A 248,196-nucleotide genomic window follows, 5' to 3' on the forward strand; every position below is an offset into this window, starting at 1 on the left:
ACTTTGAGAATATTAGGCCCCTCGGAGAGTGATGGCCTATGATAAAGGAAATGGCTTATGATTGTGATTAAATTTCCCATGCAGCTTGAGGGGAGATGCTGATTGTGTGAGTCTTCTTGTCTTAAATTTCTCATTGTAAATAAATAAATTGGCATCTTGATACCCACCTTAGTTCTGGGGATTGTATTGATTGTGTTGGGGCAGTGGTGGCTCTGGAGTGTTGCTGTAGGAGGGGCACAGGTGTGGGCAATCTCACAGGACAGGGGTTAAGATCTGAGGGACTTGTCCTGGTGCAGTGATTCCAGAACAAGGGCACTATGCTTACTTGGAAGGCAGAATAATCGTAGTTTGGCATTACAGCATCTAGTTTGCTTGTGCACGTGTTTAGGGAGAGTGAGCCAAGGCATAACATCCCCTGGTCCCAGAAAAAAGTTTCTGTGGCTTGAAACCACGACCCAGGTCTGGGACATACTGGTGATCTTCAATGTCCAGCCTATCTCCACACAGCCTTCCTTTCCTTTAAAGGCAACTGGGACACTTCCACCAGCTCTCATCCTACTTATTTCATCATAGTATTTGAGAGATCACAAATCTGTTTCAAGCACCATTTTACAGATGACAAAAGCGAGGCTCAGAAATAGTCTTTGATTTACCAGTGATACGTGGCTAATTTGTGGCAATATATGAGAACCTAATCTCATGATTCCCAGTTCAGAGCTCTCACGAGTTCCCTGAGCTGCCTGCCGCAGGGCTGACCCCAGAGCACTGCAAGATAGGACAAGGTAAGAGGAGTGGGGGTCATGGTAGACCAGGGATGATGAAAGAGACCATGCTATTGGGCCATAGAAACAGAGAAGAACAAATAGGCTTCTCACCTGACTCAGACACCTGAGAAGGTGAGATAAAGTTGCAGTTAAGCATTAGAACCCAAATAGGTCTGTGGAGCAGAGAAAGACCCCCCAGGAGAGCTCTAAAAGTGGGGAGTTGAAGGAAGGAGGTGTGGGAGAGGTATCAAGAACCCCAGAGGAGTTTTCCAGAATAATCAACAAACAACTAAAAGCAAAGTTACCCATTTGCTCTTTTATTTAATGGATCTCATGAATGGCAAAACTTCCTCTCATGGTCCTGGATAATAGCAAGAAGTGGGTTGTTTCTGTTTTGTTCCATGTTCCTAGAGAACAATGCATTCTTATTAAATGCCAGTGAGTTGCATTCTAACCTGATCAAAGAGATAAAACAAACAGGTCTGAAAGTCACGTAACATCAGAAAAAAAAGAGAGCTTTAAAAGACCCTCTTTTTTTTAACCAGTAATGACTAGAAAGCAGAAAAATCGGAACTAGACAACCCTTGAGTTGAGATTCTAATTCATCACATATTAGGTCATTAAATATGAAATATCTGATTTCAGAATCAATAGTGTAATCTATTATATCTCAAATAAGAAGCAGTACAATTACTCAAAGTATGCACCTAAACAATCAGCACAGCTTTGCCACCTTCACAGTAGCTTGTTTATGCCAACAGCGAAGAAGACTGGAGAGCGAGTGGCGATGAAATCGCAAAAGGTGTTTTCCACAGCTTGTGAGAATTGAATCTTTTTCCTTGCAAGAAGTAGTCCAAAGCCTGGAAGAAGTGGTAGTCACAAAAATTGCTCTGAAAAAAAATGTGAAAGATAATCATAAGCCAAATCATGCATTTGAAAGAATGAGGATGAACCTTCACAATAAAAATAAAACAAGAAGTGTCAAAGTGAAATGTCAGAGATATCAACTGTCAAACTTAACACTTAAGGAAAACAGACACTTCATAGTTAATAACCTAATCGCTATCAAATATAAATGCCAAGTCCTTTGGTATCCATGTTGTTCATCCTTCCTCACTCCCAGTCTTGTATGGGTGTGAGCTATTCCTTCAAATCCATACTCCGCCCTTCTTCACCTGCTCTGGGCCTCAGATGACGTCTTTTGATGTCCTTGTCCTCTAGCTGCAGTTGGGTCCAGCCCAATGGGAGGCTTGGAAAGCAGATTTGAAGGTGGAAAAAAGAAAGGTTGGAGAGCTTTTGATCTTCCTGGCTTCCTCATTGTCTTGCTGCAACTTGGCATTGGCCACGTTCCTTTACTGGGGCCACAGTGTTTTCCAGACCCAGGAACTGCAACACACTTGCCTCTTTGGGCCTGGGGTGGTGAAGGCTCCCTGCTGCAAGGAGGTAGTGCAGTGGGTGGTCACCATTCCTTGTTACTTCCCTTAACTTTCTCCTCCCTTTATTAATACACAGTAGTCTTTTCATGAAACACTCTTCAATTACCCCTCCTAGTGAGCCTCCCATTCCCTGGAGAGCCCCGACTGATACAGCAAGCTTGCACACATGGAACACGCTTCTGAGGTTGGAATCACTCGCTTTTAGCAGTTTTTATTTTCCAGCTTTCAATTTCATTTTTGTGTGAAGCTTTTCCAACACAACAACATAAAATTCCTATTAAACACATGTTCAGCCCTACTAGACTCTAAAAGCAAGCACATAGTAAATCATTCCCAAGTAAGCCATTCTTGAGCTAAAATAAGAGTGGACACTATCGAAGGGGGAAAAAAAGGTTATTATAAGCCCAAACTGTTAAATTATACTTTCATGACTGAACACAACTATAATCCATATTATTATTTTAAATTACACCATAAAAAGCAGTCATTTATCGCCTTTCCAAAACATAGTGATAATATATTACCAAATTATCAAGGGTTCTTTATTAAAGCTCTTGAATTTGATTTATAATACACAATGCAGCTTATCCTTGAGAAAGAGCTACTAAAAGGTATACTTAGTCTTAAAGCTAGTGAAATAAAATTTCCCTCTAATCAGCTGCCAGAAAGCTTCCGCTTCAATGCTTTGTTGATACTGGTGTCAGCAGGACATTAAAAGCTTGAAGCTTTTTACGTTTGATCAAATACCAACTTTATGGTGAAGCAGAAGTATTAATTCATAGAGTGAAGCTTCCAAAACCTCTACAGTTCTCCTTCATCCTTCCTCCCCCCACCAAAAAGGTCACATCGAATCAGGCGTTTGGGGACAAAAGAGAGATGGGCATTTTGTCAGCATTTGATATACACAAAACCACTCTAGAACCCAAGGGAGAGACAAGCACTAAAATATACTTTTATAAAAATGCCAATCATATCTAAGAAAGCCCAAAGTAACGGGTGCTGGGAAATAATGAGAAATGGGGCACCAGAAAGGGTCAAAAATTTGTCCCAAACTTTCAGCTAGTGTTTGGGGAAGCTGGGATCATCATCAATCAGATCATATTACTGCTGTCCCTTTCTGAATAAAATCTCTCCACAAAGAAATAGGAAGCCTCCAAGGTTAAAGAAAAAAAATCATTTTTCCCCCACAATTTTAACTGTTTTTTCATTGCTTTGATTCCAGGCCTTCTAAAAGAAAGTTTTTTATTGTGCTGCCAGATCACAAAAAAATGCTCAAGGGAACAGACTGAATTTTAAATGTGTCTCAGAAACCTGCAGGAAAGTGTCAACAATAAAAACAATGTTCTTAGAAGATTATTTATACATAAGAACTCAAAATGTATTTATACAGACATCTACATAGTTGCTATAAATGCTAATCTCAGTCATCATTTACCTGGTTCTCTCCTCCTTGTAAATATACATACACACCCAAAAGGTAGAATTATTGTTCTTGTCACAGTAATTTGGATACTGTGCAACCTAGAAGGTGCCTGGCATCACTATAACACTCTTAAGACATATCAGACCCTAATAGATTATTTTAATTTTTTTAACAACTGTATACCTTTAGCAGGTATACAGGTGAGAGGAGCTGGGAAAATTCATTCCTGGCATGGAGAAACACATGTACATCGGGGAAAGGGGACAGGTACAAAAAGGACCACTTTGGTTTGTTTGAAAATCACATATTAGGGAGTTGAAGAAACAGAAGTCGTCCACTTTTTATTACCCAAGTCCTTATTGCCATAACTGTATAGGACAATGCTAGGCACCACAGGAGTACTATGCATCAGGCCAGATAAGAAATGGAGTTTACCATGACCTATAACCAAATATTATTCTTGATCAAATCTAGGATCTAATTGAATTATCCATGTTAGGGTTCTGGAACAGATTTTTCTTGTGATAAAAAAAGGAACACAAACCAAAAATCCATACCTCATGTTTTTATTTTGTTTTGCTTTGTTTTGTTTTTTCCACCACCATCACCCCTGGAGTCAAAGAAAATTGTTTTCTACATTGATGATGTTTCCTTGTCAATACTTGCATGGCTTGAAATTTGGTGCCCAAAGCATTCAACAACAGATAACTTCTTTCAGTTTAAAGATTCTGGCTGGTCGTTTACACAGAAGTTTATTATGATGAAGCTTTGAAGACTACTCTAGCTGATATTTGACATTCATTTTGGCCACCTATCATCCTTGAACACCTTTCCTGACAGGAAGCTCACTTCCCAGCCACCCTTGCAGCTCAGGAGTAGGCATGTGATATAGGTTGCACCAATGAGGTATATGCAAGTGAGACTTCAATTCATAAGCAAACATTGTCCTAGGCTGAATAATGGCCCCCAAGGAAATCAGGTCCTAATCCATGGAATCTGTGAATGTTACCTTATACGGCAAAATCTTTGCAGAGGTGATTAAGAATGCATGTTAAGATGGGGAGATTAGCCTGTGCTATCCAGGTGGGCCCTACACGCAATCACACGTATCCTTAAAAGGGGGAAGGATGGGAGGGGACAGGGAGATTTGACCACACACAGAGAAGGAGGCAAGGTGAAGGCAGAGCCGAGAGAGATTTGAAGATGCTGGCCTTGAAGATTCTAGTATGCAGCCACATGCCATAGAACGCTGGCAGCCCCCAAAAGCTGGAAGAGAAGAAAAGGAAGCACAGCCCTGCCAACACCTTGATTTTTGCCCAGTGATACCTGATTTGGGACTTCTGGCTTCCAGAACCATGAGAGAATAAATTTCTGTTGTTTTAAGCCATGAAGTTTGTGACAATTTGTTACACATTGAAAACTAATACAAATGTGAAGAAGTAGGCCCTACACTGAATCCATTCTGGCGAGGGTGGTGGCAGACACATAAACTTTCAGAAGCAGTAGCAGCTGAGGTTCCAGGACAGCCTTCTAGTCCACAGTGAGCTACGCGGTATCTGCCCACAGCAAGTGGCTGTGGAGTCCTCTGGTATAATTCATATCTTCCTTCTGCTGTGTTGTCTCTGGCCTTCTCAGCAATCCTGTGAGCTACCAATATACTTTCATAAGTTACTTTTCTATTAAACTAGAGTGGTTTTTGCAGCTGAGCACCCTGGCTATAACAATAATTAAATTAGCACTGTCTTAAACATGTTGGGCCATCCTCACCTACAGCAAATCACATGTGGGGCAACCCCTTCTCTCCACATATTTATCCACGAGAATTTCAGTTAAAATGAGAAGTACTGGTAACCATGGGATGGAAAAGAAAAGGATGTGATGTCAGAAGCATATTTAATTCAATTAAAATAAATTGGTAGAGTCACTGTATTCAACCAAAATAATGATGAACCAGGCCCAATTCCTGTCTTTGAGGAGGCAAAATGGGTACTGCAGAGATTGTAAACTATAGTAAATGACTCATATGTAGTCCCTGCCCTGATATCTTTCTCTGTGATTTGGTAAAAGAGCCTTCTCTCTAGGGCCTTGCCATTCCAAGTGTGGTCCAGGGATTTGCAGGATTACCTAGAATTTGTTAGAAATGCACAATCTCAGACCTTAACCAAGACCTATGAATCAGAATCTGCATTTTAACAATATGCCCAAATGATTGATGTGCATAGTAAAGGTTGAGAAGCACTTTACAAGGGGACAAGGAGGAGGACGTTATGGAGGAGATGGCACTTGAGTTGGGATTTCAGTTGAATTACAGAGAAAGACACTCACAATAAAGGAAATACCCTAAGCGTTCCAGAGTTTCCACTCTAGCGGTAGATACCGAAGGTGCATGAAGGGGCAGGAGGGAGGGTAACAGGACCACGTGTTGTTGAGTTGATGCACAGGGACAACCAGAAGTAGGTGCTCAGCAAGGAGCATATGACAATTGTTCTGGCAAGAGCAAGGTAGTGACAGTGTGAGACAAAAAAAGGATGTGAGAGTTAAACAGAACTTGGTACTGTTTGTTTAGGGGCATAAAAGAGAGAAGTAGCTTTAAAAATTTAAAGTCTGGGTGTCCAGCAAGGAAGAGAGAAATTTGGAGAAGTGGTTTTATCAGCAAACGAAAGTCGGTGAGTCTGGGTTTTAGTCTTGTTGATTTTCATACGTCAGAGGACCTGCAGGGAGAGGAGCATTTGGAAATCTGAGATTAAACCGGCGCTCAAGAGAGAGGCGGAACTGGAAAAAGATCTGGGAGAAATCAGCACAAAGGTGATAGTCGATCCCGGGCAATAGATCCACTGCCCAGTGGAAAGAGTGTGGGTGCAGGAAGGAAAAAAAAAGAGCCAAGAAAAGCACTGCTAGGAATCCCTTCACAGAGGAGACGGGAGGAAGAAAAGGTACCAGCCAGGGATCTTGGGAGCGGACCGCAGAACACACAACGCTGGCTTACCTAAGCAGAAAGGGGTTTACTGACAGGACACGAGCTTGCCCACAGAGAGCGAGAGCTGCAGAACCGGGCTCAGAAGACAGGAAACCCAACCAGGCAGGCGGCGGCGAGCACGGGGTGGGTCGGTGAGCGCCGCCACGGTGCTGCCTGCAGGGGGCGCTCGCGGGGCCGCCGCTGCGCGGCTGGCCGGTCGGGGGTCGAGTTCCAGCTGTCCCGGCGGGGCCTCTGAGCGACAAGCGCAGTCGCGTGCCCGCGCTCCAGCCGGCGAAGCAGGGGAGGCGAGGAAGAGGCAAGAACAACCCCCACCGCCCACCCCACAGATTCTGCTTGTCCCCCACCGCCCGCGCCGGCCGTTTCCCCAAACCACGGAGCAGCAGGAACCGCAGTGTCGCGCGGTCGCCGGTGTCACACGATACCGGGAGGCCACGGAGCATGCGGACGAATTGAAGTCATGGGCCACTTTAAGAGGGGATAAAGTCAGTCCACGGGCAGGAAGGTGGAAGCCAGACCTAAAGAAAAAGAGTCGCGAGGCAGAGTCAGGTGACAACATGGAGACTGCATAGAAACTATTCTTTTTTAAAGTGTGGAGGTGGAAGGAAAGATGGACAAGAAAGGTTGTTTTAGGACAGGGGATATTTAAGCATATTTCAGGCCAATGGGCAGGAATTGTAAATTGTAAATTGAAATTGAAATTGTCAATTGAAGTCGTAATTGAAAATTCCAGAAGAAGGAGTGAAATAAGATCCTAGAGGCTGTGAGAGGAGTGGGGATCAAAGGGAAGGGGGTGGTAGTAGAGGGAAGTGGCTGCAAGAAAGAAGGAAAATGGGGACAAGAAAATCCTGGAGTGGTTCCTTTAATACGATCTCACTAATATTTAGGAAGTGTTGAGTATTATGCTGGAAACTGCGGGGCATTTAAATAGGGGTAAGACTGGTCGTGACTTCAGTGAGCTGGTGAGCTAGTGACCATTAGATTAGATGACATTTAATGTTCATTCAACCTTAACTATGCTAGAAATTTAATGTTTTTAGCTTCATTCAATAAGTTTCTTTTCTTTTTAAATTAGCTATATATCCTTTCTGTTGCTTGCAACTAAAAATCCTGACTGATATCAACGTGATCATGGAAAAGCTAATGATCCGGCTTAATTGAAAACTTGGGGGATATATTAGCCAACGTTATGTTAGGAAAATAAAGCTCTCTAAATATGTCAAGTAAAAAAGGATTTAATATAGAAAATTGGAGGATTACACAATCTCTAAAAGGTCCAGGGGGGCAAAGGTCAGGGGAGCAACGGTCAGGGAAGCCACTGTTGGGATTCCAGAAATTTAGGGCTGTATGGATTGCAGAAACCATTACTGAGGATCTCCGCTCTGCAGGGGTGATTCTCACAAGGATTCCTGGAAGTCTGAGGCATGTCTCCCCGGATGTCTGTGGTCTGCCAATGCTCATGCACTTGCCCATAGTGGCAGCTGACTTCTCCTTTTCTACCTTGCAAATCTCATACAAGTGCCCCTCATTGGAGGATTCTAAAATGAGACTCTATAGGCAGGGAATCTGGGAAATGTAATTTTTAAATTTCCAGGCCTGCTGTAAAGGGAGGGTTTAGAAGGACGGCCACTGGGAGGATGGAAGACACTGCTCCTTCACCTCTAAAATGCCTGGATCCAACCTTCTCTCCAGCTTCCTCACTTTCCTACTCCCCTACATCTGCCAAACCAATAACTTCATTGAGACTTCAAGACTTTGCTGCCTCGATTTTCTCCAGTCGGTCAGCTCCCTCCACCTTTCTTACTGTCTTCAACTCCCTTACCCCCTTGTCTTCCAACCACTGCCTCTATGCTGTGTAAAATCCCAACATTGCTTCAACCCAGCTTGGAGCTAAGAACATGTTTGGTTCTTAGCTCCAAGCTGGCAGGCATCATTGGAGAAAAAATTCTACGCCATGCAGATTGGTGTCACTAGTAGTTTACAGCCTCGAACAGGTTCTGGGTGAGCCACAGCTCCCATTCCCCGCAGCTACTGTTTACAGCTGGATAATACTCCTATCAAGTCTGATAACCCCATCTCCTCCCCATTCCCTCACACACACTAAGTGATGGCCTTGCCTCCTAGTTCACAGAAAAAATAAATAACATAAATGTGGAATTTCCCATGTCTTCCCTTTCTCCTCCCCACATAAAACCTACATACTTCGCTGTAGAAGCTTCCAGACTTCCCTTGCCGTCATGGAGGAGACAGCCTCCTCCTCCTGCTTAAGGCTCCACTACCCACCTGTGCTCTAGATCCTTGGCATTTTCTCGTCAGTCATCGGCTCTCTTGCCTCATTGCCTTAAATTCTCTCTCTTTCCTGCCTCATGCCCTCCGACATATAAGAATGCTCAGTTCTTGCACATCTTTTTTGGAAAAAGGGCGAGGCGGAAGGTCCTTCTTTAACCCTAATGTCTCCCATTTTCCTTTTTTCCTGCTCTTGTCCATAGGCAAGCTACCTGGCTACCTGGAAGAGTAGTTGTCTAGACTCAGTCACTGACTCCACTAGCTAACCTCACACCGGAAGGCATTATAGCAGGCTATTTCAGAGCTCAGTTTTTGAGATGGTCAACCTGGACTACTTACTTACCTGTGTGACCTAGAACAAGTCACTTAGACTTTGCAAGTCTCTGATTATTATCTTAAATTGAGGATAATCATAAGTTCGCAGGGTTGTATGGAAAGTCCTGAGTGCAGTGTCTGGCGGATAGTAAGTATACATTGCATGTAACCTGCTATTACTTATTCCTTGATCCCCTGTCATCTGGCTGCCCCTCTTCCACTGCTGACACTGTCCCCACCATGGCCTCTGTGACCTCCTAGTTAAAGCTGATCAATGTTTTTCCACTTTTTAAAATGATATTTGATTTAATCTCTTCAAGGTTTTGACACTATTGGCTCCTCTCTCTTAAACCCCATCTCTAGAGTGAGGCACATAAGATGATCAATTTGGGTGTGAGAAGAAAACGTTACAACTTCTGCTGACTGTGAGATGCGCAATTATTTTATAAATCACTAAGAAGGAGAAACTACTAATTAAATATGACACAGCTTTTTTTGTCATTTATAAGTTTAGTTAATATTTGTTCTAAGACTTCTTTTAGCTTATTTAAACTTATAAATTTATTTTAACTTATAATACTGACAGTATGATTCACTGTGACTAAGTTTATGTATGCACGGACACTGACAATGTCATGATGGCTCCCTCATGGAAAGACATTAAAATGGTGAAAATATGCATCTTATGATAGGTAAAATATATTTAGTTTATGTCTAAATTTTTAAGAAATTAAATTTTACTAGTAGTTACTATGTGGATTGAAAAAATATATATAATTCATAAGTAAATACATATATGTGGAGTTTGTTCAAAAAACCTTATTGATCAGGTGTACAACTAAAAGGGTTTAGAGACCAATGACTTACACCATCCCCCTACATGAAAGTAGTCTCTTTCATGGTTTTCCTCCTCCATTCGGACCTTTTCTTCTGGGCTGCTGTCATGCCTCCTCTTTCTCTCTCCCTTTCCTGACTTGGTAGTTTCCCCAGATTCTGCATTATCTAGACACTCCTGTAACTTCTTCTGCTACATGTCCACTGATAATGCTGAAATCTCTGTCTCCAACATAGATCTCTCCTGAGTTCCATACTGAAGCTATTAGTGAATTTTCCACATCTATACAATGGATATCTCAAATTCATCAAATCTAAGAAAAGAATTTATCTCCCCTAAATCTTCCCTTCCTCCTGAATCCTTTATCACAGCAAATGCACCATGATTTGCCAGTTGTCCATTCAAGAAGCCTGAAATTTCTCCTTTCAACTCCCACTTTACACTTCCAGATATCATACCTTCCGATAGCTCTGGATATGTCACCTACTGTCCTTCTCCACTGTTACTGTTCTAATTTAGGCCCTGGCTGAAACAGAAAATAAATCATGTTGAAGGCCAATAGCTCCATCTACAATGCAAAATTAAAATGAAAAAATAATTTTCATCATTAGTTTATCATGCTAGAGTTACCGAGATCATCAAAATGGTCCAAAACAAAGACATCTGCTGTTAGCGGGTATGTGCCAGGACTCAACACAATATTGTTTTAAGCCCATAATTACCTGGGATGTTGAACTGATTTTTTATCCCATAATTTGGTGTCTAGTGACTTAAGTATCTGGCTGTTAGAGAAAATCCCATTACTATTTGGCAAACTATTTCAGACTAGATTGATTAGCCATGAAATGAATGCAAGTGATTTGCACAGTTTAAATATGCACTTAATAGTTTAAATATGAGATGACATCGACAGCTTTCCAAATAGTGCTAATATCCTAATAGAGTAATTCCCTAACATACATCAGTATAATCCCTGCTTATTACCATTGCCATCCAATTTTTTCCAGAATTTTCCATTTTTATCTTGACTGTATTCCTAAATCCTTCATTCTGATACCTTTCAAGGACAATAGGCTATAGCAAACACAAGTGAAGCTACCATGACTATCAAGAGATTACTGACTTTATTCTCCTCCAATGTTTACAGTTTAAATGGAGACAAGTTTAGTTAGAAAGTGCAACAAAACCTAAGAGCACAGTATACAATTTGAAGAGAAATACAAAGAATCTCAATTGTACATGGATTGATAACCATTAAAATGAGAAATTTCTTTAGAATAATTGGAAGGATCTTATTGTACCATAAATAACAACTATACCCCTAACCTTTCAATAGCAGCTCATTATATTCTATGTTCGTGTGAGATTTCTCTTATCTCCCCTCTACCCCATTGTTACTGTCCTAGTTAACACTCTCATCATCATCTCGTGCCTGTACTTTCCTAACAACTCCTCCAGTCTCACCAATTTTAAATCTATCCACAACTGCCAGAGTCATCTTGTCATCTTTTTAAAATGTAAATCTGATTATATCTTTTTTTGGGAGGGTGTGATAAAAACCTGTCAATGGTCTACAGTATGCAGAGGATAAAGTCCAAGCTCCTTAATGTTGCACACAGGACCTTTCCTGACATAGCTCCACCTTACGGTCCAGAATCACCTCTGGATACTCTTGCACAGACCGTGCTCCACTGCTAGGTCTCTGTCCACCCACAGCTCCCAAATGCCCTACCCTGTGTCAGATCTTCATGACACTGCAGATGCAGTTCTCCCTGCCAGAAGGCCCTTTACCCCACACAACAGCCTCTCCAATCCCCCAATGTCCATATGCTACCCCATGGCCTTCCACTCTGGAAAAATCTTCCATGACATACCCAAGAAAAATTAACCAGCCCCTCCTTTAAGCTGTGAAACTGACTTTAACATATCTCTTTTGTTGTACTAACTCCTACCAAATCATAAATGCTCCTTCATCTGTCTCATTTTCCATTATTAGCCTCAGAGCTACTTGAAGAGAGGGAGCATATTTTGTCCATTTCTTATATCTCCAATGCTAATCTTAATATCTAACAATATTTATAATAATAATTTATTATAAAATATTTATAATAATAAATATTTGTTCATTATAAAATATAATAATAATAAATATAAGTTATCATGCACTAGAATTATGGTTCAGGGGCTGATCTAAATGCTTCCTTTGGCTGGGCAAGGTGGCTCACGCCTGTAATCCTAGTGTTCCGGGAGGCCGAGGTGGGAGGATAGCTCAAGGTCAGGAGTTCGAGACTAGCCTGAACAAGCGTGAGACCCCATCTCTACTAAAAATAGAAAGAAATTAGCTGGACAACTAAAAACATATAGAAAAAATTAGTCAGGCATGGTGGCACATGCCTGTAGTCCCAGCTACTCGGGAGGCTGAGGCAGGAGGATTGCTTGAGCCCAGGAGTTTGAGGTTGCTGTGAACTAGGCTGACACCACGGCACTCTAGCCCAGGCAACAAAGTGAGACTCTGTCTCAAAAAAAAAAAAATGTTTCCTTCATTTAATCTTCACAATAACTTTAACTTCATGAGGTGAGCCTTATTATTAGCCCCATTTTATATATAGGAAAAGCAAACCACGGAGTAGGCGTTCAATAAATGTTAATGAATATTGTTGCTTGTTTAAAAAAATTAATGTAGTCCTGTCACCATTACTCCTGAGAGCTGCCAGATACTATCACAACTGGAAGTTGATGTCTTGGTGCAGATAAAGTCTATGCAGTGACATGAATATGACTATTTAGTTTGGCAAGAGCTAGATTATCTGCCATTCCAAAGTTCACCATATATTGGGCTTCAAGTTAATTGCTTTGTTTTTGCTTTCATTTTTGTTTTCACACGGTGTACCAGCATTGTAAATTACTTTCCCAGTCCCCAGACTCATCTATGCCTAACGATTATCTACATGAGTAATTGCTACTAGTACTACTTGTACATTTTCTTAAAATGTTAGACCCATTTTAAGAAGGTTACTAGACCTGCAGAGAAAAAAAATGCCCACCTCAATACCACTAAGTGGGCAGTTCTTGTGCTAATTTAATGTTTAGATAAACATTAAATTTTAAGTTCTCTCTCCAGCAAGTCGCTACTAAGACAGATTTGAGAGTTATTCTAAATTATTAGAAATAGTTGTTCTATGGAACCGTAGTTTTGCAATTCTTTACATCATCACACAAGAGCAAATGAACTTAGATTATTAACTGAGATGGGTTATTGCCAGTAAATGTTAACAACTCCAATATGCTGAGTACAAATGCATAATAAATGGAGATACTGGGGACAAAGTGAAAGAGGAGAGGCTGAGTTCTTGTAGTCCAAGGATTGGTGCCAGATCACATCATTGTAGGCAATTACCTACTGCCCACCATGCAGCTGGCTCTTCCAGTGAGGTAGAGAAGTGTTCCAAACACTGTCAGTTTCTAAACTAATTCGGTAGAGACACCCATTAACCCATACTGAAAATCACAGAAGGCTGGATTCAGTAATAATCCAGTCAGTCCTCCCAAGTGGAATCCATTCCTCACCGACATAGACAAGCAGAGAGAAAACAGAAGGAAGCAGAACAATAAAGTAGCTGAACCCACAGATTTGACCATCTGGTCCTTTTGGGGAAAGTCATCCCTGTTGTCCTTACTATAATTTATATCTGAGGAATTCTGCCATTACAAAAGGCAGTGCTAGAATAATGAAAGACTGCTTCCCAAGGGGAATGAGAGTGCAGCTGAGTGAAACCAGGGCATGCGCGCACGCACACACACACACACACACACACACACACACACACACACACACACACACAAACTGTACACTTTTGCTTCCATTCTTTTTAACTCTCTCTGCTTCTTTTTGCTCCTGGATCTTGTTGTCTCGTGAATTCTTGTTAACTCTCTGTGTATCTCATATCCAGGATCCCTAAGAGAGAAGATTTGATTAGTTCCATTAATCACAGTAGTCCCTGCTGAGCAATGTCTCATACCAAGCCTGTAGACCCAGTGACAGGGCTCCATGCACATCCCTTCTGATGGCTGTGCTGTGTTTGTACGGCTCCCTTCTATGTGCTTTCACTCCCAACAGCCAGCACCTGCATCTCTCTGTTGGAGAGCTGCCCTCAGGTTGCGTGAGGCCAGTATTTTCAGTATGCACAGATAGCAGACAGTGCCTGGGAATTTATATCCTCCCAGGTTCAGCGTTAGCCAGTGATCGACAAGTATGGAAGTATAAATACATCAGCTCCCTCACCCCTGATGGGGTTGTCTGTGATGTGACCCACTTGTCTCCATACCCACCCCCTGCAGAATTGAGACAAAGTTTACTTCTGTGGGCCTTTGCTTGACATTCGACCCTTGTTTGTCTTCCCTTCTCTGTCCCATGTCCCCCACTGCCCTACTAGTTTTTTTTTCTGGGAATACATCCTACTTTAAGAGTCCTATGACAGCAAGACAAACTCCCTGGATTTTATTTGCAGATTCTCCTCACCAAGATACTTCTACACAAGTCTTTATCCCAGTACCCATCTCTGAAAAGGCCATTTCAAATTCTTCTAAGCCACTTAGAGATTGGCTGTCCTTGAGGCAAGTGCCCACCCCTGATCCAATCAGCTGTGACCAGGGTCGCAGGGTCATGTGCAACAGAGCATTATAATCTGTGCATACCCTTCATCAGAGGCTTTGGCCATGGGCCATGGCAGCCTCTCAGGGTATGAGAAGCATAAGCCAAGAGGCCAGAGATCTCTCCAGAAAATGCACTCCTATTCATTTGGGTAATGTCTACTGATCATAAATATGGCAAGGTGATCACAAATGCAGGCAACAATTATGAACTGTGTATGTCAAACTAAAGAAACTAAAGTGTTCTCTGTACCCAGTGTGGAAATGACAATGTGTCATTTGCAATCATAAGCAGTACTTTAAAATATGAAAGACAAAGATATAAGAAACAAACCTGGGAGTATATCTTCAATAGGGAAAACACACACACAGGTATGTGTGTGCCCTACACACTCCCACATGCAACCACCCAGCCATACATATACACAGAAAGGATCCAGAAATCAAGCCGCCTCACTGAGAGCAATGTGAGACTGAACCACACTTAAGAACATTAACAATATCTCTTTAGTTTTCCATTAACTCACAAGGGAAATCTGACCACCCATGGGGCAGAAACTTATTACAGCTATAATATTCACAAGGTAGCAAAGGTACACCTTTATTTATGGTTATATTCTGTTTTTCATTTTTGAATTGTTAGATATCTAGCTTTTATTCTGTAAATTGCATAGAGTAACGTGGTAGGTGATTTACAGATTAAATTATTTCACTGTAAAAATAATGAAACACCAAACAATTCCTTTAAACTCAATAACTACTTCACTTATACATAGATGCCATAATATGCTAGTAACACTATAAAATAGCCAAACAATGAATGAAATCACAAAACATACAAGGTGTCTTTGAAGGAACAGAGGAGAGAAAGATCCATAAAGATAATACCCAAATTCATTTATGGTGACCTTACATAGCACAGTGGTCCAGATCATACCCCCAAAAGGGAGAGGAAAAACCCAGTGTCCTTTGTGAAATAAGTGAACGTTTTCATTTTTTCTTGAATTATCTTCCATCGTTGCCTGACAGTATTCATTCTCTTGCATTAAAAGGAATTGTGCTAGAGATTAGGGAATAAAAACATAAGACTTGGTGCCAGCTCCCACGGGGATGATAAGCATGCACATAATTACAATACAAAGGAAAACCTGTCAAGCATCCTCATTCTAACTGATGGAATCAGGGTTGGCTTCATGGAAGAGGTCTATTTGAACTAGACTTCAGGGAATAATATGATTTCCAAAAGAAGCAGCACGGAATAGGATGCTCTAAGGACGTATTTCAGTGATTACCATTTTTCTCTATCACAGGATAAAGTAACCCCTGCAAGTCTTAGTGTCTTTTTTTTTCAGAGCTTCTCATTCATCTGTCTTTAAGAAGAAAAACAGGAAGCCTGATTGGGTCTTTTTCTTACAAAAGAGAGTAATTATTTCAGTTTTGGAAAGTCTCTCACAGCTATCTTATCTCCATTACCACTGCTACCACTAAAATTCAGACTTACATTATTGTTCCCCTAGACCTTTGCAAAAGTCCTGATCAATTTCTCTCTCTCTCCAAATTGCTACCACTTTTAGACAGATGTTATCAAAATAAGGCTCTCATTATGTCACTCTTTCCACTCAGAAGCCTTTGGTGAGAACCAAACAACTGCCAAATCAGGTACCTATCCCCCTACTTAGCATTCAGATAGATGCAAAAGAAGACCAGACTAAAGAAAGAGAAATACCATGTTCCCAAAGAACAAAAGACTGGCATCGTTAAGACATGATCTTTCTCCAAATTAGTTCTTAAATTAAATGCAGTTCCAATGAAAGGCCAAAAAGGGGGTTTTTTGTGAAATTTGACACACTGATTCTAAAGTTCATATTGAGAAGCAAAAGGGCAGGAAGAGCCAAGAGTTGCCAAGATAATTTTGAAGAGGAAAAAACAAGTGCAATGTCTCATCCTACCAGAAATTGGGACTTATTCTAAAGACATATAAAAATACTATGCTACCATTGGTGCAAAGATGGGGGGAAAATGTTTTAATGAAGCTGTATATGGACCCCAGATATTGTCCCATGAATTTATGGATGTATATATATGACAGAGGTAGCACTATGAATCAATGTGGAAAGGATAATATTGGGATAATTGATTAAACATGGAAAAAATTCCTATTTTTCATCATATAGCCAAATGTACCCCAGGTGGATTAAAAATCTAAATGTGTAAAGGAAAATTTTTTTAGTGTTTCTAGGAAAATATAGGAGAATAATTTTTTGATCTTCAAGTAGGAAAAGATTTCCTAAACAAGAGTGAAAAACATCATCACAAAGGAAAATATTTATACATCTATAAATTAAAGCTTCAAATGTCTATACAATAAAAGATACCATAAAGAAAGAAGATAGACCTCAAATTTGAAAAATAGATTTATAATATATATAACTGACAAAGGGTGGATATCCAGAATACCGTCACACATCACTTAACAACAGGGATATGTTCTGGGAAATGCATTGTTAGATGATTTCATCATTGTGCAAACATCAAAGGGTGTATTTACACAAACCTAGATGGTATAACCTACTACACACTTAGGCTATATGGTATAGCTTATTGCTCCTAGGCTATAAACCTGTACAGCATGTTACTGTACTGAATACTGTAGGCAATTGTAACACAGTAGTAAGTATTTGTATATCTAAGCATGGAAAAGGTATAGCAAAAATACAGTATAAAAGATAAAAGATGGTAAACTTGTATAGGGCACATACCATGAACGGAGCTTGCAGGACTGAAAGTTGCTGTGGGTGAGTGGTGAGTGAATGTAAAGGCCTAGGACACTACTGAACACTAGTGTAGACTTTATAAGCAGTGTACACTTAGGCTATACTAAATTTATTAAAAAGCTAAAGTAAAAAGTGAAAAATAGAAGTTTTAAATATGTTCAGGGTTTCTCTCTCTCCTCCTCTGATTCATGGAGAGAGAGAGACTAAAAACACTAGAGAGGGGAGAAACATGATTGGGAGCACAGAAGGAGCTATGTTAAGAAAAGCAGACTAAGATTTATCCTAGGGATGCAAGGATGTTTCAACATATGCAAATCAATAAATGTGATACATTACATCAACAGAACAAAGGACAAAAACCACATGATCATTTCAATAGATGCAGAAAAAGCATTTCATAAAATTAAACATTTCTTAATGATAGAAACTCTCAACCAATTAGGTCTAGAAGGAATGTACCTCAACAAACTCATAGCCAACATAATACTGAATGGGGAAAAGTTGAAAGCTTTTCCTCTAAGAACTAGAACAAGAAAAGGATGCCTACTTTCACCACTCTTATTCAACATGGTACTGGAAATCCCAGCCAGAATGATCAGGCAAGAGAAAGAAAGAAAGGGCATCCAAATGGAAATGAAGAAGTCAAATTGTCTCTCTTTGTAGACAACATGATCTTATATACAGCAAAACCTAAAGACTCCACCAAAAGAATTCTTAGAACACATAAACAAATTTAGTAAAGTTGCAAGAGACAAAATCAACATACAATTTTTTACATATCAATAACAAACTAGCTGAAAAAGAAATCAAGAAAGCAATCCATTTACAATAGACACACATACACACACACACACACACACACACACACACACACAGAGCATACGAATAAATTTAACCATAGAGGCAAAAGATCTCTACAATAAAAATTATAAAGCTCTGATGAAAGAAATTGAAGAGGACACAAAAAATGAAAAGACATAACATGTTCATGGATTAGAAGAATTAATACTGTGAAAAATGACAATACTACCCCAAAGCGATCTACAGATTCAATGCAGTCCCTATCAAAATACCAATGACATTCTTCACAGAAATAGAAAAAACAATCACAAAATGTGGATGGAACCACAAAAGAGCCTGAATAGCCAAAGTAATCTTGAGCAAAAAGAATAAAGTTGGAGGCATCATACTGTACCTGACCTCAAAATATACTACAAAACTATAATAATCCAAACAGCATAGTACTGGCATAAAAACAGACACATAGACCAATGGAACAGAATAGGGAACCCAGAAATAAATCCATGTATTTACAGCCAACTGATTTTGGAAAGGAGAGTCTCTTCAAAAATGGTATTGGGAAAACTGGATATCCATACACAAAAGAATGAAACTAGACCCCTATCTCTCACCAAATAAAAAACTCAAAGTAGATTAAAGACCTAAAGGTAAAACCCCAAACTAGGACACTACTTTTAAAAAAAAGTAGAGGAAATGTTTCAGGACATTGGTCTGGGCAAAGACTTTATGGATATGACCTCAAAAGCACAGGCAACCAAAGCAAAAATTTAAAAATGAGATTATATCAAACTATATAATCTGCTATTTCTGTACAGCAAAGGAAACAATCAACAGAGTGAAGAGACAACGTATAGACTGGGAGAGATTATTTGCAAACTATTTATCTGACAAGGGGTTAATATCCAGAATGTATAGGAACTCCAACTAATCAACAGCAAAAAAACAAATAACCCAATTTAAAGATGGGCAAGGGACCTGAATAGACATTCCTCAAAAGAAGAAATAAAAATGACTAACGAGTATATGAAAAAATGCTCAACTTCATTATTCATCAGGAAAATACAAATCAAAACCACAATGAGATATCATCTCACCCCAGTTAGAAGGGCTATTATCAAAACGACAAAAAATAACAAATGTTGGTGAGGATGTAGAGAAAAGGGAACTCTTATACACTGTTGATAGGAATGTAAATTAGTACAGCCATTATGGAAAACAGTATAGAGGTTCGGCATAGAACTACCATATGATCCAGCAATCCCACTACTGGGTATCTATCCAAAGGAAATGACATCAGTATATTAAAGAGATATCACCTGATATCTTGAGCCTATCAGCAGAGTAAGAGGCACATTCCTCTCCTTGGAGGAAGTCTGTGGGGAGATGGAACTGGATCCTGAAGAGGAAAAGGTTTAGACCATCTACGTCATGGAGATACTAGTGAGTCAACAAAAAGCCAGTAAACAATAATGTTGGTAAATAAAACTATGTCATAATGTCATACTTCTCGGTGTGCAAATTTCTTAGTAGGACTCTCAAAAATGTCCCTAAAAATCAAGAACTCAGAATTGTTAAACTTAACAGGTTAGGTGGTCCTGAACCCTGGCACTGGGTTGAGAGTCAGCTTTAATAGAGGGTCATATCACACTCTTATTTCCAAAGCTAGAAAATCTAACCTTCTCTATCTTCTGCTAAAGTTGGGGAAATAATTATTCCAAAGTGTAAACCTGATCAGTTTCCCTGAAGAGCAAAAGACTCTTGGGCTTTGATTATTTATCATCCTAACTGTTGTTTTCTTGGAAACATTTCAGCAATGAATTTAGTTAATCCTGAGGAAAGAACCTCCAATTACATAAGTAAAAGGCAAACACATCACCCCAGTTCTTGACTCTTTGTCAATACATAGTGAACACGCCTCTGCCAAAGTCAAAACTTGTCCCTTCATCACATTTCTCACATCCAGAAAATCATCTGTACCACTGAGATTGTTTTCTTATTCTCCAAAACATGCACATGTCATAAAAATGTTTCCTAGGGAATTCCCACCATGCTGGAGATACTGCTCTCCTACCAAAACACATTACTGATCCTTGTAACACACTCCTGCCAACACTAGCTTTCTCCATCTGTGATACACCCTTGCATGCCCAAATTTCATTTCTGCTCATATCAGAAGCAGGTAACTAGCCCGAGGGTACTCTCATCAGTATTTTTTTACTCTCCCCACCAATCTCAGGTGTCTGTATCTAAACTCTCTAATGCTTCTCATACCCACAATGGTCACTAAACCCTCTGAGCTTCAGTTTCTTCATCTATAAAGCGAGCAGGAAGAAAATGGACTCCAAGGTCTCCATGAGCTCTGTAAATCTACAGTTCCTTGGTGTCTGTGTACGAGGTTAAGTGAATATGACGTCAGCCATATCTACTTCTTGTCCAGTCTCTTATGTCATTGTTCTGTAGATATCCTAGTAGAGCATTTCTTCATCTGAGAATTCTACAATTTAAAGTCTGTGGAGAAAGTTCAGTTTATTCTAACAAGATGAATTGCTCAGTTTTGGTTTTTGTTTCTTAAGTGGTTGAATTATAATCTTATATTTGCCCTCTGGGGTCTATGTCCATGACTGTAGTCCTCAAGAGTTTACTTATGACCAGGAATAAATGCAGATGTTTATTATTGTGGCGTAGTGGGAATTGTTTAAAATTTATTCTTAGACCAAGCCCTCATCTGGGCCTCCTGGGTCCTCCTTAGCACACCTGGGACCATCTGTGGTCATGACCACAACTTCAGTTTAGATTCATCCCACACTGGCTCTCTTCCTGCCACAGCTCCTCCTGTAGTTGAATATGCCACGTGTATAGTTTTTCTTGTTCAGAACTGACTCAATTTTGGATGCTGTCTCAAGGTACAATTGTTTCACATGTTCAATCAATGTCATTAGGTCCAGAAAAGAGAATGAAATCCATTAAGGGACAATGGCTGGTTAACTTCTGGCTATATCTATACTTTTATACAAATCAGACTTTGATTACTATTTATATCTTGTGGCTCTACATTATTTTAATGTGGATGGTTTCAGTAAGACAGGTTCAGACAGACTGCTTGAACCAAGGAGTGACAGGAGGAGAGTTAAAGATAAAAGACCAGATTGTAGAGGTACTTGCTTTATCTTGGAGTTTTCTTTTGGTATCATGGGCCTCTCTGAGACCCTCAGGAAAGCCCTGGACCCCTCCTCATACTCCTTGTCCAAAAAAACATGCATTTATAAAGCTGCATAAAATTTCAGAGGTTCTCAAACTCCCTTAACTCCCCTTTAGAAACTCTTGCAAAGAGCACTGAAACGGTTTTGGTAGAACTATGGTGTGTTGCAAATAGCTTTTAAAAGGATTCATTTGTCAGAGAGGATAATAACTGTTGGCAGTGAGGTCAATTGAGAAATTGTTGCAATATAATGCAAGCAGGAGCTCACATGGCCCTAGGCTAAGGTGGTGGCTCTAGAAATTCATTCATTAAACTAGCATTTATTGAAAGTTTACTCTGGGACAGGCCTTGTGCCCAGTGCTGAGATGGTGACAATGAATAAAACAAGACCCCTGCCCTCAAAAAGCTCCAAGCTGGGCAGGGCCAGAAAGAAAGGCAAGCAGCTACAGACGCAGAGGGGATCAAGTCAGTGGCAGGTTCTCTTACTCAGAACTTTCCACCGTCCGTTCTTTGAAGAATAAAGTTAAAGTCTTTAGTATATATTTAAGGCCCTTCACAAAACAGCCACAACTCACCTTTCTGCTGTCATTTCCACTTAGGCCCTGAACACAACCACTTTCATCACGCACACATACACACACACACACACAGCCTGCAGGGCTGCTATGATGGACTCTGGACTGTCTTCTGACCCTGATTTGCATTTTTCTTCCTCTGTTCTGTCATTATTTTTCTCCCACCAACTGTACCTGGCCAAATTCCTACTGATTCTTCAAGGCACAGTTGAGGTGTTGCCTTCCTTGAAGCTCTGTTCATTCTTCCCTGAGTCACTGTGTGTACCTCAGTCTCCCCCAGTACTGAGTACGCTTGAGAACTCAGGCTTTTCGTCCTCTTTTTCCATGCGGTGCCCAGCTCCTGTGATGGCAAATGCTCACTGTAACTGCTGAACTGAAAGGCCTGAGGAGAGGACAGAGCCAGGGCAGGTTTGGGAGCTGTCCATGAAGCCTTGGCAGTTGGAATCAGGAATGGCAACCTAGGCCCTTGCATCCACCTGGAAACACACTTGGGGAAAAGGGTGGAGGCCATCCCAAGTACACATCCTGTGCTCATGAAATATGGGGTTTAAAGATACAGGACATTCATATCCAAGCAACTTAGGTCATTAGGAATTTGGCCTTATAAATACGCCAAATGGTAGCCATATCTATAGGGAAAGAGTAAATGGGGCTTGCCATCTTGGTTCTGGGTGCAGACTTTCACATTTCTATTAGATTATTATTATTATTATTATTATTATTATTATTATCAAATTATTAAGAAAAGAGCTTACTTCCAAAGGTCAAATGGTTATAAAGCCTACTTCATCCTTGGAAGTACTGTAGGGTCACTTGGATAACTCTTGGTTTTAATTTTTTAACAACTGCGGGTAGAACAGTAGTGTACCATTACCCCACCTTTGTACTACCAAAATACACAAGAGGTTGCTGAGCACGACTGAATTCTTTAGCTTGGCTACAGCGGCCACACGACGGGTACGCATTTCCCCTCTGGAGAAGAAGGGGATGTGGGTGCCCTCTCAGCCCAGCCTGGAACGAAGAAGTCAGCCCTGACTGCGGTGCGCTGGGCAGAGGGCAATGTCCTCAACTGCCAGAACCCACCTACCAGAGTGAAGCCAAGTCCCAGCTAGGGCTGCATCTCCCCAACTTTGCAGAAGCGGAGGCGGACCGGAACCTCCCTCGACAGGCACTTCCCGCCTCCGTGCAGAACCCACCCCACGCAGGTGTCCAAAGCTTCCCTCCCCACACCCGGGTCCCGCCCTCCCCGGGACCGAGGAGACGCGCGTCTGATTGGCCGAGGGCGGCGGGGGCGGGGCCTGTGCGCTCCGGGAGGCCCGGGGCGGAGGCGCCGGCCGGGCAGGCTGGGCTCACCGGGAGGGGCGGGTGCCGCGTGCGCCCGAGGACCGAGTCGGACAGCTTGGGCCGGCTCAGGATGAGGACGCGCTGGGCGACCCCTCGCCGGGCGGCAGGGCTCCTCCTGCTGCTCCTGCGGTGCTTCGGGCTTGCCGAGGCCTCTGGCCACTCAGGTAACCGCGGGCGCGTCCGCCCTTCAGTCCGCTGGGGGCCTCGACGCTGCAGGTCTGTGGACTTTCCTCCTGCGCCAGGGCTGCGCTCCGGGTCGGGTCACGTCTGCTTTGCTCGGGGGCTGGGGGCAGGAGCGGGGGCTCTGGAGCCAGACAGGTGAGCCAACGGGGAGTCTGGCCCAGAAGGCGCTCCGCGGCGCTCCGGCCCCGAGGGGGGCGCAGCAGGGCGTGGGAGGGCAGGGCCTCTCTGTGCTGAGGGGTCACGTAGCGGAGGCGCATAGGGTCTTCTCTGGGCAGGTCTCCCGCCCCTTCCTCCTCATCTTTCCTCTAAAATGTTGCATCCCTGGAGCACGGGGCTCCCCATCTCCACCTACGTCGTATCCCACTTGTTCTCCCCACTTCCTTTGCCCCTTGGTCACCTTGGCACCTTGGCCAAGTGTCAAGAGGAGCTTCCCCTCAGCGCCAAGGATTCCCTATGACTTCCCGACTCACTGCACCCACGGCGTGCGTTCAAAATGAAGTCAGGTTAAGTAAACCATCTTCTCAAAAAGTGACCAAGACGGAAAGTCTATTAGGATGCCTAGAGCAGCAAATCTTTCCTCTAATTGGCTTATCAGCTCCAAGCCACCCCCTCCCCTCCTGCTTCCCACTCCTCCAAGGCTGACAGCCCCGTGCTGAAGCGCAGGTTGCTTGTTTGGGGATCTCTTGCCTCTCACTGCGGAAGCAGGACCAGGAACACACGACCTTCGCTGATGTTCAGGGTAATGCCAGCCCCACCAGCCCCCTTGGCAGCAATCAGATTTCGCTTTTACTTTCTCTTTTCGCCTTGGCAAGAGGTATGCAGAGGACCTTGCTTCTTGGTCGGACTGCCTAATGAGCAGTCTATGGGCAGTCCCCATCCACCACTCCTGTTCTATTGCCCGTACGAGGAAGGAAAAAGCAGTGGAGACAGTTTGAAAAACGTTTAAGGTGTTTGTGGCTTTTATTTTCTTTACAGTTAAGCTAAGTTGCCATCTGGTTTAGACTTTCTTCAGAAAGTGAGGGGAAGCGGTTTCTCAGAGTGTGGGTGGCATCATCCTATCTACATCAAAGGGATTTAATGGACCCTGCTCTCATTAACACTTCTCCAGTCTTCTTTGACCCTTTGAGCTAGAAACTACCAAAAGATCCATTAATAATAAGATCCTTTATTGCTGTGAGAATTCTATTCTGCCTGCCCCACAATTCAGGAGCAAAATTTCAATGCAGCAACTAACTACAGTGAAAACATCTAAGCTTTTGGTCACTAACCTCTTGGTTTCCATCTACGTCTGCTTCTGCTTTTGTCCTAACACAAAATTCAAGATTTCCTCAATTCTTAGTCTCTACAATCCCTGCCCTTTCTCATTGACCCAAAGCAAAGAGCACCACCAGGTTTAACTCTACTCTCCCTGCACTTAGGTCCCCACAGGTATTTGTTTTCGTGTATCCTTCCTTACTCCTAGCAACCACTCTAGTCGGCTTTCACCCTCACTCAGAGCAGACTTGTGGCCCTGTTAGGGGAAGTACTGGAATTTTGAATACCCAGCTATTTGGGTAACTTGTTTGGCAGTGTGTCAGCTTCATGATGCTAGTAATGGTGTGTATACCTTGTCACATGTGCATGGCTGGGCTTGTGCAGGGGGTCTTGGTCACCCAAATGCTGAATCAGCACCTCCATATCCTTGGGGAGATGCCAAGTGCTCAGTTTACTTTTTTGCCTGCTTGGAGAACTAACAGCTTGAAATAAACCAATCCTCCAGGGACTCCTGAGGTTCTCCCCAGCCCACACCACCCAATCTATGCTTGAAGACTTTCTGACTCCCAGTAGGCTGCCATGGACCCAACTGTTACTTCACGACCTGTTTTTGAACTAGTAAACCCAGACTTCTGGTTCTCTCCTACTGTACTTGTACACTCTGCACATATGGTAGAGACTCCACCAAATACCTCACAGTGTGAGCTGTGATAGGTCCCCCTGAAATTGTAAATGCTACAATCTTCGTCTTTCTTACCTTTCCAAGCCACTTCCCTGTACATTTATCTATGGTTATAAAATGTCAATATCTGGCTTCTCTTTGGAATGTGCAAAGCTCTTTGGTCTAGGGCTTATAAGACAGGAATTATTTAGTTGTTAGATGATAAGAAAGCATTGAGAGAAATGGTTTTCCATTGATGAATGTAAAAATACTAAAAATTCACTTTCAATTTATGGTAATGCTACTTAGCCATTTTCTCTCACATACCACTGGAGAATTGGTATAAAATGAAGCATCTGAAAGTGTTTCTAGGGGTGATGAGGCTTCTTTTCATCGACCTCTACCTTTTGTATTTTTCCCAATATTGTATTTGGAGGTAAACATTAAAACTCCAGTGAGCACCAGTGTAAAGTTGTGAAGTGAACCAGATGCAACATAAAGCTATCAATAAAGAACTTACCTTATAAATCGTTCTGTAATTATTTTTTCAAAGTATAATACATTTCTAAAATAGATTATATACCCTTATATAACAAATTTTAAAAATATGGAATTATTTTCACATTTTCTCTGTCCTTCCCACTCTTCAACCTGCCATCCCCATAAGGGTCATAAAACTGAAGCAGACTGAACAGCTCCTGCTAAGAGTAAAGAAAGCTGTGGGAAAACATCATGTGAGGACGAGATCTCCCTAGCTGATGAATTAAATATTAGGTATGAATGCTTATACACACATTAGATCAAAGGCTACTAAGTTTCTTTAAAGTATATAAATAATATCGGTACTAAGTGACCACTAAAAGTGTCAAAAATTGAAATTTCATACTTGGTTCAAACACAGGTTTGGACTAAGGGAAGTATCCACATTCAGAGATGTTGCAATTTGTTCCAAAACTTGGCAACTTCTTTTTAAAATAGTATTCCTTGCTACTCCACACCTCTTCCACAGTCCTTCAGAGTTTCAGAGTTCTTATGAGGTTGTTAAATACACAGGTGTCCCAGAAGCAAATATGTGTAGAAAATGGTAAAATAAATTTTTTAGTTTTCAAAGAGTATTTGTAAAATGGCACTGTCAGCTAAGTGCACATGCCCAATACAAGTGAGATCAGCATGACCTGAAATGCTACTAGCAGTTGCCTGACATAATAAAGTTGTGAACATCTGTTCAAGAACAATATGCAATGAATTTAGCAAAGGCTAGTAAAACCTGCAAGGCTAGAGGAACTCTTAACTTGTGAAAGCATAGGATGTTAGCACTGGAAGTGGCTTAGGTATCTTATAATCCACTATTTCATCTTACATTTGGAGATATGAAGACCCTGAGAGATTAAGTGGCTTACCCAAGTTCTCCCACCTAACTAGTAGCAGAGGTAGGTCTTCAATCTAGGACTCCTAACTCCTTTTTCTACTCTCTTTCCACTATACTAAGAGCTATAGCCAATCCATTGTATTCTACAATGGCAACTTGAAAAATCTAGAACTCCAACCTGCAAAGGAAAGCAAAGCTTCTGCTTGCCCAGTTCACCTGTTTGGAGTCAAGGGGCACAGAGCAGAATGCCCAGGAAAGAGAGCAGCAAGACTACGGGGAAGGAGAGGGAATGTTTCCAGCAAAGGTGGTGGCCATGTCTCCTGCAGCAACAGACTTTTTTTTTTTTTTTTTTCTGCTGTGATTCCTGATACTTGGAACACAAGATTTATTTTGGAGAGGTGAGAGAGAATAGTTTGGAAATGAGGTAGAGCAGAGGTCTGAGTGGCTAGTGGATATGTGGGAGAAGGACATTAGAGAAAGTTTGAGTGTTAATCTCATAAGATAGCACATTTTCCTTTTTTGTGGACTATCCTCTCAACCTGTGTCAATCAGTAGAGAATGACAGAGGAATGTCAAAGAAGATAGAATGAGGGATGGAAGCTGCTATGGCAGGCATATCCAGCTGCAACCATGCACAATATTTTAAAATTCAGATTTGAAAGCAGAAATAACTTAGAGCTTTAAAGAATTTCAGTTGTTGTTCCTGTTGTTTCTCTTGTTGCTGCTACTGTGAAAACAAAAAATTCCATGCAAAGTTGAAAGTGCAATCAGATTTAATTTTATAGTTATTATTTACACAGTAAAATTTCCCCTCAAGACACCATACCCCAGTATGAGAATTTTTAACTCTGAAACTGTGACTTATTCCTAGAAAAGGCGTTAGTGTTAATAAAACCAGTGATTATGAAGCTGGAATCAAAATGAAAGTGCTTTTTGGGAAACAAAATCTTATGGGTCTTTCTGCTGAACTCTGGTTCATTAACAATGATTGTTTAAGCTTGTCTAAAATATTTTAGCTTTATTATTATCAACATGATGATCTGTGTTATAACTTTAAAAAATTTTTCCTTATAAAAGAACTAACCAAATTGTTCAATTATAGTTTCTTGTAACAGACGTGAATCTTACTCCACAAACTCAGTGTGCATTATTTTCAGAAAATTGAATTAAATTTTTTTCTGAATTTCCATTCTACCAGATTGGCAGAACTGCAATTTCTATCTTGTTGGGAATCTTCCCCAGCTCATACAAAGTGGCAGGAAACATTCAGGGAGGTTTCTCCTTTAGTTTTTAGGTTCCACTGGTCACTTCTGAGTTTCCCATTGTCCAAACCCACAGGATCTTTTTTTTATTTTTATTTTTTTATGTTTATTTATTTATTGATTGATTGATTGATTGATTGAGACAGAGCCTCACTCTGTTGCCTGGCTAGAATGAGTGCCATGGCGTCAGCCTAGCTCACAGCAACCTCAAACTCCTGGGCTTAAGCGATCCTACTGCCTCAGCCTCCCGAGTAGCTGAGACTACAGGCATGCACCACCATGTCTGGCTAATTTTTTCTATATATATTTTTAGTCGGCCAGACAATTTATTTCTATTTTTAGTAGAGACGGGGTCTCGCTCTTGCTTGGGCTGGTCTCGAACTCCTGACCTCGAGCGATCCACCCGCCTCGGCCTTGCAGAGTGCTACCCACAGGATCTTGAACCTGGTGATTCCTGGAGCCCAAGGTTCAGCCTCCCTAGGTGATCCACATGGTCAGTCCCCCCAGCCCCTCCCCAGGTCCCGTGACCTTCCTGAGGGTGCTACGATGGAACTGGCCACAGGTCCCCTGCCTTCAGAACCTAGGCTTCTATTTCCTCTCATTTCTTTACCCCACTGTTCTACTTCTGCTCCATCAGAAGTTTCCCCATTTCCTCTGAGACACCTCAGTGAATTCAGGCTTCCACAAAAGGCTCAGGGGGAAGTGGTACTTAAGCAAATTCTCCTATTGTGTGGCCACACTAATTTGCCCTAACTCAGAGGAGCACAGAGGCCAGACTGCATACTTGGATCAGAGGAAAGAAAAGGAATGGAACATATAGTGAGAACAAAGCATCAATTTTTCATGAAATAATTTACCCTGCCACAGTAGCTAAAGGGTAAGCAAAACAGAATTGTGGTCCCAAATAGGCTCAGGACATTCTTCATTGACCCTAGACCACCTGAGGAAGATGAACACTAAGGAGGTTCTTTATCTTATTAAATGAGGGGGAGAAATCTTTCATGGAATAGCAATAACAACTCTACATACTACTCTAGGTGCTTTACGTGTATTAGCTCATTTCATCCTCATATCCACCATATAAAGTAGGTACTATTTTACAAATGAGAAAACTTGAGCACAGAGGTTAAATAATTTGCCTTGATCATAGGGCTAAGAAGTAGCAGAGGCAGAACACGAACCCAGGCAGACTGGCTCCGAAGTGCATCCTCATACCCCACGCACTGTGCTGCCTCTCCTGCCACCACTGGTCTCCTACCTTGTATAGTACCTTATAGGTTATACAGCTCTGAGGGGACAGTCCAGTGGTGCTCAGACTCTCCTCAGCAAGCAGGGAGCAAGGCACATTGACCACATAATTCAGAATCTTGAAACGTCTTCCCTCACTGTCTGTCTTGACTCAGGTAATGATCCATTCACTATCGTCAATGGAAACACAGGCAAGTGCATCAAGCCACTGTCCGGCTGGATAGTAGCCACAGACTGTGATGCAACTGAGGCCATGTTATGGAAGTGGGTGTCCCAGCATCGGCTCTTTCATTTGCAATCCCAGAAGTGCCTTGGCCTCGATATTACCAAACCCGTGGATGTCTTGAGATTGTTCAGCTGTGACTCCAGTGTCATGCTGTGGTGGAAATGTGATCGCCACTCTGTGTATGGTGCTGCCCAGTACAGGCTGGCTCTGAAGGGCGGGCATGCCATAGCAGCTACAAACGCATCTGATGTCTGGAAGAAAGGAGGCTCGGAGGAAAGCCTGTGTGACCAGCCCTACCACGGTGAGTGTTGGAGAGGGACTTTGACCCATTTGCTCTTGTGCTTGTTAAATATGGCATTGAACATGCACAATTGTGTAAAAATAAAGTTGTACATTGGTAAGGACAGTAAATGAGCTATTCAATTCCAGGTACCATGCAGTTACTTTGAGCTACATTCTTGCTACACACCTGTGAGGCAGGTGGTCTTTGCCCCCGACCCCTTTACAGGTAAGGCCAGGAGGGGTTAAGTGCCTGTCAGAGGTCACACAACCATGGTGTGGTAAACCTGGGATTTGAAATCTCTCTGATGGCTGAGCATAGGTACTTCCAATGATGACATTCTGAACCGTAGGGGAAAGGAAACATTAGATTAACAGGAAATGGTTCACACAGGCCCAAAGTCAAGCAATCTAATAATTTGGTCTTATTCTAAGTTAAAAAAGAAGAAAGAAAAATAAATATATTTTTCTTTGCCTATAAATTTTTATATAATGGGAAAATTTGAGTCTCATGTGGGTTTATTTATTTTCATCTTTCACATGTCTGTCACACTTTGATGTTTGTATTTATGATTCAGTGTTTTAGGAATGGACTTTTTCTCTAGTGTTTCCAAAAATAAGTATATGAATATTGCCTTTGGGGGAACTGACCATGACTTTGCTCTGAGTCTAGGGACTGGATTGCAACTAATTTCCAAGTTTAAAAAGGATGAGTAGGTTTATTTTTTTAACCACTAAATGTAATGAACTATCCCCCAAGCAGATATTTTTCATTATGTTGCTCTAGATTACATCAAATGTTGATCTATATTATCTTATCTAAATCCTATTATCTTACTCTTGCTTTTCTTTACATACTTATATAGCTTTACAGAGGTTTTCTTCTTATCTTAAAGCTCATTTAAGCTAGATTTGACCTCAGACTCAGGATAACGGCTTCATACCCATCCACCCCATTACCTGTACAAGCTTTTCCCCTGGGGAACTATTTCCCAGTGAAGACTTAGAAAATCTGAAAATGTCAGGTTCTACTGTTATGGAGAAACATAAGAGAATTAGAGATGGGCTTTCCTTTTTGGAAGTCCCCAACCTTTGAGTAGTTGACAAATCTGTTTCTACTATCCAGCTTCCCCCTAAACTTAAAGTAGTTGCTTAAAGTTAAAGCAGTTGCTTTCTGGATCCCACTTCATGGCAACTTTAAATTTTGTGCTACAAAAGCCTTTCTCTAACTTGGCAACTAAGAGAAAACACAGAACCAAACGAAACGCCTTTTTCCCTGGATTTAATTTGTTTCATTGTATGTGTCCAGGGATCAGAAAGGATAAGTTTCTTGGCAAGACTCTTTGTTTCCTGCCCCCTATTCTTTTGAGGGGCATACTTATAATTTTAAACCCCCTCAGTCCCCAAAGTGTGTTCATTTCAATGTAACTGGTTTTCTTTTTTTATCCCATGTGCTTTATTTGTGCATTTGTAATGTTCTTCTGAGAAGGGCATCCACGGACTTCACACAGCTGCAAAGTGATCAGTGGCACAAAAAAGGCTAAGAACCCACCTGGAATACGGCCCAAGAGAGCCAAACAGTGTCACCAGTGCAGTCCACAGGCAGAAAGTGTTTCTTGACCTTTCCAAATGCAAAATGTAGAACACTAAATTTTTTTTTTAAAAAGTCATATGTAGTTTTGACCAGGCTAGACATATGTCAGGTTTTACTTTGCACAGAGGCTAGGGCCAAACCAGCCACCTCTTCTCTGTTTCTGTCTAGGTGACTGGTACCACCTAAGTTCTACATGTCAGAAATCAGCAAGTCACCCCAGAGTTTTTCCAACATTCAAATGTAATCAAATATTATTTCCTGGCAATTCTACCTTTTTAAATTTATGTATGTCCCTTCCTGTTCTTGGGTTAGGGACTACTATCTTAAGTTAGGGACTTTCTCTAGCACTGTCCTCTCAGACTCTTGACACTGGTCCCTGCCCCACTGCCTTCTTAACTAGCAGGTTAGAAATAAGAAATATAAGTACCTGAGTCTCAATAAAGCAAAGTCCAAGGTTACCCAGCTTGAACAGCAAAGCCAGGGCTCAAAATCAGGATTCCTTTTCCCAAATATAGCTTCTTTATTTCTCCCTTGGCTTTTGCAGTATAAAAAATTTTTACTTCTAATATAAGAATGTTTATTTATCATCATGCCTTGGGTTGCCTTTCACCCCAACCATTATTCTGTGTGAGTCATATTCATCTCAAAGAAAACTTAAGTTGTATAAATTCTATGACTGAATTGTTTTGACTAGCACCCAGTTATGCATTTATATCATTAAGATATCTTGACCTTACCAGCACTTTTCACATTTTGAATGTTTGGTGAATCATGCACAGAAAGTGAACTTTCAGTGCAAGGGTGGTGGTAGAACCATCTCAACTTCTGGGCAACTCTTAGAAGCCTGCCACCTCTTTAACCATTGAGGCTATTGATTTGCTAGTTTTCCACCTTAACACTTCATCTCAAAAATTTATGCCAATTGTATAATAAGCTGTTGTTTTAAGGATACTATCATCATAAATTCACACATCGAGAGAAGATCCTTCTCAGGAAAGCCTATCTGGCTAAGGAAACTCATGGGATTTAAGAGGTCCAGCAACAGCAAAGAATGTGTGGAAATAGAACTGCTAGTGAACAGTTAGTATAATTTAGCTGCTCCTGTTGTGGTGGTTGTAGGCTCATCATTCTTCAAAGCATATTGTGATGAAGAGAGCTTCTTAATTGAAGCCCAGCTTTGAGCCATGAAATTTAACTCAAAATCTGAGAAGGCAGCCATTGATGTCACAAGTTGTCCTTGTATGTCAGGGACTCTAATCAGAGCACCTATTCTCATCCCTGTCACTTACAGCTGAGTGACCAACCAATGTTTCATGTAACTACTCTGCAAAAATGGGGATTTCACATACAAGTATAATACTTCCCCTGTGATCTCACAGTTTATGGTAAAGAACAAGTGAAATAAGTGTTTATGAAAGCACTTGGTATTCCAGAAATAAAAGGTTTCAGAAAAAAAATCTGTTAGCCAGGCATGGTGGCGCATGCCTGTAGTCCCAGCTACTCGGGAGGCTGAGGCAGTAGGATCGCTTCAGCCTGGGAGTCTGAGGTTGCTGTGAGCTAGGCTGACTCCACGGCACTCACTCTAGCCTGGGCAATAAAGTGAGACTCTGTCTCAAAAAAAAAAAAAAAGAAAGAAAAAAAATCTGATGATTCTATAAGTAACAGTCCTCGTGTTCAGGGACTGTCCTCCTTGTGGTGTAGTACGGGAAGAGGAATTGATCATGAGCTATTGGGGGGTTTTGGTGTGGTTAAAACTAAAGCATAGGTAATAAGCAGGATCCTTATATAAGGTCAACATACTCTTTAACAGAAGAACCCCTTTTTAAACCATTTATATGACATAGGGAAAAAAACCCCAGTGATCCTTAAAAGATTGTTTACAAAGAAAGGCATCCAGATAATTCTTACCTTTTGCTCTACTGCTGTTTAATACATTCCAAACTGTTAAATTAAGTCTCAAACTTCAATTAGGTGAATATTTGAGAATAATAAAGAATGTAGAATCAAATGCTATCTTTTTTTATTTCAAAGTATTATAGCAATACAAATGTTTTTGGTTACATAAATCCATTTTGTAATGCTTGAGTCGGGGTTAAAAGTGTTTCTGTCACCCAGCCAGCGTTCATTGTACCCTTTAGGTAGGTTTTTGCCCATCTCCTCTTCCCCCTATCTCCCCTGTTGGATTTACACTAATTTTACTTCCCTCTATGCACATGTGTGCTTATCAGTTCCAATTTAATAGTGAATACATGTGGCATTTGTTTTTCCATTCTTTAGATAACTTCACTTAGGATAATAGTCTCCAGTTCCATCCAGATTTTTGCAAAAGGCATTAAGTCATCCTTCTTCATGGCTGACTAGTATTCCGTGGTATACACATACCAAATTTTGTTAATCCGCTCATGAATTGATGGATACTTGGGTTGATTCCACATCTTCACAATTGTGAATTGTGCTGCCATAAATATTTGAGTGCAGGTATCTTTTTGGTAAAATGAGTTCTTTTTCTTTGGGTAAATACCCAGTAGTGGGGTTGTAGGATCAAATGGTAGGTCAACTTTTAGTTCTTTGAGGAATCTCCATACTATTTTCCATAGAGGTTGTACTAATTTGCAGTCCCACTAACAGTGTATAAGTGTTTCTTTGTCTTTGCATCCACACCAGCCATTCTGACTGTGGTAGGGTGATATCTCATTGTGGTTTTAATTTGCGTTTCCCTGATGATTGGTGACATTCAGCATGTTTTCATATGTTTATTGGCTATTTGTCTAGCTTCTTTTGAGAAGCTGCTGTTCATGTCTTTTGCCCACTTTTTAATGGGGTTGTTTGATTTTTTCTTGCTGATTTGCTTGAGTTGTTTCTTTATAGATTCTGGTTATTAGTCCTTTATCAGATGTATAGCTTGTGAGTATTTTCTCCCATTCTGTGGGTTGTCTATTTGCTCTGTTGATTATTTCCTTGGCTGTGTGGAAGCTTTTTAATTTAATCAAGTCCCATTTATTTATTGTTGTTGCTGCGATAGCCTTTGGAGTCTTCTTCATAAATTCTTTGCCTAGGCCAATATCTAGAAGAGTTTTTCTGACATTTTCTTTTAGAATTCTTATGGTTTCACGTCTTACATTTAAGTTCTTTGTCCATCTTGAATGAATTTTTGTGAGTGGTGGGAGATATGGATCCTGTTTTATTCTTATGTATGTGACTCTCCAATTTTCCCAGCACCATTTATTGAATAGGGCTTCTTTTCCCCAGTATTGTTGTCTACTTTAACCATTGGCTGTATGTGGATGGTTTTATATCTGGATTTCCTGTTCTATTCCATTGGTCTATGTTTCTATTTTTGTGTGGATACCATGCTGTTTTGGTTACTATAGCCTGAACTATAGTTTGAAGTCTGGTAATGTGATTTGTTCCTTTTGCTTAAGATTGCTTTGGTTATTCAGACTCTTTTCTGGTTCCAAATGAAGTATAGAATTATTTTTCTAGATCTGTGAAATATACTATTGGTATTATGGAGATTGCATTGAATCTGTAAATCACTTTGGGTAGTATGGACATTTTCACATGTTGATTCTACCACTCCATGAGCATGGTTTGTTTTTCCATTTATTTGTATCATCTGTGAGTTCTTTCCTCAGTGGTTCATAGTTCTCTTTGTAGAGATCTTTCACCTCTTTGGTTAAGTATATTCCTAGGTACTTTATTTTCTTTGTAGCAATTGTGAATAGTATTGAGTCTTTGATTGGAGTCTCAGCTTGACTATTATTGGTGCATAAGAATGCTACTGATTTCTCTACATTGATTTTGTAACCTGAGACTTTGCTGAATTTATTTATCAATTCCAGGAGTCTCTTGGTGGAATCTTTGGAGTTTTCTAGGTATAAGATCATATTGTCTGTAAAAAGTGATAGCTTGACCTCCTCTTTCCTGATTTGGATACCCTTAATTTCTTTCTCTTGCCTGAGTGCCATGGTTAGGACTTCCAGCACTATGTTGAATAGAAGTGGTGACAGTGGCCACTCTTGTCTTGTTCCAGTTCTTAGTGGGAACACTTTCAACTTTTCCCCATTCAGTATGATGCGGGCTGTGGGTCTGGCATATGTGGCTTTTATAATTTTGAGATATGTTCCTTCTATGCCTAGTTTGTTGAGGGTTTTTATCATGAAAGGGTGCTGAATTTTGTCAATACTATCTGTCTTAAGCACACTCTTAAATAAATCTGTGAGACATTTTGAGGGACCCTAATAGCTTGGTAAAGGGTGATAAGATCTGATTACTATTCTTTACCAAATAGCCATTATTTGATCTGCTAATGACCAGAGTTTTAAACAAATTGAGAATATAGAAAAAGGTGACAGAAATAGATACAGGGTTAGTTTTTCTATAAAACCACCTTTCGAGGAGAACTATTATCAACATAAATATTGAGCACTTTCTCTAGCATTTCCAAGCATATTTGAGGTTGGCATCACTTTTCAGTTCCTCTCTATGTACCAGGTAAAATGATTAAAATACAAGCTAGATGTGCTACCTCACTGGCCAACAGCTGGTCGGTCCCATGACTGTTCCAATTGAAGCTGGTTCTTTTTTTGTAACCAAATTACTGTGCCCTCTACTTCCCCAAGAATCTACTTAGAGATTCAACAGTTCTTTCCCTTACTTCCTCAAAACATACAATCTCAGTTTTATCTCCAGTCTCTGAACAAGGGGACTATATGTCCATCTCTCTAACTCCACAAGTGATTCCAAAGTCTACACCCACTGTCAGTGATTTCAAGGTATTTTTACGGCCCCACACTTATTAAAGAAAAGAAAATAGAAGTAAGTTTAATCTCAGTCAGGGCACCCTTTCTGGTGAAGTACTGTGTCCCCCACAGCAGAGTAAGTAGACCCTCATTTGACCAAGCCAGGCTCTTTTAGCTCTTCATCACACCACAATAAACGAAGCTTTACCTGGATTATCTCACTGAGTCCTATTCCCAATTTGCAAATGCAGAAACTAAGGCTAATAGAGGTTTTGTAGCTTGCCTACAGCCACATGGTGGTCAGAGGGGGAGCCAGAATTCAAGTCCAAACTTTAGTCAGCATCCATGCTTTTAATTTCCACACTAGGCAGCCTACTCAGATATTGTATTCTCATTAGTGAAAATAACAATCTTTCTTTAAAAACAACTTTAGAAATTAGCTAACTGAAGCTGGTTATCCAGTTTTTAACTTTCTTTTTCTCTATTCCATTCCCTCTCTAACCCACAGAGATATATACCAGAGATGGGAACTCCTATGGGAGACCTTGTGAGTTTCCATTCTTAGTTGATGGGACCTGGCATCATGAGTGCATTCTTGATGAAAATCATAGTGGGCCATGGTGTGCCACCACCTTAAATTATGAATATGATCAAAAGTGGGGCATCTGCTTAAAACCAGGTATGTACGGGCTGGTAAACTTTATGTGTGGAAAGAAGAGAGTACTATTTATTTATTTATTTATTTAAATTTAGTTTTTTTTTTAGAGACAGGGTCTCACTCTGTCACCTAGGCTGGAGTGCAATGGCACAATCATAACTCACTGTAACCTCAAACTCCTGGGCTCAAGCAATCCTCCCACCTCAGCCTGCTGAGTAGCTGGGACTATAGGCGTGAGTCACTGCACCAAGCCTGGAGTACCATTTTATTCGAGGCAAAAAGGAGAAGAAAGATTTCAAGATGACTTAAAAGCAACTGCCACAAATAGTATCCTAGAGAAGGGGTGTGTGTTTGGAGAAAGAGAGAAGTAATGTGTAGCTATGAATTTGCTTTCAGAAACAGGTCAGGAAGAGACTCAAGACTGGTGATATCATGGAAGACAAAGGAGGAGGGGAATGTTCAATAGCACAGACACCTCGGAGAGAGGAAGTGTAAAAGGCATGAGCAATTAGGAAATTGCTGCTGACCTTTCGTAGACTAATAGGAGTAGAAAGAAGCTGGATTGTAGTGGACTAAAGCATGAACAGGAGGAAAATAAGCCTCATAAGTTTCATAGTGAAGAAAAAGAGAGAGCTAGACAAAATTACAACAAATTCACACAGTTTAAAGATTTCAGTTGGTGTTATTGCAATTCTGGAATGAGGCAACACTTCATTCCGTAAAATAGAACACTGTAAGTGTTCCAGTTAGTCGAGCAGAAGAGGTTGACATTGTAGACAGACTAAGGACTGAAGAAAACAGAAACAGAAAACCAAAAAGCAGATTGGTAATTTCAAAGTTACTTTCCTTGTAAGACAGGGACGGGGGACAGAACAATAGAAAAATAACTAATTTGTTAACATCAGGTGATTGCAGGTTAAGAATTAAAACAGACGGAATTTCATTATCATGTCAATTAAAACTGGCCTGTTTGGGAAATGAGGCTGTTATCTTCCTCTCCTGATTCTCTCGAGGCCAGATAACAACTCACTTTTAGTGTGGTGATGTGGAACTTTGGCAAGGGTGACTCCACCCAGGGACGGGGAACCTGCGACCTTAAGGTCCTCAAGTGAGGACTTTCAACCGAATCCAAATCCAGAACAAATCCTAGATTTGTTTTAAGAATAAAATAAAAATAAAGGAACAAAAATGTGTTAATAAAAATAAAAGGATTTTATTAAAATATGATAGAAGGCCACAGGTTCCCAACCCCTGCATGGCAGCGGCGAGCCCATTGCAAGGGCTTAGTCCAAAACAATGGCCTCCTATGATTTATGTTTAAAAGAGCAAAGGGTAGTTTGAGGGGGAGATGAGTTGAAAAAACACTTTTAGGATGGTGAAGATTTACATGTGCTTATGGCCTGAAGCAAAGAGTAGGAGACAGAAGAGACAGATATCTCTGGCTTTCTCAAAATTGGTGACATGTTTCCTTGGCTATTCCTGTGTGTTGGTCAGAGCACTTTTTTTAGTTGCTTCTTACTAGAAGCAAACTATTCAGCATGTGCTAAAGAAGTCACTGTTCTTTAGAGAGAGAAAGAGACCAAAGTAGTAGTTGCATCATTATCTAGTATGTAACTGAGACACAATTTCTCACGAATTAGGTGAGAGTTATAGGGGATCACAGTACCTGACATGTGATAGGTGCTCAAAAAATATTTAATGAGCATTAGGTTGAAAAAATCTATAGCAAAGAGACAGGAAAGAGCTCCAGACCTAAGTGACAATAGTTAATACTCACAGGGCCCTGCCAGGTATCAGGTACTATTCTCAGCTCTCAATATACATTAACTCTTTCAATCTTCACAACCACCTTATAAATAATCACCATTATTTATCCCCATTTTACAGACAAGCATAGTGAGGTACAAGGGAGTTGCATAACTTGCCTAAGATCACACAGCTAATAAATATCAGAGTTAGAATTCAAACCCAGGAAATCTGGCTGTGAAGTCCTTGCCCCAAATAGCTCCACTATCCTGCCTCACTGAGTAGCCAGCCTGTGGTATTAGTAATGCTGATCCGTCCTTAAGGGAATCTGAGCTTCAAAAGGCAGAATTCTAAGCCACTTGAAGAGGTTATACCGGGCCAGTAGTTCTCCAACTTCAGGATGCAACGGAATCACTTGGAGGGTTTGTTAGAACACAGATTACTAGGGTGTACCTCCAGAAATTCTGATGCAGTAGATTTTGGGGTGGGGAGCAAAATTTGACAAGTCTCCAGGTAGTGATGATGATGCTGGTCTGGGGACTACGCCTTGAGAATTTAGGTAGAGGTCAGGCTTTTCAACACCTGGAACCTACTGAAATATAAAAAGCCAGTATTTGCTTTAGCTGTAATTCATAGCAAGCAGAGTTTGGTCAACCAGGTACCACTTTCATTAAACTCTCACTATAGTCTGGATCAGAAATTTCACGTGTGAAAGGGAGCTAGCTTAGCAGTTATCCAATGCAAACCGCCATTTCTCAGGTGAGAGGCAGCAAGCCCAGGTGGATGGAATGACATGTTAGAGTCAGATCACATTCTGTGGAGCCTGGTGGAGAACCCAGGATTCCTTATCCTCATTCCTCAGCATATTTACCCCACTCTACCCTGCAGCTTTGATTGGGATGTGTCTCAGTGCCTTTAGCCTCCTTTAGGTGTGGGGGAGGTTGTTAATGCATCCGTATGTCTCCCAGAATTACGTTTTTTTTCTGCATATTATGGGGGTACAAATGTTTAGGTTACATATGTTGCCCTTGCACCCCCCTGTCCCCCCTGAGTCAGAGCTTCAAGCGTGTCCATCCCCCAGATGGTGCGCATCACACTCATTATGTATGTATATACTCATCCCCTCCTCCCCCCTCCCATCTGCCTGACACCCAATAAATGTTATTCCTATATGTGCACTTGGGTGTTCATCAGTGAAACCAATTTGATGGTGAGTACATGTGGTGCTTATTTTTCCGTTCTTGGGATACTGCACTAAGTAGAATGGGTTCCAGCTCTATCCAGGAAAATACAAGAGGTGCTATACCACCATTGTTCCTTATAGCTGAATAGTACTCCATGGTATACACATACCACATTTTATTAATACACTCATGTAAGCAAGACTGTGAGTTTCTCAAACCTGAGGACTGCTAAATACTTAAGGCTGTGTTATACAGCAAACACACTGCCAACCCACTGGAAGCTTCTGAATTTACAAGTATAGGGCCTCAGTGGTAAGAAAGAAACTTTAGGCAATGTGTTTGCACAATAACCCTATTTTGTTTTTAGCAAATGTCACAATCTCTGTTGCTATTTATGCCATAGGAAAATGGCTAAAAAAGCAGTATGTGCCATTCAGAGGGTCAACAAGACCAGGCTCAGAGAGAGACCAGTGCTCTGATTGTAGCTCTGCCACAGTCACCTCTAGATCTTTGTTCCTTTCTGTGAAATTAGAGCATTAGACAAGATGATCTTTAAGGGCCCTTCCATCTTATAGGTTCATGAATATAACATCTGATATGAAACTGGTTAGAGGAGGAAACCCCCTGAGTGGAGCCTGGGACACACTTGACGCAGCCTACACTGGATTTTCCCTCTTATTGGGAGCACATGGGAGGCTCTGAGGGTATTTTTGAACCAGTTGTCTCAAAGCCTATGTATCTCATCCAGGAAACAGCTTGAAGTTCGTTGTCTAAAATTATACGTGCTTTTATATATCTGTTAAAGAATATAATATGTAATTATTCAATGTACATATTTATATACAGATATGCACATATGTACATGCATGATGCATAGTGTGAATTATATTAATTGTATGTCATATATTCAATTATGTATTAAAATATTAAGGAAAAACTTGGACTTAGTTTCCCAAATAAAATAGTTACTTGGGCTCTGTATCTTGGCCCTTTAAGCAGCATATCTGTGCCCACATACACACATACAGTGGTTTCTCTGTGGTCTTGGGCAAACCCTCTGCAGGCTACCGCCATGTTTAAGTGAGCTTGTTTTCCAGTAGCTCAGTGTTCACAACATGTGCACATTGAGACTCCTACCTTCAGGCAGAGGGCAGGCAGGGACATGGGCAAAAACATGGCATTGTAATTGATAGAGGATAAAGGAAGAGTGGAAGCTTTACCCAACCGGAGTCCTTTGGTGTGTTATGATTCCAATTTTATTGTGTAACCAAAGGATCAAAATATGGTCTAAATAATAAGCAATGGCAGCCTCTATTTTGGCATATCCTAAGAGTATGCAAATTGAATTACAGTATTTGTAAGCATCCTAAGTAATAGGAAACATTATGCCCTTAGTTTATGATCACTAACATATCTTTTTATCAACAGAAAATGGCTGTAAAGATAATTGGGAAAAGAATGAGCAGATTGGAAGTTGCTACCAATTTAATACTCAGGCAGCTCTTTCTTGGAAAGAAGCTTATGTTTCATGTCAGAATCAAGGAGCTGACTTACTGAGCATCAACAATGCTGCTGAATTAACTTACCTCAAAGGTGGGTACAACTTGTGTGTGATAGAGCAAATTGCTGAAATTGTAATGGTCCTTTCTTCTTTATTTTCATATCCAGGTGTGTTGCTTTGTGTATAACTTTTCTGGCTTCTCTTGGGATTTCAACTTCAACACTGAAGCCCACGAGCAAAAAAGTACTGAATGTAATCATATAGTCATTTCCATCCACTGAAAATGCATCTTGTAATGGAGAATAAAGAGAGATTGGTGTTCAGAAAATGAGGTAGGGTAGCAAGATTAAACTGCTCCCTAATCCTAAATAAAGGATATGAAAAAAAGTGAACATCAAACTCTTTGAACATTGAAAAGTAGAGAATTCAAGGAAGGTGAAAAATATAGTTGAGTCATGTTAGATGGCTTCAGTAAAAAGTCCTCACACTGACTGAGGGAGCACAAGAGTTTTAAGAAATCCTAAAGTGGATTTAATAACATACACACATAGAATGGATAGGATTTTGTTTTGTTTGGGGGCGTGGTAGTGGTAATTTTTAAGTTTTTAATTATGAAAACTTAAATCATATAGACAAGAATAGAAAATAACCTAAAAGAGATCATTTGTTCTTTCATATGAATTTAAGGATCAGCTTGTTAATTTCAGTGAAACCCCCCCCATTGGGACTTTGATTAGAATTGTATTGAATTATATATTAATTAAAAAGGCATTGCTGTCTCTGTATGAAGTCTTCTCACCCATGAAAATAGTATGCCTTTCTATTTATTCAGGACTTCTTTTATGTACTTAGTAAAATTCTATAACTTTTTCCATCAGAGTCTTATATACCTTTTTAAAAAGAAATTTTATTAACAGAATTTTTTATGTATTTTTAAATCATGCCCTAAATTACTGATGATTTATTCTCTGAATGAAAAAGATAATAGCAATATATGATGATGATGATATTCCAGGCAGACTACTAAATGCTTTTCATACATTATCTCATTTAATCCCATTTAACAACCCTATGAGGTAGGCATTATTATCATGCTCATTTTGCAGGTGAGGAATGTGAGGCTCAGACAAGAAATATAACTTGTCCAAGGTTACCCACAAGTAATTAGTAGAGCTTAATTACTTTAAACAGTCAGTTTGACTTGGAAATAAGTTGTATTGTGCATGTACCTGCCTTCACCCTTTATAGGACTATAGATTCTTTGCAGGCAGAGATGGGTCTCATGGGTTGTTTTTTACTTTTGCATAACACTGTAAGCTTTATTGCTCTATATAAAACAAATACATATTGACTAAGTAATTCAGATAAATCCTATCACACTGTTTTACAATAACTGTAAATATTTGATAAATGCTAACTATGAGCTAGACCCTAATTTCTCCAGATAAATAAGTTAATCGTCACTACAACTTCATAAGACAACTATATTTATCACCAGATAAGGAAATTGATCCTTAGAAATAATATACCCAACATCATACGCTAAGGAAAACCAGAATTGGGATTTTACTATCAGCACATAGAACTGCAAGCTTTTACTTACTTTATTTATTTATTTATTTGAAATGGGGTCTCACTATGTTGCCCAGGCTGGGGTACAGTGACTATTCACAGGTGTGATTATGGCACGCTATAGCCTCAAACTCCTAGGCTCAAGTGATCCTCCCACTTCATCTTCCCAAGTAGCTGGGACTGTGCCTGGCTTACTTTTTTATTATAGTACTTACTCTTCTTACATATCTTTATTTCTTTTTATCATTAGAAGTCCATTGGTCTTTTGTCATTCTTTTTGGCTACAGCTTTATTTAGACCTCGTTTCTTACTTATAGCTTTACCCTTTTCCTGTGTTGTTTGGTACTTGAATACACACCTCTAGAATGGAAATCTGTCAAATAAGCCTAATGGGCTAGTGTTTGACAGTGGAATTCTATTCCACACCTCACTGAAGCCTTACAAACGATATTGTTCAGAATGAAAAGTGCCAATAAATGTAAGTCTCCTAGTTGACATTTGGAAAGTGTCATTAAAGATGCCTTTAATGAAGGAGACAAGTGGCAAAGTATGACTATCAGCATCCTACCAGACAATCTAATGACGCATTTAGGGGAATGAATGTTGCACAATTCTTTATGCATCAATTTTCCTTAATAACTCATGAAAGAAATGAGGTAATATGATAAAGAACCTTATTGTCTCCTAACCCTGGCCAGACACTCCCCACATTTTATGCATATCATGAATTTTAGAGGCATATCCATTTCTAATGTTCCAAGTTCCTTTTTCAGTATGAAAGCTATTTAAGCATATCAATATGCCTAATTATGACCATTGGTTTCCCCAAGACCCAAGAAAGCTATGTTTTAGCATCTAAAACTCACAGTACCCAAACCTAGAAAAGAAATTTCTATTAATTGTCCTTTACTGAAAACTACCAGGTGTAAACACTAGTCCAGGAGTAGTGAGGCCAACAAAAGTGAATTAGACAGAGATTTTGTAATCGAAATACTCGATCTCGTCAGGGAAATAAGAGTTGTATATATGCAGAGTATAATGGAGGATATTATTCCCAAACAACCTCTGGGTTTGGTAGCTAGTGGTTGGGTGGAACTAGGGAATCTATTGCCAGAAAAAAAGCAGAAGTAGCCCCTTGAAGGTAAGAACTTTCTTTTTCCTTTCTGCCTGCCCTGCAGGTAATTAGCTTTGTTTTCATTTTGTTTTACTAATACTTGGGACCTGTGGGTGGCAGATTTGGTTTCAGTATACTTACTGAATTTTGCTTGAGAGTCATATTTTCCATGGCTCTGGCCTTCCCAGAACCTCTAACCACTGATTCACCCTAGAGCTACAAAAGAGGACCCAAAAATCCCCAGAGCAGGAACAGCACATTTCTGTTCCTCCTAGTTTGCTTCCACCCTGAAGAGTTATTCACCTTCAGCCAATTTGACAGATGTCTCAAGGCTAGGATGCTTCTAGGTTAGGACCTCTGCGGGCTGCGGCCTTTCTGATGTTAGAAGAGGTCTTCTCTGGCTCATTCCAGATGCATGACTATTATCAGGCCCTGCAGTCTCTCATTGTGGGGAGAGGAATTGAAGCATAGTATTAGGTCTAAAAGGGATCTACGGAATAGTCAAGAAATATCTACTTCTGTGGACTCACCCATTTGATCAGATATGGACTTTTATGCTAGCAATCATCTGTCTCTTGATGGGAAAGATGGAGGTAGGCACAGTCTCAAATTGATCAACTTCTTGCCCAGACTGTATGTGGAGAAAAAAAATCTATCTTGAGATCATCCAAGCCTATAAAAAATTTCTGCCCTTCATATATGCCCAACCAGAACCTCTAGAATTTATCTATTTCCCATTCACATCCACCTGGCAAAAGGCACAGAAAGAGCATTCTTGTTTCCCAACACAGTCACAATGTTAAAATCCTGTGATTCCAGTGAAGTCATCAATACAGGTCACAAAGAGAGCACAGCAATGAAACAAATCTGGAGCATGTTGGCTTCGAAAGATCATTTTGTTCCATTATAAATGTGTAATTACCATGTGCAGGTAAGTGATGGGATTAAGCAGAGGGAGTGTTTACTTCCTGCTGGGAGATATCTGCAAAAGCTTCGTGGAAGGGGTGGTATTGAACTTGGGATAAATGGGAAGTACTGGCCCTCCATAGTAACCCCACTAAAAATGAGTGAAAAAAATTCTGAATATCAGGGTATAGTTGAGTCTGGAGTACTAGAAATACATCATAGTGTCCAGGACTTCTTTAGGAATGCTGTAAAATAAATTGCTTTTACTAATGAGGAAAAATATTCATTAGATTAAATCTTTGAGGTCTTTGTATACCAGTACTGGCAGCCCTTGCTTATGCTTAGGAGGTGAAAGAGAAGAGTGAATCCAAAGTTCCCTCTCAGGATTCTCCTCAAGGCATCTACCCAACTATCCATCTTCTCCTTCCTTGATAGAATATCCTTATCATCTATTTCCTTGAAAAAAGTGAGCTGAACCTTAGTTCCTCACCTTCACGCTTACAAATTTATCTGTGTCTGTACTGTCATCCCTCCAGCTTCTGCAAGGCTAACTCCTTCCCCAAGCTCTTTGTATCCACGTAAGTGTCTTCTATTTTCATCAACTCACTCTACTGACTCCTCCCCAACTGGCTATCAGCTTGCTTTAACTTCTACCATTAAAATATATACATATTTCCTGAATCCTGCAGCCCCACCTCTTCCTTTCATGGCCAAGCTCCTTTGCAGCTCCCTCCTAACCTCACATTTGCTCCTCAGTGGAGCAATAATTGAGTCTCTATCCCCATTATCCCCTTCCCAGGCTCCTGCTTGTCCCTTGAATGTTGGTGTCTGGGTTACCGCTCTTGGCCCATTTCCTCTTTCTTGCTGCTATTTTTGCTCTACCCAGCAAAGCCTTTCCACTTCCTGAATTTCAGTTTCAGTGGAGTCAATGTTTTAGGCATTTGACTAATAAAGTCTCAGTAAAGATTACGTATAATCAAGATTGCCCTCTAAAAGCCCTTAAAGTATGGATATGGTTTTCTATATGCAAACCACCATTTATTTATCTGTATAGTGCAATAATACATCGTATGTAATTCCCTGAAAGGAATTAAGAAACTCTTATCAAATGTTATTGTTGGGAATATTTTATTGATTTATAAAGATTCCAACCTGTTGGCTCTTCCTGTTTGTCAGCATTGTCTTTGTCTTTGGTGGAACATTTCATCAAGTGCTCTATCTCTTCTACCTAGCCCTCAATTAATTTTTCAAATTCTTCATGATGTTGGCAAAGTCTTGCCAGGTTCCTAAATAATACTATTGACTTCCTAAACAGTATTGAAAATCCTTACAATCATTTGCACATTCTTTTCATTCTTTTTCCAGTATACATGGACCCATACAAGCATGATGGCATCCACTTTTTGTGTACGCACATTGAGTGGCACTTCAGAAGCTGGCCTCACTGCTTAAATTATCCCTGATTCTCTTTCTCTTTGTTTTTTTGTTTTTTTTTTTTTGTTGTTGTTGTTTTGTTTTGTTTTTTGCTGATGGCATCTGGCTGTCAAATAATATTAAATAAATTTGAATGATGCATCTTCACTGCAGCGTGTGTGTGTGGGTGGGTGTCTCATTCTGTATTGCCAATCCAGATGTTCCTTCAGACTCTAGAGCCATATATTCCATTGCTTTTGAAACAGCTCAGCAGTATTTCTGACCAAGTCCTAGAAACAATTTACCATTTGGGGGATCCATGTCTGTTTTCTTGTATTAGATTGAAATTCTCATGAGGGAAGGGACTTTTTCATTTTGGTTTTTATATTACTAGTGCCTGGCAAATAATATGCGTTTCATGAGTTTAAATTGTCAGTCTGGAATACATTCAGATCTTCAAAATCTAGAAGTACAATGGAAACTACTTTTGATAAGTCTTCTATATTAGTACAAGAGGGTTATAAATAGATAGTGAAACGGCTACTCTGAGAAGATTCTGTTCTTACCTAATAAGAAAGACGATTGGATAAGGAGATAGGAAAGCAGAATCGAATTAACTTATCAGACTTTGGGTTTCTCAATGGTCCGAAGTTTTGTTGTCTATCAGCATCACCTGCCTTTGATGCATAGACAGCCGCCTATGGGGATTCCTGCCTTATTATAATCAAGGCCTTTAGGGTTTTGTGCTATTAGTAGAAACTTAAGTCTGATTTGGATAATAACTTAGGCAATTGTGTCACTTTTTAAAATTATGTAATTCTTACAGAAAAAGAAGGCATTGCTAGAATATTCTGGATTGGTTTAAATCAGCTGTACTCTGCTAGAGGCTGGGAATGGTCAGACCACAAGCCATTAAACTTTCTCAACTGGGACCCAGGTAACTGCTCCTTCCCTCGCTTTGCAAAGAGCAAAAGCTTCCAAAAAACAAGAGCTTCTCACTCACCGAGAGCTTATAAAAGTTTCAGATCTTGACAACTCTTATCATGGTTACCTCTTGGAAGAATTGTTTTCTCCTAAGCCATTCCTGATTGTGGTACTGTTATAGCCAGGTGAACCACACCATGGGCAACCAAGCATTTATCTCTGACCTTTGGAGCAACCCTGCATTTTTAAGTAAGAATAAGCCAGGAGTCATTCTTTGTCCCCTCTTAGGGGACTTGACATGTCTATGACTTACTCATATTGTGCTTCATCTTCAGCTTAACTCTAATATGGAAATATTCCCTCATTTTCAAACTCGTGGGGTCACTCCACTATAGCACCCAAGTACTGACAACATGGTGGTTATAGTTTGTAACATAAATAAATAACTCAAAGAAAACTTTATAGTGAATTAAATAAACAAAACCTACTTAGCCAAAGACTTTTTCTCCAAAAAAAAGGATTAGATATATTTTTAAAAATAAAATCTTAGGCTTCTGACAAATGAGGAACCTAAAAGTTAACACTCAGGTCAGTACAAATACATACTGTACACACACAGGAAAAATAGTTTAAGTGCAATAAAATACCAATTAGTCATTTTGGTTAATTTAGTTTACTAAACTTCCTTATTAGTAAATAAATTAATACTCTATTTTAAATAGAATCTTTAAAGATAATCTTTAATTCAAGGCCTTAAAGGCATTATAGAATCATAAATTAATATTTTTACTATATAGAGTAGCAGATTAAGAGCTACTCACCATAGGATATGACATGGAAGTCATTTGGGACAGAGATTTGGTTTTTGTTTTTCAAATTAACTATAATATATTAGAGTATTTTCCCCTGTATCCTATATTTTAGACGAAAGGCACTTTAATGCACGTGATTATCCATTGAGGCTTATACATTTCAATTTAGTTAAAAGTTTTAACTCTGAGTTCCTATAAAAGCAGAAAATTATTTTTTTAATCACCACCCTGGCCTTCTTCTTCTAACTTTCTGAAAATCCTACCCTTTAAGATAGGCCCAGCGCATCTACGATAGGTGGGTCAAGCTGTGCGAGAATGGACGCCGAGTCTGGCCTGTGGCAGAGTTTTTCCTGTGAAGCTCAGCTGCCCTACGTCTGCAGGAAACCATTAAATGATACAGTGGAGTCAACAGGTATCTTTCTCATTTCCTCATAGAAATAGGTCTTAACATCTTAAGTTTGTGAAATCAAGTAAATCCTTTTCAGAGATCTATTCCCACCTTTCCTTCACCTGATACTGCCAATGCAGAAAAGTACTTGATTTTTGATCCTGTCGTTAGATATTATCAACTATATATGAATAAAGCTTTGGTTGAGACAACGAAGAATATCAGGTAAAAATATGTACATGCCCAGAAGAATGTAGATATATTCTAGATAGAATATATATTTCTATTCATGGGTGGCTGTTTTTCCTCTAGAGGAGTGGTTCTCAAAATGTGGTCCCCAGGCCAAGAGCATTAGCATCACCTATACCTGTTAGAAATGCAAATTCTCAGGACCCACCCCAGATTTACTGAATCAGAAACTCTAGGGGTGGGGCCCAGCATTCTGTGTTCTAAGAAGCCCTCCAGGTGATTCTGATGCATGCTCCAGTCTGAGAACCACTGCTATACTGACAGGTCTTACGTATTTCATGCCTCTGTGCTGAGTCAAACACTATGGACACAATAGTGGTCCCAGGTTTTTCCAGCCCCTGCCCCGCAACTCCTGCCCCTCTTCTATCCTTCTTTGCCAGGCAGGTCTTTGCACTGAAAAATCAGGTAAAAAAGGAGAGGTACAAAAGGACAAAATGTATACACGAGGGGTTTTTTCCAGGGAATTTTGGGGTAAGAGGGGCACAAAAACAGCTGAAGTTTTGAGGAGCAGAGAAGTTTGAGGAGTTTTGGAAGAATGGAAAAGAGGACTGCCTTGACCTGTTCAAGCACAGGTCCTGATGTATGCTGGGTATTTGATTAAATCCTCACTGAATGAGAAAAACTAATACCAAAACTGGAGGATAAACGTAATTTTAAAATGTTCTTCTTTAAGGAACTATGGGAGAAGGGAATAAAGCATCTAAATTTCCATTCAAAAAGGAACATAGAGCAATTTTTAAGAAAGAAAATAGGTATATAGAAGAAGGAATGTAGGAGGAAGTTTTAAGATAATAAGAGGAAATGAACATTTATCTTCTGAGTTGATTCAAACCAAATTTAATCCATTCAACAAAAGGCATAATAGAAAAGCCAGCACAAGTGAAAATAAACTATAGCAACTGATGATAGATTAAGTAAATATCTCACAGTGGCAATTCTTAAGTAAATCATGATGTTTCCACATGATTGAATAATATGCAGTTATTAAAATAACTGTGCCAGCAGGAAAATATAAAGAGCAAAACAAAATGATATGCCTACTTATCATTTTAATCTTGTAAAGATACGTATTCATTGAAACAAAGACTAGAATATGAAAATGATTGTATTAAGTTCCATTATGGGTGATATTTTTCCCCTGTTCCTTTATCATAATTATGAAATATAATAATAATAAGTGCTAGTTCAGAAACTTAATTGAGTTATCTTGCAAGTGAGAGAGGCTAGCTCAACCTGAATTTTATCCTTCAGTAAAAAATAAACTGTCCACAGTTTTAAGATGCTGTGTTTTCTTATAACAAATATTTCAAGTGGTTCTGCATGAGTGAAGTCTGAATAACCAAATCACTTTCTAGTTTTGTTAACATGGATAGAGGTATTTTATATGGTTTTACACATCACTCTTTTTCTCTACTCTAGAGAGATAAGACCTTCACTTGTGAGTTTTATCATGGTCAAAACAAAGAATCCCTAATTCCACAAGGACTCCCTGTCGAGCAGAGGGGAGAAAAGAAGAGGTCCAGAGATGTCCTTTGCCCTTTCCCTCCCCAGCTGCCATCTCTTGGGTGTGGGGTATATAGATGTCTTATTCTGTTCCTTAAATTCCTGCCCGTCCTCTGTTCGACAGTGAGCATGAATGCACATCCCCTGCTAAGCTGACCATACAAGAAAAGGAGACTCGACCTCATTATAATCTTCTCAAAGCAGAGACTAGAGGGAAACATAACAAATCCCAAACCCAGGAAAAGACTTGTCAGCAACCAGCTTACCTCACGCCTTTCTTCTGTCTAACTAGGATTAAGGGCAGTCTCTTTGCTGATTGTGTCTACACCCCTTAAATAGCCTGTGACCAGCCATGTAGCACATTTGTGTCATGTTAAAGTCACATCATTATCTGAATCCCTATAGGAATTCTTCTGATGCCATGGATACATCATTCATGTGGTAGGCACCACATAAATTCATGTCACTGCAGTATCTGATGTCAGATTCCCCAGTTTTCCAGAAGCCTTATTATTCAAGAAAGAAGAATTTACAATGTTATTGATTTAAAACAGATGTATCTTTACTGGAATATAAATAGCTGCTTTTCCCCCAGATGTTTGGACATATTCAGATACCCGCTGTGATGCAGGCTGGCTGCCAAATAATGGATTTTGCTATCTGCTGGTAAATAAAAGTGAATCCTGGGATGAGGCACATGTGAAATGCAAAGCCTTCAGTAGTGACCTCATCAGCATTCATTCTCTAGCAGACGTGGAGGTGGTTGTCACAAAACTCCATAATGGGGGTAAGTTTTTAAAAATATCCTATTCGAGAGGTTTGAGGCATTTTAAATATCCCTATTTTCAGGCTTTTAGTGGGAATGAAAAGCTCACAACGTGATCCTATAGATCAGCACTGTCCGGTAGGATTTCCTGTGTTAATGGAACTATTCTACAACCTGCACCACCCAATGTAGCAGCCACTGGCCATGTGTGGCTTCTGAGCACCTGAAATGTAGCTAGGGCAACCGAGGAACCAAATTATTACTTTTATTTAATTTTAGTTAATTTACGCTTGGATTTAAATGGCCACATGTGCCAGGTGGCTACCAATTTGACAGTACAACCATTAATTGAATAATCTTCCTCTTCTTGTGAGATAAATTCTAGTTAAGTTGCTCCAAAAATTTACGTGATAATTATTTCACCTTAGTAATTATGTGAAAGCTAAAGACTGGTAAACAAAAATATATTAGACTGCCAGTATTATGACCTCTTTCTAGAATTCACCAATAATAATAGCTGGTAGTAGATACCTATTCTGTGCCAGCCTCATGCTCATCGTTTTACTTGAGGAGGCAGTAGAGTCATTCCAGGGCAGTAGTGGACAATATTTCTGTTCTAATTGGAATATCTATGATTATATTTATAGAATTTCATTAATCCCCATAAAGCAAAGTTTATCTACACCAAATATCAGAAACACCCTGCATACAGATCGTAGTAGAGCTGTTCTACCTGTGTACTTTACTTGCATAAGTGACTTGCAAAGCCTCATTACCCAACCCGCCTGCCTTATCAACATTTTATAGGCCAATTAACAATACCACAAAGGCTCTTAAAACCCCATATCAGAGTGTAAAAATTAGTATAATGATGTATATATTGAAGTATGTAATTGCGTAAAACCAACAAATAAAACATTTTTCTTTTAGATGCCAAGGAAGAAATATGGCTAGGCCTTAAGAACATAAATGTACCAACTTTATTTCAGTGGTCAGATGGTACTGAAGTTACTCTAACATTCTGGGATGAGAATGAGCCAAATGTTCCCTACAATCAGACCCCCAACTGTGTGTCCTATTTAGGAAAGGTAGGAAACCTCCTATGGTTTATTTATATTCTTATTGTTATACCTAAAGATAATACTAGGGTTACTTTGGTTGGAATATTTGTATTCAAGTGGGAAAGAAAATAAAAGATAAGAGCACTGTAGATTGTCTTTCTGGTAGCTACTGAAAAAAGATAAATAAAAGCAATTACTAAATAACCAACCTACTTCCTACTGAGATACTGAGATCATCCTCTCTGGTCTGAAACAGATATAGAGAATCTTGTTAGAACTTAGATTCTTGTGCCAAACTGGATCTAATAACCTGCGTCCTCTCAGGACCAGGGTTTCTACCCTCCTTTCTGCCATAGTGTGATATTTGGCATATAGCCACAATTTAACCTGAAAACTTTCATCTGCTGAATTCATGTTATGATTGTTTTATATTAATCCTACTTTGAGAACTGAAAAAATATTTTTACTTAAAAATTAGGTCTTTGTTCGGAAAACATTATACTCCTGTAGAATGACTGACATTTCTTAAACATGCTTTAATTAATAACCCAAAATAGGATATATTTTGTGCATAAAGGGTATATGTACCTCTATTTGTTTGTTTATATCACTTTCCTGTGGACATCTAACTGGTTATGAGGGTAACTGTGTCACCCAGACATCTAGAGAGATTTGAGTGGAAGCAATAAATGGTATGTGTATTTGGAAGTGTTTCATTAGTAAAGATGTATTTAAGAAGGTGTCACATTTGGTGCTCTATTTAAAAGGATATCCAAGATGTCTTTAGGAGAGTATACAAAATGGAAATAAGATCCCATGAGGCAGAGTGAACTGATAGCATATTTAGACAGCATTCCAATGTCCAAAACTGACCCTTATCACAACTGACTCATTAAAATTTAATTTGAAGAAAGCAGAGTGACTTAGTCAATTAAGGAAAATTAATGTTAAGTGGCATATTTGAAAGAGAAAACTTTGAAATGTAGGCTAGAGTTGAAAGAAACTTTTGATTTAGGATTCTTGGAGAGTAGCTACTCCAACCACCATGATTTTACATATGAGGAAACTGACACAGGGACATTAATTGATGTTCCTAAAAGTTTTTAACATGTGGACAAACTTTGGCCATGTCATATGGAAGAAGACTAGAATGCTGGCAACTGTGGGCTGAGTTCTTCTCTCTTGAACTTCCATACCGAGTGTCTTTTGATGGTTTTATTGTTCCTCTTATAAGAAAATTAATTCATCCACAATGTGCCCTTGAGGTGATGCTGAAATAACAGGCTATGAGTCACAGCCTTGCAGGCCTGTTAGGTAGCATTTTCTGGGAGTGTGTGCTCACATTTAATTATTCATTTATATTCATTCATTCTCTCTCTTTCTCTCTGTCTCTTTTCCTCTCTCTCTCCCTCTCTCTTTTTCATAGTTTTTGTGAGTTCAATTCTAAATATATGACAAATAATTTCTTTTGTGAGCAAATACTTTTGTCTCTTTTTTAAAAGCTAGGTCAATGGAAAGTCCAATCATGTGAAGAAAAACTTAAATATGTATGTAAGAAAAAGGGAGAAAAAATGAATGATACAAGGTCTGATAAGATGTGTCCTCCAGATGAGGTATGTCAAATCTCTGTGTAAAATTTCCTAAGTGGTATTATGCCTTCTTGGTTAGAGATGGTGGTTGAGAATTAAACACTTCAAACTTAGAAAATAGCAGAAATTACTAGCTTTTATTCATTTACATTAGAGCAAGCCAGAAGGCAGTGAATCATAGCATATCAGCATTCTTACAGAAGGTAAAAGAGTTACCTATTCATGAATTTCTATAAAAATATATATGATTATTATCCTGAGTGGTGATACCTTTACTTCCTCCACTGATATTATTCCTGTTCAAAATTATTCAACCAACAACTGTTAAACCCTTACGATGAGCCAGGCACCAAGGGTAAAGACAAGTCATACCTTCTGTCTGACACAGGCTCACAGTCCTGTGGAGGTTATCTAAGAAATGGCATCCCACCTTCATCACGTGTATGAATTCATTGGCCATGTCCTCAATGTCCACAAGTTCTAAGATACTGTCAACGTAGCAGAAACTTACTTGTCAGACGGGAACATCATCAAGTCTGGAAAACAGTATAATATAATAATATTTCTCCTCTGATTTAGGGCTGGGAGAGACATGGAGAAACTTGTTACAAGATTTACAAGGATGAGGTCCCTTTTGGAACAAACTGCAATCTGACTATCACTAGCAGGTGTGACCATCAGTAAACATGTACTAGTAAACTCTTTACTCAGTTCTTTTGCTAAACAATCTTCCTAAGAAAAAGGTACGTCTTCAAATTGATGCAATCATTGTAAAACACTCACCAATTTGATTCTACTTTTGCAGATTTGAGCAAGAATACCTAAATGGTATGATGAAAAAGTATGATAAATCTCTAACAAGATACTTCTGGACTGGCCTGAGAGATGTAGATTCACATGGAGAGTATAGTTGGTCAACTGTTGGTGGAATAAAGCAGGCTGTAACCTTTTCCAACTGGAAATTTCTTGAGCCAGGTGAGTGTCTTGGCCTTTAAAAGTAGTAGAATACAGTGACTAGTGAAATGCAGCCTCACAATATGCTCTTCACTTACTCTCAAAATGTGAGGGAAATGATCTTCAGGACTAGAGTCTATCTATGGAACCATAAATAGAAGCAGTGGCTGTGCCTTCCCTGTTAAATCCTTGGGAATACTCCAATGTAAGAAGTTAGAAAACTCAGTTCTCCAAAACCAGCATCTGACAACTCAGAGCTAGAACCACCAGTGTGAGATTTTGTTATCTCTTCTGTGTAAATGTTAAACAGAATCTAGAAGCTTCATTGTGAAGCACTTTACATTTTCATCTCTCTGCTTAACTTCTTTCTCCAAAATTTAATGTGTTTATTTTTGTTATTCTCAGTGGGTAAGAATTAAGGAGGCTATATTTGTACGTATTATTTATTTTGAAAGTTAGTTCATCTTTCTCCAATCAGCATAAAGCATTGACCATAATTTGCCATAGAATCAGAACATTTGAGCCAGAAAGGACCCCAGATAGCCCTTCTGATTTTAGAGTTGAGAAAACAGACTTAGCTGATTTACTTGACAAAGGTCATCTAGTTATTGCATTAGTAAAATCCAGAGCTCCTGATTTCCAAGCCAGTGCTTTTTAGAGGATTTTGGCTTTGAATATCAAGATAGCAGTCATTAATATAAAGCATTCTACTTTTCTCTCCTTGAATTATTTATATTTTCTTGTGTTGGTCTAAGGTGATCATGAAGTCTATTTTTTATAATACAGAGATTAGAACACGTGAGCTTGCCACTGAACACAACATTTGAAATAGAGAATGCCCACAAAATTGTGATACATGGTCATCACCATCAATGTGTTATTGATAGTAACAAAGTCATCTTTTTATGTGTAGAAGATGGAGCATACAGATGCTAATCCTGGTTACATCTCAAATTAAATTAGAAATATTCTAATGGATAAAACACATAGATTTCTTTCTTTCCTTTTTTTTTTTTTTTGTTTTGAGACAGCGTGTCACACTGTTGCCTGGGCTACGGTGCAGTGGTGTCCTCCTAGCTCATGGCGAAGAGATTGCCATGAAGCTCTCTTCACCATTATTGCTCCCACTTCAACAAGTTGGTCTATCATGGGCAAGCCACAGATAGGGGGGCAGAACAGCAGAAAATGGCACACTCGCCCAGGGTAGCAAGGCATTGTTTTTCCTAGTTCCGTGTTCCTCTTGCTGTCCGTGTATAAAACATGAGACCACAGGACTTCTCTGGTGGGATAGAAGTTGTCCTCATTGCTTTCCAATGTATGAGACATTTCTTGTCTTCTGCCCACTTCAGACAATGTGTTAGAATGGAAAATGGAGCACAGCCTTTTGCCAAACAAATCTGGGTTCAAGTCTCAATTCTACCACTCACTGCCTACGATTGTGGGCAAATCACTTAGTCTTCACCTGGAAAGTAGATTTGATAATACAAACTACCTTTTAATGTTATTATGACTGTCATAAAACAAATGTATATCATCACATACCTACTTCTACCTTTATCATACCAGGCCTTCCTTTGACTTTGTATCTGGGAGAGTTATGCTTTGAGAGTTACTAAGTTGCTTAAAAACTGCTGAAAGTTGTTAAGCTAATTTGAACTACTATCCTCAGCAGCATAGTGGTTTGGGGTACAACCCTGCAAACAGACCACATCGGTTCAAATCCTGGATCCACCACTTAACTAATTCTGTGACCTTGAACAAGTCACTTGATTCTCACTGTACCTCAATTATGACAATAGAATCCACCCTACAGGTTTGTTGTGAGGTTTAATTGATTTAATCCTTTTAGAAGAGTATCTGACAAACAATAAACACTTTTCTGTGTTACCTATCATCATCACCATTATTCTGAACAACACATTTCTTTCCTCTCTTTCCTCCATTGTTTTCCTATTCTCTCCCCCCACCTTGGGTCAAATAAAGAGTAGAATCACTGAAAAATGTTTGAACTTTAATTTAAATTTTTAATTTTCCAATTAAACTTTCCAATTCAATCCTAGCTTCTCCAGGCGGATGCGTGGCTATGTCTACCGGAAAATCTCTTGGAAAGTGGGAGGTGAAGGACTGCAAAGGCTTCAGAGCACTTTCAATTTGCAAGAAAATAAGTGGACCACTTAAGCCTGAGGAAGCAGCGCCTAAGCCTAATGACCCCTGTCCTGAAGGCTGGCATAGTTTCCCCTCAGGTCTTTCTTGTTATAAGGTAAAGTAACATTCTCATTCAGTCCTTCAATGAAGTTATTTCTCTACTGATTCTCCTAGTTCATGTCCTTGTACAAATTATGCTCCTTCCCATAGACATACATAATGTGACTGAAGTGTCCAGCAGCGCAGAATCCTTGGCAGGGCATCACTGAACCTCTGGCGTCAGGCAGCTCAGCCCCACACCAACGTTTGTCCTACCAGACAGAGCAGGGACAAAGGCAGGACTGGCTCTCTCCCAGGTGTTTTTTCCCTGGGGAGTTGGGCGAGCTGTATGCCACTATGCTTCTCACATCCCTCTAATTCTTATTATCAAATTAAGAGTTCCATCACTTCTTATAATGTAAAAATAATTATTTTGGGGTCTGCATCAGTCAGCTACTCTCCCAAAATTCACTGGCAATAACAACAAATATTTAGTCTCACCTTCACAGGTCAGCTAGGGTTTGACTCATCTGGTTTGGGCTTGAATGACCAGTTCTGCTTCCTACTGCAGGTCAGCTGTGCTGGGCTCCAGGCTGTGACTTGGGGTCCACTGCCCTTCAGTCTAGGGCTCAGGCTGAAGGGGCAGCAGCTATCAGGGGCTTGCTTTTCTCACGGTAAATCCCTGGAGCCCCAGAAGGCAAGCCAACCACATAAGCACATTTCAGACCTCTGCTTACTTTACCTCCAGTAATATCCCATTGACAGCAAGTCACATAGCCAAGCCCCATGCCAAGGTACAGAGAAGTGTACTTCACTCACCAGGAGGCTGTGGCAAGAACGTGTAATTATATTATTGCAGAAAACTGAAGAATCAGGACCAATAATTCAGCCTGTCATTGTGTCATCTTCTCTTCCTCCTCCTCCTCCTCTTCTTGTTCTTTTGAAATAACTGTGGTTCCTTTGGCCATAGTTATTGGCTGACGAAAATTAGTCAGCAGAAAACAAAGAAGCAGTCCACAGGGGCAGGTTTAGTTTTGCCACCTTATGTCGATGTTCACACGCCAGGGCAGCCGGCTCTCTGATTCCTCCTCACCAGAAAATAGCCTTGTTTTTCTGCAGGTCTCAGTGCCTTATGTTCAGAATTATATTGTTAGCATATTTCTTTGCTGAAGTCTACTCCCAAAGCATTCATATTCACATACATCCTTTATAGCCTTGCCTGCTGGTTCATTTTATCTTTCAAGGTCCTACAAATGCAGGAGAGCATTCTGCAGCCTGGCTAAGGAAAGTCATCCATCTGGCGATGGGGGCTAGCATCTGCGCTGGCCTTTAGTTGACACTTTCAGAGGACCTTCTGTGTCTCAGTATGTGTGCATTTACCTACGCCTTCATTACACCTATGAGAATACGTGTCAGGGGCTCCCATATTTAATATTTAACTGTAATCAACTTTCACACTATGAATACTTTACAATTATACCAGAAAACAAATTAACATTATGTTTTGTTAAGGTATTCCATGTAGAAAGAATTGTGAGAAAGAGGAACTGGGAAGAAGCTGAAAGATTCTGCCACGCACTTGGAGCACACCTTGCTAGCTTCAGTCATGTGGATGAAATAAAGGAATTTCTTCACCTTTTAATGGACCAGTTCAGGTAATACTTTCAGAATGAGAGTTTCTATGTTGAAGTTGATGTCCTGTAGGTGTTCAAAATTGACATGTTTTATTATCTGCAAGGTCATTCAGTGCTTAGTAGTCGTGCAACATCAAGCACTGTTATCTGCAAGGCACTATGAGGGAGTCAAAGTTGAGTGAGACATAGTTCCTAGTTCCCACCCTTTGTATAATAAAGCCCAACAACAGGATAAGAAAAGTATGGTGAAAAATCTAGAGCCTAGGTAAGGAAGGGCCTTGGGAATTCAGAGAGTGGAAGTGTTTCTGGGAGGTATAAGTGGGAAAAATGTCATGAAGAAGACTGGTTCTTGGAAGGTAGGTAATATTTTGAAAGGTAAGATAGGAGAAGGAGCCACAAAAAACCAAAACAAAAATGAAAGAACATAAGCAAAAGTACTGTGACCAGAATATACAGGTACGGTTGAAGAGAAATGAGTCATACAACTTAGCTGGAAAATGGGGTTTGGATATGAAATTGGAATGTCCTTGCTTGCCCTGGAGTATGATCTGAAGTCAATAAGCAAAAACAAACAAACAAAAACAGAGTGTATGTATATATATATGTATATATATATATATATATACACCTATACACACACACATACATATACACATATGTATATATCCACATGGACATATACATGCAGGTAGATGCAGGACAGCTAATGAGAAAGCTATTATAACCACCCTGGTGGAAACCTACCTTGAGGAAGGGCAGTAAGAATAGGAAAGGAGGGAAGTGATCAAAGATTTACAGCCATTGTGATTTTGATATTAGGGTGGAAGAAGGCTTCCTGTACAATTTTCCTGATGCCTTTAAGGACAATATAGAGAAATATGAGTCAGGTCCTGCTATTACGGGAGGGAAATTTCTCTGAAAAAATTGAGGACAATCAAGGGTATGAGGGGCTTCAGCTCTACAAATTTATTTTTTTCTTCCCTCACTTTTCTGCACTGAAAAGACCCAAAGCTGTAAATCAAGGATTCTGAGTTATATCAGAAAAATTACTGAAAAAAAACCACCACCTGGACATAGCCTAGTGAACATTTTCCCAATCATTTTGAGTCAAACAAAACCTCAAAGAAAAACAGCAAAAAATAAAATAGATTACCAAAACACAAAATCTAATTAGCCTTCTTCTCTGGGACATTAAATATAGAAGACACTTAAAGACTGATATCTAAAGAGTTTTGAGGTAGAAAATGTTTGCAGTGTATTCATTTTAGTTCCCAACTAACTTCGTTTGTGAGGAGATTAATTGATATTAAACTTCTATGCTCCTTTCTTGGAAAAAAATTTCCAAAGACATATTCCAGCTGAGAGATGAACAAAAAACCACATGAATGGGTACAGTTGGCCCTCTGTATTCATGGGTTCTGCATTCACAGATTCAACCAATAGCAAATGAAAAATATTTGGAAAAGCAAACAATAAAAAATAATGATACAACAATTAAAAAAACATAAATAAAAATCATATAGTATAACAACTATTTACATAGCATTTACACTGTATTAGGTATTATAAGTAATCTAGAGATGATTAAAATATACGAGAGGATGTGGAAATATTCATTTTATACGAGGAATTTGAACATCCTCAGATTTTGTTGTCAGTGGATGGGGTAGGTCCTGGAACCAATCCCCCACAGATACTAAGGGATGACTGCAGTTTATTATAAAAGAATTGGAAGCAAGAATATAATATAAAAACACTGGCTGCACATAGTGGCTCACATTCATAATCACAGCACTTTGGGAGGCCAAGACAGGAGGATTGCTTGAGGCCAGGAGTTCGAAACCAGCCTGGGCAAAATAGCAAGACCTTGTCTCTACAAAAAAAAAAAAAAAAAAATTATCCAAGCATGGTGGCACACACCTGTAGTCCTAGCTAGTTGGGAGGCTGAGGTGGGAGGATGGCTTGAGCCCATGAGTTTGAGGTGCAGTGAGCTGTGATTGCCACTGCACTCCAACCTGGGTGACAGAGCGAGAACCTGTCTCTAAAAAAATTAAAAATAAATTTAAAAATTAAAAAAAACATAGCTCTAAGCTACAATAAATGTAATTATAAAATTAGAATAAAACTATCCAAATCTTTAAAGAAAAACATAAGACTATTTTAGTAAATGAAATACTTAACTGTTTATAAATAAAAACTAGGATATAGTGAGATAAAACAGTTGTGGATAAAAGTATAATAAATTCCTAATTTGACATGGAAATCATATTTAGAAGCCCTGATTATACTGTCTTAGCTATTATAAGTAATCTAGAGATGATTAATGTATACGAGAGGATCTGCATGGGTTATGTGCAAATACTCATTTTATATGCAGAACTTGAATATCCTCAGATTTTGTTGTCAGTGGTGGGGGGGTAAAATTTGCTATTCATTCCTGGCTTAGTTTATAAATATGTCGTGTATATAATGTATTTAATAAATATAATTAATATATAAATTATTATTAAATTAAGAATAGGCTCGTCTGAATGCAATGGTATTTACAACTAATTGATCACAACCAGTTGCAGATTCCTTTGTTCCTTCTTCACTCCCACGAATTCACTTGACCAGCCTAAAAAAAAAAATAGAAGAATAGTTCAAAGCAATAGCCATATTACACCTAATGATGAAGCATTGTCAAATGCATTTCCCTGAAAGTCAGAAAAAGGTAAAGACCGCTGTTGTCATCACTATTGTTGATTTTGGTTTGGAATGCATCCCCTGTGCATTAAGATTAAAAACAATACTATAATGTATAAATGTTTATAATATATTAAGTGGAGGGAAAGGCAGATTATAAAAGAGTAAAAAATATTTACTTGAAAAACTAAACTGCAAAAATACATTTTAAAAATAATGTTTGTTACCTCTGGGAGGTAAGATTCTAAGTGATTTAAAAAATGCTTTCTTTGAAAATTTCCACATTTTCCAGATTTGTTTTAACATACCCACTACTGTATTTTTCTCATTAAAGAAAGTAGTTTTACTACAATGTCCTGGGAACCTGTTGTAAAATGCAATGCTTGTGTTCTATAGATATTCATTTAGTAAGCATCTATTGTAGAATTTCAGGTATTCTAGACTTCATTATCTAGCATTAGAAATTAATATTCAAAATTTCATTGCAGACTGACCTAAGCCAATTTGGATATACTAACCCATAGGTTCTTTATGAGGTGAGTGTTAGCTATTCCCTCACAATTTTGAGAGTAGATTATAATGAATACAAAATTCAGACCAAATTCTTCCACATAAATTCTGTTGAGTAATACATTTATTATACATACGTTCATGAAGCAGACAAAAATCATTTTATACAACCTATTTTATAAGCTTGACAACATCCCAGCAAACTATCCTTTTAAGTGTTCTAACTACCATCTCACAGAGAAAGTTCACTTGAGGCAGATGTGACAATATTCCAATGGAAGAATTGTGTTCCCATGCAAGTCAGCATCAGGCCGTCACAATCACCTGACCCAGTGACTGGACATGGCATTATTTAGGGATCAAGCCATAGATGCCATTTCTAAAGGTACAAACTTTCTCCTTACAAGACTCTGATACCCTTTCATGATGGGTGAGTGTCTCTGAATATTTTAACTAATCCTCGTATCTTAAATAACTTAAATGTCACCAACGAGAACTCATTTCTTACATCATGCTGATTAACAAGCTTCTCATTTCACTGATATAAACCCATTTCTGACAGTTACTCTACAAATGACCAAAGCCTCCAGTGTGGCTTTGAATCACAGAGGTCCTTGTGGGGGCCACCTGTGGAGTACAGCCCTTCCAATACACTGCCAGTCCTCCCTGACGTGAGTTTCAAGCAGGGCAACTTAAGGGCCCCTGGAGCTCAAGCTTGACACACACAATATCATACTGTCTAGGTACAGTATTTTTAAGTAAAATATCAACATAACAAACTCAAGCAAGGGAATCTTGCTAACTGGAACAGAGAGCCATGGATAAGTAGTACTAAGCAATGAGGTTGTAGATATTTGTGGGAATCGATTAATGGAAAATGTTGGAATATCATATATGATAGAAATGACCATTGAGAGAATCCATATACAGAATGGAGACAAAACTAACATGAGAGGTAATTAAGGAACTTTTCTTGACTCATTTTTTTGCTTCTGATTAGCCCTTGTTGAATACCTCCTCCTATTAAAAAATTACTATAAGTTCTTTATGTAAAGTTTAGAAAATATTAAAAATAGTATTGAAGAAAATAAAAATCCCCTCGAATCCTAGCTCCCAGTTAACATTTAGTGTCAACCCTTTCCATTTTCTTCGATTCCTACACATATAGTTTTTACTAAATTTATTTTCCACCGAATTTACTATGTTTAATTTTTTTCTAATCACAAAAGTAATGCATATTGAATTTGGAAAGTAGAAAAGCACAGAGAAAAAACAAATCTCCATAATCCCTTCACTCATAGAACCATATTTTATTTTTACTCTGATCCCAGCAGCTAACACAAGGCCATAGTAAGCAGACTGTGTTGTCTACTTAATAAGTTCTCTATAATAAACAGATCGTTGGCCTGTACTGTACTTGGAAAGACAACATATTCTAAAACCAAAATTGTAACCATGGCTTAAAGGAAAGAAGGAAGCAAATCCATTTACATTAGAAAATGATTCTAAAGCTTATTCCTTGAATGCCTTAGCTTTTTATTGCAAGAATTGACCTTTCTCAGCAAACATCCATTGCCCAAATTGTGCATCACGTGCCAAGGAGTTAAGTCAGATTACTGCTCTACCTCTCACAGCCTCAATTCCACATCTCTATTTGTATTTCAATGGAAAGGATTCATGGTACACCAAGTCATTAAGGCTCTCAGATCTTTGCAACTCTTAATGGCAGCCCAACAGGGAAAGCCATTGTAGAACAAAAATAGCCATAGGATTAGAGAAGAAAGCCTTGTTTGCAAAGCCACTGCTGCTGTGTATACTACCTCCTGTGATGTGCCAGGAATGGATTTAGATATAAATCTAAGGCTCTGCAGACTTAGCACCCTCATCAAATAGTATTTATTGGGGGTTATGGCTGAGAGACTATTTTCCTTAGCAACCAGATGCAGCAGGAAATTTGACTGAGGATAGGAATTTTAACACAATTGTACATATTAACCTTTTATGCAATGTATACTTAGCCTAATAGCCTTAAAACCATACACTTAGTGCTGGAGTAGGAGAAATTTATAAAGACAGAGAGAATTTCAGTTCGACTGGATTTCCTAGTTATGATCAAGTACATGTTTTCTCTCAAATTTTCTAAAATCTACATTGGCGGTATGCAGTGATTAATGTTCTTTAAAATTTCTTCTCTTCTTTATCTGCCTGCAACTAAACCAGGTCAAACCAGGAGCAAGTTACAATTCAGGAAATATTTTCCACTTTTGATCACAAAACACACAGATACACACACACATACCAAGTAGCTTCTATTTTCTGTATTTATGACACCCTAGTGAATCCCTTGAAATGAGGCTGAAATCTGTAAATTTCTGGGCTGAAATGAAGTTCATTCTTAGAAAGTAGTAGAAATAGAAATTGTGGACACTTGGGCAGACTCTTTAAGAAACTGTTCTCTGAGATGAAGTAAAGGAGTCAGATATGGGCTTGAAAGAAGAGAAGTGTCTCAGTGGGAGGAGGGGAGGAGCCATTAGCTGAGAGAAGACCGGGTATGAGCATGTGGAGCCGAGAAAGGTTAGGGAAAAACCTCTGAAAAGGCCACCAGTGGGAGCCTCCTAATGCAGGTGACACATGATCTTTAATCCACTGGAGCCTCCTCGTGCAGGTGACAGATGATCTTTAATCATCTCCCTGGTTGTACTGTTGATTGCGTAAAGAAAATGAAACATCTAATGCTTACTTTACAGAAACACAAAATTCTACACACATTCCCCAGGCCCAGATATATAATGTGCAAAGAGCTGTGAGAAGTGAAGTTCTATCCCCATGTAAGTATGAGGAAGGGAACTTAACCTCCTCTTTTTTTCAGCCATCCAGCTTTAATGATGCTGTAGATGGCAATTACTCAGACCCTGTGGTTTAGAAATCCAGCATTTGGGCAGCAGCACGACACACGTGGAAGCCTGTGAGAAAGCTCTGATTAGCTGGAGACACAAACTGCACATTCCACTTATAGGCACTAAATTTAAACTGGACTTAATTGTCTCTACTGGATTTATCTGAAGTCCACAATTTTTTTTTTTTTTTTTTTTTTGAGACAGAGTCTCACTTTGTTGCCCGGGCTAGAGTGCCATGGCGTCAACCTAGCTCCAGCAACCTCAAACTCCTGGGCTCCAGCAATCCTTCTGCCTCAGCCTCCCGAGTAGCTGGAACTACAGGCATGCACCACCATGCCCAGCTAATTTTTTCTATATATATATTTAGATGTCCATATAATTTCTTTCTATTTTTAGTAGAGATGGGGTCTCACTCTTGCTCAGGCTGGTCTCGAACTCCTGAGCTCAAATGATCCTCCTGCCTCGGCCTCCCAGAGTGCTAGGATTACAGGTATGAGCCACCGCGCCCACCCACAAATTGTTGATCTTTCTTTATGTAAGATAACACTATAATAAAAACCAAAAGGGAACAGTCCTCATATTCCATTCCATTAAGTTGAAAAACTTGAAGTTGAAAAGATGAAAAAGTACTTACTGATATGGAAGTATGAGGGAAAATAAATAAATAATTGTGAGGGGATGTTAAACAAAGGAGAGAGAGAGAGAAAGGCAATTATCTTATTAAGAAGTGAGAAATAGTTTAAAATTGTTTGCTCCAGCCTTTTATTCACTAGCAAATTTTATAAAAATGCAGACTTATTCTATTTCCCAGTAGATTTGTAGCTGTACATTCCCTATATTCTATATATTCTACTGAGCTTGAGAATAGTGATGTTTTTAGATTTGGATTCTACCACTTCTCTAATATGTATTCTCTATTATATTTATATGTATATTACATTTGTATATACATATTGTATGTGCATATATACACACGTGCTGATCATAATACCATGTGTCAACACAAGGTTAAATTATTAAAATATGGAATACAATTGCTCTATTTATTAAGGCCTAAAAAGTATAATAAATTTTAGGGAATATTTTCAAATGTGGAGTTAAGAGGCCAAGACAGTTTTTTATAGTTATATCACTTTAATTGATGCTGGCTATATCTCCCTGGCTAGAGTATAAGTTTATTTGAGGGGAAAGAATTACTTAAATGTATGTTCTTGTCTCTATGTGTTTGTATATATGTTCTTCCTTGGAATGTCTGTCCTTTTTCTTCATGGCCAATATGAATAGTGGCATATGATAAGCACTCAGATTATGGCTGGAAAGAAATGTCAGCCAACCCTCGAAGAAAATCTTTTGTCCTACTAACCTCACAAAATATTTCCTCACTTCCTGCAGTCCAGAATGATCTCTCCTTTCTCTGAACTTTTGTAGCACTTAAAATTCATACCACTCTTTGATAGCATTCATAAGTAGTCTTAATCATATTTTCTTTGTTCATGTATATCTTGTCTCCCTATTTTGCATTCCATTTGAGTGTAGATATTAGGTGTTGTACTTCTCTGTATCATCATTACACCTAGCTCAGTGCTTTGTACATAAAAGTATAACACTTACAAGTGTTAAGTTTACTAACTTAAGTGATTGCTTAAGCATATTTCTCCAGTGTATTTCTTTGACACTTAGAGAATACTCAAATACTTGCTTACTTTAAACTTAATTGGCAGCAGGAATTAAACTGTTTTTAAAATCTTGTTTAATAAAAATTTAGCCAAATGGTTTGTTTTGCATTTTAAAGAAAAAAGTTTGATAATGTTATAAACAAATGCTTTAAGGAAATGGTACTCTTGCATTTGAGTGTATCTGAAAACATTGTCTAATATTCGAGCACTGCAATAAAAGTTTTGGAATAATAACTTTTTTTCCTCTTAAAGTTCAAAGCAGAGTAGTTTTTGCCTTTTATATGAATAAAACAACTTAAAATATGGTTTCAAAAGTATAGTGCTGGCCAGGCGCGGTGGCTCACGCCTATAATCCTAGCACTCTGGGAGGCTGAGGCAGGAGGATCGCTTGAGGTCAGGAGTTCGAGACCAGCCTGAGCAAGAGTGAGACCCCGTCTCTACTAAAAATAGAAAGAAATGATTTGGACAGCTAAAAAATATATATAGAAAAAATTAGCTGGGCATGGTGGCGCACGCCTGTGGTCCCAGCTACTCGGGAGGCTGAGGCAGTAGGATTGCTTGAGCCCAGGAGTTGGAGGTTGCTGTGAGCTAGGCTGATGCCACGACACTCTAGCCCGGGCAACAGAGCGGACTCTGTCTCAAAAAAAAAAAAGTATAGTGCTTTTTCAATAGATACTCCATATTAAGGGTTTAGTTTCATTTCAAAAGTCTTTATAAAAGTCGTCTTTTATTTTCACTTAGTGACAAGATCTTCTGAATAAACTTACATCTCTGAAGCACTTTAGACATGTCAATGCTAAATATTTTTGCCAAATATTGTCCTAAAATTTTTTAACACTTTCTTTTTACATAGTGGCCAGCGTTGGCTGTGGATTGGTCTGAATAAAAGGAGCCCAGACTTACAAGGATCCTGGCAATGGAGCGATCATACACCAGTAAGTTAAAACTTTCTTGTTTGGGGTAACATGGAAGAAGTTTTTGTTTCACTAAAAAGTTGACTGTTAAATAATACATCCACACCTAAAATTTGTATGGAACCACAAAAAAACCCTGAACAGCCAAAGCAATCGAGCAAAAAGAACAAAGCTGGAGGCATAATACTACCTGACTTCAAAATATACTACAAAGCTATAATAACCAAAGCATCATACTACCAGCATAAAAAAGACACATACACCAATGGAACAGAATAGAGAGCCCAGAAATAAATTCATATATTTACAGCCAACTTATTTTCAACAAAAGTGCCAAGAACATACAATGCTCAGAAAACTGGATACCCACATACAAAAGTATGAAATTAATCCCTTATCTCATACCATATACAAAAATCAATGCAAAATGGCTTAAAGACTTAAATGTAAGACCTGACACTACAAAACTACTAGAAGAAAACATAGGGGGAAAGCTCCATGACATTGGTCTGAGCAATGATTTTTTGTATATGACCCCAATAGCACAGGCAACAAAAACAAAAATAGACAAATGGGATCACATCAAACTAAAAAGCTTCTGCACAGCAAAGGAAATATCAACAATGAAGAGACAGCCTACAGAATGGGAGAACATATTTGCAACTCTTCATCTGATATCCAAAATACAGTCATGTGTTGCTTAACGATGGGGATACATTCTGAAAAATGTGTTGTTAGGCAATTTTATCATAGTGCAAACATAGTGTACTAACACAAACCTAGATGGTATGGCCTTCTACAAACCTACGCTACACACCTAAGCTATATGTTCCTCCTCAGCTACAAACCTGGACAGTATCCAGGGGTGGGGAAATTGCAGCCTTCTGATTTCAAGATTATTCTTTTTTTAAGCACCAAAGGAGGCAAGAAAAGCTTCATCTTTCTCTGCTGCACCCCTTTTAATAAACGAATTTGTTCTGTAAAATTTGGATTCAGTCAAAAGGCTGTACTTAAAGACCTAGAAGACCACAAGTGGCCTTAAGACCACAGGTTCCTCACCCCTGTGTAGTATTAGTGTTATATCTTATGGGACCACCGTCACATATGTGGATCCATCATTGACTAAAACATCATTACGTGGCACCTAACTGTATATGAAGAACTCAACTCAATAGCAAGAAAGCAACCCAGTTTAAAAATGGGCAAAGGGCAGGGTATGGTAGCTCATGCCTGTCATCCCAGCAACTTGGGAGGCTGAGGCAGGAGGATCATTGGAGGCCATGGGTTTGAGACTAGCCTGGGCAACATAGTAAGACCCTATCTTTAAAAAAAAATTTTTTTTAAATTAGCGGGGCATAGTGGTACATGCCTATAGTCCCAGCTACTTGGTGGCTGAGGTGGGAGGATTGCTTGAGCCCAGAGTTCAAGGCTGCAGTGAGCTATGATCATGCCACTTGCATTCCAGCCTGGGTGACAGAATGAGATCCTGTCTCAAAAAAAAAAAAACAAGAGCAAAGGACCTGAATAGACATTCTTGAAAGAAGATATAGAAATGGCCAACAGGTATATGAAAAATGCTCAACATCACTATTCTTCAGGGAAATGTAAATTAAAACTACATTAAGATATCACCTCCCAGCTGTTTAAATGACTGTTACTGAAAAGACAAAAGATAAGTTGGTGAGGAGGTGAAGAAAAGGGAACTTTTGTGCAATGTTAATGGGAATGTAAATTACTGAAGCCATTATGGAAAACAGTGTGGAGATTCCTCAAAAAATTAAAAACAGAAGTAACCACATGATCCAGCAATCCTACTATTAGGTATATATTCAAAGAAAATGAAATTAATATATTGAAGAGATATCTGCACTTCCATGTTTATTGCAGCACCATTCACCATAGCTGAGATATGGAATCAACCTAAGTGTCCATCAACATATGAATGGATAAAGATAATGCAGTATATATACACAACAGAATACTCTTCAGCTATAAAAAGGAAGGAAATTCTTCCATTTGGAATAACATGCATGGACCTTGAGAACATTATGTTAAGTGAAATAAAGTAGGCACAGAAAGACCAATACTGCATAATCTCATTCATATGTGGAGTCTAAAAAAGTTGATCTCATAGAACTATAGAGTAGAATGGTAATTTCCAGGGACTGAAGAAATTGGGGTTGGGAAGTTGGAGAGAAGTTGGTCAAAGGATACAAAATTTCAACCAGATAGGAGGAATAAGTTCAAGAGATCTGTTGTACAGCATGGTGACTAGAATTAATATTTTATATTCTTGAAAAATGCTAAGAGAATGGATGTTAAGTGTTTTCACCACAAAAATGATAACTATGCGAGTAATGCATATGTTATTAACTATATTTAGTCATTTCACCATGTATATGTACTTTATAACATCATGTTATATAGGATAAATACATATAATTTTATCTGTCAATTTATAAAAATAAAATAATAAAATCCATGCAGCCATTAAAATTATGTAGCTATATCTTTATTGAAATGGAAGTAGATTCACATATAGAAAGTAGGGAAAAAACAAATTACTAATCTTATTTTTATTTTAAAAAAACTCATGTACAGTCTATATATAGTCCAAAAATATTAAAATATACAGTGATCATCTTTTGGTAGTAAAACTGATTTTTTTCAAAGCTCTTCTGTTATACTGTTTTTTATTTCCTTTTTTTTATAATGAGAAGCTTTTTTATTATCTAAAAATATGAGTTATATTTTTAAAAAGTATCTTTATTGGGAGACATAATTTGTTTGGGAGAAATTTGAACATCCTTAATATTATTTCAAAGGTTTACATAATCCTTAAAAGAGGTCTTATGTAATATTTATAAGAGCAAAATTATTCTCAGATAGTCAGTATTTTTTTCTACATTGCCATTGTATCAATTCATTTTGTATTCTTCGCAAATATAAAACACTTTAAGTTTTATTTTCAAATTGTAACATATCTGAGATTAATCAAATAGTCAGCATTTCAACACATCCCCCCCAAAAAAAGTCTTTTGCAAGCTCTTGATTCTCTATGACTCCAGTGGTGAATTTAATATACCATTAACCTCCACTTCTGAAAGCATGGCTTCCTTTGGAAACTTATGACATTATGTTATTTTATAAGGCCTCTCATGATTTAGAACCCTAATATTAAAAAAAGAGATAGAGAAGTTTTCTTTCTGTGGCATATGAACACATTTGAATTCTTAAAGCTGCCTAAATTACATCTAAATTGCAAATATTTATACATTGGTCTTAAATTCTCAAGCCTCTCTTGTCTTTTCAGGTGTCTACTATTCTCATGGCAGATGAGTTCCAGCAGGATTATGACATCAGAGACTGTGCTGCTGTCAAGGTCAATGCAATGCTGGAAAATCTGCATATTTAAAAACTAAATTCAGCATCTTGGGCAATGAGGCAACAGACTCACGGAGCACCTTTTGTGTGTGTAGGGTGATGTTAGATGTGATGGGAGATAAGTACACCCATGGCCTGACCCTCAGCAGACTAACTTACATTTAATTGGAGAAGATAAAATTCATATTCAAGAAAGACAGCCCTCATTACTATGCACAATAATAAGCTCCAAATGAGTGGGCTGATGAGGACTAATCAAACTCAGAAAGTGATCCCTGTGGACATTTTCCAGAAAGAGGTGGTACTTAAATTGGGTCTTTATGGATGGGTAGTTTGTACAGGTGGGATAGGGGGCAATGGTATGAGAAGGTGGCATGAAGTAAGATGGGAGTAGAAGAAAGCAGGTAAGACAGCAAGGAGAACAGAATGCAGATCAAGAAGCTTTAATTTGTTCTGTCATTGAAAATACTGGGAAATTAGACTGATGCCAGGTGAAGGAATTTGTACATGTTTTGATAGGCAAGAGGGCATTTTGAAAAATTTCTGAGTAGGGAAGGTGATGTGAACCAAGGGAAGTAGAAGGAAGATTCATCTTGAGACAGACTCAAAGAAGCAACAGATGGTGTTGAAAGACAAAAAAGACCAGTTAGGCATCTTCCTTTGCAGAATTCATTCATTTGTCTGTTTCATAAGCAGTATGTCCAAGGGGTTCGTAAGGCACTGGAGGTTATAACAGTGACGAGGTACAAAACATAGTCATTGTCTTCACAGAATTTACAGTCTCATAGGAAGCAAAGACAAGTAAATAAGCAATTACAACACCATTGGGTAAGAACTATGACAGGCAAAATGCAAGTTTTATGCAAGAACAAGGGTATTATGAGAATAATGATGATTATGATGGAAGCAGCTAACATTTATTGACTCCTTCATGAGCCAGCCACTGTGCTAGACGTATCACATATATTATTTCAGTTAATACTTAAGTGAGCTTGTAAGGTAGGTACTGTTATCATATTCATCTTACAGAGAAAGCAATTTGAGCATTGAGTAACTTACCCAAGTTTACATGGTTAAAGAACTGAAATTTAAACCCACAAGTGTCTGGGTTCAGTATGCATAACCATTATGCTATATGCCTAGGCATTTATAGAAATAGAAGGGGCACTGGTTTATAAGGAAAATGGTATCTTTTAGTTTAGATATTTTTAATCCAAGCTAACTGTAAGATGTGTCCTATGCTAAAGTGAAATCAAAATACTGGAGTTGAAGGAGGAAATGTATATTTTTTTTAAAAAAAGCAAAGGGCTAAGAAGTGGGTTTGCAGGAACTTCCAACATATAAAGTGAAAGATGAGGAAGGAGGAGACAACTACTAATAGATAATATCTTTGCTTGGTGGCCCAAGAAACAAATCAGTCTTTCCACAAAGACTTAAGAAAGTGGTTGACCAGAAATGTTACAAGGAGATTGAGACAAGTAAGAACCGAGAAAGCCACTGGAAAGCCCTATTTGCAAAGTAACTCTTCTAATGACAAACTATATGGTATCGTGCCATTTTAATGGAATTCCCAATTTAACACATGAAAAGGTAAAAACTTCAGAGAAGCTGATGAAGTTTTCAGGAATGTCGCTAACACTGGTACAATAAACCGTGTTCTGGGTAAACAGAGTTCCCAACTATGGAAAAATTTGAAAATCTACCAAAAAATAATTAAAAGCGATACTGATGCAGCCTGCATCAGGAAGAGCCCAGCCAGTGTTTGGTGTGGAGACTCTGACCTCACCTGCTGCAGTAGCCCCCAGACCCCTGGCCTGAAAATAGTCTGAACAGTGAAAGATGCCCCTCCTAAGTCACGCCTTCCCTTTCCCTTCTCTACTGCTTGCTGGTTGGAATTGTCATGACCCATCTTGGACCACGTGGAGAAGGGCAAAATCCTAGAAATGGCAGAGTAACACCAAAGGAGCATGGGCCTCTGAGGCCAGACTTCTATGTCACTTTCTGATCTACTTTGATCATAGCCTGGTGCTTGGATACCACTAAAATAAAAATTATTTTCTAGTTTGGTATTTCCCAAATTTTAAAAGTACAAGATTCTACAATTTCATGTCAATGAAAACAGGTCGGGGGGGGGGGGCTGGGGAGAAAATAATTTGCATTTTCAATGTAAACATGACCTTACAATATATTTCCTTTTTTTTTTTTTTTTTGAGACAGAGTCTTGCTCCGCTGCCCAGGCTAGAGTGCCATGGCATCAGCCTAGTTCACAGCAACCTCAAACTCCTGGGCTTAAGCAATCCCTTTGCCTCAGCCTCCCGAGTAGCTGGGATTACAGGCATGCACCACCATGCCCAGCTAATTTTTTCTATATATTCTATATATTTTTTTAGCTGTCCATATAATTTCTTTCTATTTTTAGTAGAGATGGGATCTCGCTCTTGCTCAGGCTGATCTCGAACTCCTGACCTCGAGCGATCCTCCCGTCTAGGCCTCCCAGAGTACTAGGATTACAGGAGTAAGTCACCGCGCCTGGCCACGATATATTTTCTTTATCAGCCCCTTTGAAGGCTCTTGCTCAGGGTGTTACTGTTTAAACATTCCATTTATTCCTGTGTTAATTTATTAAACAAATGCTTTAGGGGCTAGAACTAAAATAGAGATCAAAACCATAGAGCTGGCCTGTCGCTCTATGTGGCTCACACCTGTAATCCCAGCACTTTGGGAGGCCAAGCCAGGAGGATTGCTTGAGCCCAGGAGTTCAAGATCAGCCTGAGAAATATAGCGAGACACTGTCTCTACAAAAAATAGAAAAATTATCCAGGTATGGTGGTATGCACCTATAGTCCCAGCTACTCAGGAGGCTAAGGCAGGAGGATCACTTAAGCCCAGGAGTTTGAGGGTGCAGTGAGATATAATGATGCCTCTGCACTCTAGTCCAGGCAACAGAGCAAGACCCTGTCTCAAATAAAAAAATGAAAATAATAAAAAAAAAGCCATTGAGCTTACAGTATAGTATTTCGTAAGGGCTGCATCAATTTCAAAATATTCTGCAATCCTTTTCCTCCTTTAGGTCATTCGTAGGCCCTGGCACAGAGGCTGGTATTTCTATGATGACAGAGAAATTATTTATTTCAGGCCTTTTGCTTGCGATACAAAACTTGAATGGGTGTGCCAGATTCCAAAAGGTAAGTGATAAATGTCCCTTTACACAACCATCTCACGTTAACATTGTGAATGCTAAGCTAAAAGTACCTAAAGGACCAGATTGGTCTATAATTTTAATTTCTAAAAGCCTATGAAGATGCAATTAATATATTAAGCATCCCCCTACCTGACTTCCACTCCTAGTAGAAGGCTAACTTACTGAAATTTGGTGATACCTTATTCTTTGATCATGGAAGAATTTGTATAGAAGATAAAATTTAAGGCTCACTTAGGGATATATGATTTTGGAATGAAAAATTATTTTAAGTAAAAGGAGAAAAGTAGTAAAGAGAATCACTTCAATCTTTAAAATTTTTTTAAATTTTAATTATTATGGGTACACGATAGTTATATATCTTTATAGGGTACATGTGATGTTTTGATGCAGGCATATGATGTGAATTAATTAAATCAGGGTAATTGGGGGTATCCATTACCTCAGGCATTTATCATTTCTTTGTGTTAGAAACATTCCAATTCTACTCTTTAGGTTATTCTAAAGTATAGCCTAACATTGTTGATTATAGTCACTTTGTTGTGCTATCATTGTTCATTCTATCTAACTAACTATATTTTTACACCCATTAACCATGCCCACTTTATTCCCCCCACTGCCTGCAATCTTTCCCAGCCTCTGGTAGCCATCATACAACTCTCTGTCTCCATGAAATCAATTGTTTTAATATTTAGCTCCCACATATGAGTGAGAACATGTGAGATTTCTCTTTCTGTCCTTGGCTTATTTCACTTAACATAATGTTCTCCAGTTCCATCCATGTTGCTTCAAAGAAATGGTAGGATTTCATTCTTTTTATAGCTGAATAATATTCCATTGTGTATATATACCACAATTTCTTTATCCATTCATCCATTGGTGGAGACTTAGATTGGTTCTAAATCTTGGCTATTGTGGACAGTGCTGCATTAAACATGGGAGTATAGATATCTTTCCAATATACTGATTTCCTTTCTTTTACATATATACCCAGCAGTGGGATTGCTGGGTCATATGGTAGTTCTATTTGACTTCTCCATAGTGGTTGCACTAATTTACATTCCCACTAACAGTGTACAAGGGTTTCCCTTTCTCCACATCCTCTCCAGCATTCATTATTGCCTATCTTTTTGATAAAAGCCATTTTAACTGGGATGAGATATCTTATTGTAATTTTGATTTGCATTTCTCTGATGACTAATGATGTTGAGCATTTTTTTCATATACCTGTTGACCATTTGTATGTCTTCTTTTGAGAAACATCTATTCAGATATTTTGCCCATTTTTAAAATCAATTATTTGATTTTTTCCTATTGAGTTGTTAGAGCTCCCTACATATACTAATTATTAATCCCTTGTCAGATGACTGTTTTGAATATATTTTCTCCCATTTGGTGGGTTGTCTCTTCCCTTTGTTGACTGTTTCCTTTGCTGTGCAGAAGCTTTTTAGCTTGATATGATCCCATTTGTCCAATTTTGCTTTGGTTGCCTGTGTTTTGGGGGCATTACTCAAGAAGTCCTTGCCCAGACTAATGTCCTGAAGCATTTCTCCAAAGCTTTCCTCTTCTGTAGCCCAAACCACCATGCCTCTTCTCTCTTACCTTTTTTTTTTTCTCTCTTACCTTTTTATTATCTAGTTCTAATTAGTCCCCTCTTCTCTAAAAGGGATATTTTTCTTTTTTTTTTCTTTTTTGTTTTTTAAAAGGAATATTTTGACAATCTACAAATTTTAAGCAGCCATAACTGCTATGGATATATGTACTTTTTAAATATTCTTTTTTTAATTGAGAAAATTGTATCAAAAATCAGGCTCATAAAATATCTTTAGGAAAATAACCTAAAATGCCACTACCCAAACATAGCTATTTTATTGTATTCCTTAATACCTTATACACACTTACATATTTGTAATCTTGCATAAAAAACACCTTGCATCTGTTTTTCTCACTGATTCAAAGATATTTAAGTTAGACACAGCTTTTCCAACATACAAATGATCAGAAATCTTTGACAAGATTACAGATAAGAAACTATGTACATTTTTAATTTATTTGCAGCATTACTGATGGAAATTATCCAATACAAAGAGAACTAGATCAGCGAGACCAAAGATGCTGGATATGTAGCCAGTCCTCTGAGTAGGGTCTTCTGATGCCTTAGGCCCTAATGTCACAGCAAAATTAAGAACAGCTATTTTACTCTATAATTTCTAAGATTAAGAAAATTTTGTCTTTGACTTGAGATGAGTGTGATCTGTGACCAGAATGAAAAGGGAGAGGAAAGCAAGTAGGATCCTGTGAGGAACTGCTCTGTATCTGGCACAGGGGTGATCTCACCTGATCATCACACTCCCTTCATGAGTTAAATAATAGAGTCTAGTTTTTATACAGTAGAAAATTGAGGCTCAGGGAGTTAAGCAACTCATCCAAAGTACCACGACAGCAAAGTGCATGAGAGCATTTGACACTGACCCACCCACTTTAAAGCCCGTTAATTCTGTGTGGCATACTATATTCCCTCCATTTCTATCTTAGAGTCCTGAGTGGTTTTTATTATTTTCTTCCCATTTTGTCTCACCTTCACAAAAGGCTTAGTACTGGATCATTGTACATTATATCCAAGAGCATCTTGGAAGACAATAAACTCTACCAACCTAGGTTTACAGAACAGTTACTTAAATTCCATTAGAAGGAGAAGTGGTTCTTAAATAACCTCATTCTGCAATGATGATTATCTTGATGCATATTCCTTAGTGCTTCTATGTAACATACACAATATCATCATTTACTTATTTTTACTTTCTAATTCTTAGCTATATTTTGTCTATCTAGTCTTCCTTTGTGACTTCCATGATATAAGGTAAAAGATTCCTCGTAATTATTAATTAATATTTAACAGATCTGCCTTTTTGATTGCCCCTAAATTAGCTTTAGCACAGGCCACACAAAATTTTTCAAGTGATCCTAACTTGAAATGGTTTGGCTACAAATGGATGAACCTCAGCAATACTGCGAGTTCTTTTGAGCTACATTAAAGGCCCTATTTATATAGTATTGCCCTGATCTGTAATTGAATACTAAAGCCACTTGCTTTCTTCTTTGTACAGGCCGTACTCTAAAAACACCAGACTGGTACAATCCAGGTGAGTTAAGAAAACTTAAATTTAGCCAAAGCAGCTTTTACCTTTTCAATAGTGCATTTAGTTAATTATTTAAGTGCCAGCTTCTCTATATAAAATTTCTCCAGGTGAGGGAGGTGAGTGGTTGCTGTGGGATGAGATAATGAGGCTAGACTTTTCCTTCCCTGTGAGAACAAGAGTGGCAGAGTCACTGGCTCAGGAATCCTTAGTCCCTTGCAGTCGCACTGCCCCAGTGAGAGAGAGCCAGTAATCTGGACAGATTACTAATTTATAAATAGTTTTAAACATTAACCCATGCTTAGAGGATACAGTTTGGTTTGCACAGTCATAACTCTGATCTTCTTCTTCTTCTCCTTTAGAGCGTGCTGGAATTCATGGGCCTCCTGTTGTAATTGAAGGAAGTGAATATTGGTTTGTTGCTGATCCACACTTAAACTACCAAGAAGCCGTCCTGTACTGTGCTAGCAATCACAGCTTTCTTGCTACTATAACATCTTTTGCAGGACTAAAAGCCATCAGAAACAAAATAGCAAATGTAATTTAAAAGAATGTATTTTAAATATATTTTTATACTTATTCCATTATTTTTATACTTATTTGTACTTATCTTACTTATTTTTATACTTATTTCATTAAAAAATATTTCAAAAATTTTGCCCAAATCTAAAAAAGTTAAATGTTCCTGTAACGTAAGATGTGTCTTACAAGTTACCTAATTCTTTGTTTCATGTTAGAAAAGTTATATAGAATTGCTTAATGTTTTAAATTATAGAAAATTAATAATAAATGCTAATTTATAAGATGAGCATCAGTAGATAATATTAAATATAAATGATCCTAGTTCCCTCTCACTTTTTTAGCTAAAAGTTAACTTTATAGGCCGGGCGCGGTGGCTCACGCCTGTAATCCTAGCACTCTGGGAGGCCAAGGCGGGTGGATCGCTCGAGGTCAGGAGTTCGAGACCAGCCTGAGCGAGACCCCGTCTCTACTAAAAATAGAAATAAATTATCTGGACAACTAAAAATATATATAGAAAAAATTAGCCAGGCATGGTGGCGCATGCCTGTAGTCCCAGCTACTTGGGAGGCTGAGGCAGTAGGATCGCTTAAGCCCAGGAGTTTGAGGTTGCTGTGAGCTAGGCTGACGCCACGGCCCTCACTCTAGCCTGGGCAACAGAGACTCTGTCTCAAAAAAAAAAAAAAGTTAACTTTATAGTTAACTTGTATTTCTGTTTCTAATAATAGCTACAAAATAGCTTTGGGGAAGAGAAATAATTTCTATATTTTTAAATTTATAATGAATTGCTATAGGACACTGTATTACCCCTCAATGTATTAGTCCAATTAATGTATGCTCATAATTACCATGACCATATTTTCTGTACCTAAAAATAGGTCCTGTAATATAGAGTTTTCAAATTACTCTTTTGATGAAAGGTCCTGGTTTGTGTAATTTTGACACCAAAGTAATGGAATGTCTGGAAATTTTAGTGGATTTTAGTTATAGTAAGATAAGGTATTTAAGTCAAAACTCTCCTAGGAAACACAGGACATATAATAATGGATATTTGGTTTGTTTTTCAGATATCTGTTGATGAACAGAAGTGGTGGGTGAGAGCTCATAGGCCGCCAATAGATCATGATTTTATACAGTATGTGACATCTTTGATTCTGCCTATCACTTAAAAGAAGCAGTCCCAGAGTCCCTTTTACTGAATGGATTACTATTTATAAGTAGTTTTGAACATTAATTCATAAACTTCCTAGATTAGAGAAACCAAGTCCTTTTGCATGTTAACATTGAGAAAAAAGCAGTATAAAATAATAGCATTAGCATTAAATTTGGAATTAAAATAACTTGTAAAAAAAAAACAGAATGGAACATCTAATTACATTATGAGTTGTCAAATCTCTCATTTCATTTCAGCCCACGGTATCTGTGGCGCCACTTTCACTTCACATTTGGAGAGGAATGCTTGTACACGTCTGCCAAGACGTGGCTTATGGGTAAAGTTAATTCCAAATCCTTTCATGTTGATTATGTAATATGTGAATTTAAGGTTTAATTTCTAGCTTAATCTTGTTTTCCTTTTGATTATATGTTGGGTAGCTTTATCTTATTCTCATTTATTGTAAAGAGTGATAGCTCAAATTCTAAATGCAAGTAAAAGTGCTTTTCATTGTGAATATTTTAACTTCCTTTATCTTAATGCAGTTACTTAGAAATAAATTTACCACTTTCATAATTGATAAGCATATAGACAAATTTGTAAAGATAAACAGGCAGGAGTTCTAAAATATTGTTTAGGTCCCTTTCTCCTTTATTAGACTTCTCCTTCAACTCTCTTCCTACTTCCTCCTGCCATAACTCTTGGATAGTGTGGTAGTTATACAAAATGTGTGCTTTTTTTAAAAAAATAATTAAGTTGTAATTATTATGAATACATAATAGTTGTATATATTTATAGGGTACATGTGATGTTTTGATACAGTTATACAATGTGTATTAATCAAATCAGGGTAATCGGTGTGTCCATCACCGCAAGCATTTATCATGTCTTGGTGTTAAGAATATTCTAATTCCACTCTTTTAGCTATTTTAAAGTATACCATAACTTATTGTTGACTATAGTCACTTTGTTATGCTATCAAATATCATTCATTCTAACTATTCAGCTATATTTTTGCACCCACTAACCATCCCCACTTTATCCCTCCCCACTACCCTTTCCAGCTTCTGGTAACCATCATTCTACTCTCTTGTCTCCACGAGATCATTTGTTTTAATATTTAGCTCCCACATTTAAGTGAGAACATGTGAGATTTGTCTTTCTGTGCTTGGCTTATTTCACTTAACATAATCACCACTTCCATCTATGTTGTTGCAAATAGCAGGATTATATTCTTTTTGTGGTTATATAATATTCCATTGCGTATATATACCACAATTTCTTTATCCATTCATCCATTGCTGAACACTTAGGTCTTGGCTATTGTGGATAGTGCTGCATTAAACATGGAAGTGCAGATATCTTTGCAATATACTAATTTCCTTTCTTTTCCATATATACCCAGCAGTGGGATTGCTGGGTCATATGACCCAGTTCTATTTGACTTCTTGATAGTGGTTGCACTAATTTACATTCCCACTAAAAGTGTACAAGGGTTCCCCTTTCTCCACATGCTCTCCAGCATTCATTATTGCCAATCTTTTTGATAAAAGCCATTTTAACTGGGAGGAGATATCTCAGTGTAGTTTTTATTTGCATTTTTCTGATGACTAATGATCTTGAGCATTTTTTCAGACACCTGTTGGCCATTTGTATGTCTTCTTTTGAGAAATGTCTATTCAGATCTTTTGCCCATTTTTTAAATCAGATTATTTGATTTTTTTCCTCCTGAGTTGGAGCTCCCTGTACATTCTAATTATTAATCCCTTGTCAGAGAGGTAGTTTGCAAATATTTTCTCCCATACTGTGGGTTGTCTCTGCGCTTTGTTGATTGTTTCCTTTGCTGTGTAGAAGCTTTTTAGCTGGATATGATCCCATTTGTCTAATTTTGCTTTGGTTACCTGTGCTTTGTGGGTATTAGTCAAGAAGTCCTTGCCCAGACCAATGTCCTGAAGCACTTCCCCAATGTTTTCTTTTAGTAGTTTCATGGTTTCAGGTCTGTAATTCATTTTGATTTGATTTTTGTATATGGTGAGAGATAAGGGTCTGGTTTCATTCTTTTGCATATAGACACCAGTTTTCCCAGCAGCATTTGTTGAAGAGACTGTCCTTTCCCCACTGTATGTTCTTGGCACCTTTGTTGAAAATAAGTTCACTGTAGATGTGTGGCTTTATTTCTGGGTTCTCTATTCTGTTCCTTTGGTCTATGTGTTTATTTTTAATGCCAATACCAAACTGTTTGGGTTACAACAGCTCTATAGCACAATTTGCAGTCAGGTAATGTGATTTCTCCAGTTTTGTTCTTTTTGCTTAAGATGGCTTTGACTACTCTGGGTCTCTTGTAGTTGCATATAAATTTTAGTATTATTTTTTCTGTTTCTGTGAAGAATATCATTGGTATTTTGATGGTAATTACATTGAATCTGTAGATTACTTTGGGTGGTATGGACATTTTAACAATATTGATTATTCCAATCCATGAGCATGGAATATATTTCCATTTTTTTGTGTGTCCTCTTCAATTTCTTTCATTTTTACAGTTTTACAGTTTTCATTTTAGAAATCTTTTACTTATTTGGTTAATCCTAGGTATTTTATTTTATTTGTAGCTATTGCAAATGGCATTACTTTCTTGGTTTTTCTTTCAGATTGTTTACATTGGCATGTAGAAATGCTACTGAAATTTGTATGTTGATCTTGTATTCTGCAATTTTACTGAATTTGTTTACTAGTTCTAATAGGTTTTGTGTGTGTGTGTGTGTGTGTGTGTGTGTGTAGTCTTTAGGTTTCTCTAGATATAAGATCATATCGTCCGCAAACAAGAATAATTTGACTTCTTCCTTTCCAATTTGGATGCCAAATGTATGCTTTTTTATAGGCAATATTGGTATGCTATATCCTACTGATAAGAGCAATAACAGAAGACAGAAATGGCTAGAGAAGAAAGGGAATATATTTTAACCATTGGGGAAAGATTGATTTAAAGAGCCTTTCTTTACTACTGGCTTGTTTTTAAAGTGTGCTGACTGAAAACTTCTCATCATAGTAATCCTGCTTTTCATTTCTCAGACTTAGGTAAATCAGCTGACTGTAGTGCCAAGTTGCCCTTCATCTGTGAAAAATATAATGTGTCATCATTAGAGAAATATAGCCCAGATTCTGCAGCTAAAGTACAATGTTCTGGAAATTGGATTCCTTTTCAGAATAAGGTAAAAGGAGAATTGCTACATCGTGTAAACGATGATTGTTTTCATGTTGGTTGTATGGCCTATGGCAGAATGACAACCTACTGGACAGTTTCACTAAGATAGCCTCAGTGTATTTCAATATCCTGCCTGATCCTCTATTTTTCCAGAAACCAGGAGTGATATTAAGAGTTAATTCTCAGGTTAGTATACTTACAGGTCTTTTAAGATGAAGTATTTCATTCTGTTGCTGCTAACACTTAAATTGCTGAAGTTGATGTGTCAGTGGATGGTAATACATTGAATAGTCAGAACTGTCTCTATGGCATGTAGGAAACTCACTTAAATTTCTGGCTGATGTTTTCTTTTCCCCTCCTTAAGGAGAGCAGCCAAGCAACATCTGCTAACCAAATTAATCTAACATTTAGCAAACTATTTTTCAGGAACTACAGATATGCTATAAAATATTAATCATTGACCTTGCCTCCAAATGGGGGTTTTATGATTAAGTAAGTTTGGGAAATGCTGCCTTTGTATCTGCCTCTTTGAGATGCATAATACATAGTGCAATATGTATTTGTTAGAAAATGCATTTGGCAGCTAAAAAGAGATTGCTACAGTATGTTAAAACTTTTATTCTCTCACATTAAAGAAGTTTGAAGGTAAGCAGACCTGTGTGGAAGCTACATGAAGTCTTCAAAATCAGGCTCCTTTTGTTTCTGCTCTGCCATCCTTACTATAAGGCTTCCAAGCTCAAGTTCAGGATATTCTCTCTAGGGTCTTTTCTAGAAGCCACCCGGTGAGTTTGCCTATATGTCATTGACCACTCCAGTCCGTAAAAAGTCTGAAAAAAATCTTTTTGTAGGATGTTTCAAAAAACACAATTTGGGACATACTGCTCTACACTAAAGTGATCATAACGTCAAAAAGAGAAAGGAAGAGATGTGCCTGACAGGTGAAAGCATTTGTAGTAAAGTTAGGGGTGCATTTTGACTTTTAAAATTAGGACAATCTCTTTAATTCCCCCAAGGTACTGGAACTATGTTAATTTGCATAGTTGATGTCAATTGGAATTAAAATATCGTGCCAAGAGAAAGAAAGATGATTTCTTTTAAAATGTGTTTCTTGATATAAGGAGATGATGATTAAGATCACAGATTTTGAAATCAGGTGGAACAGAATCTAAGTGCTGACTTTACTACTGTGTGACTATTTCACTTATGGGTCAAGTTACTTAACATCCCTGTGCCTCAGTTTCCCCATTTGTTGTGAGAATTAAATGGGCTAATACTACACAAACTGCTTAGCACATAGTTAGCACTCAATAAATGGGAGATCTTTAAAAACTACTTAACAGTTTGAAGACCACTTTTCAGTTATTTAAATTGAGAATCCTATGGTACTACTTTGTAATTATCCCATCTCACAGAGCAAACATTAACAGCCCTCTAAAATATGAGGCATTTACTTCCTATGTAAGCTTTCTCATGTCTAGAATCTTATGCTTCATATGTGTCTTTGTTTGCAGTGTTTCCTAAAGATCAAATCCATGTCTCTCACATTTTCTCAAGCGAGCGAGACCTGCCACTCCTATGGTGGCACCCTTCCTTCAGTGTTGAGCCAGAGGGAACAAGGTACTGGAATTGTTTGGGAAACATGTTTTATTTTTATCTGGGGGCCAAGTTAGTTTGGGGAGGCTGTGGAGAGTCAACACATAAAAAATATTATTTAACTACTTTCTACAGAGCAGGTAAAAGACCATCTTGATAATTAATTAAGCGTTGACATCTTAGTATAACTTTAATTTGAATAAGTCAAATGTTTTTTTAAAAAAATCTCTTTCTAACAGATTTTATTACATCCTTGCTTCCGGGTATGGAAGCTACTTTATGGATTGGTTTGCGCTGGACTGCCTATGAAACCATAAGCAAATGGACGGATGACAAAGAGCTGACATACAGTAACTTTCACCCATTATTGGTTGGTCGGAGGCTGAGAATACCAGCAAATGTAAGTTTTTGGCATCAGTAATCAGTGTAGCTGTGTGAAATACCTGAGTCTTCCATAAATTACTGGATTAAGAACAAAGGTCTATTGTATGATTCCATTTATGTACAGAATAGGCAAATCTAAAGTAAAAAGTAGAGGCTAAGGAGGATGGAAGGATTGAGAGTATTGGCTACAGGAGATGCGGCTTCTTTTTGGGGTGGTGAAAATGTTCCAAGATTGATTAGAGTGATGATTGTGCCACTCTGTGACTATACTAAAAACTACTGAATGTATACTCCGAATGAGCAAATTGTCTCCTGTGTGACTTATAGCTCAATAAAGCTGTTACAAGAAGAACAACAACAGGCAGTTCCCCAGGCTTCAGGTAGATGCCCTAGTTTTTCATGGTACCATCAGATTCCGTAGTACCTGTTTCACAGCCATGCAAAGCCATCAAATAGTGAGCTACAAACAGAAGTGAATACAGATGTTTTACTTCACATTTTAGGACTTTGAGATCTCAGCCTCAGTCTCCTGAGGCAAAAAGAATAAAATTGACAGTTGGTTATCATTTTCCCAAAGAGCTACATGTAAAGAAGCCATAGAGGGGAAGAGGGCATAACATTGACGGTGGTTCTGCTGACACCATGATATTGCTTCCCGCTGCTCTGTCCTCACGGCTTTCCAGGTGCCAATCACCTTTTGCACAAGGGGCAAAAATTGATAAATTAACATAAAAGTCAAATTCTAGGAATATGTCTTAGACAATCATCAATTGATGTTCCTGACACAATGTTACTTTGCTCAAGGTTGATGTTGGTGGCAAAGGAAACTCTGAAGCATGTGTAACTATCTACGAAGTAACTATCAAAATAATACTTGGTTATTACAGAAAATGTAGAAGTTATAGAAGAGTAAGCACAACAAAGAAAAATATCAACCCTAACCTTATGCTTAGGACCATGGCTTTTAAACTTCTAACCATAACCCATATAACCCATAGTAGGAAATACATTTAAATCACCATCAAGTATATAGATTTACTAATAGATATAATATTGAACTGAAACTAAAGTTTCAGGAAATAATACTCACTCCTAGAAATTGTGCACACTGATATTTTTATTCTATTCTATTTCTTTCCATTCTGTTTTCCTTTCTTATCCTATCTTTTCCTATCCAGTCTAATCCTATCCTATTCCATTATATTTCATTATCACAAATTCCAGCCAAGAGCCACTGTATTGATTCCATGACTTATAAATGAGTCTCAAACCATATCTGAGCCTTGATATAGGGAATTACAATGAGTATTTCAGCATCTTTTCTTCTAGACCTTTTCTATACATTGTTTTCTTAACGTAGGTAAGATCATAGTACACATGCTATTGTACTCTATTTTTCTCACTTGGTATTATGTCGTAAGTGGTTTCTTCTGCCATTAAAATATCTACTTGATAAGCATTTTAATGGTTGTACAGGATTCCTTGATAAATATACCATCTTTTACCTAGGTAAATATATTTCCTACTATGTTGGTGGCAGACATACTGGGTGGTTTCCAGTTCTACATAATCACAAATAGTGCTGCAATGAACAATACTGAGTCGTTGTGCATAATCTTTGCCTACATTTCATGTTATCTCACAATAGATTTTAGAGATCATTCCTTTCTTTTGTACAAAATTTTTTTTTCTCAAGACAGGGTCTTGTTCTATTGCCTGGGCTAGAGTGCAGTGGTGCTATCATAGCTCACTACAGCCTCAAACTCCTGGGCTCAAGCAGTCCTCCCAGTTCAGCCTCCTGGGTAGCTAGGACTACAGGTGCATGCTACCATGCCTGGCTAATTTTTTAACAAAATTTTTTTAGAAATGGGGGTCTTGCTATGTTGCCCAGGCTGGTCTTGAACTTGTGGCCTTGAGCGATCTTCCTGCCTCAGCCTCCCAAAGTCCTGAATTACAGGTGTGAGCTTCCACACCCAGTCTAACATTTTTATTAATTAATTTTTTGTTTATAATTGACACATAATAATTACATATTTGTGAGGCATAGTGTGATATTTCAATGCATGTATACATTATATAATGATCAGGATAATTACCATATTCATCACTTGAAACATTTAATGTTTCTTTGTAGTGACAGCATTCAAAATCTTCTCTTTTAGCTATCTTGAAATATACACTACATTGTCCTTTGCAGAGATCATGCCGTAATAATAAAGGGATTTGGTACAGTAGTTAAGGGCCCAAGCTCTAGAGTCAGATTCCCTGTGGTTGAATTCCAATTCAACCATTTACTATGCCTTTGGAAATTTACTTTTCTTAAGCCTCAGTTCTTACCTGTAAGCTGTGATATTGTTGTACTACCTCATAGGGTCAATGTGAGGATTACATAAGATAATTCATTAAACACTTTAAGCGTAGTGACTAACACATAGTAAAAAAAAAAATAGCCATTATTATTTTTTAATTTCCTCCAAAGTTACTGGTACATTTTAGTGTTTCTACTCTTCCTTATGACAGTTATGCTAAGTAATATTTTTCAAGGAAGTTGTCTATTTCATTTAGATTTTAAAATGTATTATAATAAAGTTGTACATGGTATTTTCAAAATCTTCATTATTGCATTTTTACTTTGTCTTGTTGAGATTTTTACAAAAACAGGTGCATGTTACCAGTTTTCTCCGCTCTCTTCTCCACCCTTTACTCCTATTGCTTGACCTGTATTGATGAATACTTTCTTTTGCAGTTTTGTATCTTGTTTTTCTTAGAGTTCTGTTTTTGTTCATTTTTAATTTCCTATGTTGAATTTAGTTCATTTATTTTTTTTTAAAAAAAGAGAATACATTTAACAATACGTGTTTGCCTCCATATAAAGTTTTACTCATGTCTTTTTTTGATATTTCTCAGTTTATTCTTTCCTGTAATTATTTTATTTCAGTTTTGGTTTACTATTTATTGAATAGCTTGGGTTTTTAAAAAATCTGTAGCTCCTGAGATAAGCTTACTTTTCTTGTTTTTCTAAGTGTGATATATTTCAAACATACAGAAAAGTATAAGGACAATATACTTTGAATAAATTTTCATGTCTAATATTATTGATTTGTGGTCAGAGAATGCAATCTAGACAATTTTGTTTTAATATGTGGAGGTTTTTACAGTAACTAGAATAGGATCAAAGCTTTAAGATATATTCCCTGTTATGTGGCTTATAGTTTGTCATTATAAGAAGTCTATAAATATCTAATAAATTGAATTAATAATCATGTTTTTGCTTACTTGAAGTGATAGCAGAGTGTTAAATATTAATGGAGCTGTTTTGTCCATTACTAACAGTTTTTCTTTATCTGTTTTGAAGATATATTTGTCAATATTGCCACTATTTTGGTTTTTTAATTTCTGAAGTTAATTGCCCTTGTTCCATGCTTAAGTTTATCAGGATTTTCTCAGAAATGTCATGATCAGATACTTCGTGGGGATTTTTACAGGGAGAAAAATTCAATCTGGAATCTAAAATTTTCTTGCTAGGGTTCTTCAGACCATTAGTTTCATGATTGCTTGTATATATTTACCTTTTTGTTTAGATGTTTGAGGAAGAGTCCTACTACCACTGTGCCCTAATACTCAACCTCCAAAAATCACCTTTTACTGGGACATGGAATTTTACTTCTTGCAGTGAACGCCACTCTGTATCTCTCTGTCAGAAATATTCAGGTATCAGTTATTACCTTGATAATTATGGTACTTTGTGATGTTACATATATATATTTCTTCATTATAAAAATGTTATAGGCTGGGCGCAGTGGCTCATGCCTGTAATCCTAGCATTTTGAGAAGCTGAGGTGGGAGGATCACTCGAGGCCAGGAGTTTGAGACCAGCCTGGGCAACATAGCAAGACAGCCTCTACAAAAAAATTTTAAAATTGGTTTGACATGATAGCATGTGCCTGTAGCCCCAGCTACATGGGAGGCTGAGACAGGAGGATTGCTTGAGCCCAGGAGTGCACAGCTGCAGTGAGCTATGATCGCACTACTGTGCTCTAGCCTGGGTAACAGAGTAAGACCCTGTCTCAAAAAAATAATAATAATCTTATAAATGAATGTTGATTGATTTATAATCATATAGCTTAAAATTTCAGCATGGCTAAATCCATATTGGCTCAGTGAGTCAGATTATGTCAAATGGAATGTGATTTTCTTTCGAGTGCATTGCCATATTTAATTAAATATAAAAATTAAGTATTTGAAATAAAAAAAATTAAGTATCTGATAGAATATGTCAATAGTAATTGTCCAATGACAGTAATTTATGGTTGAATTTTGTTCTTTTTTCTACTCTGTCATTTTTCCAATTTTACTTTTAATCAGGGAAAAGAGAAGAAAAAACTTAATATTTTTAATTCAGTCCAGCATTGAGTATTGAGTCCATTAACAGTAGTCACTGTTAACTTTAGCACTAAAACAAAGACAGATTTGAAGCATTATAAATGGATCACTGTCTATGCCTTTCTATAGTCCAAATAAAAGTAAAATGTGCACTTAAAAGAAGGAATCGTCCATATTTTGAAAAAGATATTTTTAAAAGGCATTACATTGTTTTTCATTGAACACAATGAGTCCTTAACAAATGATTAAGAAAAAAACTTTGTCATGTAATGAGAACATTAAGTAGATATTTCATGTACTTCAACAGAATTTTTTTGCTAAATTAAACTTTGCCCATTTGTTCTACACTGTTTAGTAACTTCCTTATTTAAAGAAGTACTCTAAAGCAAGAATTGAAATATATACTCTTTTTTTTCTTTTTTTCAGCCAGTTAAATTTAGCAGTGGGGGTTTGTAACAAATATATCCTCTTGTGGGTAGTTTTTTACATTTCTTCAAGGTGGCTCTCCCAGGTGAAAACTTTATTAAGGGGACACTTAATACTTTTCTTTCCTTGTTGAAGCAGTTCAAACAAAAGAGGTATTTGGCACCAACATGAAATGGTAATCTTATTACAGCTTATATTTATATACAGCTTTTCTCCTTTCTAAGTCAGATAAAGTAAACAATTCTGTTCTGATTTTAGAAAATAAGCATTACAGCTCATGCATTTTACCTGAGGTATACAGCAGAACATAGCTCATTCTCCCACCCAAAATCTAAAATGAATAAATAAATAGGTAAATAATATCTAAAGTAGAGTAGTATGGAGACAAGTTTGAAAAAGTGTCCCATGACTTGTAGAGTGGGGGCAGAGGTTTGTTGTTGTTGTTACTTGTTTTCTTTACATACAGAAATTAAAGGCAGAGAGACCTTGCAGAATACTTCAGAAACTGTGAAGTACCTAAATAACCTGTACAAAATAATCCCGAAGACTCTGACTTGGCACGCTGCTCAAAAGGAGTGTCTGAAAACTAACATGCAGCTGGTGAGCATCACGGACCCTTACCACCAGGCGTTCCTCACCGTGCAGGCCGTCCTCCGCAACTCCTCCTTGTGGATCGGACTCTCCAGTCAGGACGTAAGTTTTCAGTTACAACTGCCAGGACGAGGCAATGGGATGCAATGTTTTTTATTGTGCATGGCATCTCATCCCACACTAAAAGGAACTGGATATCTTAAAATCTTATTCCAGTAAACTTCATGGATTATGTGGCTTTTCGTGGCAATTATCTTTCTACTGTTGAAAGATCTAGTGTGTTATTGTTGAGATGAGGAAAAGATTCTAATGGACATATATACTTGAGTACATCTCTTTATTTATTCTAATCAAAGACTGAGCTAGAATCGAGAACTGCCATCTCTTTAGGCAAGGAAAAGGTGAGAAGGAGGGAAGAATTTAAACATCAGATGGGGCTGGGCATGGGAAACACTGTGGATGGTGTTGAAGTGTCCTTTCCATCCCTTTCGAAATCAGTAGAGTTGGAGGATTGCTTGAGGTGAGGAGTTCGAATCCAGCCTGGGGAACATAGCAAGATTCTGTCTCTAATAAAAAAAAAAATCAGCAGAGTGAAATTAAGCTACTTTAAAAAGGGATTAGAATAATGTTTCACCCCATCTCAAGTACTGATCTGGATGGAAGTCTGGGGCAATTCTCATTCATTTCTTAGCCCAACAAAGACTGCTAGTCTCCAATTATCCCAACACTAACCTATGTACATGTTGCACAAACAGGGATAGTTATACAGCTGAAGATTTTGGCTGTAATTAAATAGGGGATTTTAAAAAAATATATAAAGGTGTTGTATTCCTGTGGCATTATAGGCTATTTTTGCCTCTTTTCTCGGCCATGGTATACCCCAACATACCACGATGGGTCTAGGGCTGCATGGAGAAAATGTGACTGGAGACAATTTAGTCCTAGCACAAGCTCAGAATTGACCTGGAGAATGGACGAATAAACCAGAATTGTTACCAAAAGCTCAATTAAAAGTAGCATTTAAAAATGGCTTGCACAGGTTGAAGAAACAAGGGAGGGCCCGAAGGAGGCGGTGAATAAGGAAGAGAGGGAGAAGACCAATCTTTGTTCTTTGTAGTCATCACTGCAAATCACCCCCAGTCTGTGACTCTCATTTGGAAGAAGTGCAAAATAAAAATGATCTAAGGTAAAAAAAAAAAAAAAATGGCTTGCAGAATGGTTTCTCTGAGCCTCTTGGTATTTTAAAATTTACTCTTGATAATCAAGCCAGGTGATGAGGGAGCTGCTTACCCAGCCCTCACAGCATCAATTCTTCCATAGCATTACAAATTATTACATTTCCCAGTTTCAATCATCTTAAGTCTTTTGAAACAAAAGCAATATTGTCACTGTAGAAAATTTATAAAGTATAGTAAATTAAAAGAAGAAAATTAGGCCAAGAACAGTAGTTCATGCCTGTAATCCCAGCACTTTGGGAGCTGAGGTGGGAGGATTGTTTGAGCTCAGGAGTTCAAGACCAGCCTGGGCAACATAGCAAGACCCTGTCTCTACAGAAAAATACAAAAGTTAGCCAGGTGTGGTGGCACATGCCTGTAGTCTCAGCCACATGTGAGGCTGAGGCAGGAGGATCACTTGAGTTCAGGAGTCTCAGGTTGCTGTGAGCTATTATGACACCATTGCACTCTATCTAGCCTAGTGACAGAGTGAAAGTCTGTGTCCAAAAAAAAAAAAGAAGAAGAAGAAGAAGAAAATTAAAGTTGCCTATAATACCAGTACCTTAAGATAAATATGGTTCAATATTTTGGTATGTATCCTTCAAGTTATTTTTATATGTACCCATATTTATTTTTAAGACAATTGGGGTCAGATTGTTTTATAACATTTTTCCCCCACATAATGATTTTGATCTTATTTCTTATCCTATTCACCTATAGTTTTTTCTTTCCTTTCACCCTTAATTTTAACATATTCAGTGCAGCTGTTTCTTATGTGTCTTTATAAGCTGCCTTAATTTTTTGGAACATGCCAGGATATTAACAAATAATTTATGTTGAAAGCAATGAGAAGATATTGAAAGATTTTAAACAAAATAGCAACAATATAAGATTTTACTTAAGTAAAATGACACTGGGTAGAGGGTGGGGGAGGAAACAAGCAGTCTGGAGAGAGGAAGACCAGTCATTTTTGTACAAATCAATGCAGAAAAAGATGTTGGCCTAAGGCGTGTTTACAGTGTCTGAGGTGCAGCAGCTCAGGGTTATACAAAGTACAGAGTGTGGCCGTGGTAGGGGTCACTCAAGGACATAGAAGTAAAAATACATGGAATGAGAGGAAGTCAAGAAGGCTTGAGACTGGTGTGTCATCCACGGAACCCAGACATCCCTACGTCAATGGTAGGGCCCCGGGGGATAGAGCAAGACTCGGTATCTCCTTAGTGAATGTCAGGGGCGATAAAGAGGGCCAAGTCCTCAGTGAAGGTCCGAGAGAGGCAAGGATTGTGTGAGTCTGCAGTGATAAGAAGGGCTTTAACCTCAAAGGAAGTGACTGCAGGAGATAAAAATACCCACTGCCGCTTTCTCCTAGCCCTGTGGTATCTGAGAATGGAAGAACAAAGAGCCTTCCCTTGTGGGTGCTGAAAGGAGGTTATTCCCTTGGAAAAGCCAAATTTAAATTAAGATCAGTTAAGGTCAAGAATTTAGTAAAGAGATATTTATAGTCTTAATAAAGAGATTTTGTATTCAGTAAAGAGATAGAAGGTGCGGGATGATTTATCTAGGATGTAAAGGAAAGTCCAAAGGCCCAGGGATGGGGTGGCAGGGAGGACCCAAAAGGGGCAGAAGTACAGGGTGGTATAGATAAGACTGCAAGCACAAATGTGGTGGCCAAAAGGCCACGTCTGAGGCCACGATGGCTTACGAATGAAATGGCCCAAGGTTACAGCTAGAACTCTGGTCTCTAACACTTCAGAAGGAGGCAGCTGGTGGTGTTGAGGCTTGACTGTGTTTGCTGTTTATGGTTCGCTAAGGAGACTTGTGTGTGGCCTTTGCTTAATTTTCCAGATAAACTAGTGGTGCAAATTGCTTTGGGCCTCAGGAAAGCTTAGCTCAGTGGGTCGGTTGGGCCAGTGTTGGTATGGAAGGCCTGGCGCTCTGGCGGCACTGTGGGGAAGCTCAGACAGACCTGTACCCCGCAATCCATCCCCTGTACCTAGGTGGGTGGTCAGGCCCTCGTCAGGATGTAAGGACAGATGTGCACAGACTTCTAGCACACAACAGGATATGGTGAATGAAGTAGCTTCCCCCCAAAGACAAGTGTGAAAACAGAGGGTTGAGATCCACAAGGCCTGAGGAGCTAAGAGGAAGAGAACTGGCATTGATGTAGTTCTGCATGCCGGCCAGCCACTAGGCTACGTGTTTTACATGTTATACCGTTAATTCCAGCCCTATAAAGTCAAATGCTGCACTCATTGAATAGATGAGGGGATGGAAATTTGGAGAGGTAGGCTCAGAAATCAAAAGCTAGTAAGTGACTGAAGCAGGATTTAAAACCAGGTATGCTTGTCTCCGAAGCCCATGTTCTTTCTACTTCTCCATGTTGTCTCTGATTTAATCAGTGCTCACAGTGGTCCTTACTTCAGTTTAGCTTTCTGATTTCCAACCACCAGCAGTTCCAGTTATGTACGGCAGCATAGCACGATGGTTAGGACATAGACTCTAGGGGCTGACAGCCTGGAGTAGAGTCTTAGCACTGTAGTTTATATTCTGCGTGACTTGCACAAGTTACATACCTTTAGCTTCCTCTCCTGTAAAGTGGAGATAATTATAGTACCTCTTTCATATGGTTATTATGATGATTAAATAAGTTAGTATTTGTAAAGGACTTAGAACAATGCCTGGCACAGAGTAAATGCTATGTGTGTGTTCAATATAAAATTAAATTAAAAGTCATTAGATTGATCATTAGGGTCAAAATAATACAAAGTGATAACATGAGTATTATCACTTGAAATGTATTTCTGATCCTTACAGGATGAACTCAACTTTGGTTGGTCAGATGGGAAACGTCTACATTTTAGTCGCTGGGCTGAAGATAGTGAGCAGCTTGAAGACTGTGTGATGTTAGACACTGATGGATTCTGGAAAACAGCCGATTGCAATGATAATCAACCAGGCGCTATATGCTACTATCCAGGAAGTATGTGAATTTTAAATATTTTAATTCTTAAATTATTATCATCAATCTCATGAGTAGGGAAATTTCCGGGGAGTAGTTTTGTAAAATCTGGTTTTGGATTTACAAAGAAATTATAATCATGTCCTTTTTGTGACAAAATTTGTTGTATTTATATTGTTATAGAAAACTTCTATTTGTCGGAATTCTGTCATAATTCTTAACATCACAACTTTCCATTACTTTTTTGAGCCACTGTTAAGATTCAGTTTGTGGCAAGTAACAGCAACCAGCTCAAGCTAGCTTAAGACAAAGTGAAATTTAGAACCCCCAAAACAGAAATTGAGCTGAGCCTCCTGGGGAGTGGGAGTCGGGGACCCAGAGGTTCTCTCTTCCACCCCTCTGTGGATCTGCACTTCTCTTTCAATATGCTTCAGCCTCTCTCTGCACGTAGTGGAACATGGCGGCTCTGCAGCTTTCAGTTACAACTGTAAGTGGAGATGAGTTGACAATTTCAAAATTCTGCTTTTCAAATTCCTTAGAGAGAATCTGATGAACTTAGCCTGAGTCAGATATGCAATCTCTAGCCCACTCGGAGGTAAGTGGTTTCACAACTGTCAGATGACCACATCTGTGGGTTTGTGGTAGAAAGAAGACTCTGCTTCACAAAGGGATTTGTTGTGAGCTGGGAGAAATACTGAACGGTCCCTACCTCATATTAAACCAGTTTGATTTATTTTGAGTGGAGCATATCTATATTTGCATCTTTTTGAATGTATGGTCTTTTCATAAAATGAAAACCATAATCAGCTTTTCTAGATGCCAGATTTTAAGCAATATTTCTGTTTGATTTGGTTAAAGCAATAACGTATTTAGAACATCAAGTATTTCATTAAAATGTTCCTTTACAATTAGAGCTGTCTGTAGGCAGAAACTTGAAAATGAATTCTCAAAGTTATAGTTAGGTGCCTATTCATAATGAATATGTTACATATAGTTTCTCCGAGACAGCCCCTTGTGCTTGACATATGGTATTGCAGGAAGAATGAAACTGCACTTTACATAATATCACCTCGTTTTTTACATTCTTCCACTCCACAGCAGGGGCAAGAAAATTGTGTCACATAACCTCCTTCCTACAGAAAGCTGGCTTTCTGTACACTGCATTTGAGTATAACCAGAGAACAGGCTATTAGTTCTTGGCTTCCTGATTATTTCCTTCAAATCAAGTTTGGTGGCTATGAACAGGATTTAACATTTATATCTGAAATTGGAATTCTTATCATCAACTCTTTTTTTAGATGAGACTGAAAAAGAGGTAAAACCAGTTGACAGTGTTAAATGTCCATCTCCTGTTCTAAATACTCCATGGATACCATTTCAGAACTGTTGCTACAATTTCATGATAACAAAGAATACACATATGGCAACAACACAGGATGAAGTTCATTCTAAATGCCAGAAACTAAGTAAGTATATTATACTGTCATTGTATTTTTTTTAAATCTCACCCGTGTTATAAATATTTCTAATTACCACTAGTAACTAGATCTCAGAAGTGTTCATCTTCTCGTTTCTGCATTATCAATGACAAGGTATTAAAATCTGTGTTTAGTTAAAACGAAGTATAGGATTAACCTGTTTACTCATTTATTTGAGAACTAGTCTGTGTGTGTGTTAACAAGATGGGTTCTCCTTCAAAAGGAAAAGAAATGACACAAGAGAGCAGAGCACTGGATGTTAAATCAAGCTAGGCTGTGGGTAAGTGAAAATAGGTTAGTCTGAGTGGTTGAAAGCTTAGATGTGCCACAAAGAAGCAGCTATGTGTAAAGAAATACACATTTCACATGTTCAGCTCTCAAGACTCTTCAGGTAATTCCTGTGAGAGCCGCTGAGCCTTCTGAACAATGGAACTGATGGAACTATGAACTTTGTGGAAAGTTCCTATGGAAAATATCAAACCATTATTGCCCAAAGTGTGCTCTGTGTAATGCTGGTCTTGAGAGATGTTCTGGGGATGTTAATTTCCTGAGGAACACACTTTTGGAAATACTATATTAACCTTTTTTAACCCTAATACAATAGTGATCTCTAAGGGAAAGGAAGATCTGGCTTACAGCCATTCAAGAGGTTTTATTCCTTATAGAATAACCTTTGATAGGATAGCATTAATATGGGTGGATTTGTACCAACTAAAGGGACCTTTAAATGGGGGGAAAGTGAAGTGAATCAGTATTCTAAATTCTCTACTCAGCTACCAGTTTTCCACCATACTATAAGACCAAATTTAACATCAAAATGTTTGAAAACTTCTTAACTTATTCATTTTAGTACAAGACAGTTTTAATTTACACGTCTTTTTAATTTTCCAATATTGTTTAAGTTTTAGAGTACATTAAGTTGGGAAATAGAATTTTCTAAATCTATAAAATAAAGTAAGATGTTCTGGGTAGGTAATTATTTAAATTATTGGTTATTGGTTATTTTTTATTTCACAGATCCAAAATCACGTATTCTGAGTATTCGAAGTGAAAATGAGAATAACTTTGTACTTGAGCAACTTCTATACTTCAATCATATGGCTTCATGGGTCATGTTAGGAATAACTTATGAAAGTAAGTTATAATTCTATTGATTTTCTCTATTTGTATTCATACTTCATTATAACCTATTTATCAAGCTATAAAAGTATAGTTTAAAGTACATTTTTGTCAATATATAAAAGTATAATTATGTACTTAATATAACTTATGTAAATACCAAGACAGTTTTTGTGTCTCTGCTCTGCTACTAATATACCTTTACTACTAAGTTTAGAGTTAAATGGTAGAAAATAATTTCCTTGCTTCACTCTTCCTCCTAGCAACTCAAGACTAACTAAAAATGATCAGACTCCCATATAAATCTCTAACATTTATGTGTCAACTTACTATGGGGGATGAGCAAGAACAGAACAGTCTTCTATTAATGTTGCGTCTTTGGGTTTATAGCATTGGCTTGGGGTATACATATGGTAAGCATTAGAAAAATGAAACACATGGTCTGATACTAAGATAGAATATTAAAATTTGAACTAAATATCACACATCCAAAATGTGATTGATACGAAATTTTTAAAAACATGGAGTCCAATATAGGGGAAACAAGACCAATTTAGAAAGATTCTCAGAGACGACCTGAAAATCATTGAAGTTTTGGATTTAGGAAAATTTGCTGTTGGCATAAAGCATCAAAAGCATAACTTTACCCTAAAAAAGGCTTAACAAGGGGCACAGAACAATAATAGCCAGAGGTAGAATAGCAAAAGAAGCTAAGTTATTCAAATCTGACCATTTTATTAATAAAAATAGGCTTCTCTTTGCTACCTAACCTATTTCTTACCATTGCCAAGGTTTTATTAAATGTCTATGGTTTGCAGATGAGTTAATCAAAATTAAACTATCAAGCAATAACTAAAACTTGGATTTGCCAGTTGAGGATAAGTCCATCACCATTGGACTTAATTGGCCCAAGTTGTTTCTCCAATATACCACATTTTATTTATATATTTATCAGTTGATGGACATTTAGGTTGTTTTTACCTTTTTGGTTATTATGAATAATGCTCCTCTGCATATTTATGTATAAGTTTTTATATGGACATGTTTTCATGTCTCTTGGGTATACACCTAGGATCAGAATTGCTGGGTCTTTTGTTGAACCCTTCAAAGAACTGTCAGACTGTTTTCCCAAGCAGCTACCATTTTCCATTCCCAAAAGCAGTGTATGAGAGTTCCAATTTCTTCATATCTATGCCAACATTTATTTGTAATGTGTCTTTTTGATTATAGCCATTCAACTTGGTGTGAAGTGATAGCTCATTGAGGTTTTTATTACATTTCCCTGATGGTTAATGATGTTAAGCATCTTTTCATGTGCTTATTGGGTATTTGTATATCATCTTTGGAGAAATCTCTATTCATATCTTTTGCTCATTTAAAAATGGAGTTCTCTTTTAATTGTTTATATATTTTATATCTACATCCGTTGTCAAATAAATGATTGGTAAGTATTTTCTCCCATCACTTTCTTGATAACACAAAAGTTTTAGTTTTGATGAAGTCCAGTTTATCTATTTTTTTTCTTTTGCCACTTGTTCATATCTAAGAAGGCTTTACTTACCGCAGAGTCATGAAGACTTAATCCTATGTTTTCTTCTAAGGGTTTTATAGTTTTGGCTCTTACATTTAGGCCTGTGATTTATTTTGAGTTAATTTTTGTATATGGTGAAAGGAGGGGGTCCAACTTCATCTTTTTTTTTTTTTTTAACATGTGGATATCTAGTTGTCCAGCACCATTTGTTTAGCAGACTATTCTTTTCACATTGAATTGTCGTGGCATCCTTCTTAAAAATCAATTAACTGTAGTATGTACAATTGTGTACATTTTATGTCCAGAGAAGAGATTTCTGTCACTAATTTTGGAATATATCAATGATTTTTTAATAAAATAATTATATTTATTTCCATTGCAATTAAACACATATGCAAGAGAAATGGATGTTTGGTGAAAAACTCACAGTGTTGTTATCAAAGGATGGTGGAATTATAGGTAAATTTTAATTTTTATATTTATAATATATAATTTTCCAAATTAAAAATAAGCATGATCTACTGTTATAAACAGAAAATATTTTAAATGGTTATATATAATCGTACAACCTTTTAGAAGATGGGGAAAGGAAAAAGAAAATTAGTTGAGTTTGAAATATGAGCCTTACAACTATAATTCAAGTCTTAATCTCTAATCATAGGAAAAAAATATTTTTTCTCTAGATAATTCTCTTATGTGGTTTGATAAGACCATGTTGTCATATACACACTGGAGAGAAGGAAGACCAACTATAAAGAATGGCAAGTTTTGGGTCGGTTTGAGTACTGATGGCTTCTGGGATATTCAAACCTTTAATGTTATTGAAGAAACGTTTTATTTTCACCAGCACATCATGCTTGCTTGTAAAATTGAAATGGGTAAGTATGCTAATATACAGTGTTAACTCCAGGGAAAGAGAATCTAAGGCCATTAGTCCCTCTAGGGGAATCATGCAATCATGACTTTTTAATGCTTCCTCTGTATTCAGTCCTACACGAGGGGCTACAGAGGTCATGGAGGAAGGAAGATACGGACCCTGGTGTCATGGTCTTGACCTCAGGAGTAAAATGTAGGTAGAGAGATAGCATTAAATTCTTTATAATTATTTTATGTAGGTTAGTCTTAAATTATTTGGTACAGACTTAAATTTGTTGGGAAGTCAAACAAAATCAATAAAAACAGGAATAATGAAAACAAGGAATGCCTTCAGGAAGAGGTGGAACTTGGTTGGACCCTGAAAGATAGATAGGATTTTTATAAATAAGAAAGTGTGTTTGGGTAGAGTTTTGATATTCGAGGCAAAATGAATGTCTCTCAACCTTGCCTAATCCTTAAAAAAATCTATTTTAAAATGCATGCTAGTTTAAAATTTTTCACAGCTTAAATGTTATTACTACCACTTTGCTCTAAGCCCTCTGCTAACACAAAGCCTAGCATGGTAGCATCCTGGCTAACTGCCTCCCTTCAGAGTGCTGCAGAATAACTTCCTGAAGACCGTTGCCATCAGCAATCTCCAAGGATTCCTATTTTCAATTACTTTGAGTCCATGTAATCTTTTGTGACTTTAGAATCAAGTCTCCATTCCTAATTTCTAGGCCTTCTCCAATCCTCCATTTTTTTCCCCATTTTCCCTCATTCTTGCTCAGTAAGCATCTTTTTCTCAGTCAGGCTGATCTCTAAATTGTACCATGAATGGTGTATGCCCATCCTCATATTTGTACCTTTATTTATGTTTTTTTACTGTCAAGAAGATCTCCACCTTCTTTCTTTTTTTTTTCAATTTCTTTTATAAACTTTTCATTTTAGAATAGCTTTAGATTTAAAAAAAATAGTTGCAAAGATAGTACAGAGAGTTCCCATACATCCCACAAATGGTTTTCCCTATTGTTGACATCTTACATTAGTATGGTACATTTGTCACAACTGATAAACCAATATTGACATGTTATTGTTATTAACTAAAGTCCATAGCTTATTCAAATTTCCTTAGTTTTGATTTGACGTACTTTTTCTCTTCAGGATCCCATCCAGGACACCACATTACATTCAGTCATCATGTCTCCTTAGGCTTCTCTTGGCTGTGACAGTTTCTCAGACTTTTCTTGTTTTTGATGATCTGGACAGTTTCGAGGATCACTGGTCATATATTGTGTAGAACATCCCTCAGTTTGGGTCGGCTGGTGTTTGCTCATGATTAAACTGGGGTTACGAGTTTTGGGGGGAAGACCACAGATGTAAAGTGGCATCCTCATCACTTCATATGAACAGTACACACTGTCCACGTGACTTATCACTGTTGATTTTAACCTTGACCACCTGGCTCAAGGTAGTGTTTGTCAGGTTTCTCTACTGTAAAGGTCCTCCTTTTCCCCCTGTCTGTACTGTTGTCCTTATAAGGAAGTCTGTATGCTCAGTCCATCCTTACAGGTTGGAGGGTTATTCCCCGCCTTCCTGAGGAGGGGGGAGCTATCTATATAATTATTTAGCATTCTTCAGCACAGGAGATTTGTCTATATTCTCTCATTTTAAAATGTACTCATTCACTTATTTATACCCTTATCATTGTGGTTTTGTGGTTGGTCGTAGTTTGTTTTTAGCACTTCTTTACTTTCGAGTTACCTTCTTTTTATTCTTATTTTCCTCTTGCCGTCTAGACCTAGTATGGGCTCATGGTTATTTATTTTATACTTTGGATTATAATCTAACCTACTACATTATTTAATATTTTGCTCAAATTATTCCAGCTTCGCCCATTGGGAGCTCTTTCTCTTGGTTCCTATGTCCCTCATCATTGTGCTGCTATTGTTTGTTTTTAGCACTTCCTTACTTTCTGTTTACCTTATTTCTTTTTAGTCTTAATTTCACCTAACCTTGAGATCTGGTTTATCAAGCAGGCTTCTTGTCTCCCCTAATTCTGAAGAACCTCTAGTCACTCTCACGTATCCTAGCTGATAATAGTTTTGCCATCATTTCGGGTATTGTTTTTTTCTGTCTCCAACTAATACGTGAGCCCCTTAAATGAAAGACTATGTTTATGCCTTTTTCTAATCATCCAGACAACTGTAATATTTAAGAGCCTATGATATGTGCTTTAACAATAATAAAAATAAAATATGGATTTGACCTCCCTTATTAATAAGAAATCCAGTTTTATTTAACTTTCGAAATGATTACATGTCATCTTATTCAAAATATGTATTTTGAAATAATGTAATCACCAATGCTTTTAATTTAAATATTATAGTTGACTACAAAGAAGAATATAATACTACACTGCCACAGTTTATTCCATATGAAGATGGTGTTTATAATGTTATTCAAAAAAAGGTAACATGGTATGAAGCGTTAAACACTTGTTCTCAAAGTGGAGGTTATTTGGCAAGCGTTCATAACCAAAATGGCCAGCTCTTTCTGGAAGATATTGCAAAACGTGATGGATTCCCCCTATGGGTTGGGCTCTCAAGTCATGACGTAAGTCTTGCTTTGTTTCCCAGAAACTTTTCAAATCTGTTACTTTGAAGGTTGGAAATTTGAGCATAAAATATTAATTTAGGGTACAGCATCATATTAAGTCCTAGGATTCAGTTTGCAAAGCATAGTGCTTTCTTACCTTTTACAACATAGAACAAATAAAAAACTTTATTTGTAGAATGTGCTAGGGCAAATGGCCAGGCCATCCCAAGGGCCCAATAGATTAATATAGTGTATCAACAATATTTATGTAGCCAATTTGGGGAAGACTAATTGGAAATCTGATGAAAAGCATAGAATCAAAGAAACCTTAGTTTCAATATTAGCGGCAGGTCTTCTGTTAACGTGCTGGGTGATCATAAGCAAGTTGTTTAACCTTTGCAACCTTATTTCCTCATCTACAAAATTGGGGCAATAATATTTTCATTGAGATTTTAACACAAAAATTTATATAAGGTGCCAACTAAAATTCTTAACAAGGTTAGGACTAATAAATTTATACTTTCTTCCCACTTTTCACCTAGAAATTAGCACTGCTTAAGATTAGTCTTCTGCTGATAAACACATTTTCTGTGCCACTATTTCAATCCTATTAATCGGTACATTTATGTACTTACAGTAATGTCTGGTAAAAAAAATAGTCATCTATTGAGATTAAAGATTAGTCCTAATTTAAATTATCTTTAAAATAAAGTGGGGACAATGAAAGAAAGGATGGCAAGACTACAGATTCAAGGAAAAATCAAAAGCAGTCTTCCCATTTTCCTTTTCTAGCCCTCTGCTGCTTGATGGACTCTGTAACGTGAAAAATGTAGCCAGAGACACAAACCTCAAAGCTATTACTATAAAACATAGAAAACAATATTCAGAACAATATGAAGGTTGGGATTATAAATCTGTAATTGTGATAAATGGAAGCCATTTGCTTGTCATTTAAGTTCAAGTGTTATGCAAACTCATCCTTAAAACAAACAAAAAATCTAGAGACAGGATATAGTAACACTGTCTCTAAGTTTAAAGTCCTACTTAAACTGTGCCAGAGCAAATGTCCCAAATCAATGCATCTAAAGTAAATCTCTGATTTTACAAATAGGTTCAGACCTATAATACTTGTAAGCAAAGAATTAACACTTCATTACAGTGTTTCTTAAAGTATGTATATCGTTCTTTGTGCTCTTTTTGAAGTCATACGTCTCGGTTCACTTATCTCTATTATTCTTAAAACAGGGAAGTGAATCAAGTTTTGAATGGTCTGATGGCAGTACATTTGACTACATTCCATGGAAAGGCCAGAAATCTCCTGGAAATTGTGTTATATTGGATCCAAAAGGAATTTGGAAACATGAAAAATGCAGTTCTGTTAAGGATGGTGCTGTTTGTTACAAACCTTCAAAATGTAAGATTTGACTTCAAATGGCCACATAGTCCTAAAATATGACATAATTTATGCACATAATTAAATCTCAAGAAATTTTTATTTTAATAAGGTTTATCCACAAATCCTATACAAATAATTTTGATACTTCGTGAATAGAAACAAATACAATATATCCACTGAGGGAATTTGTTCCCACAGACTTTCATTCTATCACCAGGTAAATTTTGATTTAGAATTTGTGAATTCTAATTTCACTTAGCAATGTGTTCCAAAGGCTGAGATGTTCTTTTAAAAAAAATCTCATCAGGGGCTGGATTTGGGGTCACCTTTGGTAAGAACAGGGTGAACCTGGAGGAAGAACACAAAAACCCAGGTGACCCTGGGCTGCAGAGACCTGCAGGGCAGGCAGAGAGATGAGGAAGGGTCTGGTTCTCAGTGCTCACCATGTTTGATGCTCTGAAGACTCTTGAAGAACAGATTCAACATTTGGAATTGAACAGATTCAAGCAGAAGGAAATGTGGAAACTTGGTCTAATAAAACAAGTAAATATAAGAAAGAGAGAACGACATAAAGAATGAGGAATAAAGACACAATCAAAGAACTGACTTTTCAGTTAGGTACAGAAAATAAATGTAATTTTTTAGAAAGACAATTAGAATACCTGAGAAATATGATAAGGCATGCAGGAAGGGAGAGCACATCTGTCTTACAGAAACAGACTTTACGGGATGAAGGAGAATGACAACATGACCAAACATAAGTTCTGTGCTAACCTGGGTTGAACAGTGTCCCCCCAAAATTCCTGTCCACTCAAAACTTCAGACTGTGACCTTATTTAGAAATAGTCTTTGCATATGTAGTTAGTTGAGATGAGGTCATACTGGATTAGGGTGGGCCCTAAATCCAATGAGTGGTGTCCTCATAAAAGGGAGGCAGATACACAGAGGGAGGAAGGCCACGTGATGACAAAGGCAGAGATTGCAGTGACAGAGTTACAAACCAAAGATTGCTAGAAACCACCAGAAGATAAGAGAGAGGCATGAAACAGATTCTCCCTCAGAGCCTCCAGAAAGAACCAACCCTAACACCACCTTAGGGTATGGCAATTCCTCAACAACTTATACATATGATTATTGTATCATCCAGCACTTTGGGTATATACTCAAAAGAATTGAAAGCAGGCACTCATAATAGATATTTGTACAACATGTCATGGCAGCATAATTCATAATAGCCAAAAGATGGAAGCAACCCAAGTGTCCATTGACAGATGAATGAATAAGCCAAACATGGAGGAGATACACACACACACACACACACACACACACACACACACACAAATATTATTCAGCCTTAAAAAGGAAGGAAATTCTGACACATGCTACAACATGGGTGAACCTTGAAGATAGTATGCTAAGTGAAATAAGCCAGTCACAAAAAGATAAATACTGTATGATTCCATTTATATGAGTTAGTACCTAGAGTTATCAAATTCATAGCAACAGAAAGTAGAATGACAGTTACTAGGGACTAGAAGGAGAAGATTCAACATTTGGAATTGATTCATGGGTATAGCGTTTCAATTTTGTGAGACAAAAAAGTTCTGGAGATGGATAGTAGCGATGGTTATACAACAATGTGAATGTACTTAATGCTACTGAACTGTACACTTAAAAATAGTTAAGGTGGTAAATTTTGTGTTATGTGTATTTTACCACAATTAAATAATTGGATCTTCTTGAACAGAAATATAACACTTTCCACAAGGCAGGCCCTTGCAGGAGAAAAAAAAATTGTAAGAATTAGAAGCAAAACTTTATGAAGAACAAAAAGGGGGGGGGGGGGAATGTATGCAACCTAAGGCAGCCCAGTTGCAGACTGTACCAGAAATAAACAGACTTTGAAAATGAGGACTCTCATTCTCAGCACAAGAAGAGTTTGTTTTTTTAAGTCAAACCATTTGAAAAAGTCCACCAGTCCTGGCAATGCCATGGTAGCCAGTGTCCAACTTGTTTCGGATCAGCAGTTGATCCCACTGCAACAATGGAGTAGTCAGCAATATACCTCTGACAAACTATTTTCATAAGGTGGTAAAAGCAAGAACTTGCTGGTAACATCTGCTTCCACTAGAGGCATTAATGATGAGTTGTCAGAAGTTTCATAGACTTTATAGATGAATTTAGCAAATGAGTTTTGATCAGCAGCAACTGTGAAACTTATCCAGAAGTCCAACTGTTGAACTCAAGGAAGGCTTAGCACTCAAACTGGTAGCATTAGTAGGAAGAATGGAGGCAAAAATCAATCAAATAACTAATATTCAAAAAGATCAAGCTTGGCTTCTAACAAAACGTAAAGAAACAGAAGAAGGATTTAAGGGCCACCAAAAAGTCTCTTGGTGAAGAAGGAAATGCCAGTAGCCTTCTAGAAGCACAGAGACCGCAGATAGGAAGGACTCTACCAAATGGAGAAGAAAGCAGGAAGAGCCTTCCCTTGCTGAAGGCCATGCAGGCCATACCAAATACATTACAAAGCAATCATTTGGTTTGGGATTACTGTCTGTACCTCACCAACAGGACATTGTTGACAGCTTACTTTCCAGTTCTCATGCGCTCTTCCATTGGAATTAATAGCAGGCAGTAAAGGGCACAAGCTTCATTACACAGGCTGCTCCTTGTTACTCAGCACAATTGAAAAATTAAACAATTTAATTGGAAACAGGAGCATTTTTAACAGCTGAGAAGTCACCTCTACCCCCTTTTTTTTATTTGTTTGAGAGAGATTTTGCTGTGCTGATATATTGTGCTTTGTAAAACAAATTACCAACTTCTTATTAATACTTCTGAGTGTAATTTAAAAAAATAGTTCTTTATATGTCTCGGTAAAACTAGGTTTTTCCAAAATAAAAAAGAATCCAAGGAAAGAAAGAATTTTGATTATTATTTCAGAGTAGTTTCAGGCCTGCCTAGCCTGTCTTTGCTTCTTTTCCTACTCCATTTTTCTAGTGGTTTTTATTTTAGTCAGAGTCTTAGAGGGCTAAGTAATTTCCTCTTCTACTGTCTAAGTTTTTAAAATGGTATTCCAAAAAGCTAATTAGAATGTATATTTATGGCGTTTAGGCTGTGGCTTTCTCTGGTATGTGTGTTGAGTTAAATGCTTCTTGTTTTTTTTTTTTTTCTTCCTCGACACAAGGAAACAAGAGTTAAATGCTTCTTATCCATAAACACAACAGTTTCAAACGGGGACATATGATGGGATTTAAAAGGCAGGCAGGTTTTTCTGTGCATTATTACAACTGTGTCTAACATTTTTATAGCTAAAGAGCTGTCCCCCTATAAATACTCATCACGATGCCCAGCAGCAAAAGGCAATGGGTCACGGTGGATCCGGTATGGGGATCACTGCTACATGTCTGACCATGCATTGCACAGTTTCTCAGAGGCCAAAGAGTTGTGTCCAAAACTTGGTGAGTTAAAATTTGATGATTTCCTTTGATTCAATAATTTAATTCTTAGAAATTTTTCTTAAGGACATAATTCGAAGTAATGATTATATTTTTAAAAATATTTTAAAGCACTTAGCATTTATAATAGCATTATAACCTAATTGCCCAGTGGTAGGGAAACAGTTAAGTATTCTATGATATAGAATCTCAATGGAATATTGGAATAACCATTAAAAATTATCAGTGTAAGAATAAGTACATGGAAAATAAAAATAAGTAGGAAGAAGTAGAATAAAAATTGCTAAGTGAACTGTTAAAAATACTGACAAATGAAACAGTTTTAAATATAGTTCTATATGCTTAGATGAAGGGATTAAGAGGTAAAAATGTATGCAAAGTTGGCTAAACAGTAAATATAAATTACAGACTTTCCATTACTTTGTTATTAATAAGTAAGATTAGCCTGACCAGGGGAACAAAATCAAAGCCACATGGGTTGTTCATTCATTCTGCAATAGGATTGGCCCAGATCCAGGGCTTTTTGTCTTCAGATTTGGCTGTTTTTGAAAGAGCAGCAATGATTGGCTCTCTCTCATGACAATTTAGTCTACAGTCAAACTGTAAAATGACTTCTAGGGAGACAACGTAGAGTATTTCAAAGACCAAAACTGTTCATCTGCATCTTGGGTAGCAATTTAGCCAGGCAGATAGCACTTATCTAATGTATTTTGCTAACTATTGTGGAGATGCTTGACTGATTTAAAACTTTTCTGGTTACTAGAAACTTTTGTGTGAGAACTGTTGTGTGTTATACATGTATATACTTGATGGGAACTACTGTAAACTATATGTATGTTCTGAAAGTCAGGAGCCTCTTTCTCCTAAAGGAGAAAATAGAAGGTTTACTGTCAATATAGTGCATGGGTTAAGCACTGAAGCCATTGGGGCAGACAGATCTGGGTTCAAGCCCAACTCCTACACATACTAGCTAAGAGATATTGTAGAAGTGATGTCATTGTTTCTCTTTTCTCATCTGAACAGTGAGAATGAAAATAGGACTTACTTCATAGGCTGGTACAGGTTGAGCTGTAGCAATGGATGAAATGAGATGATATATACAAATGTGGCACAGTGCCTTGCAAGTAGTGAGTTCTCAAAACTCGTATTATTAGAAAGATTGAGATTGGCTTTCTAATTCTATAACTAGCTAGCTGTGTAACCTGAACAATTTTCTTAATCTTCTTGAGCCTCAGTTTCCTCATGTGTAAAACAGTGATAACTCCTTCCTGTACCAGGTTGTATAATATTAAACAAGGTAACGTATAAAGTACCTGCGCACTGTGGTGTTCTATAAAGGAATAAAGGCTTTCCTTTGTCCCTCTTAAAATACGCTCCACCACAAAAGAAATGCTTTACTTAAAGTAGGGATAGGCTTGTTGCTGTTGAAGACTATTTGATTTCATTTGGGATTGATTTTCAAGTCTAGTTATTATTTTATTTCTATCCCTTCTTTCCTTGCTGCTGGTAATAACACTATTTTCTCTGTGAGTTTAGGGGTACCTACCAAACTTCAAGAATACTCATTCAATTCCATACTATTTTGTTTTAGAAACTTATAATGGGCATGACCAAGCACATTTATTTATAAAATATTAAAGGGAGGATTAATGTTCCCCAATCTCAAGTATATTCACTTTTACTTTCATTTTAATAGAAGCAAGTTTAAAGCTGAGTTATTTATACAAAAAAAGTTGTTGAGGAGAACATGCTAAAAATCTATATGGGGAACACATTTCTAACATCACATACCCCAGTTATTATGACTAACTGTTCAAACACAAAGGTCTCACTAGTTAGGCAGTTCCAAGGTCAAAAAATATTGCCAGATAAATATTTGAAGAATCATGGAATTTCTATATTTCAATCTAGAAATGTTTCTAACTTTTTTGGAAGCTTTTATTTTTTGGAAGTACTGTTAAAATTTTGACATAAATACCAGTTTTTAAAAACAGTCTCTGTGTAAAGCTTGAATTTCTCAATGATCTTGTTCATGATAGATTTTTTTTTTAATGGCTAGTTCAGAATAAACTACTTCTCTAGTATGCATAAAGGTAATTGGTTGGGGGTTTGTTTTTTTCAACAGATCATTCTGCAAATATCGTTTCCATAAAAGATGAAGGTGAGAATAAATTTGTGAGCAGACTGATGAGGGAAAATAATAATATCACCATGAGAGTTTGGCTTGGATTATCTCAACATTCTGTCTGTAAGTAACACAATTTTGTGTGCAAAGAGAGTTCTAACTTGTCCTAAATACCATTCCTCAGCCTTGCTAAAGGATGTTAAGTGGTGGCTAAGTCAAATGCTTCTTATTGATAAATAAACTAGATCCGCTTGCTGTTCTGGAGGCTTCAAAATTTTGAATGAATATATATCTTCTATGATAGAAACCACTAATGAAATAGAAAAACAGATTAAATCAGCTGGAATTATTCTACAGGCTTATTTCTAAGATCCTTGGATGAATATCAGGATTTTTTTTTTCTCCTACAGCAATGTCTGTGTCCCCAGTGTCCTACAAGGAACCTGTGACTTACTTCCCTAAGACTTCTAGTTCCAATCATCACATGCTTTTGCAGTTTATTATCCTGTTATTCAGAAACTTATCTTCTTGCAATTCTCTTCACTCTTTGGATATTTTTACCATGGATTAAAATTAAGTCTTAATAGTGATTTTTTTTTCAAATAGCTTAGTAAAACTGCAGAGAATTCATTCAAAGAGAATTTGTGGAAGAATTTTTCAATAAGAAATAATACGTATGAGGTTTGAGTGAACTTGGAATTGATAAAGAATGAATTAATGCAAATTTGGGAGAGGAATAGGAAGTGTGTTTCACATTTTATGCAAAATTGACTTTTAAATTATTAAAATAAATATGAATTCTAAAATGTTAAGTACTTGTCAAAAAAATAAATGGATTCAATGTTGGCCATTTCAGCTGGGCACGGTGGCTCATGCCTGTAATCCCAGCACTTTGGAAGGCTGAGTTGGGATCACTTGAGGCCAGGAGTTCAAGACCAGCCTTAGCAACATAGTGAGACCCTGTCCCTACAAAAACTTTAAAAAATTAGCCAGGCATGGTGGTGCATGCCTGTAGTCCCAGCTACTCAGGAGGCTGAGGCAGGAGGATTGCTTGAGCCTAAGTGTTGGAAGCTGCAGTGAGCTATGATGGTACCCACTGCACTCCAGTCTGGCAACAGAGTGAGACCCTGTCTCAAAACAAAATAAAACAAACCAAAGTTAACCATCTTAACTGTATATTGTGTTTACACTATCACCACAAGGTGGAGCCCCCTCAGCTGGGAAACAAAAATGGAGTCATGGTGGTGGAGGTGGGGGAGGCAACTTTCTGGACCCTTCCTCTTCCACCAGCATATCTTTAATGATGTGAGTTCTTTAAATTGGTGGAGAGAGGATATGAGTCCTTAGAAATCTATCCCTCACACAATAAATGTGCAAACATTCTGCATTTTAATCAAAATACTACATTCTGTATCAGTGCTACCCAACAGAACTTTCTACAAAGATGAAAATGTTCTATATTTGCACTGTCCAATATAGTAGTCACTAGGTACATGTGGCTATGGAGCACTTGAAATGTGACTAGTGCAACTGAAGTGCAACTGATTTCAATTTTTTTTCATTCTTAATGAATTTCATTTTAAAAAGTGGCTATCACATTGTACAGCACAGTTCTAATGAGTTATATGAACTACATGCTTTTGACTTTTAGTGGCAATAAATATCGGTACATGTAATTTCTTTCTTCAGACCAGTCTTGGAGTTGGTTAGATGGATCAGAAATGAAATTTGTCAAATGGGAAAATAAGAGTAAGAGTGGCAATGGAAAATGTAGCATTTTGTTAGCTTCAAATGAAACTTGGAGAAAAGTTGAATGTACACATGGGTTTGGAAGAGTTGTCTGCAAAGTTCCTCTGGGTAAGTGTGTAACCTGTCCTTAAGGAAACTTTTTTTCAGAACAGGTAAGGAAATAAATATACAGTCCAATTATATGCAAAGTTTTGTACTTGGTCCTGAAGTATTTAGTCCTTAAAATATATCCAAAAATCTTGATTAAGTCACAGAGATTTTTCCCCTGAAAAAATAGATTACAAGAGATAATAAAGGCACAAGATGTCTAGGGCTCCCAAATGAAACTATTAAACAGTCTAAACTTTATATAATTCTTTTCTAAGAAAAATGGAAGCTGCCAGAGTATTAGGGAGATAATTTCTTTGAAAATGGTCTTAAGATGTATTTTATTCTACGGTTTGAATATGTAAAAGCTTAAAGGACTATTTCTGTAGTTAATTTGCTTCCTTTCTTCCCATTCCTATAAAACTCATGATTAATTTTAAAATGATGTAAAACTAGATTTAATTACTAAAAATGTTCAGGGTATCTGTATGAAATCATAATTTTAACTTGTGTTTCATCATGAATTGATACATAAAATAACCATAAAAATATTATCTTAACTTCATTTCTGAAGAAAGGGTTCTAAATTTTTCACAAAAACATTTTTAAAGATCTAGCATAAAAATTTCCATTTTGGTGTATAAATATTAAAGATAAAACTCCAATTCTAAGTAACCAATATCTATATATACTTGCATTGACTCAGCAAATATTTAGAGTGTCTACTATATGTCACTTGTGCCCTGCTCTATGTCTGGGATACTCCTGTGACCAAAACAGATAAGGTACCTGTTCTCACAGAGATTACAATGTACTGAGGAAAGATAAACAGGTCAATTTTTGAAAGAGAGGAAAATATCAAAGAATTGTAAACTCTATGTGATTGAAAATAGGTGGCTAGCTACTCTAGGTTAGGTTATCAGGTATAACGTCTAAGAGCAGGAGACACGGAAGCTGAGATCTAAAAAATTAGCCAACCAAAGATCAGGGGAAAAGGTATAGTAGGTGGGGGTACCAACTGGGGCAAAGAGCCTAAGGCAGAATGAGCTGGCTGTGTGCTCCAGGAAGAGCTGGAAGGTAGGCAGGTGCTTTGGAAGCAAGGATGAAGAGTTCCTGCTCTATTCTGAATGGAATGGAAAGCAACTGGAAGATTTTAGGGGGTAGGTGGGAGCAGGTTTAGGGTGGTGTAAATCAGGAGTTCTGTGTTGGCCATTTTGAGTTGTCCATCTGGAGATGAGATAACTGTATGGAAATGTCTAGTATGCAGTTGGACATATGAGCGAGAAGGAGAGTCAGCATAGGAATGATATTTAAAGGTGTGGGACACAATGAATCCCTTTGGGCAGCATGCAGAGAAGAGGCCTGGGACAGCAGTTGAAGTTGAATAGGCACTAAATGAGGTCATCTCAGAGCCTTAAATCATTTTAAAGCAAATAATGCTTTATTTGGCCCCAGGTAAGTCAAACACAAAAATTTACAGCTTTTAGCAATTTGCTATCAAAGTAGGATAATATACAGGTAGTGATGTCTTCCTAAAAGGGTGTTAGGAAGGGAAAGTGAGAATAATCAAAGTGCTTCTAATTTCTTTGGAAGAAAATTCCTACAGCCATGAAGAGGATTTGAATGAAAAGGAAAAAACCTAAATTTGAAAAGAAAGCATTTAAGGGTTTGATGATCAGTTTGAATTCTGTGTTAATGCTATGCAACAATCATGTATTTATTGTATCTATAATGTACACAGTTTATGGGCTTACATATGTGACACATACCTGAATGTATAAAATTAATAATAATGATCACTTTTGTATTCTGTCCTCCAATGGCAAACTTTTTCTATTCCAGGCCCTGATTACAGAGGAATAGCTATAGCAATTGCAGTGCTAAGTGTCTTAGCTCTCATCAGCGTACTCATCTGGTTCTTCTTCCAAAAGAATCGTTTCCACTGGGCACGCTTCTCATCAGTTCATTACAAACAAGGAGTGAATGAAGATGAGATTATGCTTCCTTCCTTCCATGACTAAATTATTCTAAAAGTTTGCTAATTTGCACTAATGTGTTAGGAGAAATGAGCCACTTAAAATTTTCCCAATGTCAGTATTTACTCTGTTCCAAAATAGAAGTCTTAAGTACTTTTTCAGTTGCTTAGGTCTTAGGCATATGCTGGTATCCACAATCAATTGCCCACTAAATGCCATATTTATAACTCTAGTTAATAGAACAGAGAGGAACTTGAAGCTGAAACTGAAGTCCAAATTGTTTGTAGGGTAATAATTTTAATGTGCATTTTCTCTGTAGGAATATGGTTGATAACTAAGATATATATTTTTTAATGGAATTTTTAACAAAATGTCTTAGAAAATTAAAATTACTTTTCACACGTACACTTTTAATTTTTAAAAGCACCCAGCCAAATGCAAAATTAGTACCTCAAGGTAAAAACCCAACTGTAAATAGTATCAACGTTGTTTCAAAATAGCCCTTTGTAGCATTTGGGAAAAATTATTAAACAATGAGATATGCTTACTTTTTATACAGCAAAATGATGCCTCTTGGCAAGATGCTTCTGATAGTATTCCAAAGATATTTCATACTAATATTATTTAAATTCAAAGGTGTTTTTCCTGTTCATAAAACAATGGCTGTTAAAGATTTAGCACTTAACATTTTCTAAAGTGTGGGGATGTTATTTTTAGATTGATTAGGTACCCTGATGCAGTATGTTTTCTCTTTTCTGATGCAGTACATATAACTGCTTCCTTTTTAAAGGGAATCAAGACGGCTTGAAAATTTTACAATTTATATACTTCACATAACATGTCAACTTTTGACTAAGAATTTTTTATTATTTGTTACCTTTTTACATGAGCTAAACGAAGAAGGGATCCATGAAGGAAATTATATAACCTGCTTTTGTAAAAATAAGGATTTTTTAATGAAACTCTAAACCTTGTAATTACTATTAAAATGTTTAAAATTATGAATGATTAAGGAAATATTGTTTTGTGGTTATCATGTAAAATTTTTACACCTAGAATATGTTTTTAATAATAGCATCCACTAGACATGGTGGATGTTTTATTTAGCATTTAACATATTTATACTTTAGGGTATTTTGGTATAAAATCCATAGATTTATTTTAAATTCATAGTGTTTATACTATAATAAAGTTGTAAATAATTTTTCTAAGATAGTTTTAATATAGTTTATAGTTATCCCAGAATATTTTTTATCAAATTTGTACGACTAGTTCTCTTGTCCTATGATGTGTACAATTTTAATCATTAAGATTTTCCTCGGCCCGGTGGCTCACGCCTGTAATCCTAGCACTCTGGGAGGCTGAGGCGGGTAGATTGCTCGAGGTCAGGAGTTCGAGACCAGCCTCAGCAAGAGCGAGACCCCCGTTTCTACTAAAAATAGAAAGAAATTATCTGGCCAACTAAAATATATATATAGAAAAAATTAGCCGGGCATGGTGGCGCATGCTTGTAGTCCCAGCTACTCGGGAGGCTGAGGCAGTAGGATCGCTTAAGCCCAGGAGTTTGAGGTTGCTGTGAGCTAGGCTGACGCCATGGCACTCACTCTAGCCCGGGCAACAGAACGAGACTCTGTCTCAAAAAAAAAAAAAAAAAAGATTTTCCTCGAAGAACTGAACCAACTTAATGTGAAAATTACGACTGTATATAGTGGTGATGTCATAATAAAGTTGCTTTGTTTTAAGTAAAATGTTGGCATTAATCCTTGTTGAAAGGAAAATATTTGTAGATTGGGCTTTATTATGTTAGTCATATAGCATGACAGGAAATAAAGTGTCCAGCTATTATAAATTGAGGCATTCTTTAAGAGATTTTGGGTGCCTTTTTTAAAGGATAAATACAAGCATTCCTACATTTCTGAATGTTTGATTTTAGTCTCCTTTTCAGATTCCTCTTGCTCAGTGTGTCTTTTGACTAGCAGGATCAGCAGGGATTCTATCTGTGTTCCACTTACTTCTCATTCTTTGTGCTCCCCTTGGGAGAGCCTGTCCAGCCCTTCCCCTATAACAACCATTTCTAAGCTAATAGTTCAAACATATAGTTCCAGGTTCATATTTCCAGCCACCTACTGGACAAGCTATGTGAAAGTCCTCAACATGTCCAGAAACACCTATATATTTCTTGTTGTGTTTTGTTTGTTTTTGTTTTTTTGAGACAAGGTTTCACTCTGTCACCCAGGCTGTAGTGCAGTGGTGTCATCATAGCTCACCGCAATCTTGAATTCCTGGGTTCAAGCGATCCTCCTGTTCAGCCTCCCAAAGTGGTGGAATTATAGGCATGAGCCAGCACACCGGGCATAGAACTGCCCATGTTGTTTTTCCTTCCTCATCTCCCTGTTCCAAATATTTCAGAAGAACTAAAGACAGACAGCTCATTCCAGTCTTCTCTAACTAACCCAACCATCACATGTGGACTGATAAAATTGATCTCTTAAAACCAGGCACCTAAAAAAGCAAGTACATAGATGTAATGATGAAGTATTAGGGGACAAACAAACATACAAGTGATACCAATAATCATCCCCTTCTTCTTCCTCCCCCCATACACAGCATGTTCCCATCCCTGATCCTAGGGCAAGATATTGTCATTATCTAAAAATTTTCCCCTGCAAATGGTTGCTGTAGTTTTAGTAACCCCCAATCCTTCTATCTCTGCTGAGATTTTTCTGGAGAAAGTCAGAGGTTCAGATTCCTTTATCTTAGTCTCATTCAATCCTAAAACCCTCTTGGAGAAGCAAAGACCCAATTTTTATAATTGCATAATTAGTTCAACAATTTTATTGTGCTTAAGAAGACAAATTTTAACTAGTTCTCAAAAACTTTATTTTACTAGACCTCATGATGTGTGCAGTTACCTTCACTTCCCTATATATTCTAAATTAAAACAGTCTCACTATATCTACGTCTCAACAAATTTAGTGTACGTGTATTTCTCTTTTTTCCTGAGCTAAATTAATCACAAGCAGAACTTGAGAAACTTCCTTGCCATTCCTCTACTCAGTTTTTTTTCTTATATTCTTTTTCAATTAATATGAAAAAACCATAAAACCATACTCCTGGTCTCACAAGCTAGAAACCCAGAAGTCATTTTCAAGTCCTGTCCTTCTCATGTCCCTAATCTAATGATTCTGTCAATTTTACCTCAGAATTCTCACAAAGCAGGCTATCTCCATTGTCAACTGGATTATTTCAGGTCTTTATGGTTTTTTTCCTCCTGAATTATTTACACCAGCCTCTTCACTGATCTCCCTCATCAGCCTTTTCCCTTCATCCTAGTTTCACCACACCTGGGCCTGGAGAAGCTGAAATACACAGAGTAGGACTCACCCTCTGTTTTGGTCTAAAGTTATCTAGGCCTAACACCTCAGGCCAAAGGGCTGCCCAGCAATGCCAAGCCCAGGGACCTTTCCCGGGGACCTTACATCAGTCCTGAGAAGGCTGGGGTCTTAGTTCCCTGGCCAAATACCCTTTTAATACAATGTAGGATCAAGTCAATATTGATCCACTTGCTAAACAATGCAGAGGGAGAGTCAGAAAAAAGTGGATTCTAGGAAGTAGGAAATTAAAGATGGTCTTAGCCAATGGGAATGCAGCAGAGTGCTTGAGCCATAATCCAGATGGGAGTGAGCTGAAAAGTTAAAGGGAAATTAGGGAATGGGGAACATTAGATTTTGAGAAGTATATTGTGGATGGAAAGGAGAGGGATTGGGCCATAGCTAGAGGGATAAGAAGGATGGAAGATTTTTTTTCCAAAGGAGGGTGGGGGAAGAGATTCACAGGTTTAGAAGGTGAGAGGAAAAACAAAAATAAAAACCGGGGACACAGAGAAGTTGATGATGCAGGGGAAAGAGAGCAAGTCATTAGTGGCAGGAGATCTCAGAGAAGATGAGATGAAAGGGGCCATTCCAAGCAGAAAGAGGAATTAGGTGTGGATGGGATGGGGGAAGCATGCCTTTCTCTGAGGCCACAAGTGAAGACCTGCAGATCATCATTTGGAGACGTTTTGAAGCTCAGGTGTACCTGATGCCTTCCACTTTCTTGTTGAGTACTGGAAGGCAAAGTCTTCTGCTAAGAAAGGCAGGGGTAGCAGATGGGGCCCTAACTTGAACAGAATAATAAAAAATTGAAATACCTAATGAGAGCAATAGGAGAGGACCAATGACCAAGGTAAAATAAAATATAAGGATTGCAGAAGAGGCATACAGGCCCCAAATGAAATTAAAAGCCATAGGTTTTTAATGACAACCATCAGGAAAATTGATTGATTTCCTCTACCTGTCCTCAGTTACTTCAGTGAAGTTGAGGAAAAGGAGACCCCAGGTTCAGAGTTGGCCAGGCAAGTGTACCAGAGGAATAAGGAGAACAGAAGTTATGGTGTCCAGGCTGGATGGATAAGGGAGAAATAAAAGGCTGAGAAAAATGAGGTCAAAGAGGAGGTAAGATGAAGTGAGAAAGAAGGAAAAATTAAAGATATGAGGTATGACTGGAGAGCAAGACTTCTTAGTGAGAGATTTTAGTAAAATAGCACATTATCTCACATAAAGGCAGGAAGTAGTCTGTTTTATTATATTAGCAAAGAAAATGAGGCAATGTGCACCAGAGTTAACAATGGAAAAAATATACCTTTCCTTAGTTCAAATGACTTAGAAAAATAACGTTAAAATGGATTATTTGCCTAAATTAGATCGATTCATTAGGATGTCAATTCTATTGTAAATCTAACCAGTATTTGAAAATTAGTTTAATACAAGGTTACCACATTGATAAAATATACTTTGGTGCCTGAGGTGGGGCAGTAGAGAACTTTTTCAATTGCATGATTGCATAGAACTGTTCACTTTACTAGTGCAATTAGCAGTGCAAGAGTCCAGAATCAAGATGTGTCAATATTTAAATGTACAGTACCTTTGGAAGGATTCAGTTTGGGTTTGGTAGATAACAAACCCATTATTGACAGCTTGAGAAGAATCGAAATAAGGAAGTTGAGCGAGACCTTGATACTTTGTCAAAGGGAGTGAACCTGGAATGGGTGAGAGAGACCAACACAAGACCTGGCTTCTGGTTCATTTTTTGGCATTCACTGTGTGCCCATGGGTAAGTCACATCCCTTCTCTGGGTCTCGATTTCCTCGTCAGTAAATAAAGATGGTCCCTACCACCTCTAACTCTCCATAACTCTCCTTATTGACCCCTTCATCAAATTTCCTTGGTGTAATCACTTCATTTCAGACTAGACTATCAGAACATGGAAAGGGTCAGAAAGAATTGGAAAGAGTTAGACTTGATTTTTTAAAAATAGATTTTTTGAGCAGTTTTAGGTTTATAGAAAAATTGAGCAGAAAGTATAGAGTTCTCATATACCTCCTTACACACAGCTTCCCCAATTATTAACATCTTGCAATAAGTAGTACATTTGTTACAATTGATGAGCCAATATTGATACTTTTAAAAAAATTATTTTTAATTATTATGGGTACATAATAGTTGTATATATTTATAGGGTTCGTGTGATGTTTTTGATACAGGCATACAATGTGAATTAATCAAATCAGGGCATTATTGATACATTATTATTAACTAAAGTCCATAGGGCTTATCTTTGTTTTACACATTCCATAGATTTTGACAAATGTAAAATGATATGCATCTACCATTACAGTATCATACAGAATAATTTCACAGCTCTAAAAATCCTTTGAGCTCCACTTATTCATCCCTTTCTTCTTCTCTGTCTCCCAACCCCAACCCCTGGCATGACTTACCTTTTTACTATCTCCATAGTTTTGTCTAAAATTCATATAGTTGGAATCACATAGTATGTAGCCTTTCCAGATTGGCTTCTTTCCCTTAGCAATACATACTTAAGCTTCCCCCGGATCTTTTCATGGCTTTATAGCTCTTTTCTTTTTAGCACTGAAAAATATATCTTTTTTTTTTAATAGCGACAGGGTCTCACTCTGTTGCCCAGGCTGGAGTGCAGTGGCACAATCATAGCTCACTGCAGCCTTGAACTCCTGAGAACAAGTGATCCTCCCACCTCAGCTTGCCAAACAGCTGAGACTACAGTCATGAGTCACCATGCCCTGCCTGAATAATTTCATTGTATGGACGTCCCACTGTTTATCCATTCACCTATTGGAGGACATTTTGGTTACTTCCAGATTTGGGCAATTATGAAGCTGCTATAAACATTCATGTGCAGGCTTTTGTGTGTATGTTTTCAACTCATTTGGGTAAATACCAAGGAGTAAGAGTGCTAGATCATATGGTAAGAATATGTTTTAGTTTTGTAAGAAGCTTCCAAATTTTCTTCCAAAGTAGCTGTACCATTTTGCATTCCCACCCTAAGCAATGAACGAGAATCCTTGGTGCTTGACATCTTTGTCAGCATTTGGTGGTGTTGGGTGTTTTGAATTTTAGTAATTCTGATAGATGTGTAATGGTATTTCATTTTGGTTTTAATTTGTGATTCTCTAATGTCATATGATGTTGAGCATCTTTTTGTAAGCTTATTTACCATTATATATCTTCTTTGACGAGGTGACTCCAGATTATCTGCTCCTTTTTAAATTGGGTCATTCGTTTTCTTCTTCTTGTGTTGAGATTCAATTTTATAGGACTCTTTTGCCAATGATGTGAGGCTTAAACAGCCATCCTTGGCCCTGGCTTGTGTTGTTTGGCCCCAAAGGCCCTCACGGGTCAAGTTGTAATTGCACAATTTATGCACATATTATAGCAAGCATAGTTTAAGGACTCTTGACCCAGAAGCTAGTAAGAGAGAAAGGTTGTCTAAGAGACATAGTCCACTGGGAGGAGCCTTTGAAAAGATTTCTGGCCATTGGATCCAAAGGAGTAAGCTGACCGACACTACCTTAACCAAGAGGCCCAAGTTAACATCTCGAGTGATGAGACGTATTGGCATCGTGTCCCACGTGAGCAGGGCACTTCACTTCTGTGGTACACTTGCCCCCCAAAAGCATAACCTGAATCCAATCAGGAGGAAGTATCAGACAAACGGAAACTGAGGGACATTCTACAAAACGACTGGCCAGTACTCTTTCACCGTGTTTTGATCGTGAAAAACAAAGAATGGCAGAGGACTGTCCTAGATTGAAGGGGAGGAAGGAGACATGGCATCTCAATGCAATGTACAATCCTGATCGGGTCCTAGAACAGACAAAGACCATCGGAGGGACAATTGGCGAAATGTGGTAAGTGCTGTAGCTTAGCTAGTAGTTTTATACCAGTGTTAATTTCCGGGATTTGATCATTGTGCTGGAATTATGTAAGATGTTAATATTTAGGGAAGTGGGCCGAACGGTTACAGAAATTTTTTGTACTATTTTTGCAACATTTTCAAAAGTCTGAAATTAGTTCAAATGAAAAGTAAAACAAAATTGAAGAGAGAAGTTTCCAGAAGGCAGCGCGCCAGGCCCCTCCGCGGGATCCGAGCGGCCCGCGTCCGCGCTGGGCGGGACCCCTCCGCTCCCCTCCCCTCCTCTCCCCCCTCCGCCCTCCGCCCTGCGCCCTGCGCCCTGCGCCCTCCGCCCGGCCGGGCCCCCGCGGTGGGAGGGGTCGGGCCCGGCGCTCGGCTCTTCCGAGAGGCGCCTCCCCCGCGCCGCGCCGGCTCGCCCGTCGCCTGCCGCCCGCCCGCCGTCATGCCGCGGGCCGCGCTGCCCACGCTCCTGCTGCCGCTGCTGGGCCTCGCCGCTGCCACGGTCGCCGGTAAGCTGCCTCGTGCCGCGCCCCCCCTCGGCCTGAGCCCGACCACGAGCCACCGCCCTCGCCCCCTGCCCGGCCCAGGCGTCCCCCCCCCCCCCGGCCCACCCGAGGGCGGCCGGGAGACGCTGCACCCTGGCCGGGCACCTCGCCCTTCCCTGCACGTCCATCCCGTGCGCCCCCGTGGGGCTTGGGGGCTGGTCACCCCCCACCCTCTTTTCCCGGTTCAGTGGGCTCCGAGAGCGCCCTCGGGAAGGGGGGTGGCCGAGGACTAGAGGGGGCCGTCTCTCTTTCACCCTGCGACATCCTCAGCGCAGACCCCACTCCCCGGGAAGGGACCCCCAAATGGGTCCGACTGACCGAAGAGCAGGGGACTTAGAGTCCCACCACGGGCGTAGTTTCGGGGCCATTGGGGGCTGACATGAGAAGCGGGGAGGTTGGCAGCAGAGATTTCCCCAGCTGGTGCGCAGCCCGGGAGGGGCGTGCAGGGGGCGGGCGCGGGGGGCTGGAAGAGCCAGGCCCTCTTTTGCAAGAGGCGTTGTTTGTCCAGTTGGTTGGTGTTCAAGTTGTTGAAACAGGAAAACCGTTCAGCCAAATAACCCCTGGATCCAAGAGGAACGTGAACAGGCGAAGCTTGGATTCCACTTCCATCGTGGGATTTAAAAATGTTTTTCTAGTCTGCTGTGGTGCAAGTGACATCTGACAAATTACACAGGATTAGTCATTTCCAAAATGACTCCTGAGGAAAATACACAATTCTATTGACTATGTGTTTTTTAAAAAAACGACAAAAAAAAAAAAAAAAGTTTTCCACACAGCATGTCAAAAATGTGTTGATGGGGAAACTCAGGGGAAGAAAGACTTCCAAAAACACTATTGATTCAACAATTCCAGGAATTAAAGAGCAAAATAAACAAGAACTAAAGGAATACTTGTGTGGGCTTCAATAAAATGATTATGCAAGAGATCCCCGCCCCCCCCCCCGAATTTCACTGCCTTTTAATGATAAGTTCCCTTTCAAAGCCTGCTGACAGGCAGGAATATTTTAAAGGACATCAGTGTTGGAGGCAGCAGCATACTAAGCAGCTCAGAACTTGCCTACAAACTCAAGGCCCCTTTCCCGAAAGCTTTTGTGGACCAGCATTTATGACCAGTTATGCCATCTGCTGCCTATCAAAGGAGCAGAAACAAGATGTGCTGATTTTCACACTGTTCAGACTAAGAACATTAATTTTGTCTAAGACAGGGCTAGACTGTTTCTGAACCTTCCTTATGCACACCCTCATTATGTGAGCCAATAACATCTGGACTCCCATTTAACCTTCCCTCTACGCTGCCATGCATGTGTACTTTAGGCTAGTTGAATTTTCTTGTCAGATTTTATAAGAGATCAGTTTCCAGATTTTGGTATCTCTCTCATTCAGAGAAGTTTTGACCAGCAATAGAGGACAGACTTTTCTTTGGAAAGTTTTGTTCTTTTATAAGTCCAGTTTGGATATAGGCTTTTCAAGAGCTTTAGAAGTACAAGTTGAATAAATTAATGTTGTTAATTAATCAGCTCCTCTCAGTCAGGAAGCTTTAAGGATTAACTTGGAAAGAGCTTGAGCTTTGGCCTTGTTAGTTACCCAATTTATCTGCACTTCAGTAAAATGGAGATAATACTTCCCTTACAGGGTTATTGTGAGCATTACTTGAGAATTCTATGTCTAGCACCTATTACAGGCATAGTAAATCTTGGTTTCCTTCCCTTTGTTCTCATCATACAAAATGAAGGGTAATTACTGCAACCAAAAAACATTATATGAATACCACCTTACTACGTGTGTTGAATGTTTGTGGTTACTGAGCACATTCATGTACGTAATGTTACAGGGCTGGAAAACTACTGTGTATGTTTTTCATCACAATACCTCACAGATCTCCTATCCAGACAAGATCAGCAGTCATGTTTGGCTTAGAACTAAATCAAGGAAGAGCTTGTTGATGGATGGGAGATATTAATAGAGGAGCTCCTATGGTATTGCATAAAGTATAAATTTAATGTTGAAATGGAAATCATTGTTATTCTGTTATTTTGGAGTTTATTAGTGAATGTGATCTTATCTTGTTCTTAGTTATTATCTTGAAAGTAACAATGGACAAAACATTCTTTAAATTCCTGAGTAAGGACCCATGGCATATCCTTTAAAAAGTTTTTCTGTCACGTTGTTTTTTGCACATAGTACATGATCAGTATGTGTTTATTGGCTCAGTGACTTCCCATGGCATGAGTGAAAATAAGCATAGTCAGAGTAAGTCCTCATTCTGTGGCCATGATGTGGATCAGAATCTAGGTTTCTAATTTTGAATTGCCATAGCCTACAAGCCTTAGATGAGGTGCCCCTGCCTTCCTCCCTGATGGCATCCTCTTCCCACCTTATCCTCTCTTTATCTTCCAACACCTGCTGGTTCTTCTGCACAGACCACCTCCTCCCAGTCCTTGGCATGGCTGCCCCCACCCCACCATTCAAATCTCTGTTCATATGTTACCTTCTGAGGCTTCCCTGAACACCTGAATTCTCTTTCATGTCCCATGTTTTAACTTTTTCAAAGCCTTTCTGAACGCGTCTTGTTTATTCATCTGTCTTCTTGCTTGTTACTTCTCTAACTGGAAGGAAGCTCCATAACAGCAGACATTTTAGTGTTTTATGGATTTTTGTTTTGATTTGTGTACCCAGTGTATTCTAATTTATAATCAAGGGATGAAGAAATTTAGGTGAATAATTTAATAAGTAGAGAGCATAATTGGATTGCAGTTTCTTTCAAATTATGTTACCTCTGCCATGAACTCGTCTCATAATTGAATGCAAAGCGTTAAATCCTCTTAATCTATTGATGCCACTTTTCCTGACCCTTGTGGCACAGTTATGTTTCAGGGGAAATTATTTCAGATTAAATATTAGAGTATTTTTATAGATTTTGAAATGCTAATGTTTATTTTTCTTGTGTTATTTCAAGACTTCTTTCGTAGTTGAGAAGATTTTAACAATTTGCTTATGTGTTGAAAACTGGCTTTACAACAGGGTTATCTTCCATAATTTTTCATTGTCCGTATCAAGTATTTTACTGCTTTTGTGGGTTATTTTAAATTTTGAGGGCAAGTCTTGAGACTGAATCTATGAAAAAATTGACCAGTGATGCCCAATGAGAAAGGTGCAGATTCACAATGGCACACTCCTTCTATGAATAAATGTCATGATAGTGCTTCTGAGGAGGGAGGCGATGGGAGAAGATGGAAGGGACATCTTGGAAGCTAAGTTGGGAAGGGTGATGTAGAGAAGAGATGGGGTGCCATAAATTTAATAAATAGCCCTCTTCTTCCTCTGTGTGTCTACCACAGTTGCCCCTGTGGAAGGTAAGTGACTGTAACTCATATCTTAATGGGAAAGGAGCAAAGGTCTTATTATTGACAAGGAAAAAGAAAAATAAAATTTTTGCCTTTTCTTTGTTAACATTTAGAACAAGTATGTCTTAAGGATCACTTCCTCTTATGCTGTGCCTGGTTGTTTTAAAAAAAATAAAAAAGGAGGAGGAGGAAAAGGAGAAGAATTTACAGAGGAACAGAGAGTTCTATTAGATTTGACTGGTAATACGAACTATTCCTGTGGATAGGACATTTTATTCTTTTAGCACATGGTAATTTTAGGCAGAGGATCTGTATGGAAACTTGGAGTTATGCTAAGTACAGCTTTTAAAATTTTCATCAGGCTCCTAAATTTCTGTGTATACTAAATTAATAGAGAGAATTATAAAATTATAAAATTCCCAAAGAGTCATTTAGGTGCATTATTAATAACAACCTATCTTTCAGGACTGCTCTGAAGAAATAAGGGTAATAGAAAGGCACTTTGAAGAGAGCTTAGTGGGCAGATTTTTAATTATAACAGGATTATAGCAAAGATTCTTAGCATTGAAGATGACTTAGGTTAGCCTTCTGCTCATGAGGTGCATGAACCTCAATAACTCTCCTCACAAGAGTTATGCAGCCACTATTTCAACATTGTTTTTCAACATATCCTTTGAGTAGTGCTTAAGACTTATTTCTGGAGCACACGTTTGGATCTATAGCATGAGAAGAGGGGTTCTGTGTTGAATTAACTGGAGTTACTGCTAATGCTGAAATGATCCTAAGGAGAAGGCAACTGAAAGCTTTGGGGAAGTGAGTCAATAGTCTGTTTTCTACTTTTCTGCATGCAGCCTTTTTTTTTTTTTTTTTTTTTTTTGGTATTATCATATTCAGATGCTCCTCAACTTATAATGGGGCTATGTCCTGATAAACCCATTGTAAAGTTGAAAAATAAGTCAACCATTGTAAGTTGGAGACCATCTCTGTATTGCTTATTTAATTATTCAACAGTGGTCTTTGAGTACCTCGTTATCATTATCATCATCATACTTACTCCCATTGCTGGGGCTTTGTCTGATCCGGATACCCACATGACTTTTTCCTCCAGTTCCTTCAGCTCTTCCTGTGTCACCTTTATAATGAGATCTTTCCTAGACACCTTTCTAAAATTGCAACCCTAGCCCTTACCCCACACTTGGGATCTTGCTTCTCTGTGTTTTGGGGGTTGTTTTGGTTTGCTTTGGAGATAGATCTCGCTATGTTGCCTAGGCTGGAGTGCAGCGGCTCTTCACAGGTGTGATCTTAGGGTACTATAGCCTTGAACTCCTGGCCTTAAGTGGTCCTCCCACCTCAGCCTCTGAGTAGCTGGGACTACAGGCATGCACCACTGCTCCTGGCTTCTCTGTTTTTTCTCCTTAGTGCTTATCAATATCTGTGATTGCCAGCCTCTAAGATGGCTCCCAAAGATTCTAACTTTCTGGTAGTCATACTCTTGTATAGTCCGCTCCCACATTGAATAGGGCTACCTGTAATAACTGTGATGGTTAATTTTGTGACATGATTTCCGGAGGTGTATGTGAGGGTGTCTCTGGAAGAGATTAGCATTTGAATCAGTAAGGCTGAGTAAAGAAGGTCCGCCATCATCAGTGTGGCTGGGTATTATCTGGAGAGCCTGGATAGAATGAAAAGGCTGAGGAAGGTAGAGTTCCCTCTCTCTGCTTGAGCCAAGACATCCATCTTCTCCTGCCCTGGGACATCAGAGCTCCTGGTTCTCTGGCCTTCAGACTCTGGGATTTACACCAGTGCTTTGCCGCCGCTGGTTCTCAGGCCTTTGTACCCAGACTGAATTACACCATCAGTTTTCTTGGTTCTCGAGCTTGCAGAGGGCAGATTGTGCAACTGCTCAGCCTTCATAACCATGTGAGCCAATTCCTATAATAAATCAATCCTCCCCTGCCCCCTCTCTGTCCTCTTGGTGGAAATATCTCCTATTGGTTCTGTTTCTCTGGAGAGCCCCAACACAATAACTAATAGGGTATTGTGGAGTAACGGAGTGTGACAATCAAGGCTGGATTATAAAAGGCATTGCACTTCTGCCTCGAAGGAGAACAGTCCTTTGAATCACTCACTCTGGGGGAAGCCACTAGCCATGTCATAAGGACCCTCAGGCATCTCTGCGGAGGAGTCTACGTGGTGAGGAAGTAAGGTGTCCTGCCCACAGTCAGCACCCACTTACCGTCCATATGAGTGAGCCTTCTTGAGGCTGACCCTCCAGCCCCGGTTCAGTTTTCAGATGGCTGCAGCCCTCGACAACAACTTGACTGTAACTTCATTAGAGACCCCAAGCCAGAATCACCGAGATAAGCAGCTGCTTCTGAATTCCTAACCCAGAGAAACTGTGTGAGATGATAAATGTTTCTTGCATTACACTGCTAATTTGTCACACAGCAATAGATCACTAATACCCCATCTAACATTATTTTCCTTATTTATCTTGCTTTTGTATGTTTGCCTCAATTAGAATATAAGCTCTAGGAAGGCAGGAATTTTTTTGCTTTTTGTTCACCGTGGAATCCCAAGCACCTAGAATGTTCTCACGATAACCCCCTCAGTTAGGTACTGTTACCATCCCCATTTTACAAATAAGGAAACTGAGGCATAGTACAGTTAAGTAACATATCTAAGATCATGTAATCAGAGCCCGCCCAACTTTTCTACACAGCCTAATGTGCTTAACCAGAGCCCTGCACCGCCCTACTTCTGTGCCCGCCATCCTGTGTTCTGTTCAAGACAATGGGATAGTTATTGAGAGCACGGTTACGTTTAAGACATGGTCTCTGCTGTCATGCTGTTAACAGTTCTTTTGGGAAAACAGGGTGTGTATCAGATCACCCACATATGGAGCAGGATTTGATGAGTGCCATATAAATGTACATAGGTAGGCCATCAAAGGCTAACACAGCCCCTTTTCCAAAGAAAAATGACTGCCCATAGTTCTTATTAATATATGCCTATGTCCCTATGATTTGCACCATATTATGCTCAACACCCTAGCCACGACTAATTGAAATAAGGATAATTTCCTAAATCAAAAGCTAACTATTCTAGGCTAGGCTGCAGCCCAAGATGGGAACAAGTATAAGAACTCTAAGCCCATTTGACTACTGAGATAGTATCCTCAGCTATCTCATTAGCTATGCATCCTCACGATAAATCCCTGTCATGTGGGGTGACCTGATCATGTCTTTAGTCCATGTAACCAGGAAAGCCCTCTCATGCAGAGTGTAGTGAAAAGTCCTGTGGAAATTCAGAAGAGTCAGAAGTTACAGGAAGATAAGGGATGGACGCTTCATGGAGAACTGACACGTGGCCTGCCACTGAAATAAGAATATACTTATAATTAGTGGTTTAGAAATCAGAGATCATTTTAATTTATGAAGTATAAGAACTACAAGTGTACTGGAAATTTTACTTGACTTCGGTATGGATTATATTTTTGTGAACTTATTTATACATGCTTTATTTCATATAAACAATATTTCAAAAATTATTCTCTTTTATATGTTCTTATTTGTTGTCAATAGAAAACACTGTTTGTAGCTTTGACTAGAAATAACACAAGAGGGCATTTATCAACACGTGGCTCAAGAATTTCCAATGATTTATAAAAATGTTTTGGGTGTCAAAAAACGTGGTGGTAATGGAGTCTGTTTCCATTTCAGTTTTCTTTTTTTAATTCCCTAAGGTGAAAGAAAAAGAGCACCAAAAGGAACCAGAAGAAAGCAGGGGTGGAGGAGAGAAGAAAAGGAATAATCAAAGCTTGCAATCTAGAGTGTCTACCCTTACAACTTTCAATTTGAGTTTCATTCTGGAAATGACTGCTCATTTTCTGCCTTTATATCCTAGCTCATTCATTCAGCGAATATTAGTGGAGTCCTTACTAGGTGCTGGTCACTGCTTTTATGTATTCCCTCTGCCTGGACTTTATTTTTCTTTTTCCTTTTCTGCATAGCGAACTCCTGTTTATCCTGTGTGATATAACTCAAATATTGTTTACTTATAAAGGATGGAATTCTGCTTCTGGCTATAATGGAGTGAGAGACTAACACTCCCACTAAGAGCAACTAGAAAATCTAGATAAAATTCCATAAGAATTGTGTTTGCAGGCATCAGAGAGCTGCTAAGGCAGTTTGCTGAGGTGAGCCCAACATCATGCGTGTTGCTTTTCTCCTAAAGACAGTTGCTAAAATCAGAGCAAAGTTGTGGCAGTCTCATGGTGTTAAGGAAACTAAAAATTTCAGTTTTCACTCACCAAAGAGGACACTCTAGTTACTATCCAGGCTTTCGACTGGGATCCATAGGCATTGGGCTTCACAAAGACTATAATACCTCCTCAAGTTGATTTAACCCTTGATTGTATTAAGGTGAATTTTGCTAGATGCCTATTAGGATTCTTTCTAGAGGAGGATGACATCATTTAGAGGCTCTATAATTTTTCTATATGGGAATTTGATACAAAGCTACCAGGCAGAACAAAAAACAGGCCCAAGGGAGTTGAGGGATGAGGAGGAGAAGCAGGGAACAGACTAATAGGTGGCCCAGAAATTAGAGTTATCTGAAATGGACTTTAACTGAGAAAGGTTCAGCAATATAGACAATAAGATTGAGAATTTCACCAGAGACTGAGAATCTATAAAAATATAAACAAATGGAAATTTTATAAACTGAAAAGTCACTGACATTATGAACTCAATAGATGGGTTTAACAGCATCAAGAACTGAAATTACCCCTACCCTCAGTGAAGTTGCAAATGAAGAGTACATTAGTAAACCAGAAGGAACAAGATTATGGTATGGAGAGCCAAAAGTATTAACAATAAGGAAAAGGGCAAAAGGGATATATAGGACACGGTAAAAAGGGTAACATATATGTAATTTGAGTCCCAAAAAGGGAGGAGAGAGAGAATAGAGCAGAAGTATCTTCTGAAGTGATAATGGCCAAGAACTTTTCAAAAATGGCCAATGAGAAAAGAAGTGCTTTGAATTTTTAGGATTAAAAAAAAATTAAGCATACCACTGTAAAACTGCTAACAACCAAAGACAAAGAAAATCTTGAAAGAAGGTGGGAAAAGCACATTACCATCCAAAGAGCAACAATGAGACAGACAGCTAACTTCTCAATAGAAAAGATGGAAGCCAGAACAACAAATTATAGTCATGTATTGCTTAATGACAGGGACACATTCTGAGAAATGCATCTTTAGGTGATTTTTGTCCTTATACAAACATCAAAAAGTATACTTGCATAAACCAAGATGGTATAGCCTACTACACACCTAGGCTATATATTATAGCCTGTTGCTCCTCAGCTACAGACCTGTAGAGCACGCTACTGGACTGAATACTGTAGGGAATTTTAGCACAGTGGTAAATATTTGTGTATCTAAACACAGAAAAGATGTGATAAAAATATAGCATTATAATCTTATGGGACTACTGTTGCATATGTGGTCTGTTATTGACTAAAATGTCCTTATATGGTACATAACTGTACAGCTTAAATGAAAGATAAGCTGCCATTGTAGTATTCCATATTTGCAAAAATATCCATCAAGCATGAGGGCAATAAAAAGACATTTATAGAATACCAAGAACTGAGGGACTTTCCAGTAGAGCTGGACTTAAAGACGAAAGGGATTTCTTCAGGCAAGTGGAAAATGATCTCAGTCAGTAACACAGAAATGCAAGGAGTGAAGAGCAACAGAAAGTGCACAAAAGGGGTTAGTGTTCTGTTTTTTCACTTTGCCGATTATTATATGGGTCTGTGTGCTTTATGAAAATTCACCAATCTGTATATTTATGGCTTGTGTGCATTGTATGTATGTTGTATTTCAATAAAAAGTTTACTTTTTAAAAAGTGTACCAGGAAAGGTACTAGAATTGGCAGCAAGGTCAATTCAGTTATATTTTAGGATTTTAGAAACTTCACATGCTTCAAGAAGGAAAGGAACCCACAGGCAGGGAAGTGTTTGAAGATGCTGAAGAGATAAATTAAGCTATTTAAGGATGAGGAAGAAGATTCATTCATTCAGCTACATATTTAAGACCCTATTATAGTCCAAGAGCTATGGGGTGTTAGGGATCCCAAAATGAGTAAGGCTCAGTCCCTATTTTCAAAGTGGTCACTGTCTGGGGGCAAAGTTAACAAGAATGACGATGGTTAACAAAAGCTATGTATTTTGAGTACTTTTCCTTGTACTAGGCACTGTGCTATGCTTTTTTGTAGCATCTTATCTAATGTTCACAACAATTCAGTAAGATAGATACTATTCCCTTTTTTCCTGAGGAAACACAGGAAATAATGTAAGTTGTCCAAAGTCTCACCACCAAGATAAAAACCCAAGTCTGTCTAACTTTAAGGCATGTTCCTCTGGTACTTTACACTGCTGTCAGATGGCAGCTCAGGAGAGAAAGAACTGTGTGGTGAAATAGCTTGCAAGAGTCAAAATAAATTCCAGTGGTGACGTCTTGGAGAAGGTGGTGGAGATAGATGGCCTGGACCTCAGAGGATAAACAGACACAGAATAATGTTTGATGGCCTAGAGTGGATTTGAAGAAATAAAAGCCTTTCCTCTGAGTAAAGACGAGACTTTGAAAGAAGGCAACAGAAATGTATAATGAACTTGAGATGGCTGAGTGCTGTTTCTCAAAAAAAGGATCTAGGGGTCTAGCTGTGCCATATGCAGACTTTCAACCAAATGCCTTGTTTTGAGGCCCTCTGAACCCTCCTCCTTAAAGGGATGTCTGGCATCTCCAATTCCTGAATCTTGCTGAACTTCCTTGCTGTTTAAATCTTGGGATCAATACTGTACATATAATCTTACAGCCAGATTTTTTATTTAATGTTTCATAATGAGCATTTTTCCAAAAAGTGCTTATTGCTAAAGCATCCCTATTCAACTATCTTCAAGCCACATAGTTGGAGAGTTCTAGATTCCTGCCAGAGTTTAAGCCAAGGTAGTCACACATGTAATTCACGTGCTTATCAAACAGCAGGAAGGAAAAAAACTTGTATATAAAATAAATTGTATCTTGGGACATCTACCCTCATCCCAGTACATCGTGGATGGTTTAACTACTAAAAGTGACAGCATGAGGCCAGAGAAAGCTCACATCTCACACATTGGAGTAATTTTCAGTAGCCCGTTACATTACTTAGGTTATTAGTGTAGTTGCTCTAACAGTGACCTGAATTAACAATGGCATAACAAGATAGAAGTTTTGCTCTTTCACTACTGTATCAGTGTGATATGACAGCGCCACCTGGGATCCTTCCGTCCTGTTGCTCTGTTATTCCTAGGGTGTTTCCACTGGCCACGTGATTAAAGATGGTTAATACAGTTTAGCCAGTGGGAAAGGGGAAGGTCAGACCTGCATGTTGAACATTTTACTTCTGCTTACACCTCATTATCCAGAAGTTATGAGAAGACTGGAAATAATCTAGTTTGGTAGCCATGTGCTCTGTGCTGTATAAGAAACTGAGGTCAGTACTGGGGACAGCTAATGGTCTCTGCCATATTCTGAGTTTAGTAAAATCAAGAGTGTTGAATTAATTTAGATTAATGTAGCTGATTGGTAAATTCTGATCTTTGTAGTAGGGCTTGTTTCTACTTGTTTATATGAAAAATGTAATATATACCGCACTTAAAAATAAAACCTATATATATTTTACCTATATAGATAAAATCACTAAGACTTTACCTGTATACACCTAAGAGAATGTGGAAGCTTAATTCTTGTATTCCTGTATTCACTGGAATTAAGTAAAATCTTCTTCTCCTTTTTCTATTTTAACCAGCAAAATCAAGCTCTTACATTCTTACTTTTGCTTACAATGCTAACTAATGAGATTCTAGACCCTAGGCTTAAAAATGTATATCTTCATAATGAACCAAAAGAGACCAAGGTAGAGATGAAGGAGATACCTCTCTACTCTACAGCAACAGAGGAAGACATATATTTCTGTTTTCATAGAGTTAGTTCAAAGACTGCTTTGATGAAGTGTTAAATTAAGAACATTCATAAGAACTTCAGTCTTGTTTTCCTGTGCAACATGAAAACTTGTCTGAATATTCATAATCTAGCAACTTGGTCTTTGTTCTCGGAGGTATAATTTGAACAAGAGGGCCTTGTAAAAACTCTTAAGACTTTTGAGATTGTTATTATAAATTGCAAAGGTAACCTTCAAAGAGAAATCTATAATTCTGATTGGTTGTCTTCCTTGATAGTTAGTTGCCTTGGTAATAATGCTATAATTTGCATATCTGAATTCCTAAACAACCTAAAGACATAACTTTGCTGTGTCAAATCAGAAGAGAATCATTGGCACATTTCTCTTTTCCTACATGTAAAATGGAGAGAAACAAATTCCTACTACACTGATTTCTTATTTTAACAAAGATTTAATAAGGGAAATTGCCCTTTTGTGGATGTGAAAATTTAATATCTAATTTCCTTACTTTCAGGAATTCATGTAATTCTTATTCTTAAGTTACTTAATGTGGTTTTACTTTTTCCACAGACTGTCCTTCATCTACCTGGGTTCAGTTCCAGGGCAGTTGTTACATTTTTCTTCAAGAAGCCATCAAAGTAGAAAGCATAGAGGATGTCAGAAAGCAGTGTACTGACCGTGGTAAGGGGCTTATTCTTTTTGTGTGTGTGTTTTTACAAATTAGTAAATAGTGTTCACTAATTTCTTTTAAAAAATAATTTTGTTCTTTCTCACTTTTAACTGGGTAGGTAGAATTAATATATAGCTTTTATTCTACAACACACAAGCCATAGGCAGTGAAATTGAGTGTACATTTAATCCTGAAGTTGGAAGACAGCTGTTGGACAATATTGTTGAAAAGAGAGTGACAGAAGCTTAGCAACATTAGTGTCTATTTAATGTGCATACCCTGTGCCAGGCACTGTGCTTCAGCACATTGTATATTTTACCTGGCTTTAATTATCATAACAAACTCATCAAAGTAGTTTATTATTATCTTCCTTTATTAAGAGAAGAAATTAAATTCAGTTATTTGTACAAAGTCACACAGGTAGTAATTGGCAGAGCCAGGATTCAAATCTAGGACTGCCGGATTTTAGGCTTAAGAGTTCTTAATTACTTTGTTATTCTGCTCTGAAAGTGCTATTTCAGGTATGCAGTGTGGGCAGAAATCAGACTACATAGGACCATGAAGTGAGACTATGGTAAAGAAGAGTACATTAAGGAAAAATGATAAAAAGGCTATTTGCAAACCCCCAAACTATGAACATCTATTATGAATCAATAAAAAAATAGTAAACAAAACAAAAAGCCCAGCATGGTACTGACATAGAAACAGACACATTGACCAGTGGAACAGAATAGAGAGCCCAGAAATAAATCCACACATTTACAGTCAATTGATTTTTGACAAAGATGCCAAGAATGCACAGTGGGGAAAGGACAGTCTCTTTAATAAATGGTGTTGAGAAAACTGGATATCCACATGTATAAGAATGAAATTGGACCTTTATCTCATATCATAGGCAAAAATCAACTGAAAATGGAATGAAGACAAACATAAGACAATAAACTGTAAAACTACTAGAAGAAATATAGAGCAAAAGCTCCATAACATTGGTCTGGGCAATGATTATTTGGGTATGACCCCAAAGCACGGGCTACAAAGGCAAAAAGAGACAAATGGAATTGTATCAAATTAAAAAGCTTCTGTACAGCAAAGAAAACAATCAACAAAATGAATAGACAACCTATGAAATGGGAGAAAATATTTGCAAATCATACAGGTGATAAGGAATTCATGTCCAAAATATATAAGAACTCAGCACAATAGCAAGAAAACAAATAAACTGATTAAAAATGGGCAAACAACCTGAATTTCTCAAAGGAAGATATACAGATGGCCAATAGGTATATGAAAAATGCTCAACATCACTAATCATTAGGGAAATGCAAATCAAAACCACAATGAGATATCAACTCATACCTGTTAGAATGGCTCTTATCAAAAGGACAAAAGATATGTGTTGGCCAGACTGTGGAGAAAAGGAACCCTTGCACACTGTTGGTAGGAATGTAAATTAGTATAGCCATTATGGAAAATATTATGGAGGTTCCTTAAAAAGTTAGAAAGGGTTTTAAGATTCCCAAGTTCTCCTTGAACAAAGAGTGTTGACATTTATCAGAAATTTACACAAGATCTTTCCTTGTATTAAAAGCACTCCTAAATATTAAGTTTTGAGATTTGATAAACAGGAGGGGGAAAAGGCTGTTTGCTGCAGCATACACACAGTGTTTCTGGGAAATATATTTATAATTTGACATTGTGAAATATTTTAAATAAAAAAATGTCATTTTTTTAAAAAAAGGTGTGCTTGGAAGCTGTTTATGTATTTGGCTTTTTGGCTCAAAGTGCATCTTTTTATTAAGCCTCTAATTTTTGAGACACTTGTTAGCTGAAACTATGATGTGAACCATCTTTTTCATCTGAAATATCTCAGCTGGTGACATGAGAGTCTTTGATTCTTTAAGGATGCTTTTTATTATTATATGATTCCTAAAAAATCTCTTAATCATTTCATTAAATTTTGTCTTGGGCATATTCACAACTCCAGCATTTAGAAATGCTCTTTACTTAAAAAACACAATTTCTGACAACCCACTAATATAACATTTTGGAAGAATGTATCACATTGTATTAGGGGTGCCTTAATCAAAATCGTATTCACTTATTGTAGAAGGAATAAGTGTACACATAGAATTTTAATTCTATTAAAGAGTCACATAGTACTTAATACATACCCATTATTTCCTTTTGAAAAATTCTTACCAGCCAAATGGTGTTAAACCTTTGCTCTTTGAAAACAAGACAAAATTTCCAACATGCCAATATGGTTTTATTTCAAGTCAATGGAATAAAATAATAGCAATTTTTCTGGTTTTATAAGATTTTTAAAATGGGATTTCCTACAACTATTTTCTGTCCCTTAAAAAAACCCCGATTTATATTAGGGTTACTTAGACATAAACATACATTTCAATAACATAAATTATATTGGAGGCTGACAGCCAAGAAAAAGACATGTTCCTATACCCTTAATAGCTTGTATGAACTACAAGATCAAAGTTCATTGTTCAGCTCTTACATTTATAAACAATTAAGCAGCTGTTTATTATACAGAGGCATAATTAATACTTGTTGACTGACTTCCTCTATGACTCAACTGAAGGTAGTTGTTGTTTTCTTTAGCAAGTAAAGCAAAATTCCATTAAAAACACCCAAAAACTTTGTGGCCTGATTTTTGATTGCTTGTTTCATAGTCCATTAATTCTACTTGTTGAAGTAGGGTAGCCATTTAGTAATTTTAAATTGTATATAGATATGCTTATAAAATTTGTCTTGTGTCTAAAGAAAATTATATCTTTTTCCCTAAACATTTTAAAATTCAGTTTGTCTTACTAAATTGATTTTTTAAAGTTCCTCATGCATTTCTAATAACCCTTCCATTTATTTGCTAATTCTAGATATTTGGTTCCACACTGGAAATACCTGTTACATTGATGAATCAGAAAATTAGCTAAATTTAGTCTTACTGTTACTTAATTTTGACTAGGGTAGTGTTTTGGTTTAAAACAGCAGGTTGATATGAATTGTGTTTTCTCTGTTATGTATGAAGAAAAAGCATAAAGAATACTAGAATATTTACATTTGGATAAAATCCTCACTGCCATACAAAATCACATATTAAACCTATCATTTAGGGTGTAGAAAATAAGTGACTTGTTACTTTTTGGGCTTCAGAGAGCTATATTTATAAAGATTCCCAGTGCTTTGTGCTAATTTATCTGATGTTACTTCTTATTTTTGCTACTATTTTTCATTTAGGAAAATAACTGTGAGAAGCTAATAGTTGTCTTATTTTGCAACATTTACCTTTAATTTATACATTATCTGTTATAACAATAAATATTTTCAATCTTTTCTTTTTGTGATATATGAACTGTGTCACAAGGCATAAAGAGAATTAAAGACCCAAATTACTTCTCAGCAGGTAGTGTCACTGGTAATGCATTGTGAAAAAAATTTGCAAGAGCGCGTGCATTCTTTGGGGATTTGTGCTGTCATTTGTTAAAGAAAATGAAAGTGTCTTATTTGCCTGATATAGTAATTTAAGTCTATACAGTATTTAATTAGATTACGACATTAAAAATCATTAACGTTCCATTGGCTGCTACAAGGTCAGAGAAAAGGATAAAAAACTCATGTCTGGATATGTAAGCCTAAACTATAACCTAGTTAAATATTTCCCTTGAGGATTTTTCTAGAGTGGCGTTTTGGTCACATTTCACAAGTATTAGGGTAAAACAAATCAAAAGTCTGTAGGATATTTAACAGATAGGAGGTAATAGCAGCTGGAATGATTTAAAAAAAAAAACCATCATGGAGTTTTGAAAAATTGAGAAATAATTCAGTGAGAGAACCTTGCTAAATTCTGTCTTTGGACTAATTATTTAGTGTTTCAAAGCTTAGTCTTATTTTTTCTTTAAAAGTTCTTTCTTAATTATACAATTAATGCATGATCATTATAGAAAACTTGGAAAAATGTGTATGCAAGTATTTTAAAAATTAAACAAAAACACCCTAAGTTGTACCACCCTGTTAATGATTATTTAATCAACATTTTACATTTTAACTATGCTTCTAGACTTTTTTCACTATGTAAATATATTTTAATAATTTTTTTTTTTTTTGAGATAGTCTCACTGTGTTGCCCTTGGTAGAGTACGGTACACTTGTGTCATTGTAGCTCACTGCAACCACAGACTCCTGGGCTCAAGTGATCCTTTTGTCTCAGCTTCCCAAGTAGCTGGGACTACAGGCGCATGCCACAACACCCAGCTAATTTTTCTATTTTTAGTAGAGATGAGGTCTCGCTTTTGTTCAGGCTGGTCTCAAACTCCTGAGCTCAAGCAATTCTCCTGCCTTGGCCTCCCAGAGTGCTAGGATTACAGGCATAAGCTACTGTGCTTGGCCTTAATAAATCTTTTGTAAGATAAAAATGGAATCATACAAGGCCAACTCTTCTGTAATCTACATTTTCCCTTAAAAATATCTTTCCATGGCAGTAAATATAGAATACTATTTCCTAACTGCACATTACTCAACCATATAGATATACCGTAATTGATTTAATGAATCCTGTGATGTTGGGTATTATTTCTAGTCTTTTTAGTGTCATAAATAATATGTGATGAACATTAATGATAGTGCCTATTTGAGCACAAAGCCAATGATCATCTTAGCGGAAAGAATAAGGATTGCTGGGTCAAAGAGTATGTACTTTTTCTTATAGAGCTTTTGATACATCTTGCCAAATTCTCTCCAAAAAGGTGGTACTAATTTTTACTCTGACTAGCCAGTGATTAGTTCCTATTTTTCTGCACTGAAGGCCAGCACTGTTTAATCTGCAAGTCTGAAAAGTCTGCTTATTTTTATTTTCATCTTTTTACTAGTGAGATTGAATTTTTCACATTTCTTGTGTTACATTTCTTTCTATGAGAATGAATTGCCTTTTTAATAGTATGAGACCAATTTTCCTATTAAAGTGTTTTGCTTTATAATTTTTTTATTTATAATGGAGCTTTAGTCTGTATAGTTTGTGATTTTCCTTCTTAACAATATGGTATTTTGGGGGGATATTTTTGGCCCTTTAGTTTTCTTTTCCCCTGTAGTTAAATTTATTGTTTTTTTCTAAAAACCTATTTTATATATAATATATAAAATAATGCATAATTTTTATATATCTCATGTGATTTTCACTGATTCTGGAACATACTTTTTTTTTCCTCTTTAAAATAATTTCAGGAGCAGACATGGTAAGCATACATAATGAAGAAGAAAATGCTTTTATACTGGATTCTTTGAAAAAGCAATGGAAAGACCCAGATGATATCCTCCTAGGCATGTTTTATGACACAGATGGTAAGTGACATTTACCTTGTGGGACATGACTTTGTTTTTCTTGCTTTAATATTAGTGAAACTGATGGCTTTCAGATTCTTCAATTCTGTAGTTCAAGGTGATGTTTCCTGTGGGCTCCGGGTGTTACATTTTCAGTGTGCACTTATGACTTGTCCCACCGCATGTCCCTGCTAGCTCAGCATGTTTCCCAGATGAGAGCCATGGTTCACTTTCTTGTCTGGATTAAAATGTGGTTCTAAGCACAGTATTTTTGTAATACGGCATGGTCATAAAAATTAATATTATTGTCAGTGATTAATAGTAGGACAGACTAAATTATCAAGGTTATATTATATAAATGTATTTATTATCACTATAGAAAAATATAAAGTACATATATAAACATTTTCAAGTGATATGAAATGACTGAATATTTTAACTATTTTTCTTGACTTTTTCTCCATGAAAATACTATGTATATTTTTCTTTACAAAAATGGGATCTTCATCAGAACCCTCTTCAACCAATACCTTTTGATGATTGGTCTGTACACAGGATATATTCCTCTTTCTAATTTTAATACTATAACCAAAAGTTTAGGCCAGACATAACCTTAGTAACTTCCCACCTTTAATCCTACAGCCTTTTCTTTGGTTTTCTTTTAACACCTTTTAAAACTGTCATAATGTTGAAAATATTCCTTAATTGACAGATGCAAGTTTCAAGTGGTTTGATAATTCAAATATGACATTTATTAAGTGGACAGACCAAGAAGATGATGAGGATCTAATTGACACCTGTGCTTTTCTGCACACCAAGACAGGTCAATGGACAAAAGGAAATTGTGAAGTTTCTTCTGTGGAAGGAACACTATGTAAAGCATCTAGTAAGTATGATTGAAGGTCTTTTTTTCATTCTAAGAGGGATGGGGAAAGTAGGACTGGTTTTTCAAATAATTTGAGATTAGTGTACCTCATTAAATAAAGGGAGTAAGACTTCAGAATATAGTAGGATGGTTTGCTCTGAAGTCTCTTGGAAGTCCAACGTGTAATTTTTACATTTAGGAGATAGGGCCAGATCATGTGAACTAGGCATAATTTTATTCTGTTTATTCTTAGAGTTTGCAAGAAGTCAAAAATTATTCTGTTCCAAGAAATTATTATAGTCTCTTTGCATGTGATTTGATTGAGCAGAAGTGGTGAAGAAAAATCATGTATGATTCCAGAATTTTGATGTAACTTTACAAAGAATTAGATTCTTTGTAAGAACTAACATCTTTTGTTTAGGCAACCAAAAATTATACTGTGGCTTATAATTTATTCTGAATTAAAACACACATTTTCTTCTAACCCATCAGGATGCTTTTCAATGAACAAAATTATCCTGTTCCACAACAATATTTTGATGTTATTTGTTAAACACTGAACAAAGTTTTTTCTTCCAAATTTTGGAAAGTAAATGTTTTCTTACTAAAGAAACAAAATTTCAAAATATGCATTTGGGGTGCTTGAAACATGATACAAACATCCATTTCCCCATTTTGCATCCTTAGTATTTTCCTCTTCTACTTCAACTGTAGACCAAAACTATACATCTGGCTCTAATTGTTTCTTTTCTTTACGTACTTTACGTATAGAATTACACATATTTATTTGCTACACCAGGATCTTTGACTATAGTTAGTTTTATAGTGATTATATCAATTGTTTGTCATAGTTTCATGATAGTAACATTCAACGTAAAACATTTGATTTTTTAAAAATTGATTCTTTTCTTTTTGTTTTTCTTTTGAGACAGAGTCTCATTCTGTTGCCCAGGCTAGAGTGCCGTGGTGTCAGCCTAGCTCACAGCAACCTCAAACTCCTGGGCTCAAGCAATCCTCCTGCCTCAGCCTCCCGAGTAGCAGGGACTGCAGGCATGTGCCACCATGCCTGGCTAATTTTTTCTATATATATTTTTAGATGTTCAGATGATTTCTTTCTGTTTTTAGTAGAGACGGGGTCTCACTGTTGCTCAGGCTGGTCTGGAACTCCTGAGCTCAAAAATCTGCCCCCCTCAGCCTCCCGGAGTGCTAGGATTACAGGCGTGAGCCATCACACTCGGCCTAAAAATTGATTCTTTTCAAACAATGTACCTCAGGGCACCCTTTGTAAGCCCAGTTTTTAAAGACTGCAATGGTAAAAAAATAAACCAAGTTTTTAAATAAACTGTAATTTCAAAGCCTGAGAAATAGCAAATCCATATTAATGAAGTTGAAGTCACAGCTATACTGTTTTGAAGACAAGTCATAGATGTTTTACTACATTTGTTTTCTAGACTCTCCAACTGGAATCCTCGTTTCCCTTATCTTTATTATTGTCTTTTTCTTGAGATTCCCTATTTTCACCAAGCAATCTAATGATTATTATTTTTTTTTTTTTTTTGGGAAATAGGGTCTCACTTTGTTGCTTGGGCTGAAGTACAGTGGCATGATTATAGCTCACTGCAACCTCAAACTCCTAGGCTCAAATGATCCTCCTGCCTCAGCCTCTAGAGTAGCTGGGACTACAGGCATGCACTACCAAGCCTGGCTAAATTTTTTATTTTTATTTTTCTGTGGAGATGGGGTCTCACTCTTGCTCAGGCTGGTCTCGAACTCCCGGCCTCAAGCAGTCCTCCTGCGTTGGCATCCCAAAGTGCTAGGATTACAGGCATGAGCCATCACACCCTGCCTCAAGCTAATTAATTTTGTTAGGCCTCTACAGTCTTTCTTTAAAAAACTAAGTTCAAAATAGGTAACAGAGGCCAGGCGCGGTGGCTCACGCCTGTAATCCTAGCACTCTGGGAGACCGAGGCAGGAGGATCACTCAAGGTCAGGAGTTCGAGACCAGCCTGAGCAAGAGCGAGACCCCATCTCTACTAAAAATAGAAAGAAATGATTTGGACAGCTAAAAATGTATACAGAAAAAAAATTAGCCAGGCATGGTAGCACATGCCTGTAGTCCCAGCTACTCGGGATGCTGAGGCAGGAGGATTGCTTAAGCCCAGGAGTTTGAGGTTGCTGTGAGCTAGGCTAATGCCACAGCACCCTAGCCAGGGCAAAAAGAGCAAGACTCTGTCTCAAAAAAAAAAAAAAAAAAAAAAAAAGATAATAGAAACAATGAAGCAATAGAAATATAGATATTAAGCTACTATATGTGGATATTAAACTTCTATATAAAAAGGCTCATTTTTAATGACTTTGAAAATGTTTAAACTCAATCTTGTAACAAAACATACTTAAATTTTAATTTGTATTTTCTTTTGTATTTTAGTCCCATATGAAAAGAAATATTTATCAGGTAAGTAATGGTTTGGTCTTTGAGTTTTTCCCACAATAAAAATATGTTAAAATTCTGGCATGTTAAAATACTACAGATCCCTTTTTAAAAATTATTATAAAATATACAACATAAAGTAGAACAATTTTTATAAGAATGTAGAAAGTTCTTTTAGCTTAATAAGACTTGATATTTTAAATATGATAACTGCAAGTTACATACGAAATGAACATTTTTTTTACACCACATTATATTTTCCCATTGAACTCCATTGTGGGTTTGTGGGAAATGACTGCATCTTTTGTTTAAAAAAGTTTTACCTCAAGTTGTAATTACAATTCATGAAGCATATTTCTTAAGGGCTTACTAAATGTATTTTTTTAAAAAAAGAAACAGATAATATATTTATGTGGTTCAAAAATCAAAACTATATAAAAGCAAACACTGCCCCCATCCACCCTATTCTGTCTTTACCCTCATTGGCCACCATTTTATTCAGTTTCTTTAACAGTCTAGTGGCTTTTTGTTTTTGTTTTTTGCCAACATAAGCAAATTGAGATAGATGACTTATTTTGGTACTTTAACTTACTAATATATTCTAGAGATCTCTCCATATCATTACAGATCAATCTTCCTTCTTTTTTATAACTATGCACTCATCTATTTTATGGATATACAGTTAACATGTATTTAACTCAAGCTAGTTTTAACCCCAGGGCCTCATGAAGCATATGTAACTCATGTCTCTTTACCTTGGGAGCAGCAAGAACTATTTTTCAAGTTGCATATAACTCACACACAGTATATGATAAAAAATAACAAATTTCTCGTTAAGTTAGAAAGGATCGTTTTGTTTTCGAAATATTTATTCTGTTTTTGTAATAAAACACCATGGCCCCAAGGAAAACATTTTTTTTCTACTATGGCAGTCAATGTGTTAACCCAGCTTCAGATCTCTACTCGGCTGTTTCCATACATTTGCTATTATAAACAATGCTGTAATAAAATGAATCACCTTGCACAAATATATGTTTATCTGTAGATTAGATTCCCTGAAATGCAGTTGCTGGATTGAAAATGAATCTATAACTTTGATATGATATTGTTCTAGAGTAGTTGTACTATTTTGTATTCCCGGTAGCAATGTATGAGTGCCTGCAATGAATTTTTGGATTTTTGCTATTTGGATAGTATAGTTTTAAATCTCCATATTTTCAGGTATTATTTACAGAGTAAAAATCACAAATCTTAGTTTGATGAATGTTTGTGTATTTACCTGTGTTACTACCATTCAAATCAAGATATAGAACATTTCTATCACCCTACAAAGTTCCTCCATTCCCCTTCCCAATATATATGACCAGGCTGCCACGACTCACCCAGAAGTAACCACTATTCTGATTTCTGTCACCATAGATTAGAATTGCTTGTTCTTGAACTTCACATAAATATATTCCATATATACTTGTTTGCCTTCTTTCACTCAGGAATTTTTTTTTAGATTCATCCATGTTGTGCATGTATGTTGTACTTTTTTCCATTGCTTCATAGTATTTTCATTTCAAAATATTAAGGGGGTACAAATGTTTTTGTTACCTAGATACCTTATAGCAGGCTTAAGTCAGGGCCAGAATAGTGTTCATTGTACCCAGTAGGTCAGTTTTTACCCCTCACTCCCTCATTCTTGGTTTTCAATGTCCTTTCCATCTCTGCCCATGAGTGCCCATCATTTAGCTCCCAGTTATTAGAGAGTACATGTAGTGTGTTTTTCCATTCCTGAGATACTTCACTTAGGATCATGGTCCCCAGTTCCATCCAAGTTGCTGCAGAACACATTATTTCACTCTTTTTTATAGCTGCGTAGTACTTCATGGTATATTCACTCATGAATTGATGGGTGCTTAGGTTGATCACACATCTTTGCAATTGTGAACTGTGCTGCAGTAAACATTGGCATGCAGGTGTCTTTTTGATAAAATGACTTCTTCTCCTTTGGGTAGATACCCAGTAGTGGAATTGCTGGATCAAATTGTAAGTCTACATTTATTTCTTTGAGGAACCTCCATACTGTTTTCCATAGAGGTTGTACTAATTTACAGTATGTAAGTTTCTGTCTCTCTGCATCCACACCACCATCTATTGTTTTATGACACTTTTAATAATGGCCATTCTGACAGAGGTAAGGTAGTATCTCACTGTGGTTTTAATTTGCATGCTTCATAGTATTTTATTTCATAAATATATCACATTTTTTCTATTCTCGTTTATGGATATTTGGATCATTTCTTGTTTGAAACTAATTTGAATAGAGCTGCTTAATACATTCTTACACATCTTTTTTTGGACGTATTATTCTCATATTCCTTGAGTATATTCCAAAAAATGGAATACTGGGTCATAGGGTAGCTAAATATACATTTAGCTTTATTAGAAACCACCAAATAATTTTCCAGAGTGGTTGAACTATGTTATATTCCTACTGGCAAGGTATGCACATTCAACCCATGAATGGTATTGTCAATTTCTTTAACTTTAGCCATTCAGATGGGTGTGTAATGATCTTATTGTGGTTTTAAATTTCATTTTCCTGATGATGTTGAGCACCTTTTCACATGATTAGTCATTTGTGTATCTTTTTTTGTGAAAAACTTGTTCAAGTCTTTTGCCCACATTTTTTATTGAGTTGCTTTTCTTATCGATTGGTAGGTTGTTGTAAACAAATTTTATTTAAATTTTGGATATGTATCCTTGTCAGATATGTGTATCATAAATATTTTCTCTGGGGCTATAATAGAACTATGATGGAGGAGAAAGAAAGGAATATAAGAGTTTGTGTATATAGGAATTACATCCTCATTCTTCTATAGAAGATAATATATAGCATTTTAAAAAGTCAAGAAAAGCACCACCTCACAGGCATTAGCTGGCTACTATTAAAATAAAAAAAATGAACAAGTGTTGGACATGGATGTGCAGCAAGTGGAACCCTTGCACACTGCTGGTGGGAATGTAATGGTACAACTGCAAGTGGAAAACAGCATGGCAGTTCCTCAAAAAATTAAAAATAGAATTACCATATGGTCCAGGAATTCCACTGCCAGGTATATACCCAAAATAATTGAAAGCAGGGATTCTTTGGCATTTGTATGCCCATCTCTTTGATACTTCTGTACTCATGTTTATAGCAGCATTATTCACAATAGGCAAAAGGAAGCAACCCAAGTGTCCATCGATGGATGAAGGGATAAACAAAACGTGGTATATCCATACAATGGAATTTCATTCAGCCTTGAAAGGGAAGGAAATTTTGCCACATGCTACAACCTGCATGAACCTGGAAGACATTAGGCTAAGTGAAATACAACAGTCACAAAAGCACAAATACAGTATGTGTGATTCCTACCTACAGTATGAGGTACCTAGAGTAGTCAGCCTCAAAAAGAAACCAGAATGTTTGCCTAGGACTGGGGGAAGGAGAAGTGGGAGTTACTGTTTAGTAGGTAACAGAGTTTGTTTTACAAAATGAAGAGTTCTATGGATGGTTGGTGGTGATGCAGCACAGTGTGAATGTCCATAATGCTACTGAACTGTACACTTAAGGTGGTAGCTTTTGTTACAGGTATTTTACCATAATTAAAATTTTTTTAAAAAATCAAGTAGTGTAAGCATAGAATTTAGAAGCAGGGGGACAAATAACGGAAGTAAATAGGAATAGTTAACTCTGAGGAATGGCTATTAAGGGGGTGAATGGTGGGGGTGGTGCACAGTATTTTTTATTATGTACCTTCTAGAAGTATGACTTTATGTACATGTATACTATGGAAAAAATACAAGGATATATATAAATTGAAACATGTTTAGAAGAGCAAGTAGTTCTATGATGGGCTTCAAAACCAGGAATAACTGAAAAATCTGGCAACATTTGGTCTTTAGATTCCAAGGAAAAAGAGTTATCTTTGAATTCATTATATATATATACCTGTATTACTTAAATATGTGTGTATAATTCAGCAAGTAAACATTATGTGCCAGACTTTCTCCTCAAGTTAGACAGTGAAGACAGCAATAAACATACCAGAAAAAGCCTCTGCTTTCAAGCTTACATTCTAGTGGAAAGGGGAATACAAAAATGATAATAAAAACTGTAAATATGATGTCAGATGGTGACATATCCTGTAAGGAAAAAAGCAGAAAAAGGATGACCAAGTGCAGGGGAGAAGAAAGGTATTGCTATTCTTTTTTTTTAAAGTAGAATGGCCAGGAAAGGCCTCACTGACAAGGCCATATTTGAGCATAATGAAGACCTAAAGGAAGTGAAAGGATGTGTGAAAGCCTGACATAAAAACAGGGATTAGGCTTAGGCTATGACTTTAAGGAGTAACAATAGGGAATATTGACTTGAAGCAGTAAGGAGACTAACAGTCACGTGTAGCTCCAATCTTGGCAAAGAGGGAGTTCCCTTTTATACAAATGTCATCTGAAGAGCCCATGGGGAAGAATGCCATCAAGAGAATAAAGGTGGGAGGGTGGGGGGAGGGGATGGAGGTATGACTACATGGTGAGTGCCAGGCGCACTGTCTGGGGAATGGACACCCTTGAGGCTCTGACTCAGGGGGATGGGTGGGATATGGACAATGTATATAACCTGAGCTTTTGTACCCCCATGAAGAGCTGAAATAAAAAAAAAAAAAGAGAGAATAAAGGTGGCTATACTAGGATGTGCATAGTGTGGTAAGCCTATGGGAAAGGGAAAGTTGCTGTCTTCAGCAAAGGTAACCGTAGAGGATGCAGGCATTAAATCTTCAAGGATAAGTAGGCATTAGCTAGGAAACAGGAAAGGAAGGCTATCCAAGAGGATTGATAAGCATTAACCAAGGTGATTTGGCCAAGTCATTTAAACCCTGTGCCTCCAGAATTAAATGTACACAGTTGGCATTCAATAAACAAATTAACCTATGGTTGGAGCCCAACAAAAAGTTTTATAATTTCAAGAGGTGGATTCTGTAGTTTGGGCCTGAGATGATCAGTGTTAGAATTAAAACTGAGGTATGAAGATGGTAGGAAGATAGATGATCAGACGTGAAAAAACGTTAAAAAGAGTGTGTAGTCTTGATGATTAGTGAATGGAAAGGAAGTCTCTGATAATCTGAGATTCAATGGCTGGGCACTGGCTTATTCATTTACAGGAATTCAAGTTCGAACAGATTTGGGAGTATAGTAGGGCTACACATACATACTTATCTGCAGATTTACATAAAAGCCTTGAATTGCTGAGATCACCCATGGAGAGTTTTTTTTGGTTTTTTGGGGGGGGGAGACACAGTCTTGCTTTGTTGCCAGGCTAGAGTGCCGTGGCATCAGCCTAGCTCACAGCAACCTCAAACTCCTGGGTTTAAGCAATCCTTCTGCCTCAGCCGCCCAAGTAGCTGGGACTACAGGCATGTGCCACCATGCCTGGTTAATTTTTTCTATATATTTTTAGTTTTCCAGCTAATTTCTTTCTATTTTTAGTAGAGAAGGGGGTCTTGAACTCCTGACCTCGAGCGATCGTCCTGCCTCAGCCTCCCAGAGTGCTAGGATTACAGGCGTGAGCCACTGCGCCTGGCCCAACCATGGAGAGTTTTTGAGTACACAAACATGATTAGGAAATAGTAGTCTGAAAAATAAAGGACAGAGCACAGACAGGGAAACCAAGTGAGAAAATTTCAGGGCTGGATGGGTAACAATGTAGCTTCCTCAGGTTGAACTGAAAAGCATCCACGTGTTTTGTGTGTTTAGTCATATAGAGACCATTAGTGATCTTTGCCACCGGAGTTTCAGAATTTGCTGTAAGTTTCCTCAACTTTCTTTTACTAGGCTGAGAAAGATTTCTTCTCTTCCTAAGTTTTTTTTTTTAATTAGAATTAGGTGTTAGATATGTATTCAGTCAAGTAACCAATAGAGCTTTTTCTTTAATGAGGTTGATAATATATTTCCTAATGTAGAACTATCCTTTCTCCAGATAAACCTTACTTAACACTGCTCATCAGCTGCCTTGAGATTGGCTTTGTCCCAAATTTTAGTATAATAGTATGCAGCTGGCCAACTAAAAGCCCTGGAGGTCACTCACAGAATGTGAAAATACAAGCAGCACATATACTTACTGTGTCCCACAGATCTTGGATGCTGCCCAGTTCTTAGGATACCAGGTCTTTTCACTTTGTTAAGCTACGTGATTATGAGTCTATAATCATTTTCAATCTCCATGCTCTTTCAGACTTGTTTACTTTTTCCCCCTGTATTGCTATGATCATGTAATCATTAGATACTGATTATGAATGTATTATTGTACATTCATTAATAGATTGAAATAAAGTGTTTACATTGGTAAAATTAGGGTGCCATACTGAAAATGGGCTGTGGTAGGTTTAATAAAACTATGGAAGAATCCCATTTGAACTCAGTTTACAGGATTCTGGGCTTTTTCATTTAAATGTCTCTAATAAGAATAACACACTCATCAGAACACCTTACCAAATTTTATTTTAGGATTAAAAAGAATTGAGTTGTGGCCATTTCCTCCATCCTCCCAGATCCTGTCAATATTTGAAAATTATCAATGGCTCTCCCATACCTTAAATAATTTTAGCCAGATTATCTAATATTTAATTCTTCCAGGTCTCATTTTAACAAGCACCAGTTGAAATGAGTATTATGCATATATTTAAATAACTGAAAATGTATCTGTAAAGAGAAGATAATTCTAATTTTTTTCATATTAAGGTCCTTTATTACTATATATAATACAAATGCTTTCCCGAAAGTATATCCCTAACTTCTAAACCAGTAATTTTCAATTTATTAAACTAGATTTTTACAGGAAGATTACAAGGGCATTGGATAGGCAAGAACTGCAAGGTTGTGCATACTTACAGAACTTCAGGGGGACTACCTAAACAGTGTTACTTGAATGCATGGAAAGAAACAAAAAAACAAGATACTGTATCTTTTGGTGTTTTTTCAGTGAAACAAATCTTAAATCCCCAAAGCCAAGTGAACTATTAAACCTCAATAATGTAAAAAAAAAATCTAAATACCAGCATTCATTCATAAAAAAAGCAGTAGGTCTGAATTTGTAGTCTTGGATCAGAAAGTAAAGCCAAGGAAGATAAACTGGACCATGGTGTACTTGAGTGATTCCCATTTTAAGATCGTCAGAAGAGTGGAGAACTGAAAAATGTACTTGAAACTTTGAAGTATGGCTATTTTTCAAGTTAAGGAACATAAATCTTTACAGTAATCTATAATTCTGTTTCATATCAGTGTGGGAAATTCTCAATAAATATTTACATGATTAAACTACAGTTATGTACCCCAAGATGCAATACTTGCAATTTGTATACCCTAATTTCCCAAATATATTCTTTTGTCTTTTCCTTTTCAGATAACCACATTTTAATATCAGCTTTGGTGGTTGCTAGCACAGTAATTTTGACAGTTTTGGGAGCAATCATTTGGTTCCTGTACAAAAGAAATTCTGATTCTGGTTTCACTACAGTTTTTTCAACTGCACCCCAATCACCTTATAATGATGACTGCGTTTTGGTAGTTGCTGAAGAAAATGAATATGCTGTTCAACTTGACTAAATTTTTGGTAATCTCAGACTAAAACTTCAAATGCCTTGACAGAGATCCCAGGGTAATACTTGAATATAAAACTTGACATTGAAATTATAGCTTTTATGGTAGGTATTCCTAATTTCAGTGCTCACTGATTGACAAAAATTAATCCTAAAGTTCATCATACAGAAATAGGTTTTAGACAAGGAATGATTATTATGTGTAATTTAGTGGTTTTAACCACCTCAGCAAATTCAGAGCCTGTCTCTTGAATGAAGGAAAGCTTAAAGCCCAAGAAGCAGATAAAAATAAAAACCCAGGCTACTTGTCTCACCTGCTCTTTCCCTTCCATTTAATTGAACCACTTTAGTTGATGCCTCTATTAGTAAACATGGTATGAAGAATAAAGCCTGATTTTTAAAATAGATCCTATACATTTAAATATCCTTAGTACTGGTTACATTGGCTGATAATTCTTCTAGAATTTGTATCTTCCTTTATGATTTAGAAGAAAATTTTACACCCCATATGCCACATAATTTTAGTTTCATTACTTTTAGACACATTTTGGACCACAACACTGATCACAAATGACTGAAGTTTTAATAAAAGTTTCTAAATTTTTTGAAACAAAAAATTATAGCCCTGTCCAGGAAAGCATGGATAAAGCTGGCAACGAGGTTAGCACTTACGTAATAGTGCCCCTTTAGGGATTTTTTTTCTCCTGACACCATACCTTTTCCTATAAGATATCTCACACTCCCCCAAGATTTACAAATTTTTTTCCTTCAAATAAATAACATGAATACTGTAAGTAAAGAGTGAAGAAAAATGCTAAGTACAACTGCAGTGACGACAATTCACAGGTTTCATTACGTTGACTGTACATTTTAAGACAAAGGTGAAAATCATTTTGGGAGTAAAAAATGAAAAAGCTAAAACAAGTGATTTTGTTCAGCATCTATAGGTCAAAAACAATATTAGAAAAGTTAAAGAATGTACAGACTTAATATAAAAATAGTCATGCATCAATTAATGATGGGGATACATTCTGAGAAATGCACTCGAGGCGATTTTGTCAGCTCAACATCAGAGTGTACTTACACAAACCTAGAGGGTACAGGCCACTACACCCTAGGCTATATATACTATATAGCCTATTGCTCCTAGGCTACAAACCTGTACATGTTACTGGACCAAATATTGTAAGCAATTTTAACATAAGTATTTGTGTATCTAAACAGAAGAGGTACAGTAAAAATATGGTATTAATCTTACAGGACTACTGTCATATATGGACCATCAATGACTGAAACATCATTATTTGGCCCATGACTGTATATTGACTCTATCTAGGAACCTGAAAGCTTAAAGAAAGTAATCTCTCTCCCAAACCCCATCAGTTATCTTATAAGGAATTGTTATGGGGAGATGCACTATTTCTCTAGCTTGACTAATGGCAACAAAGTCCCACCTTGTGCCATTTGTGTTCACTGACCACCTTGAATCAAAAACACCCCAAATCAATAATTAATGGCACTATTGTTGAGACACGAATAACTACAAAATGGTGACAGAAAACTATAAACAGTGTGGCCATGTGGTACAAGTGTTAGAGTTCTGCTTTGTGAGATTTTGTATAGTGAGCTATTTATTACTGACAGGCCATTATTAATACTGTTAATAGTCAACATTAGCTTGGAATTCCTTCCTGCTTTTCCTACCCAAATTCTACCACTCCTTTAAGAACTAAGACCAATCTTATTATTTCCCTAAAACTGTCTCAAATCTTATAACTACAATGTCCAGTTAGCCACTGGCCACATGTGGCTATTTAAGTAAATTAAAATTAAACGTAGTTTAAAGTTCAGTTCCTCAGTTCTATTAGCCACATAGTCAAGTGCTCAAATCACATGTGGTTGGTGGCCACCATACCAGACAGTGTATGTTACAGAACATTTCCATTGCAGAAGTTTTATTGGATACTGTTGCTCTCGAATCTCCTTTTCCACTCAACACTCTCATATAACTAATTTTACTGTGTACATTTTGACAATTTCTACCTATTGCACTTCCAAAATAGTTAAACTGTAATTTTTTTTTTTTTTTTTTTTTTTTTGAGACAGAGTCTTGCTCTGTTGCCTGGGCTAGAGTGAGTGCCGTGGCGTCAGCCTAGCTCACAGCAACCTCAAACTCCTGGGCTCAAGCAATCCTACTGCCTCAGCCTCCCCAGTAGCTGGGACTACAGGCATGTGCCACCATGCCTGGCTAATTTTTTCTATATATTTTTAGTTGTCCAGCTAATTTCTTTCTATTTTTAGTAGAGACGGGGTCTCGGTCTCGCTCAGGCTGGTTTCGAACTCCTGACCTCAAGCAATCCGCCCGCCTCGGCCTCCCAGAGTGCTAGGGTTATAGGCCTGAGCCACCGCGCCCGGCCTGTGATTTAATTTTTAATGTTTGAATTCATTCTTCAACAGGTCTAAAGCCCCCAGGTAATGAAGTGCTAAATTTTAATTTTCTTTATATATCAGAACATCGGTAACAGCCCCTTATTCATTGGTCAACAGATAATTGGATCATATATGCAGACTTGTTTACTACATTCAGAATGCAGAAATTGCTTTCTTCAACATCTTAGTTCTAGCTATTAATAACATAATTCTTCGCTTGGCAGCTATTTCGAGAGAATAACATTTTCAACTACCTTTTTAAAATTTTTATTTTTCTCTGTAAAGATGGGATCTTGCTATCTTGCCCACGTTAATCTCGAACTCCTGGGCTCAAGCAATCTTCCCACCTCGGCCTACTAAATTGCTGCGATCATAGGGGTGAACCACTGCATCCAGCTCAACTATTTTTCTTAGGAATTTGCATTTTTTGTACTTATCGGTATATGGTCTCTTTATAGAAATTTTGTTCAGTGTTTACAACTGATAACCAATGCTAACCTTTTCTCTTATTCCCTCTTACTCCTTTAGTGTCACATTTACATGATAATCAAAAGCTAATTTGAGAATATTTAAATGCCAAGTGGTACTAAAGAACTGTAAGAATACTATAGGCTCAAGCCACTGTTACCACTGTCATTTATCATTTAATGACAAAACTATACATAAGTTCTATGCACACCAATGGAATGTTTTCTACCATTTAGTTAAAATTTTAAAAGGAGACATCTGTCATGCTGAATTTTATTAAAAGCATATAAATGTCACATTCAGAACATCCCTAAGGACCCACAGAATATATTGAAACTAGCATCCTTAAATTTTGTATTTTTGCTTTAAGAAAGATGATGCAAAGATAACAGGCAAGAGTTGAGCAAATGTTTTAGAAGCACTTATTGTATGAAATGGGATTTGAAATTTTAATAAAATTCTTGGTTATCAGGTTTGAAGTCGTCTTTGAGCACCAGTTTAAAAGGAAACATTTCAAACTGTAAAATAAATCAATCAGTATGCACTTTATTTCACGCCAATGTTTTACATAAGACCAACAAACTGACTTTGTGTGGGCAAATTATTCATTCACATTTGAGGAATCACATGGTTTCTATTTAGGTTCTGAAAAAGGAGTTTGTTGACATAACATCAGACTTCAACCTGAAGCCAAATGAAGGTGTTTTGAAGTGTACCCAAGGGTGCTGACAAAAGAAAAATACAGTGTTATGGAAGTATACACAACTCATGACCACACTGTAGACCCATTCATGGTGAATAGATAATGTTAATCTGTTCTCCAAAGGTAGTGAAAAATTTTAATAAGTCACCAAACAAATGCTCAAAATTACCAAGGAACAGTTAAAAACGACCGAGGTCCAAACAGGTTATTTATATCATATTTATCTATAAAGTGACAACACTAAAAAACACATTGAAAACCAGTGTTTTTAAACTTTGAATGTGGGATTTAAAAATATTCCATTAACTTGAGCTTGCAATAATTTTTTTTTAACCAAATAGCATTTGACTGGCAAATTCTGATAAAATTTACAGCTGTAGTATTCCCAAAAGGAATATCTGCATACTATGGCCTATCAAATATAATCTGTGTTTTGCAAATCAATACAAAAACTTATCCATCATTTATATTTTTTATATTTGTATACTTTTTAAAAATTAGTTTTATTGTAAGTGAATTTAGAATTCAAATTAAATTTGGAAACTTTATATAATGAACGCTCTTCATAACCTTCTCCCCATTCTTTTCTTTTTAAACACTGGAGACAAATGATTATCAAAATGAGACTGCAACTTAAGGCATTTTAGAAAGAAAAATAATTAAGTGCCACTTGGCATTTTATTTCAAAAGCATATTTTGTCCCACTTTTCTCACTAAGCAAGAAGACTAAAACACGAACCTTTTTTTATAAATATGACTACAGTAATCTAAGAACACAAAAAAGTTGATGGGCATTGCTTAGATATTTAAAACAAGGATAATACTTTCCCACTCACCTAGAAGAAAAATACTTTTGATTACCAGTTTATAAACATCAGATGTGCTGGCCATGTTAAAAGATCCAGCAGTAGCATCTTAATTCAGCAACACTTCAGAATGAATATATATATACATGCATACATGTGTATGTATATATTCATTTTATATATAAGATAGTCAATGTATTTAATAGGCATTCCCCCACAAAATTAATTCATACTTAATTGCCAGTTTTAATAAACACTTGTTCACAGATCATCCATTTGTCTTATATGAAGTTAGGAAATATCAAATGTTCTGTTATGGTCTCCATCTTCTTCGGAATCATCCTCTGAAGCTGTTGAAAGAAAACAGGATGATCAAGAATGATTTTAAAGGGGATAAGAATGAGAGGTGTAAATATGAAGCCAGAACAGCAATGACTTGTAAAACAAAAATCCCAATTTAGTATACTGTTTGATCAAAATGATAAGTTGTCATGACAGGGTTAGGGTGGTTTGACCATGGGTGATGCCCATCCACAATGCCCCCGCCCCCGTATCTTTTTGTAATGTTACATAGTTTTTATAAAAATGAAAATGTTCAAAAATGTGGCTCAATAGCACCTTCTAAAATGTTTCTGAGATCAACCTGTGTTCATAGTAGCTAATGATATATACACTAGAGAAAGTGAATTTAAGGCAAGTGCTCTCACACACCTGAGTAGAATCTGGCTTATTACCGCTGCATGTTTGATGCATCCGATGAGAATGAAAAAAAATGTACATAGAATAATAGGTTATGGGTGTTCTTTAAATTTACATAAAGCTATGTCTATACAATGCCAAGATAAAGGTCTATTTAGTATGTCAAAAAGCTTTATATAGACACAGCCTAAATTAAAGATACCTGGATTCAGTAAAAACCTATAGTTTTAATCAATCCCATGTCTCCACACTGTCAGAAACTTATCACTTTTGAAACATGTCTGACCTCAGTTTATTGAAGAGTCATCAGTGGTTCAAGAGTTAATATAAAGGATCTTGAAATGTCTTTAGGAAGGATATAAGTATAAAACTGGATATAATAAGTATAAAACTATGTATTTTGTGAACTGCTTTGCAAGTGAAGGAAAATGATGAAAGCTCACTAACAAACATCTAACTAGCATCCCCCCCATTATCAAGGGCAGAAAGGTGTAATGTACTCTCTTGTAGTAATACTGGACAATTTAAGAGCATCCTGCAAATGGAATAAACCTAGATCAAAGCACAGAAAAAGTATGCAATACTTATAGATAAAAATCCTTATTTAATAAATAATACCAAGCATATACCTAGCCCATGACTGACACAAACTCTATCATTAAGTTCCATGCTATGTCATGGAGAAATATCAAACTAAAAAATAACAGCTTTTATAGGGAACTTCTTTTATTAATATTTTCCATTTGGTTAACTCCACAGTAGAGGAAAATTCAGTTGGAACCAATTTCAGAATATATTAATACTCCAGTACTTAGGGTTTAACTTGTAGCACCCACATCTTTCATGCTCAACTGAGTTTGGTATATTTCACCTCTATCTTATATTCCTCTCACAGATTGGGAGCAGAGACTGCTATGAAAGAAACTAAAGTCTAAATTAGAATATTAGTTTTTAAAAAACAATAAATCTGGGGAAAATGTACACTGAAACAAATTACTATCACATTGGATAAAGTGTAAATTATAATTTTCAAAATAACCACCAAAAAAGAGACCTTTGTATTAGCCAACATAAGGCATCTGAACGAAGAAAGTATAAAGGAAAAAAATTTTTACACCAAGTAAATTCCCACTGACTCCTTTATCTTCACAAGTACTAATTAAAATTGTGAAAATGTGTTGTCTTATCTCAAACCCTTTTAAAACTTAAAACTAGTACAGACTTAACAAGAAAAATCTGTCTTAGACTAATTCAAGGAATTAAAAGGTTCTTATGAGGACTAAGTCCTTAAATATTACTTCAAAGGATGCTGAGCTTCCTCTAAAGGTAAAATGTTATGCACACTTCAGATATTCCAAATATTTTGAAGATGAGTATAGAAAGTAATCAATTGGAGAATATATATTTAAAAACACTTGAGTGTACTGAAATGGCAAACTTGTTGCTTTGGATGAAAAAGTAAAATAGGGGTTAAGTGGGGGTAATCTTGGATTCCCAAGAACCGCCTCACAGCCACCAATACCTGTGCCTACCTGGTATGAAGTTACAGGATTTTGAGAAGAGGGCAGGCTATGCAGACGCCTGTAAAGATTTGGGCATTCAGTGCCTTCACATAGCAGCTCAGGCAGAAGTCCTAATTCTGGGACATCACCTTAAGAGATTGGAGCAGCTGGCAGAGCTGGCTACCTATTAAAGGCCCTTGAGGACCTGAACAAGGAGCAAAATATCCCCTCTGTGTTCTGTTATAGACTCAGAATCAGGACTGTATTTCCCTTATTATCCTGGAACCATATATAAGCCCAGGGAAAACCTTTTATGAACTATCAAAGTTGAATAACAAGTAAAATTTCTTACCAAAAAAAAAAAATTCTAACAGATTAAGAAATGTGGTTTAATTAGTACTTAAGATTTATGTCTTCTTTCAGATTACAAGTGCTAAAATCAAAGTGATCAAAAATAAGCTTTTATTTAAAATAAAAGTAACATGCTGATGGTTAAAATTACATCCCTCTATGCCCTGAAGTAATTTATAATAATATGCTTTTAAAAAACTGTCACTTGCCCATCCCATATTTTCCCAAATCAATCACTTTGGTATTATTAAGCTTTACAGGAAGCTGTAATTTGGTAGAAAAGAGTATATACTTAAGGTTCTGTTCTGTGGGTTTAATTTGCAAAAGTAAATTCAACAAATCTGGGGAGGGGAAATTCCACCTACTTTCGAGATCTTCCATATGTGCCTGAAGAGTTCTTGCAAGGTTAATAAACTAGAAACAATGCAGAAAGAAATACAGTAGTTTAAATGTTGCAAATGGATCTAAAGAGAGAATCAGTATAGGAGATTCATTTCTATTTAAAAAGTTAAACATCATTTTAAACCTTTAAATAGGGGTCTTTCTCCCCCCACATCAAAATTAACAAGCTTAAGGGTATTATTTTTAAAATGTTTTATATAATCATTATTAATCACGTAGAAACCAGTTTCTTGAAATTGGAATAGATACAATAATTTTATCCAATGGTATTGTCTTCTTGTATAACACTTTAAAAAATTATGAAATAGAGGGGAGAAAAAAAACAGAAAACCCTTGTAATTTCGATACAAATGAATTCAATGTTAATGGTCAACTAAAAAAAAAAATACTCCCAAGAATCACTATTTTCCTGCCTGAATTTGATAGTTTTAAAAGTATACATTTAGTTCTATAATTTAAAAAGTCCTAAAAATGACTTGCTATTGGAAAAGTCATCCAACACTTTGGAATGTTCCACTTTGGAACTTCTTAATATTAACATTTACAAACACATGAATTCAAAAGACCTTATATGCTTTATTCACTCTGAAGAGTTAAGACACCTTTTTAGAAATCATTTCACACCATTAACTAAAGTTAGGGGTTTATGATTTCTAAAGTACTTAGAAACTTTGTTGAAATTCAGATGTTAATAGTTTATTCTCTTTTCTTTCAATGATAATAATCTGTCAACTGGCTCACTGGAATAATGTCCACATGATGATAAAATACAGAAAAATACTTTACTAAGTTAGAAGAAGTATTATATACATTGAATTGCAGTTATTTGATAATTTTCAAAATAAAAACATTACACCTTAACATGAACTCTACTAAATCTTTATCAAAGTGAACATTTATATAAAAAATGGTTTGAAGGATGTATTTATGAACACATTTCAAGACATTAAGTGTTCAGAATGCTACAATAATGAAAGACATGTACAGAACCTAGCCCCTGCTACACAAAATGGCCATGGCAGCAGAGTATAAAGTTTCCTCTGGTTACACTGAGGCAAACAGCATCATTTACTTACAAATATCTAAATCTAACAGCCAGCCAGCCTAAATATTGTATTATGGTTGACTGTGTACATAATAAACACCAACTAGTCCATACCGTAAATAGTTTGGGGTATGGACACTTAAAATTTAGTATACTGGTAATCTTTTACAGAATAGTAACAAAAAAATTGAAGTTAATTTCCCATACTCTTTTGGCTTTTGGAGTTCAATTTCAGGTTTCCAAGTCATAATACTGAGGATGGTTTTTTTTTTTTTTTAAATTAAAAAGACCATTTTCCCTTGTGTTACCAATTCTGTCCCTATTTTTCACTGAAATATATTCCAATTACCTTCAAGAGCTAGAAAATTACTTCTCTAAAATAGCTTTATAAGAAAATCAGTCTGCTTGTTGTAGAAGGAAGACAGCAATTACCATTAAATCTACAATATCTTTATTTTTATAAGAAACATTTTAAAATAAGAGCACCCCAAAGGAAATAGGATGTGAACATATAAAACAATCTGCTTTCCAAGGCAAACACTTGCTTGTGTCACACCCTCCCTCTCCCCCACTCCAATATTACTTACTCGGACACGTGTGCTTGGTTCATTTGTATTTCCCATCATATCAGAAAAGCTTTGTTCGCACAAGTGCAATAACACAACTAGGTAGAGACCAGAGCTGATAAACTCATACTCAGCCTTCAACAGGGAAGCAAACAGGAGAAAAGGAAAAATATGGAGAATGAAAAATTAGTAGAATCAAGATCAATATTCACAGTATATTGAAAAACTAGAGGAAATGTACTCACATGCAGTTCCTAGCAGGGGATACAATGAAAACAAGAAATAAAAGATTGCCCTGTCCTTCATAATTTCATAAAATTTTACTAATGCCATGTGATGAGTCCAAATAGGTATAAATATCCTTTTTATTCTCACATAGTCTTCCTTTATGTAATGAGTTATATAAAAGTGGAAATTTTAAATCAATGAATGCTCTGGTTTTCTATAAAGCTCAAATGTTATTTACTTAAAACATACCATTTTATCTATAGCTAAACCAATATACTACCCACACCTAAAATCTACTGTGATAGCTAAAGTTTTTTGTGTGTAATACAATGAACTTAAAGGTAACAGTAAATAATGATTAAAGGTAACAATAACTTGTATCATTCACAGAGAAATTGTAGTTGGTAAAAACAGAGTTCTTTGGTTCAAAACTGTCCTGTTTTTTAAAAGATATTAATACAAGTCATAAATATAGTGTTATTAAAAATCTAGTAAGTCCTGTAATTTTTACACCTAGTGAACGCCCTATAAATTGCATCTTTTTTGAGCAATTAACTCATCTAAAGTTAAGAACTGGATGTTCTCAGTATCAACTTCAGCAAGTAACTGGTTACCAGATTCTACTGAGTATTCAAGAGATTTGAAATTAATGCTTCAGTATGTATGTATTTATTTGTTAGTCTGTTTGGCAGAGTTTCGCTTTGCTGCCCAGGATAGAGTACAGTGGCGTCAGCATAGCTCACTGCAACCTCAAACTCCTGTGCTCCCCTCAGCCTCTGGAGTAGCTGGGACTACAAGCAAGCACCACCATGCCTGGCTAATTTTTTTGTTTGTTTGTTTGCAGAGTTGGAGTCTCACTCTTGCTGTTGCTCAGGCTGGTCTCTATCTCCTGGCCTCAAGCAATCCTCCTGCCTCAGCCTCCCAAAGTGCTAGGATTACAGGTGTGAGCCACCGAGCCCAGCCTTATTTTGCTTATTTTTAACTTAAATGGAAGTCATATATCCAGAAAACTTCAAAGTTTTAAATGACTATCACCTTGGAAAAGATGAAGTCACTGGATAATGAGGGTAGTAGTATTAAATTAATCACTTAAAATGAGGGTAGTAGTCAGGCCAGGAGAATCCATTATTCACACAGAACAAACAAGTTAAAGCCAGGAAGCTTCATCAAGGCTATCATTGTTTAGTACAATGACTCCACCTAATATTTCCTAACACTTCTAAATTATTTAAGAATGTGAGTCATTAAAATGCTCAGAGAAAAATAAAGACATTGCTGGCTGAATTGAAAAGTCAAAGAACTGCCTTTGAGAAACATGATGGAGCATCCAGAGAAGGAAGATGGCAAAACAATCCTCTTAAAACCTACTCTCGTTTTGAGAAGAATATCTATCTATTTATTTACTTATTTCTGCACTATTCAACCTTTATACACTCTTTCCTCTGCTCTTTAAAATACCAATGCTCGGCTCTCTACAAAGACTCTTTAGGGATTTAATTTCCTTGCTGAAAGTGATTTTCCTTTTAAACAACTAGCTCATTAGAGACTAAAACATAATTGGTATTAGAGTAGCAGCTGTGCTACATCAACTGCTTAATGTTTCGTTTTTTAGATCAGGGATTCTTAACCTGGATCTAAGCAATTAGCTTCAAGGGATATGGGAATCCCTTAAATTATACACAAAATTTGTGTCTGTATTTTAAGGAGTGTACATAGTTTTAATCAGATTTTCAAAGAGTATCCACTGTCACCACATTTTAAAAATAAAAGCTGTTGACAAAAGATCACATGTTGTATGATTCCATTTATATGAAATACCCAGAATAGGTAAATTCATAAAACAGAACATAGATTGGTGGGTGCCAGGCACTGGGAAAAGGATGAAATGGAGGCCAACTACTTAAAGGATACAGGGATTTTCTTTTGGAGTGATGAAAATGTTTTGGAACTGAAAAGAGATGGTAATTATAAAAAATAGTGAATATACTACCACCACTGAATTCTTCACTTTAAAATGGTTTTCATGTTTTGTGAACCTCACTCTATATTTAAAAAGAGGGGTGGCGGGAGTCAATTACCCCTTTATTTAAAAAGTGGTTTTCAAGTATTTCATGCATTTCCTTGCCATCATATCTCTTTTTATAATAAATATGCTAATAAGTATGCTTGAATAGTTTGACTCTAGAGTCACCCTTGTAATCTGCTTATCTATCTTCCCTCCCCACCCCAAATTTTCCTTCAGTAGGGGAGATGGGAAAAAATGTTGAGCTCTTCATTCTAACTGTATCATTTAAGCATCTCAAAAACTTACAACTCTGGGGAAATAAGGTTGGCATGCCTACTTTGGGACCACTTTCCTAATTATTTTCAGGTTTATTTAGGAAACATGAAAAAAGTTTATCTGAATAAATTTGAAACCTGTGATTTGTCTTTCACTTACAGAAAGTTAAGGAAAAAATAAAGAAAAATTATGAAATAACACCTAATGCAGTAAACTATGTTAAGAATATTACTATTATTATTTTAACGCAGAGTTTCTGACCATGGTTTAATCTTTTCTTCAAGAGCTGTCCTTTAAGCACAGAATAGACACTTACCAAATTAGGCAAAATATACTAACTTGTTCATTTGCATGAGCTCTATGTAGTTCATGAATATCAAAATCCTCCAGGTTAAGCTGCAACTTCTCTTTACAGAGTTCACAGGTGGTTACAGCCTCTAATGAAGAACCTGATAAGAATTAAATTACAAGTAAAGCTTACTTTTATAATGCCTTCACAAAACATTTTTCCTCACAAGTTTTAAGCTTAAAAGAAAAAAATCTTAAAGGGAAGGAGAAGAAAATATTACATTACTGCAGTAAACCAGTAATGTCCTCTAAAATAATCCGTAATACTCAACATGCACGTCAGATCCTGCCCTATGGTATTTAAGCCTCCACCCATTATTTAGGTATCACTGTTGTTTTTTCCTCCCAGATACTCATACATCCTTGATCCTCAAAAGCTGACAGAGGCAATGGAATGTTATCTGTACTTCCTATTTCCTCCTTAAGTACCCTGGCATGATGCCATGAAAATGTTTAATGATTTAACATCTCAAACAACTAGTTCCATATCTAGGCTAGTATCTTTGATATGACAGCACATATGTGTGTGTGTGTGTATATACACATATATACACATATATATGGCCTATTGGAATCCAAGGAATGTGCCTACCCTACTGTGTAGGAGGGGAAAAAAAGGAAGCCATCATTGTCCACATAAAAACAGCTCCTCTCAGCTGTAACACGGATGAACCTTGAAAACACCATGCTAAGTGAAATAAGGCAGACACAAAAGGACAAATATTTCATAATTTTACTTATTCTGAAATATCTGGAATAGGTAAATTCAGAGAGGCAAGAAAGTAGATTGGAAGTTACCAGGATTGGAGGGAGTAGAGTGGGGAGTTACTGCTTAATGGGTACAGATCTGTCTGGGATGATGAGAAAGTTTGGGAAATAAACAGTGGTGATGACCGCACAACACTCTAAGTGTACTGAATTGTATACTTAAAAATGGTCACAATGGCAAATTTTATGTAACATCTATTTTACTATAGTTTTTTTTTTTAAAGAAAAAGACCTCCTTTCCATATGAATTTAACATTTTATTACTCGTAAGCTTTTGGTTCCAACTTAGTAGCTAGTAGCCTTGTCTAATTAAACATGTAGCTTTCCCCCCTTTCTTGTGTTCATTTTTAGATAAGGCTTCAAACTGAAAAATGTCTTAAAGATTAGAGGAAGTTATACTAGAGTAGAGGTTTAAATTCAGTTCAACTGACATTTGTATTTGTTGAATGGCTATTATGTACCAAGCAATAATCAGAGGTTCTAGCGATTCAGAAAAAAGTGGTAGCTCCTGTCTTCAAAGAACTCATAAAACTCTCACAGCAGTAACACAAGCACATCTTTTAGAAAACAGCTGAAAGGAAAGTGAGCGCTGATCTGACGAAGTTATGTTGTCTATGCTGCCTCAAAATGAGTGGCAACATATTTGCCTATGTCACCAAGCTGTCAGTCCTTTAATCTCACACAATTATATACATTTATTCATCTAATTTCCCACCTTTTTTTTACCCTCCTAACTGCTGCCACTGTGCCCTCTGGTACTCACTGTCTAACATCAGTAAATTCCTCTAATAACTAAATTTTTTTGTGAATGATCTCTTTACCTTCATGCCTGAACCACAGTGCTCCCTGACTAATACCTGTATATATTAATACTCTTCTACAGTCATTTTTCTCCACAGCCCCTTGTAACTCAGGACCAAGAAGCAAAGGTATTTTGATGCCCCCCACTCCTCATTTAACAAACCCATTGCTGTTTTCAAATCTTAATTCCCCTCTCATTCATTAATGACTTTAGTACCTGGCTTTCTGTCTTCACCAACTTACTTTCTGGTCATTTCTTTCCTTTTCTTTTTTTTTTTTTTTGAGACAGGGTTTTTGCTCCGTTGCCCAGGGTAGAGTGCAGTGGTATCATCATAGCTCATTGCAACCTTGAATTCCTGGGCCTCAAGAGATTGCCCTGCCTCAGCCTTCTAAGTAGCTAGGACCATAGGTGTGCACCACCTCACTGAGACGTCCACTAATTTTTTTATTCTTTTGTAGAGACGGGTGTCTCGCTATATTTTGGGCTGGTCTCGAAGTCCTGGCCTCTACTGATCCTCCCACTTCACCTCCCATAAAGTGCTAGGATTATAGGCATGAGCCACCACACTTGGCCCACTTTTTGGTAATTTCAACTTCCACATGTACCATTCACTTTGAATTCTTACTTTCTCAACATCCTTGCTTCCTTGCTCAACATCCAATATTACTTTTACCCTACTCAGCCATCCACTCTAAGGTCATACCATTGACCTTGCCACTAAAATTTACCACACTAACCCTAAATCTATATTTTAAGTATCCTCTCCTCCTGTATACCTAAAATTTCTTTTTCTTTTTTTCCTGTAGAAATGGAATCTCACTGTGTTTCTCAGCAAGGTCTCAAATTCCTGAACTCAACCAATCATTCAGCCTCAGCCTCCTGAGTAGCTGGGATTACAAGCGTATGCCACCACATCTGGCCCTATGTACCTACAACATCTTATCATTCCAGCTTACTCTGACAATTCTCTTCAATGTCAATTAGACTCAAAGACACTGACTCTACCACTTCTCGCTATCCACTTTCTAATGACCTTACTTACATTCTGATCTTAATTCCCATGATCACCACAATTATGTCCTTACAAATACCCTTAACTTCCTTCATTATATTTGCCTGGCAAAGGAACCAACATCATTGAACTCTAATCCATGTCTGTATCCAAGCACTGGAAAATTGCTTTGTAAGAAATGTAGTATATTTGTCTCACTTTATAGTGCCTGGAAATCCTACTATACATCCTTAGAATGCTATTTCACCCACACTTTAAAACCTCCTAACCTGTCCCCTAATCAGTTAAAGACCTTAACTTTCTAAGAAAACAGAAGCAACTATATAGAAAGTCATGCATCTTCCCACCAAAGCAACAAACCTATCAATACTCATATCTACACTAGCCTTCTGGAAATAAATTATCCTTTCTCCTATTAAAGCTAACCCCTTAACTTGTGCTCTGGATACCCACCTTCTTTCTCTCCTTTTTGTAGTTTTTTCTCTCTCCACTGAATCTCTGAAAGTAAAAAAAAGCCCTAAAATCTCCTACCTCAAAATAAAATATTTCCCATGACTTCATATAACTCTAATTCCTGCCCAATATTTCCAATCTCCTTGACAGTAAATTTGTTGAAGGAAGAGTCTATATTGCTATCTTTCCTTTCCTATCTCTTTTACTGTCCTCAGTCCAGTCCAATCAGGCTTAGGAACTCACTACTGCACAGAGACTGAAGCCACCAAGCACATTCTATGCTATGAAAACCAACTGTCATTTCTTTGTTCTCATCCGACTTAACCCCTCAGCAGTACAGGATTGATCACACCCTCCTTAAAACACTTTTTTCTTTTGGCTTGCACACTATATTTTCTTGGATTTCTTCCTGACTGGAGGCTGCTTCTTCAAAGCTCTTTCTCCACTCTCACTAAACATTTGGATGCCCAGGGCTCTGTCCTGGGTCCGATTCTTTGATATTTGCCCTTTTCCAGTTGACCTTATTTAATCCCAAAGCTTCAAATGTTACTTATGTGCTCATAATTCCCAAAACCATAACTTTCAGTGTTTCTCCTGAAATGCCAGGCTTGTCTAACTAACTGCCTACTTGACACTTCCACATGGTTAGCTAATAAGCAGTTCAAATATATGTCCAAAACAGAACTCTTGATCCCTTTCCAGCTTCCTTTATTTCAGTAAAAGGCACCACCATTCACTTAGTGGCTCCAAGCAGAAATATGAGCTTTTCTTATTTTTCTTTCTCCTTTATTCTATCACATTGAATCCATGGCAAGTCTTACATAATCCCCCTCTAAAACATACCAGATTCTATCCATTTCTATCATCATCATCATCATCATCATCATCATCACCACTACTACATGTGAGCCACCACCAACTCTAACAAGTGCTACTTTTAATAAACTCCAGATTGGTCTCCCTGTATCCACTCTTGTCCCCCTAAAATCCATTCTCCTCAGAGCAGCCATACATAAATAAGATCATTTAATTCCCCTCCCCCTCAGGGGCTTCCCATCATACTTAAATAAAAATCTAACCTTTGGGCCTTTGGTTTAAAAGTCTTGCATGACCCCAATTACCCTGATTTTATCATTACACATTGTATGCCTGTATCAAAACATCACATGTACCCTAGAAATATACACAATTCCTTGAGTTCCCATGAATTGAGGGAAAAATAAATAAATAAAAAAATATATATACAACTCTTATGTACCCATAATTAAAAATTTAAAAATTTAAAAAACCAAAGATTATAAAAAAGTCTTACATTACCTAGCATCTGTTAATCCCTCTCATTTCAATTGTATCACACTGCCTCTAAAACACTAATTATACACCACACTGTATATCATCCAGCTCCTCAAATACACCAAAGTTCATTCCCATCTTAAAAGTCTTTGTAGTGGCTGTTATCTCTGCTAGAATGCTCTTCCCCTCTTTCTGGAATAGCTCAGCTCTAAATTTAAATGTTCTCGCCTCAGAAAGCAATTCCCTTAACACCCAATACCACCACCACAGAAGCAGGTGCCTTGTCAGTCTTGTTTACCACTGTATAACCCACATCTGGAACTGTGCCTGGCTGTATTACAGGCACTCAATGAACAAAAGAATTTAATTTGCTAAGTGACACAAGAGCATTAGAAACAGTTAAATTTTTCTTAGGGACACATAGCTAGTAAATGATGAGTGTATTTCCTTGATTTCAAAGTATATGATGTAAGGGTTACCAGTGACCACAAATTACAGTTGCATTATACACATATGAAGAAGTAAATCGTTTGTTTGAAAATGAAATACAAGAAACATTATTACAAATTAAATTTGTGAAACAAGACTAATGTTCTTTATGCTTTTGTTGAGATTTCAAAAATGATACTTTTGATAAGAGCCTAAATTCAATAATAAAATTATAAACTTATTCACCAAAATGCATACATACATGCATCTCTTGGAAAAATGCTGAAAAAAAAATACACAAAAGGGTAAATCTTACCAGAGTTAATTTTGGCCTGTAACCACTTTTTCATACACTCTTGGTGGACATACTGCAAACTTCCCGTGCACTTGCATGGCTCTATCAGCAAATTAGATGATGATGCAGCTGCCATCTGACAAATTCTACATAAGTCACCTTCTTCTTCTTCAGAGTCCTCTAAAAGGAGGCTGGAAAAGAAGGCACATTTCTCAAAAAGAGCTATCATAACTCATCCATCACAAATAATCTTTTTTACTATTTCTACTCGTGCTCTCTCTGGGTGGAAAAAAGCAAACAGTAACAACAAAAAAGTAGTAATAATAAACAGTAACCACCATAAAAAACCATTCCATTTAGAATAAAAATTATAAGCCTTTTAAAGGTAAATAAAATAGGACAGCTTATCATTTATCTTCAAATGATTTAAGTAATTTTGTCTTTGGTAGCACAGTTTAAGATCCATATTATTCACAATTGCTTTGGAAGTACCACTAAGAGATTTTAATTTCTGCAGTATCGCAGACTACAAAAAGTCTAATATAATGTACTTAGAAATTCACTTTTGTCCTTTACCTCCCCCAAAATTTTAAGACTATTTCAATGACTTAAACACATATTGCCTTGTGGTTTCTTATTTATGTGTTATCAGAACCACATGGTTAAACTGATAAACATTTTATATTCTATTACAGTAAAAAATTTAAAAGTAGATTTTAAAATTCTCCACTCCTCCCACCCCCAGGAATCTTAATAAATCATCCTGATTTCTATAAGGGTAGGCTTTTAAAGTGTGGAACAGTTTCCATTAACCTTTGTCTTCTATTTAACAGGCAATGATCATCATGTACTACTTAATTTAAACAAAGAATAATAGTTACATAATAAGGAAAGTAATTGTTAAAATCTCTATTGCATTAGTCCACTGCTGGCATGAAAGAGGTACTCAATAAACTGATAATACTGAACTGTTACTGAAATACAACCTGGATCATAGGGATTTCTAAATGAACTTAGCGAAAGATTTGTGGAAACAGATGAACAGACATACAACTGCCAGGTAACTTTCATGCCCTAGCTTAATCAGAGACATGGCCTCAAGCACAAATACTTTGAAAGGCTGCAAACATGGTATTTATGTTTTATCTTTAAATTTAACTTTATTCCCGTCATAACTTCAACTATTTTTTACTTGGTATGTTCAAATTTTTATACCCTTATTATTTTAGTTACAGAATGTCTTAAAATCTTCGTGTATGAGGCAATATACAACAAAGGAACACAGGAACACACGAACACACATGCTCCCACTTCTCTCTCTCTCTCTCTGGCAAAATAACCAACAAATGCTGCTTTTAAAACTAATCAGATAGGGCGGCGGCTGGCTTAATTTTTTCTCTCATAAGATCACTAAACAATTGCTTTGCCCTCTGTTTACATTACTACACTCAAATTAACCTAACCTTAAGGACCAAAAATATAACAGTTACTGCATTCTTTAGCAGACAGCTTGCAATCAGAGGAAATTGCTATAATAAGCAAACATTAAAGCTAACATTACCAGGGTAAAGGAAAAACAGTAAGTTTAAAAGCAGGGAGATAATGGCCACATGGTAAGATCTGTCCGATAAAAGGAAAAATGGGAGTATGGTAGCCCAATGCCTAACATCTCAGAAAGTGTGCAAGGCTTCCTTTATTACCAGAAAGTTAGAAAGTATTTTCTTGTTAAAGTACCAAATAACAAAAAACAAAACAAAACAAAAAAACTCTACAGTAACAACTATGCTTCCCAACAATTTTAATATACTAGGCCTTTATAAAAAAGAAGGAAAAAAAACCCCCCAAACCCACAACTTTAGCTTTCTGTAAGTCTTTTCTTCCCACAAGTATACTTTATATGTACTACTCTATCCTATTTTATCATAAAAACTATTTTCATACTAATTAACTAGACTAAGAATGACAAAATTATTAGTAAAGTTGGGAATGAAATCTCTGATAAATAAAATCTTTTCACTCTTACCAGTGAATTTCAAGCAATGTTCAACTCTACAAAAAATTTGTATTAAAATAATTCTATGTGGCCGGGAGCGGTGGCTCACACCTGTAATCCTAGCACTCTGGGAGGCCAAGGCGGGAGGATCGCTCGAGGTCAGGAGTTCGAGACCAGCTTGAGCAAGAGCAAGACCCCCGTCTCTACTAAAAATAGAAATTATCTGGACAGCTAAAAATATATAGAGAAAAAAATTACCCGGGCATGGTGGCACATGGCTATAGGCCCAGCTACTCGGGAGGCTGAGGCCGAAGGATTGCTTAAGCCCAGGAGTTTGAGGTTGCTGTGAGCTTGACGCCACGGCACTCTAGCCCGAGCAACAGAGCGAGACTCTGTCTCAGAAAGACAAAAAACAAACAAACAAAAAAATCCTATGCCCTGAATTTAAACTGGTATTTCTGTCAAATAATCCTAATATATAAAGAATATTCAGTACACATTTGGACTTCAAAAACAAAATAAAAATTTGTGCATCTGATTTTACTTTATTCCAAAAAAAGATTTGAGGTGAGGAATACAAACAAATGGTAAATAAATCACCTTAGTAAAGACTAAAACAGATTTAGTGGTAATCCATTATTACTTGCTTCCTCTTATCAATTTCAATTAGGTAGTCTACCAAAGAATAGAGTAAGAAAAGAATAGGTTAAGAGATAATTGTCATCACATGCATCTGTAGCCTAAACTGGTTAAAATAAAAAATAACTTTTGACTATTTTTGATGCAATTCACATCCCCAGTGCCTACCCTCAATTATTTATTCTCATCTATTTACCTATGAGACACTAAAATTTACTGGATACAAATGTTAAAAGAAATTTCAGATACCAATTTTATGAGAAGCCAATTTAGAAATAAGTTCTTTCTCTAAGCTGCCCTTACTTTATATGCTTAACACAGGTGTTCAAATTTACCTCTCTTTTATTTTCTGTAGTCTTTCTGGATCTCTTGAAGGTGCACTTTTAGTTTTATCACTTTTTCCATCAGCTGAATTCCAACCTGAAGGAATAATATCTACAGTGATCATGACGTTGTCGGTCAAATTACTTCCTAGTGTTGGGGGGACTGCAAATCGGAATAAGGAACCAGGAAGAATCCCTGCTATTCCTGCATTTCTTCCACCTTGAGCTGAATCTGATGTGGAGCCACCTGTTGTGGCACTGCTCGATGCTGCAGATGCTTGTGGTCTGTTGCCAGCTGCCCCAAGGGGATCACTCTGTGCTTCAAGGTGAACCACTTCATTTGGTTCTCTTCTAAAAATATGAGATCTAGCTGGTATATCAGAGGTAGGTATCCTTGAAGATTCATCTCTTCCCTCTCGCCTCCTTCTAGAAAACAAAGGTGTGCACCTATTTCTAAGTGAAGAAGATAACCATGGTCCTGTATTTCTACCTTCAGATTCTTGGTTAAAATTTTCTGAATCTGACTCAGAGCTATGATTTTGGCTAAGAGATGACAAACCCCATCTTCGCCTAAGAAATCGAAATCCCTGAGAAGCTTCAGATGCCCTATTATCAGGAACTTCAGAAGTTGATGTTGCATTACTACGAGACTGTGAAGCTGTCAAGATTCTCGGAGAAATGTAAGAATTTTCAGAACTCAGTGATCTTGTATTCAAGGAATCCTGACTAGATCTTCGTGAAAAAAAAGTAGATGACATGCTAGAAGCTATACGTGACAGCAATCTCCTGGTTGTTCGCCTACCTTCATTATCAGAAGATTCTTGAAATGATCTTTGAGATGAAACAACTCTTTCTGAATTGCTTACGGTTGGGGTTTCATCTCTACTTGAAACATAAGACAATCCAGGCTGTGTACTGCTTCGGGGAGATTCTGATTCTCTTGAAGAAAAATTTGATCTTAAAGAATTTCTGCTGGAGTCCCTAGAACTTGGTATGGTCTGATGTTCAGAAGGCAAATGGTGGTTTGTGGATGATGTATTCAACTGTAAAGTGCTCACTGAGTTATCTTTTGGTCTTGCTCCCTGTGAATATGAAGAAGGAACTCTGTCTTGAACATCTATTTTTGAAAAGAAGGAAAGGTAACCAATTATATGAAATAGTTTGAACATTGTTAAATTTGCATTTATTACCTACTAATCACTGCTAAAATGAAACAATGTATTCAAACTGAATACTGCTATATTATAACTACAGATCTTAAATATTATTATAGAAAACACACAAATATTTCTCTTTATATTCCTTTTGGTAAAATCTAGTACTGGTGTGTAAAGTCAATTTTACAAATACAAAAGAAAGAAATGTGTTATGAGCTTATGGAATGCAAACAGTCGATAAAGGTAAAACAGTTGAATTTATTAATCAGAAATTAATTGATGGCCGGGTGCGGTGGCTCATGCCTGTAATCCTAGCATTCTGGGAGGTCGAAGAGGGAGGATTACTCAAGGTCAGGAGTTCAAGACCAGCCTGAGCAAGAGCGAGACCTCGTCTCTACTAAAAATAGAAAGAAATTATCTGGACAACTAAAATATATATAGAGAAAAAATTAGCCGGGCATGGTGGCACATGCCTGTAGTCCCAGCTATTCGAGAGGCTGAGGCAGGAGGATAGCTTGAGCCCAGGAGTTTGAGGTTGCTGTGAGCTAGGCTGACACCACAGCACTCTAGCCCGGGCAACAGAGCCAGACTCTTGTCTCAAAAAAAAAAAAAAAAAAGAAATTAATTGATATGGTAGAAGAATAACTAGTAACCTGAGTATTTTAAATAGGCCAAATAACAATGTAAATGACTCTTAATTAAAAGCAAAATCATCGTAGGAAACCTTGTGGAGATTTTTCATACTCTGCAATAAATATAAAAGTCATTTGTAATTTTATGATAAACCTTGCTAACAGCTAAAAATCTCTCCAACCTTTTATCCTTCAAGTTACTAGCAGTGGTTCTTATCCCTGATAACTCAAGACACACCTCTGCTTTTTAATACTGGCTGGGAACTACAAATCAGAATAGGGTTCTGACATCTGTATTTAAAAAAAAAAACAACCTAGTGGTTTGAATCTTCAAATGAGATGAGAAACACTAAATTCCTTTGTGAGGAATACTCATTCATACACCTAGTGTAAGATCTACATTACTGTGCTAATGCATGGCACCTCCAGAAAGGATAAACTGTTACTGGCTAAATCTATTTCTATCCTGTACTTTTATACTCCCAAACTTAGAAGGTATTGGTACTAAAGCTCCTCCATCCAAAGCCAAGCAAATAAAAAGATGTTTTCATTTGTATTAAATAAAGCAAAGTCTTGCCCCAGTAAGAGTTATTAAAATAACCTAAATCTTTAAAAACAAAATGTATTTTCTTCTATAAATCAAACTTCTATATAAATGAAACATGTACCCTCTATATGTATGTTTTTAGATTAGTCAAGTGTAGTAGTGAGAAGGGGGGAAAGAATAGGAGTTCAGTCTGTAACTGATTGTGAACAATCAACTGAGATAACTCACTACTTTTGGACCAGCCTGCCTGCTATATTTGTCAACTTCAATTACCACTTTTTCCCTTCATTTACTTAGTGTGATAGTTTTGTTTATTTTTGAAAGCTTAAGACTATGTACAATGATTGTGAGTCTTTATGTTGATTCAATGAAAATAAAACTAAAATAATTCTAAATTATGGCTTAAAATGGTGATTTCACCTTTAGTTATTTCAGAATTAACTTATTAAACTATATTTTATAGGCAAATTATATTTGAGTATATAAGATTTAGTATGTTACTTTATAACATACACATTCTTAAAAGGAAAAATGCAATTAAGGCAATTACTCATATACATCTATTTTATTTTAAATTTAGTTTAGATATTTAAAGCAAAGCAACAAATAAGGTACTATTAAGACATTAAGCTATTCTGAAATCTTCATATGGACATAAGATACACTTCATTTATTCCTTTGTACTGTTATTTTAGTGACATAAAGAGGAAAACGGTACATTAGTAGATAAGCTACACTTCATAGTAGAGTTTATACATACACGATGAAGCTGTGAAATCACCACTTCGGTGACTATAATCCATAAGATTACTAATGGAAGAATCCGTTCTCCTCTCTAAATCTCTCCTCTCTCTCAGTAAATCTGTTCCAAATGATCCAAGTACCATCGATGAAGATCTCGGAACTTGACTATGTCTCCAAGAAGAATCTTAAAATAATTAAAGAAGTTTTATTTCAGAGAAAGCTTTCAAGTTTTCTGATAACAAGTCTTCAGTATTACAGAGGGGAGTTATTGTTATATATTGTAAGAATCCCCAGTTACATACTGGCAATCAGAAGCAAAATTCAGCAAAACATAAAATTATTCACTAATGAACTAATCGTTTATAAAGTATTTCCTACTCATTCTTTTTTGCCCAACATTAAAATCTACCCCCATACGTGATGTCAATGTCTCAGTCACTTTTCATAACATTTGATCATATAATGTAAATATGATGTAAAATGATTATAGAACAAAAATGTAAATCTTGCCAAAGACGCAGAATTTCACAAAAAGTCAACGAAAGTGTTGTTAAAGAACTGCCAAAATCAAAATCAAAGCAATCTTGAAATGGAAGATACTGTATTGTGGGTTATAATACAATTTTATCAGAAATATACCACATCTGGTTCTTTAAGAATTGAAGTGTTGTTACAATTATCTAAATTTTATTAGATATGATTTCATTTAAAAGTAAATTAAAAATTGTCTAAAACCTCTGTTCCGCTCACTATTTACCTTGAAATTTGATTCTTCCTTTCCTAGTCCCAATAGCCTTAATAATTTCTCTTCATTAAGGGAAATGGCCCAGTGTATTTAATGCTATGTCTTCACATAGCAGAAGACAACAAAAATATCTCTGGCACAGCGGTTTGTCTACAAAGTTAAGGTCAGTCTGCTCTTACCCATCACACTACTCTTAATATCCTTCAGATGGGCAGTGTCTTTCCCATGGCGGTCCTGCCTATCAAAATAGAAAGGAATCGCTTACACTAATTCAATTAATAATACATAAGCATTTTAAGAATTTTACCTCCAATTGTGTCATCACAAGTTTTGTCTTCCCTTAAAACTATTTCAGACATTGGCTAACATTTCATTTGAAGAGGAATGAGTGAGAAAAAAGCCTCCTGCCTTTTCAACAAAAAAATCTTTTTAATTTGTGCAACAAACATATGTCTCTGAATACAAAACACCAGCATCAAGCTTTACGGATAGACCATCTAAATCCCAGAGTGGTTAAGTAACTTGCCAAGGCCACCCAACTAATTAGAGGGCTAGAATTGTGACTTGCTAATTCTTTGTAGGGAATTCCCACTAGAATACCATCAACTATTTTCTTAACAAAAGAGTTTCCATATTTTGTGAAAGTAAATATTATATACCACAATGTTTAACATTTATAAAAGATATGCTTAGGCAATTATTTTTAGCATACATAAGTAGATTTGGCTTTCTTAGTCACAATTTAAAAATTCACCTCTTATAATAACCAAGAGAATTACACAACGCTTTTAACAATCTGATTACCATATACTCCAGCCATTCTAATTAATTAAAATTTGCTAACATCTTGCTTAAGTAGGATGTTTGTACCAAATTTAAAATAAAAATGCAAAATGAAGAGTTAGTATCAGTTCTAGCACTAACTTAAGGTAAGATTTTGGAAATCCCACTACATTTCTGACCCACTGTCCTAACACACTCTCTACTTACTTAATCACAAACCTAAAAACAACTGTTACATCTGGGAAAAATGGCTTTAGTCCAAAACACATATAGATTGACTCTTACAAAAATTTAATTTTTACCTGATACTGCATTTAAACCATTTCCAACATTTCTCCCAGCTGAGGTAGAAGTACAGTTTGTACAGGAAAGTTTAGGTCTTTTTGAATCATGATCTCTTTGCTGGTTTTGCGATCTTGAGCGTGCTCCCTGAGTTATCTCAGATTCACTATACCACGTAGATTGAAATGGTGATGCGGATGCTGATGTAGACTGTAAGTTAAAAAATTTTTTTAAATAACAAAATGCTTGCATTCAATATTAAATTTAACCCTACAATGCTCTAATAAATTCTCAAGGACCATTTGTTCCTCACAGTACCAATTTTTCTACTATGTAGTTTTTCTTAGTCTTTGTTCCCTTCTACCCACTTGTGCCTTTACTATTAACATATACTGTAACTGTATGTTGCTGATCTGTCAATCTGATTCAGATTAGTGTTCTCTTTGTAACTGTACATAAACACTTGATTGTGAAACACTGAAGAGCAAAAACTTTATGATCATTTTTCCCATTTTATTACTTCAACCTTCTGAGGAACTTGTTTCCTCTTAGAGTTGAACAAAACACCAAGCTATAAACTGACTGTGAATACCTACTACAAAAATGAGTTTTTTCAGGTAATAAAAAATTTCTCCCTGTTCTGATGCCTATTCTCAGGAATATAGTCATACAAATAATGGTATGCTAAAAAAAAAAAGAAAAAAGAAAAAAATCCTATTATTTGAAATTTCTTCATCAGTGAATCAAGAAACTATACAAGCACATATTTAAGAACTCTTAGATCATGGTTTTCTCTTTTAACATGTATTTATACAAAATAAAACATAACACAAATGTCACTCATAATGTACAAACTATTTTACTTCTAATTCTTTAACTGATTAAAGTTTATTCAATATAGTGGATAAAAAGGGAACTAGTTTGTGTCCTCAAAAATTTAGGTTGAAATAACAAGAACATATTTCCACCACAATTATTGAAATCGTCCTATTATTTTTACAAAAATTTTTCCTTCATTGCTAAGTTCTTACCTGTGTGCTTGCGCACATGCACACACACAAAAAGAAAGAAAAATCAAGCATATAATCTCTAAATTGCTCAGACACAGGAAGGACTCCCAAAATAAAAGTAATTTTCAGGACATGAAAGAAAACAATTTTAAACCATGTTAACATATAAATTAGGTACGCAGTAAATGGTTTATTTTATTAAAGAATATTAAAATGAAACAACATCATTTTAAGTGTTATTTTGCTTAACAGGAGTTAAAAATTTAATGTATCATGTGCCATAATTTCAGTCAAGATTAATCTAAAATTCATATGACAAACATGAGTGCCCAAATACTGGGCTCCATCAAAGTTCTAGAGCAGCTGTCCCCAACCTTTTTGGCACCAGGGACTGGTTTCATGGAAGACAATTTTTCCACAGCTCAGGGGGAAGGTGGAGCTCAGGTTACGGTACCACCAGCAATGGGGAGCAGCTGTGGCAGCTATAAATACAGATGAAGCTTCGCTCTGCTCCCTACTCACCTCCTGCTGTGTAGCCTGGTTCCTAAGTCCTAAGTTTCATGGAAGACAATTTTTCCATGAGGGGTCGGGGGAGGGGGTCAGGCAGGGGGATTACGTGGAGCTCAGCCAGTGATGCGTGGCCCAGTTCCCAATAAGCCACAGACTACAGGCCACGGACCGGTACTGGGCCGCAACATGGCATTTGGGGACCACAGTTCTAGAGTACAGATAACAGACAAGTAAATAAATAATTATAATATAAATAAGTGCTAAACAGGAGGTACACTGAAAGTTTTACAGAAAATTTCTGAGGGAGGCAGGGAAAGATTGAAAGAAGGTAATAACTGGAGTTCATTGGACAGGCAAATGAAGAAGGACATTACAGGTAGACAAACATGAAAAAACATATAAACTATTCAATTGGACTTCTTCTAAGACATTACTATTTATGTGATCTTCTATTATGCTTCAATTATGAGAAGCATACTGCATGCATTCAAGAAATGTATTAGTTCATAGTAACACTGGAGAACTTTGTACATATATGGAAAAGCAGATGGAAGGCTAAAAAAGTAGGAATGGGCTAAATCAGTATTTCACCCACACCCTGCCCAGAGAATAGTTTGTAAATAAAATATGGCATTCTTCAGCTTAGCACAAATTTGGCCTCACACACCTTCCATATCTAACATTCCCCAGAGACCCAATCAATGAACTGGAAATAAAGAATAAGAAATAAGAAATAAAATTCATCAGATATTTCAGAACCAAACCATTTTACATGCCATCATTAGGGCACTAAGGGACCTTATTCTGCAGGCCAGTAGTTCTAAGATCTTTGGATTTCAGAGACCAAAATAAAAAAAAGTTTTAATTTAAAATTTTAAAAAACTGCCACGTTTGACCAGCTGGACATCTAGAATAGCAAATACCACATAATCCTGTCCCCATTTTTTAAAATGGCATTTACTATACTTCCAAAACTTGAAGGATGTAATTCAGAATAAAAGTATTTTAAATTAGATAAATTTAGAACCACTGAAGGAGGGAATATACATCAGATCAATTATTTTATAGAAAGACCTTTAGGAGTGTGGAAGATGAAAAGGATGGAATGGACAGAAAGTAGTAAAACCAATTAGGAAGCCATTGGAATCGCAAGAAGTCAATCCCTGCAACAAAACTAATGGGAACAGAGAGCAATTATAAAAGACAAAAATTCTTCAGATTTAGAGACAACATGAGAAATTAATACCAAGAAGAGAAAGCCTGGAAATAAATAAAAAAAAAGAAATAAGAAAAAAAAGAAAAGAAAAGAAAAGAGAGAAATTAAGAAAAAGTTTAAAATCACTCCAGTTTTCTGGCACTTGCTTCTGGTAAGTGACTGTGTCATTCATTAAAAATATTGACTAGAGGTACAGACTTAGTAAAATGATAAATGTCATTTTAGATACTTAAATTTTGAAGTGCTCAAGGCTTAAAGACACATTCACCCTTCAGTAAACAATTTTTGTGACTCATAACTCAAGTTAGCCTGTGCAGCCTGTATGTCACCCTAAAAACCAAAAATGCTTGTCAATATCAGCATATGGAAGGGAGGAAGTTCTGGCTAGTCTTGCTGTTGGCTTAAAATCAAAAATTAAACCTTTTCCTAGTTTCCACAATCCAATTTTCTCCATTGTTCAAATATCTTCAGTCTGAAGCAATTTGTTTTTCCTCTTCTGAATTCTTTTAACTGTTATTGGATTCATATAACAATATATTATTACCTTATCTCTTCTTCTGTCTAGAATTACTGAGGCAAATGAAATCAGAGAATAAGTCCATCTTCAAAGTATACTGTCTTGTGCATAATGGATGCTTAAACAAGTAGTTTTGGGGTTGTGATGACTGATCAATCCTGCTTCTGAAAAATTTCCAGATCAAAATGACCTTAGCCATAAGCAACAACTTACAACTCTGAGCTCTTCACTGTTTTAAATATTCATGTGATAGAGAGTACCCATCTCCACACTAATGTGGAATAAACTTACACTCTCGTTTCTATTCAGAATGGCTGGTCCTCTCAATTTTCATAAAAAAGACATCAGTTGATCTTTAGAATATACGGACCCATCCCTTGCCCAACTTTATGAGAAATCTAGGCAAGAAAATGTTACTTATACAAGATGGAAGGACTTATAATCCATTTAAACCTCAGGACACTATAGGTACAATACCTGGGTCAAGAAAAATGAAAATATTTGGATCACTGTTGTCCTTTATAGTACTATTTTCACTGAGCTGCATTTTGGCATCATGCCCTTTGCTTACACCATGGTTTACTAAGGAGTAGTTTCACTAAACTATGTACTTACAGTAGGAATACTGGGGATATTGTCTACTACATCATTTCACTGTTTATTTTCAGACCAAACTGCCGAACCTTGCTTCTTCTGAGGAATGGTTTATCTTTCTTTTCCTTATGAACAATACACATTAAAGAACTGGTTGTGTTTCCCTGTGAGTTCCTGCTATCCACAATAAGAGTCCAAGTTTAACTTTAAAATGCTGCAGGGTTTATGTAATGCCTATTAATGTTACAACCCTGACTCACTATATTTTATCTACCACTTTCAGTATTCTATCTGCATACTGATGACATTTAAAATTATCTTCATTTTCCTGTTTAATTCTATATGCATATATGTATTTACTAAATTACTTAAGAAGCTACCCTTGCATAAGGTACATTAAAAAAATTACCGACCACTGGTTCTTTTAATTCTCCAGAAAAAAACATACAATGCAAAATATGCATGGTACTGATCTTTTATAGCAGTCAATCTATAAACTAAAAAAGGTATAAATAACTTTAAAAAGCACCTACAACCTCATAAAATGCCTTTTTTATTATTTCATATTAAAATGAAAAGTAACCAAACTTCTACAAAGCAAAACAGAAAAGTGCAGTTGGATTAGTGGCTGCTTAAATAAGTTACCAAAATACAAAAGTGACCCAAAAAAATCACATTTGCAATACACCAAGTTTTTACTTTTAACACAATAAACTACAGCATTACATTTTCTTTTCCAATTATATAAATTCTGCTTACTGTTACCAAAGAGATAAGATGATCACAGTTTTCAACCATTCAAACTGTAATAAAAACTTAAAGATGGAGTAACAGAAACACCAGCACAATTAATATCAGGTGAAGCCAAGCTTACAAATGCCCAAGAACCACAAGATATTTAGGAAATCAATTGTTCGGAACTCAGAACCTACATTTTCCCAAAGAAACAATGCTATCCAGAAGTCTTGGATTCTTTTTTTGTTTGTTTGTTTTTTTCTTTTTTTTTTTTTTCAGAGCAAGAACACTGGAGGATTCTTTTTTTTTTTTTTTTTTTGAGACAGAGTCTCACTCTGTTGCCTGGGCTCGAGTGCCATGGCGTCAGCCTAGCTCACAGCAACCTCAAACTCCTGGGCTTAAGCAATCCTACTGCCTCAGCCTCCCAAGTAGCTGGGACGACAGGCCTGCGCCACCATGCCCGGCTAATTTTTTCTATATATATTTTTAGTTGGCCAGATAATTTTTTCTATTTTTAGTAGAGACAGGGTCTCGCTCTTGCTCAGGAGCTGGTCTCGAACTCCTGACCTTGAGCGATCCTCCCACCTCGGGCTCCCAGAATGCTAGGATTATAGTCATGAGCCACCACGCTGGGCCAGTCTTGGATTCTTAAAGCTCAAGTACATACATTACATCCTAATCATGTAACTTGGGGAAATCACTTATGAAAGTTTCCAGACTTCAGATCCTTATCTATGAAATGACACAAATATCTGTCTTATTTAACTAAAACTGTAAGTGAAAAATGTTCTATAAAACATCAAGTACTATATAACTGTAAAACGTTCCCATACTATTAAATCTATAACATAACTGAAATCGATCTACCATGCCTTAGCCCTGACCCTCCTTTATGAAGCTTCAGCTTCACTGGGTGCCTGAAATAAGAAGGGGAGTTCTGTTTCAGAAAGTTGTAAGAAAGCTTCAGCAATTTAAAAAAAAAGCTCTCTCTGACATTTAGAGGTCTCTTTCTTTCATTAAATACATATTTTGCTGAGCTGCTAAACAAAACTTAATATTCAACATGTAATTTTAATATTTGGATAACATTATACTATAAAGATATTATGTATTCAAATAAATGTAAAGCCAGGAAATAATAATAGTAGTATAAATAACAATCATAATTATAACTAGTAACATCTGAACCCCTACTATGCTCTAGGCACTATTCCAAGTGCTCTACATGTATTATTTCTTTCCATTAATCTTAACTGTATGAAGAAGACACTGTTACTATCACCATTTTAGAGAAGAGAAAACAAATAGAAGTAAAATACTTTGATTCAGGAACATAGGAGTTTCAACTTCTAGATCAAAATTTAAAAAGCAAAGCAGGATAAGAATCACTGATTTATGATCTGAACTATTCCCATAATCCATTAAAAAACAGATTATAAGCAATTTAAACAACTGAAAAGCATTAAAGAAATCCCCCAAATACATAAAATCAGTCAATCTTATTAAGAATCAATAAAAGATTTTAAAAATCCTATTTGGTTTGATTTTTGGATGTTTGCAAGTAATTCTTCAATTTTACTTTATTTAAATACACTAAAAATTTGGAATGGAATTCAACACTAATGTGTTACTGCTACCACTATCTAGGTGAGGTCATTTCAAAGTCATCAAAATGTCATTTAAATGGTTTTTAAAATACTTCTATTTGTTTAATGAAAAAATTGGACATTCTGAATAATCTACAATATTAAGAAAAAACTGTAAGGAACAGTTTGAAAAGAGTTAATGTCAGTAAGTTTTCTAAATATATTCAAGACATTAGGACCTAAAATATAATTACTTTAACAATTATGATAAAAACAAATGCTGAAGTAACTAACATTTATATAGTGTTTATCATGTGCCACATACCACTATCATTCAATATACAGTATTAATTCCTTTAACAATTGGATCAGGTAGGTGATATGGAAGCTAAGACACAAAGATGTTAATAGCTAGTAAGTAGTGCAACAGGACTCCAATCCAAGCAGTATAGTGTGGTTTCAAGGTTTGTGTTCCTCACTAATAAGCTATATATTACAAATAATTAGATAAGATCAGTAGACAAAATTTTATAAAGAAAATATAGAGAAAAGAAACAATTCTGTTCCCTTTATATGTCACCACATTGCTACAGAATGCAACATGTATGATTCATACCTCTAGCAGCAAGTGTACATGTGTCTAGCCAAAGAATAAAAAAGTATAATATCAACATTTAAAATGAGACCAAGTAAACAGTTCATATACAGTCAGTTAGGAAGTATGTAGTAGATATGAACATTTAGATAAACTATTTTTTTACTTTAGTCTTTCTCTGAATGTTTTATAAAATGCTTATTACTGTGTAGAAATATTTTTAAATGAAACTTTGTCATATATTGTATCACATGATATATAAATATATAAACACTTAACACTTATAAAGAAATTTTCACTAAAGGACTCTTTTAGATTCAGTTACCTCAAAATCAGACCTTTGCAAATCACATTATTTAATTAGCTGTTCAGCCAAAAATGTAATGAACTTAAGTTTGAAAGATAAGATAAACTGCATTAAACTTACACAGATCATGCCTTCTGAGACTCATACTGTCTTATACTGCAACTATTGTGTTACAACACTGATAAGCCATTTCAAAAACCAAAGCGCTATTGATCCTAAAGAAGACTTGCTACCATAGAGGAGACAGATAAATCACTGCAGTCTCATTACTAACCATAACAATAAAATCCAAAAATTCACATAAAAGATTGTTGGTATCTTCATAAAAGGACAGCTTGTTAATTTAATAATCACCCAACTTAAAAGCAAAATATTTACCAGCCTGAGCAAGAGCGAGACCCCGTCTCTACTAAAAGTAGAAAGAAATTATATGGACAGCTAAAAATATATGTATAAAAATTAGCCGGGCACGGTGGCACATGCCTGTAGTCCCAGCTACTCAGGAGGCTAAGGCAGGAGGATTGCTTGAGCCCAGGAGTTTGAGGTTGCTGTGAGCTAGGCTGACGCCACGGCACTCTAGCCCGGGCAACAGAGTGAGACTCTGTCTCAAAAAAAAAAAAAAAAAAAAAAAAGCCGCAAAATATTTAGAAGTCATAGTCTCAAAACAAAACAAAAAAAACCCCAAAACACTTAACAGCCATTATACCACCACTGCTTTGTGTACATTCAGAGAAAGTCAGATGAATGATTGTGTAGTTAGAGGATGCAGTCTTTGTTCCTTTGACAAAGCCATCCACATTGACCAGTTTAGTTAAACCTATACTTATTCTGACACTTCCCATAATTCTGAAGTCCAAAAAGTTTGAAAAACATTAGTCATTCATTTTGCTACAGATATATTAATGGTTTGATTATAGGATGCCTCAGATCCAGCTACTACACCTTTTTAAAATAAAAAAAAATGTGGCCCCAAGGACTTTGAAAAAGACTATGTACATATATATATTCCAAATTAATGTGTTACCTGATATTCAGAATCCAGTCTAAAGGAAGAGTCTCTTGCGTGATAGGTATCATTTAAACTACTTCCTCTGCTTCCAGACATCATTCTAGCACTTAAAGAGCTGGAGGGTTGAACAGAAATTCTTCTTGGAATCCTTGAAGGTTTAGACTCCATTCTTAAGGTTTTCTGTGAAATGCAAATTTTCATTAATTGCCTTTGGGAAAACATGTAGGCCTTTACTGCTTAATCCTCATTAATCATCAGGTCAAATCAAGAATTAGCCATGCAAATTAACCACATCCCACAATGTAAATTGTGAGACTATCACCACTACCTCTCTTCTACAAGGCAGAGAGATCTGAGGGCAACCTATGGTTTCCTAACTATCCATCAAATGGAGCAAACACACACAGTAAAAGCAGGATGAGGAGCCTTGAGGTCTGCTGTTTTACAAATCTGGGTCCTTCTTACTCAGTTTTGCCTGTATATAAAATACTACATGAATTTACTCTTGATTTTCTTGGCATTTTTCTCTATTATTAGCATTTTCAATGCTTACACCTATTGTGCTATTTGCATACCCCTTAACACAATATGCTCTCACAAGCCTTTATATGTGTCTGGAAAGTCTATACACTTCCCATCCAATTCCTGGTCATTGGTTTAAACACAAACACCTTTCTTTGTGTGCTTCCATTTTGTACATATTTTTATTAACACATCATATTACCCTCCACCATAACTTGTTTACCTTTCAATTTCTCCTTCTCAACAGAGAATTTCTAATTTCTAGGCCAAGATCATTTAAAGTATTTTATAACTGTTCCTGGAATACAACAGGTACAATAAACACAAATTAAAATGTTAAGAAATGAAGTTTATTTGCCTTTATTTACTACTCTTAATTATAACAAAAATAATAGCAATAACTGATATTTATTATTATATGCCAGGCCTCGGGATAAGGACCTTCTGATTATTAGTTCACTTAATCTCCAAACCAACCCTATGAAGTAGGCACTACATTATCCCCACTTTATAGATAAGAAAACTGGCACTGAAAGAGTAATTTGCACATGATCACACAGCTATACAGTGTTTCCCAGAATGTTTTCAAAGAATGCTTACTATACGATTGGTCAGTCACATATTTTAAGTAAAAAGGTCAACCCATAAAACTACACATAAAGTATGGTTCCAATTATGTCAAAAAAACAGAAAGGAAGAAATTTCTAAGGAAATAAACCAAAATGTTAAATTTGGTTTATATAAAAAGTGGAATTGAATGCCTTCCACTTTATAGATTAATAATTTCTAAATTTTCTTCACTAAACACTCCTCAATCTATGTCACAAGGAACAATTAGCTATGCCTAATTTTTAAATATTTGCCCAACATATTTGTGAGATTCATCCATAGTGCTGCAAGCAGTTGTTAAGTGCACTCTAATTTGTTTATGTAGCATTCCATTGTATGAATGCACACAATTTATTTTCCCATTCTACTGTGACTGTACAGTGGATTGTTTCCAGTTTGGGGCTATTACAAATAGTGCTGCCAAGGACATTACTTTAATAAATTAAAAAGACTTTTAAATTTTTTCTGGGGCAAGGATTTAGAAGCAGGCCTCTGACCATATCTCTCACACTTAAGTGGAATCACACAGTATTTGTCATTTTGTGATTGGCCTTTTTTTGCTTAGCCTAATGTTCTCTAGTTTCATCTATATTTATTGTAGCATATGTCAGAATCTCCTTCCTTTTTAAGGTTCAATAATACTGCATTGTATGCACAATCATTTCTCTCTTAAGGATAGGGATACATTCTGAGATATGCGTCATCAGGCTGATTTCATCACTGTGCAAACATCATAGAGTGTACTTACACAAACCTAAATAGTATAGCCTACCACACACCTAGCCTATTGCTCCTAGGCTACAAACCTGTAGGGCATGTTACTGTACTGAATACTGGAGGCAACTGTAACACAGTGGAAAATATTTGTATGTCTGAATATATCTACACATAAAAAAGATACAGTAAAAATACAATATTATAATGCTATGGGACCACCATTGTATATGTGATCCATCATTGACTGGAAACATTGTTATGTGGTGTGCCTGACTATACCTAAGAGTAGTCAAAATCACAGAGACAGAAAGTAGAGTGGTAGTCGCCAGAGGCAGGAGTAGAGGTGGAGAGTTATTATTTAATGAGTATACAGTTTCAGTTTTAGAAGATGATATGAGTTATGCAAATGGATGGTGGTAATGGCTGAACATTATAAATATATTTAATAGCACTGAATCATACACTTAAACATGGTTAAGATGATAAATTTTGGCCGGGCGTGGTGGCTCACGCCTGTAATCTTAAGCACTCTGGGAGGCTGAGGCGGGAGGATCGCTTAAGCTCAGGAGTTCGAGACCAGCCTGAGCAAGAGCTGAGACCCCGTCTCTACTAAAAATAGAAAGAAATTATCTGGACAGCTAAAAATATATATAGAAAAAAATTAGCCAGGCATGGTGGCATATGCCTGTAGTTCCAGCTACTTGGGAGGCTGAGGCAGAAGGATTGCTTAAGCCCAGGAGTTTGAGGTTGCTGTGAGTTAGGCTGACGCCACAGCACTCTAGTCCAGGCAACAGAGGAAGACTCTGTCCAGGGAAAAAAACAAAAAAAAGATGGTAAATTTTGTTATGTATATTTTACTACAATAAAAAAAAAATCAGAGTGGGGAGAAAAGGATGACGCATGGGGTTGAAAAATGAGTTGAATTAAAATCTGTATTTTGAGCAGTAGAACCCCAGATTCCTCCCCAGCTCCATTCCCCCAAAGATAGTATATTTATTCTCTGGAGAATAAAGATCTTATAGGTAATTCTCCACACAGTGCCCCCCATCCCATGTACTATCAATCTCTGCAGGGATTCAGGCAGAGGTCAGTATAGGAATAAAAGAAAGTCTCATATACTCAATATTGAGACCAAAGACTCTTTTCTTGGTCCTGTCCCTACAATACTTTCAGGAGACTAAGGTATTCTACCATTGGATCACCAGACAGTATCAGAAGTGAAATCTCCAGATAATTCCATTTGGAATGCTCCCACTTAAAAAGCTAGGTTGCAACCTGACCATTTTACTCCACAGCAAAGTCCACTAGTAGTCACCAAGAGTTCATCAGGTTTTTTAGTGCTTTCCTCTAATAGACAAACATCAAGGGTCACTAGGTATCCAAGGAAGGCCACCAATATGAAAAGAAAACCAAGCTACACAAACAAAAAAAGGAACTTAAAGATGATGCAGGGAGAAGAAAATTTGAGGAAGAGGGGCTAATTTTTATCTTCAAAGGGATGAAATAACATTCATTCATTAATGAGCTCATGAAAATTCAAAATGTGACACTTTTTAAAATGACATACATTGAAATAAATTCAACATAAGGACTGGGATTAAGCTAAGGAAACCTCCCAGAAAGTAGAATAAAAAGGAGAAAATATAACATGAAAATAAAAGAATTGTCCACAGGGTTATCATTTGACAGGGTTATAAGCAAAGGAAAATGAAAATAGAAAATTACTCAAAGAAATAAAGAAAGCTTTTGAGAAGTGAAGGACATACATATCCACATTCAAAGAATGCAAGAGTACTCAGCAGGACCATGAAAAAAGACCAACCTTAAGCACAACATATCATCTTGAAATTTCAGAAAACCAGAAATAAAGGGAAGATCTTGTTACATTTCCAGAGTTGAAAAATGGGTCACATACAAATTTAAAGTAATTAGAATGGGTTCTTAACACCAACATTAAACTCTTAGGACAATAGAACTGTCTGTGTAAGGCTGAGAATAGGACACATTTTCACACATTCAAGGTCTAAAACAACCAATCAAAAAAACATAACACGGCCGGGCGCGGTGGCTCACGCCTGTAATCCTAGCACTCTGGGAGGCCAAGGCGGGTGGATCGCTCAAGGTCAGGAGTTCGAGACCAGCCTAGCCTGAGCAAGCGCGAGACCCCATCTCTACTAAAAACATAGAAATTATCTGGCCAACTAAAACATATATAGAAAAAATTAGCCTGGCCATGGTGGCACATGCCTGTAGTCCCAGCTACCCGGGAGGCTGAGGCAGTAGGATCACTGAAGCCCAGGAGTTAGAGGTTGCTGTGAGCTAGGCTGACGCCACGGCACTCACTCTAGCCCGGGCAACAAAGCGAGACTCTGCCTCAAAAAACAAAAAACAAAAAAAAACACATAACACAATCACAGTAAGCTCAATGAAGAGCATGTCCTAGGAAAATAGAAGCATAAAGCATGAAACAACCATACATGGAACTGAAGAAGCAGTGACAAAGGGAAAGTTGAGGATGGCATATAGAAAGCATAGGGAGCAATCAGACTACAACAGGACCTCGGGTAGCAAAAGTTCTAAGAAAAAAAAAGTACTACATGGAAACTACATTTCATAGGCATGTGGCAGAGATGGCGGTACAACTGGAAAAAACATGCTGAGTATGTAGAAGGGCAATTTAAAAAATTAATTTTTTAACTTGGGAAAATAGAGCCATTGTTCAAAGAAAGGAGGTATGGTTGCACTCAGGTGTACTCTTTAATATTTTCATAGTCCTAATAATGTAAACCTAGACTATAGAATCACTTTTGCCACAAACACATTACCAGATGGAGGCAGGTGGGGTAAGTAAGAATGGTGAATAACAAAAAATATATAGTAGTGAAAAAATCATGAAATAACAGTATAAGCATATCATTTAGAAAATGAAAGTAAATAAATCCTAGAAGAAACAGTTAAACGGTTGAGGGTCACTGCCAGTGGAAAGTGCGACTAGGGCTTGGGTAAAGAGTGGGGAAAAAGGTTTGCCAACAAGAGCCCCAGTTTATACCCCAGAAATCCTAATTTATGCTCATTCCCTCAGAATAATTATTAACAGTGCCTAACGTTGTCTTTTAAAAGTGGTCTGGTTTGGATGATAAAGGACATGGTCACCTAACTTTTCTACCATCAGCTTTTTATAAACTATGTACATATTCGATAAATCCATACAAAATTTATCATTAAAAAGAGGTGAATTTTGAATTGGAAATTTTAAAAAGGCATTCATTAGGAGAAACAATATTAATGATCAAACACCGATGTGTAAAAGTCCATAAATGATTAAACAATTAAAGACGTTATTTTATTAAGTAGGCTATGAAAACACTAAACAAGAAACTGTGTTTGTGATCTGAGGATTTTAAACAGAGAGACAAAATGCTTTTGGAAAGATGTATGTCAACAGCTGGTTCTATAGCAACAATAACGCTTCTTAATTGTATCTCTTGTAGTTTGACTATATTTATACTCAATTCTTACTTGTAGAATAAAACTAACCTAGTAGGGTATCTGCTCAAAAAAAACCTCTTGGGAGAAGACAAAGAGGCAGAGTCCTCTGAGAGATATAATTTGACACTGTATGAAACTATTTTTGGCAACTCCTCTACATAAACTGATTGAATTTTGACAATGTAGGTGTTACACGAAAACTTATGTAATTTGGTTGCGTAAGTTGTAGGTCAAAAGCAAAAAATATAGTGAAAAGTAAAATGAGCAGTCCTTGAAAAACTTCTACCATACACCTTGCAAGGTTCCATGAGGCATCTTTTCAAGCTCATTCATTCAACAAAGTTTTTTGGATACTTACGTGCTAAGTACATTAATTAATACTAAATAAGGGGAGGAGGTGGGAAGATACCCCTGAACATACTGAGATGGTGCCTACAAACAAACTGTAGTCTAGAGGGGAACAAATCACACAAATAACCACATAATTTAAATAGTTATAAATGCTATAAAGGAAAAGGTATAAGCAAGAAAAATAGACTAGCAGAAAAAGGGTACTTGAAGCTTAATGCTATTAACCAAAACTTAAAAGTATACAGCACAAAATAAGTTCATATGTGCAATCTTTCCTCAATGGTCAATGTAATAGTAGTCTCTTAGTTTCCTTCTGTCACTATATAGTGCTGCTTAAATTCAGATTTGATTCCAGAGTTGGACTGCCAAGTTCTCTTCCTATTTGGTGATAAGATAAAAACTTATCACCATGGCTAGCTTCACCCATGTGGATCCTATGCTTGATTAAAAGCTCTGCTGTTGATATCCTGAAATTCTTCATGATTTTATCTTTGAGCTTGTGTTTTATAAGTGAAGTCAGGAGAGTGGAACGTGCACTTGAGCAGAACAGAGATGGGCCTGTCTGCCATGTCTTGCCACTCAATTTGCATACAGCACTCATGATTGTTATGCAGCTTCCATAACACACTTAATTTGTACTTGCTTTGAGCCTCACTGAAGTCCTAGGCATGACAGGACTACTGGAATTCTGTGCTCTTGTTCGTCATCAACACATCTATTATGACTCAGTAAGGGCAGGCACTGACCTGTGGCAGGCAAGAGGCCACATTTTCCATTCTCCAGAACTGGTTTTAAATGCATAACAAAGATAATGTGCCACAAAAATTTTTACAATCAATATTTGAGATTTTTCCTTTATTGAACTTTTCAACTTCTGAGATGAAGTCTCTGGGTAAAGATTCTTCGGAACTGATATAACTGCTAGTTTACCTAGTTTAGCCATTCTTTTAATGTGCTCTCACCTTAAGGCATTTTAATAGTGGTTGACATGAGCAACAAGAATGGAAAACAGGTTTTCACACCAATTTCACAGTTTATGTAGTCTGTCCATTTCACAAACCTGTAGCTTCCTTAAGCTACTAGAGAAGTAACTACTTTTTTAACAGGTGATTTCATTCTGCGGGGCTTCCTAGAAAATTCTGAAGAGCAAATTTATGTTTTTGGTGGCCTGTTGAACACCACAAAGAATCTTTAGACCAAAAACAACAAAAGCTTTTCCTACCCATAAACAGCATTAAATCTATTCAAATCCATTCTGTGGAAATATCTTGCCTTAAACTTCCTCCTAGTCCAGGCAAAAAGCCAAAAGGAATTGTGTCATTATCTGACATACAAAACTCTGAAATTAATTCTGTGCCCGATGTTATCTGCAAGTTACCAAGACCTCACAGTCACATGCTAAATGAAACTGAAAAAAAAATCTCACAACTTTTACTAAGTAATGGCACCATTTCCCAATCAAATTTATGGTTGATTTCCATCACCCTAAAAAGGTAATCCAAATTCTTTGGCCTAGCATCCAGAACTCTAACTTACCTTTTCCATTTAATTTCCTTAAATGAAAATATAATTTCCTTTAAAAATTCTAGCTCCAGTTTATATTTACTTTTGAATTTCTGAGACAGGGTCTGGCTCTGTTGACCAGGCTAGAGTACAGTGGTGTCATTATAGCACACTGCAACTTCAAACTCCTGGGTTCAACTCATCTTCCTGCCTCAGCCTTCCAAGCAGCTGGGTCAACAGGCACACACCACCACACCAGGCTAATTTTTCTATTTTTTGTAAAGATGGGGTGTCTCGCTCTTCCTCAGGCTGGCCTCAAGGGACTGTCTCCCAACGTGGGGGGATTACAGATGTGAACCACCACACCTGGCCTCCAGTTCAGTTTTTAAAAGTTACTAGGTACCGAACAATACTCAGTTTAGTAGGTGCTAAATTCTAGGAAATACTTAAAGGACTTATCTCCTGAAATTGTACTTTAGGCATGGGGGGGAGTGAATAGAATAAATAATATATCATGAGATACTATATAGGTGTAATAGAAGAGATATTCAAAATGCTACAGAGAGAATCTTCAGTTCTTCACAATGGCAGATTATTCAAACCAATCCTTCCCCTAAAACAATGAAAAATGCTTGATAAAATATAAAAAAACTTCTTCTAAAAAGTCTCGAAGAACTGACAAGAGTTACTAGGTCAATAATGAAGGGAAAATGGAAACCCAGAGACAAGAAAGAACAAAAGGCAATTTTTCCCTGAAGGCATTTGTAGATTCCAGCAAATTTAAACTTTCATTTTGCCAGTTCATAGGACACCAAACCTAGTGATCTACTAAGAACTTGGTAGAAGCCAACACAAATCTTGTTGGAGAAATATGCTAAGCTTTAAACCATTTCTACAAATAATTTTTCAAGTATAATGAGCAGGGAATAACTAAGTATACACTGAAATAAATAAAGCACCACAAACAAGGTCCTTGAGACACAAGATGAGAGAAAATAAGAGTAGCAAAAACTGTCAAGTATTTTAAAAAGATTATAAAACTATGTTCACAATGTTTGCATAAAGAAAAGCTTAAAAGATATGTGCAAGGAACAGAAAACACAAAAAGGAGGACTTTTGAAAAAATGACTGAACAGAACTTTCAGAACTGAAATATACAATAGCCATAATTAAATATGAACACCACAAGGATGAGAAATCCAAAACTGAAAACATTCTGTAAGATAACTGGCCTAGACACTTCAAAAAGTCAATGTCACAAAGAAAAAACATGGAAGTACTATTTTAGTTTGAGACTAAAGAGACAAAACCAAATGCAATGCATGAAACTTGATTGGATTCTAATTCAAAAAGACAACAACAGTTTGCATATGGACTGAATTTTACTGATGTCACAATGTCTGCAACTTACTTTTAAATGATTCTGAAATATCGATACGTATTTCAGAAAGTAAATGTATAAGCCAGGTGCAGTGGCTCATGTCTGTAATCCCAGCACTTTGGGAGGTTGAGGCAGGAGGATTGCTTGAGGCCAGGAGTTCAAGACTAGCCTGAGCAACACAGCAAGACCCTATCTCTATAAAAAAATTTTTTTAAATTAGCTGGGCATGGTGACATACGCCTGTGGTCCTAGCTACTGGGGAAGTTGAGGCAGGAGGATCTCTTGAGCCCAGGAGTTGGAGACTGCCGTGACCTACGATGGCACCACTGCACTCCAAGCCTGGGTGACAGTGCGAGGCCCTGTCTCAGGAAGAAAAGGAAAAAAAAAAAAGCAAATATGGCAAACTATTAACTATTGAACGTATGCAAATTTACATAGGTGTTAATACAAATATTCTCCCTTCTTTCTATTTTCATAACAAAACTAGGGAAAGTGTTTCATCTCTGCACAATACAAAGTCACAAGAGAACATCCCTCCCATCCTAACATAACAAAAATAAGCTGGATAATCTATAATCTGGTGGACTTTCTTGAGTTCACCAGAAAGCTCAGGTTTCAAGGCAACAAGATGAAATGAACTGCAAAGGATGACAAGCCTCTCTGCTGGAAGAGAAGGAATAAAGGTGGCCACCCTAAAAGCTGAGGAAAAACGATCAAAATTTAACTAATTCTTAAGTTCCTAAAGGCCAAATATTTGCTAGGGTGACAGTAAAGAAACTCTGCGAGGAAACACAAGGGGAGTCTTTTCCATAGACCTCTACTGAGTGTTCACAAGAAAGCATCAGGGTAGGCAGAAGACCTAAGAGTCTTTTTCTGCAGCATAATCATGCAGGGCCTATGTTTACTAGAAGAGGACAACCTAAAGAAGTCTACCCATGTTCCAGACCCTATGTGAGTACAAGGCAGTGATTAGCTGCTGCCAGGTGAGGGTTACGAAACCCAATTTCAGCAAGGACTTGCCACTGACATAGGTAGAGGACTGTAGCCACTGGGGAAGGGCCCTGAAACCCATCTGCCCCAAAACCTCCACCAATACAAGGCAAATGCAAGGCAGAGGTCAGCACACAGCAAGGAAGGGGCACACATAGAATCTGCCTGCACTCTAGACTCTAGAATAAACAGAGGCAGGAAAAAACGCAAAAATGCTGGAGAATCCCTACCTCTGAGGATTAGCGCACATAAAGCCTGCCTAAGACTAGAGAAGGATCAATAGAACAAAGAACCCCCCTCTAACCATAGCTTTCTTCAAATAAGCAATACCAGTCTACTGCTGAGGGAGGTACAATAGAAGTATCTCTGTGTTGGAGGGCCTGCAGAAAAGTTGAGGGTGGTACACGAACACCGAAAGAAACCCTCAAGGGATGGGCATAGAGACTCATGACTATAATCCCAGCACTCAGGGAGGCCAAGGTGGGAGAATCGCTAGAGCTCAGCAGCTCAAGATCAGCCTGACCAAGAGTGAGAACCTGTCTCTACCAAAAATAGAAAAAATTAGCCAGGTGTGGTGGCACTCACAGGTTCTGCACGCCCATCCCTGGAGGGTTTCTTTCAATGGTCTCGAAGCTTGCCTTTCCTTGCTGTCATGACATAAAGGCAAACCATGTCTACTCCATGTTGTCACATGTGATGAAAAATGGATTCCTTTTGACAATCGCAAGCACTTGGTACAATGGTTGGATAAAGATGAAGTGCTAAGACACAGTCGAAAACCGAATAAAAAAGCTAACAATGTTTTTTTTTTTTTGAAACAGAGTCTCACTCTGTTGCCAGGGCTAGAGTGCCATGGCGTCAGCCTAGCATACAGCAACCTCAAACTCTCGGGCTCAAGTGATCCTCCTGCCTCAGCCTCCCAGGTAGCTGGGACTAAAGGCACACACCACTGTGCCCGGCTACTTTTTTCTATTTTTAGTTGTTTGGCTAATTTCTTTCTATTTTTTTTTTTAGTAGAGACGGGGTCTCGCTCTTGCTCAGGCTGGTCTTGAACTCCTGAGCTCAAGCGATCCTCCCGCCTCGGCCTGCCAAAGTGCTACGATTACAGGCATGAGCCACCACGCCCGGCCAACAATGTTTGTTTGATGGTCCAGTGCTGGTATTACAGCTTCATGAAACCTGGTCAATCCATTACAGCAGATGTCTACTGCAACCAACTGGATGAAATGATGATGCTTGCAATTAAGCAGCCAACATTGTTCAATAGAGACAAGCCAATCCTCTTGCAAGACAACATCCGACCACAAATAACACTACTCAAACTACAGAGGCTGGACATGGAAACTCTGTCATCGACCGTTTTCAGCAGACCTTGCACCAACTGACTACCACTTCTTCCAGGCTTTGGACCCTTATTGCAAGGAAAAATATCTAATTGTGAATAAGCTGTGGAAAATGCCTTTTGAGATTTCATTGCCACTTACTCTCCAGGCTTCTTTGCTGCTGGCTTACACAAGTTACCGTTAAGATGGCAAAACTGCGATGACAGTTTAGGCACATACTTTGATTAACTGTACTGCTTCTTGCCAGAGATGTAATAAGCCACACTTGATTCGAAATCGGACATTTCATATTTTATTCAATGACCTAATACTTAAAAAAAAAATCATCAGTATGCTATGGGAGCAATAAATGGGGAACCAAAAGTTCCAACAAGATGAGAAAGACTTCAGAGGAGGTAACATTTGAGTTGACCTTTGAAGAAAAACTAGAAAAAAAGGAAGAAGGTATAAAGATGCTAAAGCACATTTAAGAAGAACTGGAAAATTGAAAATTAATGTATGAGGCATCTGATTCGAGGCATGTGATTCAGGTATGGAAGGTGAGAGAGGAACAGAAAGAACTCCAAAGGTAATAAATCTAGAAAGTAGATTATGAAGGCATTTGTGTCCTCTGCTCAGGAGTATGTACTTTTTTTTTTTTTTTGAGATAGAGTCTCACTTTGTTGCCGGGGCTAGAGTGAGTGCCGTGGCGTCAGCCTAGCTCACAGCAACCTCAAACTCCTGGCCTTAAGCGATCCTACTGCCTCAGCCTTCCCGAGTAGCTGGGACTACAGGCATGTGCCACCATGCCCAGCTAATTTTTTCTATATATATTTTTAGTTGGCCAGATAATTTCTTTCTATTTTTAGTAGAGACAGGGTCTCGCTCAGGCTGGTCTCGAACTCCTGACCTCGAGCGATCCACCTGCCTCGGCCTCCCAGAGTGCTAGGATTACAGGCGTGAGCCACCGCGCCCGGCCAGGAGTATGTACTTTAAAGCAACAACTTTGAAGCTCTCTACCACCAGTGGTTTGTACATTATTTTCTTCTCTAAGGACCTCACGAATGATGTTTCTGAAAATTAGAGTTTTCAAAGATGAAACAATTAGTACTCCAACAAAACTTTATCTAGTTTTGTCTAGCCTTAATAACAGATTCATATATAACTTGCTGCATTTTTGCAATATTGAAAGTAACTTAATATTTAATTTTTACTGCCTTTGTGTAACCATGGGAAACAAACCACTGCTATAGGCTACAAGCTTAGAAGCTACTAAAGATTTTGAAACAGGGTCAGCCAAAAACAAAAAGTCCCCCATAACTAAATCAGTAGAGGTCAAGTTACAGGAAAAGACATGTTGGCACCAAGATAAATTAGTGAGGGTCCAAAGTAGTGGTAATGGATAGAAGGCAGATTTAAAACATACCTCTCAAATCAGAGAGAATTTACCTAGTAACGGGGAGGGAGTAGGAGAGGATTATTTAGAATATTGATGAAGAATGAATGTTTTTACTGTTTTTTTCTTTTTCTTGCAGGGGATTGGGAGTGGAGGACAAGGCAGCAAACCAAGATAAGTTGGTTTTAAAGAATGAGCAGTCTGAAATACCCAGAAGGTCCAGAAAGATGCTAGAAATAAAGTTTTGAAAACGCAGGAGAACAGTGTGGGCTGACAAAAGATTTTTAATCACTTACACTGATCTATTTACTTTTTCCCAGACACATATCCTATCTCCTTGCCTTCTGCTTGTACTGTACTTCCTATCTGAGCAGGCTTAGTTAGCACTCCCTTTCCTCGCCGCTGACAACTTAGTGTCTCTAATTAGTAGAATTTGGGATATTATGAAAAAGTATTAATAAACCAAAAAACTTCAGACAATATAAAAATAACACTCAGAGTAAAGGAATTCTACCAATAACCCTAATTAAGAGTAAAACTTACTCTGACCACTACTGTAGCCCACTATGTAGGGCTTGGATTTTTTTTAGTTTACCAAATTTGGAAAGCTGTGAATTCCTAAAAGCAGAGAAATAGCAGCGTTAATGTCCAAAAGTTTTTGATTCTGCTTATGAAGGCTTTTCTTAATATGTATTTTCTTCCATTACTCTACAGATCACTATGTCCCATTACTACACTAACAGTCTTATTCAGATCATCTGTCAAGTAAACCCAGTAACCAGCCTAATAAAAGGGCCATGGCCCTATCCATATTATCACATGCTACTTCCCACACCTAATAGTCTTCCTCTGCATTTTAATGTATTCATTAACAAAAATGTATTTAATGTATTCATTAATAAAATTAATTTCCTATTTTTTCCAAAACAGGAAACTGAATCTAGGCAGGAAATAAATTAAGCATTGCCTAATTTTCTGCGTATCAGCCAATTTCTGACTATTTGAAGAAATACGATAGTTATGAGTTCAAGTTTTGAAGGCTGCCTCTTACTTGGTGTGACTCTAAGGCTTAATCTTTCCAATGCTTAATTTCCTCACCTACAAAATGGTGATAATAGTAGTACCAATTTCACAGGTATATTGTGAGCTTTACTGGCACACAATATTAGCTATTATTAAGCAATACCATCAGTGTTAAGATTTTCATAAAACAGCTTAGTAGAGATTCTACAGGCTTTTTCATTATTTGAAATTTATCTCTAAGATATATTATAAAAAGACTTTTAAAGTCATTCAGATTTATGTACAGGCTATTCACTGCAGGGTAAAGAAACGTATACAAGTTTATTTATATAAGCATATGCATTAAAAAACTGGAAAGAAATAGCCTTTCTTAACATTTTACTGTTCTATGGGTCATAGCATTATTAGTGTGTTTTGTTTTTCTTCTTTATATTTAGTTTTCCAAAAGTTCTTTAATGTACTTGGTCTTACTTTGCTAATTAAGGGCAAAAATTATTTATAAAAGAAAAAGACACTTTTTTGTAACTTGTATCACAATAAAATCTGTAAAGAAGTCTTAAGAATAATTCCCTTTGTAAATTGCTGATTTAGTCTTAGCAGCTACACATGACAAAGAAAGTAGTAAATAAAAAAGTACTGTTCCAGTAAAAGCTAAATCAAAGACAAAGTTAAAATCACTTCACAAAATGGACTTTAGATTACCTGAGTATGACTTAAATTCTTTTTTTACTATGAAAATTTTCAAGCCTACACAAAAGTAGAGATCAAATGAACTTTCATATATCAATTAACAGTCTTCAATAACATTTGACCAACGTTGTCTATTTTACCACCACCTGTATTATTTTAAAGCAATCCCAATCATGACATTTTTAAGGATACCTATTCTTATAATTCTATACAACCTGTGGTAAATTATAAAATATGGCTACAAATCTCTGCCATCCTACTACGCAACGCCCTCTGCAATGCAATGTTCCTGGTCTGCCCAGGACAAGGTAGTCTTCTTTCCCCACCCCGCGAATGCAGGTTAGCCTTGTGAGCCTTAATTTGACTAAAAGGCATTCTAAGTGACATTATATGATTTGCAAGGTTGCAAGAGATCTTATGGGCGTCCGTTTTCACTTTCTTGGAATGCTGTCCTCAGACCTCCATGTCATAAATGATCATATGGAGCAAGGCCTAGATGTCAACCAGCACTTCTCTGACACCACCCTGGAACTTCCAGCCTAGGAAATCCACCAGCTAAATGCTAATACAGTGAACCCAAGAATAAACAAACAAGTAGGACTGCTCAAAAAGCACACAGAACTGTAAAACACAGTAAAAAGTTGTTTTAATCCTCTAGGTTTTGAGGTGGTTTTAACAGCTTCCTAACTTATCCTTTTACTTTCCTGCTGTTACTATTATCTTATGCCCCAGTCTCTATGAAAATGTAATTCTAACTGGATCTAACTTGCAATCTGTCTTAAATACTAACAGGGGACTGCAGTTACTGAATTGTCAAAAACATATTAACATATGGCATAAAGGATGGAGTAATCACACAAAATACCAATGTAGCTTTTCAATAGCCAAAAATTTTCCAGAAATACATAGTTATAATTCCATTATTTACCTGTACTTTGTATACCCTTTTATTTAAAATAACTGCTTCTGGGGAAAAATTTTTTTTTTCTTAATGGGAAATCCTAGTGTTTTCTTGATCCTAGTGAACATGGAGACACAGAAGCTAAGGGTGGTCAAATGAAGAAAGCACTTTGAAGCAGAGCACTTTTGGGGCCTTTAAAAAAAAATCTCTTGATTTTTAGCTGACAAATAGTTAAAACATAAAGATATATTCAAGTCTTGAAAAACAAAAACTAGAAAAAAGTTTAACATTTCCACAAGAAAATATAACTTTGATGTTAAGTCTACAATAGAGAGCACTTTAAAGGATAAGCTGTTCTTCTTCAATGACTCTTTGTCTTTAATCTGTAAGTATCAAGTTTTCGATCTTCTTTCAGTAAGGAGAAACCATTTTAGAGTTCTTTCTGGAAAGTGAGAAACACATTACAGTAAAGTGAAATGATCATGATGGGAAGATGATAACTAGCTTTTAAGGTTCAAAACTTGCCCTCTTTAAATCTGTCGACAAAAATGGGTGTAGAGCAGTAGGTGATTTTAAAAACCAGATGTTCAGCTTAGCTCGCCTAACTGGTAGAGTCACAGAAATATATTTGAGAGCAGGTTATGCCAGCTTTGACCATGTAAGTTCATGTCAGAGTAGAGAAGTCAAAAATTAAGATAAATGAAAACTAAACCCCAGACAACTCTCAGATTATAAAGTAATTTTATTCCCTCCCCAATCTCTTTTGAGTTCACCCTATGATTAGCAAATACTGCACTGCAAAGAAAAAATTTTTGTAAAATAACGATTTGTGAGATGATAACTTATTTCACTGTAATAGAATTCTGTGGTGAATCCAAGTAATCTTAGTAGGAATTCAAAATTTGATTCCTTTTACACTGTAATCAATCTAATGTGATCAGTTGCTGACTCAGTTATTTAAGAATTAAAAGGTTCATTAGTTAAGTTCAATTTGTTGGTTAAAAATGAAGTTTGATGCAAGTCTGTGCATTTCATTCGTGCAAATTCCACCGTTCTTTAGTACTGGCACTTAATTATCTATGGTAACAGAAGAGTATCAGCAAAGATAATCTAAAAATCATTTTTATTTGCCTTAGGGACATAATAGGTCTCCACTCCACAGCACAGAGCACTAATTTTCTAATGCAGTACAGAATGTCTCTCATGTCAGGCTTTAACCCCCCATTCAATTCATATTTCAGTTATGGGGAACAAACTGTCAATTCCTAAAACAAACCATGATATCACCACTTTGTAGATTCCTTATCAAAGTCCTAGTGATCATCTCAGTTTAAGCAATACTTTCTGTAATGCTCCCTCAGTACTACTATACAGTTACACTAAGATAGTAATGGTAGTTGTTTATACATCAGTCTGATGACTAAATTGTGAGTTGTAGAGGGCAGACGCCACGTCAAGCTCATTCTTGTAATGTGAAGCCCTAATCTAGCACTACAACAAATTAAAAATTACTGGTCCTGGCATTATCTCACACCTATAATCCCAGCACTTTGGGAGGCCGAGGCAGGAGGACTGCTTGAGGCCAAGAGTTCAAGACCAGCCTGAGCAACACAGCCAGCCCTCATCTCTCAAAAAAAAAAAAATGTTTTTTAAATTAGCCAGGCATGGTGGCATGTAGTCCCAGCTACTCAGGAGGCTGAGGTGGGGGATCACTTGAGCCCAGGAGTCCGAGGCTGCAGTGAGCTATGATCTATCCTGCCACTGCACTTCAGCCTGGGTGACAGAGCAAGACTATCTCAAAAAAACAAACCAACAAACAAAAACAAAAAAATATCTTACGTTGATAGCTTTTACACTATAAAATTTTCCTAACATAAAATATTAAAATATAGGCAATTCATGAACATATATACTAGCAAAAAGGGTTGTGTGAGGTGGACATGGAGCTGATTAAAAATTAGCCACATGAGAGTCATGGATGATTTTTATGTCCAAGTCAATTATTTGACATTTTTATGCCTGTATGTAGAATATATCGGAGGACTTTTGTGCTTTACGTGGGAAAATAAGCCCTCCTACCAGTGTGGCCGAAAAAAGAAATCCTTTGTACATAAATAACTAGAAATTCTTATTCAGTACACCTGACCCAGCAGGCAACTGGAAAAAAAAACACCCCAAGACTATGCAAACTGACTATGCTTACTTTATGATGTAACTTGGAGCAAAAGAAGAGCTGTAAAAAGCTTTTATCTATACATAATATAGAACTTACATAAATACATACCATTGTGTGTGTGTGAAGCAGTCAGGATTCTGTGGAGGACATATTATCGGCAAAGTAAATTCTTAAGGTTTTTCTGATCAGAATGCCTGGATATAAACAATTGGACTTCAGCTATCAACTTCAATTGTTTATATTCACTAAAAATGTACAATGCAAGTATTATTTTGAACAAGAGTTTGGGAAAAAAAAGTATCATGTTTCCCAGTGTGATGATTGCTTCACACAGTACCTCATCTAACTTAATCCTCACTTCAACTCTAGGAATTAACTGCTATGTTCCTGAGGAAAGCTGAAGAGGTAAAATAATTATGGCAAAAATCAAGACTCAAACCCAGATCTGCTTCTGGCACTACCGCCTCATGCACCACTGCTGTTTCATCAAATGCTGTAGAGCTATTATGTGAAATACCGACTGCATTTCTGAAAATTTTTTTACCTCAAGGAGAAATCTAGGTACACTATGTCTCGCCTTCCTAACAGTATGCTGTTTTGATTTTTAAGTCAAAAATTCATCTTCAACCCTACCTCTTAGCTTCGGACAGAAAAGGGGAAGTAGGAGGAAGCAACGGAAGATTTATAATAATGAATAAGAAAAATGCCTTAAAAAGCCTACAAAATCGGAAAAAATCTTACTAAATTCAATTTTACTTGGCACATTTACTCTTAATAGGACCAAGCAACATCAGTGGTGACGAATTTATTACCCAGAGATTTTTCCCGTATATATTTACTTTTGTAAACAGGAAAAAGTATTAACTGTAGTATTTTTTGGTGTGTGTACACATTCATCTTCACTACGCAGCTTCATCAAAATGAGGGCGTATTCTACTACTGGCGCCTTCCATCTTTTCAGTTCTTAAGCCAACAGGTCCTTTTTTATATACATATAATCACCTATTTCAACTTAAAAAACACAACATTTACCAAAACACAATAAGAATCCCCAAAGTGTCACGACATTCAAGAACTGGAGCTATCAATGAGCAAGGGGCTAAATCCAAAGGGCTGCCAAAGTCACTTCCATTCGAGGCCGGGGCGGCCCAGCCCTAACCTGCCCGCCTTCGCCGCCGCGATCACCAAATACCTCACTCGCGACACCCCCGGCCCACGGGGCTCCAGAAGATCCTCCAGAACCCAGTCCAAGGGGAGGCCGCGCCAGGCCAAAGCAGGGCTCAAGCCCCTCGCCCACCGCACGGCCATAAAACGCACAATCTGACCCCTCCCCCGTCACAAACTCTACCACTGGGCGAAAGGCCACCCACAGAGGAGGCCTGTGCGCAGTCCCCGCGCCGTGCCGGCGGCCCCGGACCAAGCTCCCCTGCCCCAATCCGGCGAGGAAGCGGCTTCGCGCCCCCAGGCCTACACTCCGTTTCTTCCCCTCCCCCACCCGCGGCCTTGTCTCGAACCAGCTCCCCGGGAGGTAGAAGCCCAGGCCCCGCGGTTTATTACCCCTGCTCCCGAGCTGGCACTGAACTGGGCGCGTCCCGCTCGCAGCAACCACACCACTGCCTTCCTCCTCGGAGTTCTAGGCCTGCGACTGAAGAAAAGAAGTCCGCAGCTAAGCACAATGGCGCCCGCCCCTCTCCCGGATCCGGCGCAGAACCAGCCGCCACCGTTAAGCGCCCCTCCCTTCTCCTCCTCCCCCACTTCGCGGACTTCCCGGCATCTCGCGAGAGTGGCGGCGCTGCGGGAATCCGAGAGCTGCGGGCGGGCTCGACGTACCCCACCGCGGGGTGGTGCTCTGACTGCGGCAACCGTTGAAGAGCTGCCCCCGGGGAGTCAGCGAGGCGCCACTGGTAAGCGGCGGCGGCAGATCGGCCCGAGTGCTGGCGGCTGGGCTGGCGAGTGTGCGGGCGCTGGGAGCCGGGCGCTCGAGGCCCGGCCCTGGTTGGCCGTCCTCGCTCCACTGGCGAGGGTCTCTGAGCCAGCCCCTTCGCTCCCTGGTGCCCGGGTCCCCGCCCACAGGTTCTTGCCCCCTTGGGCAAAGCTGCAGGGCCCGCTGCTAGAAATACCGCCCAGCTCGGTTTTTGTTTTGTTTTGGTTTGGTTTTTGTTTTGGTTTGGTTTTTTGGCGCTTGGTAAGTGGCGCAGTGAATGTTCATAGAATTGAATCAAGCACTGCCTTTCCCGACCTCCCCTCCTCCCCGCTTGTCCCCTTGCCCGCCCTATTAAGCCCTTCCCCTTAAGGATTGGAGTGGATTTTCCAACCTTGTGGTTATTTCCTATAGTAATTAAGTCTTGGTGGTGGGTTACTTTTACGATCGTGTCTTCCAAAATCGTGACGTTACCCCTTGATAACGTAGCTATAGATTTTGCAGTAAAAAATTCACCTATTTAGAAAGCGAGGAAAATTGTGAGGTAAATGGTCTGATGATATTAGACAAAACTTTCAAAGAACTGTAAATGTGGTAAACTAAGATGTAAATGAGTACTAATAAATAAAAGTGAGTACGTTAGAGAAAAACGCCACAATTTACCCAGATTTAGATGATAAGTGGATTTTGAATAATGTATCAAACAAAAGTTCTTTAACGGTAAAGATCAGTTATTGAAACTTGGAAGTACGCTGAAGGCACTTGATTTTTTTAAATGACCTATTTTGTTGTTACTAAAAACAATCCATTGGAGCCAAATGATTCTGATAAATGAAATATGGTGTTTACATGTAATTGTCATTTCATCTGAAGGGAATGGAGTATCAATCACTATCATCTTTATTTTATAGTGTCTTGGAGACTAACAGACTGTCCATAATTCCGTATGATAAATTGTAAAATGCTGTAAATTTTAAAGATTTAGAGTTTGATTATTATTTAAAGTTAGCACATAAATACCAATCTAACTTTTAGGATATTCATTGAAGATTAAACGTCTGATATGGGATAAAGTGAGCAGGGATTACTTTTGAGGAAATTAATTTGCCCTTTAAAGAAAAATAATTTTTTCCAGCCTGTTTTAATGCTATGTAGCATTGTGATTATATACATATGCACCCTGAAGAACCGGACTGTATTTGTATGGGTTCAAATCCCAGCCCTGCCTCTTACTACCTTTGTTATCTTGAGCAATTCCTTAACCTTGTTAAGCCTAGGTTTCCTGTAAAATGGGGCTAATAACAATACCTGTACCCCATAAGGTTATTGGAAGGATTAAAGGAGATAATGCATCAATTCCTAGAACATAGTAAGCATTCCATAATTGTTAGGTATTACATTCCATGTCTGAACACCACTAATATTCTTTCTTTCTGGGGCTTAATATTACATAGGTCCCTTAAACATCTTCTCAAGTTTATTCTACGTTAAGAGGAATGACTGCACCATTTTCCTGAGCTATGGCAGTCAGACCTGGTAGTGGTAACTTCTCTACAGAACCCCCAAATCTGGCAAGGATGGTACAGATTTTGGCAGATTATGGCTTCATCCCCCCCCAGCACTGATGGTATTATCAGAGGTGAGTATGGCACCAATTTCCTATGCTAAGCAGAGCTTGCAGATTCTAGTTTTTTATTGATGCTAGTAAATAGGTAAAGACCACTGATAAATGTTTTTATTTTTAAGATTGGCTGGTTGTGTTTTTATTTAATGTAGTCTCTCTGATTTCAGTCGCCAGGTAATTATCATTATCAAAAAAATTAATGAAATTTTGCTGTTAAAGACATTTTGCTAGGAATTTGCTAGGATACAAATAGGTACAATATTTTCTGAACTAAAAATCAGGACAAAATGATTTGACAGACAAATATTTGAAATCAGAATTGTTCCAAGCAATCTAAATTTCATGGTTGCCTTTTATCCACAGAATGTCCCCATTTGACCTTCCTTTGCTAAACTTTATATTCTCTATGACTGACTCTGACACACCTTTCAGTATCTCAGTATGTTCACCACTTGCCCACCCCACTCACCTTAATTTTCGGTTTTGAACTTGGCTTCTTCTCTAAGTTAGGGTCTTATTGACTATTATTAATTTTCCCTCTTCTACTTTATAAACTTGTCTGTCATTTAGCTATGCTCATACAGCCCTTTCTCTTATGTATTTTTTCATCCACCTGATAACTTAGAATTCTTTCATATATTGAATTTCATATATTAGAATTCTCTTTCATATATTGAATTTCAAAGCTCCTATTTTCTATTCTTTTTGTCATTCTCAACCTAACCTTCTAAGCAGCCTATGGCAAGGCAATCGTACAGATAGTCTTTATTTTGCATAAATGGTGTGGCATTGAAAAGATATGGTAATATTTAATATTTGCTTTTTGCAAATCATGTAATTTTCTTATTGATACATAATATTTGTACATATTGATGGGGTATATGTGATATTTTGTTGCATCCATAGAATATAATGATCAAGTCAGAGTATTTAAAATATTTCTCATCCAGAGACTTTATAATTTTTATGTTTGTGGACATTATAAGTCCTGTTTTCTAGCTATTTTGAAATATACAATACATTGTTATATCTATTATCAAACATTAGAACTTACTCCTTCTATCTAACTGTATATTTATACCCATTAACCAACCTCTCTTCATTCCCCCCTACCCGTTTCCCAGCCTCTGTTAACTATCATTTTACTCTTTACCTCCATGAGATCAACATTTTAGTTCCCATATATGAGTAAGAACATGCGCCATTTTGTCTTTCTATGTCTGGCTTATTTCACTTAATGTATTCCGGTTCTATCCATGTTGCTGCAAATGACAGAATTTCATTCTTTTTTATGCTGAATAATATTTCATTGTGTATATACAGCACATTTCCTCATCCATTCATCCACTGATGGACACCTAAGTTGATCCCATATCTTTGCTGTTGTGCACAGTGCTCTGATAAACCCGAGGGTGCAGATATCCCTTTAATATACTGACTTCCTTTCCTTTGGATAAATATCCACTAGGGGGATTGCTGGATCGGTTCTATTTTTAGTTTTTTAAGAAACCTCCGTAATGTTTTCCATAATGGCTATAATTAATTCACATTCCTACCAACAGTGTATAAGAGTTCTTTTACTCTGCATCCTCACTAGCATCTGTTATTTTTTTTTCTTTTTGATAATAGCTGTTCTAACTGGGGTAAGATGATATCTCATTGTGGTTTTGATTTGCATTTCCCTGATGATTAGTGATGTTGAGCATTTTTTCATATATCTTTTAGCCATTTGTATATTTATATGTCTTCTTTTGAGAAATGTCTATTCAAGTCCTTTGCCTTTGTCCACTTTTTTTTTTTTTAAATAGAGTCTTAGACCAGGCGCGGTGGCTCACACCTGTAATCCTAGCACTCTGGGAGGCCGAGGCTGGCAGATCATTTGAGCTCAGGAGTTCGAAACCAGCCTGAGCAAGAGCGAGACCCCGTCTCTACTAAAAAATAAAAAAAATTAAAAAAAAGAGATTAGCTGGACAACTAAAAATATATAGAAAAAGTTAGCTGGGCATGGTGGCGCATGCCTGTAGTCCCAGCTACTCGGGAGGCTGAGGCAGAAGGATTGCTTGAGCCTATGAGTTTGAGGTTGTTGTGAGCTAGGCTGACACCATGGCACTCTAGCCGGGGTGACAGAGTGGGACTCTCCCAGGCTAGAGTGCAGTGGCATCATCTTAACACACTGCATCCTCAGACTCCTGGGCTCCAGCAACCCTCCCGTCTCAGCCTTCCAAGTAGCTGGGACTACAGGCACATACCACGACACCCAACTAATTTTTCTATTTTTTGTAGAGACAGGGTCTTGCTCTTGCCCAGGCTGGTCTCAAACTTCTGGCCTCAAGTGATCCTCCCATCTTGGCCTCCCAAAGTGTTAGGGTTACAGGCATGAGCCACCCTGCCTGGCCTCTACTTTTTTCTTTTTTTTCCTGAAGAGATAGAGTCTTGCTCTGTCACCTAGGCTGGAGTACAGAGGCACAATCATAGCTCACTGCAGCCTCGAACTCCTGGGCTCAAGCAATCCTTCTGCTTCAGTGTCCTGAGTAGCTGGGACTATAGTCACGGGCCACCATGCCTGACTTCCTTTGCCCATTTTTTAATGGGATTATTTGTTTTTTGTTTTTTTGCTGTTGAGATGTTTGAATTCCTTGTATATTCTGGATATTAGTCTCTTGTCAGATGAATAATTAGCAAGTATTTTCTCCCATTCAACAGGTTGAATCTTCACTCTCTTTTTTCCTTTGCCATGAAGAAGCCTTTTAATTTAATACAGTCCCATTTGTGTATTTTTGTTTTTGTTGCCTGTGCTTTTATAAAATTTTTGCCTACCAGGGGTAGGAAACCCCATCCCTAAACCAATGTCCTGGTATATTTCCCCTATGTTTTCTACTAGTAGTTTTATAGTTTCAGGTCTTTAACCCATTCTGAGTGGATTTTTGTATATAGTGAGAGATAGGGGTCTAGTTTCATTCTTCTACGTATAGATATCCAGTTTTCCCAGCACCATTTATTGGAGAGGTATCCTTTCCCCAATGTACATATAATTTTTAATTGTAGATTATTTTTTAACTTTTGAAAAATGGGGTAATACCTGGGATGAGACAGGAGTGCTCATAGTGACGTCCCTGAATTGAAAGCTAGGGATGCCAATTTCTTCTCAAATTAGAATCTTATTAATTCCTAGAGAAGGGAACCTGGTGTCATCAACGAACTTGACAGTTTACTATTTAAAGTTACAGGTAGCTCAGTCACAGATTGAGAATCCCTACTTCTAAGAAATACATTACTTAAAGGTCCTTAGCTTTAAATGTTTGATATAAGCAACTCTTTTCATGCCCAAAATAAAAAAACTCCAGTTTAGTGCTTTTATAAGTTTTTACCTTCCCCATATCAAGTTTTATTGAAAGGTGCCAAATTTAATAAATGAACATCCAAAGCATTCTGTTGGTTGACTTCTGCTGGATTAACAGCAAAAACTTTGAATCCCCAAAGTCAATAGTTAAAAGAATATAAAAGCATGTAAAGAGAATACCATCTAGGCCAGGCGCTTAAAAGAATATAAAAACATGTAAAGAGAATACCATCTAGGCCGGGCGCAGTGGCTCACGCCTGTAATCCTAGCACTCTGGGAGGCTGAGGCAGGAGAATGGCTTGAGGTCAGGAGTTCAAGACCAGCCTGAGCAAGAGCGAGACCCCGTTTCTACTAAAAAAAAAAAATAGAAAGAAATTAACCAGACAACTAAAACTATATATAAAAAATTAGCCGGGCATGGTGGCGCATGCCTGCAGTCCCAGCTACTCAGGAGGCTGAGGCAGTAGGATTGCTTGAGCCCAAGAGTTTGAGGTTGCTGTGAGCTAGGCTGACACCACGGCACTCTAGCCCGGGCAACAGAGTGAGACTCTGTCTCAAAAAAATAAAAAATAAAAAAAGAGAGAATACCATCTTGAAACCCTCTCTGAGAATCCTCTCTTACACTTAAGTTTACAATCTGAATCTCACTGCTTCTAAGGAGATCATTTCTACTCATAGTTGCTGTAGAATATCTGGCCTGGCCAGGAACAATTCCCAGTTTATGGTACACTTGGAATATGAAGTGTCTTTCACACTTCCTGAAATAGCAAATGATTAATAAAAGCAGCTTTTATTATTGATAAAACTAGGGGTTGGAAAACTATAGTACATAGGCCAAATCTGGCCCACTACTTGTTATTGAAAATATTTCTATTGGAACATAGTTATGTCCATTAGTTTATGAGTCAGGATTCTCCAGAGAAACAGAACCAATAGTATACAATACATTATCTATCAAGAGATTTATTTTAAGGAACTGACTCACACAATTGTGGGGGTTGGCAAGTTTGATATTAGTAGGGCAGATTGGCAAGTTGGAAATTAAGGCAAGAATTAATGCTGCAGTCTTGAGGAAGAATTTCTTCTTCTCTAGTAAACCTGAGTTTTTGCTCTTAAGGCTGATTAAATGAGGCCCATCCGCATTACTGAGAGTAATTGCCTTTACTTAAAGTCAACAGATTGTAAATATTAACCACATCAACAAAATACTTTCACAACAATGCCTGAATTAGTATTGATTAAATAACTGGGTACTCTGTCCTTGCCAAGTTGATATTTATTAACCATCACAGTCCTATGACTGCTTTTATGTACAAAGGCACAGTTGAGTGGTTGTGACAGAAATGGTGTGAAATCCTAAAATATTTACTATCTAGTTTTTTACAGAAAGTTTGCTGACCTCTGGAGTAAACCATAAAACCAGATTGAACTGACCTCTCTTCCTGTAATAGAGTCGAGCCAAACTCTCTCTCCCTCTCTCCTCTCTCTCTCTCTCTCTCTCTGAAGACTTCAGAATGATAATAGTCAAAGACTGCTTGGCTTCCATTGCCACAAGCAGAAGAGGATACTGATGTAAATTCCTTGTGTATTCCTTTTGGCAAGTTTGGCTGCATCCTTTTTATCTTAAATTTTCTTTTCATGTCCACAGGCATGTGCAATTTTATAAAAACCTATTAGCTATTTTAGTATAGTCCTTTTCTTTTCCTTTTTTCCCCTTTCTCTTTTCTTTTTTTTTCTTTCTTTTCCTTTTTAATTTGGCTCTCCTGCCTCTGTCTACTACTCCACAAACATCCTTTGCAACTCATGTTGACAAACTATGTTTCCTGCCACCTATTTTTCTGCATGGTCACGTAACCATAAAAGAATCCTCTTTGTGTGTGTTTATATATATACACACACATGCACACACACACATAAACACATGTACATACACAGAAATACTCATATAGAGAGAGTATTTTACCATTCGCTTTATAAAATAAGATCAAATTTAAACATGTTTCTTCATCTTTTTTTACTCAATGGTGCCTTTTCTCTGAATTCCTATTTATAATTAGTTGTTTATCCTTTTTTTTCAATTTGTAATAGATATTACCACTCTGCTGCCTTTACAGTGTTTTTTCAGTTGTGTTGATTTTGCATTTAGTGTCTTTTGCCATAGACGAATTTATATGGTAAATTGTATCAGTGATTTATTTTGTGAGTTCTGGGTTCCAGTTTAGCTTGGATTGTATCATGTAGTATCCTGGGTTTTTCAGATTACTTTTTATCTTAATTAATTGATCTCTTTCTTTTAAAAAATCTCATTTTTGTACATGAAATGACATAATAGGACCCAATTTTCTTTCCTTTTCAATAGATAGCCAGGTTTACCAGTATCATTCTTAAATAATCTGTTCTTTTCTCTGATTGGAATGACCGCCTTTGTCATTTATCCAATTTTTTAATTTTTAAGATTTTTAAAAACTTTTTGTTCTCACCATGTTGCCCGGTCTCGTCTCAAACTCCTGGCCCCAAGTCATCCTCCTGCCTTGGCCTCCCAGAATGCTGGGATTATCCATGTGAGCCACCATACCCAGCTCAAATGTTTAGATTTCTACTGAGCTTATTCTGGATTTTCTGTTCATAAAACTAAATATTGTTTACCTCTCTTTTGAATCTTTCTTATTTATCAATACTGTCTATATTTCTGTCACCTGCCTATTCAAGTATAAGGAATACTTGTATAAGTATAAGGAAACTGTTTCCTTCAGAATCACCCAATACTTTAACAAATTTTGCTTTATACAGTACATGTTATGCTACCAGCCTGCCTAGGAATGATCTTAACTTTCTTTTTCCACTATTCTTGTTTCCCTTTCTCAGCAGTTTGCTAAAGCCATTGAATACATATACTTCAGTTATTTTAAAACACCTTATCAGTACTTTTGTATATCGTAATTTTTTTAAAACTATACACGTATCCTACTTAATTAGTTTCTGAAATTACTCTATTCCCTATCCCAAAGTCCAATCTAAGTTTCTTATGATGGAGCTTTAGTCAAGCCTGCCATTTGTACCATGGAAGAAATCCTGCATTTTTTTTTTCTTATTACATCATCATAAATGGCATGGGAATGGTGACATACTTAAAATATTTAGAGTATGTTTAATGCCTTTAGCATGGCACAAAAGCATGTTGGTGGCGGTTGTCAATTTGCTATGAGTTGAATATTGTTCTGTTCAAAAAAGCCGAGAACTTGGTACTTTTCAAAATTATATTTTAACCTAGTTTTTGGAGGATATTAACTTGGTACTTGTTTCATTTGTTTGCATAGGATTAATTTTGTCTAAATTTATAGAAAGGCTTTTTTTGGGGGAAGTGATTATTGTTTTGAAGTCCATTTATTAAGGCATTTTTTATAGCTTATGTTTATTCAAATAGTTACACTTGAATTGAAGGTTTTGAACATGTGTTTGCATATTAGGATCCTACAATATGAATAGGAATATAAAAAATAATTTTACCGAATATTTTATTTGCTCATATGCTCACTGAGAGTTTTATAAATACACTGATACGACAGTTTTGTGTTAGGCTTCACTCTCTCATGTCAATAACCAAATATTTTTCTGGTACACCAATTTTGTTATTACTGATAATATAAATTGCTAGAGTAGTTCTAAAATCAAATAATTTTTGTGAAGTTGTATATCAGGATTTTAAATGGCTTTATAAATAATTTTTAAATATAAATAAGTCATAAATTAAATTATAGCATTAAAAAATTAATTGAGCAGATGAAAATTTGTCTCTAAAAAGTTTGGGTAAAGAATTTTTTTGTTGTTTTTCTTTTTTTTTTTTTTCCCCCCTGAAGAGATGGAGTCTCACTCTGTCATCCAGGCTGGAGTGCAGTAGCACAGTAATACCTCACTGCAGCCTCAAACTCCTGGGTTCAAGCAGTCCCCCTGCCTCAGGCTCCATGCCCGGCTACTTTTTTTTTTTTCCATGTTTTGTAGAGACTGGATCTCACTATGTTGCCAAGGCTGGCCTGGAACTCCTGGGCACAAGTGATTCTCCTGCCTCATTCTCCCAAGTCTTTGGTATTAGAGGCATGAGCCACCATGCTCAGCTTGGGTTTTTAAGTTCAATGTTAATATTTCTTCTTGATAATGTCCAAAAATAAAAACTAGTATTTATTCTTATTTCTACTCGCAAGAAAGCCACATAGACACAATTAGCATTTATTCTCTTTAGTAAAAGAAAAATATATAGAAAGAACTAAAAATACTGCAACCATTTGCTTTTTTTTTTTTTTTTTTTTTTTGAGACAGACTCTCACTCTCTTGCCTGGGCTAGAGTGCCCTGGCATCAGCCTAGCTCACAGCAACCTCAAACTCCTGGGCTCAGGCGATCCTCCTGCCTCAGCCTCCTGGGTAGCTGGGACTACAGGCATGTGCCACTGTGCCCGGCTAATTTTTTCTATTTTTAGTTGTTTGGCTAATTTCTTTCTATTTTTAGTAGAGATGGGGTCTCACTGTTGCTCAGTCTGGTCTTGAACTCCTGAGCTTAAGCAATCCTCCTGCCTCGGCCTCCCAGTGTGCTAGGATTACAGGCGTGACCCACCACGCCTGGCCAACCATTTGCTTTTTAATCAAGCAAAGTGAGAGAAGAGCAACTCTGAGACATCGAACAGACACTTTCATACCTTATTTAGAAGACTTTTATTTTCTTGCTAGCAGAACCAAATGTGGAATTTAGGCTTTGTCAGAGCAAAATTGGCACAGATTATCACAGCAGTATTCTTATTTTATGCAGGAAAAGAATGTGTAGTGAAAAAATGTACAAAAATTATTAATATAAGGTAGGTATAGAAAAGATATTTTAAGAATAAAATATAAAGTAGAATTTTTAAAATACCAATATAACTATTAAAAAATACATTGTGAATTTTTTAAACAGTAGTAACAGAACATTTCCCTCTTTACCTGAATTTTTTAACAGTTTGATTTTAGCATCCCATGAATTCGTATAGATAAATTAGTAAATTATTAATATCTTTATTTATGAAAAACAAATGATACAATCTTCAATCCTTAAGAATGGGGTCATATATTCCTATTAAAAATCAAGAAATACATTGGAATAGCCTTCATTATTACTTATACAAATTAATGGGAAGAGAAAAAATTAAAAAATGAATAGATTCTGTTAGTGTCTATATTTGAATGTATTCTGTTTTAAAATTTGCACTGGAAATTGTATATATAAATTTTATTTCAACAATAAATAATGTCTTTAGTGTGGTTGCTGGTGACTCCAGTACTAATCACATGTAGGTTTTATTTATAGAATACTTTAAAATATTCCTTTTGATTGCCATTGGTTAGAAATAAATTTTATTCTGTAGTTTTATTGGAAACCAAGTGTTGCTCTATTTAGCACATCAAAATATAGTAATAATTTTCTTTAATCAAAAATGTGTTTGCCAGTTAAATTTTCACTAACAGACATGATTAGATCACACATTTAACCATCAAATCTATATAACAACTAAAAATTTAATATAAATTTTACTTGAACATCTTTCTCAAATAAAAATTAGATATCACTTTATGAGACTGAGAAATTATTCATCCTGTTCATTATTGTAAAAAGATTCTGATAAATGAACCGTACAATTAGATAGAATTTACTCTTTTAGACAGTCAGCGCTTTGTATCCATGGATCTATATCCAAGGATTCAATCAACCCCTTACTGAAAACATTTGAGGAAAGAAACTAATAAGAAAAACAATACAAATTTAAAAAACAATACAGTATAACAAACATTGATAAAGCATTTACTTTGTATTTGTATTATAAGTAATCTAAAGATTATTTAAAGTATAAGGGAGGATATACATGGGTTATGTGCAAAATACTAGGCCATTTTATATAGGGGACTTGAGCATTCTTGGATTTTGGTATGGGGGCGGCAGGAGTCCTGAAACCAATTTCCCTTGGATACTGTGAATATGGGATACTGTAACTGTAATTGAGGGACAACTGTAATTATTTTGTAAATCACTAGTCTGCTATTAGGGAAGTGCTGTGTTCTGAATGTCCCCCAGAATTCACAGGTAGTATCATAGTACTACAAATATGATAATATTAAGAGCTAGGCCCTTTAGGAGGCCCTCATGAATGGGATTAGAGCCCTTAAAAAAGGGTTTAAAGGGAGTGGATTTGCTCTCTTCTGTTCTGCCATGTGAGGACACAGCATTCCTCCTCTCTGGAGGCAGGCACCATTTCAGAAGCAGAGAGCAGCCCTCATCAGACACCAGTCCTGCCAGTGCCTTAATCTTGGACTTCCTATCCTCCAGAACATGGCAGATAAGCAATATAGATAAATAAGTTCTAGGAATTTTGATATAGAATGAATGCATTGTAATACAGGATGAAAAAAAGCATTGTAGACTTTATGGATATGGCATTACAACTGGACCCAGAAAGAGGGGTAGGATTCAGATGTTTAGAAAGAAGTATGAAGCAACATTAGGGTGACTGATTAATAATAAAAGTGCTGAGGCAAAACTTTTTTTTTTTTTTTTTGAGTCAGAGTCTCACTCTGTTGCCCAGGCTAGAGTGAGTGCCATGGCGTCAGCCTAGCTCACAGCAACCTCAAACTCCTGGGCTTAAGCAATCCTACTGCCTCAGCCTCCCCAGTAGCTGGGACTACAGGCATGCGCCACCATGCCGGCTAATTTTTTGTATATATATTTTTAGTTGGCCAGATGATTTCTTTCTATTTTCAGTAGAGACGAAGTCTCACTCTTGCTCAGACTGGTCTCAAACCCCTGACCTTGAGTGATCCTCCTGCCTGGGCCTCCCAGAGTGCTAGGATTACAGGTGTGAGCCACTGCGCCCAGCCTGAGGCAAAATATTAAAGAGCATATATCCTCTAATTTACTGTAAGCTCCATGAAGAATAAAATTTGAAAATTCAGGATTAGTTTCTAACCCTAGCTTTTTAATAATAGTGTTGATGTGCTTGGACCAACTTAAAAATTGATTTGCTATGCAATCTAAAAACATCCAGTGAAAGGGCATCACAGTTTTACAAAGGTGGCTTGAGACTGTCCTCAGTTGTATGTCAGCAGCCCCTCTGATACTGGATTTGTCTAACTCCACCCTATATTCCTTGCCCTGTCACCACATGTTACTTCTAATATCTGGGATTACCAGAGGGCAGTCCTTGCAAGCTATAGGCACTCACTAAATGTTGAAGGAATGAATGGACACATTGTTATGTGTAATTTTTTTCTTTTCTTTTTTTAAGTTGCATAAAGAGGTTAAGTAGTCTTTATCTGGTGGTAGTATATATACCCTACTATATTTTGGACAGGTAAAGTAAATATTGTCTTATTGCTAAAAACATCTTCAGTTCAAGATACTATTACATTATTTAAGAAATATTTATAACTGGTAGAAATTTTAAAATTGTCAGTAGTGCTTTGGATAAAATTATAAAATAAATAGATTCTAACTCATAAGAAGTATTGAGAAAGAAAGCACTGATTTTTAGGGGATTATTAAAAGTCAGCTCACCTATTATATAAAAATATAATGGAAAGGGCTAAACATTCTTAATATGTGAGGTAGCAATAGTTCATATTAAAATATTTTTATATTGAAAAAAGTAGGCTATATTATATAATATTTGTGATATATAATTATAGCATTTGCTAGAAAGGGCTAAATGTTCTTATGTACATGAAATAGCAGTACCTTTTAGTAAAATATTTTTATATCAAATAGAAAGAGTGGATTGTTAGAGCACTCTTAGCTTTGTAAGATACCATAATGTGGCGCATTGGTAGTTAGCATAGTAATATGTACTAGGCAAAATTATAATTACTAGTAATTTACATGGAGTTTTTTCATTCTGATATTTCAAAGTATTTTATAAACACTAATTAAATCTTTCAAAACCTCTTATAATAGATATTATGAAATTAAGTACATATTTCATATGAAAAAACAAAAGCTGAGAGAGGCAATGTTATTTACCTAAGATCACATAGTATTTAACTGAGGGAAACTGAAGAATTCCAAATTTCCATTAATCAATTCTAGCTTCTATATAAAATAAAATCAATGTAGTAACACTTAAGGAATGCTATTGTGGCTCTAAAAATCAACTAAAAATATTAATTCATGGCAATTTAAAGAAATAGCTCCATTAAAATGAGTATTCCAGAGGTAACATTCATAGGGTATTGGGCAGGTGGGGGGGATGGGTAAATCCACACTTAAGGGATGCTCTATGCACTGTCTGGGGGATGGGCATGCTTGTCAGGCGGTGCAAAGGCTATTTATGTAACCAAAGCATTTGTACCCCTGTAATACTGTGAAATAAAAGACAAAAAAATTTAAATTTTAAAAACATGAGTATTCCAATATAATCTCTGTTAAGTATAAACTTATTTACATAAGATATTTATATTTAAGAATATAGTAATTTCATTTGATGTTTTATTTTTAGTATCATGTTCATTAAGTTTTTTGCATGATCTCTCTTCTGGAAAGTAAAGCTCAAAAACAGCCAAAATTGGTATAGACAGTGATTCAAATAGTCTCTTATATAGATAGTATGGTAAACTACTTATTTATTAAACTAATCTGTTTAAATAAAAATAATTTCCCTAATGGAGAGAGACCCTAAACAAAAGCAAGTAGCTCCTTTTGCATAGAAGACTTTTGTATTATTTTGTATTTTCATTAATATTTGTTTGTATTGTCATTACTGATTAGATGCTACAGGATTTATGAATTGTTTAAATGTTATGGTGGGAGTACAGCATCTTTTGGAAGAATTCGTCTTATGCTATAATAATGAATGAGTCAATGAAAATTAACTAGCTTCAGTATCATCCTTAAGCAGTATTATTACCATTGTAGTACTACAGTAGGCATATCCCAGACTATTAAAACCTGACAATTCTTTGTGCAGAAAAAAAAAAATACAATAATATTAAAAGATTGACTAGGTAGCTACAGTAATGGCAAATGCATTAATCTGAATTTCTCCACACATCTGCTAAAAACAATAAATAAAAAATAAAACTACATGTAACCATATGTTAACATAACCACAACACAGAGAATGTTCTAACTTTAGATTATCCTTGTAAGTAGAAAAATATATACCAAGTCCTACCCAGCCATCATTCATGTCCCTTGCCCTTTGTGGAAAGCAGTGATAATCTGGGCAAAATTGGACAGGAGAAAAAAGGAGCTAGCAACCGGCTTAAGATAGATCTAGGCTGGCCACGGTGGCTCACACATGTAATCCTAGCCCTCTGGGAGGCCGAGGCGGTGGATCGCTCAAGGTCAGGAGTTCTAGACCAGCCTGAGTGAGACCTCGTCTCTACTAAAAATAGAAATAAAAATTATCTGGACAACTAAAAATATATATAGAAAAAAATTAGCTGGGCATGGTGGCACATGCCTGTAGTCCCAGCTACTCGGGAGGCTGAGGCAGTAGGATCTCTTAAGCCCAGGAGTTTGAGGTTGCTGTGAGCTAGGCTGACGCCATGGCACTCACTCTAGCCCGGGCAACAAAGTGAGACTCTGTCTCAAAAAAAAAAAAAAAAAAAAAAGATCTAAAATGACTTCTAAAAGAAGTGCCTCCCAATAATACTGATAGATCAGAGCAGACTGCAGGGAAGGTTCTTACAAGTTTGTATGAGACTCAAGGAGGCAGTTTTGGAAAGGCAGCTCTTTGGGGGAGAAGAGATTAAATTAGGAAGGGATAAAGGCTCTTTGGAAACTACACCATTAAGAAAAGCAAAGAAGCAAGAGGGGAAAATTTAGGTTCCTGCGAAACAGAAGAATACTTTAAAAATTGGAGTACAAATCTCCTCACACTTGCCCCCAAATTTAGCTAATAAAGAAACCATACTTTACTAAAAGCAGAGGGCATTCTTGAACTAGGAATTTTGCAAATTACTTCAAACAGCCAGTTCTGTTGATAACTATATTAAGCTTTAACTATATAAAACCAATTTTTTAAATATAAAACTAATTTTAAAAGAAAATAGAAAGTGAAGATCAAATAGAAAATGAGGCTCACTTAATTCTAATACCTATAACCCCCTCTCCAAAAACAAACAGGCATAAAGATAGACATATAGATCAATGAACAGAACTGAGAGTCTAGAAATAAACTCTTATATTGGGTTTATTGGTCAGTTGATTTTCAACAAGAATATCAAGACAATTCAATAGGGAACAAAAAGCTTCCTCCACAAATGGTACAGGGACAAATGGAAATTGACATGCAGAGAATGAAGTTGGACTCTCTACCTCATACCATGCACAAAAATCAACTTTGAAAGGATCAAAGATCTAAATGTAAGTACTAAAACTATCAAACTCTTAGAAGAAACCATGTAAATCCTCTTGACCTTGGACTCACCAGTGTTTTTTTTAGATGTAATACAAGCATAAACAACCAAAGAAAGCTAGGTAAATTGGACCTTGCAAAATAATAAAAAAAGTTTGTGCTTAAAAGGATACCAAAGTGAAAACACAACCCACAGAATGTGAGAAAAAAGGTTGTAAATCCTATATCTAACAAGGGACTCGTATCCAGAACATATAAAGAACATTTTACAACTCAAAAATAAAAAGACAAATAACCTAATTTTAAAATAGGCAAAGGATTTAGATAGACAGTTTTCAAAAGAAGATATCAAAATTTGTAATAAATTCATGAAAAGATGCCCACTATCATGAGTCATTAGGAAGATACAAATCAAAACTATAAGGAAACATTTTTTCATGCACACTAGCATGGCTATAATAAAAAAGACAATACCAAATGTTGATGAGGATGTGAGAAATTGGAAATCTCATATATTGCTGGTGGAAATGAAAAATGGTGTGGCTGCTTGGGAAAACAGTATGGAAGTTAAATATAGTTACCATATAACTCAGCAATTTCATTCCTAGGTATATACGCAAGAGAATTAAAAACGTGTCACAAAAAAACTTATACAGTAATGTTGATAGCAGTATTCATGATAGCCAAAATATGGAAACAACCTAAATGTCCATCAGTGGACAAATGGATAAACAAAATGTAGTATATCCATAACAATGGAATGTAATTCAGCCATAAAAAGGAATGAAATTCTGTTAAATGCTACAACATGAATGAACCTTGAAAACATCATCTTAAGTTATGGAAGCCAAACACAAAAGGTCACATATTATTTGATTCTGTTTATATGGAATGTCCAGAATAGGCAAATCTATAGGGATAGAAATTAGATTAATGGTTGCCAGGGACTGGGAAAAGTGGGAAATGGGAGTGACTGCCAGTGGGTATGAACTCCATATACTCTTTTTGAGGTGATGAAAATGTTCTGCAACTAGATAGTAGTGATGGTTTCATGAACTTGTGAATATACTGAAAAACACTGAATTGTATATTTTATGTATTCATTTGCTAGGGTTGCCATAACAAATACTACAGACTGGGTGGCTTGAATAAGAGAAATTTATTTTCTCACAGTTTGGAGGCTAGAAGTCCAAGATTAAGGTGTCAGAAGGGTTGATTGCATTCTGAGGCCTCTTCCTTGGCTTGAATATGGCCAGCTTCTCACAGTCCTTCCATGGTCACCCTTGGGTCTGTGTGTTATCTGTGTCCTAACCTCCTTTTATAAGAACACTAGTCATATTGGATTAGGATCCATGCATAAGATATCATTTTACCTTAATTCTTCAAAGGCTCTATCTCCAAATACAATCACATTCTGAGGTAGTGGAGGTTAGGGCTTCAGCACATGAATTTGGTGGGGGTAAAGGGAAACATAATACTTTAGAAGGACGAATTTTGTGATATGTGAATTATATCTCGATTTTGAAAAATATAAGAACCTACTTTTCTTTCAAAATAAATTAAAAACCTAGATTAAAAAGATAATTTCCAGCCAGGTATGGTGGTGCATGCCTATAGTCCCAGCTACTCGGGAGGCTGAGGAGGGAGGATTGCTTGAGCCTAGGAGTTAGAGGCCAGCCTGAGCAACTTAGCAAGACCTCATCTCTAAAAAAAAAAAATTATATGTTGATTTTTGACTGCTTAGGGGGTCAGTACCCCAACCCCTACGTTTTTTAAGGACCAACTGTATTCCAAGAAAATAAGGTTTGTTCAATATTAGGAAGCTCATTAAGATAATATGTGATATTAATAGATATAAAGGCCAGGCACCGTGGCCCACACCTGTAATCCCAGCACTTTGGGAGGCCGAGGCAGGAGGATCCCCTTGAGGCCAGGATTTTGAGACCAGTCTGGGCAAACAGCAAGACCCCATCTCTACACAAAATTTAAGAATTAGCTGGGTGTGCTGACATGTGCCTTTAGTCCTAGCTACTCAGGAGACTGAAGCAAGAGGATTGCTTGAGCCCAGGAGTTCGAGGTTGCAGTAAGCTATGATTGTGCCTCTGCACTCCAGCCTGGAGCAACAGAGTGGAAGGAAGGGAGGGAGGGAGGACGGGGAGGAAGGAGAGGAAGGAAGGGAGGAAGGGAGGAAATCATGTAATTATCTCCATAGATGCTAAAAAGACCTTCAGTAAAAATTAATATCTTCTGATAAAAACACTCAGAAAAACAGGAATTGATGGATTTTTTTTAACAGGACAAAATATATACCTTAGTCTTAAGGCCATCATCATCTTACTTAATGGAAAATACTAGGGACGTTTTCACTACCTACCATCAGGAGGAGGGCAAGGGTATCTAGTAACTACACTACAATTCAACATTTTACTGGGGATATTAGCCAATACAGTTAAATAAGAGCAATCAGTAAAGGCATAATGATCAGAAGAATTAAAACTATTTTCTATTTGCAGATGATAGGAAAGTATACCTGGAAAACCCTACAACAAGGGGGTTAGCAAACTGAGAGCCAAATCTAGCCATATTTATTTGTTCTTGTATGCCTGTGTCTGCTTTTGGACTATACCAACAGAACTGAAGAGTTATGATAGAAACTTTTTGGCATACAAAAATGAAAATGTTTACTATCTAGTGTTTTTACAGAAGTGTGTGGATGCTTGCCCTAGAGAATCAATGATAAAACTAACTCAATAAAAGAATTCAGTACCTAGTAAGCTATGAAATCAGTATTCAGAAATCAATATTGTTACATATACAAACAATTACCAGTTAGAGGATATAGTTTTACGGAAAACCCCGGTAAAATAACAGTAAAGAAGATAAAATACTTAGGAATAAATATAACAAGAAGTATATAAAAGCTATTTGAGAAAAACTTTAAAACACTTGCAAAAAACACAAAACTAGATTTGAACCAGTGAAAAGACAATTTCTCCTAATTTGTGATTTTTACGTAATCTCAATAAAAATACAACATGCTTTTTTATGGAGCTAGACAAGATGATATAATCTTCATATAAAAAAGCAAATAAGAATAACTAGGAATTGTTTCAGGCAGAAATCATGAATGGATTCTATAATAACGTGAAGAGTTGATGACAAGGAGGATATTTTTACCTACTCAAAGCATCTTGTGATACTTATTAATCACAAATGGGAAAAAAAGCAACTTTATAGTAGATGTAGCTGACAAACATCACCTTTACCAAGTTGCATAAGTTAATATTGACAGTAGTGGGACAAGTAGATGTCATGCATCTTGATAGGATGCACTAAGAAGAGCACAGTCACTTCTGTGATATTGTTACAAAAATGCATATAACCTGAAACTAAAATGAAGAAAATTGGTCAAACCCAAATTGAGGTATATTTTACAAAACAAATGGTTTATACTTTTCAAAAATGTCAAGGTCATGAAGTACAAAGACGGAGGAACTCATTCCAGATCAAAAAAGACCAAAGAGATATGACAGTCAAATATAGTGTATGACTCTGGATTGAATTATGAGCTAGGACAAAAACAGTTTTTGTTTTATTTTGTTCTTTTATTCTATTTTTATCGTAAAGGACATTAGTAGAAAAATTGGTGAAATGTGAGGTCTATAGATTGGATAGTACTGTATTAATGCTAATTTCCTTATTTTGATAAGTGTACTTTTTAAAGAAATATAAATTGAAATATTTAGGAGTAAAAGAGAATGATGAGTGCAGCTTATTAGCAAATACAGAAAAAAAAACTATAAAGGGAGCAGAAAGAGACTTACAAAGTAAATGTGGTAAACTGTTAAAGTTGGGGAATCTGAGTGAAGTGTATATGGAAATTCTTTGTATGTTTTAAACATAAACTTTTTTTATTTTAGAATAATGTAAGATTTAGAAAAGTAGATAAAAGAGAAACTCTGTTCTGACACCAAATGTATGGGTTTTCCACACCAAGCAATTCTCCCATTCTCTGTGGATACCAACTAACATGTCCTATAATTTAATTCAATTCTGGTAACTATCTACTTGGAGTTAGTGTCAGACCCCACAGGTTAAGGGCTCCATCCCAAAAGACTGCTGCCCTTCCTACTTCAAACACCAATCACAAGTCCCAGGCCTCCAGTACTTCTGACCAATTTAGCTACAAATCGGAGATTACCATGGAGTTTTGGACACATCCTCCCTCCTGGGATATGAATGCATCCAACCTGGAAGCTCTCTGAACCCCTTTGTTTAGGGTTTTCATGGAGGTCCCATAATGTAGCATGATTGATTAAATCATTGGCCATTGGTGATTGACTGTAATCTCTAGCCTTTCTCCCTTCCCCAAAGGTCTGCAGGGTAGGGCTGAAAGTTCCATCTAATCTCATGGTTGTTTCCCTTGACAATCACCTTCCATCATCAGGTTATTCATGATTATTATTATTAGCATATTATTAGTATAAAGTCAGATTGAAAGGGGCTTGCTTCGAATAACAGAAGATGTCCTCTCGAGAACCTTTTTATCAGGAAACTCTCTCAGAGTTTTAGTTCCTGTGCCAGGAACTGGGAGAAAAAAACAAATATTGTATCTGTCACAGTTGAAAAAATAGTACAGTGAGTTAACTATACTCAGTTTTAGTTTCCTCTAATGTTATTTTAAATTACTGTAGCATTTTCAAAACTTAGAAATCAACATTGGTATATTATTATCTAAACCCCAGACTATTTGGGGTTCACCTGTTTTTCCAGTAATGTCCTGCTAAATTCCAGATTTCACTGATTTTTTTCCTTTAATGTCCCTTTTTTGCTCAGGATCCAGTCCAGGGTACCACATTACATTTAGTTGTTCTACCACTCCAGTCTCCTCTGCTCTATGATAGTTTCTCAGTCTTTCCTTGTTTTTCATGACTGATAGTTTTGAGGGAGTACTGGTAAGATATTTGTAGGATGTTCCTCAATTTTAATTGGGGGGGTAGATGCTATCTATATAATAGCCCTGGTGATGTAAACCTTTTTTTTTGAGACAGTCTCACTCTGTTGCCCAGGCTAGAGTGAGTGCCGTGGTGTCAGCCTAGCTCACAGCAACCTCAAACTCCTGGACTCAAGCGATCTTCCTGCCTCAGCCTCCCAAGTAGCTGGGACTACAGGCATGTGCCACCATGCCCGGCTAATTTTTTCTATATATGTATTTTAGCTGCCCATATAATTTCTTTCTATTTTTAGTAGAGACAGGGTCTCGCTCTTGCTCAGGCTGGTCTCAAACTCCTGACCTCGAGTGATCCTCCTGCCTCGGCCTCCCAGAGTGCTAGGATTACAGGCGTGAGCCACTGCGCCCAGGCATGTAAACCTTGATATCTTGGTTAAGGTAGTATCTGCCATTATTCTTTACTGTAAAGTTCCAGTTTTTCCCACTCTGTTTTTTAGAAGGGGGTCACTAAGTCCAGCCCACCCTCAAAGGCAGGAGTTGAGGTGGGAGTACAGTTAAGCTTTACATCTTGGAGGGAGGGAGATGTAAGAAAGATTTGACTTTGATTTATTTGTTTATATATTTATTATGTATTTATAACAGTATGGATTCATATAGCAAGCATATTTATTTCATTCTTTGGGTTATGATGTAATATGACATTATTGTCACTCACATTATTCCAGCATTAGCCATTGGGAGTTCTTTTCTGGTAGGCTCCTGTGGACCTTTGACATGACCCCATCCTTCTATTTTTTGAGCATTTCTTTGCTTTCTGGTACTATATGATACATCTACCTTTTCTTGTATTTTACCTCTTCCATCCATATAATCACCTTTCTTCAAGAATCCTTTGTTCCTTTTATTAGAGAATAATGTTTAGAAACCAAGATCTTGGTGCTGGAAAGTTTATACTATTTTACGTCTTTTCTGTAAGTCTGAAATTATTGTGAAATAAAATACTAAAAATTAAGAGCTGAAAGTTGTAAGATGCATTCTTAAATGTTCTACCTTAGTTAAGCTATTATGTAGTTACCAAATGTTCCCTTTTGTTATAAAATTCATAGATGCTTATTCTTTCTAAATAAAAATTATATTTATACTTTACCTTGTATCTGGAAGTTATTAATAAAATTGTACTACACCCTCAGTAAATGTTTTTGTATATTTTATTTGCAACTTTTTATATAGGGTAGAAATACCTTGTTATATTTCCCTCGTATGAAAAGCATAGAAGTCTATGATTAAATTCATAAAACTTTGCATAACAAAACTAATCATTAAGCAGTCTAGTTTAACATGCATACATAAAAGGGTGTACCAGAGGCATAAAGGAAGGAGATCTGGACATTACCTGTGATTCTTTCAAGCAATGATACCTCCACCCTCAAATTCCATTTCAGTGAATGAGCATAATGTAGAGAGCGTAGCATGTTTGACAGGAAATTCTGTATATGAAAACAGCATTTCTAACAGAAGGTTTTAAAAAAATACCTTTCTGAGCTATGATACATAATAAGAAGGTAACTACTAAACCAGATCATTCTGTATCATAGAGAGTCACTGTAGAAAATAAATTATTTATTTCAGAATAAAAGAATATAGCAAGTGTGGAAATAAGAATATAGCTATGCTTTAACTTTTAGTGACACCTAAGAGTATATTACCAGGGCCGGGCACGGTGGCTCACGCCTGTAATCCTAGCAATCTGGGAGGCCAAGGCCGGCGGATCGTTTGAGCTCAGGAATTTGAGACCAGCCTGAGCAAGAGTGAGACCCCATCTCCACTAAACATAGAAAGAATGATCTAGACAGCTAAAAATAAATATAGAAAAAAATTAGCCGGGCATGGTGTCACATGCCTTTAGTCCCAGCTACTCGGGAGACTGAGGCAGGAGGATCGCTTGAGCCCAGGAGTTTGAGGTTGCTGTGAGCTAGGCTAACGCCACGGCACTCTAGCCCATGCAACAGAGTGAGACTCTGTCTCAAAAAAATAAAAAAAAGAGGGGGATGGGCGTGGTGGCTCACGCCTGTAATCCTAGCACTCTGGGAGGCCAAGGCAGGAGGATCGCTTAAGCTCAGGAGTTCGAGACCAGCCTGAGCAAGAGCGAGACCCTTTCTCTACTAAAAATAGAAAGAAACTAGCTGGACAACTAAAAATATATAGAAAAAATTAGCCGGGCATGGTGGCGCATGCCTGTAGTCCCAGCTACTCAGGAGACTGAGGCAGAAGGATTGCTTGAGCCCAGGAGTTTGAGGTTGCTGTGAGCTAGGCTAACGCCATGGCACTCTACCCAGGGTGGCAGAGTGGGACTCTGCCTCGGAAAAAAAAAAAAGAGTATATTACCAAATAATGTAAAGGGGAATATGAGTAAAGACAGTTACAGTGTCACAAAGATATAGTTTGTATGGTCTGACCCCATTTTTATATGAAATGATACACATACATATTTATGCATGCCCAGAAAATTTCTACATCACTGTCAGTCTGCAGGTTGCTACCCTATTGGTGTGTCATGATATCAATTTAGTAGGTTACAACCAGCATTTTTTCAGTTTAAATAATAGAAAATATCTGAGTGTTTTTCATATAATAATTATAATTACTATTACTGAAACTTTTATTTCTGGTATTTATATATGTGAGAATGAATGTGAGTGATTTCTGGGTTGTGATAGAAAATGCATTTCTTATTTTCGGTCTGGGTCAGAAAACATGTTTGAAAAATACAGTTCTAAAATGGTGGACCAAAAACCTTTAAGAGTGGACCTCTTGGTGAAAGAAAGGGATTTTGGTAGGAGAGAGGTTTTGGGAGAAAAAGTCTGGAGACTTTAACATCTTTTTTTTTTTTTTGAGACAGAGTCTCACTCTGTTGCCCGGGCTAGAGTGAGTGCCATGGTGTCAGCCTAGCTCACAGCAACCTCAAACTCCTGGACCCAAGCGATCCTCCTGCCTCAGCCTCCCAAGTAGCTGGGACTATAGGCATGCGCCACCGTGCCCAGCTAATTTTTTCTATATGTATTTTTAGCTGTTCATATAATTTCTTTCTATTTTTAGTAGAGACAGGGTCTCGCTCTTGCTCAGGCTGGTACTGTCAGTCTTAATTTTCATTCTTTTAGGTAATCTGTCTATTATTTCTGGTAGTTTTTAAGACTTCTTTTAATCCTTAATACCCCACATTTTCATCATAATGTATCTGGGTGTGACTGTATTCAGCTTGATATTCATAGTGCATTTTCAATCTGTATATTTACATTATTTCCTCAATTCTGCAAAGTTTTTTTGACTGTTGTCTGTTTAATATTGCTCCTCCACTGTTTTCTACATTATTTCTTGACTTATTATTGCATGTATGTTGGAGCCTGTACAACTGTTGGTCCTGTCCCTTAAATGTGCTTTCATATTTTTATCTTTGTCCTTCTCTATAGAGAATTCATCCTGTCACTGTGTACACAGTGTTGTCCAACCAAATACTATTACCTCAACTTTTTCTTTACTAATTCCACTTTCGTTTGTTTGTTCATATACTGGGTAACTTTGTGCTTCAGCAAAGACATAGAGAACAGCCACATTGGAATGCAGTTTGGCAGTTTCTTGGAAAGTTTAACATACGTTTACCATACAACTCAGCAATCCCATTTCTAGGCATTTTTACTCAAGAGAAATGAAAATTTTATGTTCACACAAAAAACTGCACATCAGTGTTCATAGCAGCTTTATTCATTCTTGTCAAAAACTGGAACAGCACAAGTATTCTTCAACTTGTGAATGGATAAAGTGTTCATCCATGTAATAGAATACACTCATCAATACAAAGGATAAATACAACATGGATGAATCTCAAGTCTATTATGCTATGTTAAATAAGCTAAATTCAAAAGGCTACATACTGTAATGATTGCATTTATATGACATTCTGGAAAAGGTAAAACTCTAGGGACAGAACTATTAATAACTGGGTGACAGAAGGGCTACTGATTGTGTACGCTGAATAATGGCCCCCTAGAGATATCTGTATCCTAAATCTCTAGAATCTGAAAGTGTTACCTTACATGGTAAAAGGGACTTTGCATATGTGATTAAAGATCTTGAGACGGGGCAGTTATCTTGCATTACCTGGGTGAGCTCTAAATGTAATCTCAAGGGTTCTTAGAAGAGGGAGGCAAATGGATTAATAGGAGAAAAGGTGGCAATGTGGAGACAAAGCACAGATTACAATAATGTGGCCAGGAACCAAGGAATGCTGACAGCCTCAAGAAGCTGGAAAAAGCAAGGAACTGGGCGGGGAGGGGGTCAGGGGGAGGGTGAAAAAAAAAAAAGCAAGGAACTGATTCTTTCCTAAAGCCTCTAGAAGGAATTAATCCTGTTGACAGCTGATTTTAGCCCCCATACAACTCATTTCACACTTCTGAACTGTAAGTTTGTATTGTTTTAAGGTACAAAGTTTTTGGTAATTTATTACAGCAACAAGAAAACTAACACAACTACAAAGGGGCACAAGGGAATGTTTTAGAGTGATGGAACTTCTGTATATCTTGGTTGTGGTGGTTATGACTATATGCGTTTGTCATAACTTGTAGAACAATACACTAAAAGTTGTGAGTTTACTGTATATAAGTTATACCTTTATTAATCCAACTTTTAAAAAAAAGTTTTATTCAGAACATATTTTCCTTAAGGGAAAAAAATATTAGACATGCTGGTTGGTGTCTTGGACAGCCCATGAAAGTGTATACATTTGTCAAAAGTATAATACACCCAGAAACTCTGGAGGCTGAGGCGGGAGGATTACTTGAGCCTAGAAGTTCAAGACCAGCCTGTGCAACATAGCAAGACCCTGTTTCTCAAAGAAAAAAAAAAATCAGCCAGGTATAAAAAAAGTCAGCCAGGTATGGTGGCATGTGCCTGTAGTCCCAGCTCCTTGGGAGGCTGAGACCGGAGGATAGCTTGAGCCCCAGAGTTCGAAGCTTCGGTGACCTGTGATTGTGCCATTGCATTCCAGCCTGGGTGACAGAGTGAGATCCTGTCTTAAAAAAATAATAATAAATAGTAATAATAATACAGATGGCAACTTCTGTATAAATAACTAGAGCATAAATAATATATGGCATAAATAATGCTCCATAGGGGAAATGCACTAAAAATTCTTATTCAGTAAGCCAAACACCCATAAAAAAAAAAAAAAAAAAGACAGGGGGAGGTCTGCTGGGAGGACTCCTAGAAAGTGTGTATGTGTTTGTTTCATCTCTGAAAAGGAGACACATGAGAAGAAATGGTCCTTTTTTCCCTCTTCTGGAATAATTGCAAGAGAATGTAGTATTTTAGAAGTACTGCATGCCAAGGAGAAAATTGAGACAATTGCAGAGAAGTTGAGCCACTGGTCTATTATTGAGCTGCTGAATTAGTCAATCCTGGGACTGTTATAATTCTATATTCTTTTTTTTTTTTTTTCTTTTGAGACAGTCTCTTTCTGTTGCCTGGGCTAGAGTGCCATGGCGTTAGCCTAGCTCACAGCAACCTCAAGCTCCTGGGATCAAGAAATCCTCCTGCCTCAGCCTCCCGAGTAGCTGGGACTACAGGTGCCCACCACCATGCCTGGCTAATTTTTTGTTTCTATTTTTAGTTGCCCAGCTAATTTTTTCCATTTTTAGTAGAGACGGGTCTCACACTTGCTCAGGCTGGTCTTGAGCTCCTGACCTCAAGCGATCCTCCCGCTTTGGCTTCCCAGAGTGCTAAGATTACAGGCGTGAGCTACCACGCCTGGCCTATCTTCTTGTTATATAAGATAATCAGTATTTTTCCCTCTCCCTGCTTCCACACACTATTAGTTGGCTCTTCTATTATGTGTAGCCAAAAACTTCTGTGCCAGGTATCTTCTGTTATCTCCCCAGATCCACTTCAGCATTCGCCATCCTGCACTCTGTTCTGGCTTGGTGGGTGACTTACATGAACAACATTTGTGGGCTCTCTTGCCTTTTGGTTTCCAATAGTTTGGCCAATAGAAAGAGCCTGACCAAAGGGCCTGAAAAAGAGACCAGAGGGAAGGAAAAGAGTGAGACTGAGATATTTATTCTCTTGGCTCCTGTCCTACAGGATTGTCTTGGATTGACTATGTTTCTCGACTCAAAGTCATAGCTCCTCTCAAAGCAGCCCTCTGTTCATAACTGTCTCCCACTTATACTAATCCTGAGATACTGTACTATTCTCTTTTTTTCCTACATACTTTATTAAATCCTTTACAGATGGCCTTAATTTGAGTGTAACAAGTGTTTAATTGTTGGGACCCTGACTGTATAGTATCCAAACTGATTAAACTATCATTCAATATAGTATGAATACTTTTCTTTTTCCATCTAGTATTTATGAGATCTCTTAAGGTTTTTATATCAGTGGCTTTATTTTTTATATCTAAGCTGTCTAATTGTTTCTTTTTCATATCCATCTTGCTTATTTCATTTCTACCTATCCTTTTTTGATGAATGCTATTTATTGTTTTGAACATTTTAAACACACTTACGTAAGCAATTATTTTTAAAATGCTTATCATTTGCATAAAATTAATGTTATTTATAATAAATTAATGTTCTGATTATTAATTTTGACAACTGACTGTTTCAGTATAAGATTTTCTCATAGGTTTTGGAATTTTAATCAGCAGGCTCATTTTAAGTAGAAGGAGATTTTGTGTTTTGTTTTCCCCTTTCTCTCCCCACTTCTTGCTCTATGCTGACCCATCTTTCCCTAGCAATTTTGAGGTTACCTCTACCCAAACCTCCCCCCAAGTCTAGGAATAGGTTTTGTAACATCATTTCAGGCCTGTTGTACTGCAACATTATTGAGGGATATTGCTGATCCTGACACCAAGGCATGGTCATGAGGCTATATTTTTGTCTTCCTGTCTGCTGGGTCCATATCAATCCATAAAACTGGAGCCCCAGGCAATAGGTTAGTAGCACATTTTATAGGCTTATTTTGGAGTAGGGGGTAACAGACTATATATTCTTATTCCTGTCCTGCAACTGCTTCTAGTTTCAAGTAGTAAACCTGTCTCTGATCCAGTATTATCACGTACAGAATATTTAGTGAAAGTCACTCCACAGAAGCTGTCACTGCTTGCTTTTGGACTGGAGACCAGCATGCCTATGGTATCAGCCACATTCATTAGTTTATATTACTCTTTAATTTTTGGTCCACAGATATGTTTATTTTGGTTTTGACTCTGATTGTACCTTTTGGTTTTCTACTTTACCTTCCATTTTTATCTATTTGGAATATAGGAAATAGTCCAGGTGTGTACTTATTCTATTAGAATCTAACCATAATCTCTAACAAATAGGTAGTATGAAGACAAAAACACAGATTTATTGTCAAATAGGTACAAGGCACAAAGCTGGAAGAATTAGTTTAAGACAATGGATGATAAAAAAAGATTTTTACAGTTTCTTAACAGGTTGTAATCTTTTCCTCTTCCTCCTCCTCTTTGTCCTCCCTTTCCTTTTTCTGAGATACTTAAAAAAATGTATACGTATCCCTTATATACCTTGGATTTTATTCTGGTACTAATTGACGTCTGTCCGGTAACTATCTCAGCAGTTTTTCTTGCTCAGTCTCGTGAAAAATCACACATTATTAAAGTAATAAGCCTGGGATTAATACTGCTACAGAATATTATTTGTCCATAAAGCTAAAATAATTTTTATAGGGATTAGAGTTTGTTGAGAATAATTTTTCCTAAGCCAGAGATGGAAAATTTGTTACAGCAGGAGTCTGATTATGTAGTAGCTGCTGCCTAGAGCTGTGCCATTGAGCATGCTGAGGCTACATCGAGGCTCTATGACAAAGTGTACTTTAGATGATTTTTGATGCATCCTGTGGGCAGAGAAAGAGGGACTAGTGGCCTAAGTATTTGGCATTCCTTTCCTAGGTTTTTAAGTCAATTATGATATATGCCCATGTTTAAAGGAAGTTTGATTATCCAGTCTTCCTATTTCACTTCTCCCATATGTAGGTAGTAATAATTGTCTTCTTAATGCCAATTCCTGAATAGTGATGAAGTAATTTAGGCATTGAAAGAATTTATTTAAATTATTACTCTTATGAAATTTATACTTTTATATAACATTCTATATAAATATCAGAATTAAAAATGGCTTAAAAATTAGAAAAGAGTCTTGATGTAAATGCTTATGGCCACTCTATTCATAATCATAAAACTGAAAACACTCCAAATATTCTTCAATGGCAGAATAAACGATCTATGATATTACACTTCATGCTATATTATTCTATGTACTATCCCATATATAATATAGAATACTGCTCAGCAATAAAAAGGAATGTCACCTTTAACAGAGTCAGAAGAAAAAAAAAGTAATGAACTATTGATACATTAAACAACTTGACTTAATCTCAAAGGCATGCCGAATAGAAACTATTTTCAAAAAGGTTACATTCAGTCAGGAACTCGGTGACTCAGGTCTGTAATCCTCGAACTTTGGGAGCCTGAAGCATGAGGATTGCTTAAGGCCACAAGTTCGAGATCCTATCTCTACAAAAATTAGAAGGAAATTAGCCAGATGTAGTGGCGCATGCCTATAGTCCTAGCTACTCAGGAGGCTGAGGTGGGAGGATTACTTGAGCGCAGAGTTTGAGGTAACAGTGATGATCGTGCCACTGAACTTCAGCCTGGGTGACAGAGCAAGACTGTATCTCTAAAACAGAAAAACTTACATTCTATGTGATGCCATTTATAAGCTATTCTTGAGAAGACAAACTTACATTGATAGAAAACAGATCAGTGGTTGCCAGGGATTTTGACTGTGTGACTGCAAAGATAATAGTACAGGGAATTTTAGGGGTGTGTGTGATAGAAGTATCCTGATTGTGGTGGTAGTTACATGAATCTGTACAAGTTTTTAAATTCATAGAACTATCTACCCCCCAAAAATTAAATTTTATTTTATAATTTTAAACCAATTTTACAAAGGAACACAGAATAGTACTTTTTGTTTTTAAGATACAGACAGGGTCTCACTCTGTTGCCCAGGCTGACCTTGAACTCCTAAGTTATCCTCACGAGTAGCTGGAACTAAAGGCACACCCAGTAAAATGCAGAATAGTATTTTGAGTTAGCCTCATGTTGTAAGTATGCTATGATATGAAGTGGAAAGAAAATTCTGAGGATTAGAATAAAATAAAAAACCGTATGCAAGAAAAAAACAGTATATTGCAATTAGGCATTCATATTTAGTGTCTTATTACCTCGATTTGTATTTTGTAATGGAAAAGTATAAAACATTTATATTATTGACGTTGCTTTATCGCTATCTGGTTGAAGGAACTTGACCAAGTAAATGAATTGCACAGGTCATCAGGTTCTTTTTCTACAAAATGAGAAGTTTAGACCCTGTGCTTCTCAAACTGAAATTCTTTAATAAGCATTTTACTCTAGAATATGTTTGTTTTAATACAAAGATGTTTTAAATTACTTAGCATTAAGTAAAATAGATACTTCAGGAAAATACTCCAGGTTTTTATCTGATGGCTTCACATAATTCCTGACATCCCATTACATCCTAGGTTGTAATAGCATGAGACTAGGTAATAGAATAATATCTCTCCCAGCTGTAAAGTTTGGTTTGTGTTAATTTTTGTCAGAAAACGTTTTTTTATCTTTTCATTTTTAAGTGTTCCTTTTTGAATATTATGCAGAACAGAAATTTAAGACCACTAGGTGGGGATGTAAACAATACAGCATTCATTGTTTCTCTTGTGCTCCGAAATAATTTGATATAGCCTTGAATATAATTAGCAGAAAAAAAGGGAGAAAAAAACAAAGAATAAATCCATAAAAGTACTTGTTTTTATCTTCCTAAATGTTGTAGTAATCTGGATTTGGAAAAATTAAGCTTTTGAAATAAGAATGAGGCTGGCTGTGCTCAAATAGCATATTGTAAAACTATAATATGAATGACTTAGAATTCCTGTTTGAATGACTCTCCATTGTCACAATATGTGATATTCTTTATTTTTATGGGTTTATTTTATCCTGATACATGTTTAATAATAGATATGAAATCAGAAATAGAATTTAACACTTAAGATACACCATAATTTTTTCTCCTGGGTTTTTCCATCTTCTTTTTTGGTGCTATAAAAAAGAGTGAATGATCATTTGCCTCTTTTTAAAGATACTTTTAAGAATTATATTAATTCTATGGCTTATTAGTCATTTTTAGTCTTCTTCCTATAATTAGCAAAAGCATTGCTACACAAAATATTAATGATATCTTTAAAACAAAGGTTTGAAATAAAATACTATTGTGCTGGGGCTGGGCGTGGTGGCTCACTCCTATAATCCTAGCACTCTAGGAGGCCTAGGCAGGAGGATCACTCGAGGTCAGAAGTTCGAGACCAACCTGAGCAAGAGCGAGACCCCATCTCTACTAAAAAAATAGAAAGAAATTAGCTGGACAACTAAAAATATATAGAAAAAATTAGCTGGGCATGGTGGCACATGCTTGTAGTCCCAGCTACCCGGGAGGCTGAGGAAGAAGGATTGCTTAAGCCTAGGAGTTTGAGGTTGCTGTGAGCTAGGCTGACACCACAGCACTCTAGCCAGGGCAAAAGAGCGAGACTCTGTCTCCAAAAATAAAAAATAATAAAATAAAACAAAAAATAATAAAATAAAATAAAAATACCATTGTGTTTGCTGTGTTGCAGTCTTTTAAAGAGTGTCTAGGAAAAAAATATTAGGGAAGGATGAGGCTTTGTGGTTTTTTGCATTTTTTTCCCTAAACTACCTATAAGTTTTTATTACTTTTCAGGCAGATGTACATCGTTATTGTTAATTATATGAGCTTTGATAATTAAGCATCATTATTACTACTGAAGATTCCCTTTCACTACAGTGCAGGACTTCTATCCAATAAGGGCTGACATTTCTTTTTCTTACAGGAGTCTGTCCTAGGTTTTTAGTTGTTCAGTGCTTCATCCTCAGTATTTTGATTCAGCTAAAATTAAAAAGTTTTAACATATATTTATTATAATTTAAATAATTTATCCAACAAAGAAAACCATGATAATTTCTAATATGATTGGGGGATGGATTATAGATTATCACATATCTGTGAAATTCTTAGGTAAAATTTAGCCCAGAAATAACAGTCTGAGATTATGATGTGTTTAATATTTACATCTTAGTTAAATAACTGTATAGCTCTTGTAATTGAATGACTCAGTTTTTTCAAATTGTTGTTAAAATATACATATAACAAAATTTGCTATTTCAATCATTGTTTAAAATTGTAACATATATAACATAAATTTTACCACTTCAATGTGTGTAATTCAGTGGCTTTAATTACATTCACACTATTATGTAACCATTCATTGTTCCCTAAACTTTTTCAACACCACAAACAGAAATTCCGTAACCATTAAGCAATAACTTCCTATTGCCCTCGGCCTCTGGTAACTCCTAATCTGCTTCTATCTTGATGAATTTGACTTCAATGACTCAGTTTTAAAATGACTGTGTGTGTGTGTGTGTGTGTGTGTGTGTGTGTGTGTGTGTGTGTGTGTATTTTTAAAGGACAGAGTATCAACTGGGCACAGTAGCTCATGCCTGTAATTCTAGCACTCTGGGAGGCCAAGGTAGGAGGATCACTTGAGGTGAGGAGTTCAAGACCAGCCTGAGCAAGAGCAAGACCCTGTCTCTACTAAAAATAGAAAAAATTAGCCAAGTGTGATAGTGTGCACCTGTAGTCCCAGCTACTCCGGGGATCACTTGAGCCCAGGGATTTGAGGCTGTAGTGAGCTATGATGACACCACTGCACTCTAGCTGGGGCCACAGAGTGAGACTCTGTCTCAAAAAATAATAATACTAAATTAATGTAAGAAATAATAAAGGACAAAGTCTCACCATGTTGCGCAGTCTGGACTTGAGCTCCTAGGCTCAAGCAATCCTCCTGCCTCAGCCTCCCAAGTAGCTGGGACTACTGGCATGTACCACCACACCTAGCTTAAAATGACTATATGTTTTTGATTTATCCGCTTGGATGAAAAAAATTTAATATGCTGAAAGTCTACTATTGTCATTTAGGATAAATAAAACATAATACCATGAACAGTGGTATGTGCACATATATCTATGAAATGACACAAACAAGTCACTATCAAGTGAAAAGTATCGGTAAGTTTACTAAATATCTTATTCATTCTTGAGTTTCTCCAAGAATAAGTATTTTTAGAAAGAAGAGAGCTCACAATTCTTTAGTATTATAATGTGCTTTATTTTAGAAATCGGGCAACCTATATTCATACATACATAAATACATAAGGTCCCCATTTTATTCATATGAAGATGACAAATGTAATAAAATAGTATAACAAAATAAATAGAAATGTATGAAATAGAAGGAAAGAGGATTTTAAAACATCTTTCATTTTTAAGTTTGTTTCATTTGTTTAACTCTTTCAGGTCATGTATAAGGCATATTAATTAAAAGTTATATAGAGAAGCAGCAAATAAATGGTAAAAATATTTTTACTGATCTCAAGAAAGTACCTCTCAGATAAAAGTGTTTTTAACAAAAGAGCTTGAACTGTAAGCCACACATAGCCACTGGAGTTTTTCTGAACCAGAATAAATAGAGAATTCCTAAGACTGGTGTCAGCTATGAACTCTGTGTATGCCTTGAATTTTTTGAAGAGGAACTTTGGGCATGATTTATAGTTTAACAAAAGGCTCACATTTTGGTGCTCCCAAATAGGAAGAGACATAGAAAACAGATCGACAAGTGATCAAACATCCTTGTGGAACTTTTTATATAAAATTAATAGTCTGATTCATATCAAACCAGATTTTATTGATGAACATTGGTAGATCAGAGATCACTGAAGCCTTTCACATGGAAAAGCTAGGATTTGTTGTATTTTCTAATGAGGTGATAAGCTGGTAAATATAAAAATAGGTAGAAACTGTGAAATCAATTGGGGGAAATCTGAAGCATCATTTTCTGTACATTATTTTAGATAAAATTGTATCTTAATTATCCCAGAAAAATAATCTCAGAAAAATAATTGATTTGTTTTTTAGTATCCCTTGAGATAGCCATTCTAAAGTTTCATAATTCTATAACCAGGAAGGTTTTTCCTTTATAATGTTCTACTCATGTTGCTATCACATTTTTTACCTTGAACTTATTCCCTCATATTTTATCTTGAGTAGAAATGGTGAATAGTTCACTAATGTACACAAATTTGTCCTATCTCTGTTTCAGGAATCAGAGGATTTTTTTGGGGGGGGCGGGGGACAGAGTCGCGCTGTGTTGCCCGGGCTAGAGTGAGTGCCATGGCGTCAGCCTAGCTCACAGCAACCTCAAACTCCTGGGCTTAAGTGATCCTACTGCCTCAGCCTCCCCAGTAGCTGGGACTACAGGCATGTGCCACCATGCCCGGCTAATTTTTTCTATATATATATGTATTTTAGTTGACCAGGTAATTTCTTTCTATTTTTAGTAGAGATGGGGGTCTCGCTCTTGCTGAGGCTGGTCTTGAACTCCTGACCTCGAGCAATCCACCTGCCTCTGCCTCCCAGAGTGCTAGGATTACAGGCGTGAGCCACTGCGCCCAGCCAGAGGATTTTTATAGTTGATGGACTCACTTAACATCCATTAAATTACATTGTGTTATGTTTTCCTTTACTGAAGAAATGTAATGTGTGTAATTCTAAGTTTATAATGAAAATAGCTCTTATTCCAGTCTAATGCCAGAAGATTCTCTTTTGTCTTCCCCCATTCCATATTTGTGTCTTCCTTCTCTCCCAGTGAAAACTCTAGGTCCTAAGAGCATTTTATGTATTTACTCATTTGCTTAATGCCATGTATACACAAAATCATTCAAAATTGCTACTCCTATGTCATTACAAACAATAAACTTTTAAGATAGAGCTCAAGAATTCTTTTCATTTCTTTTTATCTTCCAACAAAATGTATATACTCAAAATATTATGTTCAAAAATTATTTGGATTAGTCCTTTTTGTTGGTACAGCTATGCTGTTCATTTGAAATATTTGTTCCCTTATCTATTTAACTTTAGGTTTTCCCCTGTTCTTTTAAATTTATTTAAAAAATAGTTTTAAATTACATTCTTTAATTTTTCAAGTTCTTAATAAAAATTGTACAAAAATACATACCCAATGAAATGTCATTTCCTCTTCTGTCCCTTCTATTCCACTTTCACTTTCCCTCTGTAGGTAACTAATTTTTTTAGTTTCTGGTTATTATTTTTCTGGGGGTTTTGGGGTGATTTGTTTTTGGTTTTGATTTTTGATTTTCATTTTTTCTTTTTTTTTGTGGAAATAGTAAACATATATATTCCTATGTAATTATATATTCTTCCTCTTTTTTCAGAAAAAATGGCTACTATATATGCCTTTTATACTTTTGATTTGTTTGATTTTTACCTAATATGTTTTGGAAATCACTTTTTATCAGTTCATAGAGATCTTCATCCTTTTTTTATAGGTATATAATTTGTGATGTACGGTATGTGGGTGTCCATAGTTTAACTGACCACTGTAAGGACATTTACGTTTTTTCCCAGTGTTTTGCAAATGCTACAATTCATGATGTTGTATGTATATATTTTTGTACTTTTGGAGATGTATTTTAAGGGTAAGTACTAGAAGTGGGATTATTAGATCAAAGGATAAACACCTACATAGTTTTGTTTGACATTGCCAAATTCCTCTCTGTAGAGGTTGTAATGTTTTATATTCTCACCAGCAATGGCTAAGTTCCTGTTTCCCCACAGCCTCACCAACAGAATGTGTTGTCAAGCTTTTGAGTTTTTACTGGTCTGAAAGGTGAGAAATGGTATTTTAATGTAGTTTTGAATTTGCATTTGCATTATAAAAGTGAAGCTGAACGTATTTTCATATGTTTAAGAGCCATTTTAAGCCTGGCATGGTGGTACAAACCTGTAATCCCAGCTACTCAGAAGGCTGAGGTAGGAGTGTTACTTCAGCCCAGGAGTTTGAGACCAACCTGAGCAACAGAACAAGACCTTGTTTTGATTTAAAAAAAACAAAACAAAACAAAACAAAAAAACGAGGCCAGGTGTGTTGGCTCACACCTGTAATCTCAGCACTTTGGGAGGCTGAGGCAAGAGGATCACTTGAGGCCAGGAGTTTGAGACCAGCCTGGGCAACATAGCAAGATCCTGTCTCTACAAAAAATAATAAAATTAGCTAGGCCTGGTGGCGTGCTTGTAGTCCCAGCTACTCAAGAGGCTGAGGCAGGAGGATTGCTTGAGCCCAGGAGTTTGAGGCTAGAGTCAGCTGTGATTGTCTCACTGCACTCCAGCTTGGACGACAGAGCAATACTGTATCTCAAAAAAAAAAAAAGCCATTTTATATTATTTTTCTGGACTATATATTATTTTTATTAATATTTTTTGTCTGCTTTTCTGTTGGGGTTTTAAACTTTTTTTCTTTCTCTAAGAGTTCTTTATATATTAGCAATGTTAGCCCTTCACCTGTGGTTTATGTTGCAAATATTTCCTCCCTGTTTGTCATTTGTCTTTGGACTTCGGACTTGTGGATTTTTTGCCATGCAATAGTTTTTCATTTTTATTTATCAAATGTATCAGTCTTTTATTACATCTGGATTTTGAGTCATAGTTATAAAGTCTTAATACCTAAGTTAAAAAGAAATTAACATATGTCTTCTTTTATTTATTGTATCATTTCATATTTTACATTTAGATCTCAGGTCCACTTGGGGTTTATACTTATGTACTCTGTGCAGGATGGATCAAAATGTATCTTTTCCAAATAGTTATCTAGTCATCCCAACATTATTTATTAAAAAGTCTATTTTTCTTTGTCTTTTATGATAATACCTTCATTGCATACTAATTTCTAAATGTATACTTGTTTCAGTTTCTAGATTGTTCTCATTCACTGCTCTTCTGCCTATTTATATGTCAATACAATACTAAGTTAATTATGATAGATTTCTAATATATTTCAATAACTGGAAGATCTGGTCTTTCCTGTTAGTTTTCAGGGTTGTTCTGCTATACTTGCATACTTTTTTGTATGGGCTTTACTATCAACTTGTTCAGTTGCAGGCCACACTAAATTTATATATTAATTTCAGCAGAATTAATGTCTTTGTAATATTGAATCATTTTATTGATGAACAAGGGATGTCTTTACATTCATTCAAATCGATCTTTATTATTTTTTGGAGTGTTTTAAAGTTTTCCTTGTACTTTTATCCTTTTTATTGCCATTTAAATGGGATTTTATCTTCTATTACATCTTATAATTATTTATTGATATTGTGTAAAAAATGAAGAAGTTTCACATAATAAATACACAGCAAGCAAAGTAAAAAGACAAAGGGAAAACTGGGAAATATTTGTAACGTGTATCCCAGAAACATGGCTACTATCTATAATATGTTAAGAGCTGCTGAAAAGAGTGAAAAAAATGCACAATAACCCTGTGGAAAAAGGAACCAGCACTATGAACAGACTTCAAATAAAAAAGCAAAATGCTTTTAAATAAAAGAATAAATGCTGAAAGTTACTCATGATAAAAGAGCTGAGAATAAAACGTATACTAATATACAATTTTTTTCTCATCAAATTGGCAAAAACCCATGAGTTTTCAACTGTTCATGAGACTGTAAGAAATCAGACATTCTTATACACTACTTTTAGGTATACAAATCATCCTATGGACAGGGATTTGGCATTAGCTTGCTATATCAAATACATTTACCATTTCAAGCAACATTTTTATTTCTGAGAGTATGTCTCAAAATTTAATTGGAAAAAATGCAGAATGATTCATTCACAAGGGTATTTATTATAATCCTCTTTTTAGTAGCAACAGACTGGAAACAATCCAAATATCTATCTGGGGAGAATGGTTGACTAAACCATAGTACACATATCCCCACAATTGTGAAACACAGGCTATAAGAAATGTTACTATATACTATTGGAGTGGTTTCTAGGATATTTTGTTAAGTTAAAAAACAGTGAAGTTCAGAAGACTATGTAACATTCTATACTTTATCTGGTTTATTTGAGAATAGTTCAGTACAATACTTAAGTACAGACTGAAATGAGGATGGAAAATATAGAAAAGAGCTTAAGAGTCATATGGGACACAGTACAAAGATCTAACAAAAGATGAGGTCTATATCTTTGGAAATTAAGCCATATGCTTCTCAAGTGCCTGGGGATAAAAGAATAAACAGCAGTAGAAATTGGAAAATATTTTTGAGTGAATGATAACAAAAATAAGACATATCAAAATTGTGGGATGCATTGAAAACTGTATTCAGAGTGAAATTTAGAAACTTACATGCAACAGGAGAGAGGGAGAAAAAAAATTTTAAAAAAAAATAGAAATTTACATGCATATAACAAAAGAAGAAAGCCAAAAAAAAGACATAAAAATCTATTTTAAGATGTTAGAAAAATAATGGCAAGATAAATTCAAGGGAAATAAAAGCTGGAAATAATAAAGGCTAAAGAAGAAGTTAATAAAATAGAAAATAAGCATATATTAGAAAAATGAAATTGTAAGTTCATTCTTTGCAAAGATTATTAAAACTGATAAATCCCTAGGAAGAATTGTCAGGAAAAGAAGAGATGGCACAGATTATTATACTATTATGCAAAATGAAGAAGGGGACATCATTACAGATCTCACAGACATTTAAAATAAGAGGATATTTTGAACAACTTTATGCTATATCTTTCTGACCCCTCTACTGCAGTTACCAAAGAGTCTGGCAACACATCTCCCTTACTGAATACAGATAATAACTTGACACACAAAATGAGAACTTACGATGTTGTTGATCTGTTATGGTTAGTTTCATGGGAACAGTGAGCCTATGTAGCATGTTTTAATTCAAGCCAAACTTTGGATAAGGAAAGTAGTAGCATAACTTATATGTCATGTAATTCAATCTTTTTTTGAAAACATGGTTTATAAACTTAAGGGGCTAAAATATTACATTTACAAGCCTCATATGAAAGAGGAAACTGAGACCCTCTATCTTGCCTATTGGCCTTTTCCAAATAGTATTATCTACTAACATGAACCAGGATTCTTTGGAGAATAGCTGCTTGTATGTTTGTAGTAGGAAAAAATTAGACTGGTCTATTATATATTGTTGTCATGCTAAAACAAGAATACTTTCCAAGATATCTGGAAATACTGACAAAGTTGTCAGATTCAAAGAGCTTTTATTGGCCAAATTTTGACAGTTCATGCATGAAAAAGATAACCATGACTATAATAAATGGAACCAGTTGAATCTTGAAAGCCTTAAGTCCATCATGATATTCAAAAGGAGCAAGGAAATTATGCTCAGTAAAGTCATACCTACCTATGTGCATCAATCAATTGATCCCCAGTTATAAAAAATACAAGAGTATACACCTCTCATGGTTACTGGCCAAATGATCACTCACCATGGCTCAAATAGTGGACAGTGGACAAAAGATTTGTGACCGTGGTCCTTAGGCCATGTTCATTGTAAGAATCTCCAAAATACAAGTGTGTTTACAGATGTTTTGAGAGAATCTTCAAGAAAGTGTAGGGACTAATTCTGGACAAATGCTCAGGGAAACTTGAGATTTGACCTATAACTCACCTCCCTCTCATAAACTCCCCAAAATATGCTAGATGTATGTTGTATATTTATACCACATTAGTTGGCAAGCACTCCCCAGAGTCCCAAGCAGCAGGAGTCAGGAAGCTACAACACATCCCTCCCTCCAGAAGAATAAAGTACATGCTGGTTATCCCTGGAAAAACCTTCACTCTCGTTAACAGAACAACTGTATTCCCATGAGGATTCTAAAGCCCTGGATTATGCACAGGATGCAGTGTTGTCTAATTTCTGTGTTAATGAAAATTATATAGTTCTGTCTTTTTGTGAGAATCCTTCTTACTTGGAAGATTTATAGGAAAGAAAAGGACAATATTGACAGTTGTTGAAGAATGTTTATGTAGGGTAAGATCCTTTAGATTTAGCAATTATAAGGTTACAATTTGTGTATTTATGTGGTAGAATGGTATAAATCAGCTAAATTATAATCCTTAAGTACATTCACAGTTGTTACATTTGCTCTTCAACATTTTTGAAATATGTACCATAAATCTTGACTTTCTCAACTGAGTATGAGCAGTCTTATATTTTAAAGCAAAATTAGTGTATTATTGCTTCTAGAGAACTATTCTTATATACAAAATTTAGAATCTTTATGTGGAAAATGAAATAGTAATGTCTAATACAACATGATAACAATATATACAAAAATAAAAAAAGAGGCATAAGGTCCCTGGGATAAAAATGAGGTGGGGAATGTTCAGGTCACTCTAAATTCATGTTTGACAACATGGTTATATCCTTAGACAACTCCCAAGAGAACCATTCTAAGAGTTGTGGAACAATAATTATATTAGGATTAGTTTTATAAAAGAAGTTATTGATATGATCAGAAACTGTATATCCATGAGAAGTGGCCATTAGAGGGATAAACAACATATTCTCCAAATCTGAAAGGCCATCAGCATAAGCATATCTAGTGTTTTGTCTTCATAACATAAATATATTGGATTATTTACTAAGAATTTCTGAACTTTTGTTTCTGTTAGTTTGCTGAATATCCTGAGTATGCCTGAGCAGAAAAAGTTCATGTTCACTGATTGAGCAAGCCTCTGATGACTTGAGCAGAACTGGACAATTGTTAATTTTATCTAAGTGATGAAATTATCCCTTAAATGATAATATTGTATATGATCTGTTCTTTTCTTTTTAACATTGGAACTTTTATCTCTAAACTCATTTTTAAAATATTACCTCTCTGGATTCACCTTTAAAAGGATTTGAGAGGCTGGACTTGGTGGCTCACGCCTGTAATCCTAACACTTTGGGAGGCTGAGGCAGGAAGATCACTTGAAGCCAAGAGTTCAAGACCAGCCTGAGCAACATGGTGAGACCCTGTCTCTATGAAAAAATAGAAAAATTAGCTGGGAATGGTGGTGTGTGCCTATAGTCCTAGCTATTCAAGAGGCTGAGGCAGGAGGATCGCTTGAGCCCAGGAGTTTGAGGTTGCAGTGAGCTATGATGATGCCACTGCACTCTAGCCCAGGCAATAGAACAAGACACTATCTCTAAATAAGTAAATAAATAAAGGATTTGAGGTAGTGCCTTCTAGAAAAAGTTAGTTCTTGATGTCCTATTTCCTGTTTAGCTACTAATTATTTTCTGTCTTAATGTGTATCTCTTTTTTATACCTTTTGTAAAATTTAAAATGGTCCTCTGAGAGAATTAAAGTATTGCAAGGAGCTCTGATGACCCAATTGAATTGTAAAACATTAACTTGTAAATCAGTAGTTCTGACCATTAACATTGTTGGCTTATGAGTGAAGAAAGTAAAGGAGGGCCAGATTTAAAGACTAATTAATATATTGGACATGACAAAAAAATAAAGGGACAAGGCATATTTAGGTGCAATTTGGAACCATGAGGACTATTCTTGGAAAAGCAGTCCTTGACACATACAATCTAAACCTAAGATAAAGTCTTGAAAGCAGACAAAAAAGAGGATGCTTTACATATAAAAGAACAATAATTGAATGCCAGCATTTTTTCATCAGCAAATGTAGAAGCCAGAAGACTGTATAACATCATCTTAAAAGCTGAAAAAATAAATCAGTCAACCCAGAATTCTTTGTCCAGTGGAATTATCTTTCAGGAATGATGGCAAAGAAAACTAAGAAAAATTTGTCTCCAACAGACCTGTACTAATACAAGAAATGATAATGGAAGTTCTTCAAGTGAAAAACAATATTAAGACAACACTTGGGGCTGGGCGCGGTGGCTCACGCCTGTAATCCTAGCCCTCTGGGACTCTGAGACGGGTGGATTGCTGGAGGTCAGGAGTTCGAGACCAGCCTGAGCGAGACCCTGTCTCTACTAAAAATAGAAATAAAAATTATCTGGACAACTAAAAATATATATAGAAAAAATTAGCCGGGCATGGTGGCGCATGCCTGTAGTCCCAGCTACTGGGGAGGCTGAGGCAGTAGGATCGCTTAAGCCCAGGAGTTTGAGGTTGCTGTGAGCTAGGCTGACGCCACGGCACTCACTCTAGCCTGGGCAACAAAGTGAGACTCTGTCTCAAAAAAAAAAAAAAAAAAAAAGACAACACTTCGATATTCAGGAGCAAGTGAAAAACATCAGAAATGATAAATATGTGGATAAAAATAAAAGACTATTTGTACCTTCTTAAGTTCTTTAAAAAGATCTATGAATGTTTAAAGCAAAAATTATAACATGTTTTGGAGTTTTCAATATATGCAGATGTAATACATATTTATATTGCAAATATACAATAAAAGTAATATATAAAACTATAATAAAGTATGGTGTGGGGAGGGGACCTATATGCTTGCAAAATGTTTGTATTTCACATGAAGAGGTATAGTGTTATGGTTGAACTTTGAAAGATTAGAGATATATATTGATCCTTAGAGAAGCCACCAAAAATAAAAAGAGGTTACAGCTCATGAGCCAATAGAAATCTTAAAATGAAATACTAAAAAATATTTAAATTATCTTTTTTAAAAGGTAGGAAGGAAGGAACTACTACAACAACAAATTGAGGCAACAAACAGAACCAGATAATAAAATTGTTGAATGAAATCCAGTGATAAGGTCTAAATACTGCAATTAAAAGTCAAAGAGAAAAGAACAAACTACAGTGCCTATTAGAGACACAGTTTGGGCATAAAAGTACAAATATTTTGAAGGTGAATACACAAAACAATACTAGACAGCATAAAAAGTATGCAATTGCTATATTAATATCAGCTGAAATAGCTATCCACCTTCCTTGGCCTCCCAGAGTGCTAGGATTACAGGCATGAGCCACCACGCCCAGCCATGAATGACCTTAATCTAAGCAGTTGAAGGCCTGAATAGAATAAAAATGTTGTTCCTACAATGAGTAAGGAGGAATACCTGCCTCAATGTTGATCTAGGACTTTTGGCTTTTCCTGCCTTCAGACTTGAACTGAAACATCAGCTCTTCTTGGACTTTGAGCTTTGCAGCTTTCAGACTTGAGCTTACACTAGGAGGGTTTACAGCTTGATGACTGCAGATTTTGGGACTGTTACATAATTGCATGAACCAATTCGTCATAATAAACCTCTTTCTATGCATACATACATCCTGTTGGTTCTATTTCTCTGGAGGGCCCTGACTAATATAGATTTTGGTTCCAAGATGTGAAATGCTGCTGTACCAAATGACTAAAAATGTGGAAGTAGTTTTGAAACTGAGTAAGCGTAGAGGTTGGAAGAGTTTTGAGGTGCATGCTAGAAATATAGATGCTCAATGTGATTCTGGAAAGGGCTTAGAAGGAAAACAGGAGAGCTGGAGATAAAACTTCCATCTTCAAGAGCATACATAAATAATCATGAGCAGAATGTTGGTAGAAATGCAGATGGTAAAGGCCATTCTGGAAAAGTCTCAGATGTAAATGAAGAACAGGTATTGGACCCTTGAGGAAAGGTGATCCTTGTTGTAAAGTGGTAGATAACTTGTCTGAATTGTGTTCTTGTGTTTTGTGGTAGGTAGAAATTAAAAGTAATGAAATTGGGTATTTAGCAGAGGAGATTTTAAAGTCAAGTATTGAAAATGAAGCTGAAGTCCTCCTTATTGCATATAGTAAAATGTGAGGGTCAAGAAATGAATTGAAGAAGGAATTATTAGGCAAAAATGAAAGAGAACATGAAGATTTGGAAAATTGTGAGCCTATTCATATTGTACATAATGAGAAGGCTTGTTCTGAAGGCTTCTGCTGAGATGGCTGGAGAACCATTTAATAAAAAATCATCGGTGCACCTCATGGACTTATTCATCTGTCTCAGCAGAAGCCAGGAATAGAGATGTGATAATATTTAATACCAGCACAGATACTGCCAATTTGAGCTGATTACAGAGAAAGCAGGACAGAACAAAGGAAGGCTTTCAGATTTCTTGGATTCTATAGGACAGGAACATACAGCTGTTCAGCTGCAAAGGTGCACTATTCAACAAAAGGGAAGAACAATACCAACAGTGATTCCAAAATCATTAGGGCTGTCACTCCCATCACAAGCCAAAGGGGCAAGACTGTTTTCCTAGTTGGTTTCAGAGAGGAGTGCCCTGACAGAGAGCCATGGGTGCAGGATCAGACCGAAAAGCCATTGTGCCGACACTACCATCCCAATGGGCCCAGAAGGTGGAGTATCAAGCCAAACACAATTATTCTCAAGGCATAAGATCTAATGGAATTTTTCTTGCTAGGTTTTAAATTTCTGGGGATCTGACACCTTGTCCTTTCTTAGTTCTCCCTTTTGGAATTGGAATGTCCATCCAATGCCTAGCTGACCTTTTGTATTTTTGAAGCATATAACTTGTCTGGTCTCATAGGTTCATAGCTGGAGAGGAATTTTGCCTCAGGATGAATAATGCCTTGGGTCTCACATATTTGAGTTAGATGATATTTAGATGAGACTTTGGACTTTAGATGTTTGAGTTGATTCTGGAATGAGTTAAGATTTTGGGCCGGGTGCGGTGGCTCACACCTGTAATCCTAGCACTCTGGGAGGCCGAGGTGGGTGGATCGCTCGAGGTCAGGAGTTCGAGACCAGCCTGAGCAAGAGCGAGACTTCGTCTCTACTAAAAATAGAAAGAAATTATCTGGCCAACTAAAAATATATATAGAAAAAATTAGCTGGGCATGGTGGTGCATGCCTGTAGTCCCAGCTACTCAGGAGGCTGAGGCAGTAGGATCTCTTAAGCCCAGGAGTTTGAGGTTGCTGTGAGCTAGGCTGACGCCATGGCACTCACTCTAGCCCGGGCAACAGAGTGAGACTCTGTCTCAAAAAAAAAAAAAAAAAAAGATTTTGGGGGCATGTATTTTGCATGTGAGAAGAATATGAATTTCGGGAGACCAAGGGTGGAATATTATGGGCTGAATATTTGAGTCTCCCCAAAGTTCATATGTTGAAGCCCTAACCTCCAATGTGACTATATTTGGAGATGGGGCCTCTAAGGAAGTAATTAAGGTTAAACGAAGTCATAAGGGTGGAGCTTGACCTGATAGGATTAGTGTTTTTATTAAGAAGAGACAGTAAGGAGCTCACTTTCTCTCTGCCATGTGAGGAAACAGTGAGATGATAGCTGCATATAAGCCAAGAAGAGGCCTTAGAATGAAACCTACCTTGCCATCACCTTGATCTTGGGCTTACCAGCATACAGAACCATAAAGAAATAAATTTTTATTGTTTAAGCCATCTAGTCTCAAGAGACAGATATACTGACAAAGGTGAAAGTGCAGTAAACAAGCAAAATGTGATAATGCTGTTAGTGATATTTAAATCTGTCATAAGTGGAGTAACTGATGGTGAGAATGTTGACATTGCTGTCATTCGAAAGACTATATATATTAAGTCAAGAACTTAGTGATGATGAAGTTATCAACATAAATGAAGAAAGTGATTGTGAGGGAAAGTATTAAGATGTCCCAAGGAAAGTTATCCAGTAAAAAACATTTTGAAAATCTTGAGCTATTTCATGATATTGAAAACACAAAGGATAAAATGATAGAAGTTGATCGAGACTTAGAATGGAGTATGAAATTTTCCAAGGTGTAGAAAAGGTGCACATTCCCTACCTTAAGTATAGGAGGAGAAGAAGGGACACCATCAAGAGACCTAACCTACACATAATAGAAATTCAAGAGAAAAAGAAAGAGAAAAAGGGCCAGAAAGAATAATTAAAGAAAAAAAAAAGGATTTAAAAGTTAAAAAAAAAAAAAAAAAGAATAATGGGCTGGGTGCGGTGGTGCACATTTGTAATCCTAGCACTTTGGGAGGTTGAGGTGAGAGGACTGCTTGAGCCCAGGAGTTGGAGACCAGGTTGGGCAATAGCAAAGACTATTTTTGTCTCTACAAAAAATTAAAAAAATTAGCCAGGCACGGTGGTATGTGCCTGTTGTCTGAACTACAGGGGAGGCTAAAGCAGGGGGATCGTTTGAGCTCAAGAGTTGGAGGCTGCAATGAACTATGATGGTGCCACTGCACTCCAGCCTAATGGCTGAAAACTTCCCTCATCTGGGGAAAGATGCCAACATCCAGGTATAGGATGCACAGAGGTCACCACTCAAGTTCAACCCAAAGAGGAATTCCCAAGACGCATAATACTCAAACTATTCAAAGTTTGAAGAGTTTGAGAAGACTGGAGAAAAAATTCTGAGACCAGTAAGAAATAAGAAACATACAAAGAGAGTCCAATATGATTGTCTGAGAAATTCTCAGCAGAAACCCTACAGGCCAGTAGAGAGTAGGGTATTATATTCTAAGTGCTGAAGACCAACCAAAAAAAAAATCTGCCAACCAAGAATGCCATACCTAGCAAAGCTTTCTTTGTAAATGAGGGAAAAATAAAAACTTTCCCAGGCAAACTGAAGCTAAGGGAGTTCATCACCATCAGGACTGTTCTAAATTGCTTAAAGGGAGTTCTTTAAGCTGAAATGAAAGGCAGATCATTTATGTAATAAAAGTTATGAAAGCACGAAACCCAGTAATATAACTAATACAGATCCACATTGAGAGAATTCTAGGACCATAATGTGTTAAGCAACTTATCCCTAGTATGAAGGTTAGACAGAACTATTAAAAACAACTATTGCTGAAATAAATTGTAATGGGATACATATTACAAAATGATATGAATTCTCACATCAAAAATATAAAATGAAATAAAAGGGTACAGTTTTTATATGAAAAGTTAAGTTTTTAACAGCTTGAAATAGAGTTTTACAAGAAGTTTTTTGTAAGCCTCATGTTAACCACAAAACAGAAATCTATAGTAGAAATTCAAAAAAGTAGGATTAAAGGCACACCACTAGAGAAAACCATCAAACCACAAAGGAAGACAACAAGAGAGGAAGAAAGAAACATAAGAAACTATTATGAACAAGTACATGCTATTGAATTGCATAACCTAGAAGAAATGGATAAATTCCTAGACACATACCAACTATCAAGACTGAATCATGAATCGATAGAAAATCTGAACATGCCAGTAACAAGTGAGGAGATTGAATAAGTAATAAAAAGTGTCCCATAAAAGAAAAGCCCAGGACCTGATGACTTCACTGCTAAATCTTGCCAAACATTTAAAGAACTAATACCAATCCTTCACAATCTCTTGAAAAACTGAATAGGAGAAAATATTTCCAAACTCTTATTATGAGGCCACCATTACTCTGATATCAAAGCTAGACAAGGACATCACAAGAAAAAAGAATTACAGGCCAATATCCCTGATGAACATAGATGCAAAAATCAATAAAATACTAGCAAACCAAATTCAATAACACATTAAAAGGATCATTCATGATGATCAAATAGAATTTATCCTTGGAATGTAAAGATGGTTCAACATACACAAATCAATAAATGTGATATATCACATTAATAGAACCAAGGACAAAATTCATATGATCATCTCATTAGATGCAGAAAAAGCATTTGACAAAATTCAATGTTCTTTCATGATTAAAATGATCAATAAATTCGGGGTAGAAGAAAAGTACCTCAACACAATAATAGCCATATATTATAAGTCCACAACTAACATAATGCTGAACAGTTACAAATTAACACGCTTTCCTCTGAGATCTGGAACAAGTCAACCATGCCCACTCTCACCACTTCTATTCAACATAGTATAGTATTGGAAGTCCTTGCTAGAGCAGTCTGGCAAAAGAAAGAAATAAAAGGTATCCAGATAGGAAAGGAAGAAGTTAAATTGTTTTTGAGTGACATGATCTTATGTATAGAAAACCCTAACTATTCTACCAAAATAACTGTTAGAATTAATAAATGAATACAGTAAAGTTGCAGGATACAAAATGAACACACAAAAGTTAGTATCATTTCTATAAACAACAAACTGAAAAAGAGAACAATCCCATTTACAATATCTACAAAAAGTAAATAAATACGATACTTAGGAATAAATAAAACCAAGGAAGTGAAAGACCTGTACACTGAAAAATATAAAACATTAGTGAAAGAAATTAAAGACACAAGTAAATGGAAAGATATCTTGTGTTCATAAATTGGAAGCATTGATAATTAAAATGTTCATACTATCAAAGTTAACACTACCCAAATCTACAAAATTCATTGCAATCTGTATCAAAATTCCAATGAAATTTTTTATAAAAATAGAAACAATTATCCTAAAATTCATATGGAAATTACAAAAAAACACAAATATCTGAGGTAATCATGAGCAAAAAGAACAATGCTGGAGGCATCACTATTATCTGATTTCGATGACCTATACTATTATACCAAACAATAGTAATTAAAACACCATGATATTGACATAAAAATAGACTCATCAACCAATGAAATAGAATAGAGAGCTTAATAATGAGCCCATGCATGTAGGGTGAATTGATTTTCAACAAAGGTGCTAAGTATACACATTGGGAAACAGACAATCTCTTCCAGAAATGGTATTAAAAAACTGCATATCCATATGCATAGAATGATATCGGATACTAATCTCACACAGCATAAAAAATAACTCAAAATGGGTTAAAGACTTAAACATAAGACCTGAACCTTTGAAACTATTAGGAGAAAATAAAGGGGAGAAACTACATGATATTTGTCTGGGCAATTATTTTTTAGATTTGACTCCAAAAGCTCATGCAACAAAAGCAAAAATAGACAAATGGGGTTACATAAAAATAAAAAAGCTTTCTCACAACAAAGTAAACAATTAACAGTGAAAAGATAATCTATGGATTGGGAGAAAAGCCATACATCTGATAAGATGTTATATCCAGAATATATAAGGAACTCAGACAACTCTATAGAACATAAACAAATACTCTGATTAAAAAATGGACAAGAGAATGAACAATATTTGATACTGCTTCAAAATGACTATAATCAACAATGAGTTAGGATATACTTTAAAATAACTAAAAGAGTGGAAGTAGAATATTCCTAACACAAAGAAATGATAAACGCCTGAAGTGATTGGTACCCAAATTACTCTGATTTGATTAATCCACATTGTATGCCTGTATCAAAACATCACATGTACCCTATAAAGATATACAACTAGGCTTGAGCAATCCTTCTGCCTCAGCCTCCCAAGTAGCTGGGACTACAGGCATGCGCCACCATGCCCAGCTAATTTTTTCTATATATTTTTGGTTGTCTATCTAATTTCTTTCTATTTTTAGTAGAGACGGGGTCTTGCTCTTGCTCAGGGTGATTTCGAACTCCTGACCTCGAGTGATCCACC

General features: G+C 37.0%; 2 protein-coding genes and 2 long non-coding RNA genes across 11 annotated transcripts; 1 reads left to right on the forward strand and 3 right to left on the reverse strand.

The window, feature by feature from the left end:
- Positions 1-1,060: 1,060 nt before the first annotated feature.
- On the reverse strand, positions 1,061-1,578 carry LOC123643795. Its single transcript, XR_006736925.1, has 2 exons — positions 1,472-1,578; positions 1,061-1,219 (listed from the first exon to the last, which is right to left on the reverse strand). It is a non-coding gene; the product is annotated as an uncharacterized LOC123643795 (long non-coding RNA).
- A 48-nt stretch (positions 1,579-1,626) lies between these two features.
- LOC123643626 lies at positions 1,627-23,182 on the reverse strand. The gene is made up of 3 exons (XR_006736854.1): positions 23,120-23,182; positions 22,207-22,372; positions 1,627-1,654 (listed from the first exon to the last, which is right to left on the reverse strand). It is a non-coding gene; the product is annotated as an uncharacterized LOC123643626 (long non-coding RNA).
- Positions 23,183-23,393: 211 nt separating this feature from the next.
- Positions 23,394-148,900, forward strand: LOC123643627 (CD302 antigen). 3 transcript variants are annotated; one of them, XM_045559232.1, is made up of 39 exons: positions 23,399-23,540; positions 29,509-29,880; positions 36,703-36,873; positions 41,211-41,375; positions 47,115-47,225; positions 48,296-48,436; positions 50,760-50,951; positions 51,861-52,018; positions 53,494-53,604; positions 54,160-54,248; positions 54,386-54,555; positions 56,595-56,794; positions 58,231-58,373; positions 66,974-67,055; positions 70,348-70,416; positions 73,489-73,603; positions 76,725-76,760; positions 77,117-77,292; positions 78,341-78,408; positions 78,684-78,763; positions 81,496-81,635; positions 83,140-83,245; positions 83,461-83,621; positions 87,187-87,316; positions 88,881-89,107; positions 93,034-93,199; positions 94,477-94,644; positions 95,674-95,790; positions 97,990-98,184; positions 100,551-100,777; positions 102,005-102,173; positions 105,470-105,619; positions 107,742-107,864; positions 109,431-109,598; positions 131,295-131,405; positions 136,630-136,746; positions 137,438-137,611; positions 140,019-140,045; positions 147,448-148,900. In XM_045559232.1, the coding sequence occupies exons 1-39, from the start codon at positions 23,447-23,449 to the stop codon at positions 147,648-147,650; spliced, it is 5,622 nt and encodes a 1,873-aa protein (XP_045415188.1). In that variant the 5' UTR covers positions 23,399-23,446; the 3' UTR covers positions 147,651-148,900. The 3 variants fall into 3 exon arrangements, with proteins under 3 accessions (XP_045415186.1, XP_045415188.1, XP_045415187.1); XM_045559230.1 differs by lacking the exons at positions 131,295-131,405; positions 136,630-136,746; positions 137,438-137,611; positions 140,019-140,045; positions 147,448-148,900 and adding an exon at positions 111,420-112,561 and having other exon boundaries at positions 23,394-23,540; XM_045559231.1 differs by lacking the exons at positions 23,399-23,540; positions 29,509-29,880; positions 36,703-36,873; ... (29 more) ...; positions 107,742-107,864; positions 109,431-109,598 and adding an exon at positions 119,220-119,334.
- Positions 148,901-151,067: 2,167 nt separating this feature from the next.
- On the reverse strand, positions 151,068-199,240 carry MARCHF7 (membrane associated ring-CH-type finger 7). 6 transcript variants are annotated; one of them, XM_045559234.1, is made up of 10 exons: positions 199,076-199,240; positions 180,464-180,628; positions 172,390-172,579; positions 170,576-170,743; positions 167,492-168,596; positions 164,546-164,715; positions 159,464-159,573; positions 156,637-156,750; positions 154,968-155,016; positions 151,068-152,400 (listed from the first exon to the last, which is right to left on the reverse strand). In XM_045559234.1, exons 2-10 carry the CDS (start codon positions 180,614-180,616, stop codon positions 152,342-152,344), a joined length of 2,118 nt encoding a protein of 705 aa, XP_045415190.1. In that variant the 5' UTR covers positions 180,617-180,628; positions 199,076-199,240; the 3' UTR covers positions 151,068-152,341. The 6 variants fall into 6 exon arrangements, with proteins under 6 accessions (XP_045415190.1, XP_045415193.1, XP_045415191.1 ...); XM_045559237.1 differs by lacking the exon at positions 170,576-170,743; XM_045559235.1 differs by lacking the exon at positions 154,968-155,016.
- Between the last annotated feature and the right edge of the window lie 48,956 nt (positions 199,241-248,196).

This window comes from Lemur catta, chromosome 8, assembly GCF_020740605.2.
Source record: "Lemur catta isolate mLemCat1 chromosome 8, mLemCat1.pri, whole genome shotgun sequence".
NCBI classification, from domain to species: domain Eukaryota; kingdom Metazoa; phylum Chordata; class Mammalia; order Primates; family Lemuridae; genus Lemur; species Lemur catta.

Excerpts from the sequence above, each read along its gene's own strand:
- MARCHF7 (XM_045559233.1), bottom strand. The coding sequence starts at position 180,616 with ATGGAGTCTAAACCTTCAAGGATTCCAAGAAGAATTTCTGTTCAACCC. Across the intron at positions 168,597-170,575 it reads TGATTTCACAGCTTCATCGT|ATGTTCAAGACAGAGTTCCT; the intron begins GTATGTATAAAC and ends TTTCAAAAATAG. Across the intron at positions 155,017-156,636 it reads AACCAAGCACACGTGTCCGA|TTTATTAACCTTGCAAGAAC; the intron begins GTAAGTAATATT and ends CATTGTTTCTAG.
- LOC123643627 (XM_045559232.1), top strand. The coding sequence starts at position 23,447 with ATGAGGACGCGCTGGGCGACCCCTCGCCGGGCGGCAGGGCTCCTCCTG. Across the intron at positions 58,374-66,973 it reads CTTTTAATGGACCAGTTCAG|TGGCCAGCGTTGGCTGTGGA; the intron begins GTAATACTTTCA and ends CTTTTTACATAG. Across the intron at positions 83,622-87,186 it reads GGCTGAGAATACCAGCAAAT|ATGTTTGAGGAAGAGTCCTA; the intron begins GTAAGTTTTTGG and ends CTTTTTGTTTAG.